The sequence below is a fragment of the Malaclemys terrapin genome, chromosome 1, assembly GCF_027887155.1.
Source record: "Malaclemys terrapin pileata isolate rMalTer1 chromosome 1, rMalTer1.hap1, whole genome shotgun sequence".
Lineage (NCBI taxonomy): Eukaryota > Metazoa > Chordata > Testudines > Emydidae > Malaclemys > Malaclemys terrapin.
The window spans coordinates 160304306-160556448 of record NC_071505.1 but is presented as its reverse complement, the minus strand read 5'-3'; the positions used below and the strand labels follow the sequence as shown (position 1 = coordinate 160556448).

The following is a 252143-nucleotide window of genomic DNA, read 5'->3' as shown; positions in this document are numbered from 1 at the left end:
TAAAGGGTGTTAACATACAGGGCCGGCTCCAGGCACCAGCCCAGCAAGTAGGTGCTTGGGGCGGCCAATGGAGAGGGGGCGGCACGTCCAGCTCTTCGGCGGCAATTCAGCGGCGTGTCCCTCACTCCTCTCCGAGCGAAGGACCTGCTGCCCAATTGCCGCTGAAGACTGAAGCGGCGGCGGTAGAGCTGAGAATGCATTTGCAGCTTTTTTTTTTTTTTTTTTTTTTGCTACTTGGGGCAGCAAAAACCCTGGAGCTGGCCCTGTAACATAACCCAGTCACTGCCCAACAATGTTAAACAAGGTTCGGGGTTTGGTATACTTAGCCTGCCTAGTACCATGGCAAACACCCCCTTAAACATCCTTTTAAACTTTTATTAAAGGCACAAAAAGAAGAAAAAACAGTTAACGCCTTTGAAATGTAAGACATTAAGAGAGGCTTTCCTGTTAACATCCCTCTTAGCTGTAGAGACTCTTTAGAAGGAAAAAAGGCCTTGTTTGACAGTCTTTAGGCAGTATTAAAGCTGGTAATAACTGTTCTTTTAGGGAAATGAGAAGTAGTTAGTTAAGAAGAGAAACACACACAAGAGGGGAGAGAAAAGAACAGCAAAAATAGAAAATGCCGCTTCTGTCTCTGGTGTTGACTCACGTGCAGCGTCAGCATTGGGAAAACACACAGCACAGCATACGAGCTTATCAGCCACTCCTTATCAGACCTGGCAAACTTGTATCTGCTTGGGGCTCTTTAGGGCATTGCATTTAGTGGCTTCTTTCTGCTCACAGGCTTACAGCAGTGTTGTAAAATATACAGTCTTGGCCAGCTAAAGGCAAAAGGAGAGAGATGGGAAAGAAGAAATAAGCTAGGGAGGGAAATGAACACAGTGGAGAGGGTGAAGGGAGGGGCAGGCAGTCTCCGATCCCAGGTGGTGTTTGGAATATATAGCTGAAGCCGATAGAGGTGGCAGTGTCATCGGGGTCCCTCCCAGTCTGGTCAGGACATCTCTGAGGATTAGGATGACGAAGGTCTAGAGATGGCAGTCACGAGGGTGAAGCTCACTTCTGGAGCCAATGTTTTTTTCCAAAGTCTGTCTTTTTAAGAAATCCAAAAGGAAGTGTTGGGCGGAGCAGCCCATCCCCTCGTTACTTTGGCCACCAACAGAGCTCATTTCCATAACACCAGTTTTGGGTAATTGATATTTGGTCTCACAATGTTCTCGTTTACCAGGTGTGATCTTAACACAGTCCTTGAGATATATCAGAAGGCCTTTCTGTTTGTACTAATTCAGTCGTTCAGTCTCCCTTTTGCAACTGTTCCCATCAATATTTATTATTATAGGTTGTTGTGAAACCCTATGAACTTTCACTGACATTTTACTGTTGAGCTCACAATTAGGGTAAATTTGAAGGCCCAATAATCACAACAGTTGTGTAGGGTCTATTTTTTAGAGCAACTGAAATAAGACTGTTTACAGTGCCCAAGGGTTTGAAAGGTTTTCAAAGTGGGGACTTTATAGATGGAAATAAGTTCAAGTTGCCACAATTTGCCAAAGGGCAAATCAACTACATAAAGGAGATATAACTTCTTTTAGCTAAGAAGAAAGAGAACGAAAGAAATGTTTCTTGTGAATTGTTGTCTGTAAAAGGCACTGAGGCAGTTCTGATGAAACAGTCTTGATCAAACTAAGCAGAATGAATTATTATTAAAGTAATGTGATAACCTGAATAAAATATATTGGCAATAATATCAGAGGCACAAATCTCAATCTTCTGAAAACCTAGTGTGACACACTGGCCATAATAATATGTGACAAATGGCCTTTAATGTGTGGTCAATAAAATGGAATAATAGAGTAGAGAGCTGGAAATGATGAGATGTTATTTTCTCTACCCACGTGGAGCTCTTCTGAAATCTCACTTTCAAGATTTTTCCATATTAGGGAGTATTGACTAATAGAGCAAGAGCCTGTGTAAGGATTCTTTGGCTTTTGAGCGGACAAATAATTCGGCAGAAGGAAGAAAGCATGTACTTGTAAGGTATTCTTTAGAAGGCATCAGAAAGCTTGAAGTCAGAATTTGAAACACTGCATCATTTCTATCTGTGAGATTGGTGTTATAAAATGTTTTGTTTCTCAGGCCATGCTCCCTTTTGCTCTCTGCTCTCCTCTTGCGCCATGCCAGATCCTGTATCTACTTCATATAATTAAGTCAATGGGAGTTGTATGCATGAAATATCTACAGAATAGAGTCCTTTCCAGGTGCTAGAGGCTTTGTTAAACAGAATTTCTGTGCTGATTGTTTTTAGAGATTAAATCCATACAGCTGCCTCCTGATCCTTCTCTGTTGCCTTTCAAAGTTGCAATAAATTATAAAGTGCTGTTTTGTAGCTCAGTTCATGTTCCTTTTTTCCTTCCCTCCCTTAGGGCATCTATACATCATGTGACATTAGCTGCAACTTCCATAAACACTAATGGAATTTCCACGTCTACATCAATAAGAGAAGATGAAACCTCTTAAAAAAAACAAATGCAGGTTTGGGGCTATTTTTGATTTACTTGGTAGCTAAATCTTCAAATGTGGTTATCTGACGAAATGTGGCCCACATTTTCTGCCATCATCTCATTCTGTCACATACTTCGAAATGAAACAGCGTGGCTGCTACTATTATGCAACGGCATTTCTCTTGTTCTGCTTTTGGACTATAGTGCCAAGTTTTTTAATTGTCTGACTCCCCTGGTTTGACATGTTTAGTGTTATCCTGGCTTCAATATAAATTATGATAACTGCCACCACTAGTCTGAGAATCAGAAATGAAACTGCATAATAACGTTTATTTCCAATGCAAGTAAAAATTGCAATAATGTCCATCTGGCTAGAAATCTAATTGTGACCTTGCAGTCTAGCCTTCCTCTAAAGTTGACTGCTATTGAGTATTTGTTGCGACTGGGTCCATTTTGTTCATTTGTGTGGTGGTGCGGGGGGGGGGAGGGGTTATTCCGGGTCCTGCTATGTGATCTTGGGCAAGTCACTTAGGGTACAAACTCAGATTCATGCTATTGCACTAAAACTAGTTGTGCCGATGTTGTGACTTGGGCTGGAGCTCAAGTTCTGAAGCCTACAGATGGGAGTGGGTGTCAGAGCCTTAGCTCCAGCCCAAGCTGCAACTAAAAAACTCTGTCTACACAGCTATTTTTAGCATGGTTACATGAGCCTGAGTCTGCTAACCTGGGCTGGGAGGCTTGCTGCTGCAGGCTGCCACTGACTGTCTAGATCAGCGGCTCTCAAACTGTGGGTCGGGACCCCAGGGGTGGCATTAGACTTGCTGGGGCAGAAGCCAAAGCTTGAGTTCCACCACCTGGGGCCAAAGCCAAAGACCCACTGCCTGGGGCTGAAGCCCTCGGGCTCAGGCTTCGGTCCCCCCTCCTGGGGTCGTGTAGTAATTGTTGTTGTCAGAAGGGGTGCAATGAACTTTGAGAACCCCTGGTCTAGATGTTCCCTGAGACACTGGCCTTAGTTGCCCATCTATAAAATGAGGATAATAGCACTTCCCTACCTCACAGTAGTGTTATGAGGATAAATGCATTAAAAAATTTTGAAATGCTTAGGTGCTATCTTAATGGAGGCCATATAATTATCCTGCCCTGATGGGCTGGAAAGCATCTCTGCTTGGTCTATAAACACGTATCTGAGGTTTTGGAGTATGCTTTGCTGCACATGTGTAAGGGAGAGGCCTGTTTTTTAATTTCATTATAGAAAAGCCACAGTGTACAACAGCAGTGCTAGAAACAATGGTAAGTGTTTCCACCAAGAGCAGAAGGTCCCGAAAGGCAAGTGGCTAGAGCTGGACGAAAAATGTTTGGGTTTTTCTCATGGAAATTTTTGACTAAAACAAACAGTTTTCATCACAATTTTCCATGGAACATTTTGGTTTTAGGCAGAAGTCCTGCTGCAGCAGTGCCTCAGGGAAGGTGTAGTTCATGTACCTCACACTCTCATTCTCTTGGAGATGGGAGCCAATCTGTCATGGGAGAGGTCGTCCAGCTGAGGCGCGTGGCCCATAGAAGAGAACCAGGACGTGAAGCAATCAAACTACAAGGGAAGCACTGTGATAGCATTTCCAAATCAAAATGTTTTCATATTTGGGCTGAAATATTTCAGGTTTGTGATGAAAAGTTTGTTTTCTGCACAAGGCAGACGCTTTCCCCACCAAAAAAAATTGTTTATTCAGAAACCCAGTTTTCCATCTAAAAAGAGCTTTAATGAAAAAACATTCAACCAGCTCTCAGGTGCCCTTAGATTTAAAGTTTTCTTCTACATGCACATGCATAGTTGGTTTGGGATGTGGTGGTATTTTATGTGCAATTTTAGAGGCAGTCACTGAAGTAGACACTCCATTTTCCATCCTCTCTCTGTGTGTGTAAAGTGGTCTAGCAGAGGGTCACTCTGTACGTTTCCATACAAGGACAAATTATGTTTTGTCACTAGACCATTGGATGGGATCAAAGCTGCAGCTTGGTGCAAATATATGAACAAGTATTTGATCTGTTTTCTCTGCCTAAAGATCTCTCCTCTAAAGATCCTTTTAAGTTTTCAAAGATGAGAATACATTTAAAACCAAATCCAACTGTTCTGCTGTAGAACTGTTCAACTGTAGAAGTTGCTACACATCCTACTCCGGTATGGCTGGAAAACTAAACTGTTGCTTTCCTTTCTGGCAAAGGTAACTTGACTTCGCACTACCTGGAGGTAGCTGCAATGTCCCATCACAGCAGATCTCTGATCAGAGCACTAACAGAAAAACCTTCAAAGTGGGACTCAGTCTCAGGCATGCACAGTACAGTATGGGATTTTGTGTGTCTGGTGTCAACATAAACCCATTCCCAATACCTTCCAACTTAGTTCTGATGCTCTGCTTAACCTATCATGTACTCCGTCAAACAGTTTACTTCTTTTCTCCACTCTGTTCTGCAGCTGAATTATGCTAAATCGAACTTCTCTAGTATCTTAATATGCTGGAATTCAATTTATACCTCTTTCGCTTCTGACTCTTACTTTGCTTATCTTACCTGTCTTACCTCTCTTTTCTCCCTGGCTTTTCAATATAGGCACCAATCTGGCCCCAGACTTGGCATATCCATGCACAGTTGGAAGGGAGGAAGGAAAATATAGACACTCCGTTCAGAAGAAACTGATTCCAGAGATTCAGTCTGGAATATCCTCTGGCAGTTCAGGAGCTTTGCTGGTTGTTGGGTTAACTCATATTTAGAGGTGCAACTTTTCATCTTCATTACTCACTCTCTGCAAGCAAGTGCCAGGGGCATATCTGAGTGTGACAGAAGCAGAGCTGAGCACTGCACTGAAAGTTGGGTGACCAGAGGGCAAATGTGAAAAATCAGGACAGGGGGTGAGGGGTAATAGGAGCCTATATAAGAAAAAGTCCCCAAAATTGGAACTGTCCCTATAAAATCAGGACATCTGGTCACCCTAACTGAAGGACAGCATATGGGTTGGCCTTTAGATCAGCTCAAACTCCTTACTCTTAGCTAGCAGTTCTCTAATGTAAAAGGCCCTTTGGCACATAGATTATGCATCAGTGAATTCACTGTATCTAGTCTAACTCTATAAACATCATATTTTCAGAGGGAATGTGCTTTATTGGTCAGAGCACTAAATTCCCTGGTTTCATTCCTGTTCATACCACTCGTTTGATTTGTGACAGTTTCTCTCTGTAAAAAGTCCATAATGCCTATCTTGCAAAAGTTGTTGTGGTCATATCTGTAAAACCCCTGTTGAGACCATCAGAATATCCTAGAAGAGCAGAGGAGTTGTTCAAGCTCTTGGTGAAAAGCAAGGTTTCTGGTAGCATATAGAATGACTTGCTTTTGAGGAACTTTACTGTCTGAGCTTCCTGACAAGGTGGACAGCTCACTGCAGCTGTACCTTTAAAAAAAAAAATTAAAAAAAATCCTCCCTTTACATACAGAGCTCACGTAAAGGAAAAAACATCTGTTCTCTCTGCTTCCTGATATTACTTCTCCTTGATGTCTAATGTCAGCCTAAGTAATGCAAGCCTTGTTTTTCTGGCACTTGCAAAGGTATTCAAAGTATCCTGATAAAGACATTATTTCACAGATTAAACTGTCACTGCTTATTTTTTCTAAATGTGTAGAACAGTCTGATATTAGCTTCAACCAGACATAGCTACCAACTAACATGTAAAGTTGGCTGCTAGCAAGATTGTTCCTTGATATGGAGTGTCTGAAGGGAATAAACCTGAAAATGTTATGTTCAAAAGACCCAGGGGACCAGCATAGACCATCCCTATTTCTGCCCCCATGTGAAGGGGATGACTTGATATAAAAAGCAAAGCCAAGCTGAATTTGCCACAGCAGATATTGGCACCGAGTGGAATTCAGCTGAATATCTCTCATGTTTGAAGGTGTATGTGTATTTTAGGATGGAGCCTCTTATCACAAGATGGTGCTTGAACTACTTGAGCAGAGAGAATGTCACAAGCAAGGTGATAGGTGGAGGTAGGGATAATGAGATGGTCTGTGTTATGAAGTAGATCATAGAATGAAAAGCTTTGGGCCAAATGTGTGGGTAACATCATTGTATTGGCTAGTCAAGACTAGAGAAGACGGTCAGGCTCTGAGGAACTTTAGCAGGGCCTACAAATGCTGGTGAATGGGCCAGATGATAGCATTTGTCTCCATAAAATCTCATTTGCCGAACAATGAATAATGAAAAGAACAACCTAAACTACTTACACATTGATAGGTCTTTTCCTTAGGTGATCATAATTAATTTAGAACCTAAATTGACAGCTCAAGAAAAAAAAACCCACTCATTATATAATGGTATTTATTTTTTAAAAAATGGATTAAGAAAAGTTTAAAGAATAATTCTAAAAATATGTCATTATATAAATTAATGTCTGGTCTCATGTGAGCAAAATAAGGCTTCAGGGTAGGATAATGAAAATGATTGGAGGCTTGGAAAAGCTTTTGTTTGAGGAGAGATTTAAAGGAAGAGGACAGCTTTTGCTTTTAGAAATGAGATGAAAAACAGGGAATGTGATAAAGTCCTTCCTTTTTGAGAAGTGGGCAGAACTAAAAGAGCTCATAGCCATTTGTTTAGCTGGCTCCTGTTTTTGCTGCTTTCTCTAATGGGTATAGAAGTCCATCACTGGAATCTCAGATGGATCCATCAATGTCAGTAATCACTAGTAAGAGGCTTAAGAACTCTGTCAGCCTCACTTCCTGAAACTGGTTTCTCCTGCTAAAGGCATGACCTATTTACAAGTTCTTAAGATACAGTAATGATCAAATGTCAGCAAGGGGGAAAGCGTAATGACAGCTTTGAAATGTATATTATCTTAGCCTGGGATGGAAAAGGAGCACACATGATGCTTCAGTATGAAACATAGTGCATTATCGTGTGCCAGATATTGTGGTCTTCTGAAAACACAACAGAGACTGTGAATACCTTTTTGTGGTATGAAGTTGATATATTGTTAGATTATTTTCCTTTGAGGTTTCATATTTTCATTTGATACTGTATTTCTTAGGGCACTGGTGATTTTTACTTCAACTGTAAGCTCATTAAGGCAGGAAAACACATTTTCGTTTGTAAATGCTATGTAAACTAATGGCAATATAACTATTTTTTTAATGAGAAGTAACTTTTTAAAATGATTTCAGTTGCTTTTATCTGGTAAAATCCTTAGACAGAATGTGAGCTTGTGCAACTTATTGAAAGTTCACTCCACACAAAGACGTAGATTTCAGCAACATCTATTAGGTATAAGGAAAAACTGAGATGACATTTAAGGCATTGCAGGGAGTCTACAGCTGCTTTGCAATTATCAATTGTTCTTATGAGCTGTTCGGGTGTTACCAAGTGCAGGTGTTGGTTCTTGACAGTGGTAGTTGTAAGTAAACATTTTCAATGGGGTGCAGTAATCTGCCTTAGCTGCATGTGGTCATTCAAAAAAGGATGCTGTTGCAGGTGACACTCACTGAGCAGCCTGGCAACCACCGCTGAGCACTGCTTCATATCTGCTTAGCATTTGGAATCTAGCTTTTTTGTGTCTTGATTAACAGGAACAGACGGGGAAGGTATTATTATCCCCCAGAAAGGATCTGATTGTCCAGTATGGGACCTGAGGGACTGTTTCCCAATGGGTAGGGCCTGAATACATTGGAGGGCAGGAGCAGATATATTTCTCAGTAGTAGCTTGCTTGCTACACAACAGAGAACTGATCTAGCTAGCAGCAAAGTTGTAAAAGTTGGACATAATTTAAACGGATGCCATTTTAACTCTTCAGACATGAGTACTGTGAAATGTATTTCTCTATAGTGGGCAGAAAGACCTGGGAGTACTTGTCATTGCTACCATTTGACTCAATATTCTCCTAGAAAGCTGTCTAGCATGCCTGCTTCTTCTCGATGAAATGCAGGGAGGCGTGCAAAAAACCCCTCAATGCTAATGATTTGATCTAGCAGTCTTACACATTCCTAAAACAACAATCATGTTTTGTAATTTAATTTTGTGTGTATAATAATGTCAGTTTTGTCATGCTTAATTTTACTGGTGTAGCAGAGCATAATTGTGTAGGCAGATAAGCTCCTGAACCCTCTTAAAAAGAATAGGTACTGATTTCCTCTCCCCCCCCAAGTGTTTAGCTTTTTTTCCTCCTTTCTGCAACAGTCTTATCTCTGACTCCTCTTACTGTCCCTTCCCAAAACTATCTTAAAGAGCACAGATCCTTAAAGAATTAAACCAAGATTCTCCACAACAGGAAAGAGGACCGATCCATTCATAATGCCCAGGAATTTCCCTCTCTATGTGACTTGAACATTTTTCTCCCCATGGAATGACTACTGTGAGATGATCTTTGTCTCTGAAAAAGCACACCAGACTACTCTAGTTCATTTGATCTCTTTCTTCTCATTTGTCACCTGTTGTAATAATTGAGCCTACAAATTTACCCCACTTGTGAGCCTAACTGTGGGAAAGTGGATAAAAGTTTATAAAGTGTCACAATAACCTCTAACAAATGTTGATGGGGAAAGGTGCAAAAAGGGAACAGATTGAATTAGTCCAAACAAAAAAGGCCCATTGATATACCTGAAGGACTATGTTAGGACCATGTCTGGTAAGTAAGAGAAGAGTGGGACTGGAAATCAATGAAACAAAACCGTTGTGTTGGAAGTCAGGCCTAACTAGGGGACAAAATAATGGGAGGGCTATTTCACCCATTACTCATTCCTGAGGTCCTCAAAAAAAGACTTTGGGGGAAAAGCTCACTACCTCAATGGTGACTGACTGAAAAGGGGAAAAGAGTGAGCTGTGTCATGATAGCTGTCAGCCTCACCTTCTCCAAGAAACCCGGGCTCTATTGTAACCCTGTTGGGCCTTCATTGTCCTGACCAGACTGGGCCATGAGAGGGACCCAGATGACATCACAATCTCCACCAGCTCTGGTTAAATCCCAAACACTACCTGGGATGTGAGACTTTGTTGTTCTCCCCACACACCCCATGTGTCTTTTTTTTCTTCCCCGCTTTATTGTGTCTCTTTCTTATTCCTCTTCTTTTACCTTCTGTTTAAGAAGGGTCTGGCTTAGCCAGCTAAGATTATATATTTTGCAGCACTGCTGTGAACTTGTGGCCAGAAAGGCAGCTAAGTGCAATGCCCTCAAAAGCCCAATGCTGGTTCAAGTTTGCCACATTTCAGAATGCCTGATAAGGCTGTGTGATGTGTCTGTGTTTCTCCAGAAGTGAGGTTGCAAGTGAAAATCAACACCAGAGACAGAAGCTGCATTTTCTGTCTTTGTTGTTCTTTTCTCTCCCCTCTTGTGTGTGTTTGTCTTCTCTTGTCTTGTAGGAAATGGAATCAGACTTTAACAATAACAGCTCCAACCCATCTCAACTAACTTCTTCTCTTCTCTCCAAAGACAGTATTATCATATATAATGGTAATACCATCTAAAAGACTGTCAAACAAGGGGAGAGGGTATCCATCTAAAAATTTACTCCAGTGAAAGGGAATGAGGGGTGTTAAAATGAAAGTGTTGCTTAACACTTTACATTTCAAAGGCTTGAACTGTTTTTTCTTCTTTTCCTGTATCTTTAATAAAAGGTTAAAAAGGATTTATAACATAGGTGCTGGAACTAGGGGTGCTGCTACATCCCCTGGCTTGAAGTGGTTTCCGTCACAGACAGAGTTTACAGTTTGGGTCAATGGCTCTCAGCACCCCACTAGAAAAATTGGCCCAGCACCTCTGATTTATAATGTGTTTGTCATGATACTCAGCAGCTTGAGGTCTTTGTATACCAATCCTTGTTTATAACTGTTTCATGTTGGACGGTGACAAGGTCATATCAGCACCTTTGATTCTTTGGGCCCATATATTCCATCTAAATTAATACAACACCCCTCACTTGTGAATGCACCAGCAGCAATGAGCAATGACCTAGCTGGACCCTTGGGTAAACAATGGGCTCTAAATCTCTTCAGATACAGCTATGGTAGGTGCACCTCACCATGGGATACTCTTTTACAGCTTACTCTATGGAGTGACCAAGGAATTGTGAATCAAAAGACACAGTTTCCAAATATCTATTTATTAGCAATAGCATCCCTCTAACTTGCAGATCTGTCTTCAGTAGTACAAGCTATTTTATTGCCAAGGCATGCTATTAAAGAACAGACTGTATTATGCATGTCATGTTTTAAGGGACAGCCAGCCCTTGATCAGATGCATTTTGTGTTTTAGAAAACAGTAAGGTGTCATAAATGGGGCTTTTACACAAACCAGATGACAACCTCTCTAAGACCATGTCATCCATGTTGACACTATCTGGCTCTAGAGAAGATAAATACCATGGCATTCTTCTCCAATATGTAATGTTATTAAAAATAGGTTAGTCACAAGTGCACTTTATCAAAGTTCCTCCTTTTCCAAACCTAACCATCTGTTAAAGAAATAGTGAGCAGTATTAACCTTTCTAAATGTAGCTTTGCAGGGGCTAATGCCCTTGTTTGTCATTGTTACCAAACGTAATCAAGTTGTCTGTTCTAGTGAGTAGTAAAACAAAAGAGAGAGAAGCCCAACAAGGCAAGAATAACAAATGAGCAGTGACCAACCCTGTCAGCATTTGCAAGGAAAACAGATTGATCATGCTGGATGGACCCAGTGCTACCTATGCCACTTCCAAGTGACACAAACCATGAAATGGCATTGGCATCAGCTGCTGAAACAGCCATTTGTCTGCCCTCCTCGTGAACACAGGTGTAAGGAGGATGAGTATGTGCAGAACAGAACACGTAAAAACAATACAGTGGTTCCAATAGGTGGTTTTTTTAACATAAGAAGCTGTTAATGTTTAATTCTGTGTTTGGAAATAATAGTTACTAACGGAGTATGAAAGGAGACATGAGGAGAGAGCATGTGTGTATTACGCCCGCAGCCATGAGTAATGTGAAATGCTATAGCATTCCCAGTCTTCAATAGCAGATTAAGCGCCTCCCCATAAACATTAATCAGGGCCATGCATACAATCTATCATGTTTTGCCTTGCACTATCAGGAGCATCCAATCAAGTTTTACGGGGTCATTCATTCATTATTCACCTAAATAGTCTAAATCCAGACAATCAAATTGGTTTGTTCTGAGCCAGATATAAAACAATAAATTACAAAATGCAGGGCCTTAGAACAAATCTTTTGAGGCCTGAGCACAAGATAGCTGGACTATGGGCTTGATCTGGAGGAGAAAAAAACTGTAGTAAATGGTTGTCACATGTTCTAGGTACAAGAGTCGGAGCCAGGAACAGATGAGTTGTTCTTTCAGCTCTGCCACTGACTTCTTTTGTGGTCTTAGGCAAGTTTCTTATCCCTCCTCATGTGGTGTGGATTATTATGTATCAGTGTTTTCATGTTGAGAAGTGCTAAGTAGTTCTAGAGCACTGGTTTGAGATGAAACTGGGTCAATGGAAATGTGAAGAACACGTCTGCCACAGCAGCTTGGCCTTTAGGGGATGTGGCACACGTAGCTAGCTTTGTGTTCAAATGCATGTTGCTTGTATGAATGCAACCAAATTGAACAGCATATTGAAACTTTTGCCTTTTATCTCCTTAACTCCTTTAACCCAACTGGACATAGTTTCTAGTTAAGGAATATTGCTTCTGTATCACTTGGTAACCTCCCCTGTATGGATTGATGTTCCCTCCCCTCCTGGAACACTCAGCATAGCCTGTCTGTAAAGCGCACACACTCTCAAAGCATAGCACATCAACATCTCCTCTATTAGTTTATCTGTTCTGTGAGCCTAGCTCTTCTCATGCGTTCCCCTTGTCTTTGTAACCTGTCCTTGTCTGTTCCATCAGGGCAGCAGCTTTAAAAGAGCAGATGCAATTTGTAAGTCATTATTCCGGTCTGATTACAAACAAAAATAATCACCTCAATGTAAATCTAGGAATATAATGTTGGATATTTTTAAAAGTTTTTTAACTCTTGGAATTAGGTTTTCCAACTAACACTCTTCAGAGCCCCATTATACTACTTGTCTTGTAGTCAACTAACATTATCTGCAACTTTCACATTCCACTAGTACATACATTCAACTTATACTGGAACCCAAAGATACCCAGATAACTTGGTATGCTGGTGAACCTAATAAACCTGGATATCTCAATATTTGCAGGGATTTTGGTACATTTAGTTGAACTTGTTAGGACTTGTTAGGCTATTTCCACTGTCCAGGAATTGAGTTTACCACAAGAAGGCCTGATCCTGGACTATTTCTTGAAGCACAATACTCGACATCCACCCTTAATTTCTACACTACCAAGGATGATGGGTGTTTTAAGTACTATCTGCTGTTTAACTTTTTAGATAGGAACATTATACTCTTCACTATCTTCATTCTCTAGCCATTGCGTACAATTGGGAATTGCAAAGTCCTTGAGCCTGATTTTAATGCTCTGGGACCATCAAAGTAAGAGTAAGGATCGTTTGGTGCTTAAGGTGCTGGAAATCTCAGAAGCCCCAGGATCAGTTCCTAGCTTTGTTATTTGCGGACAGTGTATATTTGTTCCATAGTCACTAGACGCACATAGAACCTAAAGCACCTTGTGATCACTTATCTTTTGTATAAGAAAGGTGGGCAATTCATTTTCCAAAGTAATGACATCTGAATTTTCTCATTTCTCTTTTTAGCCAACTGCAATTTGGTTCTCAGAAAAAGTAACACTTGCCATTGTTAAAATACAGGCAGTTTGGCAAGGATAGGAGTTATTCCATGAAGTCATCTAGCAAGAATGGAGTGGATAGGGAAGCAACTCAATAGCATGCCACTCCACCCCCACCCCCCCAGTCTCCAGAATCATACCCTCACACGTACACTGCTGTAGCATTGCCGCCTCTTCCAGGACCCAGCAGACAAATATAGAAACAAAGGGAAACTACTGATGCCTTTAAATTGCTATCACCACCAGTGACCTTGAGGAAGGTGTATAAAAAGTCTGCATCAAGCAGAATCCTGATACTTTTCTTCTTTGCTTTACAGGGTAGGTACCTATCTCTTTTACTGCTAAGCGTACTTACTTATAGTCAACTATGCTCTACCGTTGTATCATTGGTTTTTATGCTGCTACCAGCTTAAGGTTTTAGTAGTGATGTCAATAAATACACAGCACTCTATTAATAACCCTGGGGTACTGTCTTAATGGTAAGGTAGCAAACATGTCTTGCTCTTGAAATGTTCTCTATCTAATGTTTGCTTATTCATTTAGCCAACTGGAAGAGCCAAAACTGCAGGTTCCTCGTTATTATGCAGCTGGTGGCTGGATCAGCTATTATATGCAAGTCACATTTTCCATGTTCCCAGGAAGATTATGAATTATGTAGTTCAAACTTGCAAGTAGCTCAGCTACCCAAGGAATTCTTAAGACTGACCTGAGCTGCAATCCTTTGAGAATCGTTGGGTACCATTTCGAATGTATACTGTGATTACCTTCATTGCGTCTGCAAATCAGACTTCACTGGCTGTGTAGTCTAGTGGCTAAAGCAAAGGCAGGGCTGGTAAACTAGTGCTCTTGCTTTCTAATCTTGGCTCTGCTACTGATTTATAGATGATATTGGATGAGTCGCTTAATTTCTTTGAATATCAGTTACTCCATTTAGAAAATGGATATAACGGAATTCCCAGGGGTGTTGTGGGGCTTAGCTAATGCTTATATAGTGCTTTGAGTCCCTCAGATGAAAGGTACTATACAAGTGTGAAGTAGTAGTAGTATTTTTTTACTGATTAGGATGGACTGAGATCTAGGTTTCCCAGATTTCAGAATATTTGTTTCAAGCTAACATTTGCTGGTTATGGTAACTTAAAAAATATTTTTGTAAAGGCAACGGACTGAACAATAACCTCACTTCCTTGTCTTATAATGATTTGGTCATGTAGACTCCTAAAAGATGTTGCATTCTATATACATACAAGGGCCCAAATTTGCAAGCTCTCCATTCACAGAACCCCATTTAAAGTAAATGGGCTCTTCTCACGCAGATGTCTTGTAGGATCATGCCCCCTAATTTTAGCAGTGCTGCTTTTGTAATTGTCTAAATTGCCTAACTTATGTGCTTGCCCTGTGTTTACTAAGGCTAGGTTTATACTACTTGCCTGAATCGGCGGGTAGAAATCGACCTCTCGGGGATCGATTTATCGCGTCCCGTTGGGACGCGACAATCGATCCCCGAATCGGCGCTCTTACTCCACCAGCGGAGGTGGTAGTAAGCGCCGCCGACAGAAAGCCGCAGAAGTCGATTTTGCCACCGTCCTCACAGCGGGGTAAGTCGGCTGCGATACGTCGAATTCAGCTACGCTATTCACGTAGCTGAATTTGCGTATCTTAAATCGACTCCCCCCTGTAGTGTAGATGTACCCTAAGAGTTGGCAGGGTGTAGCTCAATAGTGCACCTAGAACTAAGAAAGAAGCCCGGTAACAAAAATATATATAATGTGAATGGTATAGAAATTGCTTATTTTTCTATTTTAGACTTATAAAATCATATAGTGGGCTAATATAGAAGTGGCCACACTTTTAGTCACACATTTAACATGGAATGACACACACATACTCTTGTCACAATTCTGTTTCATGAGTCTCTTGGGGTATGTCTACACAGCAACTAAACACCTGTGGCTGGCCTATATCAGTTGACTTAGGCTTCCCTGGGTTTTGGCTGCTGGTCTGAAAATTATTGTATAGGCTTCGGGGCTCGGGCTGGGGGATCCTCCCTGCGTTCCAGAGTCCAGGCTCCAGCCTTAACTGCAACACAACAATTTTACAGCCCTGCAGCCTGGGCCCCAGGAGCCCAAGTCAGAGGACAGGGGCCAGCCACAGGTGTTTAATTACAGTGTAGACATACCCTGGGTGCCATGAGAGGTCTTTTCCTGCCACCATGATGCACCCTTCCCCCGGGAAGAGAGGCCCTAGCAATTCAGATGGTGTTATGAGGATCATGAAGTTAAATCACTGCAGGACTTTTCAGTCAGCTCAGAGTGACACTGAAGTAATTGTCAACAGTGAAGCCTAGGTGGGCTCAGAATCTTTACAAGAGCCTAGCCTAGTTTCAGGGGAAAGAGAGAGATTACTATGTGGCAGCTAGAACTGAGAGCTCTGGAGACACAGCTGCCTTGTTTGTATTCTTGCTTGGAGGAGACTTTTTGGCTTCATAAGAATCCTGTAAAATAAATAAGCAAAAATAATAAAAACCTGAAACCGCAAAGATAGTCTTGCTTAACTTCGGCCTCCTGCAAATTTTTCTTTAGCTTCTGGCCCTGGCACAATCAATAAAGCTTCTGAAGTGAATATCTGTTGCAAGAATCAGCTGTACAGGCATAAAAAAGTGTATAATTATGGCATCTTGAGTAAAAGAAAATAGAGAGAGAAAATCTGTTAAATGTGACTGAAAACCTTTTGGGAGTAGACTGTTTTCTGTTAGTCTCTTTCACACTAACATACCTCACATGCTGTCTTTTTTTCAGCGTTGGGGTCATTTCAATCCCCAATAACTTTTCTTTAACTTCTTAATACTTCTAATATGGTCTGAAAAAGAACTCTCATGGACAGTCTAATCCTATAGTTCTTGCTCAGTCAAAACTCCTGTTCAATCTGGTTAGAATTCGGTGTGAGCACAGACTACAGGATTTATCTTCAGAATTATAATGACAAACAAATATTTAGATTAGCAAAATGGATAAGACACAAATGTTTGTTTGGCTTCCCACATCTCACATTTTTTTGGTAGAGCGCATCAGCGAAAACAAAAGTACATATTAAGCTTGACCATTAGGCAGAATCAGAAAGACCATAAAGCCATTGTCTTAAAATGTGCTTTGAAAATAAAATACTGAATCCCATTTAATCTGCATGTCAAGAAAATGTATTTACATGGAACCATACTTGGAACATCTAGCAGTTAAGCAATCCTAGGAAGAAGGAATGGAATTTTCAAAACAGCTCAGCAAACTCCCATGGACTTCAACAGGAGAAGAATTAGGCAACGTTGAGCGGTTTTGAAACTCTTCCCCTCCCCCACTTGATTGTGAATGACTCAAGCAGGACTGAAGTGCATCAGTTTTCACATGCAGGAGCTCACAGCTCCATTTGTCTTCTGAACTCTGGTAGTTTAAAATGATAGTTTACCATTTGTGCCAGAAAAAAAGGCTAGACCAAATTCTCCCATGGAGAAAATTGTGATCCACAACTATGGCTACTACTCTATTGACTTCCAAGAGCTTGCAAGGGAAGAGGTGAACTGAGGACACAATGTGGCCCAGAATCTTTAGCTGACTTGTTAAATTTGCATTTGAAATTTGTAGCCACCCTTATTACGGGCACCCTTGACAGCTTTAATCCCAACCTTTTTTTTTTCTGTATGTTTTGGATCATATCTCAGATTTGTTGTAAAACGGGAGTATTTTCTATTTTGTAGACTAGATCCTTTTCTTCTCTCTTTGGGCTGCACTGTCTAGAGAACTCGCCAAGATGATGGACATGTCGGAATTCGGGGAGGCTTCACCTTTTCTCAGAAAGAGCGAGAAGGAGATAATGATATTACAAACTGTGGCATTTGATGGTAAGACAGAATATGTTTTCCTCTGCTCTGGGCCTGTTAACCTGAAATAGTTGGTGAACTGAATACTTAATTGGATTTACAAATTAGGAACTTTGCAACTGTAAGTTCTTCAGGAGAGGGACTTTTTCATATTTGTATATTTAAAATGTGTAGCACACTGATACTACTGTAATAAAAACACTGATTACTGTGGTCTGACTAATGCATCTATATTTATACTACCTGTACATTAATAGAATCATAGAATGTTAGAGTTGGAAGGGACCTTGGGAAGTCATTTAGTCCAACCTCCTGCTCCAAGCAGGACCAATCCCCAAACAGATTTTTGCCCCAGATCCCTAAATGGCCTCCTCAAGGATTGAACTCACAACCCTGGGTTTAGCAGGCCAATGCTCAAACCACTGAGCTATCCCTCCCCCCTTTGTATTGCTATTGTCTACATGTCCACCTGAAATCTACTCTGTGTACACAGACTTAACTTTTTACTGACAGTGTATGATTTGAATTTAGTCTGCAGGTCTCACTTTGTAAGATTTGTTTCCTATAACTTATTTTTCTTGCAACACATTCATAGAGGATCTTGAGGTAGCGTAACAAGTGAGAGTATAAATGCATAGATGAGGAGGGATTTATTGTGTATAGCAATAAATTATTTGTACTATTCCATAGTAAAAAATAATAGTTTTTAGACAACTTAGAGCTAGTCCAGTTACTCCTAGCCCAGGAGAGGAGATGCGTGTAGCTGGACACACATTGGTACTGCTATTAATGATTTACATGACAAACAGTAGTAGACATAATTAAAAGAATGTGAAAGTGTGATTATGCCACATGGCTGGGAAGCAAGAAACATAGGATCTATTCTTAGTTCTGATAGTGGTTTGTTGGATGACTTTGGAGAAGATACTTAACATCTGTGCCATGGTTTTCCCATCTGTAAGTTGGTGATGATGCCTACCTTTCTCCAGGGGTGTTGAGGCTTAATTAACATTTGTGGAATGTTTTGCATACCCTGAGGAAAGGCTCTATAGAAGGGAAAAGTTGAATTTACAAATGGGAAACATAAAAGTAATATTAAGGGACTTTATACCCCACAACTACACATGCAGCTCCCATGGCTATTGGTGGACGTAAAGCACTTGGTTTGACTGTGTGTTATGGCCTAAGGTTTCAGTATGCTTGTGGTATGGAAGTAATCTTAGCCATATTACTCAATAGCCGTATAAGATGGTGAATCATTACCTGTTTGATTCCATAGGGAAGAAGAGGTGTTGGATTCCTGATGAAAAGAACGCTTATATTGAAGCTGATATTAAAGAGAGCAGCGGTGGCAAAGTCACTGTTGAGACTGTGGATGGAAAGGTATGGAACATTTTTCCATTTGTCTGTCAATGTGGATGATTGGTGTAAACAGAATCAAACCAGTTAATAACCACAGCCCATGTGTGTGATTTTTTTTTCTGTACATTTTTTTTCTCTTTTCTGGTATTGAAGAGCAAAGTACGCAACTGACCAATCCTAATCCAGAGGAAAAAAATTAAACTGCATTGTACTTAGTGATTTCCAAAATCATACAACTTATACTTTACCGCCTCTGTCTGCCTTTCCCTGTTCTTATGCCTCGTGCTCATCTGACATCTGTTACCTCTAACAGTGAACAACATCATGTATGTAGGACAGGTTGATCTGAAGAATTTCCTCATGCTGGGAAAATTTCTTCTCTGGTCCCAAAGAATCAGAAATGTGTGTGGTCTGAGAGAGTCACTTGACATTTCAGTAAAAGAGCCTGCCGGGGAGGTGGTGTCGTGTAGTGTGCAGGGTGTGCTGTACTGGGACTGAGGAGACCTGTGTCTTATTCCTGGCTCTGCCACTGACCTCCTCTGTGACCTTTGAGCAAGCTGCATCCCCTCCTTTGTTTTCCCTCTGACCCTGTGGAGTTTTCCCCATCTGTCCTGTGTAGTTGGATCGGGATACGGACTGTTTGTCCCCCTGTATTTGTGCAATGGGGCCACCATCTCAGTTCAGGCCTCTGGGTGGTATCAGAATATAAATAAATAAAAAATAGTAATGCTTAGTTTCTACTGGTTAAAAAATACAATAGTCAATACACATGAGCGACTCTTTAAAGGTGTGTCATCGGCTCACTTGTTGCTTTTTCAATGTCACACTGTAGGTAGTGTGGAAAGACAAGGTGACGGTAGTTGCCAGCAATGTTATACTTATCTGTCTCTGCAGACCGTCACTGTAAAAGAAGATGATGTTCAGCCGATGAACCCCCCGAAGTTTGACATGATTGAGGACATGGCTATGTTGACTCACCTTAATGAGGCATCTGTGCTGCACAATTTGAACAGGCGCTATAGCCACTGGATGATTTATGTAAGGGTCATTGGTTCAACGTATGTGTTTTGAAATGTATTCCACAAGTGTCACGATGCTAACTATTTTACTGTGTATTCTACTTCCAACATTGATTGACCCTAAAATTGGGGTTAATTCACACATTTTCAGAAAGGAAATGTGTTGGGGTGTGTGTGTGTCAATTTTGTGTCTGAACACTAAGCTAAAGGCAAAAGCAAATAAAGGCAGTGTTTTTTGCCACAAGGGGTGGGGCAGCAGAATGGACAACAGGATATTTTTCTGCTCATCCAAACACTGGAGAACTGGTTCATTTTATACCGCTCTCAGTACTAATCAAGAGCCCTCCATAGACATTCCTAGTTTCTTAGGCATCAATGGCTCAAGCTTAAAATGTGTGTCACCGTTTTGGTTTTGTTTTGTTTTTTGGCGGGGGCGGGGGAGGCAGGTGAGGGGGAGGGAAGTTAGCTTTCTCTTTTCCTGTCTGCAGCCTCACTAGCTGTCTATCTTGTTTGGCTCTAAACCCTTCCCGGGTACTGTAGCTCCCCAAAAAGAAAGATCAATGCAATTTCTATCCACTGCAAGGACAAGCTTCAACAGCAACTAACCCTTAATAGGGCCAAATTTTCCCCAATTCTGACTGAAATCATTGGAAGCTGCATGTGCATATTTCAAAGCAGAATTCATCTCTGTTCTTTAGCTTCTCATATGTTAACCAAGGATCATGCTTATTATCTTCCTTTTGTAAAGTCCTTTAATATCAATGGATAAAGGACAGCGACTTTGAGTGAGACTTAGGCTTCTAAGGGTATGTCCACATTGCAACTAGACGCTTGTGACTGGCCCTTGCTGGCTGGCTTGGGCTTGGGCTATAGTGCTGTTTAATTGTAGTGTAGACATTCCAGCTCAGGTTGCAGCCTGAAGTCTGGGACCCTCCTAACTCACAGGGTCGTACAGCCCGGGCTCCAGCCTGAGCCCAGACATCTATACTTCAGTTAAACAGCCCCACAGATCGAGCCCAAGTCAGCTGGCACAGGCCAGCCATGGGTTTTTAATTGCAGTGTACATATACCCTAAGTGCCTAAGTCATTTTTGAAAATGGGACTTAGTCATCTAAGTCACCTAGGCCTTTTAATGCTGAGTGGAGCAGCGCCTAAATACCTTTAAAAATCTGGGCCAAAAGGCACTATGTAAGAGCTAATGGATGACTGATATTAATTTGATAGATTTGTCTTAAATATCACTCTATATAAAGGCCATTTACTCCCCATCTTGGGTTCCTTTTTAGACCTATTCAGGTTTATTCTGTGTGACTATAAACCCCTACAAATGGCTTCCAGTCTACAACCCGGAGGTAGTTAATGCATACAAAGGCAAGAGGCGGTCAGAGGCTCCCCCTCACATTTTCTCCATTGCGGATAACGCATACAATGACATGCTGCGCAGTAAGTAGCATCATTTGCTTTTCAAACTTGAATTTACGTTATTTTGCCTATGTGACTGATGCTCACTTTTTTTTTTTTTTTACTGGATAGAATTTTAACAGTGAAACCTACCAGCACTGAGTATACAAAGGGGTTTAGACTTGAGAACAGAGAGATACAAAGCCCCAGTGACTTGTTCAAGTCTTCTAATAAGAAGAATAAGCTTATCCAATCAAGGGATAGAAAACAAATAGGGTAATAAAACTAGCTTAAACTAGTTTGATCTCCTCCTATACTCTCTGTGGTTCCAATCCCTAATGATGAACATTCCTAAAGATTGTCCAGTGCTGAGTGTGTGAAGAGCTATCTCTGTGTGACCATTGGAGCTTTGAAAATCTACTACTGCTGAAAATGTGAGGACCAAAAAAAAAAAACAACAAAAAAAACAACAAAACATGAGGCCCTGAGGAAAAATGCAAGGCACGCAACTTTCAATTAAGTAGGAAATAAACCTCTTTAATCTTGCAACTTCCAAATTCTCAGTAAAAAAGTGTCCTACGCTCTAGTTTAAGCATCCCAATGTGCAAAGAAATCAGTTACTTCAATGAGGGGTAGAGGAGGAGGAAAAATAGGAGTTAAAATGGAAGCTAACTCTAGATTCATGAGCCTCTTCATATAGGGTTGCCAGGCATCTGGTTTTCGACCAGAACGCTGGGTCTAAAAGGGACACTGGTGGCACCAGTCAGCACCGCTGACTGTGCTGCTAAAAGTCCTGTTGGTGGTGCAGTGGGCTAAGGCAGGTTCCACATGGCTTCCATCTGGCTCTTAGGCACAGGGCAGGCCACGGGGGCTCCGCACACTGCCACAACCATGGCCAATGGGAGCTGCGGGGGCGGTGCCTGCAGGTGTGGGCAGCACGCAGAGCCCCCTGGCCCCTCTGCCTAGGAGCCGGACATGCCAGCTGCTTCCGGAAGCTGCCTAAGGTAAGTGCTGCCCAGCTGGAGCCTGCACCCCAAACCCCCTCCTGCACTCCAACCCCCTGCCCCAGCCCGGAGCCCCCTCCTGCACCCTGAACCCCTCATTTCTGGCCCCACCCCAGAGCCCGCACCCCCAGCTGGAGCCCTCACCCCCTCCCGCAACCCAACCCCCTGCCCCAGCCTGGAGCCCCCTCCTGCACCCTGAACCCCTCATTTCTGGCCCCACCCCAGAGCCCGCACCCCCAGCTGGAGCCCTCACCCCCTCCTGCAACCCAACCCCCTGCCCCAGCCCACAGAAAGTGAGTGAGGGTGGGGGAGAGTGACCAGCGGAGGGAGGCGGGGATGAAGTGAGCAGGGGCAAGGCCTTGGGGAAGGGGCTGGGAGTGGGACAAGGGTGTTCGGGTTTGTGCGATTAGAAAGTTGGCAACCCACCTTTATAATATGTTATGTGAAAATAAATATCTGATTTTTTTCTTCTGATGCATCCTGTCTGAAATCCTTGGCTCAAAGCTCGGAGCTGTCTGTCTTTGTATTACTTCCTGAAGTCCATACTATTTCTGTAGTTGAGGAAATGCTGGTTCACTTTCAAAGAGTAGTTAGTTGCAGAGGATTTTAACAAATTGAGGGGAAACCAAACTAGAGCTAAAAATGAGGGAGAGCCACAAATCAATGGCTGTTACTACACAGGTGCTTACAATTAGGTGTGGCGTGCACATTTAATTGTAAGCATCAACCATAATCACAGTTTTGCTTTTGCTCTTATTACAATGGCTCATTGGCTCGGATTGAATCAATGCCTTACTGTTTTAATATTAGTGAGAGTTGCATGGTGGGTTTTTTTTTTAATCAGTGTATGTACTTTTCTGGCGGGGGAGGGTGGGAGGGCGTAACCTACTACAGACACAAAGAAGGGGGAAGTGATCAAATAAGTTTGAGAGACACGGGTCTAAACTATACATGCATCATCTATGCACCTATTCTACACTAATTGCTGTGAAATCTGAACACCTAATCATGGAGGAAGATATGCGGGATCTTCTGCATCTAGGCCACATGCACTGCCTCTTGAATTAGTGGAAAATCTCATTAGCAATTAGTAGTAGTAGGCTTTATATCCACTAGAAACAATGCAATAAATATTTGATCAAGTCTGATTCCTTCCATTAGAGGGCAGTGATGGTGCACACATGCCAGCTGCTCTAAGGAAATCTTATTACAGGTGGAAATGCAAAAAAGCAATTACTGGAGCATGTGATTTTTAACACTTTTTTTTTTTAGAAACTACAGGAGTCTCATCCTGCTCTCAAAAAGGGACTAACAATTGGAAGAGAATGGGAGAGGGTGGAGAACAGAGAGATGTTGACATAAACATGGCTCTGAAGAGAAGTTGGTTTATCAGCTAATGGCACAATTATGGTCAGAATGGACCAAATAAATCCTGGGTGTAACTCACTGAGGTCAGTGGAATTAAAACGAAGATGAATTTGGGCCAAGTTCTTTTTTTTAAATTTAAGCCTACAACGAAACTTGAGTGTACTTACAGTAATTATACATATAAAAGAACTATCTCTGTGTCAACATCGAGGAGGGAGAGGAGTTGTTTAGGCTGGTCCAGTGAGGCACGAGCAGAAGAACCAGTTGGAAGTGAGCAAAGCCATGCTTAGGAGGAACATTTTGCTTTTACATGATGGCATAGTTTCTCAGGAGAAGTGGCGGAATGAACATCACTTGACTTTTAAAACTGGATTGGACAAAGCACTGGAGCATTTAATGTAGTGCTATACTTTACAGTGGCCCCTAAAGATTGGATCCTTCCATTTGTTTCCTATTACGGTCTCATACTTTTAATAACCTGCCTTTCTTCTCCTTTTCTTTTTCCTTAGATCGAGAGAACCAGTCTATGCTGATCACGTAGGTGTATATTTTTCATCTGGTTTGGGAATCTATTACTGAAAAAAAAAAAAAAAAAAAAGAGTCCTTCTGAAATGCAATGTCTGTGAATGGGTGGGACGGAAACTCAGTTAACCCTTGGATGCCGAGCAATTTCCAGGTGAATGACATCCTGGACATCCAGTTTCAATGCTAAGAATGGAGTACACAGTCTTGCATTTGTAGAGTGACTGTTTTTAACTTGACCTTTAAATGGTGAACTCTCTGTAACTTGAAGTCTTTAAACCATGATTTGAGGACTTCAGTAACTCAGCCCAGAGGTTAGGGTCTATTACAGGAGAGGGTGGGGGGGGAGGTTCTGTGGCCTGCAATGTGCGCAGGAGATCAGACTAGATCAGTGGTCGCCAACCAGTCGATCGCGAACTCCGGCGACATAGCGTGGTTGCCACTAAGACAGGCTCCCTGCCTGCCCCGGCCCCACACCACTCCCAGAAGCAGCCAGCGCAGCCCCGAGGGCAGATGGGCAGGGGTCTCCCTCTGCATGCTGCCTCTCTCTGCAAGCACCACCCCCACAGCTCCCATTGGCCGGGAATGGGGAGCTGTGGCCAATGGGAGCGCCAGGGGCAGTGCTTGCAGAGAGAGGCAGCATGCAGAACCTCATGCCGCTCCCCCTCTCCAAGGGCCACAAGGGCGCATTGGCCCCTTCCGGGAGCAGCATGGGACCGGGGTAGGCAGGGAGCCTGCCTTAGCAGCAGCCATGCTGTGTTGCTGACTGGGAGCTGTTGGAGGTAAGTGCTGCCTGTCAGGAGCCGCACCCCAGTCCTGAGCCCCCTCCCGGAGCCAGCACCCCAAACTCCCTCCTGCACCCCGAACATCCTCCTGCACCACAAGCTGCAGCCCTGACCCCCCCTCCCAGAGCCAGCACACCCTCCTACACCCCAACACTCTGCCCCAGCCCAGAGCCCCCTCCTGCACCCAAACTCCCTCCCAGAGCATGCACCTCTCACCCCCTCCTGCACCCCAACCCCCTGCCCCAGGGTCAGCTCAGAGTCCCCTCCCACACTGCGAACCTCTCAGTCCCAGCCCAGAGCCTGCACCCCCTCCCGAACCACTGCCCCAGCCCGGTGAGAGTGAGTGAGGGTGGGGGAGAGTGAGTGATGCGGGGGGGGGTGGAGTGAGTGGGGTGGGGCCTCAAGGAGGCGGAGGGGTAGATCCTGGGTTGCCCTTACATTCAAAAAGTGATCTTGGGTGTAAAAAGGTTGGAGACCACTGGCCTAGATGATCATGATGGTCCCTTCTGATCTTAAAGTCTGAGTCTGAGTTCGTGATTGGAAGTTGTTGCCATCAGATGGCTGTGCTGTAGCCAGTGTGAAATGAGTTGCTGAGGACTTAACTGACTGTGACCTCTTCTCTAACCAACTAGATGTGGTCCTTTCAGTCCAGGCAGGAGGCACACTGGGAAGGCAGCACAGAAGAAAGGTGTGCTGTTGCTGCCCTTGCTCTATCTGTCCTATGGGTAGATAGAAGACCTCTTTTCCCGAAGTGGTTAATATGGCACCTTTCACCAGCACAAAATGTATTTAAACTAGGCATTTTGACGAGGCAGTCAAGTGTAGGGAGGGAGCAAACCAGGACAATCAAAGCAGGGAGCATGGTCTAGGGCTAGAGCACAGTTTTAGAGCCAGGTGCTTGAATACTAGTCACAGCTCAGCTACTTGTTGTGTAATGTTGGGCAAGTAACTTTGCCTTTCTGGACCCTACTCAGGAGCGCCGAAATGCTGCCACCCCACAGAGGCGGCGGAAGGTCCCACTGCTGAAATACCGCTGCGGTCACTGCCCCCCAAATTGCAGTGCCCTAGGCGACCGCCTAGGTCGCCTAATGGGTTGCGCCGGCCCTGATCCTACTGTCTGTAACATTCACCTATCTCAAGTGTTGAGACTGGACATTTGTAATGCGACTCACTGCACTTAGATGGAAGTCACTACACAGTGCAAATTATTATTACATTTCTGAGCCCAGTCAGGTGAATAATTAGTTATTGCTATTGCCAACGTTCATCCCTGTTCCTTCTGTCAGTGGTATGAATTGCCACTCAAAAGTCCACGCATCAGCAGTAAGAGCACAATAAGCAGCTGAGAAGAGCCCGTCAGGAATGAAGAGTTGGCAGGACTGGAGGGTGAAAGGACTGATTATGGCTGGTTTTAGGAGTGTCATTATTATCCCTCTGCTTTTAGTGGAGAATCTGGTGCCGGCAAGACTGTGAATACAAAGCGTGTCATTCAGTATTTTGCCACAGTTGCAGCACTCGGGGAACCTGGTAAAAAAAGTGTGAGTATGCAAGGGGCTATTTAATGACAGCCAAGATTTTCCTATTGTGTGAAACCTACCTTTGAGTCTGTGATCATACCATCAGATCTCACATGCTAAGCAGCAGTGGACATGATCACCACTTGGACAGGAGATCCAAAAGGAAAAGACTGGGTGCTTGGGGAAAAGGTGTTAATGACTCAAAAAGTGGCGTTTCTCCTTCTGAGTCCGCACTAGTCTTCCCCAACATGGTGTTAGGGGCTTAGCTTCTACTGAAGCTGCTGCCTTCCAGATGGGACAGCAAAGCCAAGGCTTCTACCACTTGTGATTATTAAAGACTGCATGGCACTTTTTTCCAGAAACCATTAGCCTTGCTGTCCTGACTGCATTCTAGAGCTGATCAAAAACTATCTTTTCTTTTCCATGCAAAACTTAGATAAAAATGAACTTTCTGCTTTCAATTAATTTTTTTGCTGAATGTTTTGGGTATTTGTTTAAAAAAAACAAACCTAAAAATGGTTTTGGTTGTCAAAAACTTGGAAAATTTCTTACCAAAACTATTGTTTTGTTGAAAAACATTTTATTGTTTGTTTGAAGTGGGGAGGAGGGGTTGTCAAAAAAGAATGTTGACAAAAAAATTCCAACCAGCTCTCCTAAATTCCAGTTTGGTAAGTTACACTCTGCCTGTACTCCGGCTGCGGCTGGGATCCCTGGGGCCTTTAAATCACCCCCAGAGCTACCAGCTGCAGAGGTGGCTGGGAGTCCCAGGGCTCAGTGGCAATTTAAAGGGCCCGGGGTTCTGGCCGCCGCTACTGCAGCGAAGCTCCGGGCCCTTTAAATCACCACGGGAGCCCTGCCGTCACTACCCCAGGGCTCCGGCAGCAGGGCTCCGACAGGTGCTTTAAAGGCCCCGGGGATCCAGCCGCTGCGGGGAGCCCTGGGCCCTTTAAATCACTGGGCACCCTACCGCCACTACTCCAGGGCTCCAGCAATGGGGCCAGGCGGTGATTTAAAGGGCCCAGGGCTCAGGCTGCTGCGGGGAGCCCCGAGCCCTTTAAAGCACCACCCGAGCCCCGCTGCTGGGGCCCCCTGGTAGCAGCAGCAGGGCTCCAGGGGTGATTTAAAGGGCCTGGGGGTCCCCGCAGCGGCCGGAGCCCTAGGCCCTTTAAATCACCGCCGGAGCCCTGCCGCCGCTAACCCGGGGCTCCAGCAGCAGGGCTCTGGAGGAGATTTAAAGGGCCCGGGGCTCCAGCCGCTGCAGGGAGCCCCGGACCCTTTAAATCACCAGCCTGGGGAAGCCAGTCCGGTCCGGCACGGCGTACTGGCTCTTGCCGGTACGCCATACCGGACCGGCTTAGTTTCACCTCTGGTCCCATCCCCCACAAAATGTGTGAGCTTCACACACTGTATATTCCTAGAGCTTGCCTGGTTTGTGCTGACTGGAACTTTAATCCTTGCTAATTTTTCTGTCTTTCATAAACTCCTTCATGGTAGTAATCATAATGTCCCCCTTTTTCTTTCTTGTTTGTTGTTGTTGTTATTATTGCTCCTTTGGTAGCAACCAGCCACCAAGACTGGGGTAAGTAGATGACTTCATTATTTTGTCTTATATTTTCAATCTGAAAATGGTACTTAGTTTGTCAAGGGCAGATCATGAGCCTCTGTTTAATATAATTCCATTCTATATTGTCCCATATTCCAACTGAGCCTAGACTACTCAAATTAAGTTCACTTCAGCACATAGTCCTAAGCTAATTTAAATTAATGGGAGTTATGTGGAGTTCTAAATCCTCTAGTTGTGATTGAAAATCTCACCCATTAGGAATTTCGAGTGCCTTCAACCAATACTAACGTATGTGTTATTTAGTCAATGCTTCTCACTTTATTCTATAGTGCCTCCCATACATGTACACGCTTGCGTATACACCTGTGCTATAGCACTTCAAAAACAGGGTTGGTTTACTTGTTCTCAGTTGCCATTCGGCATGAAATCTACAAGACAGCTGTTAGGGTTCAAGGATTTTAGAATATTAAGGGCTGAGAATTCTGCTCCTGTGCTCTGTCCAGGCTGTACTAGCTACATGTGTGAGCCAAGTCACTTAATATAACTAAAGTACACATGTCGAGTTAGATTTGTATAATGTGTTTCTATGCTGATGGTTATTAACCATGTTTCAACCCTTTGATTTTTAGGGAACCTTGGAAGATCAAATCATCCAAGCAAATCCTGCCTTAGAAGCCTTTGGGAATGCCAAAACCCTGAGAAATGACAACTCCTCACGTTTTGTAAGTCCAGTCTGTAGTTCAAATGTCTTGTTAACCTGTCCTTATTAATAACATATATAATAATCATGCATGATGTAGTAATAATAATAATGTATTCATCCTATTTATAAAACGCCTCTCATTTCCTCCACTTAGGTGCTTGGATTGCTTCATGGCTGAAATATAACTAACAATGATCAAATCAAGAAAAAATACTGTTGACGATATTTAAAAAAATGCCACACCAAAGAGCATAACTTAAAAAGAGAGAGGGGTATGCACATAGTAGCTCTTTTCAACACGGAGACTGCAAATGATTAAACAGGGCATGCATCAGCTGAAGTATAAATAATTTGGGTAAAATTTAATGTGATATGGAGCCCTATTGTCTGGGCAAATTCCAAGAGCAAGGGACCATGAAAACAACAGCTCTGTTTTGATAACCTAGTGGGTAGAACAGGTTGGGCAGCATGAAGTAAGGTCAAGACCAGAAGTAACAATCCAACAGGGCAATGGAAAAAGAACTCTGGTCAGGAGAGAGCTACTACCATTTATGGCCTCACTGCTCCACCTGAGTTAGATAGCCACACAAACCTAGGAAAATGTGAAGATGCACCAGGCAGTTGAACGCAACATAGCCTTGCTAGGTGGACATGTTTGTATCTTAGTCTGTCAAATGTGTATGATAATACTTACCTTCTCACAGGTATGTTTTTTCATAGATTCTTTTTCATAGACTCTAGGACTGGAAGGGACCTCGAGAGGTCATCGAGTCCAGTCCCCTCCCCTCATGGCAGGACCAAATACTGTCTAGACCATCCCTGACAGACATTTATCTAACCTACTCTTAATTATCTCCAGAGATGGAGATTCCACAACCTCCCTAGGCAATTTATTCCAGTGTTTAACCACCCTGACAGTTAGGAACTTTTTCCTAATGTCCAACCTAAACCTCCCTTGCTGAAGCCCATTGCTTCTTGTTCTATCCTTAGAGGCTAAGATGAACAAGTTTTCTCCCTCTTCCTTATGACACCCTTTTAGATACCTGAAAACTGCTATCATGTCCCCTCTCAGTCTTCTCTTTTCCAAACTAAACAAATCCAATTCTTTCAGCCTTCCTTCATAGGTCATGTTCTCAAGACCTTTAATCATTCTTGTTGCTCTTCTCTGGACCCTCTCCAATTTCTCCACATCTTTCTTGAAATGTGGTGCCCAGAACTGGACACAATACTCCAGTTGAGGCCTAACCAGCGCAGAGTAGAGCGGAAGAATAACTTCTCGTGTCTTGCTCACAACACACCTGTTAATGCATCCCAGAATCATGTTTGCTTTTTTTGCAACAGCATCATACTGGTTACTCCTATTTAGCTTGTGGTCCACTATAACCCCTAGATCCCTTTCTGCCATACTCCTTCCTAGACAGTCTCTTCCCATTCTGTATGCGTGAAACTGATTTTTCCTTCCTAAGTGGAGCACTTTGCATTTGTCTTAGTTAAACTTCATCCTGTTTACCTCAGACCATTTCTCCAATTGGTCCAGATCATTTTGAATTATGACCCTGTCTTCCAAAGCAGTTGCAATCCCTCCCAGTTTGGTATCATCTGCAAACTTAATAAGCGTACTTTCTATGCCAATATCTAAGTCGTTGATGAAGATATTGAACAAAGCCGGTCCCAAAACAGACCCCTGCGGAACCCCACTCGTTATACCTTTCCAGCAGGATTGGGAACCATTAATAACACCTCTCTGAGTACGGTTATCCAGCCAGTTATGCACCCACCTTATAGTAACCCCATCTAAATTGTATTTGCCTAGTTTATCGATAAGAATATCATGCGAGACCGTATCAAATGCCTTACTAAAGTCTAGGTATACCACATTCACAGCTTCACCCTTATCCAAAAGGCTCGTTATCCTATCAAAGAAAGCTATCAGATTGGTTTGACATGATTTGTTCTTCACAAATCCATGCTGGCTATTCCTTATCACCTTACCACCTTCCATGTGATTGCAGATGATTTCCTTAATTACTTGCTCCATTATCTTCCCTGGCACAGAAGTTAAATTAACTGGTCTGTAGTTTCCTGGGTTGTTTTTATTTCCCTTTTTATAGATGGGCACTATATTTGCCCTTTTCCAGTCTTCTGGAATTTCTCCCGTTTCCCATGATTTTCCAAAGATAATAACTACAGGCTCAGATACCTCCTCTATTAGCTCCTTGAGTATTCTAGGATGCATTTAATCAGGCCCTGGTGACTTGCAGGCATCTATCTTTTCTAAGTGATTTTTAACTTGTTTTTTTTTTTTTTACTTTATCTTCTAAACCTACCCCCTTCCCATTAGCATTCACTATGTTAGGCATTCCTTCAGACTTCTCGGTGAAGACCGAAACAAAGAAGTCATTAAGTATCTCTGCCATTTCCAAGTTTCCTGTTACTGTTTCTCCCTCCTCACTGAGCAGTGGGCCTACCCTGTCCTTGGTCTTCCTCTTGCTTCTAATGTATTGATAAAAAGTCTTCTTGTTTCCCTTTATTCCTGTAGCTAGTTTGAGCTCATTTTGTGCCTTTGCCTTTCTAATCTTGCCCCTGCATTCCTGTGTTGTTTGCCTATATTCATCCTTTGTAATCTGTCCTAGTTTCCATTTTTTATATGACTCCTTTTTATTTTTTAGATCATGCAAGATCTCATGGTTAAGCCAAGGTGGTCTTTTGCCACATTTTCTATCTTTCCTACCCAGCGGAATAGCTTGCTTTTGGGCCCTTAATAGTGTCCCTTTGAAAAACTGCCAACTCTCCTCAGTTGTTTTTCCCCTCAGTCTTGATTCCTATGGGACCTTACCTATCAGCTCTCTGAGCTTACCAAAATCTGCCTTCCTGAAATCCATTGTCTCTATTTTGCTGTACTCCCTTCTATTCTTCCTTAGAATTGCAAACTCTATAATTTCATGATCACTTTCACCCAAGCTGCCTTCTACTTTCAAATTCTCAACGAGTTCCTCCCTATTTGTTAAAATCAAGTCTAGAACAGCTTGCCCCCAGTAGCTTTTTCAACCTTCTGAAATAAGTTGTCTGCAATGCAGTCCAAGAACTTATTGGATAGTCTGTGCCCCGCTGTGTTATTTTCCCAACATATATCTGGATAGTGGAAGTCCTCCATCACCACCAAATCTTGGGCTTTGGATGATTTTGTTAGTTGTTTAAAAAAAGTCTCATCCACCCCTTCCACCTGGTTAGGTGGCCTGTAGTAGACTCCTAGCATGACATCACCCTTGTTTTTTACCCCTTTTAGCCTAACCCAGAGACTCTCAACACTTCCATCTTCTATTTCCATCTCCACCTCAGTCCAAGTGTGTATATTTTTAATATATAAGGCAACACCTTCTTCCTTTTTCCCCTGTCTATCCTTCCTGAGCAAGCTGTACCCATCCACACCAACATTCCAATCGTATATTATCCCACCAAGTTTCAGTGATGCCAACAATGTCATAAGTGTTTTGAGTGTGTGTGCGTGTAATATATAAAAAAATCTACTACGTGTTCTGATTAACATACTTATATATTGTGCTTAACATTTTTCAAAGCCTAAACAAACGTGCACATCAGTGTGTGTGTTTGTCTAGGCTTTGAAAACTTTTAAGCACAATATATAACTCAGTTAAGCACTACATTTGGTATATTCAGCATATCTTCTTGGAAAATACCCTCTCCCCACATTAGAAAGCTAATAGATCCTAAACAGTCTGACTATCATGCAGGCATTGTATTTTGATATTTGTTGTACCTCTTTACAGTTTATTTGCAGTAATTAGAATCTTCTTTTGCAAAATTAGGGTAAATTTATCAGAATCCATTTTGGAACCACAGGCAAGCTGTCATCTGCTGATATTGAAATTTGTAAGCAACAATCATTCATTCTCCTTGCTATAGAATCACAAATTCATGTCTGACACTTCAGAGAAGAAGCTTTCTCTTACTGAACTTTTTATTATCTACCCAGATTTGCTGGAGAAATCCCGAGTGATTTTCCAGCAGCCAGGTGAAAGATCCTATCATATCTTCTACCAAATCCTGTCAGGAAAGAAAGCAGAGCTACAAGGTAAGCCTAAAATATTGGGTGGGTGAGTGCAAAAACCCAGGCCTTACCTGATTGGGTAAATGGCCAAAGGCAAAAAAATACTGTTATGTTGAAGAAGAATCCTTATGCTTCCACTTGTCAAAAAAATGGAGTCTATCAAAATGAAATGTCATTAATCTGTGGATCTTTTAAAATGAGGTTTTTTTTGACAGCAGCAACAGGAAGGGCAATTTTCATTTTGATATGCAGATACAGAATGCCCACTAATGTTAACAAGTGTTACATGTTAGAATAGGAGAATGGAATTCCAGGTTGGATTTTTAAAATATTTTGTTTTCTACTATATATAATAAACAATAATACTTACCATTTATGTAGCCAAGGCTCACAAAGCATCTTAGAAACAATAAGCCTCAAAACAGCATCTGAGGTAGTCAGGTTTCGGGGGCATCCCCATTTAAATGTGGGGAAATTGAGGCACAAAAAGATTAAAGGACTTGCCCAAGATCACTCAGGACATCTGTAGTAAAGGCAGGAAGATAACCCAATTCCCTGCTTGTGCCATTAGGCAAGACTCCAGCCCAAATGTATAGTGTTCACATTTTGTTTCAGAGGATGCAAATTCCACAAACATTTACAGAGCAAAGTACTTTCTATAATATGTATCTTTAATTTTTGTTTTTCATTATGGAAGAGAAGGAAGTAGTGGAGCAGAAGCTTGGTTGCACTGTCGCTAATTGACAACAGTGTGAAATATTTTTTCTACTCGCTTCGGAATAGTGAGAATTCCCCTAAAACACCAGGCTAGCGAAGGACAACTCGGCCCAAGGATTCTTAAAATACATTATTCTCTGAGTGTAGCTTGGAAACATGGCAGAGCACAGAACACCCATACTTGGTCCTCTACCTTATTTATTGTCTAACGCCCCTGTCTTGGATCATGCTGAGATATTTGCTCTTCTGTATGTGTATGGGTCCTATTATCTCTAAAGATGTACAGTGGACATGTGCCCAGAAACATGCATCCACATGCATGACCAATGACCTTCACGTACTCAAAAACAGCCTTCCTGGGTAATAGATGTGTATTTACAGATACTTTTTTATTCTTGCTCTCTCTCCAATTCTTGGTCACTAGTCTGAGAGAGGGAGAAGGGTACAGTGGTTGAAATGAGAACTGAGAGGGTAGATTCTTGGGTTTGATTCCTGGCTCTGCCACTGACTTACTGCCTCAGTAAGGTTGGGGCCAAACACTGTTCAAACGTGACAGTCCCTGCCCCAAAGAATTTACAGTCTAAAAGGCAATAATAAAAGGTGAATGAAACAAGCTCAGGGGAGTGGGTGAAAGGATGGGGTAACCAAAATAAGGTATTTTAGCATAGCCTAGCTGTGTTAGTAGCCAATCATGGATAATGAAAACAATGTTTTTGCCTGGTGGAACTGGGATTACGAGAGGGTACCAGCTGATTACCTGTGTGTAGAAGATGCCAACAGGGTGTAACTTCTGAATGTTTTCAAGCCTTAGTTTCCCCTTTTTACAACTGTCTCTTCAGGAGACACATGCTCTAAGTGCGTGTGAAGTTATACACAGAGAGAGAAATGTCAAACAATGGATTCTTTTTCATCTTGAATCAGTTTCAGGCCATTTGGAGAGGCGCTGCTTCACTATGATGGTTCTTTTGCAGATATGTTGCTGGTGTCTACCAATCCCTATGACTTCCACTTTTGTTCACAAGGGGCAGTGACTGTGGACAATTTGGATGACGGAGAAGAGCTGATGGCAACAGATGTAAGACCTCATTAATTTGGCATTTGCTTGATACATTAAATGAGTGTGTCTGTTGAGGGAAGAAACTGTCAGTGGCCCAGTCCTACTCTCATTGGAATCATTGGTATTTTTACCATTGATGTAAATGGAAGCAGGAGTGGAGACTAGGTGTTAATTGTTTCACACCATGTCATAACTATAAAGGGAAGGGTAACAGCTCTCCTGTGTACAGTATTATAAAATCCTTCCTGGCCAGAGACTCCAAAATCCTTTTCCCTGTAAAGGGTTAAGAAGCTCAGGTAACCTGGCTGGCATCTGACCTAAAGGACCAATAAGGGGACAAGATACTTTCAAATCTTGGTGGGGGGGGGAAGCTTTTGTTTGTGCTCTTTGTTTGGGAAGTTGTTCGCTCTTGGGACTAAGAGGGACCAGACATCAATCCAGGCTCTCCACATCTTTCTGAACAAGTCTCTCATATTTCAAACTTGTAAGTAAACAGCCAGGCAAGGTGTGTTAGTTTACCTTTGTTTTCTCAACTTGTAAATGTACCTTTTGCTAGAGAGTTTATCTCTGTTTGCTGTACTTTGAACCTAAGGCTAGAGGGGGGTCCTCTGAGCTCTTTAAGTTTGATTACCCTGTAAAGTTATTTTTCCATCCTGATTTTACAGAGAGGATTTTTACCTTTTTCTTTAATTAAAAGCCTTCTTTTTAAGAACCTGATTGATTTTTCCTTGTTTTTAGATCCAAGGGAGTTGGATCTTGATCCACCAGGAGTTGGTGGGAGAAAGGAGGGGGATGGTTAATTTCTCCTTGTTTTAAGATTCAAGGGGTTTGGATCTGTATTCACCAGGGAATTGGTGAAGATCTCTCAAGGCTACCCAGGGAAGGGAATTAGCTTTGGGTTGGTGGCAGTGGACCAGATCTAAGCTGGTAGTTAAGCTTAGAAGTTTTCATGCAGGCCCCCACATTTGTACCCTAAAGTTCAGAGTGGGGAAGCAGCCTTGACACACCATGAAGCATGAGATTTGATAATCCTTACAATTTGGTCTTGAACATCTGCAAGTATTGTTCCTGGGCACAAAATCCTCTTCACTTTCATATAAAAGGTCCATGGAGTGGAGACACTGAGAAGAATGTGGATTTCCAGTGTGACTAAGTAATGTCTCCTGCAATGAGTGGTATCAAGACTGTTATAATAGCTCCTGTTTCAGAGAGGATCTGCAGAACAGTTTGTAATGCCAGCCATTCAGAGATGCCTTATGGAACTGTAAGATGCTGGTATTATCGAAGAGGCAAGTAACAAAATATTCTCTCGTGTTTCCTTCTTATAGCAAGCCATGGACATCTTGGGATTTATTCCCGATGAAAAATATGGTGCCTACAAGCTTACTGGTTCGATCATGCACTTTGGAAACATGAAATTTAAACAAAGACCCAGGGAGGAGCAAGCAGAGACTGATGGCACTGAAAGTAAGGCAAACCTAGAAATAATTCAGAAGCCATTGTCCAGTTTCTCTGTTTAAAAATTGATAGACCTAATTCCTGTTCCTGTGCAGGCATGTTTTCAAGTATCAATTAAAATTAATTTGAAATCCTGTTTCTTTGGACTAGATACTGATAAAGCTGCTTACCTGATGGGACTTAACTCCTCTGATTTGGTTAAGGGTTTGTTGCACCCCAGAGTGAAAGTTGGAAATGAGTACGTCACCAAAGGTCAAAGTGTCGAACAGGTGAGAAGAAGCTTTCCAGGCATTTGATCCAACAGACTGGACATCTGTTCTACAAGCTGACAGCTTTTTGCTCTAGAACTTTACACAAAGAAAAGATAGCTAAAAATATTAATGTAATGTCTCTGCATTATACAAGCACTGGACTGTCTTCTAATTTATCTCTTTATAATCCAAAATTATATCTTATCACAAAGGGGTTTTTTTTTTCCCCCTGGAAAACAATTTTTTTCCTGGGTGCGGACAGCTTATTGATTTGTGGAAATGTCATTTCAATCATGGACTAAAGCCCATGTTTGGTTTTTGTAATAATTGTGTTGGCCATGGGTAGATTTAAAACTGAATTGGGCCCAGTTCTGTCAAAACTTTGGGCAACTCTAAAAAGCTTTCCCACTTTGTCCTTTCTTCACCATTTGTCCTGGCATACAGTGGACTCTCGTTTTTCATAGATTATCAGGGTTGGAAGGGACCTCAGGAGGTCATCTAGTCCAACCCCCTGCTCAAAGCAAGACCAAGCCCCAGACAGATTTTTGCCCCAGATCCCTAAATGGCCCCCTCAAGGATTGAACTCACAACCCTGGGTTTAGCAGGCCAATGTTCAAACCACTGAGCTTGAGCATGGATTTCTTTCCCAAGTAAGGGGCTCAGTCCAGCAGTCTGCTTTGTGCTGCTGCCATGTGCTACTCTGCCTTTGACTGCACTGTTGTTGGTATCTGGGCCACAGAGTAGGTTCTGGCCATTAATAATTTTTAAAAAGTGATATAGGGTAATGAGCCCAAGGGCAGTGCTACAGGAGGAGGAGATTTTCCAGTAGCATTGTTTTCATTATGGATTAGCAGCACCCACTCAAGGAAACCACTTAGATACACTGACTTGTGCAGTTGACACAACTCTGGACCTGAATTAGTCACCTAGAAGAACTGAGTCGTGGATTGTTATTATTTATTCATTGGTCACTTACATAATTTTAGAACCCAAAGGCCCCAGTCTGGATCAAAGCAACCTCAAGCATTAGTATCTCTTACTTTACCTAGTAAAGAAGGCATTACGTTAGTGCTGCTGTTTCTCTGAAAAGTTGGAGTAGTAACAGCATGGATGGTGCTGAAGAGTTTAGGTTACAATGAAAACGGGTCTCTGAAGACAAGGTACTGGTGTACGATTCGTAATCAGAGCACCATCAGATATTATGTGCATCCTCTCCTCTTGGCACAGTTGGCTTTTTGAGAGGATAATGAAGAAGCATTGCCTGGTGCTATTTAGTGTGTTTAGTTGTGTTGGGTTGTTTTAATATTTTGAGTGTCCCTTCCATCACAGACAGTTAGCCATCAGAGATACAAGTTTGAGGACCATGGCACTTTCCAAAACATAAGGAGCAGTTAGCCAATGGTAAACTTGGGGCTATTCAGACCCTTTCAGATCCTCTGCATCTGTGGAGGACATCTTCTATTCCCACCACATTCAGGGAGATAGCGGGCCTCTTTGATGTCACCACCATGGGCCTGGAATACAGAGCCCTCATGAGTCAGTAGAAGGGTGCACAGCCATCAGTGGCGGTCTGCTTCCCGCTCCAGATTCTAGCTGCACTCCAGGGTTGCCATGTTATCCCAAGTTGCAATGTGCTGCCCAGCTCTTCAGCAAGGAGTGGGGTAAGTCTGGGATTTGGCCCCAGATAAATAGATTTAATAAAATACATTATTGCTAGTGCTACAGAAATAAGGTGCAGCACAGCTTATGGGAAAAGCTTTCCTAATTTTGTTAGGCATTTGTCACTCGGAGTCAGGATTACTGCAAACTGTCTTCAAACTACAAGCAGAGGTTTAATAGCTAAAATGCCTTGAGAAGTATTGTGTACTGTAAAGGCATACAGTCATCCTGATTACCTGATAACTGTGTTTGAAACCTGTCCTTTAGGTTGTGTATGCTGTTGGGGCCTTATCCAAGGCAGTGTATGATCGAATGTTCAAGTGGCTGGTGATCCGTATTAACAAGACCTTGGACACTAGGCTGCCAAGACAGTTCTTCATTGGGGTCTTGGACATTGCTGGCTTTGAAATCTTTGATGTGAGTATTGGTTGGTAAGGACTCAGCTGAAGGCCACCAAATGCTATTTAGCAATAGTTCTTGAGTTTCATCTTTCTTCTAAATGGACAGTAGGGTAAAGAACAAATGTGACCAAAAAGAGAATCGTGAACTAGAATCTGCAAAGGTGTTGATATCAGTGGGCACTGGTGGCACTCAACACCTTGCAATATCGGGCACGCAATTCATGCTAGAATTGGGGAGGTTTGGGACATTCGATAAAGATGGTCAGCTCCAAAAGTTAGGTAGGACTTCTGTCTCATCTGCTCTTGACTCATGCATTTGAAGTTGACTGGAATAAAGTGTGCTTTAGGGTATTTTATTCCAAAGAGTCTTCATCTTAGAGAGGAAACTTATTATGTTCTGTGATATTGTTCATATCATTATAATGTCTTTGTAAACTGAAGTGTGTGAGTAAAGTATCTTGATTGCTAAGGAGCAATCCTTGTAACGGAGCACTTCGCTGCTCATCCCAAAAATCAGTCAGAGACCACTTGTTATGCAAGCACCAATGCCCTTTTATTCCTTGAGCCAATTCCCACCACCGTTTATATACAGTCCATTCCAGCCAGCTCCCTGGGAGACCGCTAGCTTCTTCAGCCAGCTGGAAACTACAGTCACAGGCTCCTCCCTTTCCTGTTCCCACCCCTCCCCCTGCTTCCTTCCTGCCAGCTTTATATAGCCTCCTGGTTAACAAGGCCCACAGGTGTTTTTCCTTAAGCCCTTTTGTGCACCACACCCAGCCAGCACCAATTAATACCCCTTAATTGGAGCCGGGCTAACAGGGGCCTGGCCAGAACCTTTTTGGCCAGCACCCTGTTACAGGCTTCTTCCTCAAAGTGTATTCTTGAAGGCTAGAGGGCAGTGTTTACAAGAAGGAAATTCAATATATGCCAACATAACTAGAAAATATACTGAAAGATTCCCTAGCATGGAGTTCAGCCTAGTCCTAAGCAGGGCTGGCTCTAGGCACCAGCAAACCAAGCACGCGCTTGGGGCGGCACAACTCTAGAGGCGGCATGGCGGCATTCCAGGGGCGGCACCTCACTCTTGGAGGGTTTTTTGTTTGTTTATTTGTTTTTTGCTTGAGGCAGCAAAAAAACTAGAGCCGGTCCTGGTCCTAAGAATGCTGGTGTGGAGCCCAGCCTTCCCATTGGTATCCTTTCCTGCTTTGTCTTCTGGGGACACCTATATGGGGGGGGAGCTAAACTGGACTTAATTCCTTGTTCACTGCAGACCAGGTAATGGTCCTCTACCCATTCACACTCAGAAATACCCTAAAGCACACCTTATTCCAGGCAACTTCAAATGCATGAGTCAAGAGCAGATGAGACAGAAGTCCTACCTAACTTTTGGAGCTGACCATCTTTATCGAATGTCCCAAACCTCCCCAATTCAAGCATGAACTGCATGACCGATATTGCAAGGTGTTGAGTGCCACCAGTGTCCACTGATATCAACACCTTTGCAGATTCTAGTTCATGATTCTCTCTTCAGTCACATTTGTTCTTTACCCTACTAAATGTCTCTAGTGATCAAATCACCTGAAAGTAAATTGATTACCACAGGGGCCAAGAAGGAATGTTACTTCCCATGCACAGTGCTTCACAAATTGGCTGATGTGTTGATTTTGCTTTCCTAGGAAGCACTGGGTTTTACTGAACTTGATAGACCAGTGTTCTGATCAAATCTGGAAATTCTCATGTATCTATGTACTGCACATTAGGAAGCAGTTAGCCTGACAAACTCCCCGGTAGCCTCTCTGTCAGTTACCTGATACATAGTTTTAGATTTAGACTATTTCTTCCATGCCTGACCCCTTCCACTGAACTCCGTTCATATTTAATTTTGTGTGACTGTTTCTCTTTTCCACTTCTGCACCATAGTATAACAGCTTTGAGCAACTTTGCATCAATTACACAAACGAAAAACTGCAACAGTTTTTCAATCACCACATGTTTGTCTTGGAGCAAGAAGAATACAAAAAGGAAGGCATTGAATGGGTATTCATTGATTTTGGCTTGGACTTGCAGGCCTGCATTGACCTAATTGAAAAGGTACGTACAGAAGCACAAAGGCATGTATGTTCAGACCTGTTTTCATGCATAATGCTCACCTTGGAGACTTCTTTTATTTCCAATGTAGCTATGTGGTCTTATCTTCTTTTGCCCTCATCTCCCTTTTCCCTCACTCCCCCCCTTTAGTTTGTCCCACTTTTGGCTGCCTCAAACTAAATTGTAAGCTGTTCAAGGCAGGGGCTGTGTTTCATCTGTGTGTAGAGCACCTCACACAATGAGATCCTGATTGTGATCATTAGGCATTATTACAATAGGAAAAATACAATAAATATTAATATACAAAGCCCTCTCTGCTCTGTGGGCCAAAGCAGGGTTGCATAGTCTCTTCTTAATTTCAGTCCATTCTTTCCCCAACTCTGGCCGTGCCTCTCCTCTTCCTCCTTTCATGGATATCAGCTGGGCCTGGTCAGTTCATGAGCCCTAGCAGCATTTCTCCTTCTGCCACGTAACCTCTTCAGACCTGACAGGAAAAATGAAGGTTTGAGTACTGTTGTGTCATTACTCAGAGCAAGCAGTGTGGGAGGCTGATAGTCAAGTGCCAATATGGCTGAGCACTCTTGTCATGATGTGGTTTTTATGATCCTAGTCACTGCCAAACAAAATGTCTCCAGCCCTGACAAAATAGCTATCCTTGCTTGGAAAAAAATATGGAGCACATAGGGAGCCTGATTGCTCCCAGTGAAGATGGTATCATCCCTCCACTGGCATCAATAGTCTTTCCATTGGCTTCAATGGGGGTTGGATCAGGTCCAGAATGACCAACTCTAAAATATTAGTCAAATGCCTTGGAAGTTAAGAAAGTGAAATCTGAAAATCCATATGAAATGCTATCAGAAGTCAGTGTAAAACCTCCCAAGGCAGAAGTTTCATAGTGAACTGTCAAAAGTCTGCTTGCTGATTTAACAGAATAAACATGAGTCACCCAGTCAGTATGACAAGGAATCCTGTGAAATGGAATTCATCCAGTCAAGCCTAGCTGTGACACAGCTACTAAAATCTGCTTAATCATAAAAACTGAATTCTAAAGATTTTCTTATTAAAATCTCTTTGGATCAATAGCCATTGGGCATCCTGTCTATCCTGGAAGAGGAGTGCATGTTCCCAAAGGCTACGGATATGACATTCAAAGCCAAACTTTATGACAACCATCTTGGCAAGTCACCCAACCTTCAGAAACCTCGGATTGACAAGAAAAAGAAATTTGAAGCCCACTTTGAACTTCTTCATTATGCTGGTGCGGTAAGTTTCTAATATCATCAGAGATCGACATTGTACTAGAATTCCTCCAAATGGATTCATCCCATAGCCACCAAAAAAAAAAAAACTTATAGTTAAAATTAAAAACAAAAACAAAAACAGGGCCAATCAGAAATAAGGATAACATCAACCCCTGTGCCCTAGATATTACAGCACATTGAAATATAGGGATCCAGGTGCATCAAAACGTGGATATAACAGGCCAAGTTAAGGAGGATGCGTGGTGGTTTAGTGAAGATTTGCCAAGGTGTTTCTAGTCTTGTCTGTGAAATCACCCTAAGTTACCCACCTTCAGAAAAGTGACCGTATAAAAATGCTACCATCTTACTTGACATATTGATTCCCTGTACGAATTCAGTCATATGTGGCTATGTTGGCAACCAAACCAAGGTTTTACTGCTTTTCACTCCTGTTTAGTGTTGCAGAGCCAACACTGTTCTCCCCCTTGCATAATCAACCAGATTATTAACTAAGGTCTAACTGCAGAATCTGTCGCAGATGAGAGGAAAAGATAATATGTGAATCAGAATGAACCTAGTTTCTCATTCTGAGTTGAGTGTTCAGAACTGGCAAAAGAAAAAACATCTTTTACTCAAATGGAGCAAATCTGATATGGAGTCATTGAGAAAATGTTGACACCCTATGAGGCCACTTTTAGACTCACTATTCAGAGTACCATTGAACTTTAACCTACTTTTATATTATTATCAAATATATTTAATATCCTCTTTTTATATAGCACTTTACAAAGGAAGTCAATATCATTATTCCGATTTCACAGGTGGGGAAACTGAAGCATGGGTGGCTTGGGTTGCTTAAGGCAGAGCCAGGAATTGTATCTTTTTAAGAGACTTCAGTTAAGAGGTTTACATCAGAAAATCCAATAGAGAGCTCTGGAATAGTCGAGGGCCTATTGTTGTAATATAGAACCGTAACTTGTCTGTTCTATTAGCAGTTCTCAAGATATGGTTCAAGATATGCCCACCCGGGGCATATGGGGTTCTTTCTAGTGGCCTGCAGGGCCACAGAACACATTGAGACACTGGAAAGACGAGGGAATTGCAAGATTGGGAAGGGATATAGAGGATTCAGATGGGAAATTGTTGGGAGTGGGAGCCAGGAATCGGGAAGCAGAGAATTAGAGACTAAACAGCAGGTATGGCTCATGAGAGTGATTCCCTATGAAGTGTTTTACAGGATAAAGCTTGTGCCATTAATTTCAAACCAAGCTGTAAAAAACTGTAGCTGCTTCTGAGGAAGAAAGTGTGAGACATAGACTACTGGGGAAAGTGTTTGTTTATTTTTCTTACATTTTGGACCACATGGTTCTTTCTTAGGTGCCCTATAACATCATTGGCTGGCTTGAGAAAAACAAAGACCCACTTAATGAAACTGTGGTGGGCATTTTTCAAAAATCTGCCAACAAACTGCTGGGAAGCCTGTTTGAAAATTATGTCAGTGCTGACTGTGGTAAGTAGAATAATCTTACAAGGATTTTCCTTCACTTCCAGGGCACATGCTTGGAAAGGAATTTAAAAAACAAAAGAATACTAGAGGCATCCACCGACTGACATTAAATCAGGCATTTTCTCATTAATTAAATGGGCATGGCATCTATACTAGTGTGCCACAATATTTTAAAAGGAGCCTTATCACAGTTTGTCTGTGTGCCTGCCATTTGTATGTATATTCCTTTGAGCAATCTGGCACACTATTTTGTGTGCACAAATGCTGGAATCTCTGCATGCATAGCCTGTATGTATATTGGCACTAAGTGTGAGTATGCCAATGGGTATTGAACTATGCAAAGTCTCCCTTGTGTGTGCAAGTGATGCACACAAAAATGTATAAATGATTGTTTATTAACAAAAACAGGTCATGTCTCCAAATTGTGGCCCTCTCTCTAGCTGAATTACAAAGCTTCCAAAAAAAACAGGAGTACTTGTGGCACCTTAGAGACTAACGAATTTATTTGAGCATAAACAGTGTCTAAACTAAAGTGACACTTAAAATTTAGGAGACTGCACTTGCTGTGATAAGAAAAGTTCATATGATCAAAATGTTATTGGATTAGTGATGGAGAAACTGAATGATACCTGTCTAATGTTTCTTCAAACCTCTAAAGTCTGCAAAATTAGGTAGGAGAAACTTGCAAGAATAGGTTTTCATGAGGCTTCTAGTAGTTCTGAAATAATGTCTCTCTCTTTTACTGAGCTGTTTTATTTGAGGTAAGGCAAGTCACAAGCTTCCATAAAATTGATGTTAAGGGATTAGGACTGGCACTCATTACAGAGATGTAGCTGTTATGTCCTAAAGTCACAATCACTTACAGCCTATTTATTACAAACCACATTTATGTAGATGTAGTTGTCATAAATCATAAGATCCCTTATGAAAGAAGTAAAAACTGCAGACTTCATAATGTGGATTAGAGATGGAGCAGAATAAAAATAACAAAAAGCCTGCCTCTAGCAAACTGTTGCAGGTAGCTAAGTGCCTATCTGCCACAGAGCATCAGTCCCAGGAGTGCTACCTTGTCTTGCACACCATGCCAGTCAAAAGGAATAGCCATTCTTGGCACTGTCACTGTCAAGAGAGATGCACTTTGAGAATAACATCAAACACATGGTACTTTTCACTTTCCTTGACATGGACTGCTGTTCTCAGGTGACAAATGCCAGGCCATATATACTCTACAGTTCACATGCTATGTAACCAGGTTAGTCATTTTCTTTAGTTTGACGTTTTTCTGAATATATTTGATTGTATGAAATAAAAATAAATGAATTCCAAACTACTTACTATTTTTTTCTGAAATTCATTTTTATGCCCCTATTATGAGGCATGTTTCCAGAAATGAATAGTTAGCACTATATACGACTATAGAGAAACTATAATGCAGTAAATTTGCAAAGGTTTCTAATGAAAACCACAGAGAGGAAGAGAATGTTTTAGCATGTGTCACCAAAAGCCTTAAACAAAACTATAGCCTTTCTAATATTTGAAGTGTGGGAATACTGGATTTCTTTTGTACAACACTTGAAGACCAAAGAGACTCACATGACTTTAATTTTACATTGATTCCAAATATTAATTGCATTGTACTTCTGGAAATGTTTTTACTGACTTTATCTCTTACTTGAATACTACATTTGATTTAGCTGTTCTTTATGTATTTCATTTATTTTAATTTTTTTAGTTGATCACAGTGCAGAAAAGAAACGCAAGAAAGGAGCTTCCTTCCAAACAGTGTCATCGCTACACAAAGTAATTTTTATTTTTTTATTTAAATGGCTCATAATTTTTCTGTGTATTTTTTTAAATGGATCATAATTTTTCAACTATGATGCTACATTCTGATCAAAAATAAGAACCGCACGTGCTTTAGTAGACCAAATCAAACTGAAATTGAATGTTTGAATTTGGGTCTGGGTTTAGGTGTTGATCAGGGCTAAGTGACTAATTCATAACAAATTATTTATTTGTTTAATTTCTCTTCTTCTGTTCTTTCAATGTTCATTGAACAAATTTAGTTTTTTTAATTGTTTTAAACAGATTATTCACAATTTTTGAACTTTTTTTATTTTTGTTTACTCTACGGTTATTGTTTCATATTCATTTGAAAATGGAGATGGTCACATGATATTGTTTCTATTCCCTGGTTGGATGAGTGTACTGCTTATAATCAGGCTCCATGGTTAGAATGTTCATGGAAATCTGATGTAAAATTTGCTTTACATGAGTATTGGAGCTTAAAACTCATATTCTGCAAGCATCCATGCTACTAAAACTGAAATACATTTGTATTATTTGTGGAAGGTGGACAGAAAGACCATGTCTTCACTGGCAAAAATAGGACCTGTTGTTCACCACTGGAGCAACTCCACAAGGGATAACAATGGAGAAAGCTGTAATGTAGGCAAGCTTCGAGTGGTTTTTATCCATCATGTCATCTAATTTTGCTTAGAGCTACTGCCAGTAGAGCTAAATCAGTGATGAATCGAGTCCTATTTTTGCCAATGTAGACAAAGGTGAAAAAAGTGTGAAGATAGCTGAAGCAAATTTCCACAGACTGCAGCTTGATACTCGATAAGAAGGCACAAAGGGCAGCAAGGTGTCCAATTTCATTGACTTTTTCTTGGAGTTAAGAACATAAGGACTGCCATATTGGGTCAGACCAATGTTCCATCTACCCTAGTATTTTGTCTTCTGACAGTGGCCAGTGCCAGAGCTTCCGGGGAATGTACAGAACAGGGCAGTTGGAGTGATCCCCTCCATCTTCCCCTCCTGGCTTCTGGCAATCAGAGGTTTTGGGTTACCCCAGGCATGGGATTACATCCCTGACTATATTGGCTAATAGCCATTAATGAATCTCTCCTCCATTAATTTATCCAGTTCTTTTTTTTAACCCAGTTATGCTTTGGCCATCACAAAATCCCATGGCAATGAGTTCCACAGGTTAATTGTATGTTGTGTGAAAAAGTATTTCACCTTGTTTGTATTAAACCTGCTGCCGATCAATTTCATTGGGTGACCCCTGTTTTTTGGGTTGTGGGAAAGGGTAAATAATACTTCTCTGTGAACTTTTTCCATACCATTCATGATTTATAGACCTCTATCATATCCTCTATTAGTTGCCTCTTTTCTAAGCTGAAAAGCCCTTTATCTTTTTAGTCTCTCCTCATATGGAAGCTGTTCCATACTCTTGATCATCTTTGTTGCTCTTCTCTGCACCTTTTCTAGTTCCACTATATTCCTTTTGGAAAAGGGCGTCCAGAACTAGCCAAGGTATTCAAGGTGTAAGTGCATTACAGATTTATATAGTGGCAATAATATATTTTCTGTCTTATGGTCTATCCCTCTCTGACTAGTTCCTAACAATTCATTAGCCTTTTTGACTGCTGCTGCGCATTGAGCTGAAGTTTTCAGAGAACTATTCATGGTGACTCCAAGATCCCTTCCTTGAGTGGTAACAGCTAAATTAGAACTCATCATTATATATGTATAGCTGGGATTATTTTTTCTAATGTGTGAAACTTAGCACTTATCACTGTTGAATTTCATCTTCCATTTTGTTGCCCAGTCACCTAGTTTAGTGAGATCCCTCTAACTCTTCACAATCAACTTTGGACTTACTTACCTTGAATAATTTTGTATCATCTGCAAACTTTGCTGCTTCATTGTTCATTCCCTTTTCCAGATCATTAATGAATATGTTGGACAGCATAGATCCCAGTAGAGATCCTTGGGGGACACAGCTATTTATCTCTCTCCCCTGTGAAAACTAACCATTTATTCCTACCCTTTGTTTCCTGTCATTTGCCCAGATCCATGAGAGGATCTTCCCTCTTATCCCATGACTTTTTAGTTTCCTTAAGAGCTTTTAGTGAGGGACCTTGTCAAAGCCTTTCTGAAAATCTAAGTACACTATATCAATTGGCTCAATCTTATCCACATATTGCCCCCCTCAAAGAAGTCTAATAGATTAGTGAGGCATGATTTCCCTTTATAAAAGCTATGTTGACTCTTCCCCCAACAAATCGTGTTCATCTATGTGTCTGATAATTCTGTTCTTTACTGTATTTCTACCGATTTTGACTGGTACTGAAGTAGGGCTCACCAGCCTGTAATTGCTAGGATCGCCTCTGGAGCCCTTTTTAAAAATTGGTGTTACATTAGCTCTCTTCCAGTCATCTGATACAGCAGCTGATTTAAATGATAGGTTACATACCACAGTTAGTAGTTCTGCAATTTCATATCTGAATTCCTTCAGAACACTTGGGTAAATATCATCTGATCCTGGTGACTTATTACTGTTTAACTCTAAACTCTAAAACCTCTTCTATTGACACCTCAGTGTTGGACATTTTCTTAGATTTGTCACCCAAAAAGAATAGCTCTGATGTGGGTATCTCCCCCAACATCCTCTGCAGTGAAGGCCGATGCAAAGAATTCACTTAGCTTCTCTGCAATGGCCTTGTCTTCCTTAAGTGTACCTTTAACACCTTTGTTGTCTAGTGGCCCCACTGCCTGTTTGGCAGGCTTCTTGTTTCTGATGTACTTAAAAGAATTCTTACTGGTAGTTTTTGCATCTTTAGCAACTTGCTTTTCAATTTCTTTCTTGTCCCACCTTATTATACTTTTACAAGTACTCTGCCAATGTTTGTGCATCTTCTTACTATCCTTATTAGAATTTGACTTCCAAATTTTAAAGTAAGCCTTTTTGCCTCTAACAACCTCCTTTACTTTGCTGTTTAGCTAGAATGGCATTCTTTTGGTCTTCTTACTGTCTTTTCGGATTTGGGATATACACTTAGTCTGAGCCTCTGTTATGGTGCTTTTAAATAGTCCTCATGCTCTTTGCAGGCATTTAACTAGCCCTTGTGACAACTCCTTTTAATTTCTATCTAACAAGCAACCTCATTCTTGTGTAATTCTCCTTTTTAAGGTTAAATGTTAGAGTAAGTGAGGGAGGGTTTGATTTTATCCCCACACAAGAATGTTAAATTTAATTACATTATGGCCACTATTACCAAGCAGTTCAGCTACAGTTACCTTTTGGATCAGATCCCATGCTGGACTTAAGACTAAATGAAGGACTGCCTCTTCCTTTGTGGGTTCCAGGACTAGCTGCTCCAAGAAGCAGTCATTTAAATTGACTAGAAATTTTATCTCTGCATCACATCTTGAGGTGACATTTACCCAGCCAATATGAAGATAGTTTAACTCACCCATTATTTCTGCTTTTGTAGCTTCTCTAGCCTCCCTACACATTTCACAATCACTGTCATCATCCTTGTCAGGTGGTTGGTAATATATTCCTACTGTTATACTCTGTTTAATCAAGCATAGAGCTCCTATAGTATTGTTTCATGTAAGATTTTTACCTGATTTGACTCCATGCTTCCTTTAACACCTAATGCCACTCCCCCACTAGCACTACCCACTCCTACTCTGTCATTCCTATGTATTTTATACTCTGGTATAACTGCGTCTCATTGATTATCTTCATTCCACCAAGTTTCTGTGATGCCTTTTATACTAATATCCTCATTTAATGCCAAGCACTCTAGTTCACCCATCTTAGTATTCAAACTTCTAGCATTTGTATATAAGCACTTAAATAATAAATGGAGAAATCCTATCGCCTAGAACTGGAAGGGACCTTGAGTCCAGCCTCCTGCCTTCACTAGCAGGACCCTAATAACTGGGGTCCCTGCCTCCAGAGGGATATCCCCTGTGTGCGAGAGAATATCAGGACATCATCTAGAAGATGGGTCCCAACTATGGGATCATTCCCCTCTACTCCAGCTTGCTGGTTCCTGCCCCGAGACTTTCATCCTCCTTAGCAGCACAAGGGCTGTTGAACAGGAGGTAGGACCTCTCTATGTGCCTGAAAGTCTCCTCATGTACCTCTGTCTCCTTTAGCTCCTCCAGTTCAGCCACTCTGGTCTCCAGAGCCCATACTCTGTCTCTGAGGGCCATGGGTTGCTTGCACAGCACAACACATATGCCACCTTCCCATGAGGCAGGTAATCATATTTGTTTCACTTGGTGCAATAAACTGAGTAGCCCAAACCCTGCTGCTGGATTTCTGTCTGCAATTTTTTATTCCTGTGGCTTTTTAACGTAGCCTAAGTTTAGGCTATGTTGGTGAGGTGTTATTGGCTTTTCTTTATTCTGTCAATTACTTTCCTTGGCAACTTGGTGACTTTCTAATTGTTATAGTCCCTCAGACTCATCCCCCTGCAGCCAAGCTCTCTTTAGGTGGGCACCTAAATGCCCATTGTGCCTTCAAGAATCTCCCCCAACACAGTCATTATGAAGACATGCATTGCACTGACATGCAGAGTATTCACTCTGGATAGTCTGTGCGGGGGTGTGTATGCGCTAATATCCACCTGTAAATCTGCCTTATTTTCTGCTTATTAGACAATATATATTTTATAGCATTGCTGCTCACATATACACTTAGTACAATATTATGTTTCTAATGATTTAGCTAATTTTATTTTTTATTATACCCTTTTTAGGAAAATTTAAATAAACTGATGACTAACCTGAGATCTACAGCTCCTCACTTTGTGCGCTGTATTATCCCCAATGAAACTAAAACTCCAGGTATGGAAAATCCAACAATCTGTTATTCTATCTCCATTTTAATCCTGTTATTTTTATCCCAGAATCCATTTCTAAGTCATCAGCCCACACTTAAAAGCACTTTGATTGTTCTCCTCCTCCAATGCTAGCTGTCATTTCGAGACATTACTCCCAACTCTTCTCACCTACTGAACAAAATGAAGGTTAAATCCTCTGGAATGATCTCATTTAATTAAGTTCTTGAATTTTTTTAAGGTGCAATGGATGCTTACCTTGTCCTCCACCAGCTTCGCTGTAATGGTGTCCTGGAAGGAATCCGTATTTGCCGTAAGGGATTTCCAAACAGAGTGATTTATGCTGACTTTAAACAAAGGTAACACAGAGACCAGCCCCAGACACAGGTCACGTTTCTTCTCATGATCCAATTCCAATCAGAATCGTTGTAGCTTTCTCCATAAAAATTAGCCAGAGTACTTTTCCCCTCTTTGTTTTACTCAAATTAATTTTCAGTTCAAAATGCTTGGAATTGGAGGGCAGTATTCTACTCTCAGTTTAAATCTGAAATAGTTCCACTGGCTTTGCTGTGGAACTTTGTCACATTTATTACAGTTTAATGAGAGCAGAATCTGATCCAGCATCCTGGCCCCCTTTACTCATTCTTCACCTGTTGTTAACAGGTACCGTATTCTGAATCCAGCTGCCATTCCAGAAGATAAGTTTGTAGACAGCAGAAAAGCTTCTGAAAAACTGCTGGGTTCTTTAGATATTGACCAAACCCAGTATCGTTTTGGACACACAAAGGTAACAAGAAAAGAGCATCTGATTCCTTTTTGAAAGCAGAGATTTCAAAGCTGCAGGGTTCAGATCTAGATTTAAATGTTGCTGAAGTTAATGTTTTATATAGAGATATGACCATATCAAAGCCCACATTTGAAAACAGAGAATAAACAAAGGCACTGCTTAATAAAGTAGAAAAACCCAGCTGTAAGATCCTGTCATAAATATTGACGTTTCCATCAAGAAGTAGTCTATATCTTGATGCAACCATTTTAAATGTGCTTTCTAATGGCAGTATATATTCAATGTAAGATAGATGGGGTAGTGCAGTTGGCCTCTGGTGGCATTATGGGAACACTTGTTATCCAGGAATTAGATAGACTGACACGAAAATCTTTTCACATGTAAATCACCACACAGCTGTCAGTGGTTATGGTTACTAGAACCTGAGTGAGATTAAAACAAGAGACTTAGCAGCACAAGTAATTCTAATGTTAAGATAACAATACAAAAAAATAAAACAGAGGAGTTCTGCTTTATAAGCCAAGATAGACAGCTCAAGCACTGCATATTGTTTTCTACAGGAATAATGCTATCAACAACAGGTGTAGCTGAACCAATGCTGCTAACACTTTAACTGCCAGTTTAGACAGGACCAAACCATGATCAGCACCATTTCAGCTGTCTTATTTACACAGAGCAAATCTTGACTACAGTTTGTGAAATGGTGCTAAACACAACTCTGTCCTGTCTAGACTTGCAGTGAAATTGATACTAACACCTGTTCAGATGCACCCATTTTCAGCAATGGGTGGTTGATTTTCTAGCTTGAAAAGGTTCGTGGAATTAACAATGATACCACAACAGATTTGTTCCTATTTTATGTGCCCAAGTAAAAAGGTTAAAAACATTCCAAAGGTCTAACACCGATTAGTAGCATGGTTATTACATGAGTTTGGCACATTTGAAATAGGCGAGATCAACCTATGATGCGTACTGTGGTTGGGTCACTATAACGTTATATCGCAATCCCCTGACACAGACTTTTATTTTACCTAACCATCACTCTGCTTCTGTTACCAGTCTTCCCTTGACCACTGCTGTTACAATAAAAATTTATTTACATTGCTCCATGTTTCGTGAAGATGGGATTATTCTGAGCTTGTTCCTAAATGACATCCGCCTATATTTTAGGTATTCTTTAAGGCTGGTCTCCTGGGCCATCTGGAAGAAATGAGGGATCATAGACTATCCAAGATCCTAACACTGATCCAAGCAAGAGCACGAGGCAAACTGATGCGTATTGAGTTCCAAAAAATAGTGGAGCGAAGGTACAGGCAATCTTGGGTTATTTCCTTCAGTCTGGGGGATGAAACCACTCCTGTCTCACTTGATGACTAAATAGGGCCCTTATAGTAGCATTTAAGTCTCTAGCTGGACATAAATGAAGGATTACATAGAGTAATTTTAATATAGATGTACAACAACAGTAGTTCCATATTGATCACCCACATTTTCAACTAAAATCAGTCAGTTGTAGATGCTCAGTGTCTCTAGCAGTCCAGCCATAAGCAAATGTCTTGCCGGTGTCAGCACAAGTTCCTAATGCTGTTCAGAGTACAAAAGTACAACTGAGCTGAGGACAGGCTCAAAGAATGTATATATCTCCCACAACTCAGGCTGGGTTTACTTTGTTTTTTTTTTTATTTTTATAAACCAGAGATGCCCTTCTTGTGATCCAGTGGAACATTCGAGCTTTCATGGCTGTGAAGAACTGGCCCTGGATGAAGCTTTTCTTCAAGATCAAGCCCCTTCTGAAGTCCGCAGAAACTGAAAAGGAAATGGCCAATATGAAGGAGGAATTCTTGAGGCTGAAGGAGGCCTTGGAAAAATCTGAAGCCAGGAGGAAGGAATTGGAAGAAAAGCAAGTTTCTCTGGTTCAGGAGAAGAATGACTTGCTCCTTCAGCTGCAGGCAGTGAGTGGGCAATGCTATTTTTGGTTCATGTTTTATTTAATGTTCTTTCAGACATGACATCTTGCAGACCAAGCAGTCAAAGGGGACTTAGCTTTAGGTATTTACACAAGCAGTTTTAAATTATGCAGCTGCTCTGGCTAGGAAATTAGATTTAATTTACAATGGATATAAATTCTCATGTTTGAGAGCGCAAGCTCATGGTTTGCCAATGCAAAAATTCTGGTGTTCAAGGAAATATTAATGTCCAAATTAATATTGTGAATTATATTTCATCAAATTGCATGCATGAGTGGGCATGCCCAACATTAAAGGCTCCATCCTGCTTCTACTGAATTTATCAGGAGTTTTGTCTTTGACATCAAATGAGAGAAGGAGTAGACCCAGAGTTAGCATTCAAAAAACCCATATTAACCTTACTTCCAGAGCTGTTCTGATACACTCTTATGAGTGTATACTAACGTGTATTGGGGTCTGTGCTCCATGAGAGCTAACTGAGAGGGGAATAAATGCAAAAGAATTAAGTTGGTAACTCCCAGCCATTGTTGTCATCTTCTCTGTGTTATGCCAGGAGCAAGACACACTAGCAGATGCAGAAGAACGATGCGACATGCTGATTAAATCCAAGATCCAGATGGAGGCAAAAGTCAAAGAACTGACAGAGCGGGTGGAGGATGAAGAGGAGATGAACTCTGAGCTGACCTCCAAGAAGAGAAAACTGGAAGATGAGTGCTCTGAATTGAAGAAAGACATTGATGACCTTGAAATAACATTGGCAAAAGTAGAGAAAGAAAAACATGCTACTGAAAATAAGGTACCATTAGAACTTGGCCACACATCTCCACAGAGGATTTATACATAGGGTGGGCTACTTTATGGAGGAGATATTGGAGTTCTGCTAATTGAAAGGCGTATATAGTAAAGGCCACCCTGCAAGATCAGATTATATACACAGTTGAGGTTGAGCCTGGATCTCCAGTTTCCCAAGTGAGTTCTGCTGCTACTAAACCAAAGAACAATGTCTGGTTTTACCTTAGTAAATAACCAGGTTGTAACTAACCCAGAGTTCTTTAAACTCTTCCTCTTGAACAGTCAAAACTTCTCTCTTTTTTCCCCAGAGAGAACAAAAAACTAGAACCTGCCCCAGTTACAGTGACGCTGAAAAAAAAATGGTGGAGTTGGAAAGCAGATGTCCCCATAACAAAGCCACTGCAAGAATTGGCACTAATTGGCAGTTCTAGCTGAGAAGCCAAAATTAAAATGAACTCCCCCTTCACTGATCATCCTAATAGCCAGGTTAACTGCTTTTACAAAATATCCATCTCCAACTGATTTAGTATAAACTTCTCTCTAATTCTCCAATATGAGTACGGTCTAGGCAGTTCCCTCAGGACAGGTTACAATAATCCTCTGCTGAAAATACTTACAAACACTACTATTGCATTTCTTCTACCACACAGGTCAAAAATCTGACAGAAGAAATGGCATCTCTGGATGAGACCATAAGCAAACTTACTAAAGAGAAGAAATCTTTGCAGGAAGCTCACCAGCAAGCTCTGGATGACCTACAGGCAGAGGAAGACAAGGTCAACACACTGAGCAAAACTAAGCTGAAACTAGAACAGCAAGTAGATGATGTGAGTTTGTCCCTCTCTTCATTTACATAATACTTATTTCTCCATTGCTTATGGCTTTTGGGAAGCTGGGAAACATTTTCTGTTTTTTTGTAAATGAACTAGACTAACTTGGATGTAAAAGTGCAAACCACAAGGGGGAGGGTGTACAACAAAAATGGTACTATTATTTTCCTCTACAGTTAACCTTTTTTAAAGTGCAACCGTAACGCCGACAGACCCCCGGTCGTTGGCGGGCAGGATTGAACTTGGGACCTCTGGAGCTTAGTGCATGAACCTCTACTGCATGAGCTAAAAAACAACTAATTAGTCTCTTTCGCTAAGTGGTCTCGGTGCCACTAAATGGGACAGAATACCACACCTAGGAGGTGTGTGGGTTACACAACAATAACAAGAGGAAATCCATTTGATTTGTATTTGCAGTGTAATTGACCTGTAGTCAAACAGTGCTGTCTTGGAGAGACAGGGCAGTAATGCCTGCGCAAACAGGAAGTATGGAGTGGCCCTTACATCATATTAATCCCAGTTTGTGTTCTTGACATGGGCTGATGTCAGCTAGAAAGAAAAAATGGAAAACAGGACACTGGTACTTTAACTCTTCTGCTTCAATATTCATTAGGGTGTAGCACAAAAATGGACCTTATATTTAACGACTGGTTTCTCATTCCCATAGCTTGAGGGCTCACTAGAACAAGAGAAGAAAATAAGGATGGACCTGGAAAGGGTCAAACGCAAACTGGAAGGGGATTTGAAGCTGACCCAGGAGAGTCTCATGGATTTGGAAAATGATAAGTTGCAGTTGGATGAAAAGTTAAAGAAGTAAGATACTGTTTGTATTGTACAGAATAATAGAGGAACCTGGGATTTGCCATTTCAGACCCATTAACCCCAGAATCCTGCCTGATACAGTGGCAGACACTGAATGCCATTTCAGAGGAAGGTGACCCAAGAATATTGTGCAGTGCTGAATTCCTTCCTGGTGTCTGCAGTTTGTACCCTGAAGCATGATATTTGATTGATCCCTATCTTCATATTCCTAAAATGAATATTTGTGAGCCTTTTAGCTGACCAGAGAAAAGGACTTACAGAAGTCTAAAAAAGGTGTCTACCCCATCTAACCTGCTAACAGTACAGTTGTAGGACCTCAGCTCTGTTAAATGTACGTATCCACTGAGTTTCAAAAGCAATTTGATTTCTGTGTGACCTTTTACAAATAATGGAGGTAAGAAGTTCTCACCTATAGCTATTCATAATATCAGAAGTCCAGCCAGCACTGATATTGTACAAGGTAAGGACACTTTACATATAGTAGCAGAACATATGAGTGTATGGACAGTCTTAGCTTGGACAATACTGTTCTGACAGAAGACTGTATTTTTTCCAAACTCAGTGGTGGTGAGATTGGGAGTTTTAGTGATATTACAACAGCAGCATTCTTCCCATTTCAGCTCTGACTGAGTCAGCACTTTTATTCCCAGGTCTTTATACGGGACTATAAAAATTTGTTTTAGAAAATCTTTGCTTCAGCTGGTAGGGTAAATCTATTACTGCAGAACTTTATTTTCTTTGACAGGAAAGAATTTGAAATAAATCAGCTGAACTCCAAGCTTGAGGATGAACAAACCCTAGTGATGCAACTCCAGAAGAAGATCAAGGAGCTGCAGGTAATTTTTTTGTCTTCACTTCTTCTGTGTCAGGAATGAACCCTGGCAGCGGATAGAGAAGCATGGAGCGTGAGGGAAGGAGAGAGGAAGTGATGTGCTCTCATATGTTTCTGCCCTGGATACGTGGCACAGAGAAGGAAGAGAGTGAGCTGGTAGGCCTGAAGGACAAATGCTGTGGCAGACTACTCTGAAGCATGGAGCGTAATAAAGGAGTCTGAGCCATCTGAGAAGAATTTATACATAGGAGACCATCCCCAAGCTTAGGGAGCCTGAGGCTAATTTCACAAAGAAGAACCAATTTTGGGAGGCCACCTTCAAGCACAGGGGACAGAGAAGCCCAGGTTTAACTAGAGGGTCCCTGGGTTAACTAATGACATGGGGGTTCAGGAAAGGCAATAAGGAAGGAGACTGAGAAGGAAATCTACATGAGAGTGGGTGCAGGAGAACATAAAGAAGGAAATTGGGTACCAGAAGGCTCAAAGCCTGGATTCCACTTGTGCAAACTGAAGAATTAGATTGTGAATCTGGCTCACAGATCTTGAGTTACAGGCTGTCACAGTCCTGTGTGTTAAAGGAAAGGAAAGATACAAACTGCAGAGATATGTGAAATAGCTAGAATTTGTCACTAAGACATAAAACCCAGAGTCCATTCCAGAATAAATGCTTCTGATCCATGGAAGCCCCATTACTCTGTATCTGCCAAGGTAGTTTCCTGTGCTTCTCGGGAGTGTGCAGGATGCTGCACTAATTATGCATTGACTCCTTCCCAGGACAAAATTTGTGACTGAACAGCTCTGATGGTCCCAGTTCAGAGGTGAGAGAGGGAGTTGAAGAAAAAGGTCATGAGACCTGCTTATTACCCAGGCACTCCTCAGTCTCCCACATCCCAGGCAGAGGTTGAAGAGTACTTGCTACACAATGGCTATTACAATAATGGGAAAGAGCCTCTTACAGTTTTCTTGAACAGTAATTGGGAGAGGAGGAGATACTCCTCTGTCCCACTTCCAGATAAATTGCTTTTCTTATATTCCTGGTCTGCAGACTTTGGACTCAAGGTTGTAGAGAAAGCACTGAGTGGTTTTAGTAGGAGATACGACGCCTAGGTCCTATTCCAGCTCCAACACTGACTTGTTTGTCACTGGGCAAGGTACTTCACTGCTGTGGCTTGGTTTCGCCATTTCTAAATTGCAGTATGTATGACATGGAGCTGTTGTGAAGGGTCATTATTTATGAAGTGCTTTGAGCTTCTCTGGCAATTGCTAAGGAGGGTGAAAGGTGTTACGTGCATGTGTGTCTTTGCCTCGTAGGCTCGTATAGAGGAGCTAGAAGAGGAGCTGGAAGCAGAAAGAGCTGCCCGAGCCAAGGTGGAAAAGCAGAGATCGGATCTGGCTCGAGAGCTGGAGGAGCTGAGTGAGCGGCTGGAGGAGGCTGGAGGAGCCACTGCAGCACAGCTGGAGATGAACAAGAAGCGGGAGGCCGAGTTCCTGAAGCTGCGGCGGGACCTTGAGGAGGCCACGCTGCACTATGAGGCGACAGCTGCCACCCTGAGGAAGAAGCACGCAGACAGCATGGCGGAGCTGGGGGAGCAAGTGGACAACCTGCAGCGTGTCAAGCAGAAACTAGAGAAAGAGAAGAGTGAGCTGAAGCTGGAGGTGGACGACCTGTCATCCAACATGGAGCAGATGGTCAAGGGAAAAGTAGGGCTTCCGAGACTTCATACACAAACATACATACAGGGGCTTGTTTTAAAGTTTCCAGAGAGGCAGAGGAGGGCTGGATGATTCAGGAGAGCAACAGAAAGGGTTTGGAGGCTTTCACATCTAGGTCATTTGTTTCACTCCATCCCAGGCTGGTGATGACCTTCTGATGGATATTGGGTGGCTTATTTGAAATGAGTTTGGTCCTGTAGCTCCTTCCTTAACAGTCATAGGCCCTTATCTCAGAAAGTACTACTGTGATAAGGGGTCCCTCTTAGCATTCTCTGAAGAGCACCCAAGTGCTGGGGGGGTGATGGAGACTGAACTATTCCTCCACCTCACAAAGAAGTTCCTCTGGATCACTGTTTGAGTCAGATCAGCACGGAGGTGTTGAGTGGGGGTAGTTTACACAGCCACTGCCTGTACTGTTACTTTGGGTAGCTAAATTGTGGGTGTAGTCTTCTGGGTGGTTAATCCCATCCAGCAATTCAGAAGAAGTTTGAAGAAACTTACGCTTGTGCATAATACCTTTTGAAATCATTGCAGGAGCTTTCTACCACATAGTCTTGGATTCTGAATGGAAACAATCATTAAAGAAAATAACTATTTTTCTGTCCTCTTGCATCACCACCTTGCACTAACTTTATTTTTAAGAGTTCAATTTTATAAATCTATGGGGGATCATTTCTTCTGGGTCACCTTAAAATCTGAGCCAAATCCTAAAGTCATTATTCAAGTTTTACTCAGGCAAACTTTTTTGAAGAAAACGGGAGGCAGAATGTATAAAAATGTCAAACACCATAAAAATCTTATTAAGTAAACTCCTTGCTTATAAGTATAATATTAACAAAATACAATGCAAGTCTTCTCACTCCAAAGCTCATTGAACAGAAGATTTTAACTTCTGCCTTCCAAAATTCTACTTGTCTGGGGTGAAAATATCACTAGTGTTTTTATTTTGAATCCTTGTATTATAGGGTAAACTGGATGGTAATGTACCTGGGCTGGGAAGTTTGCAGCTTTGTGTATCTTTTCTCTCAATTCCATTAGTCGAATGCGGAAAAACTTTGTCGCACATATGAAGACAACCTCAATGAGACAAAGACTAAACTGGATGAAATGACTCGCTTAATGAATGACCTCACCACCCAAAAAGGAAAGCTGCAAACTGAGAATGGTAGGTATATGCAGCATCAGTGAGGTTCTTTGAGTTCATTGCAGGAATGTGCTAGACCCTGGAGGGAACTGGAATTCTATTGCATACAGGTGGTTGGGTGGAGAGTAAACACCTAGTTAGATACTACCTGTGTGCCTTGCCTCACTTCCCTTCATCCAGGTTATAAACAAGTCCAGATAGATCTTTTTTAATCAAAGAGCATCCCCCCGGCCTTTCACAGATCTCATTTATTCGTGACACCCCTGCGTGCAAGTAGAAGCTCACTCAAATACACCTGGCTTTTTTAAAAAGAATAAGCTTTCCCTCAGGCTACCCGTGAGCCGTGCTGCCATCATATCACCTCAGTTAAACAGAAAAATGCTGAGCAGGGTTCAGCTGTGAAGACCCTGAACAAGGAACACCTAACCTAGGTGCTGCAGGAGGTAGTGGTGTTAATACAGTAGGCGGTATTATTGTTTGTGAGTGTGCTATGCCCCAGCACGGTGTTAGGGCATTGTGCTTCTGGACAGGCATTCTTTCAATGAGACATGAAACCAGTGTCATCTTAGTGATCATTCAAGATCCTATGCCACTTTTTGCAGGAGTGTCAATCTCTGCATCTTGACCAAATTCCAACTCTGATCACTGTTTTGTTAGCCAAAATTCCTATGTATTTTCACTTAGGCATTATGTTTTTCATTTTCTGTCCTAGACTAGTGTGCAGCATTGCTGTGCACTGTTAAATGCTGCATACCAGCTCCGCACTGGCTGTATTCACGTGGTGGCTAAAGTGTTCCCATGTATTCTCCTGACCTGCCTCATGGGAGTCGTGAGGTTGATGTTTCTAAAGTGCTTTGCAATGTTGGGGGAAAGGTCTATAGAAGTGCAGTGTACAGTAATAAAAAGTATGAAGGAAAAAACGGTAATTACACATGGACGCTAGTGTATGTCTACTTTAATGAATGATGCAAGAGTCCAACTAAAATTAATGCACCACTGTACATGCCATGTGTAAATAAACTAAAAGAAACCTTCTGTTGGGTTTGACCATTGCATATATCTGAGAAGGCTGACTCAGATGCTTTCTTTAACAAGAGATCAGCCATATTCACTGGGAGAAGGGGGTTGGGCAGGTGTAACTAAACCTTGAATTTGGCCCAGTGGGACAGCAAGCAGCTCATGTTCCAATCTTGCTTGGTTAAAATCCCTTGGCAGGTGAATTTGCAAGACAGCTAGAAGAGAAAGAGTCACTGATAAGTCAGCTTTCCAGAGGGAAGACATCATTCACTCAGCAGATTGAAGAACTTAGAAGACTGCTGGAAGAGGAAACTAAGGTAATGCTTTGACCCTTTCACCCCATTTGCTTATGTGTAGGCTTTGGACAATGATACATTTTACTTAGCTGTAGTAAAAAAAAAAAAAAAAAAAAAGTGAGATGGCTGGAATGCTTGTTGATTGAGGTGAATGGGAATGGATTTATTTACTTTTAACATGGAGGAAAACTAAAATCAGACATTGGAGTCTGAACATTCCGATGCCAGTACTAATAGGACTTTCTGCATCTGAACAGGACAAGTCAGAGAGGTGGGGAACAGGAGTTTCAAAACAATGAGTTATACTCTCTCTCTCTTTCTAGAAAGAATCATTCTAACAGGGGCTCCAAGCAGTAAAAAGTGTTCGATAAATCTTAGAATTTTCATTTGGATGCTTATGCAAATGAATTAGAACTTCTTTGGTCTCAATGCTGGAGTGGACATGTTGCAGGGAACAGGCTTTCTCGTGGCATTTAGGTTGTTTCTTACTTCCATTTGGACCAGAAATACCATGAGAATGTCCTTTCTTGTACTCTTCCCCTCCCCTCAGCTGGGACCAGACCCTCGGAGACAAAGAGGAAAAGGAACTGAAGTTTTTGTAACCTAGAAAGGCTCAGTTTGGAGTGTTGGGGATGTGTTGGTTGGGACTTATTGTGTCCCAGACTGGTTTGCCATCCTTGACTATAACGACGTAACCTTTTAATCCTGCAGTCCAAGAATGCCCTTGCTCATGCACTGCAAGCTGCCAGGCACGACTGCGATCTTTTGCGGGAGCAGTTTGAAGAGGAGCAAGAAGCCAAGGCAGAGCTGCAGCGGGCTCTGTCCAAGGGAAATGCAGAAGTGGCACAGTGGAGGACTAAATATGAAACTGATGCCATTCAAAGAACTGAGGAGTTAGAAGAAGCCAAGTAAGTGGTTTATATTAGCATTGCCTTCTTCCTGTACTCCACTGGGAGAACTACACTCCAAAGCATTTTTAACCACCCTGAAATATGCAGAGTAATAGGATTACAGTGCTAGTAGTTTCCACACTGTCAGCTGAATGTATGCTCTGTCTGGGTTGTGTTGCCATCTCCAAAGGGTTAAGAAAGAGAACAATCATTAGTGCCGTTAGTCGGGAGCCACACTTACTTGATACACCTCTACCCCGATATAACGCGATCCAATATAACATGAATTCAGATATAATGCGGTAAAGCAGTGCTCTGGGGTGGGGGGGGAGACTGCGCACTCCGGCGGATCAAAGCAAGTTCGATATAAAGCGGTTTCACTTATAACGCGGTAAGATTTTTTGGCTCCCGAGGACAGCGTTATATCGAGGTAGAGGTGTAACTTGCTTGGGAGCTATTTATAGAATCATAGGACTGGAAGGCACCTCAAGAGGCCATTTAGTCCAGTCCCCTGCACTCATGGCAGGACTAAGTATTATCTAGACCAGGGGTGGACAAACTTTTTGGCCTGAGGGCCGCATCGGGTTTCAAAAATTGTATGGAGGGCCGGTTGGGGGGTCTATGCCTCCCCAAACAGCCAGGCATGGCCTGGCCCCCACTCCTATCTGACCACCCTGCTTCTTGCCCCCCTGACTGCCCCCCCGGACCCCTGCCCCATCCAACCACCCCTTCTCCCTGTCCCCTGACCCCACCCCGACCCTGACTGCCCGCGGCCGCCCCATCCAACCCCCCCCTCCTTCCTGACTGTCCCCTGCCAGAACCCCTGCCCCATCCAACCACCCCTTCTCCCTGACTGCCCCCAGAAATCCCGCCCCCATTCAATGCCCCTGTTCCCCGCCCTTTGACCGCCCCCATCCCTATCCACACTCCCGGCCCCTGACCACCTCCCTGCCCTCTGTCCAACCCCCCTCCACCATTCCCTGCTCCCTTACCGCGCTGCCTGGAGCACTGGTGGCTGGTGGCACAGCTGCACCAGGCCAGGCAGCCGTGTTGCCCAGTTGGAGCCAGCCACGCACCGTGCAGCACAGAGCACCGGCTCAGGCCGGGCTCTGCAGCTGCGCTACCCCAGGAGCTCACAGCCCCACTGCCCAGAGCATTGTGCCCACGGTGCAGTGAGCTGAGGCTGTGGGGGAGGGGGAACAGCAGGGGAGGGGCCGGGGACGAGCCTCCCGGGCCAGGAGCTCAGGGGCCGGGCAGAATGGTCCCGCAGGCTGGATGTGGCCCGCGGGCCATAGTTTGCCCACCTCTGATCTAGACCATCCTTGACAGGTGTTTGTCTAACCTGCTCTTAAAAATCCCCAATGATGGAGATTCCACAACCTCCCTGGGCAATTTAGTCCAATGCTTAATCATCCTGACAGTTAGGAAGTTTTTCCTAATGTCCAACCTAAACCTCCCTTGCTTCAATTTAAGCCCATTGCTTCTTCTCCTATCCTTAACGGTTAAGAAGAACAATTTTTCTCCCTCCTCCTGTAACAACCTTTTATGTACTTGAAAACTGTTATTATGTCCCCACTCAGTCTTCTCTTTCTCCAGACTAAACAGACCCAATTTTTTCAATCTTCCCTCATAGGTCAAGTTTTCTAGACCTTTAATCATGTTTGTTGCTCTTTTCTGGACTTTCTCTAATTTGTCCACATCTTCCCTGAAATGTGGCACCCAGAACTGGACACAATACTCCAGTTGAGGCCTAATCAAGCCTGTTCATGGTTGTCTTACTGCTCTGCCCCATTTTTCCCTGTGTTAGAAAAAAGCTAGCGGCTCGCCTACAGGAAGCTGAGGAAGCAATTGAGGCAGCCAATGCCAAGTGCTCTTCCCTGGAGAAGACAAAGCACAGGCTGCAGAACGAGCTGGAGGACATCATGATTGACTTAGAAAGGGCCAATTCGGCAGCGGCAGCCCTGGACAAGAAGCAGCGCAATTTTGACAAGCTCATCAGTGACTGGAAGCAGAAGTACGAGGAGACGCAAGCAGAGCTTGAAGCTTCCCAGAAGGAAGCCCGCAACCTGAGCACAGAGCTGTTTAAACTAAAGAATGCCTATGAAGAGACTCTGGACAATCTGGAGACAGTGAAAAGGGAAAACAAGAATCTCCAAGGTAGGCCATGCATAACAGGCTCAGCAGTAGTTAAGAGAGAACCTGGTCTTCTTGAGATCTGGTGCCCAACTGGCAACTTCATGGACCTGTAGAAGTTTGAGAACATTAGTCTCGCTGCTGCACTGGAGCAGTGAGTTGTGGCTGTTCCTTCTATCACTGAAATCTGTTCTATTTTCCTTCTCTAAATCCAGTTTTTTAACAAATTTGGTGCTGATGAAAGATGCTGAATTAACAGCATTTATCCACAGGAACAGGAGCAACATATGGGCAGTTAGTGCATGCTTTTCTACACTAACCTGCCAAAGTACCCCAATAGTACCCTGTAGCAGGCTCTATCTTCATGGGATAAAGAAGAAATCAAACCCTTTCCATCACTGGCCAACTGCTGAGCCTGCCGACAAAGGACCTAACTGGTACCAGTTATGGTGCTTTTTGTAACATGGAACACTTCTCTACTAGTGTATGAGAGACAAATAGTTTCACTGCGGCCACTGAACAGCCATTTTGTAATCGATTTTTGGCCACGATCCCTTAGCAAGTATTTTGAAATATCCAGTCCCATGTAACTAGAAAAAATTTAATAGAACTGTACTAAGTTCTTCAACTTTATTGGCTTGTCGTCTAGAATTTTGTTTTGAGCTGTACCATCCATCTGACACTTATTGAACAGAGTTAAAGTTTAAAATACTAGGTCCTATTTCAAAAGATCATGGGATCATAAAGGAACGCTCTGGTGTTTGTTACCCACAGGCAATCCAACCAGTTCTTCATATAGGCCCAGAGGAGTTCACATCACACACCCCAATCATCACTGTCGGCCTTTTTGGCAGTCACTTGAGTGAGCATAAGTCTTGAATGGGGGTGGAGAGTTAACATACTCTGTCATTGTTTAGAGGTGCTACTTGGAATAGGAGTGAGGAATGTAGATGGACTGCTGCCTGCCTGGGACATTTGAAGTTTTGTGGACAGAGCCCTTCCAGAAATTAGCAAATTTGCTAAGCTGCTAAACCAGTTTAAAACTGGTTATGGAGAATCCCCACACAAAAGATGCACTGGTTTAATTAAACAGATTTAAGTGAAATCAGTGCAACTTCTGTGTGTATAGACAAACCTTTAGCAAGTTATTTGGAAGGTGATTTTTGTAATCACTCTCTGTGCCGGGTGGTAAAATCATAACGTTATACTTGTATGTACAGTACTATGTTTCTGGGACTTTGATACTAAATTCTTCTTCTTGTCATTTCAGAGGAGATTTCTGATCTGACTGATCAGATTAGTGAAGGAAACAAAAGCCTTCATGAGATAGAAAAACTCAAGAAACAGGTTGAACAAGAAAAGTCAGAAGTTCAGTTAGCCCTGGAAGAAGCTGAGGTAAGAGGAAGGAAGGGAGGGAAGGAGGTTTGTCTGTTGCTGTATCACTTTCTCAGTCACACACACACAGCAAAGAGCAAACATTTATTGCCTATTATTAGGAGATATCTTTCTCTGCTCCTCTGTATTTACACACCAACCTTGCTGGCCTAAATTTTCAAAAGTAACATGATTTTGGCAGCTTCAATTTTTGGGTGCCCAAAATGAGACACCTGTAAAGTGACCTGATTTTCAGAAACTGCAAGAAACCCTTCCTCTGAAAATCAGGCCTCTTCAAAACAGTTCAACTTGGAGCATCCGAATTCCCAGTCATTTTTGAAAATGCAAGTTGGTGGTTTTGTTCATCCAGTTTAACACCTTACTGAGTACGCCAAATATCTTGTATTCATCAGCAAATTCTTAACTCTTATCTTCCTCTTTGAGAATTAAAAGCTAAACTTTATGAAGTTTTATTCTAAATAATGGCTCGCTATGGATTGCACTGAGATTAGTGCCCGGCTTTCTTTCTACAATGCTAATCTGCTAAGCAAGAGTAGCAGTCTCATAAACCCAAATGAAAAGAGGCCATTTAGAAAAATTTTAAATCCCAAAGGAGTTTGGTAAAAATCACTGAACATCATTGCAGTAATTTTCTGCAGTGACAGGCATGCATACATCCAGGGAGGACCCACCTCAATTTCTGAGAGTGAACCAGCACTACAAAATTCATTACAGTCCAGGTGGAAATCTGCTCCTGATAATTCATTTAAAAGGTCAGCTTGTATATTTCTTGAGGTTTTGGTGCACTGCAGGGCTAGATTGGTGCATCACTGTATCATGGCTAGTATAGCATGTGGCAGGGGATTTTTCATTAAAGTCAAGTGTTGATTTTTTTGTGTCGGTATCTTATTTGCCCTCCTCTAAACAATGCTTGCAAAAATGAAATTAATCAAAGAACTGTAAACTGTTAATACACTAAATATGTGTAACTTTTTTTTGGTCTGTTGCAGGATGTTTTATACTTGGCAGGGATTTCATGGCCATGTAGACAGGTGTTAAAATCAGAGCGGAGGAAATAGCATCTTTTTCCATAGCTCTGGGGTTCTGCGAGTGATTATATGTGCTGCGTACATATTTATCTCATTAGAGAGAATACATCTGTTCTTGGGGATATAATGACACACTTGACTTTCATGAATTATGTGGCATACTTCCCACACCCATGCAAAAGCTCAGCAGAATTCTAAGTCTGTGAGCAGATCAGGCTAATGAGTGCAAGTAAAGTTTGTGTTACATCCCCAAAATGATGATGTATCTTATTTAGAAGTCAGTTATGGAGTGCAATTTTTTTTAATAAGGTTTTTTCTTGTGAATCTGGGTTGCTGGCTGTTGTTTTAATGTGCAGTACTTTTGTGTGCTGTTGCCATTGGTGGCTTATTAGTGTGGTGTGTTTGTTAAAATGAATATAGATGCTGCATGGGTGACCAGAAATAAGGGATAATTTGCTTATCCATGTCTTTTGTATGTCATTATTCTATTGAAATCACCTCTTCAGACAAATGTAGATCAATGAGTGACTCTGTCTGCTCTCTTCACAAGTAACCAGTCCTTACCCAGCTAATCTGCCTGCTTAAATCAGAGGAAGTTTTGGCTCAATCAGGAATGAGTCTGAACTCCCATTGACTGCTTAAGTAAAACCTGCAAGTCTGGTGCCTTAATATTTAACCATAAGCTATTACGTAAAGTCTCTTAATCGCAATTTATGGGGGGGAAACAAAAACAAAGGTCATGGGATTTAATAAGAGGTTACCATATAGTTTCCTTACAGGTTTTTCTGTATTTTAATGGAAAAGGGGAAGATCTTGATAGCTACACATTTTGTCATGAAAACCTGATACTTTTCATCCTTCCCTTCCTTTTGGTGTCAGGTTATAGATTCACATACACAGATCCCACTGCCATCAATAGGAGCCATGCGTGTTTCTAGAACAAGATTTGGCAAGGAGTACAGTACAGATGTCTTTAATTGATGATCATGTGAATGAGGATAGTTAATTTCAGCAAACACATGTACCTATTGCTGTAAGGCTGATGGGGAGGTGGGGCGAAAAGACAGATTTAGACAGGTTTTGCAAACAATCCTGTGGCTGAGTTCTGCTCCCACTGAAGTCTTTGGGAGTTTTGCCACTCACTTCAGTGGGAGCAGGATGGAGTCCTTTTACCATTACTGTGTAAAGCTTATCTACATAGAGTTTTTGTATTGGTACAAAAACTGTGTAGACAAGGCCTAAGACATCAGTTGTCAAACTGTGTTCTGTTTGACCACGTGTAGCCTGAAGAGGTGACTGCTCATGTTTCCAGCTGTCAAATTGCATTAAAAGACAGGTAAACACATTAGGAAAGCCAGGTTACTTTTCTCCAGAAGCAACTGTAGTTGCCACGGGTAGACGGTGATGGGTGAGGAGACAGTCAGGAATGAAAAGGAGGTGTCCAGGGTCAATCTCAATGTTGTGATTCATACTTTGAAAAAGTCTAAGGACCTCTGGCCTAAGAGGCTTGTTCAGTTGTGTGCATTTTATTTCAGGGAGCCCTGGAGCATGAAGAAAGCAAAAGCCTTCGTTTCCAACTTGAAATTTCTCAGATTAAAGCAGAGTTTGAAAGAAAACTGGCAGAAAAGGAGGAGGAAATGGAAAACATTAGGTACTATACAGTGGGAAAATGGTTTGTAATGGATGAAACTCAGAAGTTCTGATGCTTCTTCAAGGCTTCTGCCAGCTTTTCTGATCATCCTGGAAATCTGGCTGAAATAAAGTTTCTTGCGAAACTTTAAAAGGAAGCACAGAGATGTGCAAAGCTAAAAACAAAACCAACAGTTGAACAATTGTTCTGTTAAATGGGTCATGTGTGGGTAAGAATTGGATGCAGTCCACTTTTTCCAACTAGTTTGGCCATCCCTAAAAATACTTACAATTTCTTCTGCCTACCTAAAAGATTAATCCCATACTGGGATTAATCCTGGCTGCAGTAGCATGACTCAGAATGCAGTAAGGGAGCATATGAAAACCAGGTAGATTAACCAAACAAAGAAGACACATTCTCCAGCTAGATATAAGGTCATGTCTAGGGATAGGCTAAAGGCTTATCTTCACTAGCAACTTAACACAAGGTAAAGCTCCCTGACACCTGCCCACAGACACAAATCCATCACTTGTGTGTGTAGTTGTGGAAATAACACAAGTCAGCGGGGGTATAAGGCAGACCTTGAGAGCCACTAAATCAAAGAATCTGTAGTGTGGAAACAGACTAGTGATGCAACATTAGCATCAAGGACTGCTATTACACTAATGCCTTCCAACACTCTGCCCAGAGAACTGTCCCACAGTAGGCAGCTGCTTATGGTGCCACATCTAACAAGATGCTACAACAACACTGAGACTAAAGCTGGTTGAAAAATGGAAAACAATTTCAAAATTCAAAATTTCTAAATTGTTTAGCTTTTGCAAGATTCAAAATGGAACAATTTGGGGTGGGGGGAGGGTTATGTTTTTCTGACACATTTGTAAAGTGTTTTCCCCGTTTCTTTTTTGCCACTCAGTGCAATAGAAAATGTCTGATATCCAGATTTTTGTTCCATTTTTTTTCCACTTTTTGCTTTCATTTTTCCTTTTGCCACCCTGCAACTTCTAAAAACTTCTCCACGCTTTTGAGAAATTAGAGTGGCAGAGTTAGTTTCATTTTTCCTGTAATTTTCCCAAAGTTGAAAAAGTTCTGAAAAGTTAGTGGCAAAAGGGGAAAAAAGCCATCTCGAAATCATTCTTTCTGTAGCAAAGAGGAATGAAGGAAGAAACGGGGGGAGGGAGGGAAAGAGTTGAAAATTCAGCATTCATGAATTTTGAAATTTTCAGTTTTGATTAAAAACCAAAAAACTGTGAGAAACTATAAGCTTTCTGCAAAAAGTGTTTAATTTTGAAAACAGGTCATTTTCTATTGAAAACATTTTGTTCAGTTCTAACTAGGATCCCTGTGGCCATGTTCACCAATAGGCCTCTACTGAATTATTGTTCTGCCTGTGGAGTTTCTGCCCTCGCAGCCTCCCCTCCACATGGGGTTCTACTCCATCGTAAGCAGCAGGCCCTTAAAATTGCAAAATGCACCCTGGGAATCTTTGTGCTGGCTCCCCAGGTACCTGCCTTGAAACAGCACTACAGGGTTCTGAGGAACATTCCTAACAGTATGGCCCACCAATGAAGAGACCCTAACTTAGAGGGAAAATAATGACATAAGGGTCTGAATGTGGTTGGTGAGTTGGATGGACTAATAGGAAAACGGGAGCAACTGGAGGGCAGCAAATCAAGGAACATGGCTAGTAAATATAGGCAGAAAATAAAATGATGTGGTGTGCAATAAAAAGAAGCTACTACTAGGCAGGGTGGCCTAGTGGATAGTGCCACAGTGGGACTCAGAAGATCTGGGTTCTGTATCCAGATCTGCCATTGGACTGCTTCACCTTAGTGAGCCTCAGTTTCCCTATGAGTAAAATGGGGATAATGACATTGCCCTTTGTGATGTGCTCTGAGATTTACCGAGGAAAAGCGCTATAGAAGAGCTATCATCAGCAATACATATTTGGTGGGCAGGAGAAGCCTGGAAAGCAGTAGTGGTGGAAGAAACCTTAGGAGTATGGGCGTGACTATGAGTCAGCAGTGTGATATGGACGTTGGAGGGTTATTTTTGGACAGGGCACACAGAGGCATCACACCGCAGAGTAGGCAGATGACAGTTCCTCTGTCAGTGGTTAAAATAGATTGAGACAGGAGCCGGAGCAGCCAGGGAGGAGCACTGGATGGGGAGTTCTCCCTCTGCTGTTAGCAACTGCACTCATCCCACTCTCCCTTACTGTAGCCCGTGATTTTTACATCCCCACGATGCCCACACCTGCAACACTGCCTTTAGTTCCGGGCAGCCCGCTGCCAGCAACATGGAGATCCGTGTGTCATGAGTTTATACAAAAAGCACTAAAAATGCTGAATTGACTTGTGAGGGCAGATGAAGAGCTACCAGCAAAGCTGTGCAGTTTGGCTAAGCAGAGACAGAATGGGGGAGAACTTACCAAGGGGGACAGGGGATGTAATAGAAAGCAAGGAGATGAAAGAAAGTTTTTTCTTGTTCCTCAGGTTATTTTTTTCCCTTTTAGTGAACCCTATTAGGCTGAGGAATTACTCTCCTTTAGAACTAGATTGGGCAAAATTCTAGAAAATGTGCTATAGAGAACAGTCCTGCAATGTCTCGGAGGTCTCTAATAGGTACTTTCCATCCCGGATATGTCTGACTAATGGTTTGGCGTTTTGATTATGTGAGATTTGGAACAGTTCCCAGACACGCTGGGCTGTTCCTGAGAACTCTGAGGCTGTTGTGAGTGATATGAATCTCAGCACTTATTTTGTATAACAAAGGAGAGGAAACAGACCAATTATGGGTCAATATAGTCACTGCCAAAAGCCCTTTAAAAAGTTCAGCAAACAAAAATATCAGACATTTACAATTCCCTTCAGATGAGGTATAGTCTCTGCTTTGAATCATTTTCTAGTAGAGAGGGGATAATGAAGAATCTACAAAAACCTAAAACCATGTGGATCAGAAATAGGAATTCCTGAGTTCTAATATCTCACTGTATTGCAGAGGACAAACTATATACCTCTCTGTATCTGTTTCTCCATGTATAAAATAGGAATACTTGCCTACCTATCAGAGGTGTTGAGTATTGATTGATGGTTAATGCCTGTATAAAATGGCGCAGATGTAAAGCACTGAACTAGTGCCAAGAATTAAGTATTGTTTGTTAAGTTCAAACCCAGAAGAAAGAATTTGTGACTCTCCCCAGTGTAATAGCCTCAAAGGTGCTATTTGGACATTTAGGGAGGAAGAAGAGGGGAATAATGGGGCTTGCTATGCGGCACGTAATAGTCTAGACTCCTGTGGGCTAAAATACTTTGGTCTAATTTCGGATGTTGGGTTTAGTGTGCGGGTGCTGGGTGGCATAGGTGGCCTGTGATATAGAGGAGGACAGACTGGAGGATCTGGTGGTCCCGTCTGGCCTTAAACTCTGACTATGATCAGGAGCTTATTGAGGGGAGCAGACAGATCTAGTGGTCACGATGGGTCATTATGTACTACCGCTGTATACACTCATCCATACAGAAATATGATTCCATTCCTGCAAATGCAACTCTTGGGAAATAAAATATTATTGGAGGTAATTAAAACTTCTGTGGAGGGAGGGGAAAGAATTCCTTACCCGTAATGTCTTTTGAATATTACTCCAAAATTAGGAGAAACCAGCAGCGTACCATAGACTCGCTGCAGTCCACCCTTGATTCTGAAGCCAAGAGCAGAAATGAGGCCATCCGGCTGAAGAAGAAGATGGAAGGGGACCTCAACGAGATGGAAATCCAGCTCAGCCATGCTAACAGGCATGCCTCAGAGGCAATAAAGGCTGCACGTATCCTGCAGGCACAAATAAAGGTACCCCATAGCGCTGCCAGTCCGAACTACCCAACTACAAGCAAGGGCTGGGTTTTATTAATTCAAACAGAAAAAACACACACGCAGAGCAAGTGCTTTTACAGCAATAATTATTAGTACAAATTGAGATTCTGTTCCAAAAGACTAGGTGCAGTTAGAGTGCCCTGCAGAGCATGGCCAGTCTTTGGTGTGTGTCAGCTGCAAAGTACTTCTTAGCCTATAACATCTTCAAAGAGCTTGATAAAAATTTAATCAGATTCTGCCCTAGGGTCACAGGGCCCCGATGGAAAAACTGCCCTCTGTGAGGGGGAAAAGCAGAAGTGCAAGGAACTTCCTCTCCCCAGGTCTTTTAAAGGAGTAGCCATTTGACAGGGAGTCAGAATGGCCAGATTATCTGTGTAGCTTCATTTAACTTAATTCTCCAGAGCCTCTGACAACTGGTTTCCTATTAAGCCCTGACACCATTTTAAAGTCAGGTTTCCTTAATCCATCACCTGCACTCCCCAGAGGATAAATCCACAAAATACCCCTCATTTGAAACCACCACTGATTTGAAGGTTCCGTTCATGCCCAGCAGGCCAGGGTGAATTAAACCTACTGTTTTTCACAACATTGAGGGTGGAGGCAGGGAGAAAGTCTTTTTCAGTACTTTTTTAAGCAGGAGCTAAAACAGCTTCGAGACCACCTGGATGAGTCCCCACTCCACATTGTTCAGTCAGATTTTCAGAGGCTTTGGCAGTTAACAGCAAAGACGAGCTCAAGTAGGGTGACCAGATAGCAAGCATGAAAAATCGGGACGGGGGGGCGGGGCATAACAGGAGCCTTTATAAGAAAAAGCCCTGAATATCGGGACTGGCCCTATAAAATCAGGACATCTGGTCACCCTTAGCTCAAGTCCCATCATGCTGGTGTGTGAGAATGCTGCTGTTTCTGCTCCAGGACCTGCAAGTGCAGCTGGATGATTCAGAACACCTGAATGAAGACCTGAAGGAGCAGCTGGCGGTCACTGACAGGCGGAACAATCTTCTCCAGTCAGAGCTTGATGAGCTGAGGGCCCTGCTAGACCAGACTGAACGTGGGCGTAAACTGGCAGAACACGAGCTACTGGAAGCCACCGAACGTGTGAACCTTCTCCACACCCAGGTTGGATTTCACTGCGGGGAGGGGGCAGTTTCCTAAGCTGTGTGTGCACTATGCTCAAGAAGCAGCAGTAGTGGCTATTGGGGAAACGTGAAGATTGCACATGCCAGAAAAATATGAACTCCATAGCCACTGACCCTCATTTGTCAGAGAGGTTTCATTCATTCCACTAAAGGAAATGAGTCAGTCTCTCTCTCTCTCTCTCTCTCCATATCATACTTCATTCCCATCATGATATCAGTGCAGAAGTGATCTAGCCTGCTATAATAAACACTGCCTAAAAAGGGTAAAGACGGAAGTCAGATGATAATTGGGTCTTTACCTTCTTCACAGGGTGTCATAGAATTTCAGACTATCTTACTACTATGTTTACACTCAGCAATGTTAAAACCCAGTTGGGTTTGTGGATTGTATGGACACTATTTTGATGGGGGGCAGGAGAAGCGGTATGTGTGACCTTTTCATGCAAGCTGCTTAGAGAAGCCTTCAGTAAAACATGCAAAGGCCATTCATTATGTATAGCTACATTGAGCAAGACAGTACATTGGAACCAGCAGCAAGCGGCTCCGTACCACATTATAAGTCTTCATCAATATAGGGCCATCAAATGGTGGGCTAATGAGGACTGGGGTGGGGAGAGCAGATAAAATAAGTGATTTGCCCTTGTTGCTTGTTACCTCCTTAAGCACAAGTGGAGACTTAGCAGGTTCTAAGAGGGTGTCTCTTCATAGACAAGGATTTCTACTTCAAACCCGTATGAGCCCATCCCTAAATAATTAACTACCAGCAGGCTATGAAAGCTTGTCATGCATTAGCAAAGCTTGTGCTATTAACACATTATGTGCTACCTCCTGAACTGCAGCCACAATATTGGATTTCCACTTCAATCACCTTTTAGAATAACTGATTATGGGACCTTCATTGACCAGAGCTGAAAACCCTATTTCAGTGTTTGGCTGAATTTTTTTGTTTAGTTCCCTTTTGATTGTTAAATATGGATATTCAGAGCTCTGGGGACTTTTTAAAAAAAAGATAAAATACACACAACCTAAAGATAATCTAAAAAGTCAGGCCTCTACCATGTTAATAAATACTGTACCCTGTGAAGCCTAGGGAGATGCAAAAATAGATGTGTGGTCATAGGTAGGTTTGTTGTAGGACTTAAACAATTTATATCCCTAATAATCTTTCCCCTTCTTTTTTTAACAAAAAGAACACAAGCCTTATCAATCAGAAGAAGAAGCTGGAGACTGACATCTCTCAGATGCAGAACGAAGTGGAGGAGGCTATACAGGAGTGCAGGAACGCTGAAGAAAAAGCCAAGAAAGCTATCACCGATGTAAGTAGACTGGCTGCTTGTTTCCTTTTGCAGGTGTAGCACCATAGTCTGACAACACTTCGTTCACCCTGAATTTCCATTTCTGTGGCTATCGGGGGTGGGAAATGGTTTATTCAGTGGGCTCCAGAGCTGGCTGAAAGAGGTTAATGCTGCCCTGGTGCAGAAAAGGTTGGAGGGAGGAAAAGAGAAACGTTTTCTCCTTGGTCAATTTCTCTTCTCCAAGAAGGGGCACATCTGCTGATCCTGAAAGTCTGGGTTGGATCGTGTCACCTCCAAATAGTTCTTTGCATCTGGACAAGCTGAGCCAGTTGGGAGCCCACCCACCAACTTCCACTTGGCAGCTGCATAGATCACAAGAAAGGCTCTGTTAGGGGTGGGGGGTAACATTCCAGATTCCCAAAAGAGTAACTTTAAAGTCAGATACCAGCCAGAGATGTGGGAAACCACATGACACTACTCTCAGCACAAGACTTATGGTCAAGAGAAGAGTGATCGAAGACATCTCTTGGAGAGCAGAGTGGTCAAGCTAGTGTTGTTTCAGCTCCAGCAGAACTGGAGAAATCAATGTTGCCAGAATCGTTATATCAGCAAACAATGTGAAATCCAGGGACCCAGGTTTCACAGTGTTGAGTCCCCATGAGTTGTACACCCAGAATTCCTGGAGGAATCTTTTTCCCAACTGTTCCTCAGCTGGTCTATCTCCTTAAGAGGTGGGAGATGTCACCAGTTCAACTCCAGCCCAGTTATTACCTTTTGATGGCTGTTCAGTGACCGCTCCAAAATATGTAGCCGGACCTTGGTTTTATCATATCTGTCTGTTCAGAAATAGACTCATTGCACCGCTGTTAGCCACGTCAGCAGAAAGACCCAAGACACAATAGGACATGGCCCCTGAACTCTTCGTCCCTAGATGTGGTGCCTCCCGGTCACTGCTGGCATAGACTGGGGAAGCTTCCTCGACACTCCCCAGACTCTACCTGTTCTATGGATAAATAAATAGTTGGTCTTTCAGGCCTGTTAGCCCAGCAACTTTCACAAGCATTGCATCCAGACCATTTTTAGTACATAAAATGTATGTAACAAATGGCCCAGTTTTACTCAACAGGAAAGCCACATACAGATATTGAAGTAGGAAGCTAAATCTTAAATCACAGAATTAGAAGCGAGACATGGAAAAGACCTATTAGGTCACATTGTCCATCAAATCTGCATGTGAAGGACAACTCTCTACAGAGTACTCTCTAGTACAGGGGTCCACAACCTTTCAGAAGTGGTGTGCCGAGTCTTCATTTATTCACTCTAATTTAAGGTTTTGTGTACCAGTAATACATTTTAACCTTTTTAGAAGGTCTCTTTCTAGAAGTCTATAATATATAACTAAACTATTGTTGTATGTAAAGTAAATAAGGTTTCAAAATGTTTAGAAGCTTCATTTAAAATTAAATTAAAATGCAGAGCCCCCCGGACTGGTGGCCAGGACCTGGGCAGTGTGAGTGCCACTGAAAATCAGCTCACGTGCCACCTTCGGCACACGTGCCATAGGTTGCCTACCCCTGCTCTAGTACTTTGTTCAGTCTAGTGTAAATGACACAAGCAGTGGGGCATCCTTCACTTCTCTTACGAGCAGCTACCAGACTACCAACAGACCTCACTGTGATGTTTTATTTGTATTTTAGGCCGCAATGATGGCTGAGGAGCTTAAAAAGGAGCAAGATACTAGTGCCCACTTGGAGAGAATGAAAAAGAACATGGAACAGACTATTAAAGATCTACAGAAAAGGCTGGATGAAGCAGAGCAAATAGCACTGAAAGGTGGCAAGAAGCAGATCCAAAAGCTGGAATCCAGAGTAGGTTTTCTGCCCTGTTTATAGGCCATGGTTGCCTGCTTACAGATACTTCATAAAACTCCGACCAAATGGTTGCTCTGGACACAGTCACTTCTGACCTTGGCTTAGGGACCATCTATAAAGTACAAAGAACTCTTTAGAGATGATATTAAGAGTAAACTCTTTTAAGAGTTACACCTAGGCCAGGTGTGAGGTCCACGTGGACCCATCTTTCTCTTTTATCACCTGACTTGGTTGACATAGCAATGTGGTTGTTGTAGCCAACACCAATATGATAAAGCCCAGGCTTAAAATAAGGCATAAAGTCTGAAAATGGCAAAAGCCTCTATGCTTCCAGCTTAGCTTGTGAACTCTTTGGAGTTTTTGTATGCTTGTACAGTATCTAGTGTGTTGGGATTCCAATCCTGATTGGAACCGCTAGTGCAATATAACCATTCTGTAATAAAAATGCATAATAAACCAGATAGAAAAGCAACATCTACATGGAAATTTTTGTCTACTGCTGAAGCACATACTTGGAGATAGTGACAAAGGGTTCTGCGAAGATGAATGTCACTTAAACTGTAAATTAAACTACTTGATGTTTAAACATGTGGCATTACATGTTTCTTCTCTTGCAGGTACGTGAACTGGAAAATGACCTCGAGAATGAACTCCGTCGCAATACAGAATCCCAGAAAGGAGTCCGCAAATATGAGAGACGCATAAAGGAGCTGACTTATCAGGTACTGGAGCAAAAACCCCAGTCCTCCTAAGTATTATACTAAACTGTAGGTCCCTGGAAGAAATGTTTTCTTTCAAATACAGTCTTGAACTGCATCCTTCTCCCAGTGGAAATCAGCATTGCTGAAAGCTTTGTCAATGCTAGTGAATTTTAGAAAAACACTTTCCAATGCTACCCTCAATTAACCTAAACAATTGTTAGTCTAGTGTAGTTGGCACTTTGGCATTTTTAACACGGTGCTATTTAAACCTGCTGAGGTGCAGCCGGAGGAACCATTTTTCTTGATGCATGAGAAGGAGACTCCAGCTCTCTCACTCAAGTGTTGACCCTGCTAACCAGAATAAAATAGATTAAACTTACTTTTGTCATTGGAATAAAAAGATAAGCTTCCACATGCACAGGGAGAAGATCTGCACTGGAGTACCATTTTTATTCTATAGAGTAGAAATGCCCTTCATCATCTCTGCATCATCCGTTAGGGAGTCTGTATCACTATGCTTGATACTTTCTAAATATATTTCCTGATCGTTCTTTCCACTGCTCAGTGTTGCTTTTACTGTTGAAACAAATACATAGCCTTGGTCAGTCCACTAGAATATTTTTTCTTCTCTCTATACATAGTGATACAAATTGAACTGTTTTGTTTCAAAGTCCTAAATTTCCAAGGTGATAGAAATAATTGCCTCACAAAACTTACTCCGTTTGTGACATACTTATACCTTCTGCCTGTCCATATCATTAAAACATTTTTTTCTGTTTGCTTGGTGTAGGCAGAGGAAGATAAGAAGAATCTGACCAGGATGCAGGAGCTGATCGATAAGCTGCAATTAAAAGTGAAAAGCTATAAGCATCAAGCTGAGGAAGCTGTAAGTGACAGGAACAGTTGTGACATGGAATGGGTTTTTTATGTATTTATTTATTTAATCAAGTCATGCCCTCACTTACAATTGCATCCTTGGTCATTTGAGCCCACATCCCCAGAGACATTTAGGCACCTCCCATTGAAACCAATGAGAGTTAGGCACCTAAATACCTTTGAGGATCTGGGTCTCGGGGCCTTCATGTACTAAAAATCATTTAGCAGCTTTATTAAATATATTCAGCTTAGCAGAAGATCTACGTAGTCCTGATTTACACCGTGCCCTCCCTACCCGTTCCACCTTAAGCAGCTTGCACTTGGGGTTGTGTATGGATATAGTTTTCAGGGGCTGTCTTTCTTTGTATCCTGGGCAAGGGGTTTGGATCAACCAGAGTGAAACTTTTCATGACATTCTGTTAACCCGCTAAGTCAGTGATCACTGAAAAATGCCTATAACATAGTTCCATGTTAAAAGGGTTTTTTTTTTTCCATCCTGAGAGTTTCCCTTAAAATGGGGAATACTGCTGGAACCCGCAAAACATTTGACTAAATGTTCGCGTTACAAAGGTTGGTTAAGCCCCACAGATATTTGCCGCTTAGTCTCACACACTTGAACCTTGGCTGACACTGAAGATCATCATTTTCAAACCTACAGGGGAAAAATGTGTCTAATCCTTTGTCTTACCAGGAAGCACAATCCAATCAGTATCTTGCAAAGTACAGGAAGCAGCAACATGAGCTGGATGATGCTGAAGAACGGGCTGAAATAGCTGAATCTCAAGTTAATAAACTGAGGACCAAGACAAGAGATATTGGGATAAAAAAGGTACGGTGTTATTCTGCAGAATAAGTGAGTCTCCGCACACTGACACATGTGCACACATACTTGCAGAGGAAGGCGAACTGATCAGCACAGCTCTACAAAGGTACTATACGAGATAGGAAAATTATTCCATATCATAAATTTGAACCAGATCGAAATATGAGTTTTCAATGCAGCCTTCTATTTTTTTACATTACGGAAAAACTTTGGGAGGGTGACCTGAACCTTATAACCTGCCAAAGAAACATGTTCTTAATATATCCCAATACAAACTTTATTACTTAAGCAGCTGTAACCCAAAGAGGGTTTTTTGCTAAACATAATCAAATACTATTCTTTGATAGTGGATATTCAAAAGCACCATTTCTCGCAATGTAACATGGATTTCTACCTGTCCTATAGGGCCTCTTCCACAATACAGTGCAGTCTGAGGATCATGGCACTGGCAGATTTTTTAGTTACACACAATTTCACCTTCATCTTGAAACTGCACTTTCAGTGTGGGGGGTGATAGCTTTTGGAGTTGGGTGGAACATTCGTGGTTTGGGGTGTTAGTGATTGGCTGTATAGCGCTCTAAGTCATTCATATTTTATTAATATTTGTGGGTTTGCATTTGGAGTAAAGAGAACTTACCACCAAGCTGTTGAATAAAGATTCCAAATTACTTATCTTTGGGGATGTGGTGTGACCTGCAGTTGAGCGTAAGAGAGCCTTTGATTGCCCAAATGGTAACAGGTTCAAGTACGCTCCTCATCCACATATGAGGCATTGAACAAGGAGTTGGAATGATCTTTATTGTGTTGTCCAGTTGACTTAGAGGCATAATCTAAACTCTGAGGCTCAAGATTTTAGAAATGCATGACTCGGGTGACCAACCCCAGCAATGACGGGATAAAGAAAATCTTTCTCTCTCGCCCCAGAACTTAAAAAGGAGACTTTATCCAATCACCCTCTCCTTTCTGTTATGATATCTATTGTGAGGCAAGATTTTTCCAATTTCCTTTGCCTGCCCATACCAGAACAAATAATACTGGGCTAGGTCCTCCAGTGGTTTAAACTGATATACCTTTCTCGACAATGAAGCCCCACTGCCTTACGCCAGCTCAGGATTTGGCCTCCTATACCTTTAGGCCCTGTGCTAGTGCTGGAACTATTGGTGAAAATGTGGCTTCCTCAATGTTGTGTAGCTTTTTAAAAAAAAAAAAAAAAACTTGGGGGGTTTTTTATTCACTTGCTACTTTCTGAAAGTGCATTTTTCTGGTGACTGTCCAAGTTCTTCCAGTCCCATGAATTCATGTTACACACAAAGCCAAGCTGTTGCATAGATTTATTAAAATCCATCTTGTATTTCATGTAATCTTATAAATTATTATAATTTATACTATTATACATAATTATCTTAATATGATTCAAATAAATTTTAATTTAATTCTTAATAGCAGCATCCATTGTTTGCATTCATCAGTCATTGACAGACAAGTACCTTGTTCCTTTCTTAAGAAGCTCAGTCTAAGAACAAATAAATAGAGGTTCAAGAGAATGGGGTACAGTTTTCCTTGTGAGCTAATTCAACTGTACGCCACGTGGCAAATGTAGATCTTCAAGAGGGACTTAAATACTGAGAGAGTAAAGGCCTTGTAGATGAGCTCAGTAAGTCTGTGCCCTGCAAAGAGGCAGTGTGGAAAAAGGCATGGAAGTGCTGATATGAGAAGTTGACAGATTAGTGGCTGAGGGTGGAAACACCCGCAGAAGGGAGGCAGCGGATGCTTCCATTTGCACATGCTTCTCTCCCTCAGGAGAGGATGAGAAACATGTGACAGCCACCAGTCACGTTGCTTACTGAACTACTGATAGGTGCTCAGATGCTACAGTGCTGAGTGCTGTGCAACATAAGAACCTACTTAGAACAGCAGGGCACCGTGCAGCAAGACAAGCTCAGATAAGTAGGGCAGGGCAGCGTTATGTGGAACACTGAAGCTGCTAAGCTTGAGTTATATGCAGTAGCCAACAGAGGGATTCTAAGAGGGGAGTGACATGGTTGAAATGACTGGTGCCCCTCCGTGCACTAAAGTTCCCTCGTGCACTTTGATCTACTCCCATTTCACAGCGGGAAAGATCAAAAAGCACTAGGGAACTTTTAGAGCACAGCAGAAAGGTCCACACAAACACTTAGTGCCCAGGAAGGTAGTGATGGATACATATACACCCCGACTTGCTGCAAACTAAGTGTTCATGTAGACAAGCCCTTAGCGAGAACAGTTTCAATAGAATGTGCTATATTACCACAGAACTGTGGTGTATGTCCTAACAGTGCTGCATGAAATTCATAAGCTGTTAATTACATACATAATAGTATCAGGACAAGAAACTGATCTGTATTCTCAGTTGGTGGAAATCAGTATAGCACCACTGACTTCAAGAAAGCTAAGCCAGTTTATGCTTATGCCAGTGAGAATTTGTTAACAGAATGGGTGAAAGGGAATAGAAGCTTTTGTCTGATACTTGAGAATTTACTCTTTAAAAAACTATGTAAATATTTTCATTCTTAATTGAATCATACTGTCTCTCTCATAAAAATCACATTTCAGGTTCAAGAAGAGGAGTAAACATACTATGCACTGAGTAACTGAAGACTGAACAGTGTTTGATGCTTCCTATTAATTGATGAGCTACACAGTTAAAGTAGAATAGGCACCTTAAGAAATAAAAATGAAATGAAAACCCAAACCAGATTTTGCAGTGTTTTTCTTTCCCTTACACTTGTTGAGGCCTGGTCCCAGAGCTCAAAAAAACTACTTGAATCCTGCTGATTGCCCTGCTTATTATCTTGGAACAAAGCCTAATTGTCAGTAATGCAACTATACACACACACACACACAACACAAGGACAAAGTCATTCACATTTCCGAAGTTAACATTCTTCATACAAAGAGTTTTAAAGTGACCATGTGCAGGGGGGAGCCTTCCACAGTTATGGCCCTATGCCACTTACTCACACCCATCCTGCCAGCCGCAGTCCCATACCAGTTTCATGTCGGAGAGAGACTGACAAACTCCTAACCCTCCCTCCCCTGCTGCTCTCCTCTTGGAAAGCTGAGCTTCCGCTCACCATCTTGACTTCCCATGGCTGTGAATGTGGGCCACTAGAGGTTTGGCTCATCACAGCTGTGATGGGAGACCACCACCATGAAGTGACTGCAGACAGCAGGTAATTGATCTAGGGAAGCATTCATGGGTATACAGAGGTGGTGGGGTCTTGGGCAGAGATGAGGAGGAAACTGCATGGGAACCCACACAGGGTGATTCACCTATGGCTCCAAAACCTAAGATTAGCCTGCATTTTTAAAAACAGTCTACAGTCATAGCAGACAGAAAAAAGGCAACGTGACTCCTTAGCTGGACTTGTTTTAGGAAGAATGATAGAAGGGTTTTCGTGTCATCTGTGCATTGAAAATCAGCTGGCAGACAGAAAAATCTAAAATTAAAAAATTGGGTTTTAATTCCTCAGGGTAATATACCAATGTTATATGTGGCTTTTTTTAAGGTTTAGACTTTAAACCCAATTCTAGGTTTCCATTAATGTTTTTCCCTACCAGATTATAATTTACTTTGGCTTCCCATATTCACTCTGGCAGCCCTGCATGTCAGAAAACGTGTGTGTGTGTGTGTGTGTGTGTGTGTGTGTGTGTGTGTGTGTGTGTGGACACACATGGGGCAATGCTCAGAGTGTGTTTTTCATTTAAAAATTAACAGGGTTCAAAAAACCTTTCAGGAAAGTGGTATGTTGTGTTAAACCTGGCTTTGATGTTTAACAAACGCTGAAACAATACAAGCCACCTCCCAAGGCACTAGACTGCATGGGAAGGCCTGAGAAAAAGGTAACTCAGGCAGAAAAAGAGGGGTTCCCCGGGACTGATTACAAAAATCAGGGGATTGAGTGATGGAGTTGCCAGTGTGTCTGTGTGTCAGAAGCAGATTGGACCAGAATGTGAATGAAGCAGTGAATGTGGCCCTGGGAGGAAGGAACCTTTTGGGCCTAGGCTTGGCAGAGTTATATTGACGACAGTGTTCGAACTGCAAGCTATCAGTGGAAAAAGTTGGGAGGCAGGGCTGAATGGTTCCCTTGTCCTGTTTACAGGCTAAGGGGCTCTGTAGCAACGCATGGCAGACCCTCCCACAGGCAGTCTGGAAAGTATCACCTTAAAGCAAGGTAGGGTCTACACTACAGAATTACTTTGCTAGAACTACATTGTTCAGGGGTGTAAAAAATCCACACCCCTGAGCGATGTAGTTGTACCAACCTAAGTTTCATTGTAGACAGCATTATGTCAGCATGAGGGCTCCTCCCACCAACTGCCTCTCAGGGAGGTGGATTAACTACACCAACGGGAGAGCTCTCTTCACTAAAGCACTACAGCAGTGCAGCTACACTGTTTTAAGTGTAGACCTGCCCTCAGCAAGCAGCCTGTTTTCTCTCTTTCTCTGGCTACATCTATACTACAAGTTAGGGATGTGATTTCCCCTGCTCACATATACATCCTTGCGGTAACTTGAAGAGAGCTAGTGCGAGTATAAATAGCTGTGTAGCTGGGGTAGCACGGGTAGCAGCAGCACAGCTGAGCAGTGCCTAGTATGTATCCTTCAATTTCGGGAGTGTGTGTACTCGGCCCGGCTGTGCTTCCACAGCCACACTGCTATTGATACTAATGTTGGTTTGCAGTTTATGTGCTATCATTCCAAATTCTAAGTAGTGTGGCCCAACGTCCCGTTTCCCTGAATATAGTAGGAGCAAACAGCAGCAGACAGTTTTCTTGCTCAGCAATTCAAGCTTGCTTTCTGTTATGTGCACAGTGTATGCACAGAGAAAACACAGTGTAAAACACATAGCTACTGTTGCTGAAAGGTTGCAACATAACAGTGTTTTGTAGAACCCTGAACGATAACACAAACCCAAACACGGAGACCAGGAGCGCCGCCAGCTTTTCTGCTGCCCTAGGCGGCGGAAGGTCCCGCCCCAAAATGCCGTCCCCCCACAGAGGCGGTGGGACCGCCACGGTTGCCACCCCCCAAATTGTAGTGCCCTAGGCGACCACCTACGTCGCCTAATGGGTTGCGCCGGCCCCGACGGAGATGAAGAAAAACAGGCTGCTCCCTAAAGCAGGAAGGCCCAACTCTCCCCACCTTGCTTTAACCTAGCTCTTTTCAAAGAAACTCCGAGCCAATCTCATGCTTTGCTACAGAGCCCCCTTAGGCTGTAAGGCTAGACAAGAGAATCACCCTCACCCTGCTCTTAAAGCAATAGTTTGCAATTCCCACACATTCCTCCAAACAGCACACTCATCCCCTGTAAATTCCTTAATTAATAAACACAACCATAAAAACTAAATTACAAGTTTAACCTTACAGCCGGGTCTGCCATTTTGCTACAGGCTGTGGCCAGTGGTACGTGTCAGGGAAAGAAAGGGCCATCCAAACTTTGTCCTCATGCCCAGCAGGGGAACTCTTCCTCTCTTGGCCACCATCTTCCACACTAATTCCTCCTCCTTCAGCCAACAAAAACCCAAACAATCTCTTCTTGCTTCAGGGGCCACATTCTGTAATCATACTGAGCTTTTATCTGGTAACAGTCAATGTACCTCTTCATTATCGCTATCAAATGTGTCAATAGGTCCAATATCTTCTTTACCACACTTTTCCCCCCCACTTTATCCCTCCCCTGTAATTTTGCACCATCACTGCCCAAGGCAGAAAAACCTGGGAGGTTTATGTTGTGGGTTTTTCACGTTTTTTCCCACAGGCTTCTGCGGAACATAAGGCACAGGTCTAGCCTTAAGGAATTTAGGCCTTGTCAAACACAACCAGCCTCTCAGTTATTGCCTCTTTCCAAACCCACATCTGTACAATCCACCCACAGCTTTGTGTTTTTCAGTTCCCCAACTCTATCAGGCATGTCGTGCACCACTCTCCAATCCAGTTTAAACTTGTATAGCTAGTTTGTGTCCATCAGTGGGGGAAGGAGGATTTCATTCACTCACAATTAACTCTAATGGTGAATAGATATCTATATAAATTAGAGTAACAGAGAGGCTGCCTAACACAGCTATCTGCCCTTAATTGTAATGCTGTCCAAGTACATTATTTCTCTTCATCTTAACCCAGGAGGAAAAAAATTTTAACTCCTCCCCACCCTGCCCCCAGAGATCACAGATATGGTTGCTCCTGTATCTGCTTCCATTGTCAATATCATGTCATTTACCTTTACGTTATCATAATACAGGGGATGATATGTTTGTCCCATTTCCCACCACATACAGTTCTGTGAAATGGTATGGCTCATGCATCCTTTCCTCCAGGGAACAACCTGCTTCCAACCCTGACAGTCACCACCTAACTAGGATGGTGGCTCCTACATGTAGACACTTATGGCTTCCTTTTGGTGGATCCTTCGCTGTACCCTGGTGCAGTGTGCAGTGCTCCTGCCAGTGTCGTGTCCCCAGACAGCAGAAACAGGGCTCCCTTTGTTCTGTTTGGCTCCTATGACAGGTGCCACCGGGTGGTGGTGTTTCTTTCATCCACTGCTGAGGCCCTTCTTTCCAGCCCAGCACGATGAGGCCAATTTATTTTCAAATTTTGGCACACTTTTTGTGTGGATTCAAATAGAGCAGTCTTCATCTAGTGGCAGTTCCTTGTGATACACAACATCCAACAACCTCTTTCTTAATTCAGATTGATCTGAGAGTTCCTTCAGAAAATTACCAAAACAGAATGGTGGACAGTTTTTTCAGGGTTGCCAAAAATTCAGATACTTTCTCCTTCTAGCTGGTTTCTTAGATGAAACTTATATGGGTCTGTTAAAAAATTGGCAGTAGGCACAAAAATGCTTCTTTAGAATCTCTTTTATGTTCTCATATTCCAGCTCGTCAGGTTCTTGCAGAAAACTTTTATGTACCGCAAAAGTGGTTTTACACACCAATGTTAGGAAACAGTCATCTATATCTTCCATAGCATTTGCATTAAAATACTGCTCAAGTCTCTGATCATATGTTATGAAATCTTCTCCTTCTTCATTACATTGTAAACTGTCCATATGCAGCCATTTTATCTTTGCTCTCTCTTTATTTTATGGCTCCATCCTTCACTGTCTTATCTGTTATGTTATAGGATACAAACAGAGAAATTAGATAAAAACAAATAATCTTGCTAGAAGGTTGCAACATCACACTGCTCTATTTCACAGAATTCAAAATAATACACAAGAACCCAAACCAGAGAGAAGACAAGCAGGCTGCTCCTAAGACAGGGAGGCACAAATCACATCTTCTTCCTTTAAACTGGCTCTTTTCAAATCAACACCAAGCACATGCTTTGTTAGAGTCTCCCTAGCCTGCAAGCAGTCTCCTGAACTGATTGCTTACAATTCTAATGCAGTCCTCAATGCACCACAGTTGTCATCATGGACGAAGTCCACATTAAAAAAGAATTTGGTTTAGGTCAGAGTGAGGGATTGAAGCCCATAGGTTCCTTTATTGCACTAAACACATGGAAAGGAATAAAGCAGTACAAAGAGTGAGGCCCAGTCTAAACCTAAAACAAGTCGACCTAGTTCACCGCTCAGTGCTGGGGAAAATTTTGCATCGTGTAATGCAGTTAGGTTGACCTTAACCACCTCTGTAGATGCAGCTAAGATGATGGAAGAATTCCTCTCAGAGAGATCGATTACCTGCAGTGACAGAAAATACCCTTCCATCTATGTAGAAATGTCTACACTGTAGCAACTGTACCTATAGCTACCTATAGCATGCTGTAGCTGCTGTAGTATAGATATACCCTAAGAATGGGCAGGGGGTGGCCTATAACCTTAGAGGGCTTGGGATCTGCAGCAAACCAGACCCAACCCCTGGGATCCCTAAAAACTTTGGATCTGTGTCTCAGAAAAGGATTGAAAGAGTTTGGGGGAAGAGAAGCTCTGTAGAGGTGTATGTAAGCAATTGATTTTTCATTTCAATAACAGAGATTGGACGCATCTAGATTAATTTTTTGCCAGTTTAAAGCTAATATGCTTGCATGAAGCTTCTCTTTCAATGTAGACTATTTGGGGATTGTTTTTTAGATCTGCTTGGTGCAGTGTGCTCTTGAAGAGAAAAACAACTTCCTGACCTCACCTTAGGTATATGCAGAGCAAAAGGAACCTACCCTGGATCACTCAGCCAACACAACATCTAAAACAGAGCAAGGTAGACATTGCTTGCAATCTATAGGGGCATTGGGGTTGCCTATTAATCATAAGGAGTAGCAGAAACAGGGGAATATTAATTAGGACCTATGATTTTATATTTTCAGTCTTTTGCCAGCTTCTTAACTAAAACAAATCAAATATGCTTGTCAAGCATCCAAATTCTGACCTTATTAGTAGTACTGGTAGTTATATTTTTACATACATCTCGTTCTAAGGGATTTTACAAAAACAGATATTAAAGTAATACATACCTTCACAGCACACCATATAGCAAAGGCAATGATGAGGATCAGTGACACTATAACTATCCAATGGTGACGTGAAGATTCTTCTAAAAATATATAGTTCATATTAATTTCAAACAAACAGACAATATTAACATTTCTCAAGTGTCTCAGAAGGTTTAAAGCTTATGTGCTCCATCTAAGTGAAATACACAGCAGTGCAAGCTTGACTTAATACTCACAACAGTCCACAATACACTGGAATGGGTTACCTAGGGAGGTGGTGGAATCTCCTTCCTTAGAGGTTTTTAAGGTCAGGCTTGACAAAGTCCTGGCTGGGATGATTTAGCTGGGAATTGGTCCTGCTTTGAGCAGGGGGTTGGACTAGATGACCTCCTGAGGTCCCTTCTAACCCTGATATTCTATTATTCTAATGGGCATGAGTCTATTACTTCTTTCCTGTTTGTAATTCATAAAGTTCTAACTGAGCTGGGAACTAATCTGTTCTTTCAATTAACATGACTGTAATCTTAACACTGAATTGCAATTTAATTTGTAATAAAAGATTTTAAGGTCCTGCAATCTTAAGAGAATATACATTTTCAAATAATAAGTACATTTGAAACCCAAATGGCTGAAAACACGCTCCTTTGCTTACTGCCACAGTCTCAAGGCAGAGCTGTGTGTGTGTGTGGCCTTATGGGGAGAGGGGCCATGGCTGGTGACTTCCATAACAGTCTAATTAAAAACAAGATCAACTGGCCCCATCCTGTAAATACTGTCTTTGGATATAGTGCTCACTACCATGAGTAGCCCCACTGCTTTGCAACCGGACCACTCAGCAGTAAATATTATACCTGGTAGTATAGCTGGCTGGGAAATGGAAATCCCTTCCAGTGAAACATTTTGCATTTCTGTAAGAAGAATTGAGTCTCGGATCAGGATGAAACCTCAGACCATGACTGATTGATTTTTGCAGGAAGGGTTTTAAAGAAAAAAAATTGTTTCAGGAGACTCAAAACAGAATTGTTGGCTTCCCATCTGAAAGGAGAAGGAGATGTTCGTTGGGCCATTAGTCATATTCATGAATGTGTTACGGCCTTTTAAGGAACTTGGAGCCATCTGCACCCTCCAACTGTAGCCCCTCCCCTCCTCTTTCAGGGTGAGATTGCTTCCTTAGAGTCATCTCCTGCTTGCCCCCACTCTTTTTATATTTTTGGAGTACACATGCTTGTGACCTAATGATGGATTACTGAAAAGGAGGGCTTTCCAAACTGACCAAGGATCAAGCTTGCCCATGATTGGACCACATTGTGAGGGTCCAAGATATGCAACAATGACCTGAGTTGCTCAGAAAACCTCTAGGGAGGTCAGGTGCCATAGGGTGGAATAAGCTAGAACTACAATTTTGACAGTTACGGGGAAGAATGTGTGTTCTTGGACCACCACAACACCAACAAAGGCTGACATCCCTGCTTTCAAAAGCTGGTCCTATAGAAACAGGAGACAAAGACAACCACAGGCTACACAAGCCTCACCAGCCAAGTTGCCCAGAAGACCATGCTGGTGAGAGGTACTAACCAGAGACCACATCACCTGGTCCCACAAGCTGCATTCTTGACTCTGAAGACCACACAAGCAAATAGTTAATCTTTGTTTTTCCTTAAGCAACCTTTTTTCCCTGTTTTATTATTGTGACAGAGGAACCACAGAGTCAAATTTCAGGAAGTAGCATTGTGATCTGACACCTGGGGTTGCAGTGCCACTCAGTGGAGGCACTCTCTGCCCATTTTGCCCCCTCTTCTGGGTGGCCCTGATACCAGGTAGTCGAAGAGGACAGCAAAACCCCTCTGCTCTATAAAATGGAAGTAAGAGTTGCTATGTTATCCAAGTAGGGTAGTCAGATCAGGGAGAAGCCAACAATAAGTCACTAAGCACATAGGAATGTTGGGAGGAGGCTAAATATTACCTTGAGTGCCAAGAGGCAAACAAGTTTGATTCTCAATCTAAGACGTTCAGCCTGCGTAGTTGCCAGGAGCAAGATCGTACAATTGGGGTTTAGAGCAAAACAGACAACTGCCTCCTTTAATCTTGCAGTTACCATTTGTAAGAACTGACCCTGTGCGGTCAGCTCTGTCAATCTGATTACTCAATTAGTTGGTGAGTCAATTCAATAAATCCCTTGATTTATTGACTCAGTTCCATCTGTGATCTTGATTTGATAATTAGTCTCTCTCATTCCCAGTTAGGTTAGTAAAAGTTTATAGCAGTTAGCCTTAGCAAGTTTTTTTCATTTTAAGTTTGCTTGTTTATTAATTTGTAATAAAACCCATCCCAAGTATACAGAGAGAGATCTTATTTCAAATTTGCAACTGCAGGAGAAATCTTGAGAATGAAGGTAAATTAACTGAAGTATTTGAGAGCCACATTCATGAATTCTTAGATTCTAAGGCCGATAGGCGCCGACTTCCCTTTTGCCCGGTGGTTGCTTGACCCCCCCAACACCTGTGCAGCACCCTCGCCCCCCCATTCCACCCCTTCCCCAAAGTCTCCACCCCCATTCCCCCCTTTTCCCCCAAGTTCCTGCCCCGCCTCTTCTCCACCTCCTCCCCTGAGTGCGCCACTTCCCTGATCCTCCTGCTCCCTCCCGGAAAGTCCAAAGCACCGCCAAACAGCTGTTAGGCAGCAAGGTGATGGGAAGCGCTGGGAGGGAGGGGGAGGAGCGGGGACACGGCACATTCGGAGGAGGAGTAGGCGAGGAGAAGGCAGGGGGAGCTTGGCTTCCGGTGGGTGCTGAGCACCTGCTAATTTTTCCCCGGGGGTGCTCCAGCCCTGGAGCACCCACGGAGTCGGCGCCTATGCCAAGGCCAGAAACGACCAATGAGATCATCTAGTCTGAGCTCCTGGCTAACACATGCCATAGAACAACGCGATCCTTTCCTGTCCCTAAATTAAAACCTTTGCTCCTCACACAGGGTGTGCTCTCTGAGACACAAAGACAAAGCTAGAACTCGCATTGTGTGGAATCCTGTCTAACAAACAAACCTCCTGTTTTCTTTGCTCTATACTATTTAAACTTTCACAGACACACACACACTTGAAGCAACACTGTCTGTTCTCAGATCTGCACCAAGCTTGGAGAAGATAGGGCACAGTTTAAATTTACTGCTTCTTTCTCCATCACCCTTCATTACGTTCAGCTGTATCTCTTCCCTTTTCCCTCTCCACTCAGCAAGTGAGGTACTTTAAAGTTCTCATTTTACTTAAGACTGAACTGGGATCCCTAAACCAGCTCCGGTCTAAGTAATTGCATTTAACAGCCCATGCTTCTCAAACGCTGTGATTGAGAGGAGATTTTTTTGTTTGTTTTCGCTTTCAAGTACTGCATGGAGAAAAAACTCCAAACAACAAATTACATTCCCTAACAATTGTTTACATTATAAATTCTGAATACTAGATTTAACTTACTATTTGACCTTCACTGAGAGAGAACTGGAAAGAGATGGATAAGCTATTCATTGAGTCCCCAGCACTACAATGATAAATATAGCCAAGAGGTCTCACAGCTAAAAATCCACTACAGGTCTCATAAAGTTTAGCAATGCATATAAAAATTCACTTTTGTAAGTCTAAATAAATGTCTTCTATTTGGTATAAAATTGAAAAAAATACAAAATAACTGTGTTGACGTCCAGTGAATTTTCTTTATCAGCTGGCATTGTAGAGTGCGGTTTGTGAGTTTACCATATGTCTGAAGGCAGTTGGTGCCAAGATGTCTCCATCAACAGACGGCATTTAGGGCCTGATCCTGCAAGTTGCTGGGCACTCTCAGTTCCAGCTGAAGTCAACACTTGGCACCTCACAAGGCTGTGTCCAAAATCAGCTACTGATATAAAAAAAAATCTCCAAATCTCTCAAGTAAATAAATCTCAATGTTCAGAAAAGTCTAACCTTGCTTTTTTCTCATCCAGATCAATATTTCTCTAATAAAATACTACAACATTATTCTACCTCTGTAGCAGGGCCGGCTCCAGGCACCAGCCGAGCAAGCTGGTGCTTGGGGCAGCAGATTGTACGAGGTGGCATTCCGCCCAATCCTAGGGTGCCTCGGCCGCTTTTTTGTTGTTGTTGTTGTTCTGCTCTGGCCACCCTGTAGGGGGCAGTGGCGCAGAGGAGGGGAGCACCCTGCAGCAAGCCCGGTAGGGCAGCCCGCGTCCTTCCCTCCCAGCCGACCGCGGCGTGGAGCCCTCTTGGCAGGTGGTGCAGCGGTTGGGGCCGCGTGGCAGTGCCCCACTAAAGCCCTGGCCGCCCCTCTTCTCTCTCTCCCCCCGCTCCCTCCCCCTCCCCCCCTCTAGCGGGGGCACCAGTGCAGGGAGTCCCCCTGCACCCTGGCTCCGGCGGCACCGCAGGTTTTTGTGGTTGTTTTTTTTTTGGCTTGGGGTGGCAAAAAAGCCAGAGCCGGCCCTACTCTGTAGGAATATAGGCCCACACTAGATTTAGATGAACTATGATTTTAAAATGAGTTGGGATATTAGCATGAACAATTGGCCCAAAGCATGGAACCAAAAAGAATGATACCATAATAAAGAAGAGTAATCGTATTACACTTGTAGCAACCCTTCAAAATACCAGTGTTAACTTATTTAAGGTTTGGCCTAAAATAATAGAAATAAAATATAATTAATTGGGTACCAGGTGCAGTAAAGAATTGGCTATAGACGAAACTCCATCTGACCTTAGCTAAGATCTGACCATTGATAATGCCATCACTTGTTTGTTAAAGGGAATAAAAGAGTAAACTCTTAAAGGGTGCATTGTTAATACCTGTCTGACCAAGTTGGAGCCAACCAGTATGGGTCTAAACACCCCTGGGGTTAGCCAATTTGTAACTATCTTGATCAAATGCCTATAAATGTTTTGTTACTGTTTGGATGTAGTAAACAGCTTTGTAGGCACGTTTAGAGCAATTGTATAAATACCATTAGGTCTTTGGTTCAATAAAGGAATTTATGGTTAAATTAACTTCAACTTGTGTCTCTCAGAGGACTTGAGGTCATTTTTCCTGACATTTTGCAGATTTGAATTGACCTTTTTCTCCCCAACCTGCAGTGTAGAAATTGCGGCAACTTACCCTCAACTTGCAAAATTCTTACAGTGAGTTGTGTATAGTGAGGTGTTGAAATATTGCACATGTATTCTCCACTGTCTGCCGGAGTAAGATCCCTTAAGATTACTGAGTAGTTCTGTTCATTGATTTTCTCCCAAGAGAATCGAGGTTTAAACTGTACAGGGGGTTGTGATGAGTTGTCGGAGGATGCCAAAACCAAGGTAGATGCAGTTCTGATTATTGTCCAAGTAACTATGAAGTCTTTAGCATATGGAGACCCTTCAGCCATAAATTCACATGGAATTGAAACATTATCTCCTTCCTTTTTAAAAAACGGATCTGAAATATACAATTTAAAAAGCAACAATTAATGGGAAAGCAATGGTTTGAGCAAGTAAAGGATGCTCAGACTTTTTGTGCACTATTTTTGAAGCAATCTTTTGATATAATTGTACTGATACTTCCCTATAAGCCTCGCAAGACATCCAATTGCAGAAACCACTACTTGAAAGAGTCATTTCAGACACTGTTGTTTAGCCTTAGGCCTGGTCTACACTATGACTTTAATTTGGATTTAGCAGCGTTAAATCAAATTAACCCTGCACCCGTCCACACAACGAAGCCATTTATTTAGAAATGAAGGGCTCTTTAAATCGATTTCTGTACTCCTCCCCGACGAGGGGGGTAGCGCCAAAATCGATATTGTCATTTCGAATTATGGTTAGTATGGCCGCAATTCGATGGTATTGGCCTCCGGGAGCTGTCCCACAATGCACCATTGTGACCGCTCTGGACAGCAATCTGAACTCGGATGCACTGGCCAGGTAGACAGGAAAAGCCCCGCGAACATTTGAATTTCATTTCCTGTTTGCCCAGCGTGGAGAGCACAGGTGACCACAGATAGCTCAGCTCATCAGCATAGGTAACCATGTAGGCCGATAATCGAAAAAGAGCACCAGCATGGACCGTACGGGAGGTACTGGATCTGATCGCTATATGGGGAGAGGATTCAGTGCTCGCAGAACTTCGTTCGAAAAGACGAAATGCCAAAACTTTTGAAAAAATCTCCAAGGGCATGATGGAGAGATGGACTCAGATCAGTGCCACGTGAAAGTCAAGGAGCTCAGACAAGTCTATCAAAAAACAAAAGAGGCAAACAGTCGCTCCGGGTCAGAGCCGCGGACATGCCGCTTCTACGCCGAGCTGCATGCAGTTCTAGGGGGGGCCGCCACCACTACCCCACCTCTGACCGTGGATTCCGAGGTGGGGATAATCTCATCAGCTACACCTGAGGATTCTGCAGACAGGGAAGAGGAGGAGGAGGATGACGAGCTTGCGGAGAGCACCCAGCACTCCGTTCTCCCCAACAGCCAGGATCTTTTTCTCAGCCTGACTGAAGTACCCTCCCAAGCCAATATCCAAGACCATGACCCCATTGAAGGGACCTCAGGTGAGTTTACCTTTTAAAAAAATATAAAACTTGTTTTAAATGCAAGCATTTTTTAATGATTACTTTGCCCTGAGGACTGGGGATGCATTCGCGGCCAGTACAGCTCCTGGAAAAGTCTGTTAACGTGTCTGGGGATGGAGCGGAAATCCTCCAGGGACATCTCCATGAAGCTCTCCTGGAGGTACTCCAAAAGCCTTGCCACAAAGTTTCTGGGCAGTGCAGCCTTATTCTATCCTCCATGGTAGGACACTTGACCACGCTATGCTTGCAGCAAGTAATCTGGTATCATTGCATTACAAAGCCTGGCAGCATATGGTCCCGGTGTTTGCTGGCATTCAAGCAACATCCGTTCTTTATCTTGCTGTGTAATCCTCAGGAGAGTGATATCGCTCATGGTAACCTGGTTGAAATACGGGAATTTAATTAAGGGGACAGAGGTGGCCATTCCTACTGGGCTGTTTGCCTGTGGCTGAAAAGAAATCCTTCCCTGCAGTTAGCCAAGCGCAGGGCGGGGGGGAATTAGCCCTGAGCTTTTCGTGTTTGGCTAACAGGGATCTTCCCTGTTACCAGCCACGCGGTGGGGGGAGGGGTACAGCGATCATCCCAGATAATTCATGGCGGGAGGGAGCAGTGGGCGGGTTAATTTGGTTTCTGCAGGGATCTTCCCTGATACCAGCCACGCGGTGCGGGGAGGGATAAAGCGATCATCCCAGAGAATTGGATGGGGGGGGGGGTTAGTTTGTTTTCTGCTGCTGAAGGTTAACAGGAAAACCGCAGCAGTCAACGTGCTTTGCTTGGTATGTGGGAAAGGAGGGCGCAGAAGCTGAAAGACAATGGCTTAGCATGGCCGCATGCAAGCTGAATTCTGTTGCCTGGACCTGCGTCTGTGATCTCTAACACCAAAGCCACAGGCACACAATATTAAGATGGAAAATGCGACCTTGTACTGAAATCACATGCGCTGTGTAATGTGAATAGTGTTGTTCACCATGAAAGAGTATAAGCATTGTTCTGTAAAATGTATCATTTTAAAAACTGTTCTCCTTTTTTTCAACCCTCCCTCCAGCAGCTGCAAATTTTTCAAGCCTCCCTCCTCCGTCCCGAAGGCTATCTCAGATAATGCGATGGAGAAAGAGGACGCGAGACGAGATGTTCATGGAAATAATGGAATGCACCCGCAATGAAAGAGCTCATTTGAATGAGTGGAAGGACATGGTAGCTAAATTTAGAAAAGATTCCAGTGAACGTGAGGTCATGAGGGATGCTCGAGATGAGAGGTGGCAGGCTGCAACGCTGGGGCTGCTGCGTGATCAAACGGACATGCTCCGGCATCTGGTGGAGCTTCAGGAACGGCAGCAGGATAACAGACTGTCGCTGCAGCTGCTGTATAACCTCCCTCCCCCCTCACCATGTTCCATAGCCTCCTCATCCGGATGTGTAAGAACACGGGGGGGGAGGGGGAAGCGGGAGGCTCCATGCACCCTCCCACTCCACCCCAGTGGACAGCCCAACCAAAAGGCTGTCATTATACTGAATTTTTTCAGTGGCCTTTTACTTCCCTCCTATCCTCCTCCCAAACCTCACCCAGATTACCTTGTCAGTTCTCTCCCTATGTTTATAATCAATTAATAAAGAATACATGATTTTTAAATGATAGTGACTTTATTTCCTTTGAAAGCAAGCTGGGGGAAGGGGGAGGGTGGGTTCCTTACAGAGAATGAGTCAATAAAGGGGCGGGGTTTTCATGAAGGAGAAACAAACAGAAATTTCACACTGTAGCCTGGCCAGTCATGAAACTGGTTTTCAAAGCTTCTCTGATGCACAGCGCTTCCTGGTGTGCTCTTCTAATCGCCCTGGTGTCTGGCTGCGTGTAATCAGCAGCCAGGCGATTTGCCTCAGCCTCCCACCCCGCCATAAAGGTCTTCCCCTTACTTTCACAGAGATTGTGGAGCACACAGCAAGCAGAAATAACAATGGGGAGATTGGTTTGGCTGAGGTCTGAGCGAGTCAGTAACGATCGCCAGCGACCTTTTAAACGGCCAAATGCACATTCTACCACCATTCTGCACTTGCTCAGCCTGTAGTTGAACAGCTCCTGACTCCTCTCCAGGCTGCCTGTGTACGGCTTCATGAGCCATGGCATTAAGGGGTAGGCTGGGTCCCCAAGAATAACTATTGGCATTTCAACATCCCCAACGGTTATTTTCTGGTCCGGGAGGTACGTCCCTTGCTGCAGCCGTTTAAACAGATTAGTGTTCCTGAAGACGCGAGCGTCATGAACCCTTCCCGGCCAGCCCATGTTGATGTTGGTGAAACGTCCCTTGTGATCCACAAGTGCTTGCAGCACCATTGAAAAGTACCCCTTGCGGTTTATGTACTGGGTACCCTGGAGCTCCAGTGCCAAGATAGGGATATGGGTTCCCACCACAGTTAGGGAATCCCATTGCAGCAAAGCCATCCAGTATGACCTGCACATTTCCCAGAGTCACTACCTTTCGTAGCAGCACCTCAGTGATTGCTTTGGCTACTTGCATCACAGCAGCCCCCACAGTAGATTTGCCCACTCCAAATTGATTCCCGAGTGACCGGTAGCTGTCTGGCGTTGCAAGCTTCCACAGGGCTATCGCCACTCGCTTCTCAACTGTGAGGGCTGCTCTCATCTTGGTATTCTGGCGCTTCAGGGCAGGGGAAAGCAAGTCACAAAGTTCCATGAAAGTGCCCTTACGCATGCGAAAGTTTCGCAGCCACTGGAAATTGTCCCACACCTGCAACACAATGTGGTCCCACCAGTCTGTGCTTGTTTCCCAGGCCCAGAAACAGCGTTCCACGGCTATAACCTGCCCCATTAACACCATGATCTCCAAAGCACCGGGTCCCGCGGTTTGAGAGAATTCCATGTCCGTATCCTCATCACTCTCGCTGCCGTAGCCTACTCCTCGCCGCCTGGTTTTGCAAGTTCTGGTTCAGCATAAACTTCACGATAACGCGCGAGGTGTTTACAATGTTCATGACTGCTGTCTTGAGCTGAGCGGGCTCCATGCTTGCCATGGTATGGCGTCTGCACTATTCACCCAGGAAAAAGGCACGAAACGGTTGTCTGCCATTGCTTCCCTGGAGAGGGGGGAAGATATACCCAGAACCACCCGCGACAATGTTTTTGGCCCCATCAGGCATTGGGATCTCAACCCAGAATTCCAATGGGTGGAGGAGACTGCGGGAACTATGAGATAGCTATGGGATAGCTACCCACAGTGCAGTGCTCCAGAAATCGACGCTAGCCCCGGTACATGGACGCACACCACCGAATTAATGTGCTTAGTGTGGCCGCATACATTCGACTTTATACAATCTGTTTCCAAAATTCAAATTATATAAATTTGGATTAATCCCGTAGTGTAGCCATACCCTTAGTAGTTGGTTTAAGCAAACAAACAAAAAGGGGTGACGGTGGAGAGGTGGCAACTGCTTTATATTAAATGAGTTTTTGTTTTTGCCAATGCAAAGAGGGTTTTTTCTTAGATGTGAACATTTCCCTATTGAGTCACTCCTACTAACTCTGTAATCTTGTGTTAGCTTTGCTTTCTGACTCTTATGCAAACAAAAGGCACCACCTAGTTTATTTTTACTCTCTAAGCTGCATGAAGTCCAAAAATTAAAGAGCATAAAAGGTGCAAAATTAGACTCCATTTATTTTTGGTTAAAGATCTAAGGTTTTTAGAACACAGGTTCTAAATAAAGTTCATTATTAATGTACTAGTTTAAAATATGAAATTAAATTTAGATATCATTTTCTTTTTTTTCTTTTTTTCTTTTTTTTTTATCTTTAAGGGAGAAAAATATCTGGACACCACAATTGTTTGGTGCCTAACATTTCATCTTAGTTAATTGCCTAAAATAAAATCTAGTACAGCTCCTAAAGTAAACAACAGTGGTGGAACAGAGTCCTCAACTATAAGGATTAGGAGAGGAAAAAAATATTAACATTCAGAGAGTGTTACTGTTTTTTTTCTTTTATTTAACGGGGGGGGAAAGGCTTCCTAAAGGATACTTACAGATTAGTAGTGATCAAAGGAAGATATTAAGTAGGACAGAAATTCTCATATACTCACACAAATTCACAGTGCCTTGGGATGAAATATTGCAAGTGCTAGGTGTAGAGTTTATGACTGAGAATAGTGACTCACCTCAATAGGCACAAACGAATGAAGAGGGACGGTTGGCAACTTGTATTGGGGCAGGGAGCCATAACATTTCTACACTACATTAGCATGCTTGGTGTGTGGGACAAAGTCTACATGATGAGCAAGGGGCACGATTCCCAGCTTGTGTACACACATTTACATTAGCATGCTAAAAATAGTAGCGTAACCATGATAGCATGGGCTACAGCAACACAGGCTACAAACCCACCTGATCCCTGAGTACGTACTTGGGGCAGCTAGCCCATGTCATCATTGCCTGTGCTACTGCAGCTACACTACTATTTTTAGTTGGCTAGCTCCGATGAGAGCTAGTACAAGTATGTCTTCACAAGTTGGGACTCGCACCTCCAGCTCATAGTGTAGATGTAGCTGACATGAGGGGATATGGAGAGTGACTCTGAGGGCCAACAGGGGGGAAAAAACTGCACTCCACATTGCCTCTTGCCTGGCTAGCAGAAGGCTACATGATCTCAAAAGGTTCAGGTAAGCAGCCAGAAATCTGGATGCTTATCCAGACCAATCCCCTAACCCTTTTGAATTTCACTTGCTGTTAGTAAGGACAAATTCTAGCCAATGTGAGGCATTTATAACACTCAGCACCATGTGACCTTTAAGATGTGGGATTCCATTAATGAGCTACGTTAATATGCTACAGTACACACATTCAGAACAAAATTCTGCTCTGCGGAGTGCATAGTGGATTGAGAACTATGAGTTCTGTGCATGAGCTGTAGGGAGCGCAGAGTAGTGGAGTCAAGGTCAATCTTGCAGATCTGACAGGAAACTTTGCTCTTTCATTGCTGTTGCCTCAATTAAGAAATATTTCTTAAGAGATAAGAGCCTTGGGAAAGCAATGGTTATTTGCTGAAATGGATTTCTAGGGAATGCAAAAAAAGCCCGATGCAGCAGGAGTAAATGGACCATAGGGGAGAGCTAAATTTCAGTGGCTCTGTTTTTCCTTATGGAGTGACACCATCTATTTTCTGCCCAAGTGTATTTTGTTATTTGAATCTGGACAATCTGTTTGGCTGCTGCTCCACTCCCCTCCCCCTCAGGCCCTTTGGGTTTGGATAGAGGTGAGAAGATGTGATCTGGGGAAAGGGCGGGGGGCAGAAAGAAGACAGGGAAAACAAATGGTAGTGAATAGACTCAAATAAGCAATAGGGGATGGACAGATTGGTAACTAGAACAATAGATGAGGAACAGTTCTCTCCCCCCCCCCCCCGCTGCTACTTGTGCAGAGCAGGCAGGGTGAAAGGAGAATGCTTTACATTAGCCACAGGTAATGTCTGGCTGGGTCACCTGGACAATGGGAGAGAAAGAGGTCGGGGATGGATTGGGACAATTTAAAAAAAAAAAGGGAGCATCTCTTACTAAGTGATCTTTACGGTAATAAGTACAATGGATCCCAAATCCAGATTGAGGCTATTGAGTGCTACTGTAATATAAAATTAATATGTGCACTAAACAAAGTTAGCTGCCCCAGTGTATTAAATGGACACAAGCCGAACCACAGCCATTTAGAGTTGGCTATAGGCAAGTCTTACTCTTGGGTGATGCTGTGTGATAGGTTTGCAATGACAGTCCAAACCACATTATGGTTGTGTTTAAAAACTCCAGCCAGGGTCATAAGGTTCACAAACCTATGGAGGAAACCTCTGTGAGTTTGAAATAGTTCGAAATTCGAAGTTCGAAATTCATTGTTGTGCAACTTGGGAGGTGGAAAACCAACATGGTCAAAACCTAAGCATGAAGCTGCCACACTCGAAATAAATGCATTTCACAGTTCTGAAATTTGGGGGTGAATGTTGAGGGGTTTTCACTCATCTCAGCCTAGCTGGTTTTATAATCAGCGGAGTTCTATGGAAGGTTATGTAACCTTAACTATTGTCTCTCTACCAATTCAGCACAATGTAAATGCATGCACTCATTATGGCTCAACTGTCATGGGCTATATATGTTTAAGGGATGGAGAATAGTTCAGTCCTACCTTCCATTTTCCATTCAGCAGTCCAATTTTGGTTGTGAAATTGAACGTGACACTGGTAAGAAGAAACTTTGTTTGTAATGATCTGCTCACTTCTAACTAAATAGAGAGGGCCATCCTGGGTTACTTCCATTTTTGTGTTTTGCATAGATGTACTGTTGTATGCCCATGTTATGTTTGGCTCAGGATAAATACGAAAGGCAAGACATTTCAACAGTCTCTCTGTGTCTCGTTTTTCATATTCCATTGCATAAGAGGGGGAAACTGTAAAGACAAAAAAAAAAAGTCTGGTACTTTCAACATTCGGCTTAACTTGGTGTGATTGGTTTTCTGGAATAATATAGGAGAGAATCTGCAGAACACAGAAGCCAAATCCAATTATTTGTGTTTAGTTCAGACTACAGAGTTGCATTTGCCCCATTATCAATCATCAGTTTCCAAACTTCAGTGAGAATCTACCCTCCACACTTACTATTTAAGTTCACCCGCTACCCAATTGCATCCCGCAGACCTGCAGTGATTTTAACCTCAAATGACTGCACTGTAGCTTTTCATCCTCTGCTAGAACTAGGTTATTTCTTTTACAGCTAGGGTGACCAGATGTCCCGATTTTCATAAGGACAGTCCCGATTTTTGGGTCTTTTTCTTATATAGGCTTCAATTACCTCTCACCCCCATCCCGATTTTTCACACTTGCTGTCTGGTCACCCTATTTACTGCTGAAATGCAACAGTGAAGTATAGAGCTGTCTTTTAGTGCTGATAGACTGGAAAGATATTGGTGCTACTACCCGGTGTGAGGTATTTCAATTTCAGGTGAGAGAGAAGAGAATAAGATCTGCTACCTGTGCAGTTCAGGTATGTTAAATATCCTCCTGACCTGTTACATGCAGACTGACTTCCACATCTGTTTTACCGTGATTTGTCCCCACATAGCAGCTGTAGGAGCCCTCATCACTCAGGCTCAGGTTACTCAGTTTCAAAGAGGCATTTCCATTGGGAATTTGTTCATGAAAAAGGGATGTTCTCCCCTTGTACTCAGAGTCTTGATGTTCTAGCTGATCCTTCTTATAGTAGTAGCTGTGCACATTTTTGTTCCCTTTCTTCCAGTAAATTACTTCATCTTTCGCAGATTCAAAAAAGCAAGGAAGAATAACATCTTCGGAAAATCGCCCAGTTTCAGGACCTTGAAAACACAGTGCACATACTATAAGTGCATGAACATTTCTGAATGGGTTACTGAAAATAAATTAGGTAAGTCCATGTACTTCCTCCCCCCAGCTCCACCCTCAAATAAAATTACAACTGCAGTCCAGCTGAATTGATCTTCAGGCCCTAACAGATGCACATCTCCCACCATTTGTTTGTTTGTTTAAACGTATGCCCATTGTTATAATTTCATGTCACCCTCAGACCTCCCTGAAGCAGAGAGGCTGGGATGACAGTCACATAATCCTTACTCCAGTACACCAGTATTCTAATGCGTGACACTCACATTCAGACATACTCAACTCTGCATCACTGACATTCTAGACTGCAGCCTTCCAGTGCCCAAACTAATAATTGGGATTTATATACAGTAACTCCTCTCTTAACGTCATCCCAGTTAACGTTGTTTCGTTGTTACGTCACTGATCAATTAGGGAACATGCTTGTTTAAAGTTGTGCAATGCTCCCTTCAGAGCCGGCTCCAGGCACCAGCCTTCCAAGCAGGAAGCCTTCCAGTTTCTATGTTCAGTTGCCCCTGGGGGCAATTCGGCGGCTTCTGTCTTCTGGCTGAAGACAGAAGCTGCCGCCGAATTGCCACCGCCGTGGAAACGCACGTGCCGCCCTAACAGCACATGGACTGCCCCTGCTGTCCGCGGTGGCAATTCGGCGTGCTGCTTGGGGCGGCAAAAACAGTAGAGCCGGCCCTGGCTCCCTTATAACGTCATTTGGCAGTTGCCTGCTTTGTCCACTGCTTGCAGGAAGGGCAGCCGGTTGGAGCTAGCTGGTGGGGTCTTGGAACCAGGGTGGACCAGCAGTCCCCACCATCAGCTCCCCTAAGTTCCCTGTGTAGCAGCCACCCAGCAGGCTATCGATTGCCGGGCAGTTCAGCTGTCCCTCCCCACACTGCCCTGTGCTCCTCCTGGGAGCACTTACTTGCTGTGCCGAGGGTGGGGGAAGAGGGGTGCTAATGTCAGGGTGTCCCTCTACCCACACTCCTGTACCCCATCTCCACAGAGTGGGAGGAGGGGGGACATGACAAGGCTCAGGATGAAGGGAACTTGCTGGCAGCAGCTGCTGTCTCAACTTGCTGATCTATTTAAAAAGGCAAGGTACTTACAGTTGGGTCAGCGTACTTAAAGGAGCAATACGTCTCTCTCTCTCTCTCTTGCTCACACACACGAGGTTTGTGTCTCCGTCTCTCTCTCTCTCTCTCACACACACACACACGTGCGCACATACACACACGCATGCATCCCTCCGCGCTTTGAAAAGTGGCGGAGTGGTGCACTTGAATGGGATAGCGTGGGTTCATCATCACGTTCAGTTTCCGCAGGGAATGTTTGCCGCCACTGCCATGTGTCTATTGTGTCTCCTCCCTCCATTCGTGCTGCCTTGTAGAGTGTGAGGCTACATTAACAACAATGTATTAACCCTTGAGGTTTCAGCTGAGTGCTAGTTCATCATTTAGCAGCAAAGCATTCCCTGGGAAATATCCAACCCTCTGAGGGCTTGTCTACATTACCCACTGGATCAATGGTGAAGACACCGCGGTAAGTAGATCTAAGTACGTCGACTTATTCACGTTGCTGAAGTTGTGTAACTTAGATCAATTCCGCCCCTCCCCCCCCTCCCCCGCAGTGTAGACCAGGCCTGACTCCACCACCTCAACCAAGCTTCACAATCATCATTGCTGTGTACAGTATTAAATTGTTTGTTTAAAACTTAGAGAGAGAGAGAGAATGTGTGTGTGTGTGTGTGTGTGTCTTTTATCTGGCGAAAAAAATTTCCCTGGAACCTAACTCCCCCTCTATATATTAAGTCTTATGAGGAAATTGGATTTGCTTAACATCCTTTCGCTTAAAGTAGCATTTTTCAGGAACATAGCTACAACGTTAAGCGAGGAGTTACTCCAGAGCTTTACAGCTCCAGTACACTGTACCAACATTAGCTAATTAACCATAGCCCTTTATATTGTTCTAACATTTATAAGTTAAACATAGCATTACTTGAGGTTCTTTTATCTCAGATGGTAGGGAGCCTGTTGTTTTGGATCTAAAGTTCCTGGGTGCTCTCTCTGCTGTTACCCTGAAGACCTGGGGAGCAACATCGGGTAGAATAGCTGACAATTGATACTGTCAGTATAATCAGAGAATTGTTACAATTGTCTGATTGATATATTTGGAATTGGGATCAACGTTGACTTAAACTAGGGTGACTGTATGTTAACCACGCCTATTGAATGGAACGTCACGCCTGCTCAAGGGTATAACACCATAATGTTGTATTCCGAGGGCTGCAGCCTACAGAGGAGAACAGAACAGAAAGTCCCAGCATACTAAGACCTACCTACTCAAGAAACTCTGTTGTTCTTAGATTGCTGCTTTCTTGTGCTTCAAGCTGCCTTCATATATCAAAGGAGAAAAGAGCACGGCCGAGTTTGTTTCCTTTGCTGCAATTCAATCCATTTATGAGGACATCCTTATTTTGCTTTGAGTGACATATCAATTGAGTGCCTTAAGCTGATTCTTTACCATGATTTTTATCTTGACAATGTCCCTTTTAAGTAATTCACCTCTTGAAAAAAAAGGCCTTTAATTTCTTTATCATTTCCATGAACACACAGCTAAAACTTACCTGAAACTACAGCATACAAATGAAACAGAAAGATGAGTATTTTCTGCACCTTCATGTCTTCTTTGATTCACAGTAGTTTCATTTCTAACTGATAACATAGAGGAGGAAAAAAAAACAGTTTAAGGCCTGTCAAATGCTTATCCTATTGTACTGTATCAATCAACAATTATTATAATGTTATTTATATAGCTCTAGATGTGGAGGGGCCTTTCTAGACATAGTGCATGTCTGTTATCAAGAGTTTAAAGTCCTGATTCTGCAACATTTCAAGTGGGTGAACTCTTGCACCATTGCGGAGCCTCAATGACTTTAACAGGGCTCCAGGCTAATGCAGGGGTGTGCTCACACCTACCAGCTATATGATCATGGACCTAAATGGGAAATGTACAAACAACTCCACTGCTAATCCCAAGCATTCAAAAATCAGGAGTCAGGCCCCCAAAATCATAAGGGGCTTAAAAATCACAATTTAAAGGGCGGGATGGGGAATGTCTTCTGGTTTCTGGGCCTTCAGCGTTCATATTTTCAAGATTTTCTCTGCAACTTTGAGGGCTAGAAACTTGATTTAACAAAAATGGAAACTGATAATGTCACATAAAAGAAAATTACCAGTCTTTAATCTGTTGTGAGGAACCATTAAAGACAAATGTGATAAGACTAATTATTGTATTCAGCAAAGTTATGCAATTAACTTTGTAGTTCAGAGAATGGTGAGATTTAAACTAACAGCTCAATTCTGCCCCTATTTATCATCATCATCATCATGTTACCATTACGCTTCTAGCGTTTAGGGCAGTGACAAAGCTCCTCCACGCCTGTCTGTTTCTGGCAAGTCTTTCAATGGTTTCCCAGCTGTGCCCCAAGTTTTTCAGCTCAGTTTCCACAGCTTTTCGCCATGTTGTTTTCGGGCGGCCTCATTTTCGCTTGCCTTCAGGTGTCCATCATATTGCTACTCTGGTAATGGAATCAGTTTCCATCCAAAGCACATGGCCAATTCATCTCCAGTGCCTCCTGGCAATGATGGTGCTCATATCCTCTTGATTGCACTGTGTCAATAGATCTTGGTTTGAGATTGTTCTGGGCCAAAAGATACAGAGGATTTTTCTGAGGCAGGTTGTATGGAATGAAGACAGTTTGGACATGTCATACATTGTCATTCCCCAGCATTCTGTACTGTAAAGTAATGTTGAAAGTACGCAGCTCTGATAAATCTTGAGTTTGGTTTTGGTTTTGTATTTTTTATTATTTCAGACTGTATTTAAGCTCCTGAAGGTGTTCCTGGCTTTATCGATTTTGTTCCGGATGTCCTGGCTTGTTCCACCATCCTGGCTGATGGTGCTGCCCAAGTATGTGAATGTTTCTACATTGGTGAGAACATAATCCTCTATCAAGGATGGCGAGGCAATATTAAAGGTCATATTATCTGTCTTATTGTGATTGATTTTCAGTTCAATTTGCTGGCTGAATGCATTGAGTCAAGTTGTTTTTCCTTTTATATGGTGTTGGGTATATGACAGGAGAGCAACATCATCTGTGAAGTCCAGGTCTTCTAGGGATGAGAAGGGTGTCCATTTAATGCCTCTAGGGCCTGGTCCACACTAACCCCCCACTTCGGACTAAGGTACGCAAATTCAACTATGTTAATAACGTAGCTGAATTCGAAGTACCTTAGTCTGAACTTACCGCGGGTCCAGACGCGTCAGGGAGGCTCCCCCATCGATGCCGCGTACTCCTCTCGCCGAGCTGGAGTACCGGCTCTAGACCGCGTCTAGACCAGACGCAATAAATCGATCCCAGAACATCGATTGCCTGCTGCCGGACCCGGAGGTAAGTGTAGACGTACCCTTGGAATGTCTTCTGTTGTACACTGCATTACCTAGTCAATGGCAGTGTTGAAGAGGATTGCAGACACGACACACCCCTGATGTACTCCTGTTTTGACTTCAAAACTGAGCTCATGGTGATCAACACTGCATGTAAAGTTGAAATAGAAGCTTTTGATTATGTTGATTATATGGAGAGGGATTCTATATGCCTGCAGAATGCACCATAGGCTGGTCCTGTGAATGCTATCAAAAGCCTTCTCAAAGTCTATGAAGTTTATGTAGAGCTGCTGTTGCCATTCTAAGCATTGTTCTATTATGTTTCGTCGAGTTAAGATCTGGTCTGTGCATCCATGCCCTTTCTGAAAACCTGCTTGCTCTTTTCTGAGAATGCTATCAACATATCTGGACTATGATCTTATACAAGACTTTGCTCGGCACAGATAAAAGTGAGATACCACGCCAGTTATTACAATCACTGAGAGCTCCTTTCTTTGGTAACTTCACTATAACCCCATTGGTCCACTCACCTGGCACTTTTTCCCTTTCCCAGACTGATGTAAATAGAGGGGCCAGGATAGATGCTGCTAAATCTGGATTTACCTTGAACAATTCTGCATTCAAGTTATCCTTGCCAGGAGCTTTCCCATTTTTTAAGGATTTGATGGCTTGAATGATCTCTTCCTTAGTCGGGGTGTCTGTGATATCAACACAGCCCCTAGTTAAGCAGTGCTTCATTTGTGCCAGGGCTGAGCCCCAGCACTTCTAGGCTTGGGCAGTTCACAGCCCTGGCACCTCTGCCTTGCTGCATCAGTTACGAAAGTAAAAACATTGCTCGAGTCCCAGCACCTCTTTCATTACAGATTAAGCACTGTATTTAAGTTTAAAAGTCCAATACTGTCAACATTTTTAAACCAGTTGGTTCTGTAGCCACATACAATGTGATGCACTATCTGACTGCTGCTTTTATAGAAGCTGCTGGAATGGAAGTGTTTTCCTATTCCCCCTTTCCTATATGGCTGGGGGCAGGTGTTTCCTGTCATCAGAAAGACCCAGATGGGTTTGCAGTATAACAGTGTGTCCCTACCTGGAAGTCCCCTCTGAAGACACATGAAGCAGCCATCCAACACCTCCTGAAAACACATATAAAATGATAAGACAGCAAAGGTTAAGTTAGGAGTTTGGCTGGGGCCTCGAGAAGCAGCAAGAGAGAAGGCAGGGGAGCTCCCCTTAGAAATTAAAGTTATAGAGTTGAAACTTCAAGCAAACGGTCAGGTGTTAGTCTGTTGCCAATGTATGTGAACAGATCTGTAAGGTCCAGTTTGTAGAATCTGCACAACTGGCCCTTGGAGAGTTCCAGCCAATTTTAATCTCATTTGCTTCCAGGTTATAATTTACAGTGCTGCAGCATCTTTCATCCAGAAAGTTTGCAAGTCAACTTTGATTATATAGAGGATAACTGAAATAAATTCATGGCCATGTGTATACCGAAATCAAGGTTGCCAATTAAACTGCCCATACAGATGTGGAGGTGCAAGGAAGATATAGATGGTAGAGCCTCCTGTTTTAGAAACACAGACCTCTATCATTTGAGCCAAAGGAAAATCGTTCTCCATTAGTCACTACTAATATGACTGTTACCCCTTTGCTAGCCAATACTTGGGGCCTTGCTGGGTTGTTTTTCTTAAGAGGAGAAATTGATGAGAGAAGTCAGGTATTTCTTCAGAGCAATCCTGTTTATTCACATACAATGTACACAAAGTCCTGTTTCCCTGAACACGGTAGGACCTAATAGCAGGTAGTTTTCACTCAGAAATCCAAGTCTACCCTTCTAGCCCAAAAGAAGCCCTGTCTCTTGGCTTCCTCCCCAGGGGCCCTGCTCACACCTGTTTCTCCTGCTTTCAGCCTCTCATACACACAACTGCAACCAATCAATCGCCAAACCACTGTGTTTCACAATCAGTCCCAGGGAAACCCCTCAGTCCACATAGTTTAGCTTCTGTTCAGTATGGCCCATTGCCTCAGGCAGTGGCTGTCTATTGTTTACATCTATCACTACATTAAGGGGTATTTAATTCCTCTTCCATTTAGCTTGAAAGAAAGGTACTTAGTACATCCATCAACTCTAATAGCCACTGGAGGGAACAGATATGTCCCCTGAGCACTTATGCTGGGAGATGGCAGCAAGCCCACAGAGTGCAGATGACTGGCCCGGACCCCTGGATGACCTGGCCCCACAAGAAACAGATGACTGGCCCAGACCACCCGACCCCTCAGGAGACAGATGGGTGACCTGGACCGCCGACTGGCCCAACCCCGGCATAACTTCTGCTGGCAACTGAGGCCCCCACTGATCACCTTATCTCAGTGGACCAGCAGGTACCCTTGCAGGGGGAGAGTGCAAGTGGCCCAGGGGTGGTAGACCCCTGTCTGGCTGCAATGCTGGCAGAGGTGATTCAGCATGTTACAACTTGGATCCCCGCTGACATGGTGGCAGACCCCTCCACCACCCTTAGGGCCCTGGGCTGGGATGCAATGGAGTGGGAGGGCCTGCGTCCCCCCTGCCACCCAAGCGGTGGGTAGCAGTCTCCCCCTCCCTCAGGCTAGCTGAAGGAAAGCCTGAGTTACCTGACATTGGTTGCAGCCCCACCTGAGCACAAGGTTGGAGCTGAGTGACTTTGTTTCCTGCCCTGCTCTGAACCAGAGCCTAGGCTGATTGACTATTTGCAGCTCCACCTGAGTGAAGGCTTGAGGAGGTACTAGGGCTGCAGGGAGGCAGACAGGGCAAGAAAAGGCAGCAGGTCCAACCCCCTTGCCAGTGATGAATGGTCATTTCAGACTGCCGTTTGCCCCTGATGACTGGCAGTAGCCACTGAGGTATAAGGTGGGTATAGGGGTTTGGGGTTCCCCTGGGAGGGGAGACCCAGAGTGTGGGGATACTGCAATGGAGCAGCAACCCAAGGTAAGGGGCACCGGTGTCTGGGAGGGATGTGGGGTCTGAACTGGTGAAGATAAAGGGACTGCAGAGGTGCAGGTAAGGGCAGGAGAGAAACCGACCAGAGGAGGGCGCTGCTGAGCTAATTCCCAGACTGACCGGCAGGAGGCGCTACAGCAGTGAGTGTCCCGTCCTGCTACACCCCTGTAGGTTTCAAATTCTATCCAGTGGAAAACCATACTATACATATGCCCTAGAGGGTAAATTACAATTTTATCTATATGATAAGGCAAATGTAACTGTGGTTGCTAGGACAAGGAAGGTATTCAATAAGTCTAGCCATACATTTCAGCCTCCCAATTCTAATCTTACTTCTCATCTGACCCTCCACCCTCGTGGCAGTTGCATGAATGACCCAGGATGTGTAGCGCTTGGATAAGGAATAGTTTAAAACCCAGTCCAGATAAAATAGAGGTAATTATGGTAGGTTGGAGTAAACAGCTGTAGTCTAGATACAAAGTATATCAATGACCCTGCTGGAGGGTTGTGACTGCCATTTCTGACAGTGCATAAAACTATCTTATCACTACAGGAAAAGGAAGGGGAGTGAGTTGCCTTTAGGAAAGACACGTGAATAACCTGGTAAAAAGGGTAAACACCATGGGAGGTGGGTATCATAGACCTCCCCAGACAGCCTGGTGCGGTCCTGATGCTCTGCCCTAGCCCAGACTGGCTTGCCGGTCTGCCAAGGGGACTCAGGGCAGCTGGCGCTGGGACCGCGCCGCCCGGCGCACTGGGGCTGGCGTGCTGCGGCCGCACTGCCTAGCCACCCGGCGCTGGGGCCAGAGGCCACAGTGGGGGTGCTCTGGGCTACTGCGGAGGAGGGAGGGCAGAAGGGGAGAGGCTGGAGACTAGCCTCCCCCCAACAGTCAGCTCACTGGCTGCCCATGATAAAGACCTGAAAATAACCTAGCATGAAGCCAGTATGACTCTTTATAGAGCTATTAAAACACAATAACTCACGCCTTATCAAAACTATGGCACTCACAGCTAAATTGGATTTTAGAGGGCAGGTGTGAAATTGTGGCATTGTAGCCCAGGGAACTGAACTGACTGGAGTGTGTGAAGTAATATGTCCTCCCGGTATATATATCAACAGACATCCTCCCTGACCATCTTGGTTAACAGGCATTGATGGACCTAACCAGTTCTCTTCTGAACCCAGTTATACATTTGGTCATCACTACATCCCATAGCAATGAGTTCTATAGCTTAATTCTGCATTGTGTGCAAACATATTTCCTCTTGTTTGTATTAAACTTGCTGCCTATTAATTTCATCAGTGACCCCTGGTTTTGTATATGGAAAAGGGTAAATAACACTTCTTGATTCTCTTTTTCCACGCCATTCATGATTTTATAGATCTCTATCATACCCCCCTTAATCATCTCTTTTTTGAGTTAAACAGCCCTTATATTTTTAGTCTCTCCTCATATGCAAGTTATTCTGTACCCTTAATCATCTTTGTTGCTCTTTTCTGAACTTTTTCCACTTCCACTGTATCCTTCTTTGAGATGCGTGACCAGAACTGGACACAGTATTCAACTGTGGGGACACCATGGATTAGTGACTTTGTGATATTTTCTGTCTTATTTTCTATCCCTTTCCTAATAGTTCCTAACATACCATTAACCTTTTTGACTGCTGCTGTGCACTGAGCTGAAGTTTTCAGAAAACTGTTCACGATGACCCCAAGATCTGTTTCTTGAGTGGTAACAGCTAATTTAAAACTCATCATTATATATGTGTAGTTGTTTTCCAAGATGCATTACTTGCATTTATCACTGTTGAATTTCATCTGCCATTTTGTTGCTCGTGCAGTGTCGCTGTATAAGGATCCACCACTGGATCGGTCCATGGATATTAGAGAGAGAAGGTGGATGAGAGAATATATTTTATTGGCTCCACTTCTGTTGGTGAGAGAGACAAGCTTCTGACCCACCCGGAGCTCTTCTTCAGGTCTGGGAAAGGTACTACAAGCACCACCAATAAACACAAGATGGAACAGATAGTTTATCTGTGACACTCTAGTGGAGTAATTCTATTTTTACCAGTGAAAATAAAAGCAGATTTTGATCCTATAAAACGTGTCTGGTTTCAGAACAAGGATTTATTTATTCCTTAGCATACGGCATTTCAGATGATCGTTTACTCTCTCTTTATGATTGTAACCTGGCAACAGCAGATTTAAAGTATGTGTAAGTGCTTACAAGAATACTTCTACCAATAAGGAAGTAAAGCTAACTTGGAAAGCTGCAGGTAACCAAAGCAGCATATTAGTCCAGATGACTTTTGAGCACAAAAATGAACACAACTACAGTCTATAAATTGTTAAATCCCTGCATTAGCTCAAGGAGGCCAAACCCTAGATGTTTTCCATCTCTAATTGCGATAGACCAAATCCAGGGCGCATTTTACATGTTAGAAGCCCCTTATCTTGTATGCTGTCTCTGTATTTCAGAAACCAGGACTGAAAGGGGGCAACATGATGCTGCTGTGTGTTCCAGAAGTCAGTAATTTCAGTTTACAGTGGTGGATCCTTATATGGGTTACTTCAGAAATTATCAGAAACCAGCATGTATGTAGCAACTCAGCAGAAGTAGCCAAAAGTTGAGAAGTCTTCTGGGATCCTGTAATATGTTCTCTTTGTGCTATTTCTTCTGGCGCCATTCCTCTTGGGGGCACTTTACTTAACTGGGAACTGATTTTTTTCATAAAGAAGTATATGCCAACACTACATTTTTTTTCTTTAATAAAAAGGCAGAAGTGGTTTAAAAGTCAGAAAGAGGTAGGGTGACCAGACAGCAAGTGTGAAAAATCGAGACAGGGGGGTGGGGAGTAATAGGTGCCAAATATCGGGACTGTCCATATAAAACTGGGACATCTGGTCATCCTAGAACAGGGGTGGGCACACTTTTTAACCCGAGGGCCATAACTGGGTATGGAAATTGTATGGCGGGCCATGACTGCTCGTGAGGAAATTGGGGGTGGGGTGCAGGGGGGTGAGGGTTCTGGCTGGGGATTAGGGGTTGGGGGTACAGGGGGGTGCTCCGGGCTGGGACCAAGGGTTTCAGAGGGAGGGAGTGGGATCAGGGCTGGGGCAGGGGGTGTGTGCAGGAGGGGCTCAGGGGTGCAGGCTCTTGGCGGCGCTTACCTCAAGCAGCTCCAAGAAGCAGCGGCATGTCCCCACTCTGGCTTCTACACAGAGGCGCGGCCAAGTGGATCTGCACGCCACCCTGTCCGCAGGCACCGCCCCTACAGCTCTCATGGGCCACGGTTCCCGGCCAATGGGTGCTGCAGGGGCAGCATGCAGAATCCTTGGCTGCCCCTACATGTAGGAGCTGGAGGGGGGACATGCCACTGCTTCTGGAGCCAAGTGGAGCGGGCCAAACCCCCTACCCCACTTCCTGGCTGGAACGCCAGAGCAGGGCAAGCCCCGGACTCCACTCCCCGGCTTGAGGGCTGGATTAAAACCTCTGGATGCAGCCCCGGGCCATAGTTTGCTCACCCCTGTCCTAGAATGAAGCCAGGTCTGTGCTAGAAACTTTTGCTAGTATAGCAATGTTGGTTAAGGGTGTGATTTTGTGTGTTTTACATTTCTAAGCCAGCAAAAGCCCTAGTAGAAGCAGTTACACTGGCATAAAAGAGCTTTTGCCACTATATTTTATCTTGCTTGCCAAAGTAACATAAACTAAACTATACCAGCAAAAGCACTTTTTTTGGAGGTATAAGAGGTATAATCTACACTTAAGAGGGTTTTGCCAGTATAGCAGCAAAACTTAAATGTCAGCTAGACCTTACAACCTGGAACTCATATCCATGATTCATATGATATAGAGTAGAATGGATAACAGTGAACACTGAACTGCATGCCCACTTTCCCTCTATTTCAGGGGCTCTCCATGCTCCCTTTTTTCCACCATGGCAGAGTGTCTGTGTGGCCTCCCCTTCCCTCGTGTCAGGGGCACCTTCTTCCCCTCACCATTCTCTTTCCATTTTTATTTTTTGTTGGCTCAGTTTGGTGAACTGCTGCAGCTAATGGCCAGTCTGGTCAGGCAATACGCAGCACACGTTGGTCTGGTTATTAATCCAGATACAACTAAGTCACTGGCTATTACCATCAAGTAGTCTCCAGATTACTACCAGTGCAGTATTAACCTGTGCAGACATGATATCAAGCAGGTAGCAACTGTCAAATACTGTACTTGGGAAGCAACAGTCAGTGCTGGAGGATGTTCAAAAGATGGGGGTGCTCTTACAGCAGCAACCATGTGCGTCAGGCCCTTCAGCGGCATCCATGGAGACGTTGGGCCACCAAGATTACTACAAAGCTGCGGCTCTACAGAACCATGGTTATACCAACTGTATTGTGGGCAGTGAGGAAGGATGAGGAGTGGCAGACTGACATTTTTGATTCTTTGTCTTCACCAGCTGCTCCATATTAAGTGGAGAACAACCTCAGCAATGAGGGTATTGGTAGCTGAACCCAACAACTCCCTCCATCAGCAGTAGTTCAATTGCAGTGGCTTTCTTGGTATGGACATACTATTAGGATGGAAGACCAACAAATTACAGAGTGCATTTACTAAGGAATGCCACTACATGGTCAGTAATCAGGTGGTCAGCAAAAGCTTTGGTGTCGCAGTAAGATCACCAGTGACAGAAAGACTGAACATCCAGTCAGACTGTCTTAAAGACTGAGATAGAGATCAATCTGGCTGGCTTTCAATGTGAAAGGAAGCTACTTTCCTTTGGAATTTGCCATGATGATTGATGTGTACCTACCACCACCTAGAGAGAGGCTTGCATATATTGGTTGAAACTGGATTCTCCAGGAACCAATAGACAAAGGATTTTGGGATAAATAACCTCAGTTTAAACCAACTCAAGGCCTTCTACTTGATCCAGCAAACAGGCAGGATCTCCAGTCCATAGAAGGCCCCATTCCTTAGGAAAGGGTTGAAATGGCTTTAGCCTACTGAGGCCACACAAGAGTGAATGTGCTGGTTCTGAGTTGAAGCTGTGATGATTTTATGACCACAGGAGAGACCCCTATGTGGCGTTTGAAGGACTAATCACCAACCAGAGCCCTTTCGGGAGTGATGAGGTGATCTCTGATAAGCATGTGTATAGATTCTTTTGTTTTTAATATGTTTTTTCTAAAATGCTTTCACCTTGAGAATAAACGTGCTTGCTATAAAGAGCTGTGTGGTAACTTAACTGTGGCAATTACACTGTGTACATCTATGAGGAGAGAAATGAAGTAAGCCTGCTTAGGTAGTCTGGCTGATGCTGGGAAGGTTGCAGTATAGCCAGGAAACTGTTTGGCATGGAAATACCCGTCAGAAAAAGACTCATATCTCCACCCAACAGCAGCAACAGCTGGGAAGCCAGAAGCCTTGAGCAGGTGCCCTTACTGGACCACACAGGGGGAGTACAGGTGCTGATGCCCTGAACTGTGCTAGTTAAACAGGAGGTGTTTTCCATACTAAGAAATCTGAGCCTGCCTCTCTAGTGAGTCCGGTGCCCAAAAAAGCTCTCTCTCTCTCTCAAACACACAAAAATGCAACCAATCAATCCCTCAATCTCTGCTTTTCCAGTCAGTCCCCAGGTAAACCCTTCTATCTACATGGCTTAGCTTCTGATTGGGCTTGCCCTGTGGCACCTTTCCCTGTGTGCAGGGCCGGCACCAGGCACCCAAGCTCATGCTTGGGGCGACACCTGGTAAGGGGCGGCGGGGGGAGCGCGGCGTGGTATTCCGCGGGGTGAGGGAGGGCGTTCTCCGGTTGCGCGGGGCTCGGCGAGGGGGCGGTGCCGGCGTGGCGCTGGAAGGGGGTTCCAGCGGCATTCGGCAGGGGGTGGAGGCGGGCTCCGGCAGCGCAGCGCTCGGCGGGGGGGGCAGCGCGGGGCTCGGCGCTCGGGGGGTTCTGGCGCATGGCGCTCAGTGGGGGTGCAGCACGAGCGCGGCGCTGGAGGGGGGGTTCCGGTGGCGCTTGGCAGGGGGCGGGGGCGGGCTCCAGCGTCGCGGGGCTCGGCAGTGGGGGGGGGTTCTGGCGGCGCTCGGCGCGGGGGGCGGGTAGGCTCCAGCGCGTGGCACTCGGGGGGGGCGGCGCTCGGCTGGGGGGGGCGACGCGGCGCTCGGCTGGGGGGGGGCGGCGACGCGGCGCTCGGCTGGGGGGGGGGCGGCGCTTTTTTTGCTGCTTGGGGCAGCAAAAAAGCTAGAGCCGGCCCTGTCTGTGTGCTAGTGTCCTCTTCCTTCAGCTATCACTACACAAAGGGGCATTTAACTGCTCTCTCCATTTAGCACAAATAAAAGATAGCTAGTATATCCACTGATTTTTACCAAGTCTGAGACTGAGCTAGAGAACCAAGCCATGTTTGATCTAGTATAATATTATTCAAGTTGTTAGAGCTTCTAAACATTTTGTTGTGAGTATATTCTTAATGGAGACACAAAGAGGGTGAGGTAATCTCTTATTGGACCTCAACCACCTTGTCCCTTTACTATCCTGTGACAGACACAGCTACAACTACACTGCTTAGAACAGTGGAAGATACTAAATTTAGCCATCTGAAATGAAAACCAAAAAAACAGAAACTGGTCCCATAAAAGATATTACCTCATCCACCTTGTCTCTCCATTAAGACTATATATTAAGAATAGGACCGACAGAGTTACAACCACACTGCAAATACTCTCACTGACTGTCAGAGATTTGAATTCACATTAGTTTTGAAAAGTGGTTAGCAAGTCAAACTTAATGGCAGTAAATTAAAAAAAAAAAAACAGATTTGTTGTTGAAATTTAGACAGAGAAAGAATTGTGAGCCTGAGGTCAGGCAACAAACTAAGTAAGAAACCCATGAACAAATGTATTAAAGGAATAAATATGATAATTATGGCATTTTAGTTTTGAAAGTACCTTTTAATAAGTCAAACATAGTTAAATTACTGACCAAACAAATCTATTCTTAAAATAGCACAACTCACATTTCCCCCATCTTTAACAGCAGTTAATCATATTTGTATTTTTGTTAAGCATTTGGTCTAAATTGCAAAAATGGTACTCACAGTAAATGAAATCAGTGCTGCCACATAATCAGCTGGTCAAAACTGAACTATGCCTCTCTATAGAAAAAGGTGGGTGGGGTAATGGGTAAGCAACATTCCTTAGAGGTCAAAAGTCTATCGAACAATGCCAAAAGACATGAGGGCTGAAAGGTGTGTTGCTCTTACAATTGCTTCATACATTTACTGCAGCTGAAAGATATGGGGGACAGGCAAAATCATTCCCAGTAGGTATTTGGTAGTGCCCTTGTATGCAGCTGGGTTTGTGTCTTTCATGGAGCAGCAGATTCATTTCATCCTCTAAAAGCTAGGTGCTGCCAAGCTGAGACTGACAATATGCATCCGAAGAAGTGGGCTGTAGTCCACGAAAGCTTATGCTCTAATAAATTTGTTAGTCTCTAAGGTGCCACAAGTACTCCTGTTCTTTTTGCAGATACAGACTAACACGGCTGTTACTCTGAAATGGGAAATGACAGGTTTAGGCCAAATTAATCCTCAGTAGCAAGTGGAAACCATCCCTCTTCCCAAATCCCTAGACTTACCCTTCTGCCCATCCCCAAAAAAACAACAGGCGTTGAGCTTTCACACACCGAAACCCTGCCATACCCCAGTGAGAGAGACAGGGAGGGTGAGGTAATATCTTTGATTGGACCCATTTCTGCTGGGGAGCGAGACAAAGCTTTCAAGCTTATCCCCAGCTCTCATTCAGGTCTGGGACACTAACTCAATGCGCCAGAGAGAGACAGCAAGAGAGCGAGCTGCCCCCAAACCTAGCCAGCCCCGTCACCAGGGCACAGCTCGGGCTTTATCTCAGCCACGTTCACCTCTGCCCTGAAGCCCAGGGACCCCCCGCTGCAGCGCAGCGCGTCCGAGCACGCGGGCAGCAGGGACAGTTGCAGGGGCTCCCCCGCCTGCTCCCCACCGTGGGCGCATCTGGCGCTCACAGCATCCCCCTCTCTGCCCCAGCCCGTGCAGGTTCAGAAGTAGTAGGAGGGGGTTGTCCTCTGGCCGTTCCTCCAATCAGCTTTCGGCTCCGGCACTCAGCTCCGCCCCTTAGACGCTCCTACGGCTCCTCCCGCCCCTTTTTGCGTTTAGCCAATCAGCGGATGGCGGGGGAGAAGACGCAAAGCCTCTTCTCCCCCCACCGAAAGAGAGGGCAGTGACTGCTCGCATGCTGCCCAGTCTCTATGGTTTTCCTCTACAGTCCGCGAGCGGAAGTGACGCATACAAAATGCGTAGCACAGAATCAAGCCCTTTACACTCTAAGACGCTTCTGATGAGGGCGCGGGGCTCTAAGAGGTGATTGGATGAGTGAGCAGGGACCTGGGCCAGAGTCTGGGCAGTTGATTGGTGGAACGTAGGAGCCACAGCGGGGAAATGATTGGTGGCCCAGAGTAGCTGGCGTGGCGAAGAGGTGATTGGTGGAACGCTGGCGGGGTGTGGGGACAGGGGGTGGAGTTTGTTTCCCCGGTGACGCGCCTGGGCTGCGGGTCTGATTCTGCGGCGGGGGGTTGAAGGCTGCGGGCAGATGGCGGAGGAGGCCCCCGGCGGGGCCCGCCGCGGCGCGGAGGAGCTGGAGGCGGCGGAGCGGGGCCCGGGCGCGGCTTATCACATGTTTGCGATGATGGAGGATCTGCTGGAGAAGCTGAAGCTGCTGAACTATGAGGAGGAGGCGCTGCGGCGCCACCACCTGCGGCCCCTGTCCAGGTGACCCCTGACCCGGCCGGTGACCTTTGGCCCCGCTGCCGGCTCGCGCCCTATGACCTGGGACCGTTCTCACCCGTGGCGGGCAGGGGCTGCGTAGAAGATTCCCCCGCCCCAGCCCCGCACAGGGGAGGGGACGGCGCCCCGGGAGCGGGGCCTGCTGGGATTGAAGGGGCCGCCCCCGGGGGTCACAGCGCAGCACTGGGACGGGCTTTGCTCTCCCGGGGGCAGGGGGCTGGTTGTCTCTCACCCTCCTCTCCGCGCTGGGCACGGGGGCAGCTGGGTCTGACCCCACCACAGTCTGGGTGCCTGGGGCACGGGGAGGTACGGTAGGGTTGCCATACTTAAACAGTGAAAAAAGAGGACACTCCACGGGGGCCCCGCCCCCGCCCCAACCTCTTCCCCAAAGTCCCTGCCCCAACTCCGCCCACTCCCCTGAGCACCCCGCATTCCCCTTTCTCCCTCCTGTCCCCCGGGGCTCCAGCTGCTGCTGCGCTGAGGAAGTTGCTTCAGCCCCCGCTGCGGTGGAGAGCGGAGAGAGCCGGGAAGGTTGGAGCCTGGGGAGGAGGCGGCTGCGCGCTTGGATGCCGCCCCGGCAGATCAGCGGAGTTATTAGTTTTGGCTTTGCTGCAGCCACTCGCACTCGGGGTCCCCTTACCATGCCTCCCTATTTTCCCGGACATGTTCGGCTTTTTGGAAATTCCTCCTGGACAAGGATTTGAGGACCAAAAATCCGGACACGTCTGGGAAAATCTGGACGTATGGTAACCCTAATGTACAGGGGCCTCTTGGCAGCAGCCCACCCCCCCCACACACACACACATCCCCGGTGAGGGTAGGGGTGGTTTGCTGCTCACTTCTTGGACGGGAGTGGGGGTTTGTCGTGGACCAGGACACTGTTGTCCCTGGCCCTGTACAGCCTATGAAAAGAAAGATGGTCCCTTTCCCAAAGCATGAGGTGGGAGAGAACAGGTTCAGATGAAAAGGGGCGCACAAGGGAAGGGTAAGATATTTGTTAGCAGGATTGGCACTGGTCGCAGTACGCAGGCTGCCTAGTTATGCTCTGGTCTACGCTACAAACTTAAGTTGGTAGAACTACATCACTCAGCGGTGTGGAAAATCTACACCTCTGAGCAACGTAGTTATACCAATCTAGCTATCCTTTCCCCTTGTCATAGGTAGCATCTTCAATATCTTTTACAGAGCTGCAGCACTGTAAAACCATGCTACGTGACGGACCTTATGATGGCAGAGCTCTACTGTTGCAACTGTGCTACTGTAAGGTCTCCTGTGTAGCTGCCCTGTGTCAGCAGGAGAGAGCTCTCCCACTGGCATAATTAAACCACCCCCACCGAGTGTCTCCCGCCGACTCAGCGCTGTTCACACTGGCACTTTTGTCAGCTGGGGTGTGTTTTTTTTTTTTTTTTTTAACATGCCTGACCAACAAAAGTTTTACCAACAAAAGTGCTACCGTAAACATAGCCTAAGAGTAGACAAGCCCTAACTCTTGTCAAGTTTATTAACTTCCCCAGAGTCTCTTTTTTTAAGTTTGTGTCTATTTTTAAAAATAAGTATTATGAGATATTCAGGTTTCATCTGCTTTGGATAACTGTACAGAGACTGGAGAATTAGTGAAATTATTACTCATACTGTATTAGTGCCCAAAGGTTCCCAATGGGATCAGGACCCTATACTGTTGTGTGAAGTACTTGCACCTAAGAGGATGTTCCAGTTCCTGCCCTGAAGCGTTTAAAATCTAAGGTCTCGGTCTTACAGCATGTTGTACATTGGCAGACTGCAGTGTTGTCAACTTTCATGATTTTGTCACAAGTCCCATGAAAATTGATGTGTTCCTTAAAGCCCCAGCTTTGGAGTGATAGGAATATATGAGATTCTCCATTTCTTTTATATCTATATCTAAAAACAAAATCTAGCCCTTATAGTTCAGGCATAAAGTATGAAAATGTGATCCTAATGCATCCCAAACATTCAACACAGAGAAGGTAAATAAAAACTCTGTTTGTTTTGGTTTGGTTTTAAATATTATTATTTTTAATGCGGGTTTGTGACTTCGGTGCCTCACATTGCAGTGGTGTGCACACCTCCTATTTCTGCAGCCCTGTCCACATTTATGGTGCATTGACTTTTGTTTGAATCTTGAGCATCTGGTGTGCATCCAGGGTTCTTTGTGCCTTGCTAGCTGGAGCTGCTCAAAAGCTCTCTGTTCATGGGGTATTGTGGGAGAACTTGTCTGTCCATCCTTTGGCCTTGTGTGCATGTGTTCTCAGCCCACCAGCTAAGACATTTCCAGGTCTGCATGTTCCCAGCTTTGTCCATTCTACCCAGAGACAGTCCAAGGGTCCAGCAATGGTGGAAGAACTTTTTCTGCTCATGGCTTCACTGTTGTTGCAGGACACACACACAAGGTGTCATAACTATAAAGGGAAGGGTAATAGCTGTCCTGTGTACAGTACTATAAATCCCTCCTGGCCAGAGACTCCAAAATCCTTTTCCCTGTAAAGGGTTAAGAAGCTCAGGTAACCTGACTGAGAGGGACCAGACATCAATCCAGGTTCTCCACATCTTTCTAAGCAAGTCTCTCCTATTTCAAACTTGTAAGTAAATAGCCAGGCAAGGCGTGTTAGTTTTCCTTTGTTTTCTCAACTTGTAAATGTACCTTTTACTAGAGTGTTTCTCTTTGTTTGCTGTACTTTGAACCTGAGACTAGAGGGGAGTCCTCTGAGCTCTTTAAGTTTGATTACCCTGTAAGGTTGATTTCCATACTGATTTTACAGAGATGATTTTTACCTTTTTCTTTAATTAAAAACCTTCTTTTTAAGAACCTGATTGATTTTTTCCTTGTTTTAGATCCAAAGGGGTTTTGGATCTTGATTCACCAGGAGTTGGTGGGAGGAAGGAGGGGAATGGTTAATTTCCCCTTGTTTTAAATCCAAGGGGTTGGATTTGTTTTCACCAGGGATTTGGTGAAGGTTTTTCAAGGTTTCCCAGGGAGGGAATCCATTGAAAATGGTGGCAGCCGAACCAGAGCTAAGCTGGTAATTAAGCTTAGAAGTTTTTATGCAGGCCCCTACATTTGTACCCTAAAGTTCAAAGTGGGGATCTCAGTCCTGACATGGTGAATAGCGGTGGGATCATTTTAAACCCAAAAGCCAGTGAGATTTTTTTTTTCCTTCTAGCTGCTTGGAAAGCCGAGCTGGAAGTAGATAGATGCATATCTTATCTCTCCTTGCCTGAAGGCAGAGGTGTTAAGTTTTTTTTACAGGTCCTTTGTTAAGAGAAGGGTTCAATTAGCAAATGACTGGTAAAAGGTATTTACAAGCTGAATTGTTTTTTTTTTTCTTTTTACATCCTCGGGAGTAGCTAGTTAGAAAGTTACTGTTAACTCTGCAGCAGCCAGAGCTGAGAGTTTCCCAGTTTGTCAACTGCAAAGGGGGTGACCCAGCACAAGAAAACAGGAAAATGACTACCAAAGAAGAAAAAGCCAAAGAGGAGGCCCACAAGAGAGAGAGAGCCAAAGAGGGGGCCCACAAGAGAGAGATGGAGCTAAAAGAAAGAGAAGAAAAAGCCAAAAAGGAGGCCCATGAAAGAGAGATGGAGCTGGAAAAAGCCAAAGAGGAGGCTCACAAGAGAACTATGGAGCTGAAAGAGAAAGAGATGGAGCTGAGAGAAAAAGAGATGGAGGAGAGAGAAAAAGAAAGGAAGCATGAACTGGAAGTAGCAAAAGCTAAGCAGGATGCACCAGCCAATGCTAACAACCCCCTTCCAGGTACCACTTCCCATCCCAGAAAATTCCCCAACTACAAGGCAGGCGATGATACTGAGGCCTTCTTAGAAAATTTTGAAAGGGCCTGCCTTGGATACAGCATCACTGCAGACCAGTACATGGTAGAGCTGAGGCCGCAGCTCAGTGGACCCTTAGCAGAGGTGGCGGCTGAAATGCCTAAGGAACACATGAACAGTTATGAACTTTTTAAAAACAAGGCCAGACTCAGAATGGGGCTAACACCCGAGCATGCCCGTCGGCGGTTCAGAGCCCTAAAGTGGAAACCGGATGTGTCATTTACCCGTCATGCCTACCACATTGACAAAAATTGTGATGCCTGGGTATCAGGAGCAAATGTTAAATCTCTGGAAGATCTGCTGTCCCTAGTAAAAATGGAGCAGTTTTTAGAGGGTGTTCCTGAGGAAATAGAAAGGTACATCCTAGATAGGAAGCCCAAAACTGTAACTGAGGCGGGGGAGATTGGAGCCCAATGGGTGGAGGTGGCAGAAAAGAAAAAAACTAGTAGCAGTTGGAGCGAATATCAGAAGGGGCAAGCCGAAACAAAACCTTACCACCGGGGACAACCCAAGGCCCCACCCACATCCCAAGGGAAACCCCAGATGCCTTCTCACCCCACCACACCAGTCTCCACCAACCAACCTCGTCCCGGTGATACCTTAGCAGGGCGATGTTTTAGATGTAATGGACTGGGACATATAAAGGCTCACTGCCCCAAGAACCCCAACCGATTACAGTTCATTACACCCCAATCACACCAAAGATCCCCAAACCCAGATGCCTCTCTCATACCCTCGGAGCGAAGGGAAACCTTGAGAGTGGGCGGAAAGAAGGTTACCGCTTGGAGGGACACTGGGGCTCAAGTGTCAACTATCCACCAATCCCTAGTGGACCCCAAACTCATCAACCCAGAGGCTACAGTGACAATTCAACCCTTCGTGTCACAGTCTGTAACCTTGCCTACAGCCACGTTGCATGTCCAGTACAAGGGCTGGTCAGGAATGTGGACTTTTGCAGTCTATGACAATTATCCCATTCCCATGCTGCTGGGGGAAGATTTGGCCAACCATGTGAAGGTAGCCAAGAGGGTGGGAATAGTCACCCGCAGCCAGGCTAAGCAAGCTTTCACCCCCATCCCTGTTCCTGAGCCGTCCACCAGGGCCCCGTCTGTGTTACCGGAGACCCAGACAAAGGTGGTGGAACTGGATCCTCTGCCAACGACTGCAACAGCCGTAGTGGATCCAATCCCAGAGACCCAGCCAAAGCCAGTCCCAGAACCGGAACTGGCAACGCAACCAGCACCAGAACCATTGCCAGCCCTGAGTCCAGCCCTTGCAAACCCGTCTACAACTCCAACGCCAGAGGGCACCAGCGAGCCTGAACTGGCAGAAGCAGCAGATAACCCTACCCAAGAGGCTCAGCCAGAGCCTGAGATACCACATAGTGCACCAGCGGACAGCGGTTCACAGTCAATGGAAACAGCCCCAGCACCTGCATCGCTTCCAGAGGGACCAAGCCCCAGTCCACAGTCCAAGGAGGAACTGATGTCTCCAGCATCAAGGGAACAGTTCCAGGCCGAGCAGGAAGCAGATGACAGCCTTCAGAAAGCTTGGGCGGCGGCGCGGAGCACCCCACCGCCTCTCAGCTCTTCTAACCGATCCCGGTTTGTTGTAAAACAAGGACTTTTATACAAGGAGACTCTTTCTGGTGGGCACCAGGAAGACTGGCATCCTCAAAGGCAGTTGGTAGTTCCCACTAAGTATCGGGTAAAGCTCTTGAGCTTAGCCCATGATCATCCCAGTGGCCATTCTGGGGTGAACAGAACCAAAGACCGGTTGGGGAAGTCCTTCCACTGGGAGGGAATGGGCAAGGACGTTGCTAATTATGTCCGGTCTTGTGAGGTGTGCCAACAAGTGGGAAAACCCCAAGACCAGGTTAAAGCCCCTCTCCAGCCACTACCCATAATTGAGGTCCCATTTCAGCGCGTAGCTGTGGATATTCTGGGTCCTTTCCCAAAGAAGACACCCAGAGGAAAGCAGTACGTACTGACTTTCATGGATTTTGCTACCCGATGGCCGGAAGCAGTACCCTTAAGCAACACCAGGGCTAAAAGTGTGTGCCAGGCATTAACAGACATTTTTGCCAGGGTAGGTTGGCCCTCCGACATCCTTACAGATTCGGGAACTAACTTCCTGGCAGGAACCATGGAAAACCTGTGGGAAGCTCATGGGGTGAATCACTTGGTTGCCACCCCTTACCACCATGAAACCAATGGCCTGGTGGAGAGGTTTAATGGAACTTTGGGGGCCATGATACGTAAATTTGTAAATGAACACTCCAATGATTGGGACCTAGTGTTGCAGCAGTTGCTTTTTGCCTACAGGGCTGTACCACATCCCAGTTTAGGGTTTTCACCATTTGAACTTGTGTATGGCCGTGAGGTTAAGGGGCCATTACAGTTGGTGAAGCAGCAATGGGAGGGGTTTACGCCTTCTCCAGGAACAAACATTCTAGACTTGGTAAGCAACCTACAAAACACCCTCCGACATTCTTTGGCCCTTGCTAAAGAAAACCTAAAGGATGCTCAGGAAGAGCAAAAGGCCTGGTATGATAAACATTCCAGAGAACGGTCCTTCAAAGTAGGAGACCAAGTCATGGTCTTAAAGGCAATCCAGGCCCATAAAATGGAAGTGTCGTGGGAAGGACCATTCACGGTCCAGGAGCGCCTAGGAGCTGTTAACTATCTCATAGCCTCCCCCACCTCCAACATAAAGCCTAAAGTATACCATGTTAATTCTCTTAAGCCCTTTTATTCCAGAGAATTAAACGTTTGCCAGTTTACAGCCCAGGAAACAGATGACGCGGAGTGGCCTGAAGGTGTCTACTACGAAGGAAAAAAGGATGGTGGCATGGAAGAGGTGAACCTCTCCATGACCCTTGGACGTCTGCAGCGACAGCAGATCAAGGAGCTGTGCACAAGCTTTGCACCAATTTTCTCAGCCACTCCAGGATGGACCGAATGGGCATACCACTCCATTGACACAGGTAATGCTCACCCTATTAGAACCCCACCCTACCGGGAGTCACCTCATGCCAAAACTGCTATACAAAGGGAGATCCAGGACATGCTACAGATGGGTATAATCCGCCCCTCTAAGAGTGCATGGGCATCTCCAGTGGTTCTAGTTCCCAAACCAGATGGGGAAATACGCTTTTGCGTGGACTACCGTAAGCTAAATGCTGTAACTCGTCCTGACAACTATCCAATGCCACGCACAGATGAGCTATTGGAGAAATTGGGACATGCCCAATTCATCTCTACTTTAGACTTAACCAAGGGGTACTGGCAAGTACCACTAGATGAACCCGCTAAGGAAAGGTCAGCCTTCGTCACCCAGGCAGGGGTGTATGAATTCAATGTACTCCCTTTCGGGTTGCGAAATGCACCCGCCACCTTCCAAAGACTTGTAGATGGTCTCCTAGCGGGATTGGGAGAATCTGCAGTTGCCTACCTCGATGATGTGGCCATTTTTTCTGATTCATGGGCAGAGCACATGGAGCACCTGGAAAAAGTTTTCGAGCGCATCCAGCAGGCAGGACTAACTGTTAAGGCTAAAAAGTGTCAAATAGGCCAAAACAGAGTGACTTACCTGGGGCACCAGGTGGGTCAAGGAACTATAAATCCCATACAGGCCAAAGTGGATGCTATCCAAAAGTGGCCGGTTCCAAAGTCTAAGAAACAGGTCCAATCCTTCTTAGGCTTGGCTGGATATTATAGGCGATTTGTACCCCACTACAGCCAAATCGCCGCCCCGCTGACAGACCTAACCAGAAAGAAACAGCCAAATGCAGTTCAGTGGACTAATGAATGTCAAAAGGCCTTTAACCAGCTTAAGGCAACACTCATGTCTGACCCTGTGCTAAGGGCCCCAGACTTTGACAAACCGTTCCAAGTAACCACAGATGCGTCCGAGCGAGGCGTGGGAGCAGTTTTAATGCAGGAAGGACCGGATCAAGAATTCCATCCTGTCGTATTTCTCAGTAAGAAACTGTCTGAGAGGGAAAGCCATTGGTCAATCAGCGAAAAGGAATGCTATGCCATTGTGTATGTGCTGGAAAAGCTACGCCCATATGTTTGGGGACGGCGTTTCCAACTACAAACAGACCATGCTGCGCTACAGTGGCTTCATACCGCCAAGGGAAATAACAAAAAACTTCTTCGGTGGAGTTTAGCTCTCCAAGATTTTGATTTTGAAATACAACACATTTCGGGAGCTTCTAACAAAGTGGCTGATGCACTCTCCCGGGAAAGTTTCCCAGAGTTAACTGGTTAACAATTGTTTTTGGAATAAAACATATTGTTAGTTTTTATATAATCAGTAGTATGTCTAAAGGTACATGTGTCTTATTAACTCTGTTTTCTCCTAGAACTCCAGGGAAAAATCACAGCCAGTGTGGAACCGAACATCCAACACTATCTGTGATTTGGGGGGCGTGTCATAACTATAAAGGGAAGGGTAATAGCTGTCCTGTGTACAGTACTATAAATCCCTCCTGGCCAGAGACTCCAAAATCCTTTTCCCTGTAAAGGGTTAAGAAGCTCAGGTAACCTGGCTGGCATCTGACCTAAAGGACCAATAAGGGGACAAGATACTTTCAAATCTTGGGGGGGGAAGGCTTTTGTTTGTGTTCTTTGTTTGGGAGTTCTTTCGTTCTCGGGGACTGAGAGGGACCAGACATCAATCCAGGTTCTCCACATCTTTCTAAGCAAGTCTCTCCTATTTCAAACTTGTAAGTAAATAGCCAGGCAAGGCGTGTTAGTTTTCCTTTGTTTTCTCAACTTGTAAATGTACCTTTTACTAGAGTGTTTCTCTTTGTTTGCTGTACTTTGAACCTGAGACTAGAGGGGAGTCCTCTGAGCTCTTTGTTTGATTACCCTGTAAGGTTGATTTCCATACTGATTTTACAGAGATGATTTTTACCTTTTTCTTTAATTAAAAACCTTCTTTTTAAGAACCTGATTGATTTTTTCCTTGGTTTAGATCCAAAGGGGTTTTGGATCTTGATTCACCAGGAGTTGGTGGGAGGAAGGAGGGGAATGGTTAATTTCCCCTTGTTTTAAATCCAAGGGGTTGGATTTGTTTTCACCAGGGATTTGGTGAAGGTTTTTCAAGGTTTCCCAGGGAGGGAATCCATTGAAAATGGTGGCAGCCGAACCAGAGCTAAGCTGGTAATTAAGCTTAGAAGTTTTTATGCAGGCCCCTACATTTGTACCCTAAAGTTCAAAGTGGGGATCTCAGTCCTGACACAAGGTCATTGAGACTAGTGGACAGTTCAGTGATGGTGTCTGCCCTTTTGAGGGTGGTGGCAGCAGTTCTTAAAGGAGGGTACAGCCATGGCACCTGCAGCACATTTGACACACTTGATGCTTGCTACCATAGCTGAGGATTCCCTCTATGTAGACTCTCCCTTCTGGAGCAGGGCCACAAGCCCAGACTGGTGGAATCACATTGTCATGCAGACTTGGAATGACTGTCAGTGGCTCCAGAACCTTTACATGAAGAAATAGACCTTCATGGAGCTGTGTGAGAAGCTTTCCCTGACCTTCCAGTGCCAGGATATGCATATGAGTGAGGCCATATCATTGAAGAAATGGGTAGCTATTGTCATCTAGAAGCTGGCTACTCCACAATGCTACAAGTCTGTGGCTAACCAGTTTGGTGTTGGCAGTTTGTGTGGATTGTGGTTATAAAAATAGCCATACTGGCTCAGACCAGTGGTCCATCTAGCCCAGTATCCTGTCTTCTGACAGTGGATGGTGTCAGATGCTTCAGAGGGAATGAACAGAACAGGGCAATTATCAAGTGATCCAGTCCCAGCTTCTAGCAGTTGGAGATTTAGCGACACCCAGAGCATGGCATTGTGTCCCTGACTGTCTTGTCTAATAACCATTGATGGACCTGTCCTCCATGAACTTACTTAATTTTTTTTTTTAACCCAGTTGTACTTTTGGCCATCACAACATCCCCAGGCAACGAGTTCCATAGGTGTTGGTGTGTGTTACATAAAGAAGTACTTCCTTATGTTTGTTTTAAACATGTTGCCTGTTAATTTCATTGAGTAACCCCTGGTTCTTGTGTTGTGTGAATATGGAAATTACACTTTCCTATTCATTTTCTCCATACCATTCATAGTTGTGAGGTGATTGATTACACCCACCAGCTTTGGGTTAATCACAGCCCTAACATTCCTGAAATAATTGCTGGCTTTGAGGGAATGGGCTTCCCAAACTGTGCTGGGGCCATTGATGGTAGTCATATGCCCATAGTTTATTTGCAAGGAGCAAGAGAATGTTAGCCACAAAGGGCACTACTTCCTAGTTATACAGGCCTTGGTCAACCACAGGTGCAGATTCATGAACACCAGCAAGGGGTGTACTGGCAAGGTGCATTATGCCAGGGTGCTGAGGAGACCTGGTGTTTACCTTTTTGGACAAACATGCACTAGTCCCTCCAAGTGATAGGGTGTCTGTGCCCACTAATTTTAGGGGATCCTGCTTATACCCTTTCCTGACATGGCTCATTAAACTGTACCCTGACTTCAGAAGGCCAGGCAAAAGAAGGTTCAGTTTCAGGGTTAGTGATTGTAGGATGAGGATGGAGTGCACATTTGGCAGACTTGGGAAAGACTGTGCTGCCTTCCCAGTGTTGCCAATATGATTGTGGCGTGCTGCACACTGCACAACCCCTGTGAGGCACGAGAAGAGCATTTTTTCTTGGAGTGGACTGAAAATGCTGCTGGTTTGCAGGCCCAATACAGGCAACCAGAAAGTGCACCTGTCATTACTGGGGATGGATCCAAACAGGCAAAGGATATCAGACATGCCTTGTGTAACCTCATCCTAGGTTCACGTGGTGATGTAGATGGTGGTGTGTGATGCTAGTAAACTGTTATGGGCCTTGGATTTTATGTGCCACTGCTATATTTTATGTGGACTTTACAGTATATTGAGGGCTTTGGTTGTTTGTATAAACATACTGCACTGGGAAAGGGGTGAAGTCAGCACGAATTGAGTAACCATTTCCATTGATTTTGTGGTGGTGTTTGAATAAACAATGCAGGGTTTTTTTGTTTTGTATTGGAGGGCGTCTTATCAGTTAAAACTAGTACTGTTGATTAATCGTAGTTAACTCAGATTTAACTCAAATTAATCGTGATAAAAAAATTAATTGCAGTTAATCGCCGTTTTAATCACACCGTTAATCTATAAAATACCAATTGAAATTTATTAAGTATTTTGGATCTTTTTCTACATTTTCAAATACATATTTCAGTTACAACACATAATACAAAGTATACACTGCTCACTTTATTATTATTTTTGATTACAAATATTTGCACTATAAAAATTATAAAAAATAGTATTTTTTCAGTTCATTTCATACAAGTACTGTAGTGCAATCTCTTTATCGTGAAAGTACAACATACAAATGTAGAATTTTTTTTGTTACATAACTGTACTCAAAAACAAATCAATGCAAAACTTTAGAGGCTACAAAGTCCACTCACTCCTCCTTGTTCAGCCAATCGCTAAGACAAACAAGTTTGTTTACATTTACGGTAGATAAGGCTGCTCACTTCTTATTTACAATGTCACCAGAAAGTGAGAACAGGCATTCACATGGGACTTTTGTAGCAGCATTGCAAGGTATTTACGTGCCAGATATGCTAAACATTTGTTTGCCCCGTCATGCTTTGGCCGTCATTCCAGAGGACATGCTTCTGTGCTGATGGTGCTTGTAGAAAAAATAATGCCTTAATTAAATTTGTGACCGAACTCCTTGGGGGAGAATTGTATGTCTCCGGTTCTGTTTTACCCAAATTCTGCAATATATTTCACGTTATAGTAGTCTCAGATAACTGAGCACATGTTCATTTTAAGAACACTTTCGCTGCAGATTTGACAAAACACAAAGCAGATACCAATGTGAGACAGCTACAGCACTCAACCCAAGGTTTAAGAATCTGAAGTGCCTTCCAAAATATGAGAGGGATTAGGTGTGGAGCATGCTTTCAGAAGTCTTAAAAGAGCAACACTCGGATGTGGAAACTACAGAACCCAAACCACCAAAAAAAGAAAATCAACCTTCTGTTGGTAGCATCTGACTCAGATTATGAAAATGAACTTGTATCGGTCCGCATTGCTTTGGATCGTTATCAAGCAGAACCTGTCATCAGCATGGACGCATGTCCCCTGGAATGGTGGACGAAGCATGAAGGGACATATGAATCTTTAGCACATCTACATGTAAATACCTTGCGATGCCAGCTGCAAGAGTGCCGTGCAAACGCCTGTTCTCAATGTCTTTCAGTGACATTGTGAACAAAAAACAGGCAGAATTATCTCCTGCAAATGTAAACAAACTTGTTTGTCTGAGTGATTGGCTGAACAAGAAATAGGACTGAGTGGACTCGTAGGCTCTACAGTTTTACATTGTTTTATTTTTGAATGCAGTTCTTTTTGTACATAATTCTACATTTTTAAGTTTATCTTTCATGATAGAGATGGCACTACTGTACTTAGGTGAACTGAAAAATACTGTTTTTTACAGTGCAAATATTTGTAATCAAAAATATAAAGTGAGCACTGTACATTTTGTATTCTGTTTTAATTGAAATCAATATATTTAAAAATGTAGAAGACATCCAAAAATATTTAAATAAATATTATTCTATTATTGTTTAATCGTGTGATTAATCACGATTTATTTTTTTTAATCACTTGCCAGCCCTAGTTAAAACCTAAAATTGGAAGCCCTAAGAATGTTTTCCACAGTTATATTTTGTGTAGGCAGTTGAGCTTCAATATGGATATAGTTTCATATGGATTCAGATTCTCTAATAAAACCTTTTTATAAAACTTGGACTTGTCCTACATTATAACCAAAACAATTTAAGAGCAAAGCATATTACAGTAACATTGAAAAACCTCCTTTGCATAGATTTTTTTTTTTTTTTTTTTTGAGTCTGGTGACTGAACAGCATAACAATGAATGGAGAGGGCTAGTGAGTTACAGAGATGGGCACTACAAGTATGCTGCACCCCAGAATCTGACTGATCATCTGGAGTTTCTACCACCTGGTTTTCAAGCATCACCAGCCTGGTGTGGGTGAAAAGTTGGGGGGAAAAAAACAATAATATGCTGAGCTAGGATGCACATGCTTTATAGTTATAGAATTGACAGCCTCCCTCTCCCATCGCAGACAGCATACTGTGACTAGACAGGGGCCGAAGAAAATATAGCCATCCTCAGGGAGCTTTGTTGCCATTAGGACTTGTAATGAAATCAGCCTGGGACACTGCAGCAATGCCAACAGCAGTGAAACTCAAAACAGTGCTCCAGCATGACAGTTAAAAACAGACCAGTAGCTTGCTAAAACATGCACTTATGCCTGCTAAGACTATAACCCAGATCCCTTTTTGTAACAATAAACATATTGTAAAATAAGCATGCTTTAGTAAATAATAATATAAACAAAGCTAGTTGCTTCTTGGTTGTTTTTCCTCTCTGGAAATCTATCTTGGATCCCATGTGATGTTGGGGAGCAGGGAAATGGCGCCACAGAAATGGCATGGCTTCTCTCCTCAACAGAAGTTAAATACAACCTCCTGCATGTAATATCCTCCAAAATAACAGTTTATATGGATCATAGCCCAAAAGGCCTCCCATTTATTATAATAACGAAGAATGTGTCTTCCACTTGCCAGGCACTGGGTCCTTCTCCATTGCCTCTTCCTCTTTGGGCTTCTTCCTGGGCCCATCTACGAACAGTTCATAGAATATCAAGGTTGGAAGGAACCTCAGGAGGTCATCTAGTCCAACCCCCTGCTCAAAGCAGGACCTAATCCCAACTAAATCATCCCAGCCAGGTCTTTGTCAAGCCTGACTTTAAAAAACTCTAAGGAAGGAGATTTCACCACCTCCCTAGGTAACCCATTCCAGTGCTTCACCACCCTCCTAGTGAAAAAGTTTTTCCTAATATCCAACCTAAACCTCCCCCACTGCAACTTGAGACCATTACTCCTTGTTCTGTCATCTGGTACCACTGAGAACAGTCTAGATCCATCCTCTTTGGAACCCCCTTTCAGGTAGTTGAAAACAGCTATCAAATCCCCCCTCATTCTTCTCTTCTGCAGACTAAACAATCCCAGTTCCCTCAGCCTCTCCTCATAACTCATGTGCTCCAGCCCCCTAATCATTTTTGTTGCCCTCCGCTGGACTCTTTCCAATTTTTCCACATCCTTCTTGTGTGTGGGGCCCAAACCTGGACACAGTACTCCAGGTGAGGTCTCACCAATGTCAAATAGAGGGGAATGATCACATCTCTCGATCTGGTGGCAATGCCCCTACTTATACAGCCCAAAATGCTGTTAGCCTTCTTGGCAACAAGGGCACACTGTTGATTCATATCCAGCTTCTCGTCCACTGTAATCCCCAAATGTCTAATATTTCATCTAATGAGGTTTCCTGATAAATGTAAGGAAGTCTTTTTAAGAAATGTAAGATTTGAAAATTTCATATTTGTTTAGTATTCTCCTATGTGGGTTTATATTTAAATTTGGAATTAATTCTTTCCTGACTTTTTTTTTTATATAATTAAGATTAACAACCCTTTGATACTGATATCTTTTTTTTGCACATTGTTTTTCTGTAGATTTATTATCCATTTTTTTCATGTGGCCACTCATGAGAACTGAAACTAATTATTTTTATACTGCATTTTTTTCCTTTGTTAGATTTCTAACGTTTCACTATCAGTCGAATTAATGTTATTCTGTGTACAGTTTGTTGGCAGGAACATTTTGCATAGACCCTTGCAAGGTGATCACTTGATGGTGATGTCTTTGGAATAATAGGGCCAGATTCTGAATTCACAGAAGTCAGTGGGAAGAGAATTGAGCCCACTGTATTTTAAGGGTCTGAGAGTGATGTAGAAGAGTCATTTGGGGTTTTATAAAAGTAAGAGGCTAGCTCGATTCAGAGTAATTGAAACTGCATGAGCCCAATTGAAACTACTTGAGCAAGCTGGAGAGTGAGGACCAAGGTCTGTTTGGTTCCACAGGGGGCTCCAAAAACAACTTACAAATTATTACATCATTAAGACATACTTGTTGGTTGCTCATTCAGTCAAGGCAGGAAACGTGAACTGCATGTAAAACCTGTAGTCTTATAGAAATTAGTCTTTCTCTGTGTCTCACATATATGATAGATACTAGTGGCTTGGATGGTCTCATTTTGTGACCTTATTTATGGTGGAAGCTACTAAAAGTGAATAGTTTATCACAAACTGACTTGTTAAGGAAACTGCTTTCCCATGCTGTTACCCTATAACTGAAGCATCTCAGGTTCAGAGAATCCCATATTTAACTTTTTTTCCCTTTTCAAACAGGCACTACTTTGCATTGCCCACTAATCCCGGCGAGCAGTTCTACATGTTTTGCACGCTTGCTGCTTGGCTGATTACTAAAGCAGGACATCCCTTTGAACAGCCGCAAGAATATGATGACCCCAATGCAACAATATCAAACATACTCTCAGAGTTGCGATCATTTGTAAGTGTTGAACATATTTTTGTGTTTTCAAAAGTGAGTTAGGTGCGCTTATAAACTTCAGAAATGGTAGTAATTGCTTCTTCAATCTCTATGCTCACAGTTCTGAAGACTTGACAGACTCTTGTTATTTGTAGGTTTCATATCATGAAACTTAACATGAAGCTTATAAAATCTGGGGCCACTAATTCCATGTAGTGAACTGCAAAAATGGCTTCATTCTACAATAAACTTTCTCTTAACCTTGGCTGCTATTGTCACTCACAAATCTCTGAGTAGTTCATAGATTCCAAGGCCAGAAGAGACTGTTATGATCATCTAGTGAATCTGATTGCCTGTATAACACAGGTCATAGAACTTCCCCAAAATAATTCCTAAAGCATAACTTTTAGAAAAACCTCCAATCTTGGTTTAACAATTGATGGAGAATCCACCACGACTCTTGGTAAATTGTTCCAATGGTTAATTGCCCTCACCGTTAAAAATTTATTCCTTTTTTCTGGTCTGAATTTGTCTAGCTTCAGCTTCCAGACACTGGATCTTGTTATACATGTGTTGCTCTCCTTGGGATACCCAGAACTGTAAGCAACTGTGGGTTCAAGCTGGAGCTTGAATGTCTACACTGCTGTTTTATAGCCCCACAGGCCAAGCCCCTTAAGCCAGAGTCAGCTGACATGGACCAGTGGGAGTATTTTATTGCAGTGTAAACATATCCTGTGTTACCCCTCTGCCACAGCAACTGAGAGTTGTGCTGTTGCTAACCTGTGTCTCAGCTCTCTTTTGACACTCCAGTCTATCTGCCTTGCCAGCAAACCCAGCGAGACTCTGCCAGTCCAAACCTTGGTACCTGCAAGGCAATCAGTGAACCCCAGTTTCTCTGTTCCCCAGAAACATTTCCCTGCAGTTTCCAGTCCCTCGCTGTAAACACACAGAAATTATTACGGTCGCTGTCGTCAAAGAGGCAGAGCGGACATCGGCCTAAGTATATTATCAGCGCTATGACCTTTGTCCATCAAACTTGTAATCTCATCAAAAAGACACATCAAGTTAGTTTGTACCTAAGTTACCACTAATTTTTAGTTCAATGAGCAGTTCTCTTTATCTGTCAAGACAAGGTCTGCTACCCATTTGTGCTTATATGTTGCCTGCTTTAACCTGTAAATAACTCTTTTTCCTACTTAATAAATCCTTAATTAGTTTACCATAGAATTGGCTACCAGTGTTTGTTTTTGGTTGCATGTTGGATGCAACACATTTTGAGTTAGAAATTCCAAGGATGGTCTATTACCGGCACAGCATATGTCACTCAAATTGAAGTTCCCGTGATCACATAGGTTTTTCCCCCAAGACATTATACACCTCTACCCCGATAGAACGTGACCCAATATAACACGAATTCGGATATAACACAGTAAAGCAGTGGGGAGCCCCAGGCCCTTTAAAGCAGCATTCGAGCCTTGCTGCTTTACCGCGTTATATCCAAATTCGTGTGGAGTCCCAGGCCCTTTAAATCCCCACCCGAGCCCCGCTGCCGGAGCTCCAGCAGTGATTTAAAGGGCTCCCCACAGTGGCTGGAGCACCAGGCCCTTTAAATCACCGCCGGGGAAGCAGGTCCAGTCCGGCACGGCGTACCGGCTCTTGTCGGTACGCTGTACCAGACCGAACCTGATATAACGCGGTCTCACCTATAAGGCGGTGAGATTGTTTTGGCTCCCGAGGACCGCGTTATATCGGGGTAGAGGTGTAGTTAGCTGCGTAAGAAAGTGGTGATTCTGTTCCTTTGTGTGATTTGGTGTTCTGTAGCAGACACCAACTAATACCCCATCTCGTGCTTTATCTACATTCACTATCGTTTTCTTCCAAATTATCAGTGACTCGGAAACAGGTAATGCCACTCTTTTTACCTAGAATGCCACTCCTCCTTCCCTTTTGTCCAACCAATCCTTTCTAAATAGATTGTAACTCTCATGCTGTCTGGAGTGGTTCACAGCCGTGAGTGCCATCCTCAGAGCAGACTGTCCAAGCAGGACAGGCACAGCAAACTGATAGTATGCTCTATAATTAGGTTTCACCAACCTAGTAACAAATGTGAACTCCTGGATCACTGTAACCATCTTACCGTGGAGTCACAGACAGCCCCTTGAGCACTCTAGTCTATCTTGCCATCCAGGCGAACTGGACTTAATGATAAATGGACACTTAAACCAAAACTCACAAAATATTCAGGTTGCTCCCAGTCCCAAGAGACCGATCCCTTACCTCAGTTCAATTTGTACCTTAGATCTCACACCAAAGACAAACACTGGTAGCCAATTCTACAGTAAACTAATTAAGGATTTATTAAGTAGGAAAAAGAGTTATTTACAGCTTAAAGCAGGCAACATATAAGCACAAATGAGTTACAGTCTGTGGTTCCAAAAGGTGACAGAGATGCAATAATCTGTCCACTGAATGTTTTTTAGGGCTAACCCAGGTTGACCCTAGGGGGAGGGTCTCAGCTTTTTGTTTCTTAGCTCAACCCCTATGAGAGCTCAAATAGCAAAGAGAAATTCAATTTCTCCTTGTCAGGGATTTTTATCCAAACTGATGTGATGAGTTCATGTATAGGTCTCTCCCTCCTGGAGGGAGTATGGAATGCAATCAACAAAGTCTCTGTCCTTTGATGCTACATGATACGTCATGTGCCTTCAATGGGCCATGGATGAGCACTTTACCTTAATCAGGGCTCCTTTTCCTGTTTGGTGAGTTACACAATTATAGAGGTTTATGGTGCAAATACTCAAGATAACTTTATACCATGGGACATAGAGATTATAAGTGATATATGCATCCTACCAGCATTTCATAAAGTCTAAATACTAAACACATCCTTAGCAATTTAACATCTAATATCTATTTTAGTAATGCCAACACACAGGAAAGCAAGACTGGTTGCCAGCTATGCATCTGTAACTGTTCAGTGAGGCCTGGCACCTGGTCTGCCAGCATCACCATAACCATTGATTTTAGCATTGCAATCATGTGAAACATTGCACCAGGTTTCAGTAATACCATCTAGATTAAATTTATGATAATTAAATGAGTGATTCCAGTTGCTCTTATTTGTTACCTACGCTCCTAGCATTGGTGTATAAGCAATTCAGGAATTTTTTATCTTCATGTTCTTTGGTTCCTTGAAAAATTTTGTTCTCAACCTCTCTCTTTGTGTGAAGTGAGTGTTTTATATTTTCCCTCTTTTTAAACTTCCCCTTTTGTTTTTAGTTTAACGCCCTCCTGACTACACTAGACAGTTAGCCCTCTCTCCCCTTAGAAAATTGGCTAATCTCCTGAGGGACAAAGTTTGGATGGCCTCCACCTCAGTAGAAGAGGAAGCAGTGTTCCATGAAAATAGTTGACTTTAGCATTCTGTAAAATGGGTTAAATCAGACATACTTTTTCCATTGCCACAATAGATACATGGGAAATACACTGCTATATAGACACTGAAGATTTTTCTCTTAAACCCTTGTACAAATGTTAATGTTCCTACTCCTGTTGAAATCAATGGTAAAATTCCCATGTAAGTGATTCAGAATTAGGCTCATACTTTGGAGTTCTTTCTTCTTCTATTAAGGAATAAAAGTCAGACACAAACTGCTCTGTTGACAGGAACTATTGGGAAATGTTTTTCCAACGAAGAAATTAAAAAAGAGTTAAAATTGAATTAAAAGAAAGAACTGATGAGGATAGATATTCCATGGACAGCAACTAGAGGAGGGTTGCAACCAGAGAATACTCCACAACAAATAGGTATTCAAAACCTATTGGAAAAAGCGAAACTATATAATGAATACTCTATTTTAAAATGTTTAAAGTGCCATCCTATGGAAGTGACTAATAATGGAGCATCTCCTTGGAATAGTAAGGATGCTCTTCCATAAACAAAATAGCAACTTATGCAACTGTTCCTTCTCTAGGACAGTAATAAACAGAAAAATTATAAACAAGAACATGAGCAAACTGTATGCTGGTAAGAACCTGCTGCTTCTTCTCCCATGCCCTATTTTCTACTCTGTTTGTTCCTTGCCTGTTTTTCATTTACCCCTACCTGCCTCCTTGCCCATTCAGCTGCCTTGCAGATCTTGATTCTCCAAAACCATTGTTGCCCTCTCAAAGATATTCCCAGGACTCCCAACTCTCAATAGCTATTGATTTCTCCCTCCCCATAGGGCTGCAGATTTTTTCCCCAAGGATGCATGTGTGTGGGGGGGGGGGGGGGAAGGGGACACTTGAGGGGTACCTTCTGTGCCATTCTGTTAGTTTCTTTCATAAGTTGTGGAAGTTCCTATCAATGTTCTCCTTAAAATTGGAAACAACCTTACCTTATGCAGCTGTTACAGGCCCATGTATCACTGCTGAATCATGACATAAATATTTTAGCAAAAATACTAGCTATCTGATTGCAGTCCATGCTCTTAGTTTATGTAAACCCAGATCAAACTGGACTCATTAGGATAAACAAATGTCAGATGCTATTCATGAGTCCTTGGAATAATCCGTAAATCCAGATCAAAACAAGATCCCCCAACTACAAGAAGGATGTGGAAAAATTGGAAAGAGTCCAGCGGAGGGCAACAAAAATGATTAGGGGTCTGGAGCACATGACTTATGAGGAGAGGCTGAGAGAACTGGGATTGTTTAGTCTCCAGAAGAGAAGAATGAGGGGGGATTTGATAGCAGCCTTCAACTACCTGAAGGGAGGTTCCAAAGAGGATGGAGCTCGGCTGTTCTCAGTGGTGGCAGATGACAGAACAAGGAGCAATGGTCTCAAGTTGCAGTGGGGGAGGTCCAGGTTGGATATCAGGAAAAACTATTTCACTAGGAGGGTGGTGAAACACTGGAATGCGTTACCTAGGGAGGTGGTGGAGTCTCCTTCCTTGGAGGTTTTTAAGGCCCGGCTTGACAAAGCCCTGGCTGGGATGATTTAGCTGGGAATTGGTCCTGCTTTGAGCAGGGGGTTGGACTAGATGACCTCTTGAGGTCCCTTCCAACTCTGATATTCTATGATTCTATGATTTGTTTTGTTATCACTTGACACACAGAGAGCTTTTGAAACGGAAAATTACACTCTATTATAAGCCCTGTCCTGTATGGAAGATTGCCCCCCAGTTCTTTAAATGGATAAATGCTCTTTACACAGATCAAAAGGAGCTGTGTGAGTTAATAGGACTAAATCTCCCCAGTTTGAATTACACAGAGGGCCTAAGCAAGGGTGTCCATTGTGTTCTTTACTTTTTGCACTGGCCATAGAGCTGATTAAACAGGAGATAGAAACAATAATCTATCACAGGAATAGCATTTGAAAGAACACATCAGCAAATAAAGCTATTTTCTGATGATATGTAATTATTTTTACCTAACCCAAACATTTCCCTAAAACTAGTATTTAAAGAAATTCATGATTTTGGGAAAGTGTTTAGACTGAAAGGAAATTGTCACATCTGAAATGCTAGCTATCTATATATTTGCCAGACTCTGAAGTCCTTCCAGAAAATATTTGGGTACAAATGGGCAACAAATTCTATAAAATACATGGGAATTCAAATCTCAAACAACCTAGAGCACTATGATTTAAATGTCAAACCACTATTTCAGCAAATAAAAAAGATCTGCAGTGCTCAGGGAAGTATGCAGTTTCTTGTTTGGGGAAAAATAAACTCAATCAAAATGAATATTTTGCCAAAGATTTCTTTCTTGTTTCAAGATTACAGAAATATAAAGGATGTTAGTATTTATATGGAATAAGAAAAGACCAAGAGTGAGTGCAGATACTTTGTACAAATTCATTGAACAGAGTGGCCTAGCTGTTCCAAATACTCTCTGATGTCAAGCCACCCATCTCAAAGCAGTAGTCCATGGGGATGCTCAAACTCAGCCAAACACCGGATCTTTATGGAACAAGAAAATTGTAGCAGTGTAAATATTGCTAGACTATGACAGATTATTATTATTATTATTATCTCCATTCAGAAATAGCAACGGTTATTCTATGGGTTTGGGATAGAATTATAAATAATTTTTTTCCCTCACCAATGACACCCATTGCAAATGTCCAGATCTTAAACCAGAGAGTTTTAAAGAATGGGGAGCCATCAACTACATATGGTTGGCCAGCTATTCAGCAAAGAAACTTTTCTAATTTATTTAGAGATCAAAACTAACTTGAACCAACCTACTCTCCCATGGTATCACTACATTCAAGTGTGGCATTATATGTCCCAATTTTCTAGAAAAACTGTCATATACAGAAAGCTAACTTGAATAGAAGTGATGGAGTCAGGCCAATTAGGAAACATAAAAATAACTATTTTACATCAGTCTTTGCAGGCGACTTTCCTAACTAAAACATGTCCATATATATATGATATGTTGGGAAATGACCTGGACAGACACATTACCCCAGACGAATGAGAGCTGAGCTGGAAAAGAGGGCTATCACTCTCACTCTGTAGCATGATAAAAGAAATTTTCTTAAGATACTGTTTGAATGGTACCTCATGCCAGTCAGGTTAAAAATGTATCCCCCTTCGATCTTTATATCTATATTGGAGAAAGTGTGGTGAAAGAAATTTTATGTCCAGTCAGAGAATATTGGGATGTGATTCATAATCAAATATTATAACTTGTTGGATACTTAACCCTCCTGCGGCTTTCTGGTGGAAATGGTCACACAAAAGGGAATGAATTAATTTCTCATCTGCTAGTAACTGCTCGGCTGTTGATAGCCTCTCCTTGGAAAAAGAAAAATAGTGCATCCAACTCTAGAGGAATTGTTCAAGAAATATGGAAAAATTAATGCACGAATTATGTACCCATCAAAACAGAGGATATATAGATATTTAGATTTATTCAATACTCCGTGTGTTCATCTGTCAAAAACAAAACCAGCACACCTGGCCAATTTTTTCAATAGACATGCCTCATTTGTTAAATATGTGTAATTAGTGATTTCACATAATTTAATAAAATCACTAGAAACAGTGTGGAGTAGCGTAAATATGCTCACTCTGTAATGTGGTAATACCCTGTTAAATAGAAAGATCTGATGATTATATTACAGAATAATGTTTCTCTAAACAAAAGCACACTTATTATAATTATTGTTTTGTCTCTGATATTTACATGGCAAGGATTTGTAAACCTGTTAAAACTTCCTAATAAATAAATAGTTAAATAAAAGTGGGTAGAAATTTGTAGAAGCATGGTATGCTGTGAACACTTTGGTATTAGTGGAGAAAATCTGGTTACCTGTCTGAAAGAAAACATTAATTATTGCTGGCCAGTGATCATGTATCTCTTTGTTTTAGGGGAGGTCCGTGGATTTTCCTCCTTCAAAGTTAAAGGCAGGTTATGGAGAGCAAGCATGTTATGTTCTTGATTGTTTAGCTGAAGAAGCCTTGAAACATACTGACTTTAGCTGGAAAAGGTATAGTGTACTTATAAGAATCCCTCTGTAAAACTTGTTTTCAAATGAACAAATGCTAATTGTACAGGATGACAAACCTCATGTATATTAATGAAGCCAGAACAAATAAGTGTTAAAGCTTTATTTGTAGTTCACTAGGTTCAAAAGATTAGTTCAGTCAAGCTTGTAACAGTAGGACAAATTAATTCCTAGTGCACTAACACTCAATTCGGTAGAGTTACACCAGAGCTGAATTTGGACAATTGTGTGGTGTTTTGTTTTTTCTCTTCTTTCATTTAACTAGATTAGATTAGCTGGGTTAGTTTAATATCTCTCGTTTATCTTCCTGTATAGTAGTATCTTTTGCTAGTCAAACACTTGGGTAGTGACCTATTGATTGATGTCTTGTTATAACGTCTCCATATCTAATTTCTGGCTCTTTCAATGGTAAGTAAGGTGAACTGTAGAGTCTAGATGCAATTAAACAATAAGCTCAATACATATTGTGATCAGAAGGAAAATTTGGGAGAAAGGTGAGTGGAGAGGAATTTCCAAGAAGCGAAATTTTGTTTAAAAACACTTTTAAAAAAAAATCCTTAGTTTTCCTCTGAAATGGTACAGAGGAAATGAATTTAATGGCTAACATATACTATTTACTATTATGTATCACTTAAACTTTGTCAATAAGATCAAGATTAATCTGTAGCGACTCATGCTTGAATCTTCTAAGGTTAAGTCACAAGTGAAAATGAATCTGAACCTAATCCCTAGGTGTCTTCACAACAGAGAAACTGTAAGGTTTGGCACAATAATGAATCCATGCATTGAGTTCTAAGGGTATGTCTACACTACAAAATTAAGTCAATTTTATAGAAGTCAATTTTTAGAAATCGAATTTATACAGTCAATTGCGTATGTTCACACTAAGCGCATTAAGTTGGCGGAGTGCGTCCTCACTACCGTGGCTAGCATCGACTTACGGAGCAGTTCACTGTGGGTAGCTATCACACAGTTCCAGCAGTCTCCACTGCCCATTGGAATTCTGGGTTAAGCTCCCAATGCCTGATGGGGCAAAAACATTGTTGCGGGTGGTTTTGGGTATATGTCGTCAGTCGCCCCTCCCTCCATGAAAGCAATGGCAGACAATCATTTTGCACCTTTTTTCCTGGGTTACCCATGCAGATGCCATACCACGGCAAGCATGGAGCCCGCTCAGCTCACCGTCACCGCTGCTGTTGTGGACAAGTCTACTGTGGGGGCTGCTGTGATCCAAGTAGCCAATGCAATCATTGACGTTCTGTTATCAAGGGTAGTGACTCTGGAAAATGTGTGGGCCTTTTTAGATTTTAGGTACATCATATTCCTGTCCTTTGTCGCTGGTGAAGACGTCTTGCAGCCGTACATTCCAGTCTGGTCGGCGCTGCAACACTCCATAGCACTTCTGTGGTTGACACATGTAACAGCTCTAGGGCTGTTGCTCTTTTGCCTTAGCCGAGGTACCTTGCCCTACTCGGACCTCCAAGCATTCGACACAGAAGCACCTACAGCAGCTGGCATTGCTACGCAGCAGCAGCTCCTTGCCTTTGCAGCAGACGGTGCCGTGGGACTGCTAACGGTCGTCATCCACCGCTTCCGCTGCAACTCTGCTCTCCTGCTCCCCAGCAACGAGCTCGGGGGATCCATACTGGTCCTCCTGGGTGCTGCTGGCAGCAGACGCAGTAGGACTGGTAACCGTCCTTGTCGGACATGTAGCTTGGCCAGAGGTTCTGGAAACGTCTTCCTTGCCCGGCTCCTAGCAACCTCCAGGGCATGCTGTACAGCTCCATCACTTCCCCTGCAACTCTGCTCTCCTACTCTCTGCGACGAGCTCGGGGGATCTGTTCATGAAGCCTGGACAGTAGTAAGGAGCAGTTCAACTATAGGCTGAGCAAGTGCAGAATGGTGGTAGAATGTGCCTTTGAACGTTTAAAAGCTCGCTGGCGCTGTTGGTCAGACCTCAGCGCAACCAACATTCCCATTGTTATTGCTGCTTGCTGTGTGCTCCATAACATCTGTGAGTAAGGGGGAGACGTTTATGGCAGGGTGGGAGGTTGAAGCAAATCGCCTGGCATCCGATTTTGAGCAGCCAGACACCAGGGCGATTAGAAGAGCACAGCAAAGCGTGCTATGCATCAGAGAGGCTTTGAAAACCAGTTTCATGACTGGCCAGGCTTCAGTGTGACAGTTGTGTGTGTTTCTCCTTGATGCAAACCCACCCCCTTTGTTGATTTTAATACCCTGTAATCCAACCACCCTCCCCCCTTCAAAATAAAGTAACTATTGTTTTGAAACCATGTGTTCTTTCTTTATTAATTTTTAAAAAATGAGATGACGGTCAAGGTAGCCCAGGTAGGATGGAGGAGGAGGGAAGGACAAGGCCACATTGCTTATTGTAGCCACACTAAAAATCAAACTGTTTGAATGACAGCCTTCTGTTGCTTGGGCCATCCTCTGGAGTGCGGTTTTTTTTCGCCTTCTAATCTGCGATAACATCAGGGATGGAGATCATAGGGAGAGCGTAGAAATATTCTACACTCTGCTATTCTGGGGGGACTGCATGGTCGCCTGTGTTGCTGCGTTCGCCACGCTGACCAAACAGGAAATGAAATTCAAAAGTTCCCGGGGCTTTTCCTGTGTACCTGGCTAGTGCATTGGAGTTCAAAGTGCTGTCCAGAGCGGTCACAATGGAGCACTCTGGGATAGCTCCTGGAGGCCAATACCATCGATTTGCATCCGCTCTACCCCAAATTCGACCCAGCAAAGTCGATTTCAGCGCTACTCCTCTCGCTGGGGAGGAGTACAGAAGTCAATTTTAAGAGCCCTTTAGGTCGACAGAACGGGGTTGGGTGTGTGGATGCATTCATTTTTAAATCGACCTAAAGCAGCTAAATTCAACCTAATCCCGTAGTGTAGACCAGGTCTAAGCCTAGACTACTGACATTTTTTCATGTCAAATGTGTATGTGTTGTGTCTATGTAAATTCCTCATCACTGTGCTTCATTATACCTGGGCATAGTCAGCATCCATAACTCTCCCCTAAGAATTTTGTTTGCTTATAGTTGTTCTTGAGAAGTACATTTATTGTGTGGTTTGAAAGCTGTAATGTTCTATGAATGGGTATGTTATTTCAGACCAGCATACCCAACAGAGGAGCTAGAAGAAGAAGCAATAACAGAAGATGATGCAGAATTGACACTTAATAAACTGGAGGAAGAAATTGAGGTAGGTCCATATGATTTTTTCCAGTTATACTTATCAACGGTGAGCCTTTTCTTTTTGTTCTAGTGTTCTTTATTTTATTGTCCATGCCCTCATCCTTTTTTTCCTAGACTTTCCTGTGTTGTCAGCTCCTCTTTACTTCCTCTTGTTCTCATTTTAATTTAATTTAATTTAGAGCATAGTGCTCTAGACTGTAAACCTTGCAGGGCAGAGCATCTGTCTTTATCTGCATGTACAGGTATTGTAAAGCATCATAGACATTTATAATGGAATAGAAATAACTACATTATTTCCTATGGGACTGAATCCCGAGGTGCTTTGTTTCTGTTGAGAACATCAATAAGAGTTTGCAATTGGAGTTTTTGTTTGAGCAAGGACTTCAGGATCTGGTTTATTGCTTAAAGTCACACACCACTTCACAAATGCAGGGCCCAGTCCTACAACCTTTATTTACACAATAGTCTAGAAACCTAAACGAAAATTGCGGCGCAAGATATGTTTCCTGAATGAAGCATTTGCAACCTGAGTCCAATCCAATTCCAAAGGACGTCTTTCCACACACGTGAATTATTATTAGTACTCCTGTAAGAAAAACAGTGTATACAGAGGTAGACCTTATACAATTTAATTATTTCTGTTGTAAATGGGTTCTACACTTATTTGCTTTGGTGTTTCTTTTTCTGTTAATCTGTAAAATTCCTATTGCCTAATTCCTAAATATAAAGATTATTGTAGGCTGCATTGTTAATCAAAAAATTATGACACCTGGACTTAAGATGTACAAATGTGTATTTAATTTCTGCTGATCAATGGATGTTGAGTGGCTGTTTGGTTGCTAAAGGTCTTTTTCACTCAGATATTTTTATAGGACTTGAGTCTAATTTTCCATAAGCTGGTGGCATGACCTCATCACAGGATCTTTTCATCTGGATGAGGTCATGTCAGCATCTTCAAAAGTGGCCTCCATTCTGTGTTTTTGATTTTCTGGGTGTCATGGATATGCAGTCTCTGTGGCATGCAAACACTGAATATTTTTTTTAATTCCTGACTTACACAGTACTTTTCCCAAATATGATGCTAGCTAAACATGACCTAACTCAAACATGAGTTAGCCTGGCACCTGATTTGTTGAAAGGCATTGGAGAGAGGTGTGGCCAGGCTGAGTAAGCGCAATTCACAAGCCAAAAGAATTAAGGGTAAAGTAAAGAAGCCTCCCCTGTTGGGTCAGCAAACCACCTGAGGGAAGACTTATGTTCCTGAGACCTAAGGCCAGGCAGTCTAGGGAGAGGAAGTCAAGACATTGACTAATGTGCTATGTAAGCCTTTTGACCGGTCTCCCTGCCCCCGACAAGGTCCAGTTAGTGAGAAGTACTGTGTTAGTAACATCATCTGGCTCTTTGACTGCAATCCAAGCTCCTATGGCAGAAGAGTCTAGAGGACTGCAATAATTGAAGGGTTTACAAACCCGTTATCTTGCGTATCACATTTTTCTTTTTTCTTTTTTAGCTGGGAGACATCCCAGCCTTATATTCTTTAATTTTAGGGTGGGAAAGTGTGGTTGTATAGGTGCATGTGTGTATGAGTGAGTACCCATAAAAGGGAAGGCACAAGAAAAAAGTTCCCCAGATTTTAAACAATCCTAAACTTAGCCTCCTAGGTGTTCGGTGAAAGTGTGTTCTCATAGACTTTAAGGTCAGAAGGGACCATTATGATCATCTGGTCTGACCCCCTGCATGCTGCAGGCCACAAAACCGTCCCAGACCAGACCCTCACTGTGTTACATGCTGAACAAATACATGTCAAAAAACCATCCATTGCCCAAGGACCAAATTTTGCACTGGTGTGAAGTATAGATTTAGTCATTTACACCAATACTAATCTGATCCTTGGAGTAGATCTGCCTTGTGTGTGTTAATGTAATATACTATGTCACTTGTTGTGCTGAATGGAATGTAACTTCCATTTGACAAATGAATTAAGGCTGTGATTTTTCAAGAGTCTTGAGAACTGGACACCTAGCTCCCTTATTTTCCCTTTAAAATCCCATCTTAAATCTAACTTCTGTAAAAGAAACATGCTACCCAAAGATGCTGCATGTCCTCATGAATTTCAATAAACACAAGCTGTGCTTTCAAAAACTACATGTTATTTTACAAAAACTTGAAAAATATTATTTGTTCTGCTTTAGTTCAGGAAAAGCTGAGGTATTTGAAGAAAAATAATGCAGTATTTACTAATGAAATGTTTTGCATCTTTTCTTTTAAGGAAGAAGAGACAGACAATGAAGAGAACTTTATTGATCTGAATGTTCTAAAGGCACAAACCTATAGATCAGTAAGTTATTACCTATTAGCACCCTGATAATTCACATCTTAAACCATAACTTACTTACATTGGTTTTACAATTTGTTATGAGTAAAAGCTGTCACTTGATTTTTGTCAATATTAATATAGTCTAAATATCAAAAACATACTAACTATAGAGGACCAGCTTATTTTAAAAGACTCAAATACATCAGGTTTCTAAACTTCAGAATCTCTCACAGTTACACGAATCTTGAAGAATCAACTTCCAAGAACTTAAATAGCACCTTGTTTCTCTGTACATATTTTTTTAATTGGATCCAAAATAGTTTCATGTCTGTTATCTTACTAGTAATACATTATTCATTCATTTTAATACTTAATAAAATCAGATAAGATGTTTTAAATCCTAGTACTTAAAGGTACAGAGAAACAACAATAAATCATGAAATAATATAAATCAAATTGTTGTAAATTTTCCTAAGCATGAATATTTCTCCCTGTTCTGAATGCCTTAAGCCATTGTAACTTTATCACCTAGCAATTGTTTTCTTTTGAAATTTAGAAACCTTGAAATGTTTGTTTAGGATATGAATGAATCCACAAAACAAGAAGAGATTTTAGAGTCCACAACAGATGCAGCAGAGTGGAACCTGGAAGTGGAACGTGTTCTTCCACAACTGAAAGTTACAATCAGAACGGACAATAAGGTGTGTATGCAATGGTATAAACGAATTGAATAAGCAGTTTATAGTGAATATCTGCCATTTTTATATATCCCAGTCTTTAAACAACACTGAATAGTTTACAGTGAGATGTTCCAAAACTACCAGTAACTTGCTGTCCCCTGCAAGAGATCTGAGAGAGACTTATTTATATTAATGTTTTTCTAATATTTTACAGTAATTTCTACTGTACTGATATCAGAGCATTTCAGTCATTTGCTAATGTATAATTGAATTCCAGTGGAAACTTTTTAACACATGGAAAACACTTTTCAGGTTGAACCTTTAATTTGGCTTCTAATAAAAGGTTTTATTGGGACAATTACAGAAATACAGCAAACACATGGATTACTGTTGGATGGTACTTTTGTGTCAGCCACATGAGAGGCGTAGATTCTAGTTCTAGCTCTGCTACAAACTTTTCTAAGTTTGGGCCACCTCTGTCTGGTCCTCAGCCCGTTTATTAAATGGCCAAGGGGGAGCATGGTATCTGTCTCTTACTGTAGGGGAATGAAGCTTTGCTAAATGTGAGCTGTGAAGTGTAGAATTTTAAAGCCAGTCAGTGCAAGAGTCTAGACTACAATGCATGATCTGCTCATTCCCAACCCAGAGCACTATCTCCCATGTTAAATACAGGAGAAAGAGGATTCATTGTCCCAGTGTCTATGCTTTAGTGGTCTGAGAGCTTCCCTAACTGGAGGCAGGTCTCCTTTCCTCTCTGGCCTCTCCCACTCAGTATAAAGAAGAGCATTACACTTCATACTCTCTGGAGGTTCCTAAATTATGCATACACACTCAGAACCAATGGAAGATTGGCAGATTATTAACAAAGCATGTTATAAAATAAATAGTACAGTAACTCCTCACTTAATGTTGTCCTGGTGAATGTTGTTACGTTGCTGATCTATTAGGAAACAAGCTCGTTTAAAGTTGCGCAATGCTCCTGTATAACGTCGTTTGGCAGCTGCCTGCTTTGTTCACTGCTTGCAGGTTTCTCTGGAAGAGCAGCCCCTCCTTGGGATTAGACCGAGAGGGGGCCAGGCAGCCTCCCCCCCCCCCCCCCCATCAGCTCACCTTACAGGGAATTTAGGGATGTGGCTTGGCAGCTGCCCAGCAGCAGTTCAGGTGGCCCTCCCCCTACTGCTGTCCTGCCCCTGCCCTCTGCCTTGAAGCTTTGCTCCTGGGAGCTTCTTGCTTGCTGGGGGAGGAGGGAAGAGGGGTGCTGATATCAGGATGTCCCCCTGCTCCTGCCTGTTCTCCCCCACCACCACCACCACCCCCGTACTCCCTCTCCACAAAGCAGAGGAGGGGGAAGGGCTCAGGGACAGAAGGGACGGAGCTTGCTGGAAGCTGTTGCTTCCTGTCTGAACTAGCTGATCTGCTTAAAAGGGCAACAAACTTGAAGTGGGGTCAGCGTCCGTAAAGGGGCAGTGCACGTCTCTCTCTCTCTTTCACTCATGCATGCAGTCCCAGCACTTGGGAAAGTCACACCTGTGCAGCCATGCATGTGCTGTTAGGAGGAGGGAGTGATGCGCTCCAGCTAGATAGTGTGGGCTCATCATGTTCAGTTTTTGCAGGGAAGTGTTTGTAGCTACTGCCCTGCATCTGTTGTGTTTCCTCCCTCCTGCCTCAGTCCATGCTGCCTTGTAGAGAATGAGGCTACATTAACAACAGGGTATTAACCCTTGAGGGCTCGGCCAAGTGCTAGTTCATCATTTAGCAGCAAGGCATTCCCTGGGAAATATTCCACCCTCTTACTCCACCACCTCAACCAAGCTTCACAATCATTCATTGCTGTGTACAATATAAAACGGTTTGTTTAAAATTGTTTAAAACTTGTACTGTATATGTATATAATGTCTTTTTGTCTGGTGAAAAAAATGTCCCTGGAACATAACCCTTCCCTCCCTCCCCCTTTTACATTAATTCTTATGGGGAAATTGGATTCGCTTAACATCGTTGTGCATAAAGTCGCATTTTTCAGGAACATAAATACAACTTTAAGTGAGGAGTTAGTGTATGCAAATCCAACATACTTTTTTCTTTCTTTCTTTTTTTTTTTTTTAAACAACCCAATCCTGTAAATTTGACATCACAACTAATTTTCACCAGACCAAAAAAAGGACACATGTGACCTACTGCCAAACTTTAAGCCTCTTCTACCTGCCAGTGTAAATTTCATCTTTTCTTTTTGCAGCCTTTCCAAATTTCTGAACAGATTGTGTTGGACATGAGCAAGATTGTAGGCAATAAGCCTCTGAGATTTAACAACTGCTGGAGCTGTGATCTGTGCTTCTGTCTCATGTCATATAGGCACCAACCCAGCAAAACACTGAAGCACATGTGTATTCTCATTGAAGTCAGTGCGGCTACTCATGCTTAAAGTGTTTTGCAGGATTGAGCCATGGTTTATGTGCAGATTTTAGAAAATGGAGTAATATTTTAGAAGGTATTTTTCTCAAATCTATATGTAGTTTATGTATGTTTGCTGTCATCTAGCAGCTGGAGGTACGTTTTTCTTCCCTCCTTTCTTTCCCCTGCCCTCACAGAGAAGGGGGTCAGGTAGTCTTGCTTTTTCATGTCCTTCCTCTCTCCTCCTGATGACTCTGGAGGTGAATTGGAAAGGGAAGATCTGACAATTTGAACATTGGCAGGTCTTTTGACATTTTAGCTATGCTCTCTTTCTCTGCCTGAGACCTAGCAGAGCTAGTGGAGTTGTAATCAGTAGTCTCAATATTTGTGCCTGGAAGGCTCCATCACAATGTTTTCTAGCAGAAGTACTTTGAAGATCAGATACACTCCAGAGAGGATGGCCTCAGACATGTTCAGTATTTGGTTTTGGACATGAATGTCACAGTGTGACATTTAGGAGTCTGATAAATTACTTCACCATAAAGCAGCTGCCTGAAGGGATGGAACATGGCAGCTGTGTAACTTAACACAGCAACAGTACTCAATGGATATGGGCAGGTAGGACAATAGCTTTGAGTCGCATACAAGCCTCTGTAGCTCTTTCATGCTTATGCTGCTATCTGAATTTATAATATCTTTCTGATGTACTTTTAGGATTGGAGAATCCACGTAGATCAAATGCATCAGCACAAAGATGGAATCGAATCTGCTTTAAAAGAGACTAGGGTATGTCTCGTACATGCAGAGTACTCTACTGTTCTCTCAGCATTTTTTAACTGACTTCTTTGATTAGATATATATGAATTGTTTGATTCAGTTTTCTTGGGATTGTTTTACAGCACTATGGAGAAATGCAACAAATATGATTGAGGGCTGGTGGGGTTGACAAAGGACAAATTATTGGAAAAAGTAAAGTTGTATAATTTGTCCAAGAATAAGTAATGGGGGACATAGTGGACTACAAGTATTTGAAGTGTGTACATCCTGAAAATGGAGAGGAATTATTAAAGACTGTGAAGAGTACTTCTTAATAATCAGAGGGAATTTTAAAAAGGAAAACGTAGCTAAATACTGTAATCAAAATAACTTTCTGACCATGAGACTTATTAGACTGGAATAATCTTCGGGGAAATGGTAGAAGCACCATTTCTTGAGAAATTTGAATCTAGTTCAAATTCAAATTAGTTACAAACACTAGAAAACATTATCATAGGTGCAGTCCTGCATTAGCCATAGGCCAAGTGTCCTAATAATTCTTTTCCATCTCAGACTCCTATGATTCAATATCCTTTCTGAATTAGAGGCGTTTTAACAGTGTTCATACATTACATATAAAGTATAATCTTAACCACAAAATATCATTTTCTAGGGTTACCTTGACAAACTTCATAATGAAATCAGTAGGACCCTCGAAAAGGTGAACAGTCGGGAAAAGTACCTCAACAATCAGTTGGAGCATTTGGTTCAGGAATATCGTACAGCACAAGCCCAGCTGAGTGAGGTAATGGACTGATCCATTGCTTTTGCTTTTTGTAGGGCTGAGTTGACTACAGTATGGCCCAAGGATCCAGTGCAGCCTGCAGAGTCCACATCTACTTTCTCCCTCTTACTGTAGGTAGAAGACAAAGGCCTGGACGCACAAAAGGAGTTGAACGTGGTGACTCTGAGCATCACATCTAACTTTTAGACACCTAGAAAATCGCTGTGATAACAAAGCCTGAGTTCCTATGCAAAGACGGGGGGGAAAAAGGGGCATCTTAGACTGTGAATCATAAAAGCTAGTATACTAAACAGAAAGCTGCCTGAGTTAACTAATGGTAGATGCCGATGTGTGCTAAGCCCTACCCATCATATAAATATAGGCACCCAAATCCAAGTTACAGCTAGGTGCCTAATGATTCTCCCTCTTCTGGAATTAGGCACCTGTGCCATTTTATCAAGAAGCCGGGGGGGACTAGAACTTCCCTTATAAATTTTAGCTCAGTGGTTAGGGTACTCACCTAGGATGTGGGAGACCCCCCCCCCCCCCCGTTCAAGTCCCCCTCCCCCCCCGTTCAAGTCCCCCTCCCTCCATCTGAGGGGGGAGAAGGGATTTAAACAGGGATCTGCCAACTCTTAGGTGAGTGCTCTGACCACTGGGCTCTGGGCTAATCTGGTGTGGAGGGCTCTCAATCTTTCAATCAATGATTAGAGCAGGGGGACTGGACCCTGGCTGTCCCACATCCCAGGTCAGTACTCTCACCACCAGGCTACAGAGTCATTATTATGCTTATGCTGTCACTGTCATGTGTACTCCCTCTCTTTCTCTAGCCCAAATGATTCTTTAATTATTTGTATCCAGAGCAACAGTTTCAACAGGAGAGACAGCCACACATCCCATAGTGCAATAGTTAGGGTACTCACCTAGGGTAGAGGGTGTGAGACCTGTTAAAACCCCTTTGCCCCCTCAGGCAGAGATGGGACTCAAACTGAGGGTCTCCCACATCCCAGGTGAGTACCCTAACCACAGGGCTTAAAGTTATGAGGGAGCTCCTCCTCCTTGTCCCTGCCTCCCCCAGGTCTTTTGTGTGAACTTGCTTGTGGGGCCGAATCCAGCACATGGATGTGAGAGAGGCGCAGTTAAATCCAGAATGGTGACACGTTACATTTCCTCTTTTGAGAAAGAGGACCTGGGTTCAGGACTGCTGAGTTCCATCCCAGTTCTGACCAAACTCACTGTGGTCTAGGGTAAGGCACTTGCACTCTCTGTGCTTCTGTAAAATTACTTCCTTCACATGAGCGTTGTGATCTTTAATTACCATTTGTTAAGGGGTGCTTTCAGATTCTTGAATGATAGACATATGGGCCAGATCTTGCAAACTCTTCCTCACACTCCATTGATTTCATTGGCACTGCATGCATGAATGAGGATTTCCAGAATTGGGATCTAAAAGAGCAAGTATTATAATAAATTCTCTAAGCAGTACAGTAACTCCTCACTTAGTCGTCCCGGTTAACATTGTTTCATTGTTATGTTGCTGATCAATTAGGGAACATGCTTGTTTAAAGTTGTGCAATGCTCCCTTATAACGTTGTTTGGCAGCTGCCTGCTTTGTCCACTGCTGGCGGGAAGAGCAGCCCGTTGCAGCTAGCTGGTGGTGGACCAGCAACCCCGCATCAGTTCCCCATTCCACTAAGTTCCCTGTGTGGCAGCCGCCCAACAGGCTATCAATTGCCAGCAGTTCAGCTGTCCCTCCCCCCACTACCATGTGCTTCTCCTGCCCTCTCCCTTGGAGCTGTTCCCGGGAGCCTCCTGCTTGCTGTGCAAGGGGAGGAAAGGGGGGCTAAAGTCAGGGTGTCCCCTCAGCCCTGCTCCTGCCCCCCGCTTACCCCATCTTCCATAGAGCACGGGGGACACATGACAGGGCTCAGGACCGAGGGAGTTTCCTGGTAGCAGCTGCCGTCTCAGCTTGCTGATCTACTTAACAAGGCAGTGTACTTAGAGTGGGGTCAGCGTACTTAAAGGAGCAATGCACATCTCTCTCTCTCTCACACACACACTGTGTGTCTCTGTCTGCCATGCTGTCTCACCTCCCTCCATTCATACTGCCTTGTAGAGCGTGAGGCTACATTAACAACAATGAGCTAACCATTGAGGGCTCAGCCAATTGCTAGTTCATCATTTAGACGTAAGGCATTCCCTGGGAAATATCGCAACCTCTTCCACCCTCTGACTCCACCACCTCAACCAAGCTTCACAATCATCATTGTGGTGTATCCGTATTGTTTGTTTTAAAACTTATACTGTGTATGTATGGGTTAGGTTCCAAATAGTCTTTTGTCTGGTAAAAAAAAATTTCCTTGGAACCTAACCCCCCCTATTTACATTAATTCTTATGTGGAAATTGGATTCGCTTAACATCGTTTTGCTTAAAGTCACATTTTTCAGGAATATAACTACAACATTCAGTGAAGAGTTACTGTAGGTATGTTTCTGTTTTGTCAATAATACAGAAAGTGTTCTCTCTTCCAGGCCAAAGAGAAATACCAGCAGGGAAGTGGAGGAGTAACGGAAAGGACTAGAACTCTTTCTGAGGTAGAATATATTTTCACACAATTTGTGTTCTGGACTTAATTCTGAAAAGAGCTCCAATCTTTCATGCATTGTTTTCTAACTTCTAAAGTAGTCCACTGTGCAGAGTCATTTGACATTGGGGTTTACCATTTTATGAAATAAACTTTTTCTTATGAAGTACTTTTTCATATCAATGTTTAGAAATTTGTTCATTTCATGAAAGTGGTCTAGAACTGTGAGCTCAGAATTGAGAGAGAGATTCCGAAATTCTAATCCCAGCTCTGCTACTGATTCTGTCTGTGAGGTGGGCAAGCTACTTAACATTTCCCCTGTAGTTTTCCTCATCTCTAAGGAGAATAATATATAAAATAAAATATTGATTTTACCTGCCTCATTAGGGCTATTGAGGATTTAATATTTGTAAAGTTCTTTGAAGATATGAGAACCTTAAATTTTATTATTTATATTTATTTAAAAAGTTAACATTTGGTACAGTGGGCCAAAAAATTTCTGATGCAAAGTTTTTTGTAGGAAGACCTGATTTTGTTGAATTTTTCTGATAGAAAATGTCAATTTCAGTGACATTTTTTGGTTTATCTGAAGCAATATTTTGAAACCAAGTGTTTTGTTTCAAAATATCAATTTGTTTTGATTGCAAATGTCAAGCTTTTGTTTCAACACTCCAAATAAAAAAAAATTAATGAAAAGTTCATTCCCTTACTAACTTTACTATTTAGCAAAAAGTACAGGAGAAGTTTTGTGGCACCTTAGAGATTAAGAAATTTATTTGAGCATAAGCTTTTGTGGGCTACAGCCCATTTCATCAGATGCATAGAATGAAACATATAGTAAGAAGATATATATACATACAAAGAACATGTTCTCTGTTCTTTTTGCGGATACAGACTAACACAGATGCTTCTCTGAAACCCTTACTATTTAGGTTAAGGTTACAAAAAACCTAACCCACTAGAAGACTAAACTTCTGTTATAGCCTCATCTCATCACACTACTAGAATACACTAGAAACCATCATCACAACATTTATTAAGCTTTTTTTTTAAATGTTAGAGACACAAGGTGGATGAGGTAATATCTTCTATTGGTCCAGCTTTTCTTGGTGAAAGAGACAAGCTTTCGAGCTAAAAGCTCTGTGGAGCTTGAAAGCGTGTTTCTTTCATTAACACAAGTTGGTCCAATAAAAAATATTACCTCACCCACCTTGTCTCTCTCATAGTACAAATCTGTCTTCTGAGTGTAGGACCTCTCCAGAATTAGGCCTGTTTTAAAATAATAATAATTTGTACAATTATATTTAATCTTGCATTTAATACTGCTCCATCCTAAAAGCAGAAGTAATTTTTAAAAACAGAACACCATATGAACTTGAAGTCTTTATAATGTTTTTGTGCTTTGGTAATTAGTGTGCAACTAATAAAGAATAATGCATGACTGAGTGTGTGGATATTGGACACGATTCTAATCTCAGCTACGCTAATGCATATCTGGAGTAAAGCCAGATATATTTGGTGCTATATAGATTTTCATGGGTATAGCTGTGATCAGAACATGGCCCATTGGGACATACCAATACACCCTAGGTGTGCAGTGAAAATGTTTTCCTCTCTCTGAACATATTGAAATAGGGAGGTAAATGTGGCTTATTGGTTCCAACTCATTCATTTCCATGTCATGGTCAAAGTGCTTTATTAGCGAACGGGATCACTGCCTTTTCACAATCCATGCTACAGACACAATACTACTGTACATGCAGACCTTTCAATATACAGTGTCAGTGCTGAAGTTTTTCTTACTCCTATACACAGACATCCCAATGAACTTTATGTACACGTCCCAGGAACTTTTATTGTCTATCTTTTTATTCTGGTACCATCCTTCTGGATTCCTTAACCAACCTGTTTTTTGTAGTAACTACCATCACCTGGCAAACCACTTTCTAGCTCAGAAAACGCAATTCTTAATCTGTTGTAATGTAGACAGGAGTGCTATTCCATCAACCATTCTCTAAGAGAATAGTGGTTCTTGTCTTCCATCAGTTACTGAAATGCATCACTTTTATTGTTATTACTGTATGATAAGAGACCCTTCAAAACAGCAACCCCAGGCCACTGCCAAAATGTTACTCGTGTAGCATGACTTGTATTGTTATTCTTTTTTTCCCACATTAAAAATCCAGTTTGGGATTAGTAATTTGGTGTTGAGAAATATTGTTACTCTATTTACAGCTCTGAGCATAGATTAGTCATTTTTGTAAAACTAATGTAGTTATTCAGGATTTTTTTTTAATTGAAGTTCAAAAATAATGCACACTTAATATCAGTTTCTTCAATTTCAGATTACTGAAGTGTTAGAAAAAGTAAAGCAGGAAATGGAAGAGAAGGGAAGCAGTATGACCGATGGAGGTACGTACATGCCTTCCTCAGGTTAAAAAACTCCCATTCCCTGAGAAACAAGTGTACATTCAGGCCTACGTTACGGAAAAATAATCTGGTATATGAAAAATAAAACAAAAGCAGGAATGAGTTACTAAATAAGTGAAAATTTTCAAAAGCGCCTAAGTGATGTAGGAGTCTTTCAAAAGTGACTTAGGCATTTAGGAGTCTAAATCCCATTGGGTTCCAAAAAAATTTTTTTTTGAGAATTTTACCATAAAAATCTCAAAAAATTCATGGGCTCTCTAATTTGAATAACTATATAACTAACCCACTGCTGGTGATGTAGGACCGGATGCTCCAAACACTTACTACTATCAGTTTGCTCATGGCAGTAAGCATTATGTTTGGTGGCAAGTGTTCACAGGATTGGACCTATAGCTGGTAGAAAAATTCATTTTAGTACTTGTGATGGTTGTCCTGTTTCTATTTTAAATTAATTCTAAAAGTCATATAAGCCTAAATGTTTTGCTGTCTTAAAGTCTCTTTTGGCTGATAAACCTGCTCTATTTCAAAAGTAAAAGGAATTGTGATGCAGACATGGAGAGTATCAGACAGACACCCTAAACACAGGGACTGCAACTTTATTTAATTACTGATGCCTAACTGCGATAAACCACCTGCAATAGCTATCTCACCCTGGAAGCAAACTGTATACACCCTCCCCTCACCACACAGAGTTAATCACCTGGCCTCATACCACCCTTCCTGCCCAGTGACAGTGGTGATGGGTAGAACAAACTCCAGAGCCTGGAACCTGCCCCCCGCCCATCCCCAGATGCCTTGCTCCACAAAGAGTGGTGTGGAGAGGTGAAGAAGCAGCTTCTGCTTTGCAGAGGTGCAAGGGGGTGGGAGGAAAAGGAATGGGGTCTGTGGAACACTGCCTTAGCTGAGATCTTCCACTGCCAGCTGTTGACAGTGTCTTCGTTGCTCCCTGTTCCACCGAACACCACCTCAGGTAGAGGGGTGAGCGTTATTGCTGTGCAAAAAATATGAAATTGGAAAACCTATTCTCATTTTTATGCACATTATCAGATCCAACATGTCAAGGAGGCAGCAAAATTATCACCACTTATTTCTATTTTGAATATGTCTTGTGTGTTAAAAATGATGACTCAGTAGAATCGTGTCTCCTTTTGTTCGTTCTCCAGTTAGCAAAGGGAGTTAATTATTGGAAAAGTAATGCTTTTCATGTACAGGAGACTAACACATGTACTATTTGTCTTTGTCTTTTTTTTTTTTTTTTTTTTTTTTTTTTTGTAACAGCTCCTTTAGTAAAAATTAAGCAGGCCTTAACCAAACTGAAGCAGGAAACAGTTCAGATGGACATAAGGATTGGTGTAGTGGAACACACGTTACTCCAGTCGAAGCTGAAGGAGAAATCAAATATGACTAGAGATATGCATGCAACTATGATTCCTGAAACTACAATAGGTGCCTATTAAAGTTGCTTGGAATTTACTTGTACTTCAGACAAATTTTTTTTTATAACTTGTTTTTTTACAATATGCTTGTCATGCATTTTAGGGTGCTGCAGATGTGTACATAGCACTTTAGGCTCTATAAATGGAGCCCTGCTGAATTTTGTGACTTAAAGGCTTTCAAACTTATTGCAAGTCTTTTTATAAATACATTAATAAATTCTCATTAACTAACTTGTCTCTTCTACTGCACTGTAGTATGTTAAGTAGTATAAAAGTCTATTGACACAGCCTATAATCTTCAAGCCTTGATTAGATATTCTGTGGTGAAAGAAAATTACTTGTGGAAGGCTTGAAAGGAATTTAAAATGTCTGCTATTTATTCTCATTTACATATGATTAACATTAGTATTTAATTGCTGACATTGGAATAATACAGTGCTACCCTTTCTAGAGACCTGGGTCAAATCTGATTCTGGCTGTAAGTGAAAGTAAGTTGTTTGGTCCCCTCCCAGCCCCTATTTGAATTTTATGTATAGAACAAAATAACCTTCCTGTTTGGCACAATTGGGGGTGATTGATAGACTCTTCTGAGGAGGTTTTGATGAGATTAGCAGAGCTGTTGTAAGTCAAAATCTCAGTACTTTGCAAGGCAGCTGTTAGTGTCATGACTCCATCAGGACCTACATGTCCCTCACTTTGATAAGCATGGCAGCATCGTCTACTGGCAAGAGCACCTGAAAAATGCATAAGACCTTGCTTCTATTCCCGGCTCTGCCATTGATTTGCTGTGTGAGACCTTGCGTTGTTCATGTAACTTCTCTATGCATCAGTAAAATTTATCTATAAGATTGTGACAACAATAGTTAAAACTCCTTACTGTTGCGGTTGAGATCTGTGGATGAAAAGTGCTAACGTTTGTTTAATTCAAAAAACATATTGCTGATATTTCTGTGAGACTTTGAATCTGTGTGTAGTCAGTCACAATTTGGGGGAATTCTAAATTTGACATGCCTTCCTAGATTGTTAAGGGTTGAACGTTATGCCATATGTCATTGGAAAGGTTATTTTTTTTCAACATTTCTAGTAGTTTAACCTGTGACTTTGATGTCTTGATCAGATGCATATTCCTAATGCACTCGTTCCTGAAATAAGTAGTTCCCCTAGTTTATTTCTATAAAGACATCATATAACTGTGACTACACACCCATGTAGTAGAGTGTAGCCAGTAGTAGCTTTTGGCTGTGGGGGAGAGGAGCACCTTATGCAGGGTTGTTGCTACTTCCCCCATACAGAGGGATGGGTAGAGCCTTGGCTCCACCCCCTCAACATGCAGGCCCTGCACAGCCTTGCTGGTGCAGAGGAGGAAGTAATGTGTGTCAGGTATAGGACTAATACAGATTACTCCTTCCCTGGAGCAATGGGGTACCAAGGACCAGACTGAGATAGTCATAGCCTGATCCTGGGGCAGCCCAGCTATATACTACTATTACTTTGAGCTAGTGGCAAAGCCACAATTGAGCCCTAAATGAGTGTGTGGATGCATGACCCCTTCCTCTTTACTATGATTGTTCCATGAGTGTGCCTTTATGGTTTGCATATACTTTGTTCTGAGGTACTTTATCCTTTTTATGGATGCTCTTACAAAAAACACAAAAAAAGGCCTGCGCACATCCCCTTTGAAATTTCAGAACGCCCAAAGCACTGTTTAGCAGCTACATCTGAATTAAACACAACACTTAGTTTTATGGTGTGTTTTCTTAAATGTGATCACTCTAATTTACCACTGCTTTCCCTTAATACGCATGGGGCTGGACACTGCTCTCTGTTACACCATCATAAATGCAGACTAACTCTGTTTAGCTCCATAGCTATTCCTGATATAGGTCATTGTAATTGAGATTGGAATCAAGCCCCTTAATAGGCAGAAATGTGCGATGTCCAATTAGGGTGTGTGGAGCAGAAAGAGAAATGCAAGGAGCAGGAGTAAACCAACATAGCAGCAGAGATGCCCCTTCTCTAGGTGGTATTGATGGCAGAGGTGAGGAAAGAAGCCTTGCCCTGGAGTAAATAACTACCTCTTCTTAAGTATACTATAATATAAAGTTAATTGTGTACTGAGTATGCACCAAGTACATCCCTGGTATAACTCCAACGATTTTACTGGAGTTACAGTGGCATTAAATACAGCTAATGAGTATGTTCATGATTCAGTGTCCACAATCATTAGGATAGCATAAAAGTGACCTTGTCAGTTTAATAATATTTGCATGATCCAGTGGTATGGTCACGTGACTCAGTCAGAACATCTGCTATGGGACCCTTTGGCAAGTTGCTTACCTATGCTGTGCCTCAGTTTTCCCATTTGTAAAAATTCAGATAATGATGATCATTCTTGCAGAGTAATTTTATGGATGAAAAGCACCATACAAATGCTAAGTATTATAATTTATCTGTGCAAATAGCAGCACAGAAATCCATTGAGTCACACTGGAAACCAATTTCCAACCTCTTTTGCTGCCCACCAAAATCTTGCCACCTTCATCTTAATTTAGAAAAGTTGTCATTCATTTTCCCTCCTGAATCCACTGCTATGTAGTGTTGCTTCTGCATATGATGCCTCAAAAGTCTATATCTCACTGGTGGATAAAGTAATCACATTCTATGCAGTCTGCAAAGCACATTGAGATCCTTTTTGGGTTGAATTGTGCTGTACTGCATAAAGGGGGTGGGTGTGCGCACACACCCCTGTCTCTCCCGCAACTCCCTCCTCCCCCTCTTTTTGCTGACATTAATCAGCTTGCATTTATGAGCAATGGGTGATGAAGAAAACCTTCAGGAAACAAGGTTTGATGGTCTCAGTAACTTCTCCTGGAAGACTGGATGAGCAAGATAAACACCACAAGCAAACATCTTGCTGAAAGGATGTTGGTGAAGATGTTTTCATTTAAAGGAAAAATGAGTCTCTCACTTTGGGCCAAGAAAATATCCTTATCCTCAAGTAACTAGAAAATATAGCTGTTAGGGGTGGGGTTGTTTGTCTTTTGTGTCTTCACAAATGAAAATTAGGGTCCTATTTTTGCCCTTTGGTCTGTATGTGAAATTCCCATTGATATTTCAAGGGTGATATGTGGCCTAACATCACCATCTGATCAGCGCAGACAGCTGCCCAAGCTTGCATAACAAGGAGAGCACAATTTTGCTTTAAAGGCATTCTTACTGAGCTAACAAATAGTCACTGCACCCTTCCTAAAAGCACAAGGATAGCAATGGAGTTCTGCCTTTGGCAGCTTGAAAGTCTGCTCAGGGGGGAAAAAAAAAAAAGCAATTAGCCATGTCATTTATTCTACTGATGGATCAATGCAGGAAGCAGAAGCCAAATTAAAGCTAAATCAGTCACTTCACATGAGGTTCATGTATCCAACACAAAAGATTCAGTGCTTATATCTAATAAAATTAAGATGTGGTGATGGCTTTTTCCACTCTCAAATAATGCACCGTTCTGTGAAGCTGCAGCAGTTGTCCTGGAAAGGGTTACAGTTTATCCGTGTTCCAAAGCATTTTATAACTGTGGGGGCAGAAGCATAATTAATAGCATTAATATTTAGCATTTATGCAGAGCTCTCCTCTTCCAAAACGTGTTATAAACGTCAACTGTCTGAAATAGAACAGAATGTAGAAAATGTGTAATTAGAATAATCAGGATCTGAAATGAATGTCAGGGCTAGGGATCGATTGTGTTTAGACTTGGAGTAGTGAGCAAGGGGTGCGGGAGAGGTGCAAGGAGACCCCACTTTGGGTGCTCTGATAGGAGAGCCAAAATCCTTTCCTTGTGATCATGAGCACTGCTGCACGCTAGTGCTGCCAATAGCCCTAGTTGCACCAACATTCTTCTGAATGAACCATTAAGCTTCTGCCCCTTCAGCATGTCTCTGGTGGCTATGTAGGTGGGAGAACAGCTTTCTGAGTAGGCAATAACTGCAATGCCCAGGATACCATTCCCCTTCTTGCTAAAACACCTTCGCATGTCGACGGTGGGGTGTCAGTAATACTCTGCCACACAACATGGAATGTAACTGCACTACAGGGGACAGATTCTGATCTCAGTTACACTGGAGTGTAAATCCCTTTGAGGGCAAAGGAATTACTCTAAGCTGTGAAGATAGGCCCTTAGCACTGAGGTATCTCAGGATTTGTTGACTGAGAATTTGTGTTATCTCAGTTCTTACATACAGGGTTATGCAAGGAGGCATGTCCCAAGTTCAAGTGATTCCATGTAAGCCATAAAAAGTGTTACAGACACCTCCCAGGTCTGGTCAAAGCCTTCCTTCTCTTTCTCCTTGCTGCGTAAAAAGCTTTTTCTAGTAAGAGAAGACCTTGCAAAAATTCCTTCTTAAGAAAGCCCCTAAAAGCTACAGACTATAAAACAGTCACATTTTTATAAGAGTATCCTAGCTCTGCCACTGCCTTTCTATATGGCCTCCAAAAAAGTCACCATGCACATTGCTAAGTAAAAGGTAAGGTGGGAACAATTAAGATCACGACAGTGTATCATGTAAAGGATCTGAACAGAGATGGGCCTGAACCAAAATCCTAGATGTAAACATTCCCAGACTCTGGGCTGTTTGAAATCTGAATCCAAATTTTGGAGCTCGGGTCTGTCTCCAAATGTGACAAACGTTATTTAAGACGAATAAATAATTAAGATGCTGTTTCTTTTCTTTCTGGCTCAGGTCCCACTTCCAGACTGTCAATGCTGCAGTGTTTCTGCACAATGCAGCTGCACGTGCATGCCCCTACGCACTGCACATACTCCCGCCTGCTGTTCTGCTGAGACTAGCGAAGGGGAAGTTTGTGCTTTGGCAGCTTAGAAACGTGACTGTGTGAATGCCATGTGTCCTGACTCCTGCAGCCTCTGGGCCATTCACTTCCTCATCAGTGTTTCAATTATAGTAACTGTGATTCCATCAGCTTTGCCTTTCCCCAGGAAAGATTGCAAAGAAGTGAGTAGAAACTGCCTGCATTTGATTATTTCTGGGAAAGTCCCCAAATAACACCAGAACCATGTAGTTCAAGGAAACAGAGGACAAGATGGGAAGCCCTTTAATGTATTGTCTGACACCCGCACAATGGTGAGTCATGCCCAAATAGTGTCTCGATATAACAAAATATTGCATTTTGCATCAGCCTGGTTCTTCCTCCCCTCTCCCAGCTACGTTCTTTCCTTCAGCTAATCCCCATCCTCTTTCTCTTCTCTAATATCAGTCAATACCAAGTCAGTACTTCAGGAGAGTATTAAAGGCGCTGTGCTGCTGGAGGTATTACCTGTTAGCTGCAAAATAGCAGCCCTAATCACGTGTAGTTGTAAACTATCCCTCGACAATTTTTACATGAGCAGAGGTTTGAGCTTTTTTTCTCTTAGGCAGACACACCTTGGATAGTTACATTTTTTTTTCTCTTGCACAATACTCCTGTAGTTTCTGTTGGATACAGTATTCTTTTTTCACTTCCTGTCCTAAGTTGTTGTATGGTGTGGTTGTTCACAGTTACTGTGTTCCACTCCAGAGGTGGCTGAGTTTTGGTGGTAATTTCTATATACCACTTAGCTAGCTATTGTGAAGGTTGCTGAATGGGGATACTTTAAGGCTTTCAGATGCAAGATGTTATAGAGGCACAAAGTAATCATTTAGCAAAATATCCTCAGAATGAGATGATACCCCTGTGATCTCATTCAAACATTTTTTGTTTATTTCTGCAGCTTCTGCCACTGGCATTGTTCAAGTTTCTTGCCATGTCGCTGGGGTTCTGATTTTTTTAAACTGAAGGTGTCTATCTCCCTCTTTGAACATTGCTGTCTTATGATGAACGCATTCAGCCTTGCGAACAAAGAGACCATTAGGGAGAGTGTGGAGTCCATGGGGTAGGCTGAGAGAGAGAGAGAGGCTGAGGTTGACATTTGGGGGGAAACATGGTGGTTCTCAGCTCACCTCCACTCCAGTGTTGCAAACAGTGTAAAAGTGTCAGCCAAGTTTTCTTATAACTGTTGGTGAACATAGTTTCCCTTGTCTACTGCAAAGGGAAAACAGTTTTCAACACCAGTTTGTGGGTGGGGGCGGGACTAGAGCTGGGTGACATTTTACAGATGCATAGTTTATTTGCCAAAGAATGGAGTAATTCAGGTCAGCTGAAACAATTTGGGAATTTAGATCAAGTACAGCGAATAGTTTTAGATGGGAAAAAAAATTAGAAAAAGGCAAAATGTTCTGTTTCAACTTTTTCTTTTGAAACGCTGTTTCATTTAAAAATGTAGATTTACTTAAAAAATAAAAAGGTAAAAAAACCCACCTGAATTAATGACATGGAAAAAAAAATTGTTTTAAGTTGAACAAGATGTTTTCTTTGACCCAAAATGATTTTTCTTTTCAGCAAGAAAAAATGAAAAATTCCCACTTTGGGTTGATCCAAAACTTTTTAATTTTCATTGCAGTCTTTTAATTGGAAAGTTCAATTGTTCACTCAGCTCTAGATGGGAGGGACTGCTGTGCTTGACCGATGATGTCACACAACAGCTTTTTCAGTGTAGGCACAACAGCCTTTCAGCTGAATACCTATGTTGTAACCTGCGTTCAGATAAAACATGTTTTCATGTTATTCTTGGAGGTACCACACTTAAGCAGCAAGGAAAAAAGCTGTTGTACTGAAAATGCAAGGTCTAACTCTAGATGAGACAGATTGATAGTTTAGTTGCTTACAAGTACTTTAATCCTCTGATAATTTCTACTTAATAAAAATGGATTTATGCAAGTGTGAATTTTTTCAAATTTCTGTTGAATAACACTGTTATAGATGCTTCTGTTACAAGAGAGACAATTGTAGGTCATCTAGTTCTTAATCTTCCCTCTATGTACAAGATTGATTTCTGGATTATAGACTCAACTGCTGGAGCCCAAGAAACTTCCTTTGAAAGATTATTCCATAGTCCAGTTGACTTTACTACTACAGATTTTCCTTGAGAGATTATTATCCCACTCATATCTTCTGGTTATTCCTCTATTTATCACATCTTTACAGAAATACATTTTTTCCCCTCTCTGAGTTGGACTCCCTTCAGATAATGTTTGTAAAAAGCACTTTGAAGATGTCGAGTGCTATAGAAATACTATTATGACAGGCAGTTAATGAAAATGATTAAGTCCCATGTCTATAGTCCCAGCTCCTGCAGTCATATGATTACACCAGACTCTCAGCTTTCATTAAAACATGTAAGTTTCTAGCTCATATGGTTGTGAAGAAAATCTTGAAAACAGGACCTGCATGTAACTGCTGCAATGGGTCTACCTGAGTCTGCAGCCAGCCTTAAACAATATCTCTGAGCTATGACCTAGCCTATGCATCTGACTGCAGTGTTAACTCTAAGACCCACTGCTGGGCTGGAGTTGCCAACATTACTCCAGTGGAGGCAGGAGGAGAAGAGTGCAGCAGGTCCAGCCCACTGACCCAAGAAGATACACCATGGCTGCTGGACTAAGTACAGGAGAGCCGTCCCTGTTCTACCACAGCCTCTTTGAAACAAGAGAACCCATACTGCCATCATTACTGCTCATAAAGGAAGGAGGGCCCATGCTGCCACTCCTTGGGAGTAAAGGGAATGGGGAATGCCTACATCCTTACCTCTCTGGGAAGGAAGAGGGGTATCCTGCTACTTTGGGGGGGCAGGTCCACAGCATGGGGGGCAGAGGCATGAGTCTGGAGCTATAAGGGGCCCCATGTCAGGGTGTGACTAGGCCCTCAGATTGCTGTAATGTGCCCCTGAGTGCATGGGTGTGTATAGTCTGGTTTCCCCCCTGCATTACTGCCTTCATTTCAGTGAAGTTAGCCCAGCATAGAACTGCAGTAATCCAGCAGTGAATCAGGCTTGTCTCTCAGATGAAACATCAGTTTGTGTCATTCAGAACAGGACAGTGAATAATGCTCTATCCAAGTGGATTACAAAGGAATTGAGGTGGGCAGAATATAATTATCCAAACTGGAATTTTGCCAAACACTGAGATTGCAAAAGGTGCCATGGATACAATGGTAAGGACCTCACATTTACATTTTATCCTAAAAAGTGATCTTATCCTTTTCAAGCTGTCTTATTTATCTAGTTCCACTATATGTACTTTGATCTTTTAACCTTGCTTCGTATACCATTCCCTTTAGATTGTCTGTGTTGCCCTTTTGTGATTGATTATTGTTTAATCAGTGGTTTAATTGTTTCCTCTGGGCGAAAACACATTTATTACAGACAATGGTGCCATTGCTTACTGGCCATGTGAAAATAAAAAGGCTTCTGTTTCCACTAGTTGGTCAGGTTAGTACTAGGTCACACACTGGAGCTTTTCACCCCATGTTGCAATACAGCTGCCAGAACTCAAGGTCTCCTTTCATTTAAGTCTGGCTTCCCAGAGGTACAGCAGCAGGATTCTCTACTCAGATACTTGGGGTCAGCTCTGGAATAATTCCAGCACTGATTTTACCTTCTCATGTTAAGCAGACACGTTTTCATACTGAGTCATTTAGTTTTACAGTAATGTGTGTTACACAGTAAAATGTCCAAGAGCGTCATGGTTTTGGATTCCTTGCCCATCTTGAGACAATTTAAAGGGACCTGAAGGTGGAAACAGATCACAGGAGCAAGTTGAAGTCACCTGACCATGCAGAGTGGAAAAAGGAGGAAATAAGGCCAACTGGAATCACCAACAGGGTAAGGTGCAGGTGAAAAAGCAGTGCTCGTGGACCTTTGGAAAAGTAAGAGCATGGAGAAAAGATAGACCTAGAAGCCCAGGGAAAAGATAGACCTAGAAGCCCAAGGAAAAAAGGATCTCCAGAAGTGGACAATTTGCCGTGTGACAGTTGGCAGAGAGCTCAAGAAGATTCACTGTTGAGAAGTGGCCTTTACCCATGGCAGGAAGAACTCTCTGGTATCTTTAGTGAGGCTGTTCTTGTGGGGTGGAGATGGTGGAAGCCAGAAGAGCAGGAATCAAGGAGGAAGTCAGAGAAGAAGCCATGACACAGGGACTAGAACATCTGCTTTGAGATGAAGTGTCCGTGACCGAGAGGGGAATGTGGTTGAGTGTGGTCTCTAGGAAAGAGGAAACAGCCTGCTTTTGAAAGGAGGCAGCGGAAAGAGTGATTAATGATAAGTAAGAGTCAAATTGAGCCCTTCTGCACACTGATGTGACCCCCATCACCCCTGTATGCCAGAAGTGAATTTGGTCCCAGGAGAGGATAAAAGAAAGCTCAAGGGAGGCCAGGACCTGGACGGAGAGATGGTTTACGTCAAGGAGTTAGATGAAGACGAAAGCTAGGAGACATCCGAGTTGGACACATGAGCAAAGGACATCTAAGGAGGGAGGAGAAGAGGGGGTGGAAAGAGAGGAAAGCAGGGCCTAGAGAGCTAAAGACACTGTAATAATGCTGTGTTTCACATAGTCTTCAGCTGTTAGTAGCTCTTTCAGTTCTGTTCCCTGAATAGCTGGAGCTCTTCCAGTTGTTATGCAGAGAGATATTATATATCTGCTGCAGCCACAAAGAGCCAGTGAAGAGAAGTGCAAGCTGATGCAAGCATACAAGCAAGACCCTATTTGTAATGTCTACAAGCCAGGATAACATTGTCATTGTATGCCTGACTATTGCCTTTTTACCTAAGGGGAAAGCGTAACAAAATTTCGACAATAGTTCTTTCCAGGGCGATGGATATTTATTCTGAGGCACTAGCTGCAATTTATGCCTCTGTGTTACTTGTTCCATTGGGAAAGAGAAGACTTCAGTGTTCAGGGCTGCATGTTCAGCAACTTTCATGGGCAATAAATACTTTTTTTTTTAAAGGGCTTCATTTTATGTTTTCCAATTCACAAACGTTAATAGCAATATAGATACTTTCCTGATTCTTCCTGACTTCAGCTTGCAGGGTAAATATTCAGATCTGATGTAAACAGGAGTAATTCCACTGAAGGCAGCTATACCAGGGCGAGGTACAACTCTCCTGGATGAAAGGCAATCATTAATATTCAGTTACTGCATTCAAAAAAGTTCTTCCTCCTATTTTATCTTAATCACCATGCCAGTTTGGTGACCTGTGACCTTGGGACTTGTGGGAAGTCCCAAGTTGGAGGCAAATGAAAGAGACTTTCCAGGAGATTCCCTCCTCCCCCAAGGCTTTTGATCTCAGGAGGAAACAGAACCCTTAGGCTTATGGTAGTCAAAAATGTCACTACCAACAGTGACAATATGGACAAGAGAATGGCAGAATTCCAGCCAGGGCCGGCTCCAGGGTTTTGGCCGCCCCAAGCAGCCAAACAAAAAAAAAGCCACGATCGCGATCTGCGGCAGCAATTCGGCAGGAGGTCCTTCGCTCCGAGCAGGAGTGAGGGACCGTCCGCCGAATTGCCGCCGAATAGCTGGACGCGCCGCCCCTCTCCGAAGTGGCTGCCCCAAGCACCTGCTTGGTAAGCCAGTGCCTGGAGCCGGCCTTGATTCCAGCTACTTTAACTTGCAGTACTATTATCTAATGATGTACTTCTTTACCATAAGATCTGAACACCTCAGACTGATTAACAGATTTTATTCTTAAAATGCCACTGAGGTGAGGAAGATCTACTAGCAGGGGGGTCACTCACGCATCCCCAGAACACCAGACACTATGGTACTTCGAGGAACAGAGTGGGCCTGTCCCCTCCTGCATAACCCCACCTTCACCAGCATAACCAAGTCAGGCCTCACAGAAGACACCATTTTGAAGAGCTTGCATGGTGGGTAAGGTCACACCAGCAGCGGTGGAGCAGCATGCTCTTCAAAATGGCATCTCCCATCCATAAGCCTGGACAAAACCACATCTGTTTTTTTCTTATTACTGGACAGAGGACAAACTGCCCAAAAAGAGGAGTGTTTTAACCCGCCCTATCTATTATCCCATTTTACAGATGGGGAACTGAGGCACAGGATAGATTAAGCACTTTAGGCAATGTTGTATAGGAAGTCTGTGACTAAGCCAGGAATTGGATTCAGGTCTCCCGAGTCCCAGTCCAGTCTCCTATTCTCTAGACCCATCCTTTGTATGTAGCTAGTATTCATTACAAATTTAGGCCCCAATATTGCAAATATTTAGGTACATGCTGAAATATAGTCCTTCTTATCTGAATGACTGCATATAAATGCTAGAAATCTAAATACTAAGATGGGTGAACTTGAGTGCGTGGTATTAAATGAAGATATTGATATACTAGGCATCACAGAAACTTGGTGGAATGATGACAATCAATGGGACACTGTAATACCAGGATACAAAATATATAGGAATGACAGAATAGGTCATGCTGGTGAGGGAGTGGCACTAGAGGTGAATGAAAGAATAGGCAAATATAGAAAAATCTTAAATGAATCTCTATGGCTAGAAATTCAGCACTTGAATAATAACAGTATAGCAGTGGGAATATACTACTGACCACCGGACCAGGATGGTGATGGTGATTTTGAAATGCTCAGGGAGATTAGAAAGGCTATAACAGTAGAACACTCAATAATAATGGGGGATTTCAACTATCCCCATATTGATTGAATACATGTCACCTGGGGACAGAATGCAGAAATTAACTTTCTAGACACAATTAATGACTGCTTCTTGGAGCAGCTTGTTCTGGAACCCCCTAAAGGGAGAGGCAATTTTTGATTTAGTCCTAAGTGGAGCACAGGCTCTGGTCCAAGAGTGGAATATAGCTGAACAACTTGATAATAGCTACCATGATATAATTAAATGTAATATCCTTGTAGGGGGGGAAATACCAAAGAAGCCCACCATTGTAGCATTTAACTTCAGAAAGGGGAACTACATAAAAATGAGGAAGCTAGCTGAACAGAAATTAAGAGGAACAGTCACAAAAGTGAAATGCCTGCAAGCTGCACAGAATTTTTTTTAAAACATCATAACTGAGGCTCCAATTAAATGTATACGCCAAATTAAAAAGAACAGTAAGATGACAAAAAAAATGCCACCATGGCTAAACAACAGAGTAAAATAAGCTGTTAGAGGCAAAAAGGCATCCTTTAACATTCGGAAGTCAAATCCTACTGAGGAAAATAGAAAGGAGTATAAACGGTGGCAAGTCAAGTGTAAAAGTATAATTAGTCAGGCCAAAACAGAATTTGAAAAGCAACTAGCCAAAGACAAAAGAACTAACTGCAAAAAAAAAATTATTTAGTACATCAGAAGCAGGAAGCCTGCAAAACAATCAGTGGGGACCACAATCTAGGTGGTAAAGCAACACTCAAGGAAGACATGGCCATTGGAGAAAAGCTAAATGAATTCTTTGCATCGGAGTGAGGGAGATGCCCACACCTGAGCCATTCTTTTTAGGTGACAAATCTGAGGAACTGTCCCAGATTGAGGTGTCAATAAAGGAGGTTTTGGAACAAACTGTTAAATTAAACAATAAAAAGCCACTGGGACAAGATGGCATTCACCCAAGAGTTCTGAAGGAACTCAAATATGAAATTGCAGAACTACTAACTGTGATATGTAACGTACCACTTGAACCAGCTTCTGTATCAGATGACTAGAGGATAGCTAATATGACACCAATTTTTAAAAAAGGCTTCTCAGGTGATCCCAGCAATTACAGAGCTGTAAGCCTAACTTCAGTACCAGGCAACTGGCTGAAACTATAGTAAAGAACAGAATTATCAGATACATAGATTAACACGATTTGCGGGGGAAGAGTCAATATGGCTTTTGTAAAGGGAACTCATGCCCCACCACTCTATTAGAATTCTATGAGGGGGCCAATAAACGTGGATAAGGGTGATCCAGTGTATAGAATGTACCTGGACTTTCAGAAAGCCTTTGACAAGGTCCCTCACCAAAGGCTCTTAAGCAAACTAAGCAGTCATGGGATAAGAGGAAAGGTCTGCTTATAGATCAGTAACTGGTGAAAAGACAGGAAACAAAAGGTAGGAATTCAAGGTCAGTTTTCAGAATGGAGAGAGGTAAATAGTGGTGTCCCCCAGGGCTTTGTACTGGGACCAGTGCTGTTCAACATATTCATAAATGATCTGGAAAAGGGGGGAAGGTGGCAAAGTTTACAGTGATATAAAATTACTCAAGATAGTTAAGTCCAAAGCAGATGGCAAATAATTACAAAGGGATCTCACAAAACTGGGTGACTGGGCAACAAAATGGCAGATGAAATTCAAGGTTGATAAATGCAAAATAATGCACACTGAAAAACATAATCCAAACTGAATACAAAATGATGGGATCTAAATTAGCTGTTACCACTGAAGAAAGATCTTGGAATCATTGTGGATAGTTCTCTGAAAATATCTGCTCAAAGTGCAGCAGCAGTCAAAAAAGCAAAAAGACTGTTAGGAACCATTAGGAAAGCGATAGATAAATAAGATGGTAAATATCATAATGCCACTATATAAATCCATGGTATTTTCACACCTTGAATTCTGTGTTCAGTTCTGGCCACCCCATCTCAGAAAAGATATATTAGAAATGGGAAAGATACAGAGAAGGGAACAAAAATTATTAAAGGTGTGGAACAGCTTCCATATAAGGAGAGATTAAAAAGACTGGGACTATTCACCTTGGAAAAGAGACACCTGAGACGGGGCAGGGAGTGATAGAAGTCTATAAAACCATGACAGGTATGGAGAAAGTGAAGTGTTATTTACCCCTTCACATAACTCAAAAACCGGGGGTCATCCAATGAAATTAATAGGCAGCAGGTTTCAAACAAACAAAAGAAAGTACTTCTTCACACAAAACAAAGTCAACCTGTGGAACTCGTTACCAAGGGATGTGGTGAAGGCCCAAACTATAAATGGATTTTAAAAAGAATTAGATAAGTTCATGGAGGATAGGTCCATCAATGGCTATTAGTCAAGATAGTTGGGAATGCAACCCCATGCTCTGGGTGTCCATAAGCCTTTGATGGCCAGATGCTAGGACTGGATGATAGGGGATGGATCCCTTGATGATTGCCCTGTTCTGTTCATTTCCTTTGAAGTATCTTGCGTTGGCCACTGTCAGAAGAGAGAATACTGGGCTAGATCGACCACTGATCAGACCCAATATAGCCATTCTTGCATTCTGTGTGTAAAGTTTAGCATGTTTGTTTGAAGGATGAGGGCATGAGCCCACCCACCTACCCCATCCCTTTTTGTTTGTGAATTTTTTGCAAATTGATCCTGATCATTTTCAAATATATTCCTTACTTCTACGTATTTGCTAAATAGCTGGACATATAATGTTCAACCTATGAGTTGTTCCAGAACTCTTCACTTCAACTTTTCTTTTATTCATTATTGGGGAAGTGGAGCTAGCTATTTAAGTCACATATAAAGTTGTGCTGCTCCCTGATTGGGTAATGAAGCTTTTAAAACAGCAGAATAGCTAATGGTGAGTAATGCAATTCAGGGATGATTTTTGAACTAATAATAATGTAATAATCAAATTAATCTATGGTACACTCCCATTATCTACAGTGGGAACTGCACCTCTATACCGAGCACCTGAATTTGGCTCTGAGACATGTTATGTTCACTGCATATACACTGAGGAGTTAGATAAAAACATACTCTTACTAGAAGGTTGCAATATAACACTAGTTCTTAGACTTCAGAATCATAATACAAAAGAACCCAAAAACAGAGAGGGAGAGAGAAAACAGAGCGGCACAACTCACGCCACCTTATTCTAAACTTGCTGGCTGTAGACTGACTACTGCTGCAGTGTTAGGCCCAGATTGCACACATCCCTGCAGAGCCCCTAGCCTGCAAGCAGGACTAGGCAACCCCTCTGAGTATTTAAAGTGACAGCTTACAATGTCAATACAGGTTTCAGAGTAGCAGCCGTGTTAGTCTGTATCCGCAAAAAGAACAGGAGTACTTGTGGCACCTTAGAGACTAACAAATTTATTAGAGCATAAGCTTTCGTGGACTACAGCCCACTTCTTCGGATGCATACAGTTTTCATCACACTGCATGGGATAAGAGAGAGACCATGAATACTCATAACTAATGAAAATCATAGTAAACCATGATGCCTTTAGTTGTGAATATATTCTTCAATCAACTTTACTATTCAACCAGCTATAATTATTATTGCTGATTATGCACAAAATGGTATGAACGCCACTGCACAGATGTGTAAGAATGAGATACATACTTGTGTGTGGAAATTGTTCTAAAAGTAGCTGGAAGGGAAATAAAATCACATTCAAGCAAGCTAACCACAAAACACACACAATATGCAACCTTTTCACAGCTGCCAAAATAGATCAGTCTAGTTTCTTTTTTTAACCAGAGGGGGAAACTTAACCAGTAAAAGCTCATTGGAGCCAAGAAAGACAGTCCTTAAAAAAATCAAGCTGGAATAAGCCAAAATCTCATTCAAAGATCAAGGCGGCCAATTAAGCTAATGCACTGGGCCAAATTCACTAATGGAGTTAGAGGGAGCAACTCAATTGAAATCAATGCAGCTGCACCTATTGCTTCAGAGCATTTAGATTAGTGTTGCAGACTTGTTAAAAGTTGTGTATGTTTGAATAACATTGTATATGTATACCCCACTTCAAAACCAGGGCCGGCTCTGGCTTTTTTGCCGCCGCAAGCAAAAAAAAAATCAGGATGGCCAGAACGACAAAGCAAAAAAAAAAAAAACCTGCGGGGTGGCCGGAGCCAGGGTGCAGGGGGACTCCCTGCACTGCAGACGTGCCCCAGCTAGCGGGGGGGAGGGGGAGGGAGTGGGGGGAGAAAAAGCGGGTGGCCAGGGCAGCCAGGGCTTCAGCGAGGTTAGGTCGGCGGGGAGGGAAGGAAGCAGGTGTGACGTTATTGGCATAATCTGGGACCATATAGAACGTGGTTGCAACCAAAGTCCTGTAGTGGCACCAAATCTTGTATAAAGGGGGTCAAATGAGGCGTCTAAGACAAGGTTATGGTTTACTGGTTATGATTATGCTGTCTATATGTGTGTATCAATTTTGTAGTTGAAGTTATGAATATTGGCTCTATACTGTCTGTATTTCAAACTTATGCTATGTTTCTGGGAAACATCCCAGACAAGTTGGTGTTAGCTCTGCCTAGCCTGCTTGATGGGCATTAAGAACCATCAGGTATACAATTGACCCATGGAGAGAAGGCAAATACGCCTTGTGACTCAGCAAAGTATGCAGGAACTCGCCCTTGTGACTCCAGACTCCATTTTGCTGTAATTTTCCACAGTAAGGACAAAGAGGTGTTCTTACACCTGGAAAAGACTATATAAGGCTTGCATCTGAAGAAGTGAGGTTCTTACCCACGAAAGCTTATGCTCCCAGTACTTCTGTTAGTCTCAAAGGTGCCACAGGACCCTCTGTTGCTATATAAGGCTGATGCCTCATCTCCATTTTGTCTTCAATCCTGCTTCTGACCTCTGGAGGGACTTCGCTACAACTGAAGCTCTGAACAAAGGGCTGATGACCCATCCCAGCTGGGGATGTATTCCAGAGACTTGATTTGAACCTGCAGTTTATTCCATCACTGCTACAAGCCTGAACCAAGAACTTTGCCATTACTGTATGTAATTGATTCCATTTAACCAACTCTAGCTCTCATCTCTATCTTTTTCCCTTTATGAATAAACCTTTAGATTTTAGATTCTAAAGGATTGGCAACAGCGAGATTTGTGGGTAAGATCTGATTTGTATATTGACCTGGGTCTGGAGCTTGGTCATTTGGGATCAGGAGAATCTTTTTTCTTTTATTGGGGTATTGGTTTTCATAACCATTTGTCCCCATAACAAGCGGCACTGGTGGTGATAGTGGGAAACTGGAGTGTCTAAGGGAATTGCTTGTGTGACTTGTGGTTAGCCAGTGGGGTGAGACCGAAGTCCTCTTAGTCTGGCTGGTTTGGTTTGCCTTAGAGGCAGAAAAACCCCAGCCTTGGGCTGTGACTGCCCTGTTTTAAGCAATTTATCCTGAATTGATACTCTCAGTTGGGTCCCGCCAGAACAGCATTGTTACAGCGGGCTGCCCTGCCGGGCTTGCTACAGACCTGGCACCAGCTGGGGCAGACGGAGCGCGCAGCCCATTCCCAGCAGGGCGCTTCCCTCCTCCGTGCCGCCAGCCCCTACAGGGCGGCTGGATCGGCAAACAAAACAAAAAACAAACAAACAAAAAAAGCGACCGTGCCGCCCTAGGATTGGGCGGAATGCCGCCCCGTAGAATCTGCCGCCCTAAGCACGAGCTTGCTCGGCTGGTGCCTGGAGCCGGCCCTGTTCAAAACCTTTCCTCTGCATGGATATAAAACATCTCTTGCCACTTTTCTTAAGTGTAGGGGACTTGCTATGGGCTCCTTGGCCATTTTTTTTTTCTTTTTACCACACTGTTCTGTTTGGTTGCTGCTACACTTCATCCCTGAAGCAGCCATGTTACTGTGGAGCTATATGTTCATGGTTTATGAAACTGTTTGCAATCCTTACAGCTAGATAAATGAGAAATATTTTTTGCAGTGCTTTTCCTGGCATCTCTAAACTCTTTTCTTCCCCCCACCTACCATTGATCACATGTCTGTAATATTTGCCTTTACGTTTATGCACATTCCATGGATGCTATGAACCTGAGGCTTCCATTCCTTCGTTAACTTAATACCATGCAACATTTAATCAGTAACTACCTTAGGAGAAAAGGAACAGCCATCCTACCTGTACCTCTTTGTTTCTCTATTATGTCTCAGTATTTATTATTTAAAAGCTTGAAGTCTTAAGGGATTTTCCTAGTACACATACAGATAGAATCAATTCATTCAAAAGGGGGTATCAAAAACACTTGGATGCAGAAGTGAGATGTTCAGATAACAGGAGAAGTAAACAAGTAAATCACACACGGGGGATATAAACTATATTTAGCTAAAAGGGTATTTCAGATTAAATGGGTTCTGATAATGGGTTTTCATTGTAATCCTATTTAACAGACAATTAACTCATAGCACATGGGCAGCATGGTCTATTGGTTAGTGCAGGAGACTGGGCGTAAAAGGATATAGAGTTCAATTCCTGACTCAGCTACTTTCTGTGAGCTAGATTGTGTAAATTGTACCATGGAAGGAGTAGCTCCAGAAGGCATTGTGACTCAGACTCATGTTTGAGTCAAAATTCCTCCCCTCATGCTTACTCCTGGGGAGTTTTTATCTATAAACAGAAACACACTACTACTGACCCTGCTCTGGCTCAGCTATTCTGGACCCATAATCTGGATAGCCCATACACTGTATGTCTACAGAGCAGCTGGGTGGGTACTTCCCAGTGTGAGTAGATAGACACATGCAAAAGTTAAGGCACTAAAAATAGCAGTGTGGCTGCAGGGGCTAAGGCTAGCCACCAGAGTACACACCCAGGGGACAGGAGGGATAGTAGTTTGGAAACTAGCCTGAGCTGCTGTTCTTGTCTTTGCACTGCAACTTTTAGCGGGCTAGCTCAAGCAGAGCTAATACATGTTTGTCTTCTAATAGTGCTGAGAAGCACCCTTAAGGCTGTGGTGTAGGTATATCCTTAAGGACTAAGGAAGAGTCTTACTCCCTTCCGCAGTCCTGTAGTCCAGGTCACAGTCTAGCCTTGTGTGACTTTGGGCAAGTTACTTAACCTCTGTGCGGCTCAGTTTCCACCTCTGGCAAGTGATAATAATAATAATCCCCTACCTGTGAGTTCTTCAGATGAAGGGGGTGCTACAGATGCCAAATGGGATCATTATTATGTCATTCCTTGAGAGACTGGATTACTTTTGATTTCATTTGTTATCCACATCATATTTATACCTAGTGTATAACATTCTTCTGCTCATATGAATGGTGTTGCTTTCACAACCCCTCAGGAAGGAGTTCTCAGCTTCTCTTTTCTTACCTTGTGAGTGCCTCAGAGCAGAGATCTAATGTCATCCACTCTTGTGATATTTGGTGTTTGTGTTAAAACCCCAGTGCCAGGAGTCATGTGATTACATGAAGGTCTCAGCTCCCATTAAGAAAAAACTAGTACATTATTTCTAGCCCTCGTGGTATGGGGAAAAAGCTTGAATATGTGAATCATAAAGGCTCAAACCAGAAGGCGAAGGAACCCCCCCCCCCTTTTTTTTTTAAACTCAACACTTTTAAGACACTCTCATGAGGTCAGATTGTCCTTCCTGCATATTTCGAGTACCTGCCCTGTGAGAAATCCTAGTAGAACATTGGGCTTCCCACAAGATAACATTTCTGAACAGGAGATTCTAACATAGGAGAGGCATAGGTTCTGCTACTGCTATACCGTGGCTCTCCTGAGAGCCCCTCAGTCAGCTGGAGGAAAGAGAGAAATTTCCTTTTCTGTTTCATTTTACATATTTCATTGGTACAGAGAAGGCAATGGTGCTGCGTCGCCAAGGGCTTGTATAGACAGGTTGTAAAACTTGTAGTGGCAGAATAGGCTGGCTTGCTAAGGGCCTCTAAGGAGGGCTGACTTGCTAAGTGCAAGATGTGCAGGGAGTATGCTCCATACTGTAACAACATGCATAAGTATTTGTGTGACTAGTGAATGCTGCTTGGCGAACACACTGCAGCAGGCAGTGAATGCTGAAGGTGTGCTGAGACAGCAGCCAATGTTTCATCTTAAACTGCCTCTCTGGCTGGAGTGGGATCCTTATGGAATAATACTACAGAATTTAATAGAAAATTCTAACTTTCCCTTCCTTCCTTAGTTTTTGTTTTTTTTTAACCATGCTATAGAACTGAACACAAAATTGTTTCTCTGCTACAGAATTCTATAGAATGGTTCAAAACACCTATAGAGAGGAGATCATCTTCTATTGCAAATTTCCATAATATGGTAATTTTTATAGAATCCTATATGTTTCATCGCTATTTAATTCCATAGGAATTGTGTATAAGGGGAGGCCAGTCCCAAGTAAGACTAAGGAATGTTGGCCTATCTCCATCAGCCCACAACCGCTTGTCAAGAAGTTGCTCAGCCTAGTCTATTGTTGCTTGTCAATGCCATAATTCCAAAGCTCTCATGCTGGATCAGAGATTACATGATACCCAAGAAGAAGATGTCAGACTCTCCCTGGCAGACATAGAGGTCTTTATTATTTATTTATTTATGTGTTTATATTATGCTTGACAAACCCCCAGAGGAGTATCTGAAAGAAAGATAATAATAAAAAAATGGAATTAAAAAACTGCACACTATTCATTGTATTGTACTAAGCGGAAAAAGGGAATAAAAGAAGGAAATAAAATTTTGAAATTTCAAGATTTTTCAAACAAATATTTTGCAAAAAAGTCTGGAAAAAAACCCCAACATTATTCCATTTCAATCCCTGTGAAACAGAAACAACTTTGAAAGTAATTTTTTTTTTTTTTTTTTTGCCAAATTGTTTTTCTATTTTTGACAAGTTCTTCTGGAAATGTTGTTGGATTTTGAACTTGGCTTGATCTTCTCATGGAACCTTTTATATGTTGGTGCTCAGAGTTGCACGAATATTTACAGATGTCAGTAACTTAATGAAATATGTCAAATGAAACTGAAATAGATGTATCCCTTTGTCCTCTCTCATGGCTAGCAGACAGAGGGGCTCATCAGGAGAGACCAAGTCCGAGCCCAAGCAGAACCTGTATCTCTGGTTAGCATTGCTTACTCCGCAATGTTTATCTTTTGAAAATCATGGTGTGACTGTAATTATTTATGAATACTCTGTCTTGACCTTGATCCTATTTACCCACCTCTTGCTCAAGACAGGACCCTTCTTATAATCACTTATAGTAGGAATGAGAAAAATTTGTCTATTCTCATACGTTCTTTGAGAGCTGTCATAACTATAAAGGGAAGGGTAACAGCTCTCCTGTGTACAGTACTGACAAGAGCAATAATAAAGATGCAGGATTGAGTTTTCCACTAAACAAAAGTCACAATCTATAGAGCTGTGATGCATAGTCACATAGCTAGGCTATACCCCCAGGACTTGGACAGTGGTTAGCTCATAAGACTGGAAATCAGGTGAGCTGGATTCTGTTCCTAGCTCTGCTATTGGCTCATTATGTATCTTTAATCAAATTATTTAACTTCTCTGTGCCTCCGATTCCCAATCAATAAAGTGGAGCTAACAATATCCACTTTTGTAAAGGACAATGAGGTTTACAGATGAGTGCAAAATATCATTTATTATTATAATGCTGTGCCATGGCTTCTGGACATGGGGCTGTTAATGTGAGTGTTATACTAATGGACAGTGTTTATGATTAATGTATTGTGGAGATGCCAAGTGTACAGATGGAGGTCTGGCTGCTCTCTTGTCGCTGAAGGAAATGGCACTCGCACCCTGTCAGTCTGACAAATTGTTATTGCGGGTAGCCTATGAAGAGGCTTCAGGCATGTAGGCCTATTTATGCTACTCTTCTGAATTTTCCTGCCAGCTACAGCGGTCAGCTGCCTCCTTTACAGTTCTCTGTGTCTGTGACACTTATCTCCACCCATTTCCAACGTGACCACATATAATAGTCAGCTTCACTCTAGGGAATAAGAATCTGAAATTGCAGATCAGTGCCTACTGGTAGCTATACTAGAGACTAAAGTAGATAGCCTATTGAAAGTTACTGTGCCTCCTAGGCAGGGTATATATAACATACCCATGTATGGTTGTAAAAGTGTATGTTTATCCATTATAATAAAACCGTGCATTAAATATGTAAATGATAGACAGCGCAGTTCTGTCTCCACATTTGAGAACTGCTGCTGCATGTGCCCCAGGGGCCTCAGGAACCAAATGAGCATAAGCACATGGTATCCCATGACAGCAAGGGTAGACAGTGGTCACACTAGCATGCAGTGCCTTGATGATGGAAGAGGACTTGGTAAAAGGCACACAGTCTTGTTGGCAACAAGCAGTTCGCTTGACAGCACAGCGGTAGATCATTTCAGTGGTAGGAACTACATGCACCGGAAACAGAAAAGGAGGGTGCTGCATACCCAGCTCCAAGAACTTAGAAGGGGGGAAGAGTATTGCAGACTTCTGGTGCAGAGTAGCAGTAGTGCATGCTGCAGATCCACACCCAGCTTAATGGCACAGAGAAGCTGTACACACAGCATCATCCTTGGGATTCAGCAACACAGACTACTATTATAGTTTACAGATAAACACCTGACACTAAGGGCATGGATCTCTCCCATAGGCAATAACAGGCCTCCTGGCAGCTACAAGAGTGTGTGCTCTATATGGTTGCATTGGCGGCAGGGTTTTGGGTGTACTATATATGCTGCCTTTGCAACAGGGTGTGGGTGTGCTATATATGTTGCCTTGGCAACAGGGATGAGTGGGTGTGTTGCAGCTATACCCCTCTGGACTCTGCAGCAGAAAGAGAGTGTGCACACAGTTTTGTCTCATTGGCAGCATACTATACAACTGTACACAAATCTGATATTGTCCCAGAACTCCAGTCTGCAGCTCTCTGTGCCCAGGACAGAACATGTTTTAGACTGGAAATGGCATATAATTTTGGAGGGAATTGTCTTAAAAAATAGTCTGGAATGTGGTCACTTTTGGTGAAGAGACATCAAATAAACCACAATAATCAAAATAAAATATTATTAATAATAAAAATATCTAACTCTTCAATAACACATTTCATTAGTAGATCTCAAAGTGCTTTACAAAGAGGTTACTAGCATCATCCCCCTTTTACAGATGGAGAAACCGAGGCACGGGGTAGTGAAGTGACTTGCCCAAGGTCACCCAGCAGGCCACTGACAGAGCATTTGTTTTACTGACAACTGTGTATTATCCTAAAGAAGGTAGGATTGGTTATGATGTTGAGTGATGTTTGAAGATCGCGTTCTTTCTCTCCTGTTTTTTAATTGTTTTGTGGGAGGTGACATGGACAGAGTTAAGGCTTCTTGGATGAATTTAGCTCCACCATTCCATACTTCCTAATTTTTTTTGCAGGATGATTTTCCAGGCTAAGTTCCACTCCCTTTTTACAACCTTAAGTCCAATTTAATAAAGTTTACCACTTAAGGTATTTAATTAGTGGGCAGAGTGAAGTGAGGCCCTACTCTCAACTCTGTGGCATCTGTATATATGCAGCACAATTACTTTTGAAAACTGCAGCCAATCAATTCCAGCATATCAGGGAATGTTCTAGGTATCAATGGGCAGAAGCTTATTGATTTTGGTAATAATCAGAATACAGGAAAAGCCCAGTTTCCACTATCTGGCCTGCAGAGTACTGCAGGCAGAGAAAGTTCCCTGTTGCTCTCTGGTGCTGCCTATTCACTTATTAGAGGGCCACGCACTTCACTGCTTATGTGGGGTGAGCTGTACACCCAGTTGGGTCTCTTGCCCCTCCCATCCCACTGCAGGCAGCTCCCTCCCTTACCAACCAAGGCCCTTGCATCCTCTTTCCTGCACTCTTGCTGGGCCCCTGACAGTCATTGAGGCTAGCCTTCAACCAGGCCCCTCACCACCCGATCTGACAAGTTCCTCCCCAGCCAGGCCTCCATTTGCACTTAAAAAGTTGGATAACACATAAACAGATCGGCCCGCATGAGCAACAAAGAGTGTGACCCTCTAGTTTTAAAACATTGTGAATTACTCCGTGACAGGAGTCCCTGCGGAGCTTGCAAGCTACAGGGGATGTCTTACAGGCTTTGCAGGGCTGAGGCGAGGTGGAGGTGGAGGAGAGGGCATTCAGAGAATGAAGGAATAGGATAAGGAACAATGATAACACACACCCCTGAAAGACAAAAGTTTTACCGACGAACAGCATCAGTGTGAACAGTGCTTTGTCTCCTGCCAACAAAGCTATTGCCTCTTGTTGGGGATGGGTTTTTTTTGTTGGCGGGAGAGAGCTCGGCTACAAAGAGCGGCTACACTGCGCACCTTTTACTGGCACGGCTGTAGTGGCACAGCTGTGTCGCTAAAAGGTGCGTAGTGTATACTAGCCTTAGTAGACTATGCTTGCTTTGTTGGTACATGTTATGAGAATCCCAGTCTTCATTTTTTTAAGAAAAAGGAAGATTTTAGGTCTCACAGTATGTGGAGAAAAGCTAGAAAATGTGCCCCAAGTTCAGCTGAAGACCTCAAACACCAGATGCCAAATAAAAAGATCCCCAAGTGAATTTTTATTTGTGATTTTAAGCCATTCTCTTTGGAGGGGGCTGATTCATGGGTTTGTAACTCTTGGGGTTGGCAATACAGTGTATTGCAAGTTTGACAGTGTCTCCGCACAGGGTCCAGGAGCCCGGACAGAGACCAGGATCCTACAAAAGACATGAAACTGCGCAGGCCTCACCCTGACACCCCCCGCACTGGGATCCCAACCCCTCCCCCCGCCCCCATCCGCGCCCTCGTGCTGGGATTCCAACCGCTCCCGCTAACGTCCGCGCTGGGATTCCTCCCTCCCCCGCCCCGGGTAACCGAAAGCGAAATCCGCTGGCCCCGCCTTGTTGGCTGCGGAAGCGCGTCAGCTCGGGCGGCTCCCTGGCTAGCGCGGTTCCCATCGCGGCGGACCGAGTAGCGCCTCGCGGACGCAACTATGTGGGCGCTGGGGACCTGGGTGCTGCTGGGCGCCGTGTGCTCGGGTGAGTCCCCGCGCGCCGCCGTTTCACCCCCCCCCCGCACCCCACGGGCCTAGAGCCCCCGGCTCGGCGCATCGGGCAGCGGCCCGCGGGCGGGAATGGCGGGGCCTGGCGCTGTCACTGAGGGGCAGGACCGCTCCGCCGGCCCGTGGCGGCTCATCGCATCCGGGCGCCGCGTGGGGAGGGAGGCCGGGGCCCTGCACTCGGCTCTGCTGAAAGCGCCGGTCCCAGCAAAGGTCCCTGGGAGAGCCCGGGCCGCTCGCGGAGGGGGAGGGCGGATTGGTGCGCGCGCGTGGGGCGTGTGTGTCTGTGGGTGTCTTGGGAACCAAGCCGCGTGGGGCTGCTCCTCCCGAGCCCAGGGCCAGGCTCTGCCTTGGGCGCGATTTGAGCCACGTTCCCAAGGCTCTGTGGGTGTTAGAGATCTGCACCTGTGTCTAGGCTCCTGCATGGGGGGGTCTGGCTGAGCTCCAGGGCCCAGCCGAGCAAGCGCCTGCTTGGGGAGGCAGATTGTAGGAGGCGGCATGTGGCCCAATCCTAGGGCGGCACGGCCGCTTTTTTTTGTTTTGTTTTGTTCCGCTCTGGCCGCCCTGTAGGGGGCGGAGGAAGGGATCGCCCTGCCGCAAGCCTGGCAGGGCAGCCCCGTCCTTCCCTCCCAGCCGACTGGGGCAAGGAGCTCTCCCGGCAGCGGCTCCGCGGTTGGGGCCGCTGACAGCGCCCCACTGAAGCCCTGGCTGCCCCCTTCTCTCTCTCTCTCTCTCTCCCCCGGCTAGCCTGGGCACCAGTGCAGGGAGTCCCCCTGCACTCTGGCTCCGGCCGCGCCGCAAGTGTGGTTTTTTTTTTGTGTTTTTTTTTTTGTTTTTGCTTGGGGCGGCAAAAAAGCCAGAGCCGCCCCTGCTGAGCACCCACAGGTTCTTTTGCAGGCAGTGGGAGTGGCAGGTGTTCAGTACCCCCAAAGAGCAGGCCACTGGCATTTAGGAACCCAGCTAATTTTTGCATTGATGTTTAACGTTCTGGGGTATGTTATAGCCCTTTGTATGTTGTTAGAAGTGTATATGCACTGAGACCTATACTACATAATTTGAAGTGTATATGCACAGAGGCCTCTACAACAAAATTATATAATTGTGTAAATAAATAAATTCTCTTGTCATATCAATCTATAAAAAGGGAAATAAGAACAACCTGGGGAATTACATACTAGTCAGCTTAACTTCTGTACCCGGAAAGATAATGGAGCAAATAATTAAGCAATCGATTTGCAAACACCTACAAGTTAATAAGGTGGTAAGTGGCAGTCAGTATGGATTTGTCAAAAACAAATCATGTCAAACCAACCTGATAGCTTTCTTTGACAGGGAATAAGCATTGTGGATGGGGGAAAGCAGTAAAGCTTTTGATACTGTTTCACCTGACCTTCTCATTAACAAACTAGGGAAATGCAACCTAGATGGAGCCACTATAAGGTGGGTGCAAAACTGGTTGGAAAACCATTCCCAGAGAGTAGTTATCAGTGGTTCACAGTCATGCCGGAAGGGCATAACCAGTGGGGTCCCACAGGGATCAGTTCTGGGTCTGGTTCTATTCAGTATCTTCATCAATGGTTTAGATAATGGAATAGAGAGCACACTTATAAAGTTTGCGGACAATACCAAGCTGGGTGGGGTTGCACGTGCTTTGGAGGATAGGATTAAAATTCAAAATGATCTGGACAAACTGGAGAAATAGTCTGAAGTAAATAGAATGAAATTCAGTAAGGACAAATGCAAAGTACTCCATATAGGAAGGAACAATCCGTTGCACACATACCAAATGGGAAATGACTGTCTAGGAAGGAATACTGCAGAAAGGGATCTGGGGGTCATAGTGGACCACAGGCTAAATATGAGTCAACCATGTAATGTTGTTGCCAAAAAAGAGAACGTTCTTCTGGGACGGATTAGCAGGAGAGTTGTAAACAAGACACAAGAAGTAATTCTTCCGCTCTACTCCGTGCTGACTAGGCCTCAATTGGAGTATTTTGTCCAGTTCTGGGCACCACATTTCAGCAAGGATGTGGACAAATTGGAGAGAGTCTAGAGAAGAGCGACAAAAACTATTAAAGGTTTAGAAAACATGACTTATGAGGGAAGATTGAAAAAATTGGGCTTGTTTAGTCTGGACAAGAGAAGACTGAGGGGGGACACGATAACAGTTTTCAAGTACAAAAAAGGTTGTTACAAGGAGGAGGGAGAAAAATTGTTTTTCTTAACCTCTGAAGATAGGACAAGAAGCAATGGGCTTAAATTGCAGCAAGGGAGATTTAGGTTGGACATTAGGAAAAACTTCCTAACTGTCAGGGTGGTTAAGCACTGGAATAAATTGTCTAGGGTGGTTGGAGATTTTTAAGAACATGTTAGACAAACACCTGTCAGGGATGGTCTAGATCAGGGGTCGGCAAGCTTTCAGAAGTGGTGTGCTAAGTCTTCGTTTACTCACTCTAATTTAAGGTTTCGCATGCTAGTAATATATTTTACATTTACAGGGGCCGGCGGACGGAACCCCAGACTGGCAGCGGGCTGAGTGGGGCTGGCGGCGGGGACCCTGGCTGGCAGGGGCCGGCGGATGGAACCGCTGCCGGTCTGGGGTTCCATCCGCCAGCCCCTGCCAGCGGGGTCCCCGCTGCTGGCCCAGGGTTTTGTCCATCCAGGCCGGCAGCGGGCTGAGGGAGGCCAGCGGGCTGAGGGAGGCCAGCGGGCTGAGCGAGGCCAGCAGCCGGAACCCCAGGCCAGCAGCGCCACTGAAAATCAGCTCACGTGCTGCCTTTGGCATGCGTGCCATAAGTTGCCGACCCCTGGTCTAGGTTATACTTAGTCCTGCCATGAGTGCAGGGAACTGGACTAGATGACCTTTTGAGGTCCCTTCCTGTTCTATGATTCTATGTATATCTTCCTTGGATCATGAAAAGAAAGCTCAAAGCTGAAACCAGGAATCATCTATATGAAGTCAACAGACGGGCCCAGTTCAGTAACGTGCCTAAATCTAAGCATATGAGTAGTCCCTTTAGCTTAATAGGACTGTCTTGTGCTGGAATACCTTGCTGAATTTGGGACAAAGTGATAACTCTCAAGAGTTTTATGTTAGTAGTTTAATTTAAAGGAACATTTAAGTTAATACAGTAGAACCTCAGAGTTATGAACTGACCAGTCAACCATACACCTCATTTGGAACCAGAAGTATGAGATCAGGTAGCAGCAGAGACCAATAAAAGAGCGAATACAGTACAGTACTGTGTTAAACATAAACTACTAAAAAAAAAGTTTCTTTTTTTAAAGATTTGATAAAGTAAGGAAACTGTTTTTGTGTTTGTTTCATGTAGATTAAGATGGTTAAAAGCAGCATTTTTCTTGTGCATTGTAAAGTTTCAAAGCTGTATTAAGTCAATGTTCGGTTCTAAAGTTTTGAAAGAACAACCATAACATTTTGTTCAGAGTTATGAACGTTTCTGAGTAGCAGCCGTGTTAGTCTGTATCCTCAAAAAGAACAGGAGTACTTGTGGCACCTTAGAGACTAACACATTTATTTGAGCATAAGCTTTCGTGGGCTACAGCCCTCTTCATTTGATGCATAGAATGGAACATATAGTAAGAAGAGATAGATATATAGAGAACATGAAAAGATGGAAGTTGCCCTACCAACTCTAAGAGGCTAATTAATTAAGATGGGCTGTTATCAGAAGGAGAAAAAAAACTTTTGTAGTGATAATCAAGATGGCCCATTTCGGACAATTGACAAGAAGGTGTGAGGATACTTAACATGGGGAAATAGATTCAGTTTGTGAAATGACCCAGCAAACAATCTCCTTTCCCAAGGTATTCATAACTCTGATGTTCTACTGTACTTTTTATTTTGAGTGGTTTAGATGATTTCGTGTTTTTCATGAGACTTGGTAAATAACCTACTTTCCTATACTGTAGTGTTAAAGTCAGAATGGAAAATATTTACATTCTTTGGTATGAGTTTAACTTTTCCAATATAATGTTTTTGCCAAACTCATCCCATAAGCTGTAACTTGTCCTTGTGCAGTGAACATTTTTTTTTTAAATGTGAATCTTAAGCTGAAATATTAAAAATATTAGTTATAAGAGTCATTTATTTGTTCACTTTCTCTATCAGGGCATCAGTGTCATTTTTAATGGTGTGTATTTGCTTAATATAAACTTAATTTTCGTAAAATAAAGTTTATACAATCTGTGATAGTCTATAGGTTTATGTACAGTTCTACTGTGTTTTGGTTTTCTCAGGGTATAGTCAAGAAAGTTCAGTGAGTAAGCTAATTGTTTGTTTTGTTTGACCAAAGCAATATGTGTGTGTGTTTTTCATTACAACTAATACTGTAGTATATATAAAATTTGTTTGTTTATACTTGTTATATTAATGGCCAATCCAGTGATTAGTGGCAGTGTGTTACAGTAATACAGTTCAAGGATCAGCTGCTTTTGGGAGAGGGGGGTGGAGGTGATCATTGGTCAAGGGCCAGTGCTTTGAAAAGCTTACTGGAACTGTAAATAACTGTACCAGTTGGAAAAAAAAGCTTTACTAGCTATGGTTGGTTGTCAGATACATGTGATGATTCTGCAGGCACTTATACATGTTAGTAATCTAAGGCCTGGTCTACACTAGGCGTTTATGTCGAAGTTAGCGCCGTTACATCGAATTAACCCTGCACCCGTCCACACCGCGAAGGTATTTAGTTCGACATAGAGGTCTCTTTAATTCGACTTCTGTACTCCTCCCCGACGAGGGGAGTAGCGCTAAATTCGACATGGCCATGTCGAATTAGGCTAGGTGTGGATGGAAATCGACGCTAATAGCTCCGGGAGCTATCCCACAGTGCACCACTCTGTTGACGCTCTGGACAGCAGTACGAGCTCGGATGCTCTGAACTGCCACACAGGAAAAGCCCCGGGAAAATTTGAATTTGAATTCCTTTTCCTGTCTGGCCAGTTTGAATCTCATTTCCTGTCTGGACATCGTGGCGAGCTCAGCAGCACTGGCAACGATGCAGAGCTCTCCAGCAGTGATGGCCGTGCAATCTCAGAATAGAAAGAGGGCCCCAGCATGGACTGATCGGGAAGTCTTGGATCTCATCGCTGTGTGGGGCGATGAGTCCGTGCTTTCCGAGCTGCGATCCAAAAGACGGAAGGCAAAGATCTACGAGAAGATCTCTAAAGACATGGCAGAGAGAGGATACAGCCGGGATGTAACGCAGTGCCGCGTGAAAATCAAGGAGCTGAGACAAGGCTACCAGAAGACCAAAGAGGCAAACGGACGCTCCGGATCCCATCCCCAGACATCCCGTTTCTACGAGGCACTGCATTCCATCCTCGGTGCGGCCGCCACCACTACCCCACCAGTGACCGTGGACTCTGAGGATGGGATAGTGTCCACGGCTGGATCCTCGGACATGTTAGCGGACGGGGAAGATGAGGAAGGAGATGAGGAGGACGAGGCAGTCGACAGCGCTCACAACGCTGATTTCCCCGACAGCCAGGATCTCTTCATCACCCTTACAGAGATCCCCTACCAACCCTCCCCAGCCGTTACCCCGGACACAGAATCTGGGGAAGGATCAGCCAGTAAGTGTTGTAAAAATCTAAACATTTATTTGTAACAGAACAGGAATATTAACAATTTAAAAAATGGGTTTCTCATGATTAGTTTGATTAGCTTAACGGTTCAGTCATGGGCAGTGCAACTATTGAAAAAAAATCTAGCAATGTCCGGTTTTGCATGATTGTCCTGCCCAAGCCGCTCTACTGGTTAGTCACTGCTACAGCAGCTACAGTAAAATGCGGTCTATATGTCCGGGGATGGAGCAGAAATCCTCCTGTGACATCTCGAGGAAGCTCTCCTGGAGGTAATTGGAAATCCGCTGCATTAGGTTCTTGGGGAGAGCGGCCTTATTGGGTCCTCCGTAGTAGGACACGTTGCCACGCCACAAGACTATCAAGTACTCTGGAATCATTGCTCTGCACAGCATGGCGGCATACGGCCCTGGTCTTTGCAGGCTTTCCCGGAGCATTCTCTCTTTCTCGCTGTCAGAGATCCTCATGAGGGTGATGTCGCTCATGATGATCTGCTTTGAATGAGGTAGGGGAATGTTAGTGTTGGGACTGCTTTGCCGTTCCTTTACAGAACTGTAACCGCTGGTTTGCAGCCACGCGGTGGAGGCGGGAGAGGGGCAGCCGAAAGGGATCGTTCCCGGGGACAGCCGCGAGGGTGTGGGACAGGAGCAGACTTCCTGCTTGCCAAATTGCTGGCAGCAGGGACCGACATTGATTTCAATGTGAAATGAGGCCATTGCTAATATTAAAGTTTTAAGCTGCCACAAGTCTACGGCTTACCATGTCTGCCTGCAACAGAAATTCCGTTCTCCTGAGAGGCTTCTCAAATGTGCTGTAGAAGACCCCAGGCACTGAATGCGAAGGCTGAGAATTCGACCTTGTGCTGAGTGCGCATGTGATAGGTGCTGTGCATGGTCTTGTTAACAGAGAAAGACTATGTTCTTTGTTCACAACTACATTTATCTTTCTGAGGAATTCACTCCCTTTTTCCCATTCCCACAGCCCCATCTGCGACTGTCTCACAACCTAGCCTGTCATCACACTCCCAGAAGCTAGCGCGGATTAGGCATAAGAAGAAGAGGACACGGGAGGACATGTTCTCGGAGCTTATAGCCTGCTCCAGAGCCCAGGCAGCACAGCAGACCCAGTGGCGGGAGAACTTGACCCGAATGCACCAAGCCAACATGGATCGGGAGGAGAGGTGGCGTCAGGAAGACCAGCAGGCGACTCAAACCCTGCTTGGACTAATGAGGGAGCAAACGGACACGCTCCGGCGCCTTGTGGATGTTCTGCAGGAACGGAGGCAGGAGGACAGAGCCCCGCTGCAGTCCATCTCTAACCGCCCTCCCCCGCCACCAAGTCCCATACTCCCCTCACCCAAAGTGCACAGAAGGAGAGGCGGCAGAGTCCCTGCTAACTCTCACTCCACCCCTGCAGAGAGCTCGAGCAGCAGAAGGCTCTCATTCCCCAAAATTTGACAAGTTCTTTCCTTCCCGCCTGACACAAGCCCCCGTCCAAGTTTCACTTTCCCAGTTCCATGTTTGGTTGATAATAAAAAATACGTTTCTGTTAACTACTGTTTCCATCATGTTCTTTTGGAGGAGGGGGGGATAGGGGGTTGGTAATTCGACAGGACAGTCACCTTTGGCAGGGTATATAGTCGGGGGCAGGCACAGCAGCAGGGCACATACATAGTGCAGTGATGCAGTGACTAGTTACCCTGGTTAGTCTGGGAGGTTGTTTTCATGTTATGTGGTGGGGGGTGGGTTGCTCTGTGACTTTGTGGCAGGGGAGGGCAGTTACAGATCTTAAGCGGCGGTCCTTAGGCAGGATCACAGAGCCACACAGCAGGGGATCTGTAACCGTCCTCCCCCTGCCACAAAGTCACATAGACCCCCCCATACACACAGTCCCTATCAGGAGGGGTGACAGGCTCCGTTGAAACAACCATCCCACCGCAGCGGAGCCTGTCAATCCTTGAGTTTAGAAGCTGCATTCGCGCCACTACAGTACACCCGCTCCGCACCACAGTCTGCGTCCCAGTTTTAAAAAATTCCCGCGAATACAGTATTAAAGAAAACGGTGTGCTTTAACAAAGTAGAACTATTTTTATTTTGAAACGTGTGTTGGAAGTGGGGTGAAGGGGGTATGTAACTGGATAGGATAGTCAACATTAACTGGGTTAAGAAACGGGGGCAGGTTTAGCTTCTCAATACACAAACTTTAAAGTCACAGGTTACCCTGCTCACTCAGGAACTTTGCTTTCAAAGCCTTCCGGATGCACAGCGCTTCCCGCTGGTCTCTTCTAATCGCCCGGCTGTCTGGCTGTGAGTAATCAGCAGCCAGGCTATTTTCCTCAACCTCCCACCCCGCCATAAAGGTCTCCCCCTTGCTCTCACAGAGATTGTGGAGCACACAGCAAGCTGCAATAACAATGGGGATATTGGTTTCGCTGAGATCACAGCGAGTCAGTAAGCTTCTCCATCTCCCCTTGAGACGGCCAAAAGCACACTCCACCACCATTCTGCACTTGCTCAGCCGGTAGTTGAAGAGTTCTTTTTCAGTGTCCAGGGCGCCAGTATAGGGCTTCATGAGCCAGGGCATTAGCGGGTAGGCTGGGTCCCCGAGGATGACTATAGGCATCTCCACATCCCCAAGAGTTATTTTGTGGTCCGGGAAGTAAATACCTTGCTGCAGCCGTCTAAACAGACCAGAGTTCCTGAAAACACGAGCGTCATGAACCTTGCCCGGCCATCCCACGTAGATGTTGGTAAAACGTCCCCTGTGGTCCACCAGTGCTTGCAGCACCATGGAAAAGTAGCCCTTTCTGTTAATGTACTGGCTGGCCTGGTGTTCCGGTGCCAGGATAGGGATGTGAGTTCCATCTATGGCCCCACCGCAGTTTGGGAATCCCATCGCTGCGAAGCCATCTATGATCGCCTCCACGTTTCCCAGGGTCACTACCTTTGGCAGCAGTACATCAACGATTGCCTTGGCTACTTGCATCACAACAACCCCCACGGTAGATTTGCCCACCCCAAACTGGTTCGCGACTGACCGGTAGCTGTCTGGCGTTGCAAGCTTCCACAGGGCTATGGCCACTCGCTTCTGGACAGTCAGGGCTGCTCGCATCCGGGTGTCATTGCGCTTCAGGGCAGGGGACAGCAACTCACAAAGTTCCAGGAAAGTTCCCTTCCGCATGCGAAAGTTTCGCAGCCACTGGGATTCATCCCAGACCTGCAGCACTATGCGGTCCCACCACTCAGTGCTTGTTTCCCGTGCCCAGAATCGCCGTTCCACGGCATCAGCATGACCCATTGCCACCGTGATGTTCTCGGCGCTGGGTCCCCTGCTTTCTGAGAGGTCTGTGCTACTCTCAGACTTCAGGCCATCACCGCGTTGACGTAGCCTCCTCGCCTGACTTTTCTGCATCTGCCTCAGGGAAAGGTGTATGATAAGTTGCGAGGCGTTGAGAGCGGCCACAACTGCAGTGATGGTTGCAGCAGGCTCCATGCTCGCAGTGCTGTGGCGTCCGCGCTGTCACTGACTAGAAAAGTGCGCGAACTGATTTCCCGCCGGCGCTTTCAGGGAGGGAGGGCGGGAGTGATGGACGGATGACGACAGTTACCCAAAAGCACCCTGGACACATTTTTTTTACCCAGAAGGCATTTGCGGCTCCACCCAGAATTCCAATGGGCAGCGGGGACTCCGGGAACTGTGGGATAGCTGACCACAGTGCACCACTTCCAATGTCGACGCTTTCCCCGTTAGTGTGGACTCACAAAGTCGAATTACTGTCCTTAGTGTGGACACACACGTTCGACTTTGCAATATCGATTCCAAAAATTCGATTTAAGTAAAATCGAACTACTCTCGTAGTGTAGACAAGGCCTAAGTGAAGTCAGTGGAATTGGAACTACTCTTAACTCTTGGGGAAATTCTGTGCCACTGTGCAATGCTGAATTTCCTTTCCCCCACAGAAATGGGCTGCAGTGCTGCTGGCTGCCACTAGGGGCCACTGGACCCGGCAGAGCCCAGCTCTCATGTAGAAGATACTGCTGGGGAGAGTGGGAGGGAGCTAGTGTTCTTGGCAGCTGCAATTTCCAGCACACCCTGAGGGGGAGAGACGGTGGCATTCAAGAAACTCCATGCAAGCCTAGGACCAAGCATCAGGCTGTTTCTCCCTCTGGATCCCTGGGCTGGGGGTGTCTGTCTGGGCTGGGGGGGGGCATGGTTGAGCTTTGGGGGGTAGCAGGGGCAAGTGTCGGGCTCTGGGGGGAGGGGATTCAGGTATCTGGACAAGGGGGAGGGCCGTGGCTGGGCTCAGAGGGGAGAGGGTGCGGGTATCTGGACTGGTGGGGCCTTGTGGCTGGGCTCGGGGGCAAGGGGGTGCGGGTATCTGGGCCAGTGGGGCTCTGCAGTTGGGCTCTGGAGGGGAGGGGTTGTGGGTATCTGGGCCAGGGAGCCTCCACCACTGGGCTCAGATAGGGGGTTGGGTGTCTTAGAGGTGGGGTTGGCTGCGGGGGGCAACATGGCTGGCTCGGGAGGTGGGGGGTTGTATGTGTCTGCCTCCGATTGGGCTCCGAGGGGAAAGGAGGCGGAGAAACAGGAACTGGGTTGTCATAGGGGTTTCTTTATCTCTACTCCTGGGGGAATATATGTGTGTGTCTGTATTTTACAGACATACTTGCTGACAGGTATTTTAAAATAAATTATCAAAATAATTGAAACAGGTGTGATTATGTAGTGTTATTTTGTCAAATAAAATTTGCAGAATTTTGCCGAATTTTTAAATATTGTGTGCAGAATTTGTATTTTTTGGCACAAAATTTTTTATTTTTTGGTGCAGACTGCCCCCAATAGTAACTTGTGTACATGGTTAACTTTATGCATAAGTGTTCGCAGGATTTGGGGGTCTAGATATAGTATCTAGCACATTGAGGTCCTTGATCCGGTTTGAGGTTTCTGGACATTAAGGCAACTGGATATTGTGAATCTTAAAAAAACAAAACAAACAAAACTATAGTTCTTGAACTGTAGATAACTAATAAAAATACTGAACATAAACACTCATGCTGTAAAATCAGATTATTTTGATTATCATCTTGCTTCTCCTGGCACCCTATTTGACTTAAATTTCTGACATTATAGCAGCCAATATTCTTGAGAACCTAGGGCAGAAAAGGAATGTTTTATGCTATTTGAAAGCTTGCATCCCAAGCTTTTAGATCAGTGGTCCCCAAACTGGGTGCGGCCCCCTAGCGGGGCATGGTGGAATGTTCGGGGGGGCACAACGGGGCTGGGCATGCTCACATGGGGGGTGGGGAAGGAGCGCTGCCCAGCTCTGCTCTGGCCACGGCTCCGCTCACGGCCATGGCCCCTGGCTTGTGGCCATGGTGCCCACTCCAGGCCCCACCCACAGCTGCAGGACTGCTGGCCCAGCCATGGCTCCACTCCTGGTGGCCTCAGCCCCTGGCCACGGCTCTGCTCCCAGCCCCAGATCTGCCCCCAGCTGTGGCCTCAACCCCTGGCCCGGCCTGGCTGCAGCTCCAACCTTGGCTCCAGGCCCTGACCATGGCCCCCGCTCCCAGCTGTGGCCCCCGCCCCAGCCATGGCCCAGCTGCTATAGATAACCTTTAGATGGATATGTAGAGAGAATTTGGCCTTTTGTTTTTAAAAATTCTGATAAATTTAGGTTCATAATGTAGCAAAATGCCACCTGAAATTTCTGAATTATCTGTCCTACTGACCATATACAGCTAAATAAATGAGAAGATATGCTCTTATTTGATCTACATATTTTTGGGTGTGCAACCCCTCTATGCAAAAGTAAGACATAATTTGCAAAATAAGTTCTAACCCTCAGGGGATTTGTCTCCGCCTTCAGAGTACAGGAGGTACAATAACAAACATAATTTTTATATAAGCCATCACTCATTCCTTCCATGCTTCTCTAGGGAACATGGAAGCAGAAACAATAGTGGTGTTTGTTTCTCTCCTAAGCCCCCTTTCAGCTGCAAAGAAAAATTCTACAGAAAAAGAGCTTGTCTCTTACTGATTACTCCTGGGGGAATTCTGTGCCACTGCATGCACACGGAAAACATGTCCCTCCTGCAGATTTCTTTGCTTCCATATAGAAAGTGACAGGGAAGCTACGTAGGGAGGGGCTGGGGATGCCCATGGGCATAGTTTGGGAGGGCATTGTCCCCCCAAACAGAGGTGGGGGGCACACGAGTCACCTGCCACTGCCCTCCCCCCCCCCCCCCAAATTTCTGCAAGCGCAGAACTGCCCGGCTGAAGGAGGGTGCCACTCGAACACCACCTTCTGAGTCCTAGTGCTGGTCATGTTCCCCTTCTATTTTCTGTACAACAGTGAGTGCCTGCGGTGAGGTAGGGCAGGAAGGGTGATGGGGGGGGGAAATGGGGGAAGGCGGGTGGGGTGGGGGGAAGAGGCAGTGGGGAAGGAAGGGGGTGGGACAGGGCGGGGGAGGTGGGTGTGAGGGGATGGGGATAGAGGTAGGGGACAGTGGGGAGAGGAATGGGGAGGGGGCAAGGGGCATTAGGGAATGGGGATGGGGTGGGGAAGAGAAGGGGATAGAGGAAGCGGGAGCCCAGCATCTGGCGTCCCCTTGGCAGCAGTTGCAGCTGGGGCTCCCTTGTTAAGCAGGCCCATCGAACCCCCCACCCCAACTGGCCCCACCTCCCCTGCACCTGGACAATCCTGATGAGCCCCCCAGACCTTCATGCCAATGAGCCCCAACCAGCTGCACCCGGATCCAACTGATGAGCCCTATCCCCCCCGACCCCCCCCACTGAGCCCCAACCACATTCACTTGGATCCCCCTGTAGAGTCTTATTGCACCTGGAGCGCCCCCTGCATCCAGATCTCCTACTGAGCCGTCTGCACCCAGCTTGCTCTACACCTGGATCCCCTCCACTAAGGCCCTCTGCACTTGGATACTGCTGGGTTGAGCCTGCCTGCCCACACCTGATGTGCCTGGCATAGTGGGGCAGGGCCCTGGAGTGTTTCTGGCTCAGACCCGGCCCTTGCACTGTGTCAGGGTCAGGTGAAGTCTCACCGCCAAGTTGCTGTCCCAGGGAAGGGGAGCTGCAGTGTGATCTCCCACCTCCATATGGCCCGTGCTCCCCACTGCCATGCTGGAGCCTCCACATTCATTTATTAACAAATAAAATTTGCTGAATTTTAAAATATTGTGCCAAAAAATTAAAAATTCTGCGCCCAGAATTCCCTCAACAGTAACTGATTTTACAGGCATGCGCATATATGCCTTAGGTCAAAGTCGAGCTTTAGTGGGGCTACTCATGTACCTAGTTAAACATGTGCTTTGCTGAAATTGGGCCTTAATGCAGATGATTTCTCTATGTGGCCCTAGACCCAGAAAATATCCCAGAAGAATTGTCTGGTTAGGTGCAGCACTGAAAATGTTGTATTAATATTTACTTATATATGTTAGGTACTTCTAAGACACCAGTTGTGGTGGTACCTAAACATCATGTAAGAATCAAGAAGCAGTAAATATATCTTTAAAAGGGCTGTAATCTCTTCTTGCCTCTTCCTCTCTCCAAGCATAGCCTTCTTGGGGAATATTTTTTTAAATCCATCCATCCTTCCTCTTTCTCAAAGTTTTTCTTCTTGTCTTCTTATCTTTTGTTTTCCCTCTTGTCCCTTATGAAGAACATTCGTCTGTGCTTGTTTCAAGTGTGTGATCATGTCTGCCATCCATTAAACTTTTCAATATTTCAGTAGCTTTCTTGTTGCTCAGGTGTTGTGGAAGACTGTCTAATCAAACTCTTTTTTTTCTTTTTCTTCCAGGTTCTGCCCAGTTGCAGTTCAATGTAATCAAGTCTGTTGAACAAACCATTTGTAATAAAACAGTCATCATACCTTGCATAGTGACTAATCTAATACAGAACAATATTGGAACCATGTTTGTTAAATGGAAACTAGAAAAAAAACCATTTTTCATTTTTCGAGGATCCACAAGAACGATGGAGAGAAATGAGAGTTTTTCATCTGCTGAGTTAGAATCTGAACAAAATTTAACGTCTGGCATTGCATCATTAAAAATCTCAAGAACGCAAGCAGTTCAAGGAAACTACAGTTGTGAAGTGACAGAATCGAGTAGGGAAGGAGAAACTGTAATTGAACTTATATACCATAGAAGTAAGTTGATGTCATGTGATTTTGCAAGCCTGCTATGAAATGAAACAGACCAGGTCTTAAGGGAAAGGACACAAAATAACAAATGTGAAAATGAACCACTAAAAATATCTAGAACATAAAGCCCAGTCTTTACTCACCTGATCAGTCCTTGTGAGCATAGTTATATCAAAGTCCAGGGGAATATTTCTATGAGTAAGAGTTGGGCCTGCAGGCTGGCATTGTGTCTGTTAACTTTTAGGGATGCTGACACTTTTCCACCTGATTTAGCTTTTACAGACTATATGGTATTTGTGCCACACTCATTTTAGTTTATGTATATTCTGATCCACTCTCTAGATAATAGAAATACAGGGCTGGAAGGGAACTCGAGAGGTCATGTGGTCCACAGATTCCCCTTGAGCCCCTGAGCTGAGGCAGGACCAAATATATATCTAGACCAGTGGTTTTCAAACTTTTTTCTGGCAACCCACTTGAAGAAAATTGTTGATGCCCGTGACCCAATGGAGCTGGGGATGAGGGGTTTGGGGTGTGGGAGGGGCTCAGGGCTGGGCCAGAGGGTTGGGGTGCGGGGTAGGGCTGGGAATGAGGGGTTCAGGGTGTGGGAGGCGGCTCTGGAGTAGGTCAGTGGGTTGGGGTATGGGAGGGGGTCAGGGCTCTGGGGTGGGGCTGAGGGTTTGGTATACAGGAGGGGGCTCCGAGTTTGGGGGGGGGCTCAGGACTGGGGCAGAGGATTGGGGTGTAGTAGGGTGTCAGGGCTCTGGGGTAGGACCAGGGATGAAGGGTTTGGGGTGCAGGAAGGGGCTCCGGATTTGGGAGGGGGGCTCATAGCTGGGACAGGGGATTGGGGCGCAGGGTTGGGGCACAGGCTTACCTCGGGTGGCTTCCAGTCAGCGGTGCAGTGGGAGTGCTAACACAGGCTTCCTGCCTGTCCTGGCACTGCGGACTGCGGCTGCATCTTGGAAGCCGCCAGCAGCACCTAGGCAGAGGTGCACAAGTGGCTCCACGTGGCTCTTGCCCGCAGGCACTGGCCCCTCCAGCGCTCAGGGTGGGGGTAGTGCGCGGAGCCCCGTGGCCCCCCTGCCTAGGAGCTGGACCTGCTACTGGCCTCTTCCGGAGTGCAGCGCAGTGTCAGAACAGGTAGGGATTAGCCTGCCTTAGCCGGATAGCACTGCCAATGGGACTTTTAACAACCTGGTCGGCAGTACTGACCAAAGCCCCCGCAAACCAGTGCCTTACATGCCGCGACCAAGTGCCTTACATTCCGCAACCCACAGTTTGAAAACCACTGCTCTAGATCAGTGGTCACCAACCAGTCGAACCTGGAGCCTCTGAGCATCGATCCCAGTCTCAGTCCCCCATCTCGTCCCGCCACCTCCTTCAGCATCGCAGCCTGCTAGGGGAGTACATCCCACCCGATCGCGCTCTCAGCCAAGGAGTTGGTTGTTTTCCAGGAGCAGACACACTAACAAAGCGAACGCTGCAGGGACAGGACAGCCCAGACGCCAGATGCGCCCGCTGAACTCACAGTACAGCTGAGATGCGTCCCTGCACAAACCACAGGCTGCAATGCTGCTGGGATAGCTGCAGCACTGATTTGGTGGATGCTTCTCAGCGAGCATTGTTGCCTTTTTCTTACCCTTGAAACGTGCTTAAAGGGACAGGGAGGTGTTGAGGGGGCTGGGCTTACTGCCTTGAATTGCTGCTAGGCTCCCTCCTCTGATCCTGAAAAGGAGTCAGCAGAAAACTGCCCATCACCCACTTCCTAACCTGGGCAGGAATGCAGCAACAAGTTCCAGCAACGGCAGATGGGTGCTCCCTTGCCACACCCAGCCAGAAGACACTACATCTGGGGGGACTCCCCTGCGGCTCCCCAGTCCCCACGGGCTCCCCAGCTGCTGTGGGCATGGGTGGGAATCCCCCTCAGCTCCCCAGCCACATCCAGCAGGGAGGGAATCCCCAGTGGCTCAATAGTGGCTGGGGACGGGGAGTGAGAGGAAATCAATGTTGCCAGTCAAAGGAAGCCCGAGCTTGAGAACATCCCTGATTTAACAAGCAGCTCGAGACAGTTTAATCCACACACATGCAAGGTGCATACCAACCCCATCCCAAACAAAAGAGCAGCCTTAGCCTATCAGAGGCTGCAGGGGTTAACAACAATAGCCACCTTGGTAATTGCCACAGCATGAAATGAAATACTCCAGTCTCCTGACTGGGGCTTTGAAATACCATTAATGGAGTAGAAACTGTTTCCAGCGCAAAACCTGGTGCTACCAGCCAGGCAGGGGAACGAAATAATTGATTTGATTTCCTTCTCACTGCAAATTCAAAATGGTTTTTGACGTCAGGTCATTCATTGTCGTAACTGGAATAACAACAATTAATTTGGCTAATTTGGGATGATGAATGAGCTGTTGGGATTGACATTAATGCTGAATAAGGAAAAGGGAGAAGGAAGGGGCTGGGAAGAGGCTGCACTAACCTCAGACGGGAGGGACAGTGCCTCTGCCTTCCTGAAGAAAATCCAGTCCCTTCCTGGGGTGTTGAGCAAGGAGAGTATGTGACTGGGATGGTTAATATGTGGACAGCTGTGTGCATGTGTTTGTACCATGGTGAGCTGTCTGTGGGACCGTCACAACCAGCGTGTCAGCGCTAGTGTGTCTGGGATACCTGTCAATGCTAATGGACTTGGGTTTGCACACTGTGCACTCATGGCAGGGTGCATGACTGGCCAGGAGAGGTGGGTGTGTAAGGAACAGAGGCCAGGTCTATAATAGGAGCTCTTAGCTAGAAGCTAGAGCACTGCTATACTGCACGACAGAGCGTTCTTAGCCAAACTAGCTTATCCCAGACAAACTGTGCTTTTATCAGTATCTTATCCAGCGCCTCCGAGCAAAATAAGCTATACTGGTAAACCCCACATTTGACTTCCTTCTGCTCCCAGCCCTGCTCCTATCCCTCTGCTCCACATGATCACCGCTTTCCTTCCATTGCCAGCAGACAAGTCACCTCATTTACTCTTCATCATCTCCTTCCTCTTCCATAGGAGTCTGACTCCCCAACCCCTCACCCCCCACAATCCACCTTCCCGTCTCTGACCCTACTCCCTATCTAACCCCCCCCCCCAGTTCAAAGCTTCAGCAGAGCCGGTTTCCTTGTGAAGTTGATTTGGGCTTCTTTAAAATGTGGCGTGTGCTGGAGTTTCTCCTTCCTGCAGGCGGCAGACACAATGTCCCCTTGAACCTCCCCCTGCATGATAAACCAGGACAGCCTCCCTTCTCCTTTCATGGAGCCCCAGGAGAGAACGGCACAGAGACTCTAGTGATCACGAAGCGGTGTCATAGCTGTTCACATTTCTTTGCTTTTACATGTCACCAGCAGGGAGAAGGGCCATTGTAATGACCATGCAGAGCGAGTGAGGGGCTGGACAGCCAGATCTCAGCTGAGCTCCTTTGGGCACTAGAAGATGCGTTGATATCATAGACAACTTTGTCATTTGCTAGGAAGTGCCTTCTCCTGCCCCATTACCTTTGGGTTAGGGCTTCCCCTTCCCTGTGCTGCTGGCTGTCTCCTGCTGCCTCTTACCCACTTATCCCCCAGTTTTTTGCTACTACTTCTTGCCTCCTGCCTTCTCCTGGAACCCCTCTACTTTTCATCCTTTCTGCTGCTGCCTCAACCCCAGTTTGGTGTTCCTGCCTCTTTTATCCAGCCTACCCTTGCCCTTTCATCCTTTTGCTGTTGCTTCCTCCCACTCTTTTCTGCCACTGCTATCAATTTGTTGCCTCCTCCTCCTGCTGCTGCTACCCCGGCCGTTGCCTCCTCCCCTCCTGACTACCTGGTGATCTTGTTCGGGAAGACTGCTGGTGCTCAGGGGGCTAAGCTGGGATCCCATGAGAAAGAGCTGGTCCAGCTGCTGTGGAAAGTGGTGGATCTGGCCCACAAGGAAGTATTTCTCGGAGAACTGTCCCTCCCCCACCCTCAGGAGGGGAGGCAAGGCTGCTGGCATGGATTTCCCATGTGCATTCAGCAGGGAGCTCCCTGGTGGGGGATTAAAACAATCAGCTAAGGGGAGTTGGGGCTGGTGGGAAAAAAATGTCCCTGGAACCTAACTCCCCCATTTACATTAATTCTTATGGGGAAATTGGATTCACTTAACATCGTTTCACTTAAAGTCGCATTTTTCAGGAACATAACTACAGCGTTAAGTGAGGAGTTACTGTAAAAAGTAAAAAGGGGAATTTAGAAAAGCACCACAAAACAATGCATAGCAAATTCAAGAACAGTTTCCCCTTGAATAGCGCACTCTGTACAAAGAAAGATAATGAATTGAAGGCTGTTTTGAAAGCTCAACAGACATGTTTTACTAAACCAGCAGCAAAAGGGAAGGCCTCTACTGAAGCATCATTTTGTGTTTGCCATCTGCTGGCAAAACACAAGAAATCGTTTATGGATGGAGAAGTATTTAAAGAGGCAATGACTGTGGCAGCAGACTCCTTATTTAAAGACTTTAAAAACAAAGAGGAAATAATGACAGCAATCCAGATCATATCACTTGGTGCTTCCATAGTAGCAAGACGGGTGGAATCTTTGTCTGAAGATGTCTTTCAGCAACTATAGCAAGATTTGAATGACTGCGAATGCATTTCACTGCAGTCTGATGAATTGGTGGCATGACTGACACAGCCCAGGTAGTTGTTTTTGTTCGAATGGTTTTTAAGGATGCGACAACTAAAGAGGACCTTCTGACTGTTTTGCCCCTTAAAGAGAGAACAAGAGGTGAAGATATCTACAATGAATTCAAAAAGTACATGCTTGAGAAAATCATTCAAATCAAGAAACTTGTTTCGATCACAATGGATGATGAACCCGCCATGCTTGGCGCACGTGCAGGCTTTGTTGCATTTTGCAGAAATGATCCAGATTTTCCTTCATTTGTGAATTACCACTGTATAATCCATCAGCAAGCACTAGCGAGTAAAGTTATGGACTTCTCACATGTAATGAAAATCATTGTCAGAATTGTAAACTCAATTCAAGCAAGAGCCCTCCAGCATCACCTGTTTAAATCTTTACTTGACTAAGTGGACGCTGCATACGGTGAGCTGCTCCTCCATGCAGATGTGAGATGGTTAAGGAGGGGGAAAGTACTGCAAAATTTTTTGGATCTAATGCTCGAAATCATCACTTTTCTAAAATCAAGGAACGAAGTGTAGAGTGAGCTGTCAGACAATGCATGGCTGCTAGACTTAGTAACATAACTTCCAAATTGAATGAGCTGAACTGTGAACTGCAGGGAAAGGACAGAAACTATTCACATATGACCAGTGCGGTGAATGCATTCAAATTGAAAGTGGGTCTGTGGTCCTTCCAGTTAAAGAATAAAATGCTGCAGCACTTCCCAAGTATGGAGAAAATACTAGAAAAAATTGAAGGCAAAGAAAAATGGTTCCACCCAGAAAAGTTCTGTGCACAGCTGACCAAATTAGCAGAGAAATTCAACAGGTGATTTCAAGACTTACACATGATGATTGGCTCCATCATGTCTATCTCAAATCTGTTCCTTCCAGCAAGCATTGGTAGATTGACTGTGATATTCCATAAGGTGTTTGATTTACAAAGTAGTGGAATTGATATGAAGCTAATTACCATGTAAAGTGACATTGAGTTGAAAGCCAGATCAAGGGACAGCGATTTTGGGGGACTTGCAAACCGAGAAAAGTATCCCCTTCTATTGTCCTGCGCTTAAAAGCAAAAGCTTACTTTGGTTCCACCTATTTGTGTGAGATGGCGTTTTCACAAATTAAGATTATCAAATCCAAGTATCGCATCTGCCTCACAGATGCACATCTGCTGGACTGCATCCAACTAGCTATTTCAAATTACAAACCAAATTTCAAGACACTGGTAGGTAATGTGCAGTCACACGTGTCACACTGAGACTCAGTAAGCAGGGAAAATGTATAATTATGTATATTAAGCAATTGATCTCAGCTTTATTTAACATACTAAACTGTTATTTCTACATTTTCTTTGAGGTAAATCCTGGGTTGTACTTACATTTCAAAGGTGACCTTGTGCTTAAAAAGGTTGAAGACAACTGCTTTAGACCATCCCTGACAAGTGTTTGTCTAACCTGTTCTTTAAAACTTCCAATGACTGGGATTCGACAACCTCTCTTGAAAGCTTATTCCGGTACTTAAATATCTTTACAGTTAGAAAGTTTTTCCTAAATCACCCTTGCTGCAGATTAAACAGATGACTTCTTGTCCACCTTCAGGGTACATGGAGAACAATTGATTACTTTCCTCTTCATAACACATTTGAAAACTATGATCAGGCCCTTCTGTCTTCAGACTTCTACAGTATTGAGGTTCATACACTACACATGTTATATTCATTGCAGAGACCTTAAGTTTGAAAGTCCTGCATTTGTTACTCATTCAAAACTCCCATTAATTTCATCTGCAGTTTTGCCACTGTATGAACTTCAATATTTGGTCCAGAGTTGTGTAATTTTTGTGGCGATTGGAGGTGTTAATGCTATAGCATAAGCTATTAGTGAAGCCCACTTAATGTCAACTAATTTAATGGAAAATGCTGTTTAAAGCATTTTCTGTACATCATGTTTAACATTCAATTATGCTGTTTTAATATCAATTGGCATTAAAACTATTTCCCAGTTAATATCAATCGGCATTACTGTTCTGCTGCTCCAAATAGCACTTAACTGTAATTGTTACAGGTGGCGGTAGTGGTTTTTCAGTTAACTGCATGTATCCTGTAGAACTAGGGTTACCATTCGTCCGGATTTACCCGGACATGTCCTCCTTTTTGTGCTAAAAATAGCGTCCGGGGGGAATTTGTAAAGCACTCAAAATGTCCGGGATTTCCCCCCTCCCCCGGCAGAGCAGAGCGAGCGGCTGGGAGGGCTGCAGGGAAGTCCCGGGCTGGACTCCGGAGCAGCTGTAGAGGAGCTCCGCCCTGCATTCTGAGCAAGTGTCTCAGCACAAAGTGCAGCCCTCCCCTTTTGCAACTGGGAGCGGTTTCTGCCATGCAGCGTAGCAAAACGGGAGCGAGAGCACTTTGTGCTGATACAAGGGCAGCTCTCCCCTGCAGCCTGGTCCGGCAGCACTGTGCAGGGCCAGGGACCGGGTTTTGTTGTGCTGGGGACCGCAGCCACGTGTCCGGCTGGCACAGAGCCCAACACCCTGTTCTGAGCAGCAGGGTAAGGGGGCAGGGAGGTTTTGGAGGGGGCAGTCAAGAAACGGGTGGGGGGGCTTTTTGGGGGGAGTGGAGAAAGTTTTGGGCAGTCAGGGTACAGGTAGGGGGTAGGGTCCTGGAGGGCAGTTGGGGGGGTCTTAGGAGGGGGCAGTTAGGGGACAAGGAACAAGGAGTCTTAGGTAGGGGGTGGGGTTCTGGAGGGCAGTTAGGAACAAGGGTCCCAGGAGGGGGCAGTCAGGGGACAAGGAGCGGGGGGGTGGGGGGCTGGGAGTTCTGGGGGGGAGCTGTCAGGGGGCAGGAGTGGGGAGAGGGATCGGAGAAGTCAGGGGACAGGGAGCAGAGGGGTTTAGATGGGTTGGGAGTTCGGGGGGGGGCTGTCAGGGGGTGGGGAGTGGTTGGATGGGGCGTGGGAGTCCCAGGGGTCTGTCTGGGGGTGGGGGTGTGGATAAGGGTTGGGGCAGTCAGGGGACAAGAGGCAGGGAGGCTTAGATAGGGAGTGGAGTCCTGGGGGGGCAGTTAGGGGCAGGGGTCCCAGGAGGGGGCAGTCAGGGGACAAGGAACGGGGGGAGGGTTGGGGGTTCTGGGGGGGCGGGAAGTGGGAGGGGCTAGGGCGGGGCTCCTCCCATCCTCTTTTTTGCTTGCTGAAATATGGTAACCCTAGTAGAACACAACTATAGAACCAGGGGAAGAGCGACTAGTTCCCTGCTACTTTTGCTCTGCTTCTCAGACCTTCACACTTCTTCGCTCCTGGGATGCGGAGTCACCTCTCTAGCCTCTTTAAATGATAAATGTTCTGCCAGGGGCTCAGAGTAGAGAAGTAGCTTCAGACAGCCTCCAGTTGCACTCCACCAGACCTCAGTGACTGCAAAGAATTGTGGAGTGCGATGGGTCACAGCATAACTTTTTTGACTTTTGAATTGTTGACCAGAAAAGATAGAGGATCGCTGCTATAGAACTGTTATCTTTATGTGTGAAACATTGATATACAAACATTGAATTTGGTTAGTGGTCATACATTTTTCTTTGTTTAGCAGCATGGTTTTGAAAGAAGCATAAAGCCTGGGTATTGGGAACAGGAACTGGATTTGGCTTCCATGATTTCATTTTCCACTAGGCAGCAGAAGTGCCTAGAGCAGTAGTTTACCACCTATTTACTATTGTGGGCCACATATGCAGCTCTCTAGATGTGTTATGTGGGCTGAAACCACACAATACATATACTACCTGTATGGCCCTAAGGATGTCACATGGGCCGCAGCTGTGTGCTGATTGGACCGCAAGCGGGCCACGGGTTGAGAACCACTAGCCAAGAGAGACAAAGTGTTCATTGGAAAATCCTGGTTAATGGAGAATATTGTGGTGGCAAAGTGATGACTGGATTTGACAATATATGTGAGAAAATGTAAATACAAAGTTAAGTCTGAGATTTTTAATTGCAGATAAGACAAGCAACTCAGGTTCCCAAAGTAACATTAAGATTCTTGTAATGTACTACTTTGCATATTTTATTTTTTTATTTTTTTTATGCTTTTATTTAATTTTCAAAGATACTTTTAGGGTAAAAATATAGTAATGACACAATGTACAAATCTAACAGAAGTGACTGTAAAAGGGGTTATAATGGAAATCCCATCCCAGTCTGCACTTTAGCGTCACTGAGTTGTAAAATTATATTCTCAACAATGATATCTTAGCTCTTATATAATCCTTTCAATTGGTAGATCTCAAAACACTTTATATAGAAAAGTGTACTTAGCCTCATTTTACAGTGGTGGAAATTGTTCAACAGAGAGGTGAAGTGACTTCCCCAAGGTCACACAGGAAGTCAGTGACAGAGCCAGGAACATAACCCAGGTTTCCTGATTCCTAGTCCAGTGCCCTGACCTTTGGGTCACACTGCCTTCTTGATAGAGTAGTGTAATACTCTCTCATGCAGTACAGATAGAATGACTGAATAAATAAATCCCGGTACATGAGTTTGCTGATATGTTTTATGTGTCTGGAAATGTTGGTGGATACCTAATTATGGTGCCCAGTTATATTCACTGTCAAAGTTCTTTTGGCTATGATTTTTTTTTTTTTTTTTTTGAAAGACATAGTAGCCCTGTCCCTGACGGTGGACATTTTAATGGGCAGCCCCGGTGTGCATTTGTGGGGCAAAGTGGGAAGGCAGATAAATTGGAATGGCTTCTGAGATCCACTAGCCTGTGTGCTTGGCTACATGGAAAAGACAAAGTCCAGTATTTCTTGGCAGAGAGATCGTGTGGAACAATACGTTATTAAATACGTGTATTTCATCACTCTCCCTACTGTACTGTTCTCCACAAAAATCCCAAGGTGTATCACTTGTGATTGTGCCACTGCCATATGGTCATTGATCAAACAGAGGACCCTCAATAAAACTACCTACTAAGTCAGTCCTCTCACTGCGACAGGGAAGTTGATATATTTCCCCTGTTCCCCACAAACTCCCCAAGTCCTTGAACCCTTTGGGATTTCCTCATCGTGGCCCTGCTCCTAGCATCCTTCCCCATACCTCCAGGAACATCAGGCCCCAAGCATGCTACTATCCTATTTCCATGCAGCAGTGATTCTGGCAACACCAAACTGGCATACATGTGAAGTGCTGAGCATCCTGCTAACCATGAGGAGTCCAATGCATGGTGTCAAGAGTGTGGCAGCTTGTCTCACCACAAAATGGTGATGTAGTTGTACTTAACACTTTGCTTCCAGGGCTGGGATTATGGCTGTTGAGTTGTGTTGTCAGGGATGTGTGTGAGCAATGTAAATCTAGCTGAAGGTGTGAACTTTTAGCAGTAGTAGCTGAAAATGCAAAATTCCATTGAGTGGAGAGGCAGAAATAGAGGAACAGTAGAGACAATTTAGAAAAGGTGACTTTGGTCTTTGGTGTATGAATTTAAACCAAGAAGGCTAAGTGCAGAAATGCACGAGTTTATGCATGCCTTTTAGCAAAGTAGTGGTATTTTGGAAATTGCTGAGGCCTGTAACTGGGAGGCAACCCTTGGCATGCATGCCAGAAGGTGTCATACAAAGTCATATGACTTTTTACCTGGATAGACTCTCTTCTCCTTCTGTTCTTTGCTGTTTTGCATGTTGTGCCCATGAACAGCAGCATGCACTTGACAAAAGTATTGTAACTTTCAGTTGGCTCTGCTCACATCCAGAGCCGTTGTGGAAGGGCTGGCAACCTGGTATGAGAGATTAGTGAGAGAAAGGCAACCAAGAGAAAGAGAGGTGAAATCAGAGCGTACTTATGAGTAGAGATCAATGCAGAAATACCAGTATGTGTGGTGGTGGTAAAATGTGTGAAACAAGAACAAAAACCTTGCTAATGCCTTCCTTAGTCCAGATGTGGATAAGGAACATATATATTTCTGGAATTGGGAGTTACAGTAATTGGAACCTTGAATGAGTAGTTATAGCTTTCAAAATTTGTAGCAAAGAGAGTGTTAAGCAGTCTACAGACTAGGCTAAAACGAGCACTTAAAATTTGAAGTTATTGGGTTTATATTATATCTACCTCTCCATTCCTTTTCCCTCTTTTTGTGTCTCAATTCAGTGGCGTGGTTTACACCAGTAGAAAATATTCTCATCATACTCTGCATGGTCTTGGCTATTTTGTTTTATTGGATTCAGTTAGCCGTTACTGGTAAGTATTAAATTTTGTTTAAATTCTTTACAAATGCTGAATGTTAGTGCTAATATCATTTTCATAAATGAAGCAGGGGGGTAAAATGGAGTAACAGAAAATGGAATGTAGTGTTTTTAAAAAATCAGATGGAAAGTAGAAGCCAGATTGGGTAGCACTTTAGAAGAAGAAGGTTAAGGGGTGACTTGATTATAGTCTAGAAGTACCTCTTAGGGGAACAAATATTTAATAATGGGCTATTCAGTCTAGTTTTAAATTATGTTGGGGAAGTTCTAAGGCCTGTTATACAGTAGGTCAGGCCAGATGATCACAGTGGTCCCTTCTGGCCTTGGAATTTACAAATCTATGAGATGTCCAAGGTCACACAGGAAGTCTGTGTCTAAGCAGAGAATCGAATGCAGGTTTTCCATGTCCTTGGCTAGCATCCTAATCACCTGAACAACCAGTTCATAATGCAATTAAAAAAAAAAGGAAAAAGACATGAAGACTAAGCATATCTAATTGAAATGGCAAAAGGGTTTTATGGAACTGATCCAGCTTGCAGTGAAATCAATGAAAGTTGACTTGTGCCCTGTGGTAGGCAGGAGATAAATTAATCTAGGAATTTATCTAGGATACTGATCTCAAGTTTTATTGCTGTCAGTACAGGGAAAACTGGAAAGATGTACAACATTAAGGTGCCATTCTTCAAGGGATCCTTTTTCTGACCATGGTCATAATTTAAAAGCTGTGTATTCTTGTGAATGATACTTCATTTCTAAACAAATTATCTCTCTGACTTTCCTTTTCCCTTAGTATCAAAATTTGAAACTAGACTTCTGAAGATCGGCTTATTTATTGCAGGAGTTGTCATCACAATTTCTGCTGTTGTTGGTTTTAGTCTTTTAATTTCAGGTAAGTGTAATAATTATTTGTCGTCTAACGTATTAGTGGCCAGAACTGATAAGCATACGGAAGGTTGATTTCATTGGGAAATGCGTGTTGTTAGCACCTCTGAAAATCAGGCCAGTAGTTTACTCTTCTGTGTTTTAGTTGGTAGAATACTGAATTTCTGTGCACTATCCAGGGTGGATAAAAATCAATGATTTAAAAAAAAAAAAATCGGATTTTTTTTTAATTTAAATCAAATGTTTTTGATAAAATGCTTTTTGAGGAAAAAACAATTTAAAGATAGTTTTAATTAAGATACATTATTGCTCAAAGATATCTCATCATGGAATAGGGATGATAAATTCTAATTCTATAATATGAGACAACGTATTCATGTAATGTTTAAGAAAAGTTTTGTAAATGAGTTCCAATAGTTCATGGATTAGGGACCCAATTTTATGGGATTCCGTATAGATTATTTAGGTTAATCTTTCTGTCTACCCAATGGGACTCAGTGCTCAGTCTAGAAGATACCATTAGGGGGGAGGGATAGCTCAGTGGTTTGAGCATTGGCCTGCTAAACCCAGGGTTGTGAGTTCAATCCTTGAGGAGGCCACGTAGGGATCTGGGGCAAAATCAGTACTTGGGCCTGCTAGTGAAGGCAGGGGGCTGGAGTCGATGACCTTTCAAGGTCCCTTCCAGTTCTAGGAGATGGGGTATCTCCATTAATTTATTTATTTAATTTATCAGATACTGCTTAGTTTTGCAGTTCTCAAACTGTGGATTTGTGTCTCCAGAGATAACATGCTTGTTAACGGCAAAAATGTTTTTAAATAAATAAATACTATATAGAGGTGAGAAATAACAGACCTCAACCCTATTGTCCCTCTGCAAATTTGTCTACACAGAGTCAATCCCTTACCTCTAAAAGTGCAAAGTTTCAAAAAGTTCACTGAATAGAAGATTGTTGGGGGCAGAATAGCTCTGGACAAGGAGAAGAAGTCTGGAGATAAATATGAGAAGGGAGGAACAGGCAATAGAAACAAAAGTGAAACTGTTTGAACAGCATATTCCAGAAGCCTTGAGGTCTTTCAGTGTGTAGCCTTCATTGATTTGAGATCTACCATACCATTCTGTTACTAGAAGGGAAAACCTATAATGGCAGCAGGCCGTAAAAGAGACCCAATTTGGGAATATTTTAATGAAGTTCCTCTACCTGTGAGTAAGACAGGCATACGTGCAAAATGCAAACAGTGCAACAAAGAAATGCAGGGCCTGGTAGCCCGAATGAAACAACATCATGAGAAGTGTTCCTTCTCAGAGGAACCTGTGTTGAAAATGATGAAAGGAACATGTCTGAACATGCAGGATCTTCAGGTTAGTAAGCTTTTTTATTTCATACTTCTTAAGGACTGACTGTCTTCCTTCTGGACTCTTCTTGAATTCTCATGTTTGAGCAAAAAATATAGTTGTTACTATATGGTAACATCATTTTAGATGCAGTTGTGATAAAAAATAAATAGCTGAAATAGGCAGATCTTCCTTTTACAATTTCACCTTTAAAGTAGTACTGAGTGTCAGTAAATGAACAATATGGTAATAATTAAATAACTGCATTGATAGTGTTTGTCACCTCATGTATGTCACATAGCCACAGTATATCACTTGTAGCAAAAAGAAAAAAAATCTCCATCATCCAGAAACAACCATAGATAAGTTTGTGATAAGAACCAGCAGATTACAAAAAAAGGTAATTGATGAAAAAATTGCCCGGTTTGTTTATGCAACAAACTCTCCTTTCTGTATGATTGAGAACCGCACTTCATTAACATGGTTCAGTCATTAAGACCAGGATACAGTCCACCCAATAGAGCAGATGTTGCAGGCAAATTGCTGGATAAAGTGTCTGAAAGAGAAATTGAGCAGTGTGCAAAAGATCTAGAGGGTAAAATTGTTAACCTGAGTCTTGATGGGTGCAGCAATGTCCACAATGATCCTGTTGTATGTGCTTGTGTGACAACAGAAGAAGGGAATGTCTTCCTTACAGAAAGAATTGATACATCAGGAAATGCGCACACACAGCAGAATACTTACAAATAGCAGCAGTAAAAGCTATAACAAACTGAAAAAAAATTCAAGTGTCTAGTATGCAGCTTGGTCACAGACAATGCTACAAATGTATCCAAGATGAGAAGAAATGATTTAGAAGAGAGTGAAGAGAGTCCCAAGCGAATAACAAATGGTTGCAGTGCTCATTTGATGCACCTCTTAGCCAAAGACTTCAGTGTTCCAGAAATAAAAGCTAATGTTGTTGAAATTCCAAAATACTTCCGTAACAACCACTTTGCAGCAGCTGCTCTGAAAAAAGTGGGAGGAACCAAGCTAACTCTCCCACAAGACGTGCGATGGAACTCAGTAGTGGACTGTTTTGAGCACTATATCAAGAACTGGCATAATCTGATGATAGTGAACAAAATCATGAAAAAATAGATGGCACTGTCACAGCCAAAGTTCTCAACATTGGGCTTAAGAGAAATGTTGAACACATGCTGAGTATCCTGAAGCCTATTTCTGTAGCCTTCAAAATGCAGGGAAATAGCTGTTTTATTGCTGATGCGGTTAAAATTTGGAAGGAACTGAGTGAGATCTTAAAAAGAGAAATATGCAATGATAGAATTAAATTACAAGCATTAAAAAAACGAATGGGACAGGCACTAGCTCCAGCTCATTTTCTTGCAAATATTCTCAGTACTCGCTACCAGGGTCAGACCTTAACTGCTGAAGACGAGGGGTTGGCTGTGACATGGGCATCCAGCAATCATCCCTCCATAATGTCAACTATAATAAACTTCAGAGCTAAGCGTGAACCATTCAAGATATATATATGTCTGCTGATGATGTTTTAAAGAAAATCGCACCAGTGAACTGGTGGAAGTCACTGAAGTACTTGGATTCGGAGACTGTTGAAGTGATAATCACACTTTCAACAGCAGTAGCTTCTTTTGCTGGTGTAGAAAAAATATTTTCTTCCTTTGGACTAAATCATTCCAAATTGAGAAATCGTTTGGGACCTGAAAAAGCAGGAAAGCTTGTTTTTTCTTTTCCAGATTATGAACAAACAGGAAAATGAAGGTGAAGATGACTGAGTTAGCTGCAGAAGTCAATATTTTAAGTTTCTCATGTTGACTTGGCTGACATAGTCGATTTAATTTTTTTTTTAATATTTCATTTAACTATTTTAAACAATTTTAACAAAAACAAACCTGATTTTAAAATCTTGACTGTTTAACTAAATTCAAAAATTTATATGCTTGTTTGTTAAAATATTATATGTTTGCTGTTGAAAAAAAAAATCCAGAATACCTAACGTCGTTGTTTTAGTTAAATAAAACAATTTAAATGTCTGTCTGGTGATGTTCTCCTCCTAATACAGCATGGCAAGAAAATCCTCCAAATATTAATGATTAATCTGTTGAATTGGAGACAGTTCACCTCCCAATGACTTCATAAATATCTGCTTCAATTACCTTTGGTAAATGAAATAACCAAATAATCATTCATTTTCTGATATAACTGTAAAACTAATCTGAAAAGTTTGAAAATAAATCACGGTTTAAAAATGTATAGTGTGTACCTTCTAAAAATGAAACCTACATCTATCTCTGAATTGTGAAGAATAGGTATTAAGGTTATAACAACCAACAAGAATGCACTTTTATGTAGAAATCCATGCGTAAATCGAGTCTTCCTGACTAGTGATTTAAATCCATTTGATTTAAATCAAATCCACCCTGGCACCATCAGTAAAAACGGTTAAAGGGAAGATGGGTAATTTGTGATGAGAAGGTAGGAGGAGTTGAAATTTCTTGATAGAATCAATGTTTCTACATAGGTTGATCAGTAAAGGGGAGCCATAACAATAGTTGTGAAAAGGTGGACTCGCTAGAGGCATTCCCCTAGGAATTTCATATAGAGTCAGTGATCTGAAAGAGAGATCACTTGCTCAACAATGTTTTACCAATTTTCCTTTTCCAGTACAGCTAAAATTACTTGAAATAGAGGATCATAAATTAAAGTTGCATACCACAAAGGAGCCTTCTTACCTTCTGTTTCAAAGTTTGTTTTTTTTACTGAGAAAATTTAAACATACGCTTGCTTATCTTTCCAAATGTCTTATAGAACCATAGAAATTTAGGGCTTGAAGGAACCTCGAGAGGTCATCTAGTCTAGCCCCCTGGGTTGAGGCAGGACCAAGTAAACCTAGACTATCCCTGACAGGTATTTCCCTCACCTGTTCTTAAAACCTCCAGTGATGGGGATTCCACAACCTCCCTTTGAAGCCCTAATCCAGTTCTTAACTATCCTTATAGTTAGAAAGCTTTTCCTAATATCCAACCCAAATCTCCCTTGCTGCAAATTAAAGTGATTAGTTCTTTTCCTACTTTCAGTGGACATGGAGAACAATTGATCACTGTCCTCTTTATAACAGCCCTTAACATATTTGAAGACTGGTATTGGGCCCCCCTATAGTCATCTTTTCTCACGACAGAATTTGCCCAGTTCTTTTAACCTCTCCTCGTATGTCAGGCTTTCTAAACCTTTTATAATTTTTGTGGCCCTCCTCTGGACTCTCTCTAGTTTGTCCGTATCTTTGTTAAAGTATGCCACCCCAGAACAGGACACAGTACTCCAGCTAAGGCATCACCAGTGACAAATAGAGCTGGACAATTGCCCCTCCCCTATCTTACATACGACTCTCCTGTTAATATTATCCGAGAATATTAGCCTTTTTGCAACTGCATCACATTTTTGGCTCATGTTTAATTTGTGATCCACTATAAGCCGCCAATTCCTTTTCAGCAGTACTACTGCTTAGCCAGTTATTTCCCCTTTTGTAGTTGTCCATTTAATTTTTTCTTCCTAAATGTAGTACTTTGCACTTGTCTTTATTGAATTTCATCTTGTTGATTTCAGACCAATTCTCCAATTCATCAAGGTCATTTTGAATTCTAATACTGTCCTCCAAAGTACTAGCAACCCCTTCCAGCTTAGTATCCTCCACAAATTTTACAAGCATATTCTCTAACTCCACTACCCATGTCGTTAATGAAAATATAAAATAGTACCGGACCCAGGACAAACCTCTGTGAGGACCCACTAGATATATACACCCAGTTTGACAGTGAACCATTGATAATTACTCTTTGATTCAGGGTAGATTGGGTTTTAAATCACCAAGTGGAAACTCTCAATTTAAATAATTGATTTTAATCAGTTTTTCCATTTGTCCTTCAGTTATTTTCTAAAGAAAGGTACATTCTCATTAGTTTGTATAGCCATTAAACATATTGATTTACAACTAAACAGAGTCTTTGCACAGAATAGATTTGGTTCCTCTTTTTGCTGCATAGGGTATGCTATACCAATATACATTTATTTAAGAAGTTATATAGCTTACTATTTACAGATACTCAAAATGTACAATTAATAAAGAATGTTAGAAAATGGTGAATGATATATTGCTTATTTACTAGATAATTAACTTTTTCTTCATGATTTGTGACAAGCTGCATTAGGATGGTAACTGAAATTTAATTAAACACAAAACAGCATATAAAATTACTTTTATTAAATAAAGCAACCTTAAATGTTTTGGATACATGAACTTATTTTATCAAAACATGTTTCACATTTACAACTAAATAATTTATTAAAGGAACGAAGAGATTAACAGTAATCAGTGAATTAAACTGATTATTTCAGGTCAACCTGGAAAAATTTTGGAATATGCCCAAGTGACTGAAGCTTAAGTTCCTACTTGCCTAAGTCTCTTGAAAATGACAGTAGTTTCCTAAGTTACTGTGACTGTCCTTCAAACTTTTAGAACTAATAGACCTCATCCACTCTCTCCTCATTTTTGAATTGAGAATACTGGCAAGAAAATGAGGTGGAGTAAGTGCTTGATCCATCCACTTCTTTACTGCCTGAAATTTAAGTTTGTTGCTGAGTATTTCTTTTTTCCGTGTCTCTTGACTTTCCAAATGTCAACAGCATTAGCAATACAGCAGCTATCTTTCTGCAGTTCGTCCAAGGCTACAGAACTAGCATATCTTCTACATTTCTCTTCAGTCAGATTAGTCAACATAGGACTAAAGGATAGCTGCTGTGAAAAGCTATGCACTTGACACTTGAATTTTTGTTCAGTTTGTTATAGCTTTTGCTGCTGCTACTTTTACTTTTAAGTATTCTTAATACTTTTAAGTATTCTGGGGTACCAGTTGTTTCTATAAGGTTGACAACCCCATCTTTTGTTGCCACACAAGCATAAATTATTGGCTCTTCCTATATGAAGACCCAGATTAAAGAATTTCTTGTCAATGTTTTTTGCACGCTGCTCAGTTTCCTTCTCGTACACTGTATCCAGCAACCTTTCAGTAATGTCTGCTCTGCCGAGTGGAGCCTTCATCTTAATATTGAAGCATGTCATTGAAAAGTTTATTCCGAACAAGATGAAAGGGAGAATTTGTTGCATAAATGAACTGAGCAGTCTATGGGGTCTTGATGGACTAGCTGGTCCTGATTACAAACTCATCCATGATTTTACTGGATGATGAAGAGAAGGTGTTGTTGTTGTTGTTGTTGGTTTTTTTTAATATAGGTAATTTATTGTCTGATGTATGTTCAGTTGCAGCACTGCTGGTGCTACCAGCAGATGGCTCTGACGTTGTAGACATTCAGATGATGGATGTTCTTAACTCCTTATGTATAAGTGAATCCTGAAATAAAATGGTAAAAAAAAGTTACTCTCACTCACTATTATTCAGTGCCTTGCTTTAAAAAAAAATAAAATAAAATAATTGTAAATGAAAGATTCTTCCTATTGCAGCTGTTTGTCCCACTGTTTAAATGATACAGTTTATTCTAAACCCAGTTGTATAGTGAAAATAAATGATAAGGATTATCTACATCTATTTAAATGCTTATCTCAAACATGCCAGACAGCTTGAAAAAAAAATTTAATGTTAAAATTAATAAATGCCTAATAAAACTACTTTTAAACAGAAAATCTTCACCTACTATATTTGATTATATTGAGCAATAAAAAATCATTTCAGAAGTGCAGCGGTAACAGTAAAAATTTAATTGATAAATACTCCCACAACTAATATGTCAATTATATTTTAAACACAAACGTTTTGAAATTCATAAGTAATCCACCCAAAACACAAACTTATGACCGCAATCTAAGTTATCGTTCACTAGCATAGTAAGATCTCATAGGCAGTCCATAGACTAGTGCAAAAATAAGTTTACTAACCACGTGATCCTGATTGTTCAGACATGTCTACATAATCATCTTCAAAGTCTTTGCTTTCTGAGGATTATTTTTCATAATGTTTCATTCTGGCAACCGGGCCTTACATCTTCTCGTTGTATTGTTTGCATTTGGCACATGTTCAGGTTTTTCTTTTATCCAGAGGTACAGGAATTTCTTGGAAATATTCCCAAATAGGGCCTTCTTTATGACCTGCATGCATGGCAGTTTTTGCTCCAGTTACCAGGTGTTGAAATCAACAATGGAGGCTGCACTCTAAAGAATGTTCTCTCTTCTTCCCCCAATGTCGTGCTTCTGCACCCGTGTTGCTCCTTTCTGGTTGCACACTCTGCTCCTTCTCCCTTGTTACAGAACTTCCCAGAAAAACAAAAGAACTAACAACAATCCAAGACTTCTGCTTGTGTAACTCGTATGGCGTTTGCACTGTAGTATTCGATTTGGTTGGAGACCGAGAGAGAGGCAGTTGAGAAATTAATGGATTTCTGTTTGTTTGTATTGCTGTCTGTGCACACATACAGAGAGACAGAGCAAGGCAATTTACTTGAAGTGCCCAAAACTATCCAGAAGCAAGGGCTAGTAGTTACAGAGTAGATCAGTGTTATTCCATGAGCTGCAGAGTAAGTTTCCTTGGAGGGTGGAGTCAAAATGTTTATAATTTAAGAATTGAGCCAATCAGAACTCCCATTAAAGTCAATGATAGCACTCCTATTGACTTTAGTTGTGTAAGTTCAGGCTATTAGTGTGTCTTTCCCCTTAATGTAAAAGCAGACTCCATATTTATCATGAGAGAAGAATGCCAAAATCTGAGTACGACTATGTAGATCCTGGAGGAAAAAAATTGCTTGTATAACTTCCATAGCTACAAAGTACTGACTTAAGCCTGGATTTTGCAAACATTGATACATGTGACTAAAGTTATTTATTAAAGTCAAGGGTGATTGTCACAGAAGACTACTTGTCTGATTAAAGTTATACATTATGGATAAGTGGTTTCTGGATTGAGTCCTTAGCTGCATAATCCGATAGAATCAGCTCAGCTTCCAAAAAATCCGAAGGAAATATGAAATATTGGATAAGTATATTTCTAATTCTTTAAACATACTGTAGATGTTTCTCTTAGTTTGAAAGTTTCTTTTTATTTTTAAACTGCAAAAAGAAAATCAATTTCATATGTAGATTAAAAGACTTACCGTATATACTCGTTCATAAGCCGATTTTTTTTTAGTAAAAAAGAGAAGCACCAGAGAAGGGGGTCAGCTTATGAACGAGTATAGAGAGGAAGAGATGGGATACAGCCCCTCCCCCCAACAGAGGGAGCAAGGAGAGGCAGCACAGCCAGAAGGGAAGAGGCGGGGCTAGAATTTCTCCGCTAATGGCCATGCTGCTCTCCCCCCAGCCTTTGAAGCAGCTGCAACTCTGGGGCTGGCAGGCTGTAGCTGTGCTACTCGGCTCTGCCCCCCAGAGCAAGCTGTGGCCGCGCCGCCCGGCCCAGCCCGCTGGAACATGCTGCAGCTGCCCTGCCCAGCCTGCAGGAGCAGCTCAGCCAGGCCAGAGACATCCTCCCCAGATAAGGTGGGAAGGGATGGGATTGGGAGTGTGTGGGGGTCCTGGTCTGGGGTGGGGTCATGTGGGGGGTGGTCACAGGGGTTACTCCACTGACCCCCAGCTTCTCCCCCACCCCAAAAAATTTCCCCACCAGTTGCTGTCCTGGCCTGCCAGGGTAAGCAGCTGGCGCGCCGGGACACTTTGTTTACTTAGGTTTACCTCTGTGCCTGCGGACACTCGAGGTAAACAAACCATCTCAGCCCACTAGCGGCTTATCCTCATGGCCTGGGAGCCAAAGTTTGCTGAGCCCTGAATTATAGGGTCGGCTTATGAATGGGTCATAAATTTTTTTCCATTTTTACTTATCCATCTTGGGGGGGGGTTGGCTTATAAACTAACCGGCTTATGATCGAGTGTATACGGTAATTAAAGGGCTTTTTAACTCCTGTTCCATGCTCACCCAGAATTCCAATTGATGTCAGTGGGACTTCTGAATGCAGAGCAGCTGCAGGATTGAGTCCAAAGACATATAAAAATCTGTTAAAATGTGTTTAAGTGGTATAGATTGTATAGTGTTAAGTATTATTATTTACTGGATTTTGTTTTTTAAAAAAGTAAATCTAGTAAACATAAAAGCAACACTTATGTTTGGGTTTATTGATTCTTGATAATGATGCCATTTGAAATGTATACTCTCTTTCTATTTTGATTTCTTAATGGGTAATTCCGAGTTCATAAGAGGTTGCTTGCTTAAATTTCATCCTTGGAGTTCAGTTTTTATAAACTGGGGCTCAAAAAGTAGTTTAATCTTTGTCCATATTTGCAGACCTCTGTTTAACATGCAAATCTGCACAAAGCAATATCAAAACATGTTAATATCAGTATCCAACATAATGGATCAGATCCTGAGCTGTTGTAAATTGATGAAGCTGAGGATCTGGCCCCATATGTGGTAATATATATGGAACTGGCTTAGAAGAGATTCTCTCTCCTCCTCTTAGGATACTAACCCATAAACTGGTCTGGTCCAGTACTTGACTGGGCTGAGCCACAAACTTTACCAGAATAGAACAATGTCTTTAATCTAAGTGAAGTTCAGTAGGATCTGTGTGTGGAGTGCTCAGAAACCTTAGTGAACCTCGCTACCAAGAGCATCCACCAGCATAGAAGGAAGAATCCGGAGACAAGATAGTACACCTCTACCCCGATATAACGCTGTCCTCGGGAGCCAAAAAATCTTACCGCGTTATAGGTGAAACCGCATTATATCAAACTTGCTTTGATCTGCCAGAGTGCGCAGCCCCGTCCCCCCGGAGCACTGCTTTACCGCATTAGATCCGAATTCGTGTTTTATCGGGTCGCGTTGAAAGAAGAGAGTACAAAATCTTCACCAAGGTTTGATTTGTTATATAATTACTGGGTGTTTATTTAAAATGTATTACTCCATTTGGATTTGCTCCAGGGCAGCCTTATTTGCAGAGCTCCAAATTGCGGAAGGGGAGAATTAGGCCAAAAACTGATTTCCTCCTCCTGTCCCACTGCTTAAAGAGATCAAAGGTCAGGAAGTGAGTTGCAGACCTTGCATGGGATTTCCAGATCCCTAAAAGTGTGAGGATCCCAAGAGGTTATTGCTTTGCATGTGCTTAATGTCAGCCATGATTTTCTGTTTTACTAATTTGTACAACTCTTTACAGATGACTTTAAGCCAGAGAATCAAATTGGACTTGGTTTAATTGTACTCCCTGCTGTGATTTTAGTGCCATGTCAGTACTTTCTGCTTCAGATAGGTGAGGATTCATTTATTTACTGTCTCATTAAAAGCTTCTCAATCTACTATTAGAAACAATTTTTTTTTTTTTACTATAACATGATGTTTGTCATTCATAAATAGGCACGGTGACAGTGTGCTGGGGTCCTGGTCTTCCTAATGTCCTGTGAACAAGGGGATAGTCTGAGATCATCTGGTTTAAGTGCTGAAGAAAAGAACTGAATTGGCTGCTTGGGAGATGTAGCTGGGGGTAGAATGTCTTTGGGTAGCTCAGATTCCTCATCCAGGGTCATAGGATTGGATTGAATTACAACCTGGGGGGATTTTTTGTTTAGTTTTCCACTTACGTTGTTTCCTTTTTATTGTGTACCTCATCCTTTAAGGGAAAGCCCTACCTCTTTGGCTCAGGATTTCTTTAGTCATCACACAAGCTGGCCAGGACTAGGATTCAGAAGATCCTGGTTCCTAGTCCAGTTTGGGTCACAAACCTCACATGTTTTCTTTTGTTGTCCTTTCAAAAGCTACAGTAGAATATTTGTTTTTTTTCCCCCCAGTTTATGAGAATAATCTATCATTTGCAATTGGTGTGGTAATTCTGGAATCACTTGGTTATTTGATTGCTGTCATTGGATTTGGTCTGTGCATTACAGGTAAGCATTATACCTTCTTTTAAAAGAAAATATACTTAATTTTAGCAATTTGGTGTAACAATGAGTCTCTTGCACAAAATACTTTTTTGTATCTGTTCTTTTTACCTTTGTCTATACCTAGTGGGAACAGTTTACTTGCACATTAACACTGGAATATTTTGTAAAATGGCTTTTCTGCTTCATGATTTAGCAATAGAATTGTTATAAATGTATTCTAGGACTGCTGTGTTACTACTGTTGTATCTGGTGAAGGAAAAATAGCCTAAAGGCATTATGTTACATATTATAGTTTCACTAGTATGACTATCCAGCATGGCTGCATCCTGCAAGCAGTTGCCTAAAAAAAGGATTGCTTTAATTTACTACTTATTTTGCAACACTGCATACCCTAGAGAGTCACCTACAACCAGCATTGACCCTCATTACTGTGTTGTTTTGATTGTCCCACAATCTTAAAAAGAACACACACGTGCACAGACAGGGCCGGCTCCAGGCACCAGCCGAGCAAGCTCGTGCTTGGGGTGGAAGATTGTACGAGGCAGCATTCGGCCCAATCCTAGGGTGGCATGGCCGTTTGGTTTTGTTTTGGTTTTTTTTTTTTTTTTTTTTGTTCCGCTCTGGCCGCCCTGTAGTGGGCAGCGGTGCGGAGGAAGGGAGCGCCCTGCAGCAAGCCCGTCAGGGCAGCCCGCGTCCTTCCCTCCCAGCCGACCGCGGCACGGAGCCCTCCCGGCAGGCAGCTCGGTGGTTAGGGCCGCTGACAGCACCCCACTGAAGCCCTGGCCACCCCCTTCTCTCTCTCCCCCCACTCTCTCCCCCGCTAGCCGGTGCACCAGCGCAGGGAGTCCCCCTGCACCCTGCTCCGGCCACTCTGCAAGGTGTTTTTTTTTTTTTTGCTTGGGGCGGCAAAAAAGCCAGAGCCGGCCCTGTGCACAGAGGCAGAATCCATATCTGATGTTTAAATGAATAAATCAGTAGCGTACATTGTCAAACCTTTGCTTTTGCTGTGTAGGTTTTAACTGTATTGTTGAGGCAAATGAATCACAGGAGCTTCAGCAAGAACGCGAATTCATTAAACAGTAAACTCAGAAGAATGCTTGCATTGTACTGATTAACGTTTGGCTTTTATTTTCTAGTAGGCCAGCAAAAAATTGAAGCTTTTTTCTTCAAGAGTAAAACACAGAGCAAAGTAATCTCAGAAGAAAGAGAGGGCAAATTTAGGGCTGGCCAACCTTGGCAGTGTGTTTGGGAATCCGCAGATATCTGATTTTTATCAGCAGACCATTTTTGCGGCTCCCAGATCAGATGCAGATACAAATTTTGTATCTGTGCACGGCTCTACTAATCGTAGAACACTGAACTGTGTTCATACAGAATACTGTCTCTTGTAGATGTCTTGAAGTGACTTATCCTAGAAAGCATAAATGTGAATTTGACTTGAGAGAATTATGCCTCTGTTCTACTAAATGCACCATGTTAAGAAACAGTTTCAAAAACTTTTCTTGAAAATGGTGTCAAGTAGCATTGCTGTTTTGGCCAGTGTGAACAGGGTGTAACTATTTTTAAATGGTGGCTGGGGGTTGAGAAGAAAAGTTATGGAGAGTTTTCAATAACTGATCTTCTTTAAAAAGGAAAAAATATACCATCTCTGCACTGGCCTCAAAAACTGTTTACAAATAGCTTCAAGAATTTGTTTTCAAAAAGTATGTTAACTTGGATTTTTTTTAATTGCCTAATTTTAAAAAAAATCCTGCTTCTGATAGAGCATCCTTTAAATACTATCTTGACTTTAAAAATATCACAAACAAAAAGCTCCTTTGAGAAAAATAAGGATTTTCTGTTGCTTTGTTTTTCAAAGGGTCTTTTAGCAAAGGAAAAACTGACTATAGAGGTGAAAGAGTCAATCTGACTATACACTATGATCCTATCTTGCCAACACTTACACAAATACATGAAGTTAAGCATGTAAGTGTTTGCAGAATCATGGCCTAAATGCTTTCAAATGCAACAATTAAATAAACTGATAACTTTTTTGCTAATCTTTTTCATTTATCGTAATCTTAGGTGGTGGTTTTATTATAGTAGGAGCAACATTTTCAAACAGAAGTGATATTTTCCCAAATTGATGGTGTCCCTTTCACAGTACCCATTTACAGCATAAGACAGCATAATTTGTGTATATTTCTGAATGTTATGTTCAACATCTTTTTTAAAAATTCAACATTTAAATATTTCAGTAGAAATTAGAGACCTTGAGTCTAAGCCTATGCCTAGCTTTGAGCAGATGAGTAGCCCTACTGAAGTCAAACTTAAATTCTTTTCTTAATTGGGGCTGGGGCGAGTGGGCATTTTGGTGGGGGATTAGGTTAGATTTTAACTGCCAAGTTCTCCTCTCAGCTCTATTGATGTGAATTTGGGGAATATTTTTGAGCCACTCCAGATTTAGACTTGTGTAATGGAGAGCAGAATTTGGCCCAAAACGTTTGCTATGTACTTAATTATGTCTCTCACCAAAATTATTTTTCATTGTATTAAATTTGCGCAGTATTGCAAATAGGGAGTAGAAGTTCTAATCTAAAGGAGAAAAACACTGAATAATTAAAAATGCCCTTAGAATGCAACAGATTACTATAATTGTATATGTTAAATAACATTTCAAAAATTACAAGGATTTTTTTTTTGCATATTGTTAAAATAGGTAAATTAGGCTATTGTCCCTTACTAGTTGAAAATGAACGCTCATGCTATAAACAGAAAAAATTCAGTGAGAAATTACATCTTATATGTTCCTTTACCTGCTTAAAATAGAATAATATAAATGTTTAATTTGTTTTCAACAGCATGCCGTCCAAAAAATGGTGCTGTTGTGATTGCTGGCTTAGCCATTATGGCTCTTATTGCTCTTGTTGGCCTAATTTATGCGATTCTTTCGGGTAAGTAGCACCTCATATTTTTTATTACATTTTTTCTGGTGTTTTAATCTGAATGTTCAGAAGAACTGTTCCCTGAATTCACTTTTTTTGTAGGTGAATATAATTGTATTTAAAAATAGCATGCGATCTGATAAGTTACGTTGTTTTAAAAAAATACAGGTCTCTCAATTCCAGACACCAGTTTCCTTTTCTCCACTGATCTATGACCTATTCCCCTCCCTCATGTGAACCTTCCTCCCCAAAAACCCTTTTTCTTGAGGAGTGGGGAGAACATCTGGTAGATATTTTGTGAAGGGAACTCCTGGAGTAAGCAATGTGGCCCACTTATGCTTTTTCAAAGCTAAACTTCTGGGAAAGTTTCTGGCCAGCAAGATAACTCTAGAATTGGTTTTACTAACATAGCCTGATTTGTATTTTTCTCATTGCATGAATTGGTCTCCTCGACCAGTACTGGTATCAGAATAAAGTAATCAGAAAAGTATATAATCTAATGATATGCTTTTGGAATATACAATAAATACCTGTAAAAAGCAAACTTCTTTAGGAAATAGACCCCAGGGGGTGACCAAAAAGTGAGTAGGTAAAATGATCCAGGCAGAGGGAAACTTAAATGCAGAAGGAAAATTGAGGTAGGTGGAAGGGACTAGTTTGGGAGAAAAACTTTTTTTATTCATGTGTATTAGATGTAGTTATGGGACAATTCTGCTTCTGGATATGTGCAGACTGGAAGTTGTGGGGCTCATATGTAATATGTTCTTTATTTTGTATGTGACTTGGTTTTTGGGATAAATACTGTATGGCTATATGTGATTATTGAAATGTTTATTATATTCAGATGGTAATTTAGTTTAATAGCAAGGCTGCTAGGAAACTAGCAGGAAGGCATCCCAGTGACTCTAGATAAACCACTTCCCCATAAGCAAGGTGGAAGTCATTAAGTGACATTGCTTGAGCTGTGAACTAGGAAGATACTACTTCCAGGCTCCAGCCAAAGTTACAAGACTTGTTTTGCTCAGGCTAGAAGCCAAAACGGTTCAAAAGGACACTAAACTGTTAAAAGTTATTCTCTAGAGGAGGAGGCAGTTGCCAGGCAGCTGTTTGTTGAGAGAAGACTGACAGAGACCGTCATTCTGCACAATGGTCTGAAGAAGCAAACATGCCTGGCCCATTAACATAGGGTTGTGGGGATTAGGGTAAAACAGAAAGACACATAGCCCCTTTGTTGTGTTAAAATTCTTGATTCTTATATTATACTGGTAAGATTAAACAATGGTTTGATCTGGTCACCTGCTAAGATTAAACAATGGTTTGATCTGGTCACCTGTATTAACCATTGGTCACAAGCTCTCAAAATGAAGACTTGCAGATGCTGAACTCCCTTGGACCTGTTGAGTTATCATGGTTCATACCCAAGGTACTCTACTCTGGACCTGGCCTAACAATAGGAGAATCAGAGAATTCCATCCCAGGAGGTGTAAAGGCATGGAGCTTGACACCTGAGGGGGTGAACTGAGAGAGACCAGAAGAGGCAACAGAGTAACCCTAACACAACTTCCGTTGATTTTGATGGGCACTGTGCATATCTCAGGGCAGAGTTTGGCTTTCGTGCAACATGCTAATGATCTAAACTATTTAGCTTCACTTTTGTGGTTTTTATATCACCAGATTATGCTGCTACAGTCTTATTAGATATGGTTTTGGAAGGTAGGGAGCAGATTTTATTACAGTGAAATCCCATTGCAAGATCAGTATTCATGTGATAGATTTTTTTATGTGGTGAGCTGGACAAACAAATAGCAAATGTATCATTGTTGAAACAATAGCTCCCAACACAAGAGTGCTATAGTAACAATAATAATGCTCTTGTGTAATGCTTTTCATTCATGATCTCAAAGTGCTTTAGCTGAATTAATACACGGAGCACATGTGCTAGGAACATTTATCCCCTCTTCAGAAGAGTGATGCAGTATTCTAGAATTTATAAATCGCACAAAGTAGTTTGGGATAACCAATGATGTGATTCCTTCTAACTGTTGTTGCTTTCCTCCAACTTTTGTCTTTTTCTTCAGTTAAATGTTGAATTCTTTTATGTAGCTAATAACGTGCTCATTTTTATGTTCTGTAATATTTTTAGGTTACAGCAAGAAAGAACAACCTCCAAGGGTAAGCTTAAAAATAATAAATTTGGGGTAATTAGGCTCAGTATCTCATTACCATACCTCATCTTTCACCACTAGTTTGAATTCAGACCAGACTGGTAGCAAGCAAAAGTCACTGCTATATGGTAGTTGTTCAGTAGTCTGTGTTAATCGAATTGGTGGGCTTAGTCCAGTTCCTGATTATCTACTTCCAGATATCTGTAATTGGTCCCCTTGCTGGCTAACTTATCTGACAGGCCAAGGATTTGAATGGAAACAGAGCTACCCTATCCAACTCGAGTTGGAAGGACCATTGGGTAGTCAGGCTGTGTCTAAGGAAGCTTGCTGTTCCACTGACCATGCTGCATATTTTGTGTGGCTGTATGGATACCTTCAGTTGACAGTGCACCCTTTGTTGACACTAATAGACGTGTAAACATTTAATAAACAAGATTTCAGTCTGTCTTTAATAAATTATTCCTCCACACACACTCCAATTATCTTTTCTTTGTTGCAGTCTCTTTCACACTGAAGGTCTAGCACTTTTTTGGCTTCCCAGCTACACAAATGCTATACCCTTTATAATTTTCTTTACAATACCCCTAATATTGAAGAGGCCATCTGAAAGCAGAGTGGCTGTTATCTTTAGGTCATGCAGAATAAGTGTATGTTTTTGAATCTTTCTAAGGAAAGTAATCCTCATTTTGCAGCCTGCCTTTTTTTTTTTTTTTTTTTTTTAAATATACTAGGTGCAATTGCTTCCTAAAATTGTGGTTACCCTGTTTTCCAAAGGGTAATCAAATGCAAACTGGCCCTTTTTACAACTGCAGAATCCGTATAATTTTGGATGTCTAATTACTGGATGGACTTGTGGCTAAGTGCCCCAACATTTGGCACTGGATGATTCCAAAGAGAGACAGATTGATTGTTTTGTGGGACAGTAAAGTACACAGGAGTCTAGAAGCCCAATGAAATTCTGGTCTGAAAATCAGGGTTAGGATTGCTTGCCTCCATCAAGAGAAATTCAGCACATATTGCTGTGGGTTAAAGGGGTTTATAAAAAGATGTGCAGTTGCCTTTAAAATTAAAAGTTTTTTTTAATTCTTTATAACCGAAGGGCTATGGTAACCTTGCACTCAGAGGCCTGTGATTTATTTTTATTAGGGGCACATCTCTAAAATAACTCTTGACACTTTCTTGAGGCCCAGGGGGAAAGGGTGTGTATTTGAGACTGTCAATCTTAATCAATTTCCTTTTAAAATCTATCAAGTTTCCTGTTTGTCCATATTACTTTGCTTCTGGTTAGTTCCCTACTAGATAAAATTTGGGATGTCTCCTGTAGAGCTATTAACTCGTACTTTTTAATCTTGGTGCTGTTTGCTTCCTGCGCCAGTGATCATATTGAGAAAAGTCGTTGCTGCTTCACTTACAAGTAGTGTGTCTCATTGTGTATCTCTTGCCACCTCTACACATTTCACTAGGAAAATGAGGTTCCTGATCTGGTTGGAGATAACATGACGAGAGTGCAATTATTTGTTTTTCATAGCCGTAGTTACTAATCTTCAGCTTCTTTCATTTTTGTAGAATCACTACTTACTGTATATGTCAATTAGAGTAATTTAACTGTGGCGAGCCAAAAATAGATGTGAAGGCTTTTTTTATATATATATAAATATTTTTAAATATTTTACAGAAAGCTGTAGAAGAACCACTTAATGGTAGGTGGTAACCAAAATCTTATATTTTTACTTAAGGGATTATACAAAGCCTTTTAGAGATGGGTCACAATTTTGGTTAGCACTGAGTGCTGTTGCTTTGGGTAAGGTGTCTCAAATTATCCAGCTCCCTGAGCCACTAAGAGTTTGATGTATCGATGTTGTGTGATGCCTGCAACTCTGGGCATAAGGGAGTGTTGTGTACTGTCTACACCTGCTAGCCATTGATAGCTGACTGCTTTAGAACAAAAGTAGCATCACAGTTGGAACAATATCCCTGTCTGCTTTGCAAAAAGGCCACGCCTTACTGAGGAAAAGGGATGCTCCTCCAGGAAGGCTGTTGTTGAGCCAGTCTTCTTTATGAGGTGCATTTAAGTGGGATAAGGGACTTTCACAGTGGGATAAGGCAAAATCTCACTCCTCTTCTCTGTGATCTCTTGGGTTTGGGAAGACCCATGGTGGTGGAGTAAAACAATATGGGAAGGAAACACTGTTAATGCCTGGTGTGGGGGATTTTTACAGTGGAAGAAGGGTGGCCCTGAAACCTGTCTTCCTTAGGCTGTTCAGAAATTCATTAATTGGCATACTGGGAAGTAGTGATATCTCAACACCTATTTTAAAACTAATCAGAATACGAATCATGTAACATTTCTAATTACTTGCTTGGCTAATTACTAATCCTCTGCTTGACTTTTAAAGATGCAAAAGGAGTGATGTTAGAATGATGGTGAGTCAAATGTTACCTGCTGCTGTAGATTTTGACCAGTTAATTAACGTTTACTCTGGGATTTTAAAATTAAAAATCACCTGTACCAAGGATGCTGCTAATATATGATGCAGCATAGGATACAGATCGCATGAAGGGTGCAATCTTTAAGTTATATTGCATTATACTGGAATGTTATAGGTGATCTGAAGACAGATGCATTTGTATCCTTTTTTTTTACTGCTTTATGATGTATGGTATAAAGAAGGATTGTGAAAGGTGTATAGGATTGTTTAAATATTGGATTATTTCTGCTATTTTTTATCTTGGAAATAGCATAAATGTCAAGTATTATAATCTTTGTTTAGCTGAAGTCTCCTTTGTAACAATCAGAGATACAAACTGCAACCTCTCTTACCTCTTACCAAAAGGGCTAGAGGTATCAAATCATGACAAAAAAGAGCTCCCCGCCCTCCCACCAGTTGTTAAGTGTGTGAATTAAATAGGTGTTAACAAAAAACACTTTCCAGTTGATCAGGTACCACTTTGTGATGTCATAAGCTTCCTAATACTCCTATCTTCTACAGAGTTTTCTAGTAAAAAGAGGGTAAACAAGAACTGAATTTATAATGTAAAAAACAAGCAGACTTCTTACTTTTTCCCCCTGGTTGTGAGGGAAAGGGTGTGTGTAGACCGTTGAGTCTCCTTTGTGGACTATAATGGGCCAAAAAGAGGGGAGACACTTAATGATTTTCCTCTCTTTTGCTGATTATATTTAAAGGGACATTGCCAAGTAGTGTGGGCCCAACTTTTAGACTTTGAAGATTTTTCTTTTTAAAAACAGAGTATTTTTTCAAGAGTATACAAAGTGAAATGAAAAACTACTTCTGATTTTAAGCATTCTCCTGTTTTGTTGGAAACCCAAATAATCACTTTTTAACAGGAAATTCTCAGGCTCGAACATGCAGATTATTCCTCTACTTAGAAATTATTATTTTTTTTTTTATCTGACAGTTGGTACAAAAACTTAATAGTATTTGGGGGGAATGCTATTGATTAAGTAACATTTCTATTTGTCAAATTTTTAAAAAAATTGTCTGCCTTTTGACCAATTATAATTTTTAAAAAATTAATATTTCACATTAAGATTTAATGGTGCATTTAATTTTCTGTTCACTGGTGTATTTATTTGAAAAACTAGATTTGAAATGGTTACAGTATTTAACTTAAATACTAAGCTAGTCTTGTGGCCATATATTTTATCTGCTTTGACTGGTATTGCTACAGTTCTCCCAATACATTAGTTGCACACTGATAGCTTAATGACTACACACTGGTGAATCTAGCACTTTACCCAGTGTGGTCATGGTAGCAATTTGAGAATGTTTGCAGAAGCTGTGTTACCATGTGAACTTGCTTGTAGAGTGACAAAATTGCTTTAATACAGGTAATAGCTTTTTTTGTTTTAGTTTTATGAGGTACACATTTTAGCAAAGAAGTTTTGAGCTAAGGCAACCACCAAACATTTTAAGAAATAAATGCACACCCCTACCAGAGGAGGATCTCCACAATTAAGTACTATCCTGAGTATATATGCTCAGACATTCCATAGTGTGTCTGCACTGTTTGACTTCGTCAAGTAGAGAATTCCCTTGGCTTTGTGGGTTCGTCACCCGTTTGTTATTGTTTTAATGGTCTGTGTTCTTATCTTACATGTAGACTACCTATTTTTCTCCTTATATTCCTCCTTCACGCTAGTATGTTATATTTCCTGCTCTCACGTACCACCCACATAAGTATTAGGAGACACTAACTCTACTTTCGCTGCCCCTGGAGACTGAGAAGGCCAGTTCAAGGAAACTGCCAGACCCTGGGCCTAGAGAGAACTCTAAATTATTAGATGAGGGTGGTTTCAACCAATTTTATCTTTGTGCAGAGCACAAATGGAACTAGAGGCAGCCAGTAAGATTATTGGCTGATGCTAATTTATTGATAATTTAATATTCCAACTTATAAGTAAGTACAATGTACTGCTGAATTTCTGTAACTCATGGCTAAGCTGTTCTGATTCATCCGAGTACACATAAGGACTGCTTTCTAAACCAATAGGAATGCATCGGCTCATATGAGACAATGAATAATTTTACCAGCATCCCTTAAAGCGATAAAATATGTTAGTCATTTGGTATAACTGAAATAAAGACTGGGGGGCAGAAGGCTCTTTCATAGGAAGTATCTGTACTCCTGCTTTGGAAATCAACACTTTCTTTTCCCTCAGCAATGATCTAACACGAGAGCAGACCATTATACAGTGTGAATTTCTGTCATCTACATTTTTTTAAATGTCAATAAGGTCAGACAGCAAAATGGGGTCAGTGCAACAACCTTTCACTTCTGAAGGCGAATTCTGCTTTGACAGACCATTTTAAATGAATTGTTCAATGTTTTCCTGGGCCCCCTTTTGTACAAATCAAAATTCTTCACTCCATATTTGTATAAGATACTGGGTGAAGACTTTTAAAAACACACAGGTTAGTTAGGCACCTTTAAAAAATCACCTCCTAGAGTAACTGGGGTTTTAAGGTCAAAACTGAAATACGGTCCCAAGCTGTGTTGAGCAATTATACAGTAGTTGTTTTTACTATACCAATACTATAGCCACCCATGCTTTTGAGTGAATTTGTCTACATTTTAGAAAAATTGTAAAGTTTGAATTTAGTTAGGCAGCACAAAGTGTAGGTGGTTGTGGGTGATGTTAATCAAAACAATCTTGAATAATAGTTTTGTTTTGTAATTTTCCAGCGAAACTAACTGGCGAGAGTGACAGAACCTGCTACAGAGGTGGTGATATGTGAAAAGAAATACATTTGTTTATACACCGTGGCCTTTGATGATGCACTAGTCAAAGAGAAGAAAATCAGGAACGTAGCTGTTTTGCACGTTTGGGGGGGGGGAAATGCTAAAATGATTTACATGTAATTTTATAGTCACAGCAGCGGTAGTTCCATTCAAGAGAGAGAGAGTTTTGTTGTTGTTTTTTTCCTGGAGTGTGTGGGGAGGGGGAGGGAGAGAGCAGAAAATGCACTATTTATCGACCATGCAATTTCTTTATAGTGTCACTATTAGTGTACCCTTTCCAAAAAACATCAGTCATCACTTTGAAACTGGGCCAGGTCAGTGACCAAATGATACTAGCACTATGCTACTTGGACAGACCTTTGTGATAATTTAAACAAATTGGTATTGCATGTTTCTCTCCTGACTCACCCTCTCTCCCCTCAAATATTAAAAAAAAAATCCACTGTCGCTACTATGAAGTTTAATATGATAAAGGTTGTAATTACATTTAGATTAGTGGGGTTTTGCGTGTGCATGGGCAAGATATGTTCATGCCTATATCGTATGAATAGGAAGTGGATGTTGTACAAATGTTACTCTTTCCACTTCCAGTGTATGTATTATAGAAAACAATGGCACTTACCACACTGAAAAAACCTGCATAAACAAAACCACGCCTTTTTTAATGATTACCCAAGTTCCCCCCATTCCCACATACTATAATAGTCTCCTTGTGTATATATAGTAGTTATGTGGTGTGCTTTGATTACTGATATTTTAGTCTGATGTTTTTTGTGCCTCTTGGTGTAGTCTTGATTAAATATTACTCACCCTGACTCAAATTCAGTGCTACGGTTGTTGGGCACAACCCATTGATTTCATTGTTGAAGGGTACCCTACAATGTTCATATGGTACAGTCTGTGGTACCGAAACCAGTCTCAGGCTTTCTCCTTTGCAAACTGGCATTTAAGAACCTCTTGATGCTTTCAGAAAACGGAGAATAATCAAAGTTAGCAGCAAATCTGCATTTTAAATCTGCCTCCTTATTACCAAGAATATATGCATAAAAATTAGTTAGTTCATGGGATCCTGCTGCTTATGCCTTAATTGAAATGGTCATCCTGACTTTGTGATATTGTCATTATATCATAAACAGAAGACTCTTTCAAACAGGGAATAAGTAAATTCAGCTTCTGAGCATATTCAAGTTTTACATATAAAAAATTTTTAAAACCTAATGAGAATAATTTCTTCATCTTGTGTAGTCTGTGAGGCCTTTGCTTTCTTACTAGTTACAGTGGGTGAACCCTCAATGTTCTCCTTTAACAATTTTTTGTGACTAGAGAGAGCCAGGGTCATGCTGCAGTTTGATATAGAGACCATGGAATTAACTGGGGGGGGCGGGGATATGATCCTACAGCCTATATTCACATGCATAGGCCCCATGTGAGGACTGCAGGATTGAGCACCTCAGCTAACCCACTTCACCCTAACAGAAGTCAATGGGATATTCACATGTGTAAATGTTAGGGAGTATAAGTTTGTATTTGCTTTGTAAGGCTCTATCCATATTGCTTTAATTTTTTAAAGGTATATGGTTTTGGATTGTGGTATAGCATCAGGGTATTCATAGAGAGTTGAAATCCATATATATTAGTCCTTTGGTTAAGCCTCCCCCATTAATCAAAATAGTCGAAGAAGGTATGGATCATTAATTAGAGGCAATCCAGGGACTTCCCTAACATTTATGCATGGGGCTCCTCATCTACACACCTGTAGTTACTGATATCCTCTAGTAATTTATAGCAGCTCCACAAAGTAGCAGGCTTTGAAATTCTGTTTTGCCTTACTCTTAATATAGCTTTATAATCAACTGTCAGCAAACTGGAATTTAGCAGCCACTGTTGTGAAGTCAAATTCCTTTAATAAAATATTACCAAAAAAATTCAGTACCCAATACTTGTCTATTAATCATACTGCTGTATGCAAAGCTCTGCTTTGGATTTCTCTTAGGCACCAGTTGAAAGTGGGTTAGTTAATTTCTTAGTCACTTAACACTACCTTCCCTCCAGTAAAAACCAAAGTTGTTTAAATGACTGATTCCAGTGTTTGTGTATATATATATATATATATAAAAACCATATTCTCATGATTTGGCATTTTGGATATCTGCAATCTTTACCCAAGTGTTGTTGTTTATGAATATAACTTTGTAAATATTGCACTATTATACTTAAAATAAAACCATATTAAACTGCTTGTGAGTCTTTATTCCTACCACAATTAACTACTGGTGTAACTGCTCTTTAAAGGCATAATTTCAGGAATTGTTAGCCACTGTGATGGAAAAGCAGGCCATGTAAGTTGTAAAAAACACTGTTGAATCAAGTTAAGTAATTCCAATATATTAATAATATTCCTATTTTATATTGAAATCATCATAACTGGAAAGTTAGTAGCACTTTTATTTTAACAAATACTAATGTCTGAGCATTTGATACCACAGTCTCGTGTCCTTTAAACAGATTAAAATATTTAGCAAGGAAGTCTTAAGCCATTCCTGGGTAAGCAATTTAATTATCTTGTAGCTACAAAGACTTTTGCTGCAGAATTCATAGTGTACATTGTCCTGACCTCTGCACTGCTGGGAACTCAATGGCAAAGCTTTCAGGACCTGAAAGTAGATGGTGCTGAGTGCTCACAACTATCATTAAAGTCATACTATGTTGCATACAATATTGAAATTGAACGGTGAACGCAATCATTCTGACATTATTGGGCCTCTCCCCCATCAGCCTGCTTAGAGCCAAAGGTCCGCATTTCTCAAAACAATCTGTGACTGGAGTCATGGGGGGCCACATTGAGGTTATTCAGTTAGGGCAAACTGCAAAGAATGGGGCAGTCCGTTCCTAAAGCTGCTTCCATGATACCTTACTGGTTACACAGAAGCCAAAACCCAGTTTCCTTAAAAGCAGCCCAGCCTTTGGCGTCCCTCCCAGTCAGCCAAGTCAAATAACACTTCACTATCTTCATAAACTAATCTGAGAAGCTCTTCTCTCATCAGAGAAACAGCCCAGTGGTATGGAAAGTAGCACTCATTTAACAACATCCAGCAACTTAACAGGCCAAATCATCATCTATGGGTAATACCTGTATACAGCGAAAATTTTAGGTCGTAAATTGTAACTGAAATTTATCCAGGACAGAAAGCTCTTTGCCATCATGTTAAAGTCTCAGAAGATTCAGCTGTCAGCACTGAGGACTTTAGTACTAGTTTCATTCCATTTTTAAACCTTTGCTGTCATTACTCAAATATCTTTTCTCAAGCTTTCCTGGCTCTTTCAAATTTCTCTCTTGATCCCTCCTCCCCTCCGTGTTCCTTACTTGCTTTAATCCAAACTGCCTATTTTTCCTTGTAACTTTCCTCTGAAGAAGTCTAAACCAAGGATACCAGCCTAGATAAACAATTGGTCTATGCTAGCATGGCAGTTTTGATAGAGGAAGGGAAGGTCTTCTACTGTGATTGACTGAAGTGGGATTTGGAAGAGCTAGATTCAGTTACCCCATCTGCCATGTGATTCATGTGCTGTCTGGGGGGTAATCTTTCTGATGAGATTCTTCATCTCCAGGGTGGGTAACAACCCTTCCCTACCTCACAGGAGATCTGAGAGGATAAAATTTGAATTTGTCAAGTGTTACATTCCATGGGCATGAAGGCCATGTGTACAGCAGGACTTGGTCTTGGCTCATGCACTGTTCCACTTGCTCACTGAATTGTATAACCCAAGGTCAGGAGAAGCAAAGGTTCAATCATCCTTGTTAGTGCTGGAGTAGGCAAATTTAGTTCTTTCTACTTTTAGAAAAGGTTGTATCTATTCCCCTTTGACTGGTTCCCGGGGATCAGTGTAATGATCTAAACTGGAAGAGGTCTCGGTTCCCCTTTAGGTATCTTATAGAATGAGACAGTAAAACATCTTAATTTAAAAGATCCATCTGGTGTATACTACTTACCCCCACTAAATCCCACTGTAGGTTTTGAGTTCATGTCTTTACCTCTTTCCTTAGCTGTGTTTTTTACTTACAATGGTTGGCCAGAACCATGAAAGAACAGAGGCAATTTTCCCCAGACTGTTATATATGACCAGTTTAACTGATCTCAGTTTAGCATGAACAGAATCTCAAGGCTAAATTTACGCTTCAGTTACATGCACTTAACCCCCCCTTGAAGGTATTGGGAGTTATACATGAAGAACCAATGGCACAATTTGGCTTTTTACTGTATAGGGAAGCCCAATTTTTCTTTCTTCTGTTTGTTGGTTAAATTTACTCAAGAACAAAGCAGCAGACGTACACGCTGGTAATTCATCATGTCCCCATACAAAAATCAGCTGTTCAAAGAGATCTATTAAGGTGTTTCCTTTATCTCGGCAGGGTGCCAGTATAAGGTTGAGCACAACAGGGCGAGCGGGGAGTTGAATCAAAACTAAAGATGCTGTTCCTCCTCCACCATTTCTTGAGCTGCACAGAAAGGAGAGAATTCAGCCATTTAAAAGACGATCCAAAATAAATGATGAACTCCTTTTAGAACCCGTAAACATTTACTGCCAGGCTTATACATCTACCTCTGTGGGTTAATGAGAATATAAAAATGGGTAAAGGACAATTCTATCTGGCATGAATGGCAAATGAGAGTATAATCACATTTGGCTCAAGTCTGCCCTTGGCTATGCACACACAGCTCCGGCTGTAGTTAATGAAAGCTGAACCCTTATTGTTTGAGGATGGAGTTGGATGGATTTGTTTGCCAAAGGGTCAATTAAATCCTTCCAAAACATGGAGAATTTAAGCATTAAAGTAGAACTAGCAATAGATGCAAATGCTGTGTCAGTACTATGGGAAACTACCCCACCGGCCCTGCCTGAGGCCATGCCCATCAAAGCCCCGAGCCCGCCCCACTCCCACAGCCAGACGAACTCCCCAGGCTGGCCCGAACCACCCTGGCCACCGGTGGGACCAAGTTCCAGCTGAGCCCCTGCCAGCTTTAGGGAAGAGGGGCAGTGGGGTGGCAAATAGGTGGAGCCATAGCCTGGCCTTTGATACCCGCCGCCCATGGTCAGTACAACAATGAAACACCTTAGAGGCTTTCGTCAGACTAGACCGAATTATTGATATTAAAATAATGGAAAGTTTGCATCAAATGCTTTCAGGTTTCACAGTAGCAATGAGAATCTTAATGTTGTCCTAAAATGTATCTTGGAATTTGATGCAAGGCCAGAGATTTCACAGGCATCTTTTTGAATGATGTTGAAACAGCTGAACAGGATAAGACCTAGAACTATATTTGAATATATGTGTTATCCACAGCCCCTTTCTTCCCACCAGTTCCCAAAGCTGGGAATAGTTGGGTATGGAGTGAATTAGTTGGTGCTGTGGTTACAACAGGATTTCTAAAGGGAATAGAATAGTTGTGGAGAGATTCCACTCAGTCATCCTTGTTTTTAATAACAGCTTGGCCCATCAAAATAGGTGTTAGGTGACTAAACCCTGATGAGAATCTGGACCAGAGTGACTTAGGTGCATTTGCAATTTTTACCCAAAATATTTGTGTTTGTGGCCAGTGAGAGAGCTCCCGTCACCTGTGTGCCTTCTTTCCCTGTATCTCAACACTGCTGTGTCCCCTCAATCTGGCATCAGCCATCTACATGCAACTAAAACTCCCATTACCAAAGTCACCTACGAGCATTTCCTGGCCCTCATCCCCTGCACTAGTCTAATTGCCCAATCTATTTACTCTTCTCCCCATAGCTGGCCACTTCCTCCACCCTAAACTACCTAGATTCTGTGCTGTCTAATGTTCCTATCAGACGGAGTATATTAAGAAAAAATTGACTGATAATTGGAAAAAAGGGAATAAACAGCTTACCCTGAGTTCTGAGCTACTAATCTAATCTTGGCACAACAGTGAAAGGCTGGTACTCTACATCAGGGAGTGAATAGCTTTTAATAACACACTGAGTGTGAACAAAACTAACCATAGCAACAGTAAGCAAATTATGGTTGAAGAAATATTATGGGCCATCATTGTGCCCATCACAGTACCGAATAGAGGGAAAATGGTCCCTGCCCTGAAGATGCTTTCTGTCTAATCTAACTAGGAGCATTTGTGATGCATTAAATGTTATCACATGTGTATGAGATAATGACTGCTGGACGACCTCCAGGAGTTAATGGTGCAAGTGAAAAAGGCAGGAGGAAAATTGTAAAGAAGAAAAATGTAGGTCAATCAACTCACTGTAATAAGAAAGTTTGAGACAGAAGACACCACTCTGCTATTTATCTGAAATAATAAGACACTTTTCCAACCCCACATACTTGAGTCAATTCATCAAAGACTAAATTCTGCTCTTGGTTCTATTGGTCTACATCCAGAGTAAATCCATTGAAACTTATGAATGATGTGACAAGCTATTCACCAGTGTAACAGCAGAATCTGGCCCCAGGAATGTAACGAAGAGAATGCATTGGACAAAAAACAGAATCTCACAGTGTTTTGCTGGAAAGCCCCAAAAAGAGTCAGGGAACTGAAATTGTCCTAGAATGCATATTTTCTGGGTAAAGATGGATTTTCCATATGCTTTTGAGACAGCTGTTAAGGGGTGATATATTTCACCATTAACAGACTATGGGCCTGATTCACCACTTCATCATTCCAGTTTTACACTGGTATAACTCCATTTATTTCACTGAAGATACATCTGCATAAAACAGTGGTGACTCAAGCCCCTTGAGTTACAGTGAGAAAAACCTTAATCTTAGTTTACGTTAAAGCTTTGTACTTGAGAACCACAGTTTCACCATAAGATGATCATTCTTACCCTTTAGAAGGCTCTATCCCTTCCAACTACAGACTAGGGGTGGGCTTTTTGGAAACACCTATGTGATTTAGGAGGACAAATCTCATTCACTTTATGGAACTAGTGCTCCTAAATCACTTTAATAGAGCAAGATACTGAGGGTGAAAGTCGGCCCTATGCAGAGGGTAAACACAAGGTCTGGGCATCAGTTGAATCCCATTGTAGTCCTATACTGAGGATTTGAGTGGTAAATAAACCTATGCACAGAGGTGAATTACACCCCAAAATTGCAAGATGTGAAAGTTGAATAATAGTCAGATATAATTAGCAGGCCTGGGAGCCTTTCACTGAGATGTTGCCTGATCCCAAGAAGAATTTTTGATATTTTGTTCTATTTTATTCATTGCTCTTTAATGACGTATGAATGAACTAAAGAAGCAGGGACATGTTCCCAGTGTTACTGAATATTTACTTACTCTCTTCTGTGCCAATTAATCTCTGGCTGGATTTTTATGCCACAGATGTGTGTGGCACGCAATTATAATGAACAGTTAAAGAAACTATCATAAGATAGTTTGCTGTACACAAGTGGTGAATCAGAGTTTGATTCTGATCTCATGCTAGTAAAAGTCAACTGAAGAGAAGAGCAATTCTACTGAAGTGAGAGGAGAATTAGAGCTTGCCTATTCGAACATTGAAGTTCGTGGCAGACTGGGGTGTGACTTCACCCTGTACTATCACCTTTGCACGCCAACTGTCCTCGTTGACCTTGCTGATGTTCACAAAGTTCATTAGAGCGCTTTGTTCTAGTCCTCTTTGAAATGAGATTAGATCAAAGCACATTATGAACTAAATGTCCATGTAGACAAGCTCTCAGTTTGTTGGCCCAGCTTTTCAAAGGCACCTAAAGACACAGATTAGTGTGATTTTCAAAAACATCCAGGGCATTTTTAGGTGCCTAAATACCTTTAAAAATCTGGCCTATGAATTCTTACCTCTGGTGTTTTAGAGATAAATCTTCTAATGTGGCACTACAGAAGTCTCTTAAAAATACAGGCCAGTGTACGCTGGCTATTTTGTGCTGCTTCAGTGGCCAAAAGCAATAAAAAAAAAATGGCTTATCCAGCTAGTTAAAATATGTAAAGGCTGCGTTATATCACTGAAGCAGCACAAAATAGCTGGAATGTACCAATGAATCTGGTCCCCAATCTTATCATGTCTTCCATAAACACTACACTGAGCTCTCTAGAAATTCACTAAAACCCATTCTCCTACATTAGTATGGTAGTGGCCAGCGTAACATAAGGTAGGAGCACAGGAAATGTGTACCTTTTCCATGGCAACAAGGACAGACTGCATACCTCACGGCACCATGATTGCATGTGAAAACTCTCACCGCACTTTATGATAACTACCATCATCCTTAGAAATGTAGCTTTATTAGATTTTCAAAAGTCACTGAAGATACACCTAAAAGAAAACTTTGAAATTTATTTCCACTACCTCATGCTGATTGTGAGGAGCTGTTCGAAGGGATTACCTGAAAAGACCTGGAACGACATCTGGTTGGAGTCAGTCTCAAGATGCATAGAGATGCAAAAGACCTATTAAAGATATCCAGTCCATATCCCTGATAGTCTAAGAATGTTCCTACAATATATTTTCCAGTGTTTTACCCAGTATCCTTCAAAATGTCTGAAGTGATCGGGTTTCTACCACTTCCCTTGGAGACTATATCACAGCCTAATGCATCTCTCTGTCAGGAAGCCTTGCTGTATAGTCTACATTTTCCCTTTCTTAGGTCTGGTCTATACTACCCGCCTGAATCGGCGGGTAGAAATCGACCTCTCGGGGATCGATTTATCGCGTCCCGTCGGGACGCGACAATCGATCCCCAAATCGGCGCTCTAACTCCACCAGCAGAGGTGGTAGTAAGCGCCGCCGACAAAAAGCGGCAGAAGTCGATTTTGCTGCCGTCCTCACAACGGGGTAAGTCGGCTGCAATATATCGAATTCAGCTACGCTATTCACGTAGCTGAATTTGCGTATCTTAAATCGACTCCCCGCTGTAGTGTAGATGTACCCTTAGTTTCGCTCCATTATTCCTATTCATACCCTTGCACACCGCCCTAAATAACTCCTCTACAGTCTTGGTTTTATAGTCTTCCGCTGACTATTTGCTGAGTGTTCTGATGTTCCCCACTGGCACTTTTCCACTACTCATTACTTAGCCAAGCTGGGCACAGCTTCTGAAATATTGATTAATGCATCTCAAATTATTACAGCGTGCACAATCATCCTAAATTTCAGTGCTTTTGATTTAATCACATGCATTTCCCTTTCAGTAACATTTGTAGCAGGTGCATGAATAGGCTTAAGAAATCTGCAAAGACACTGTCTATACAAATGCAAACATTGTTCGTATTAGGCATTTCAGCATCCATCAGCATTTTTGGAATACAATAAGCCCACTGGTAGGACAAAGAAGCAATGAATAAAGAATGCAGACTACATACAGAAACGTTCTTCAATCCAAGTGTCCAAAAGATAAAAGTCAGTATGTGGGAAAGGTTTAGGAGTTTTTAATGAGTAAATTGGCCTGGACCAATTGACAAATATAGGATTCCTTCTGAGTCATTGCCTTCAAATACATATATTCGAAATCAGAAGAATGGAGTTAATGAAAGTGAAAAGGCAGCATGGGAAGCCTTGGAAGAGTGACCAAGTTTTTTAAAAAAGGAATCTTTAGCCTTGATAGAGAGCCCAGGGACAGAAAGAGAGCCATACAGGGACATGCCATAGGAGCAGGGCCGGCTCCAGGCACCAGCCGAGCAAGCTCGTGCTTGGGGCGGCAGATTGTACGAGGCGGCATTCAGCACAATCCTAGGGCGTCACGGCCGCTTTTTTTTTTTGTTCTGCTCCGGCCGCCCTGTAGGGGGCGGTGGTGCGGAGGAGGGGAGCGCCCTGCAGCAAGCCCAGCAGGGCAGCCCGCGTCCTTCCCTCCCCGACCATGGCACAGAGCCCTCCCTGGCTGCCCTCTTCTCTCTCTCCCTCCGCTAGCTGGGGCACCAGTGCAGGGAGTCCCCCTGCACCCTGGCTCCGGCCGCGCCGTAAGGGGTGTTTTTTTTTTTTTTTTTTTTTTTTGCTTGGGGCGGCAAAAAAGCCAGAGCCGGCCCTGCATCGGAGATGGAACACATGCAAAGATCTGCATAGCACAAATGGAAAGGTATCTGCTTAATGGGTACATAAGCACAAACAAATGGGTAAGAGAGCAAAGATAAGAAGATCTCATTGAACATGAGAAGCTAAAGTGACAATGGAAAATAGGACAGATGGCCCTGTATGATGTTCATTTCCTCTATATAGGTGTTTTCACTGGTTCTGAAGAGTTAGGGCCTGATCGCGTGAGTTGCTGCACATCTCCTGGGGCTTGTCCAGCATCTTCATCTCCCTCAACTAGGCCCCAATAGACTAAAGTACTTAACTATGCACCTAACTTTAGGCATGTGAATAGTTTAATTGACTTCACTGGGATTATCACATCTTTAAAGTTAAGCGTGGAGAGCTTTGATGGATCAGAACCAGAGTGCTCAGCACATTGTAGGACTGAGTCCTAGAACTGCACTGGATGAACAAATTATCACCTGAAATTACATAACCATCTGCAAAGAGAAATCACTAATTTACAGATGAAAACTGAGCATCAAAGATTTAGTGCAAGATGTTAATACAAACACTGGAATAGTAAAGTAAAATTGCTGAACTTACATGGCTTCGTATACTTCTTCAGAACAACATATGATATTAGCAGCAGCAGCAGCATCATACTAGATATGACAAAAACCCGTAGGTATGGACTTGACATTTCAGAAATTGCTGTGATAGAAAACATTATTTTACTAAAGCGTTCTTTTAAGACAGCAAAGTTTCTATTTTAAAAAAAAAAGAAAAACATCTCTTGTGAATACAGAAGAGAAGTACATGCAGACAAGTGGGAAATTATTGCTATATTTCCTTTAACCAAACTATAAATAATTGAATTTATGAATTGTAATGTTACTTATTTTTCCACGTAACTTCTCCTGATTAACAAGTGCTGAGCATCTATGCTCCATTCCATAAAGCTGAGCCACTTTTACCTCTAATCAATCAACATTTCAGCAAGTATATAAGCTCCAAATAAGAACTGTCCTTGCACTTCTCTATTTGTTTTAGTAGATTATTGAAATCTCCCAAGGTAAGAAATCTTCAGCTCATTAGGGAGATCAGTGCTCACAGCCATGACTCCAGTCCTTCAAACCTTCATGTATTCAAGTAACTTTACACATTGAACTCAATGATACTATTCACATGTGTAGAGTTACTCACAGGCGCATGTGCTTGCAGAATTGAGGCCTATATCAATTCTTATTTTCTCCAAAGAAGAAGTTAACCTCTAGAGGACTGTTCTGCAATTTCACTTAGCATTTCAAAAAAGACATCGGTGCTGAGTGGGAAATTAATCCTCCATAGAATATGCTGCTATAGAGCAGTACAAAACATTAATTTAGAACTCTTTCCCTTTGCAATGTCTATTTTGGGGAAGATTTTACAAGGCACAAGGCACAGGTAAGCACCGGGCTTCCATTGACTTTCAAAATCTCCCCTAACATGGTATGTTCTTGGGGCAGAGTCCTGTCTGGTTCTATGTCTGTACAATACCTATTACACTGAATTAAGAATAAATAATAAGAAGTAATCTTTCTGCATCTCTGAGCTATTCTGCACTGTATACTGCTCCCTATTCACAGTCAGAATTCCCACCAGAAAAGACCCAATGGTGATCTGAACTAGTCTTTAAAACAAGGTACTGAAGCCAAAATATCAAAATGTTCAGCTTGTTTTCTATCATATTTTTTATCTTACACCCATATTTCCTATTAGACACAGGTGACCGTAGTGAGTAGATTGTACCACCTAAGGTGGTCATAATGCACAGTACCCATTTACCTTTACCAGACTGGGTCAGGGTGAGGTTTTTCACAACAGGCATTTTCAGTGTAGAGTGATTCACTTGGCAGAAAAACTGGGCAAATTCATTCCAGTCATGTTTGGAAACAACAAGGTTACTTATATAGGAATAAGACCCGTTGCTATTGTGGAACAGAGAGTCATTCCTTGTTGAGTTAGTGAGCAACTGGCTGTCCTTACTCCAGGAGAGCTGGATGTCTCCAGGATAGAAGTCCCAAGCAAGGCAAGTTAACGTGGTCTCCTTGTCAATGGATGAAGAAGAGGCCAAAAAAACCTCAACCACTGGAAGAGCTGAAAGAGAGGGAAGAAAGCTAGTCACTGCTCGCTGTAACTCTTTACCTGAACAATGCCCCATAGCTGCTACTGGTCACTGTGAAATTGGGACATTGCAGGATAGCCCAGGGCTGGGTCACATAAATCAGTGGGGTTCCAGTGGCCTGGCTCAAGGGTCAGAGCGCTGCCACCTCTTCCTCCTCAACAGCCCTACCAGCGAGAGCAGCTCAGTCCGAGGGATGGGAGTGGGGGAAATAGGTCACGTGCACAGAACTGGTGTCTGTGTTTATGGGGAGCACCAGGGAACGAGGTGTTACCTGTTAAACAGGAGCTGAGGGAGACTTTGATGCACCCCCACAAGGACTATGATAAACGGGAAGCCATCCCAGTAATCACATTGGCTCAGATTGTCACTACAGAGCTTAGTTGTCACAAAGCAGCCCACAATCCACAGCAGTGAACATCACACAAGCATTTTAACTAGGGTGACCAGATAGCAAGTATGAAAAATCGGGACGGGAGTCGGGGGGGTAATAGGAGCCCATATAAAATAAAGCCCCAAATATCAGGACTTTCCCTATAAAATCGGGACATCTGGTCACCCTAATTTCAACCTGTCCTTTCACCCACTTATCAGAGCACTGCAGCGTTTAGGATATGTGGAACACAGGGAATTCCCAACTCACCTGACACTGTGAGGGAAAAGTGCAACTGGCTTAACATTCTCACAGGAGGGGGAAGTGTCTTGTCCAAGGTGCAGTTGTAAACACCAGACTGTTTGACAGAGACTCTCTCCATAACAACATAAAACTCTTTTGTCGGTTTATTGTATTCTAGGTTTATATGGTCTGTGCAATTTATGTTCCAAATGGTGGAATTTCCAAGCTGTATGTAACATAGCTCAGCAGAACTGCCATTTTTTCTCAGAGTTATAGCGAGCCCTTCCGTTTCGTTGATGTTCTGCGCACAGACTGCTTTCACCGTTTCACCCTGTAACGCTGAGATCATCTTTGAACTCAGTGCAATGGATGTGGTTTGGATCATTGGCCCTAAATGGGAAAGGAAAATGGAACAGATGAGTTACACGATTGTTGTTTGTTATTATCATCATCACTGTTATTCATTATTTGTATCACACTAGAATCACTTTCACTCTATACATCTGAAGAAGTGAGGTTTTTACCCACGAAAGCTTATGCCCAAATAAATCTGTTAGTCTTTAAGGTGCCACCAGACTCCTTGTTGTTTTTGTAGATACAGACTAACACGGCTACCCTCTGATACTAGAATCTAGAGCAGGGGTGGACAAACTTTTTGGCCCGAGGGCACATCTAGGTATGGAAATTGTATGGCGTGCCATGAATGCTTACAAAACAGGCGGTTGGGGTGCGGGAGGGGGTGAGGGCTCTGTCTGGGGGTGCGGGCTGTGGGGTAGGGCCAAAAATGAGGAGTTCAGAGTGCGGGAGGGGGCTCCGGGTTGGGGATGCAGGAGGGAGCTCCAGGCTGTGACCAAGGGGTTCAGAGGGCGGGAGGGGGATCAGGGTGTGGGGTGCAGGAGGGGGTCAGAGGTGCAGACTCCAGGTGGTGCTTACCTCAAGCAGCTCCCGGAAGCAGTGGCATGTCCCCCTCCAGCTCCTATGCAGAGGGGCAGCCATGTGGCTCTGTGTGCTGCCCCATCCACAGGCGCCACCCCTGCAGCTCTCATTGGCTGTGGTTCCAGGCCAATGGGAGCTGCGGGGGCGGTGCTTGGGGCAGGGGCAGTGTGTGGAGCCCTCTGGCTGACCCTACGCATAGTAGCCAGAGGGGGGACATGCCACTGCTTCCAGGAGCCGCGTGAAGCCATGGCATGCGCAGAACGGGGCAACCCCCGCTCCCCGTCTGTAGCGCCAGAGCCAGGCAAGCCCCGGACCCTGCTCCCTGGCGGGAGTTCGAGGACCAGATTAAAATGTCTGGAGGACCGGATGCGGCCCCTGGGCCGTAGTTTGCCCACACCTGATTTAGAGTCTTCAGTCAATATCAGGACTCCGCTGTGGTAAGCACTGTACAAACATGTAGTAAGAGAGACTCTCTGCCCCAAACAGCTTACTGTCTAAATAGATCTTATGCTTCAAGTAGAGAAGTCAGACAAATGACAGACAGGCAAGAAGAGAAACAACCTTCCCAAGCAGGGGCGGCTCCAGGCACCAGTGCAGCAAGTGCATGCCTGGGGCGGCAAGCCACGGGGGGTAGCCTGCCGGTCACTGTGAGGGCGGCGGTCAGGCTGCCTTCGGCGGCATACCTGCGGAAGGTCTGCCGGTCCCGCGGATTCGGCGACGGGGACACCAAAGGCGCGGCACCGGCGGACCTCCTGCAGGCATGCCGCCGAATCGGCATGACCAGCGGACTGCCGCCGAAAGCTGCCTGACTGCCGTGCTTGGGGTGGCAAAAAACATAGAGCCGCCCCTGTTCCCAAGATACATATCTTGTTAGTTACATTTGCTATGTAGTTCTCTGAAATAGTCCTCTACCCCATCCCTCAATCCAGGTTCCTCAGCCAGCAATATCCACCATTACAACCCAATGTGTCTCTTCCACCCTACTCACCTCACACAAATAGTTATATATGTGTGTGCTGGAGGGGAGGAGAAAAGGAGGAACCAGTCTGATTGTGTATTAGTTACTGAAAGCCATTCTGCTAGTCTTGATGGTAGCTCTGCCCAGTCACCAACACGCCTATGGAGCGGGAAGTAGGGAGACACCTACTTCTGCTCTGGGATCTCCCTGGGTCAGGAGAAGTAAGATTGCAGTGGCATTGTCCTGGCAGAGCTTAGTTCTTATATTCACATCCTACCTAAAACTATGTGAGCCTAGGCCCAACATGGTTTGCATGTCCAATCCCCTGACGAATGATGAGAGGCTCATTAAGTCTAGTTCACTGAAGAGAGAAAGCACATGAGGAAACTATTCCATGAAAATGCGCGAGCACTGATGAGGAAGAGGTACTCCTGTCTCCAGGGCCGGCTCCAGCTTTTTGGCTGCCCCAAGTGGCAAAGAGAAAGAAAGAAAAAACAAGCAAAAAAAAGCCACAATCAGCGGCACTTCAGTGGCTGCTCTACTGCGCCGCTTCATTCTTCGGCGACAATTCAGTGGCCGGTCCGTCCCTCCAAGAGGGACTGAAGAACCCGCCGCTGAATTGCTGCCGAAGACCCGGACGTGCCGCCCCTTCCCATTGGCTGCCCCAAGCACCTGCTTCCTACACTGGTGCCTGGAGCCGGCCCTGCCTGTCTCAGGATTGACCACGCTACTTCGTTTGAATTGCTACAAACAACACAGATGCTGTGATGACTTGCAGGCCTGACCACCCACTTCTGTGAGAAAACAAGCGGAAAGGAAATCTCCGAGTGGCTGAAGAATTTATTAATTAAATTCTCTTATGCAGTGAAATCCAGTTTTGCTCTTGGGAAGCAGGGGCACACACACACACACACACACACACTTTGGAGTTGGTCCCCAAATCAGGGATAAGGGAGGCCAGGGCCATTTGCACAGGGCCCTTTGCTGGGTTTGGGCCCTCAGCATTATCTCCTCCTATTGCTTCCTGGCAGAGCAGCGCCAAGGTTCAGTCTTTGTGTTTTCTGTGTATTTCCAAGCATACATGTGGTCATCATCAAATAATATATAATGATAACTCAAATGAAGTGATCAGCAAATTTTAAGACTATAAAAAGGATTCAACCTTCTGTCAGTCAAATTGTTAAGAAAAGTAGGAGTGGAGCATGTTGCCAACTCTCCTGATATTTGGGGCTTTAAAAAAACAAAAAATCACTAATGGCTGGAAGCAAGAGATTTCATGAGACTTTCAGCTTTCATTTTTTTAAAATGAGTTCTAGCCCTCATGGCTGTGGAGAAAAACCTGAAAAAGTGCAGCTCAGAAACCAGAAGGCAAAAAAACAAAAAACAAAAAAACCCCAAACCACCATAAAATGTATTGTTTTTTTAAAAAATCCTGCATTTTTAAGCTAGTCCCATGACTGTTTGGTGTCTGACCTGTGATGTTTGAAAGCTTGAGGTTGGCAATATTGAGAATTACAGTTTGGTCATGATTTTAACAGGCAAAATCACTTCCTCTATATCACGTCTTGTCTTTTCTTGCCTGCGAAATGCAGTGCTAACTGACTTCTGCAGGGCCGGCTCCAGGCACCAGCCGAGCAAGCTCGTGCTTGGGGCGGCAGATTGTACGAGGCGGCATTCGGCATGATCGTAGGGCGGCACTGCCGCTTTTTTTTTGTTTTTGTTCCGCTCTGGCCGCCCTGTAGGGGGCGGTGGTGCGGAGGAGGGAAGCGCCCTGCAGCAAGCCCGGCAGGGCAGCCCGCATCCTTCCCTCCCAGCCGACCGCGGCGCGGAGCCCTCCTGGCAGGCGGCTCGGCGGTTGGGGCCGCTGACAGCACCCCACTGAAGCCCTGGCTGCCCCCTTCTCTCTCTCCCCCCGCTCTCTCCCCCGCTAGCTGGGGCACCAGTGCAGGGAGTCCCCCTGCACCCTGGCTCCGGCCACGCCGCAAGTGGTTTTTTTTTTTTTTTTTGCTTGGTGCGGCAAAAAAGCCAGAGCCAGCCCTGGACTTCTGTTTATCAAGATAAGCTGTGGTGTAATGTACTATTTAAACTTTTATTTGTCTGTTTATCCACTGTAAAATCTGACCTTATCTAGATGCATGTACTCATATTGTGTAACATTAAATGCACTGTCCTCTCTCTTCAGAGAAAGGCTATTGCTTGCCCTCATTCCCAAGGAATGTAAAGCAGAGTGTAAGAAACTGGCAGTTGCTGGTCTGAGATAAAAAGTGTTGGACCTGAAGTGTTGTCAACTCTTACAATTTTATCAGAAGTCTCATAGTATTTGATATATCTTCCTAAAGCCCCAGCTCCTAGAGTCATGTGATTATGTGAGATTCTTGGTTTTTATTAAAAAAAAAAAAAAAAAAGTTTCTTTGCACAGGGTTGAGGAGAAACACTTGAAAATATTACCCCTAAAAGCTAGTAGGCTGTCTAATAGCAGAAGACAAATAAAAAGATACAAATGTTATTTTTAAAATCTCATGATTTTGGGTGGGAGCTTGACTCACGATTTTTGAATGCTTGGGATTGGAATTGTGGGTTTAATTTCAAGTCAGAGGAGGGAAATCAGGGAAAGTGAGAATGAGATGATAAAGGAAAAATGTTTGCATGTCAAATTAGTGTGTTCATAGGCTTAACTGCCCAACAGATTAAAATGCAACTAAGTAGAGATGGGCCACAACAAGAACTTTTCACCAGAACTCTCCTGAGGCTTTAGATGATGTAGAATATGGACCCAAATCTCACCTGGTCTGAGATTTATTTTTTGCAAAGCCAACATACAGCCTCAGTGCTAATCTCTACCTAGAAGACATTTGAAGAGATCTGCAAAAAAGATGCTTATCAAATTTTGAGGAAGGGTTTTGTAATTTGTGTCCTTCCCCCTCCATGTGGATTTGACTGTGTGTAGGAAGACTGACTTGACTACTCATGCAGATGGGGGCTGGAGGGGGAAGAGCTCACTAGGAAGTCTGATGGGGTGGGGCAGGTAGGGTACCAACCTGTGATGGCCCAATGAGTGGTATTTCCCAAGGACGTACCTGTGCCCAGGTCAGTCTTTTGGGTTTTGTAACAGCACAGCAAACACATGGTCCCTACAGGCCTATCTGCAGAGCTCACAAAAACAGAGACAAAACACTCCCTTTGTTAAATTGATATGGACATTGTGTCTGGACCTGAAAACAAGGACATTTCCCATTTCCAGGAACACAGGGTCATGCTGCCCTGAGGAGCAGGCTGCTGCGAATTACAATTCAATTAATCTTGGCCATTGTCTTATAAGAGTGAGACCCTCTCTTCCTTGAGGAGACAATTTTCTTGAATGAGCTGAAACAAGTAGACAGTTTCCCAGCCCCCCCAAGTCATGCACATGGATTGTATCTGCTTATCAGTACTAAAGCAGATAAGCTCATAAAAGAGCAATATAGACTGTATTTCAATATCGTTCATACTAGGGTCCCCTGCTTTTCTTTGTGGTTAATTACCTCTTAATGAGTTTAGCTATGCTTTGTTTTGATGAATTACTATGGAAGTGTATTGAGAATGAGTCGCTTGAACCAAAGCACTTTGCTCTTATGCTACCATTTCCTCAAAAAAAAAAAAAAAAAAAAACCCAACAACAACTACTACTCATGGTCAAAAGAACAGTGCATTTGATTCAATTGCTTTCAAGAAGGTACTCAAAAAAAAATTTGCTTCAAAATTGCTGTGTCCTTTTAACCCAACTTGCTTAAAATAACAGTTTAAAATGGGCTGTTCCAACAAAAACTCAAGAACCTTTGCATACCCCCCAAATCTCCTTCCATTTGACTCTAGTTCCCTTTCCAGATGCACATTTCTACCCTTCTTGAATTCACAAGTGTTGTGTCTTTTGTTCTTTACACACAAAAATAATATGAAGAAACCACACAAGCTCAGCTGGGTGATAAATAACCATGCTTATGAACTACACGCAGACGTGAAAGGACCAGCTACCTACATACTGCTGCTATGACTGATTTCTGGTGGCTGCTAGAACATAGTGAGTACCACTAGAGGGCTGGACTCACAAACTATTTAAAGGGACGCTACCCTATATAAGCAAAACTGCTAATCAGACCCTAGGTTAGGGCCTTAGGAGTACATGCACCTAGTGCCAGGGGTGGCTCTATGTTTTTTGCCGCCCCAAGCACGGCAGTCAGGCGGCCTTTGGCGGCATGCCAGCAGGTGGTCCGCTGGTCATGCGGATTCAGCAGCATTTCTGCGGGTGATCTGCCGGTCTCACACCTTCACTGTACCCACCGCCGAATTACCACCGAAGCCGCGGGACCGGTGGACCTCCCACAGGCATGCCGCCGAAGGCTGCCTCACTGCCGCCTTCACGACAACCGACTTGCCGCCTCAGGCACGCACTTGCTGCGCTGGTGCCTGGAGCTGCCCCTGCCTAGTGCAGTGGATGGATGTATTTTTATTAAGATGAGATTCATTAAGCTGAAGAAATTCCATTTCTGTACACTAAGGAGAAATGCACTGGAATAAACCCAGCGTATTTACCTGATATCCAAAGCAAGTACATGAAGCATATCATCATCTCTTTGTTGTGAAACTGCATTGCCAGGGCCTGCTTCTGTAAAACAGACACAAAGTGGCATTTTAAGGTGCTTGATAATCTCCTTCCATAAACCCTCTTCCCAACTCTTCTTTTTCACAAATACTTGACAGTCAGAGTAGTGACACAGAGAGAAGAAGCACAAACATTACTGTCTAGTCAAGACTGAGCTTGAGGGGAATGTGGGTTATTGGCTATGACAATACCAAGCATTAGAACCATTTTTCTGGGGACACATTCTGCTGCCAGTTACAGTGGTGTAAATTCAGAGTAACTCAGTTGAAGTCACACCAATATAACTCAGTGCAGAATTTGCCCAGTGGCCTTGTCTGCAATTCCCACGGACACTCCCACCGATTCAGTTGCACCAGCGATAGCATTAGTAAGCAGTCAAGTATCATAGGTGTAGCCGTGTTAGTCTGAATCTGTAAAAAGCAACAGAGGGTCCTGTGGCAAGACATCTGAAGAAGTGAGGTTCTTACCCATGAAAGCTTATGCTCCCAATACTTCTGTTAGTCTTAAAGGTACCACAGGACCCTCTGTTGCTTTTTATTAGTAAGCAGGGCTCTGGTGGCTTCCAGCATGTTTATCACCATACTAATTGTACCTATAGCTGACATGGTTGAGATTTTTTTGCTATGCGGACAAGGCCTTTCTGTGATTCCACAGATCTGTTTGCTTGTGTAAAAATGTCCTAAGTATGTATTTGTAAGTACTTATATGCCCCTCACCCGCATAGTATCTGAGTGCCTTACCATCTTTAATGTATTTAGCCTCTCAACACTCCTGTGAGGTTTCATTTATAATTATCCCCATTTTACAGATGGGAAACTGAGGCACAGAAGTCCAGAGTTTTAAAGGTATTGAGTCACCTAAAGAGGAAGATAGGTATCAACTGGCATTTCCAAAAGTGCTTAGGCAATGAGAGTTAAGTCCCTTGGTGCTTTTTAAAAATCCCAGTAAGTGCCTATCTGCATCTTTGAGTGTCTAAAGATCTTTGCATATTTGGCCCAGAGACACTCAGTGACTTGCCCAAGGGCACACAGGAAATCTGTGATAGAACAGGGACTTGAACCCAAGGGTCTCCCAAGAGCACTAACCACTTGGACCATCTATTTATGCAGAAATTTAGCCTTTATTTCAATTATAATTTTCATTAAAGTTTGGAAGAGGTAGTTTCACTTTAAATTAAATGTTATTTTAGTTTCTGAAATGAAATGAATTTCCCTGATAGTTTAGGATGGCACATTGAGATTTCCAAAGGTACCTCAGAGCGTGCAGAGCTCAGTGACGGCTGAATCTCATTGAGAGTCAGTTGCCTAACTCCCTTAGTGTGCTGTGAAAAGTTCCAGCCACAAGCTCTTGTTTTGTTTTCATTTTTTTCTTGCCTTTTTTTACATTAGAAATTCAGATGCTGGCAACCCTGTTTTTCATGGAGACTCTCTGGATGACTGGAGAACTGGTAGGGTTATGACATTACAGACACCAAGCAAGTGAAACCAAATTAAATGAGAAAGAAAGTTATATTTTGTCAATTATTAAAACTCTTTGGGCCTGATTCACCACTGAGTGGGGGTACCAGCAAAACTGTCTCTTAAGGGTTTGGGGTGGCTTTTTTACCAGTATAATTATACTGCACAACTCCTAGTGTGAATGCAGTTATACTGGTATAAAGGTGCTTCATATACAGGTATCATTTATTCCACTTTGTGCACAGAAATATACTGTACTGGTATAAGTACATTTATAGGTGGCACACTATAACACTGACAAAAGCTTGTACCACTTTATATGGGTATGGTAGTTAAAGTGATACAAATTGTATGTGTAGACAAAGCGTCAGGGGCGTTAGCCCAGTGTGAAACTGCAGTAATGCAGTGAAGAATCAGGCCATTTATTTTGTGCTACCAGCTACTTAACATGAATGTCTAACAATTAACATAAAAGTTCTTATTAATAATTCAACACTATAGTACCTTCAATTAAAGGCTGAGGCCATATCTACACAATGGATACTACAGTGGCACAGATACGGGGCCAGAGCTATCCCTCTGTAGCACCTACAGCAAAAGGAGGATTTTTTCCATCATGTATGTAATGTACTGCCCTGCTTGGCGCTAGTTCTGGTGACTGAAGCATTCTTCCATCAACCTAGCCACACCTACACAGGGAGTTCCGTCGGCAATGCTGCAGTGCGCAGGAGGTGTGAACTTCTCACCCTGGAGTGTTATAGCTAGGTTGACCTACATTTTTAGTGTAGGCCGGGTCTCAGAAAAATCCTAATCCATTTCTTTGAGACATTTAAGGGAAACCTCCAGCAAAACAGGAAAAGAAAAGACTTGATATTCCTGCTATTTCTCTAAGGTTAAAAAATCCCAAACAAGTAGAAACTCCCCTTCAAGAAAAACAAAAAACAAAATCAAACCCCAAATCCAACCCCCAAAACACCTTGTCAGGCCTTCTTCCTACTTCATAAAGAAACAAAGTGGTCAGAAATCTATTTTTTCCCCATTGCAGATCAATTTTAATAGAAATTCATGACTGAGTTTTACACCTATACAAATTTATGACATTTAAAGTTCTCATCTCCATTTCCCCCTGCACATACATTGCACTTCTATGGGTCTCATTCTGCAATCAGGCCTGCATGGGGGGAGCCCCACTGACTTATGTATTCTTTCACATGCTTGAACAACAAAGTGAAGCTTCAGCGGGGCTCTCATAAACCCAGACATCTCCCAGGGTAGAGTTGGCTACAGAGTGCTTGAGGTAATAACTCTTCTTTCTCAATGTATATGTGCAATGTGGCTATGTTACAATTCCTGTAGGAGTGATAGCTTTGACTGTCCTGTCAATTCAAATCTCAGCTTTAACATTGCGTTAACGTCAAGCCAAATTCAATGGTACTTAGGCCTTGTCTACCCTACAAAGGATTTGCTGGTATAGTTGAGACACCAGCAAAAGTCACTGCTTTTACCAACAGAGCTTTTAACTGTAGACCAGGCTTATCAGAGCAAAGCTACTGCTGATGTGACATGGGTGTTGGTTCAGTGCTGACTAAGGCTGAATCTACACTTAAAAAAATTTCAAAGCACAGTTTTGTTGGTTAGGAATAGGAAAAAAAAAATCACATAACTCTGACCAGGCTATGCTGGCAGAAGCCCTAATTGTAGATGCTGTTTGTTACCCGAAATTGGGCCAGCTAGAAAGCTTAGGGAGGACTAATCACCCACCAGAGTTTGGCAGAAAGCAGCACGTTTATTATATTGATAGCTAAGCTCAAACGAAGTGTGTGGGGGGGCGGGAGGTCACACTCACATACTCAGGCTCCCAGAACAGGCACAGCACTGGAGATGTCAAGATTCTTCAAGGTAAGTGTCCCACAGCGCAGTGATGGACGGTGCAATGAAGGTAAGTCTTCCCGAGGCACGATGGAATGCAACACAGCGAACCACTGGCCAGGCGGTCTGGGCAAAGGGCCTTCACGGGAGGTACAAGCTTGTGAGTGCACTGCTGAGCACATGGCCCCTTCCCCTTCTAAGGACCTGCTCCTCATGGCCTGCGACTAGAGATGACTTGACCGGGTCTGGTTGGTCACACTCCACCTCAGGCAGTGTCCATGCATTGGGTGTGTGTGCGCTGCCTAATTAGAGTCCCAGACACCTTGTCTACCTTGCAGGGCCAGCTCCAGGGTTTTTGCCACCCCAAGCAGAAAAAAAAAAGCCGCGATTGCTAACGCGATCAGCTCTACCACCGCCGCTTCAGTCTTCGGCGGCAATTTGGCGGCTGGTCCTTCGCTCGGAGAGGGAGTGAGGGACCCGCCGCCGAATTGCCACTGAAGAGCCGGACGTGCTGCCCCTCTCCGTTGGCTGCCCCAAGCACCTGCTTGCTGGGCTGGTGCCTGGAGCCGGCCCTGCTACCTGGAAGCTCTTCTGATCTTCCAACTGTTCAACCAGCCCATTCATCCCACAAGCATTCCAGGAGGGAGGGGGAGGGGGAAAGCCACTTCACAACTATTCAGAGAGGGAGAGGAGACAAAAGGAGGGGGAAGTATAACAGACCTTTTGAGCATACAGGTTATACATAGCATAGTCATACAGAGCATACAGATCACTGCTGTTCCTACAACACTGTTATACGGGCAAAAAATCCTTTTGATGGTGTAGCTTATGTTGTTTGGGAAAGTAGTTTTAACTACTTGGGCAAAAGCGCTCTCGCTAGTATAAGCTGTGCTTTCATGAGGAGGTAGAGCTATACTGGCAAACCCTTTCTAATATAGGCTAGAACTCAGCAGTAAACGTGCCAGCTGCTGTATCACCAACAGCTTGTGTAAAAACCACAATCAGTGACTTGAATGTGAAAGGAAGTTAAAGCGCCCTTGCAGTGGCATAGCCAGCTTCTAAAAGGAGGGGGAGCAAACCTAAAAAAGGCACCCCCCTTGGCTCCTCCTCTGGCCATGCCCCCCGGCTCCTCCTCCGGCCACTCCATGCCCCCCCCCCCCCTTGGCTGGCTTCTCCGGCCGCACTGCCCCTCTCCCCACATGGCTCCTCCGGCCCTGCCGTGTACCCCCCCTCGCTCCTCTGGCCGCAGCTGCCCGGCCTCCATGCTGTGCCCCCCCTTCCTCCTCCAGCCACAGCTGCCAGCCCGCAGCCAGCCTGCACCCCCCTCCAGCTCCTCCGGCCACGACTGCCGGCCCGCAGCCATTCTGCACTCCCCCCCCCCACTAATGAGAACGCGGCTGCCGGCCCGCACCCGTCCTGTGCCCCGCTCCTCCGGCTGTGCCCCCCACTCGCTCCTCTGGCCGCTTTTGGAAAGGCACCGCTTTTGCAGTGTGCGCTGAGGGGAAGCGGCTGCTTCCTCTGCACCCCGCTAGCTACACTACTTCTCCCTTGTTCAACGTGATGGAAATGAGCTACCAGCTTCGTCTGAGAAGCTCTTGCTCTTTTTTTTTTTAATTTTTATTTTTAAGTTTCAATCAAGACCATTGGAACTTTGTGAAATATTGGCAACAAAATGGAAACCACACAGAATTTGAGGGTCCCCCCCCCATTTCATTACAACAATGAAAATTGTGCTATTTTGATGAAAAAATTCAACAAGTGTGAATTTTACCTTTTGAGAGAAATTTGAGTTTTGGTTAAGTGCAGGCAGCTTTGCTTCAAAAAGCTGAAAGCTATTGTTTTCAATTTGAAAATAGTTGTTTCCCTGAATTTCACGAAAAGAATGACATTTTAGGGGGCACAGCATTATTGAAATCAAAAACCTGTGATCACTAATATTTTCACATGCTCTCAGTGTGACAAAAGCTATTTAAAACTGAATATCGTGGAAAAGCCATAATACAGGAGCACAAAAATCACCGAAACCAAAATCCTGAACATTTTCATAAAAAGCATTCAGCACTTTTGCACAGCTGTAGGAATTGTGCTCTAGACCAGTGTTTCCCAAACTTGGGACGCCGCTTGTGCAGGGAAAGCCCCTGGCGGGCCGGGCCGGGTTGTTTACCTGCCCCATCCGCAGGTCCAGCCGATCGCGGCTCCCACTGGCTGCGGTTCGCTGCTCCAGGCCAATGGGAGCTGCTGGAAGCGGCGGACAG

General features: G+C 43.1%; 4 protein-coding genes and 1 gene segment (V, D, J or C); 3 read left to right on the top strand and 2 right to left on the bottom strand.

The window, feature by feature from the left end:
• Positions 1-13560: 13560 nt before the first annotated feature.
• MYH15 (myosin heavy chain 15) lies at positions 13561-80045 on the top strand. The gene is made up of 43 exons (XM_054045491.1): positions 13561-13576; positions 17004-17147; positions 18406-18509; positions 19383-19526; positions 20794-20950; positions 23790-23817; positions 26032-26125; positions 27663-27683; positions 28298-28390; positions 32199-32262; positions 32366-32464; positions 34129-34232; positions 35543-35681; positions 35823-35941; positions 37850-37999; positions 39904-40074; positions 41155-41334; positions 42690-42822; positions 44552-44619; positions 49386-49473; positions 49708-49825; positions 50130-50253; positions 51424-51560; positions 51950-52205; positions 52774-53016; positions 53663-53839; positions 54510-54655; positions 55410-55500; positions 56808-57197; positions 58248-58374; positions 59569-59687; positions 60378-60574; positions 62364-62713; positions 63960-64084; positions 66648-66763; positions 70393-70585; positions 71525-71728; positions 72939-73064; positions 74741-74911; positions 75532-75636; positions 76406-76501; positions 77183-77320; positions 79907-80045. The coding sequence occupies exons 2-43, from the start codon at positions 17057-17059 to the stop codon at positions 79922-79924; spliced, it is 5814 nt and encodes a 1937-aa protein (XP_053901466.1). The 5' UTR covers positions 13561-13576; positions 17004-17056; the 3' UTR covers positions 79925-80045.
• A 141-nt stretch (positions 80046-80186) lies between these two features.
• HHLA2 (HERV-H LTR-associating 2) lies at positions 80187-115164 on the bottom strand. Of its 4 annotated transcripts, XM_054045520.1 has the most exons (9): positions 114795-115160; positions 114256-114709; positions 105277-105322; positions 102367-102454; positions 99404-99709; positions 98528-98788; positions 90910-91224; positions 85806-85885; positions 80187-84465 (listed from the first exon to the last, which is right to left on the bottom strand). In XM_054045520.1, the coding sequence occupies exons 4-9, from the start codon at positions 102419-102421 to the stop codon at positions 84454-84456; spliced, it is 1029 nt and encodes a 342-aa protein (XP_053901495.1). In that variant the 5' UTR covers positions 102422-102454; positions 105277-105322; positions 114256-114709; positions 114795-115160; the 3' UTR covers positions 80187-84453. The 4 variants fall into 4 exon arrangements, with proteins under 4 accessions (XP_053901495.1, XP_053901486.1, XP_053901477.1 ...); XM_054045511.1 differs by lacking the exon at positions 80187-84465 and having other exon boundaries at positions 85656-85885; positions 115077-115164; XM_054045502.1 differs by lacking the exon at positions 80187-84465 and having other exon boundaries at positions 85656-85885; positions 114795-115161.
• A 573-nt stretch (positions 115165-115737) lies between these two features.
• On the top strand, positions 115738-155674 carry IFT57 (intraflagellar transport 57). Its single transcript, XM_054045476.1, has 11 exons — positions 115738-115959; positions 131210-131372; positions 138716-138834; positions 141984-142074; positions 144337-144405; positions 144963-145085; positions 148167-148238; positions 148882-149013; positions 151525-151587; positions 153923-153989; positions 155286-155674. Exons 1-11 carry the CDS (start codon positions 115781-115783, stop codon positions 155462-155464), a joined length of 1257 nt encoding a protein of 418 aa, XP_053901451.1. The 5' UTR covers positions 115738-115780; the 3' UTR covers positions 155465-155674.
• Positions 155675-179854: 24180 nt separating this feature from the next.
• CD47 (CD47 molecule) lies at positions 179855-228304 on the top strand. 3 transcript variants are annotated; one of them, XM_054045458.1, is made up of 11 exons: positions 179855-180063; positions 193498-193848; positions 204647-204736; positions 205532-205630; positions 216182-216274; positions 216810-216905; positions 219743-219835; positions 221970-221998; positions 223667-223691; positions 224388-224415; positions 227197-228304. In XM_054045458.1, the coding sequence occupies exons 1-10, from the start codon at positions 180018-180020 to the stop codon at positions 224411-224413; spliced, it is 948 nt and encodes a 315-aa protein (XP_053901433.1). In that variant the 5' UTR covers positions 179855-180017; the 3' UTR covers positions 224414-224415; positions 227197-228304. The 3 variants fall into 3 exon arrangements, with proteins under 3 accessions (XP_053901433.1, XP_053901423.1, XP_053901440.1); XM_054045448.1 differs by lacking the exon at positions 224388-224415; XM_054045465.1 differs by lacking the exons at positions 223667-223691; positions 224388-224415 and having other exon boundaries at positions 179857-180063.
• A 3369-nt stretch (positions 228305-231673) lies between these two features.
• On the bottom strand, positions 231674-240573 carry LOC128830558 (hereditary hemochromatosis protein homolog). The segment is given in 4 exon segments: positions 231674-231751; positions 237856-237963; positions 239077-239388; positions 240057-240573. Coding segments are annotated over 4 exon segments (813 nt in total).
• Positions 240574-252143: the final 11570 nt, after the last annotated feature.

Bases quoted from the DNA above. Each gene is read 5' to 3' on its own strand.
- HHLA2 (XM_054045511.1), bottom strand. From the start codon at position 102,421: ATGAAGGTGCAGAAAATACTCATCTTTCTGTTTCATTTGTATGCTGTA. The intron at 99,710-102,366 runs GTAAGTTTTAGC...TGTGTTTTCAAG, and splicing joins TTTGTATGCTGTAGTTTCAG to GTCCTGAAACTGGGCGATTT. The intron at 98,789-99,403 runs GTCAGGAGGATA...TTGTCTTTACAG, and splicing joins AGTCAGTCTGCATGTAACAG to TTTCCCCCTCTTATGCAATG.
- IFT57 (XM_054045476.1), top strand. From the start codon at position 115,781: ATGGCGGAGGAGGCCCCCGGCGGGGCCCGCCGCGGCGCGGAGGAGCTG. The intron at 115,960-131,209 runs GTGACCCCTGAC...CTTTTCAAACAG, and splicing joins CACCTGCGGCCCCTGTCCAG to GCACTACTTTGCATTGCCCA. The intron at 151,588-153,922 runs GTAGAATATATT...CTTCAATTTCAG, and splicing joins GGACTAGAACTCTTTCTGAG to ATTACTGAAGTGTTAGAAAA.
- CD47 (XM_054045448.1), top strand. From the start codon at position 180,018: ATGTGGGCGCTGGGGACCTGGGTGCTGCTGGGCGCCGTGTGCTCGG. The intron at 204,737-205,531 runs GTAAGTATTAAA...CTTTTCCCTTAG, and splicing joins GATTCAGTTAGCCGTTACTG to TATCAAAATTTGAAACTAGA. The intron at 221,999-223,666 runs GTAAGCTTAAAA...AATATTTTACAG, and splicing joins AGAAAGAACAACCTCCAAGG to AAAGCTGTAGAAGAACCACT.
- MYH15 (XM_054045491.1), top strand. From the start codon at position 17,057: ATGATGGACATGTCGGAATTCGGGGAGGCTTCACCTTTTCTCAGAAAG. The intron at 66,764-70,392 runs GTACTATACAGT...CTCCAAAATTAG, and splicing joins GAGGAAATGGAAAACATTAG to GAGAAACCAGCAGCGTACCA. The intron at 73,065-74,740 runs GTAAGTAGACTG...TTTGTATTTTAG, and splicing joins CCAAGAAAGCTATCACCGAT to GCCGCAATGATGGCTGAGGA.